This window comes from Trachurus japonicus, chromosome 18 (genome assembly GCF_045865225.1).
Source record: "Trachurus japonicus isolate A0001 chromosome 18, Traja_1.0".
NCBI lineage: Eukaryota > Metazoa > Chordata > Actinopteri > Carangiformes > Carangidae > Trachurus > Trachurus japonicus.
Genome location: NC_140924.1, coordinates 338,082 through 591,189, shown reverse-complemented (window position 1 = coordinate 591,189; position 253,108 = coordinate 338,082). Strand labels below are relative to the sequence as shown.

Sequence of the window (253,108 nt, the reverse complement as noted above, 5' to 3'; positions counted from 1 at the left end):
ACACACACACACACACACCTGGATGAACACCTGGACCAACACACACACACACACCTGGATGAACATCTGGACCAACACACACACACACACACACACACACACACACACACACACACACACACACACACACACACACACCTGGATGAACACACACACACACACACACACACACATCTGGATGAACATCTGGACCAACACACACACATCTGGATGAACACACTCACCTGACAGTGTTGATTGTTACGTGATGATGTCATGTGATGATGTCATGTATTAAATCTTTTTCTCCTGAACTTTGCGTCTCTCTCTCGTGTTACATCACCCCACCCCCTGTTGTCATGGCAACAACGGTGAACTCTCACCTGTTCCAGCTTCAGATCACTGGGTAACACTTTACAGTCAGGGTCAGGTTAGGTTAGTTTATTGGTCTCCACCAGGGAGACAGTTGTCACGGAGACAGGGAACATGTTGCATACATAAAAACACTTAGCTACAGTACAAAAAGAACATCAAGTTAACAGACTGGTGGAGTAAACAGACCACTGGACAATCCTGCACATGCAGCAAACATCCACACCGCTACTCTAACTGGAATCATAAATATACATTCATATCAGCATCACATAACCTCAAACATACATTAATCCATTCACTCACATACAGTATGTCCATAGTTTGACTCATAATACATTCATTTCCATATACACATAGCCTATGTTCGTATACATATACAGAAACATCACAGTCATTTCCTGCTGTTGAGAAGCTTGGTTGATACAGACACAGAGGAATGTTTGTATGGATTGTGCCTGCACAGAGGAAGCCTAGATCTCTTTCCAGAGTATATTCACTGTTCAGCATTTGCCTGTCTGATCGTCGGGTCCTGTGGATTTAGGGGGGGTGTTATTCCCATAATCTTGCCAGCAGTTTTGACAAGGTTTGAGATTTCAGCTGTAGATTTAACAGTTAAATTACCAAACCAATAAGGGTCCCTAATTAACCTTAGTTAGTACATTATCAAGCATTAATATATAAACTAATGTGTTAATTAATGCTGAGTAATGCATACATGATAACTAATTGCATTATTCAACTTTTATTATTATTAATAATTTATTAACTGAGTAGTAAACATTAATTAACTGCTTACTAATAGGCTACATTAATTACTGTGTTTCCTAATCCTAAGTAATACATCATAATGATCGTTAATATATCTGTAAACAGTTAATTAATGCTTAATAATGTACTAACTAATGTTAATTAGGGGACCCTTATTGTAAAGTGTTACCGTTATGATAAGAATCACATTTAGGAACAATAGAAAACCTGATTATAAGCAATAAAACACAGTTTATAGAAGCACTACTGGTAATTAATATGTGTGTGTGTGTAAAGTGTAGAAGTATAACGAGGCATTTGCCATTCAGCATTCTGATTGGCTGGTGGGAAACAGAGTCTTTTAGCCTGCTGGTCCTGACTCTGAGGCTCCGAGGCGTTCACCAGATAGTCGGTTGAACAAGTTGCAACAGAATCACACTCAACTGGTTTTGTATCTCAACATGTCCTGAGTGAGGGGAAAAGCCCAGAAGAATCCCATTAGGGGAAAGTTTAGAAAAACACCCAAATAGCCCATTTATACGCCTATTAGTTATTTTTCTCACCTGAACAGGCTACATTTTTAACCTTTAGATATCTCCATGAAAATTACTGAGTTGATTACTTACATTTGTCAACATCTACAGTGTTCAAGAGATTACACATAACTGGGTCTCTATTTGGACAAACACATGAATGTCAGTCAGCAAACCGGCCACTAGGGGGAGTCACAGCCAAAACAAAGACTCTGAGGGATGTTGGTTGTTCCACATACTCCAGATTAAACCAGAGCTGTGTGTGTCCAGTGTTAGATCATGTAGTAGGGGTATGGGGGTCAAACAATACCCCAATGTGAGGCTGTGCAAAACAGAGCCATGCAGTAATACCTTGGTGTACATGAAGCTTTTTCATTCTAGCTGTGATGGGAGATACGGGCTGGGAACAATGAAGTATGGTGGAGTGTACATATGGTTCGTTTATGGAACAGGATACTAGGATTAGTGGAGATTATTTATGTACTAAAAGAAATTATTTTTCAACTAATAAAGATAGATGGGCATTAGATACTTGGGGTAAACCAAAGCTGAGCACTCTGTGAAATAAAACAGGTGTTCCGGCCCGAAATTATGTTTTGTATAATTTGTTTAAGAAGAATAGATATGTGCTCAATTTAAAGCTGGTATTCTTGGTCTTCATATGGACACAGGCAGATATGTGGCACAGCAGAAGACGATAGAATGATTTTTACTTTTTGTGACATCCAAGAGGTGGAGAATGAAATGCATTTTGTGTTTTACTGTCCTTTCTATGCCTTTATAAGACAAAACCCGTTTAGTTAGGTAGATAAAAAAAAAACAGTTTGTGTGGTTGGACGATGCTGAGAAACTAAAACATCTCTTTCAGTTAAGGCTGAGACAAACATAAAAAATGTGCCCCCCTGATGATGAGTGTGAAAGTTGTACTGTGCTGTTTTTTAGATGTCAAGAGTGTGATCTGCTGCAACCCAATTTCCCTATGGGGACAAATAAATGACTACTACTACTACTAAATATTTGCATTTTCTTTATTTCTTGAAAAGACCTGGGCAAAGAGACGGAGAGCGATGTACAGATGAATGTTGTTAGTATAGTATAGTGGTTAATACCAACAGGAAGGACTGTCTAGTCTTTGATTTTTACTGTTTGTCAGTAAATGTGTCTTGTAATCCCATATGGGACGGCCCGAAATGAAAACAAATATTCATTCATTCCTTCCTGCTCCAGTAGGAGGCGTGTGAGCTCCTCCTCTCTGCTGCTGCTTCTCCACAACAAGCTGCTCCTGGTAACTGATGACACCTCAGCAGCTCAGCCTCTGATTGGCTGCTGAGGAAACAGGAAGTGTCTGACTGTGGAGAGTCGGTAGTTTCCAGAGACGCTGAGTTCAGGTCACGGGGGGGGGGGGGGGGGGGGGGGGGGGGGGGCTTGGACCAAACAAGAAGTGAATCTGTCTCTTGTTTCCATGTATCAACAGAGTCGTAGCTGCAGCTTGAACTCAAACTGCAGACGTTAAAAACAGGAAAGTAAAACCAGAGAGAAAGTGAAACATGCTGAAACCAGTAGAAACATGAGCTTGTCCATAGAGCTGTGTGTGTGTGTGTGTGTGTGTGTGTGTGTGTATTGGTGATATAAAAACTCAGTAGAAACTTGAGCTTCAGACTTGTAGAGGTGGTGAAACCTGATCTGACAAACAAACAAGAAACATGTTAGAGGGTGAAGGACCAGGTGTGTATTCATCCATAAAAGACTAATAAACTATGTATTAGACAGTGATGTAGTGGGGATGTTTTTACTGGGTGGACGCCATCGAAATACAAAATCTATGATGTCATTGAAATACCATCCACTGCCACACGAGAGTTTAGTGTGACTGAACAAGAGGTAATGTTTAAAGCAGAAGTAAGCGATCCGGTGGTTTTGGCTAATGCTGCATTCCAGGCAGGCTTTTGAAATCGTAAATTACAGCTTCAAGTCACAACTTACGACTTTGTAGCGTTCCAGGCAACCCACTCGTGTTTTTTCCGACCTGTTTTACCGGTGAAAGTCACTATAACGGCCACTCGTAACTTCTGACCCGTGAACTCGTACCAGATCGAACTGGTACCACTTCACAGGTCGGAAAAACACCAGTTACGAGTTGCCTTGAACGCACCATAACAGTCCTCGTCCCTACGTCACCACATTCAGGCGCATCCCTTGGCTGCACACACAGAGAGGACCGCCCCTTTATCCCGTTCTCTCTCCTCATTGGATAAAGGTTGTAGGATACGAGAAAAGTTTTCTCCTGGGCTCAGAGCAGAGCAGAGTGACTGACAGACCCGTGTTTCAGACCAAACACTCTATAGAAGTGATTGCTGTCGGAAGATACAACTATTTAAGACTTATATTAACACAAATATATCACTTACTTCTGCTTTAATTGTTATCTAGCCTAATGCCACTGTCACAATCATTCACTCCAAAGTCCAAGACAAAGTTTTAATCTCTAGACCAGGGGGGTCAAACTCAAAAAGCTATGTGTGGGCCAAAATTGTCTGGACTGGTTATTAATGAGAACTTATTAAAATGACCTTTTTGCACATATTGAACCTAAAACTATCAAAGCCTGTAAGTTATTTCATAAAAAACAACTTTATAATTAAATACTTTTTAAAAAAATCAGTTGCATTCATTTCTAATGGCTCTATCTGCAGCTCTCCATAGTCATTTCTAATTAAGGGGAAAAAAACATTACTTTTCCACTGTTTTGGATTTGGATTTGTTTACAACGAAGCCAGTGAAAAATCAACACAGGGAGCGGTGAATAACGTCAGGATGTTACAACGTGTCCTTCATAAAAGAATGCGGGTTATTACGGAGCGCATTTGTGTTGTGGTGCAGCACCGGTCTCTGGGTCCAAGCTGCTGGTTCTGAGTCTCCGTCTAATAGATCCGATCTACAGGTGTCCAGACTTCCTGGGTGTTATCCACATTGGTTTCTATGGTAACATCCAGAAAAAACAAAAACAAACAGTGAAGTGTGTTTGTTTCTGTCATGTGGAGCCACAGTGTAAACTAGTTGTCTACCTGCACGGAGCAACAGCCACCGAGGCGACTGGTGAGCTGTGTTGCCTTTCGTGCTGATGGAACGACGGTCTAACGGGCCGTTTGTTGCAGACGGAGCAGCGATGTCTGGTGGAGTCGCCTGCTGGGAACGTTGGACGATCAATGTGGCGCTCACATTTCTGGATGTGACAGCAGACGTTCCACTTGTTTCGTTGTGTCAGTAGTTCAACAAACTGTCGTCATTGTTGTTGTTTTAGTTTGTGTCGCGCTGCAAGTGACACAGAAACACAAACGATGAAATCCTGTTTGATCAATGGAGCTGTTACCATTGAAACAGATCTGTACAAATCTGGGGCCTCATTTATCAAAGAGGGTGTAAAACTGCTACTAAAGTTTTGCGTACGGCGAAAAGACAAAAATGGCGTACACCCGAAATATTTACACCTTTTTCAGATCAATCAAACTGTGCGTACGCACAACTCTCCGCATTTCCCTTTGATAAATCACACCGGACCCAAGAATGGTGCACACGTGAACACACGTCTTACTCCGCCCCCGGAACGCCTATATACAACTATATATGGTCAGCACGTGCATATTTAATTAGCCATGTGCTCTCTGTGGAGCGGCTACAAAGTGACAACAAAGTGACAACGGAGACAACGGGCGGAGGGCGGGGGAAAGAAGCGGAACTACATACACGCTGACATCGGACAATAAATCAGTCAGAAAAATGATCTTGCATTTTAATAAGCTACAATAAAAACCAAAACCTCCCAAATCTCAACAAACAGGAGCAGAAAGAAGAAGAACCTTATGTAATCTGTATGTTTTTAAACGAGTTTGATCCTTGTCGGACGTCACACTAGAGTGTGTAAAAGCAAGAAAGCAAAATCCTCAATCCACTCTGTTTATCAATGAACATAAAGCCTAGTGTTATTATAGAGCGGGTTGGATTGCCAGCATCAACGGTCCACCACTACCACAATTACTTCATAAAATCCTACTGTCTCTTCTAAATGTACTCCGCTCCTCTCTCCCTCTCACACTGCAGTTCTCTGACTCAGCAACGCTGTCGCCAATTCCTCCTGTTCCTCAGAAAAGGTGTAAATCACGGTACGCCAGGGTCAAAATGGGTGTAAGTGTCCGCACTTTTCCCCGTCAGGTTTTGGCTTGATAGATCCCAAATTTGGCGGAGAAAAGTGCGTACGTACAAAACGGGGGGGAAAGGGTGCAAAAAAAGGTGTATCCACGATGATAAATGAGGCCCCAGGTCAGAATCACACGTGAAACCACCTCAGCATGTGGTTTAGATCAGATATGTAAAAGTTGGACGTTGGCTGTTCAGACTGTCAAAAAATGAAACCAGATAAACTCTGGATATGATGAAAATCCAGTTTGTAGTGTTTGTAGTGAGTCAACAAGACCACGTGTCAGGTGGAGCCAGGTGACCCAGTAGACTGCAGGGATTATGGGTAAAATTTAAAAAACAACCTCCACCTTTTCACCATTCAGGTTCAACAGCTTCACTTTTCAAGGGACACGAGACAGAAGAGCTGCTCTGGTAACTGATGAGTCATCAGCAGCCTGTTTTCTGATTGGCTGTTGAACAGACAGAGTGAAACACAAACACACACTGATCAAAGGTTACGATGATGTCATGGTTTAAACAACTCAGCTGATGGAAACATGAAAACTTCAACTTTTTTCCAGTCAGACTGTTAGACTGTGGTTGGTTGGTTGGTTGGTTGGTTGGTTGGTTGGTTGGTCCGTTGGTTTGTTGATTGGTCGGTTGGTTTGTTGATTGATTGGTTGGTTGGTTGGTTGGTTTGTTGATTGGTTGGTTTGTTGATTGGTTGGTTGGTTGATTGGTTGGTTGGTTGGTTGGTTGGTTGGTTGGTTGGTTGGTTGGTTGGTTGGGTTCTAGGATGCCATTCGGAATGTTTACTTTCATGTTTCGGAATGCCGGCCTAACTCTTATTTTTGAAAAAGGGGCGTCATTCCAAACCTGAAAGAAGGTGTGCCATTTGGAAAAGTTGGTTAAATGTGCTGTTGTAAATAAAGTACATTGATTGCTGCGGTAGTACAGTGGATAAAGCAGTTAACACCCACACAGGTGACTGGGGATCAAATCCTGGACTGGATGCACTTTCGTATTGTTTTTGTCTTGTATATTAGCCCACTGTCAGACACACAGGCCCATGTTAACCGATTGTGTCGTTCACACACACCAGATGCTCTGCTGGCTCGCGCCCGCAGCGATCGTTTCGGCAGGAAGTCAGGCCCCTCGGAAATTCGCAATGACGGACCTTCGGAAATTTTTGGAACAGCGGTCTTTCGGAATGGGGGTCGCCCCCCGATTGGTTGATTGATTGATTATTGATCAGGTACCACAATGGAAACAGTAGCTCACACATAAGCACCAGTAAAAGTACTGAGAGAACTGCAGCAGCAGTATTAGTACTACAGAGGTAGAACCAGGTACTTTACTCTGACACAGCTGATTGAAGGAGGATGAAGATGATGATGATGATGATGATGATGATGATGATGATGATGATGGTGATGAAGGTAATGATGAAGATGGTCCAGTAGGAGGCGTGTGAGCTCCTCCTCTCTGCTGCTGCTCCTCCACAACAAGCTGCTCCTGGTAACTGATGACACCTCAGCAGCTCAGCCTCTGATTGGCTGCTGAGGAAACAGGAAGTGTCTGACTGTGAAGAGTCGGGAGTTTCTAGAGACGCTGATAAACTGCTGCTGGTCACAGAGAGAGGGGGGGAGGGGGGCTTGGACCAAACAAGAAGTGAAGCTGTCTCTTGTTTCCATGTATCAACAGAGTCGTAGCTGCAGACGTTAAAAACAAGAAAGTAAAACCAGAGAGAAAGTGAAACATGCTGAAACCAGTAGAAACATGAGCTCGTCCATAGAGCTGTGTGTGTGTGTGTGTGTACTGGTGATATATACATGATATATAAAAACTCAGTAGAAACTTGAGCTTCAGTCTTGTAGAGGTGGTGAAACCTGATCTGACAAACAAACATGAAACATGTTAGAGGGTGAAGGACCAGATGTGTATTGATCCATAAAAGACTAATAAACTATGTATTAGACAGTGATGTAGTGGGGATGTTTTTACTGGGTGGACGCCATCAAAATACAAAATCTGTGACATCATTGAAATAAATCTGTGACATCATTGAAATACCATCCACTGCCACAGAGAGTTTAGTGTCACTGAACAAGAGGTAATGTTTAATCGTTATCCAGCCTGATGCCACTGTCACAATCATTCACTCCAAAGTGTTGAAAGTCCAAGACAAAGATTTAATCTCTAGACCAGGGGGTCAAACTCAAAAAACCTATGCGTGGGCCAAAATTTAAAAACTGGTACAAGTTGAGGTCTGGACTGGTTATTAATGAGAATTTATTAAAATGACCTTTTTGCACATATTGGACCTAAAACTAACAAAGCCTGTAAGTTATTACATATAAAACAACAAAATAATTAAATAAATTTAAAAAAAAAATCAGTTGCATTAATTTCTAATGGCTCTATCTGCAGTTCTCCATAGTCATTTCTAATTAGGGGGGGAAAAAAGCCAGTGAAAAATCAATACAGGGAGCGGTGAATAACGTTAGGATGCTACGACGTGTCCATCATAAAAGAATGCGGGTTACACAGCGCGTTGGTGTTGCGGTGTGCAGAGACCAGTCACCGGTCTCTGGGTCAAAGCTGCTTCTGTCACGTCTGCTGGTTCTGAGCCTCCGTCTAATAGATCCGATCTACAGGTGTCCAGACTTCCTGGGTGTTATCCACATTGGTTTCTATGGTAACATCCAGAGAAAACCAAACAAACAGTGAAGTGTGTTTGTTTCTATCATGTGGAGCCACAGTGTAAACTAGTTGTCTAACTGCACGGAGCAACAGCCAGCGAGGCGACTGCTGAGTTGTGTTGCCCTTCGTGTTGATGGAACGACGGTGTAACGGGTCGTTTGTTGCAGACGGAGCAGCGATGTCTGGTGGAGTCGCCTGCTGGGGACGTTGGACGATCAATGTGGCGTTCACACTTCTGGATGTGACAGCAGTCGTTCCACTTGATTTGTCGTGTCTGTAGTTTAACACGCTGTCGTCATTGTTGTTGTTTTAGTTAGTGTTGCGCTGCAAGTGACACAGAAACACAAACGATGAAATCCTGTTTGATCAATGGAGCTGTTACCATTGAAACAGATCTGTACAAATCTGGGGCCTCATTTATCAAAGAGGGTGTAAAACTGCTACTAAAGTTTTGCGTACGGCGAAAAGACAAAAATGGCGTACACCCGAAATATTTACACCTTTTTCAGATCAATCAAACTGTGCGTACGCACAACTCTCCGCATTTCCCTTTGATAAATCACACCGGACCCAAGAATGGTGCACACGTGAACACACCTCTTACTCCACCCCCGGAACGCCTATATACAACTATATATGGTCAGCACGTGCATATTTAATTAGCTATGTGCTCTGTGGAGCGGCAGCAAAGTGACAAAGTGACAACGGAGACAACGGGCGGAGGGCGGGGGAAAGAAGCGGAACTTCTCCGCTTCTCCGAAAGCAGATACACGGGCAATAAATCAGTCAGAAAAATGATCTTGCATTTTAATAAGCTACAATAAAAACCAAAACCTCCCAAATCTCAACAAACAGGAGCAGAAAGAAGAAGAACCTTATGTAATCTGTGTGTTTTTAAACGAGTTTGATCCTTGTCGGACGTCACACTAGAGTGTGTAAAAGCAAGAAAGCAAAATCCTCAATCCACTCTGTTTATCAATGAACATATAGCCTAGTGTTATTATAGAGCGGGTTGGATTGCCAGCATCAACGGTCCACCACTACCACAATTACTTCAAAAAAATCCTACTGTCTCTTCTAAATGTACTCCGCTCCTCTGTCCCTCTCACACTGCAGTTCTCTGACTCAGCAACGGTGTCGCCAATTCCTCCTGTTCCTAAAAAAAGGCGCAAATCACGGTACGCCAGGGTCAAAATGGGTGTAAATGTCCGCACTTTTCCCCGTCAGGTTTTGGCTTGATAGATCCCAAATTTGGCGGAGAAAAGTGCGTACGTACAAAACGGGGGGGAAAGGGTGTAAAAAAAGGTGTATCCACGATGATAAATGAGGCCCCTGGTCAGAATCACACGTGAAACCACCTCTGCATGTGGTTTAGATCAGATATGTAAAAGTTGGACGTTGGCTGTTCAGACTGTCAAAAAATGAAACCAGATAAACTCTGGATATGATGAAAATCCAGTTTGCAGTGTTTGTAGTGAGTCAACAAGACCACGTGTCAGGTGGAGCCAGGTGACCCAGTAGACTGCAGGGATTATGGGTAAAATTTAAAAAACAACCTCCACGTTTTCACCATTCAGGCTCAACAGCTTCACTTTTCAAGGGACACGAGACAGAAGAGCTGCTCTGGTAACTGATGAGTCATCAGCAGCCTGTTTTCTGATTGGCTGTTGAACAGACAGAGTGAAACACAAACACACACTGATCAAAGGTTACGATGATGTCATGGTTTAAACAACTCAGCTGATGGAAACATGAAAACTTCAACTATTCTCCAGTCAGACTGGGTTGATTGGTTGGTTGGTTGGTTGGTTGGTTGATTGGTCGGTTGGTTTGTTGATTGATTGGTTGGTTGGTTGGTTTGTTGATTGGTTGGTTTGTTGATTGGTTGGTTGGTTGATTGGTTGGTTGGTTTGTTGATTGGTTGGTTGGTTGGTTGGTTGGTTTGTTGATTGGTTGGTTGGTTGATTGGTTGGTTGGTTGGTTGGTTGGTTGGTTTGTTGATTGGTTGGTTGGTTGGTTGGTTGGTTTGTTGATTGGTTGGTTTGTTGATTGGTTGGTTGGTTGATTGGTTGGTTGGTTTGTTGATTGGTTGGTTGGTTGGTTGGTTGGTTTGTTGATTGGTTGGTTGGTTGATTGGTTGGTTGGTTGGTTGGTTGGTTGGTTGGTTGGGTTCCAGGGTTCCATTCCGAACGTTTACTGTAATGTTTCGGAATGCCGGCCCTTAATTATTTTTGAATAAGGGGCGTCATTCCGAACCTGAAAGAAGGTGTGCCTTTTGGAAAAGTTGGGTAAATCTGCTGTTGTAAAGTGAGTGCATTGATTGCTGTGGTAGTACAGTGGATAAAGCAGTTAACAGGTGACTGGGGATCAAATCCTGGACTGGGTGCACTTTGGTATCTTTTTGTCTTGTATATTAGCCCACTGTCAGACACACAGGCCCATGTTAACCGATTGTGTCGTTCACACACACCAGATGCTCTGCTGGCTCGCGCCCGCAGCGATCGTTTCGGCAGGAAGTCAGGCCCCTCGGAAATTCGCAATGACGGACCTTCGGAAATTTTTGGAACAGCGGTCTTTCGGAATGGGGGTCGCCCCCCAATTGGTTGATTGATTGATTATTGATCAGGTACCACAATGGAAACAGTAGCTCACACATAAACTCCAGTAAAAGTACTGAGAGAACTGCAGCAGCAGTATTAGTACTACAGAGGTAGAACCAGGTACTTTACTCTGACACAGCTGATTGAAGGAGGATGAAGATGATGATGATGATGATGATGATGAAGGTAATGATGAAGATGGTCCAGTAGGAGGCGTGTGAGCTCCTCTTCTCTGCTGCTGCTCCTCCACAACAAGCTTCTCCTGGTAACTGATGACACGTCAGCAGCTCAGCCTCTGATTGGCTGCTGAGGAAACAGGAAGTGTCTGACTGTGGAGAGTCGGTAGTTTCCAGAGACGCTGATAAACTGCTGCTGGTCACAGAGAGAGGGGGGGAGGGGGGTTCGACCAAACAAGAAGTGAATCCGTCTCTTGTTTCCATGTATCAACAGAGTCGTAGCTGCAGACGTTAAAAACAAGAAAGTAAAACCAGAGAGAAAGTGAAACATGCTGAAACCAGTAGAAACATGAGCTCGTCCATAGAGCTGTGTGTGTGTGTGTGTGTGTGTGTGTGTGTGTGTGTGTGTGTGTGTGTGTTTGTGTGTGTGTGTGTGTGTGTGTGTGTGTGTGTGTGTGTGTGTGTGTGTGTGTAATCGTGATATATAGATGATATATAAAAACTCAGTAGAAACTTGAGCTTCAGACTTGTAGAGTTGGTGAAACCTGATCTGACAAACAAACAAGAAACATGTTAGAGGGTTAAGGACCAGGTGTGTATTGATCCATAAAAGACTAATAAACTATGTATTAGACAGTGGTGTAGTGGGGATGTTTTTACTGGGTGGACGCCATCGAAATACAAAATCTGTGATGTCATTGAAATAAGTATGTGACGTCATTGAAATACCATCCACTGCCACAGGAGAGTTTAGTGTGAACAAGACTGTAATGTTTAATCGTTATCCAGCCTAATGCCACTGTCACAATCATTCACTCCAAAGTGTTGAAAGTCCAAGACAAAGTTTTAATCTCTAGACCAGGGGGGTCAAACTCAAAAAGCTATGCGTGGGCCAAAATTTAAAAATTGGTACAAGTTGAGGTCTGGACTGGTTATTAATGAGAATTTATTAAAATGACCTTTTTGCACATATTGGACCTAAAACTAACAAAGCCTGTAAGTAATTGCATATAAAACAACAAAATAATTAAATAAATTAAAAAAAGAATCAGTTGCATTAATTTCTAATGGCTCTATCTGCAGTTCTCCATAGTCATTTCTAATTAGGGGGGGAAAAAAGCCAGTGAAAAATCAATACAGGGAGCGGTGAATAACGTTAGGATGCTACGACGTGTCCATCATAAAAGAATGCGGGTTACGCAGCGCGTTGGTGTTGCGGTGTGCAGAGACCAGTCACCGGTCTCTGGGTCAAAGCTGCTTCTGTCACGTCTGCTGGTTCTGAGCCTCCGTCTAATAGATCCGATCTACAGGTGTCCAGACTTCCTGGGTGTTATCCTCATTGGTTTCTATGGTAACATCCATCTGTCATGTGGAGCCACAGTGTAAACTAGTTGTCTAACTGCACGGAGCAACAGCCAGCGAGGCGACTGCTGAGTTGTGTTGCCTTTCGTGCTGATGGAACGACGGTGTAACGGGCCGTTTGTTTCCGACTGAGCAGCGATGTCTGGTGGAGTCGCCTGCTGAGTTGTGTTGCCCTTCGTGTTGCCGTCGCTGATGGAACGACGGTGTAACGGGTCGTTTGTTGCAGACTGAGCAGCGATGTCTGGTGGAGTCGCCTGCTGGGGACGTTGGACGATCAATGTGGCGTTCACATTTCTGGATGGGACAGCAGACGTTGCACTTGATTTGTTGTGTCAGTAGTTCAACAAACCATTGTTGTTTTAGTTTGTGTTGTGCTGCAAGTGACACAGAGGAAACGTATAAATCCTGTTTGATCAACAGAGCCGTTCACATTGAAACGGATCAGTACAAATCTGGTCAGAATCACATGTGAAACCACCTCAGCATGTGGTTTGGATCAGATTTGTAAAAGTTGGATGTTGGCTGTTCAGACTGTCAAAGAATCAAACCAGATTCACTCTGGATATGACAAAAATCCAGTTTGTAGTGTTTGTAGTGAGTCAACAAGACCACAGTGTCAGGTGGAACCAGGTGACTAGTAGTCTGCAGGGATTATGGGTAAAATTTAAAAAACAACCTCCACCTTTTCACCATTCAGGCTCGACAGCTTCACTTTTCAAGGGACACGAGACAGAAGAGCTGCTCTGGTAACTGATGAGTCAGCAGCAGCCTGTTTTCTGATTGGCTGTTGAACAGACAGAGTGAAACACAAACACACACTGATCAAAGGTTACGATGATGTCATGGTTTAAACAACTCAGCTGATGGAAACATGAAAACTTCAACTATTCTCCAGTCAGACAGTTAGACTGTGGTTGGTTGGTTGGTTGGTTGGTTGGTTGGTTGGTTGGTTGGTTGGTTGGTTGGTTGGTTGGTTGGTTGGTTGATTGATTGATTGATTGATTGATTGATTGATTGATTGATTGATTGATTGATTGATTGATTGATTGATTGATTGATTGATTGGTTGGTTGGTTGGTTGGTTGGTTGGTTGATTGGTTGATTGGTTGGGTTCCAGGGTGCCATTCCAAACGTTTACTTTCATGTTTCGGAATGCCGACCCTTAACTCATTGAGTGCCGCGCTCCTTTCCAAAGTTTTAGTCAAGTGTACCGGCAAATTAGACCATATTTGACTTTTTATTTTAGAGCCATAGTGTATTCTATATTATTGCCACCAACACATACTGTAGCTCAATTGAAAGGTTTAACTTTATCCTTCAAATGACCACAAACCGTTTGTTTCTACGTGCCTCCGTTCCTGAGAAAAGTCAAGCTAAACATGGCTGGGTTTCACCAAAATCCCTCCTTTTGTTCTAGAAAAGGAGATAGAGCGTCTTTTATGAAAGGTGCGCTGTTTGTGCCTGTCGCTCTTCTGACACTCGCATTTCTGGATCAAAGGGCTCGTATAAGATAAATATACACAACAATTGTTGTTCTATTCACAAAACCACCATCGGGGGCGGGGGGGGCGCCACTAAACAACAATAACACAGACGCACCGTGCCGTGTCACAGCCTCTCGCCGCGGAACGTGAGGGTCTGTCGGCCACAGCGGCTCAGGAACACCGGTCCCGCCGGTGGTCACGGTCCTTCTGTGGTACGGGTCGGTGGTGCCGGTCTGCTTTGACCCAGAGACCATCAGATTTTACCGCGGGAGGACTTTGGGGAGGACACGGTGTTGCTCCAGATGAAGACCGGGCGGGACAGTCGGCTGAGAGCTTCCTGGTTCAGCTCCGAGCTGCTGGAGCTGCTGCTGCAGCCTCGCGGGTGAGAGCAGAGCAGCTGCGGCGCAGCTGCGCTGCATCTGCATGCAGAACTCCGTTTGCAGAAGCTGAGTTATGATAAAAACTTCCAGATCATGAGCTGTCATGTGACTTTGATCGTCATCTATTTCAGTTCTCCTCGTCGTAGAGTCCCCAAATTTACATATAATGTGTATTAAAGTGTCTAGTTTCATAATTTAAAAAAAAAGCAATAAACGAAAAATTTCGTTTTTGGCACTCAACGCATGGGAACGAAAAACGAGAAATTACGTGGTTGGCACTCAATGAGTTAATTATTTTTGAAAAAGGTGTGCCATTTGGAAAAGTTGGTTAAATGTGCTGTTGTAAAGTGAGTGGATTGATTGCTGCGGTAGTACAGTGGATAAAGCAGTTAACAGGTGACTGGGGATCAAATCCTGCAATGGGTGCACTTTGGTATCTTTTTGTCTTGTATATTAGCCCACTGTTAGACACACAGGCCCATGTTAACCGATTGTGTCGTTCACACACACCAGACGCTCCGCTGGCTCGCGCCCTGCAGCGATCGTTTCATCTGGTCTATTTTCCGCGAGCGATCGCGTCAAGCCGGGCAGGAAGTCAAACAAAAACAAAAACATGAGAGAATCCCGTCCTAACCCTACTCTTCAAAATAAAACACCGCGATTGACACCTTCGGAATGGCGGCCCCTCGGAAATTTGGAATGACGGACCTTCGAAAATTTTCGGAATAGCGGTCCTTCGGAATGGGGGTCGCCCCCCGATTGGTTGATTGGTTGATTGATTATTGATCAGGTGCCCGATTGGAAACAGTAGCTCACACATAAACTCCAGTAAAAGTACTGAGAGAACTGCAGCAGTAGTATTAGTACTACAGAGGTAGAACCAGGTTCTTTACTCTGACACAGCTGATTGAAGGAGGATGAAGATGATGATGATGATGATGATGATGATGATGATGATGATGATGATGATGATGATGATGAAGGTGATGATGAAGATGGTCCAGTAGGAGGCGTGTGAGCTCCTCCTCTCTGCTGCTGCTCCTCCACAACAAGCTGCTTCTGGTAACTGATGACACGTGAGCAGCTCAGCCTCTGATTGGCTGCTGAGGAAACAGGAAGTGTCTGACTGTGGAGAGTTGGGAGTTTCTAGAGACGCTGATAAACTGCTGCTGGTCACAGAGAGAGGGGGAGGGGGGCTTGGACCAAACAAGAAGTGAATCTGTCTCTTGTTTGCATGTATCAACAGAGTCGTAGCTGCAGCTTGAACTCAAACTGCAGACGTTAAAAACAGGAAAGTAAAACCAGAGAGAAAGTGAAACATGCTGAAACCAGTAGAAACATGAGCTCATCCATAGAGCTGTGTGTGTGTGTGTGTGTGTGTGTGTGTGTGTGTGTGTGTGTGTGTGTGTGTGTGTGTATTGGTGATAAATAGATGATATATAAAAACTCCTCAAAAAAAGGTTTGTGAACATCAGTAATACCAACTGGTATTGGTGTCGTTGGAAAGCCCGATTGGTCACCTTGACAACGAGGTAGCCTACAACTTGTAAGGACTGTGCATTTGTGGAATGAGCAACAAAAGCTAAATGTGTGGCTAACGCCCCCCAAAAATGTGCCAAAATCCCCAAAACAGAACTTGTCATCACTGAAGACCTCGATACAGTGAGATATCAGAATGAGTTTCTGGAGCCGGGGGGGCAACCGCCATTCCGACATCCCACCAGTCCGACATTGGCCTCTAATTGTCTAAATGGCAAACGTCCCGTCATTCCGACCATTTTTGATTTCTATGGTCGGAATGACAGTGTTTTTTTCTTTTTTTAAACATCCCGTCTTTCCAACAATTCCTTTGATAGTATTTTTTTTCCCCAAAAGTTTTTGCACTGGTTGGGTTTAGGCAATGAAGAAATTAGTTGGTTAAGTTTAGTAAAAAGAGCAGGTAGAGGCTAGACAGATGCTCTGCTGCGTAATTACACACAACCATGTGTGTATTCCTCTTATCAGCATGAAGGGAGGCACCTGTTGAGTAACACACATTTCCTTTTATTAAAGCCTTGTCGGAATGGTGGGACGTTCACGTGTCGGAATAACGGTATGTTGGAATGGTGGGATGTCTAGTTGGAGTGGTGGGACGTCGGAATGACGGCATGTAACCTCTGGATCCAGTGGTGATCCCATATCTCCAGGATCTGGGACAGACCTCCATCCTCCAGGATCACAACCCTCCCCGTCAGAACCAGGATCATCAGAGTTCCTCCAGAACATGGGAGTGGAGAAGATGGAGTGACCTGTTGTTACTGTAGTCTAGACCTAAACCCATCTGGACACCTGTGAGATCAGCTTGGGTGTGATGTAGCTGCTAGAGAGACCAACACAACCAGGCTGGTTGACCTTCAACAACTCCTGGTGGATTTCAGTCAGGCAATCCCCCCACCATGTTGGATTAGCTTGGCTGGGATGTCATCAGGGCCAGAAGTCTCATTGGGCTTCATCCCATTGATTGGTTACTGTGCGTTCACACCAAAAGCTTCCAAAGCGTCAAAACGCCGGAAGTCAATTCATTTTCAGTGAGAGCCCAGCGACAGTGACCGACCAAAGCGTCACCAGACGAGAAGTTGAGCCTTGGTTAACTTTAGGGTAATTAGCTATGATGCGGTTTGGCAGCAACCTGTCAGAATAGAGAAGACCTGGGGCGGTGCGTGGCGCAGTGGTTAAGGCGGCCGCCCCATGTAGAGGCTGCAATCCTCAACGCAGGCGTCCCCGGTTCGAATCCCGCGCCGGGCAGACCTTTCCTGCATGTCATTCCCCCTCTCTCTGCCTCCCCCTTTCCTGTCTATCTCACTATGTACTATCAAATAAAGGCGAAAAAGCCAAAAAAAATATACTTAAAAAAAAAAAAGAATAGAGAAGACCTTCGGCCCAATGACCAGCGCGATCGAACTTTCACGTCAGTCATGTGACAAGTGGCCAAAGCGGCTGAAAATATTTGCCGTTTTGGGAGCTGTCTGGTCTTAAGCCCAGCCTCGAGCGTTTTTGATGCTTTGGAAGCTTTTGGTGTGAACGTACAGTAAGAGAGAGAGTTGTTGCTGCTCTTCTACAACAAGCTCATCCTGGTGACTGATGACACGTCAGCAGCTCAGCCTCTGATTGGCTGCTGAGGAAACAGGAAGTGTCTGACTGTGGAGAGTCTGTCCTGTCTCTCTACACTGTCCTATCAAATAAAGGCAAAAACAACAACAACAGAATAAAAATAGAACTGACAGAACATGTTTGAACTGATTCAGACTCAGCTCTGATAGAAATAAATAAATACAACTTATTTCACTAATAAAAACACAAGAAGAAAGAATAAAAACCAACAGTACCAACACTGAACAAACCGGTTCTAACTGGTTTGAATTGATTTTAACCTTTTAACAAGTTCACACTCGTTTACTGTTGTGACACAACAACCGTTCACCATGGTGACCATCAACAAACATCAGGCGTCTTCAGTTAATGAGCCGTGTGTTTGAATCTATGACCTCAGGTGACCTCAGGTTACCATGTTTGATAAAGTGTATGTTCTGTGAAGCTGCTCTGTGATCAGTCGTTACTTTTGTTGTACTGAATGTTTCAAAAAAAAAAGAAAAGAAACAAAATTCCTTATTTTTTTACTTTTTTTTTTTACCTTCACCCTTTTCACCTTTTGACACTTAACACTTTTTCTAACCTTTTTTCCACACCTAAACACACAAATGCTAAAACAGTTTGTTTCATGCTCAGAGTCACAGTGTGAAGTCAACACACAACTCACTACATCTACTGACACATGTTTCTTTAACAGAAACATTTAGTCATAAAAACACTGACAGCTGATCAAGTAACACAGACTTCAAAGTGTCTTTATTGTCATTGAAAATAAGTATCAAATATGTATCAAAGGGGCTCAGCTATAGAGCAACAGCGAAATAAAATGAAGATACATCTACCAGTAAAACACAGTGGCACACATATACAACACACATCCACTCACTAGATTTATGATGTAAAAAGAAAAAGAAAGAAAAGTAAATTAATAAAAAAAATAGACATTGACTGTAGTGACATTAACTCATTGAGTGCCGCGCTCCTTTCCAAAGTTTTAGTCAAGTGTACCGGCAATTTAGACCATTTTTGACGATTTTTGTAGAGCCACAGTGTATTCTATATTATTGCCACCAACACATACTGTGGCTCAATTGAAAGGTTTAACTTAATGCTTCAAGTGGCCACAAACCGTTTGTTTCTACGTGCCTCTGTTCCTGAGAAAAGTCAAGCTAAACATGGCTGGGTTTCACCAAAATCCCTCCTTTTTTTCTAGAAAAGGAGATAGAGCGTCTTTTATGAAAGGTGCTCTGTTTGTGCCTGTCGCTCTTCTGACACTCGCATTTCTGGATCAAAGGGCTCGTATAAGATAAATATATACAACAATTGTTGTTCTATTCACAAAACCACCATCGGGGGCGGGGGGGGCGCCACTAAACAACAATAACACAGACGCACCGTGCCGTGTCACAGCTTCTCCCCGCGGAACGTGAGGGTCAGTCGGCCACCGCGGCTCGGGAAGACCGGTCCCGCCGGTGGTCGCGGTCCTTCTGTGGTTCGGGTCGGTGACGGCGGTCTGCTTTGGCCCAGAGACCATCAGATTTTACCGCGGGGGGACTTTGGGGAGGACACGGTGTTGCTCCAGATGAAGACCGGGCGGACTGTCGGCTGAGAGCTTCCTGTTTCTGCTCCGAGCAGCTGGAGCAGCTGGAGCAGCAGCGCAGGTGAGAGCAGAGCAGCTGCGCTGCATCTGCATACAGAACTCGTTTGCAGAAGCCGAGTTATGATAAAAACTTCCAGATCATGAGCTGTTATGTGACTTTGATCGTCATCTATTTCAGTTCTCCTCGTCGTAGAGTCCCCAAATTTACATATAATGTGTATTAAAGTGTCTATTTTCATAATTTAAAAAAAAAGCAAAAAACGTAAAATTACGTTTTTGGCACTCAACGCATGGGAACGAAAAACGAGAAATTACGTGGTTGGCACTCAATGAGTTAACACAGCCACAGTATTATTGCATGTTTCCATTTTGTTTGTTTTGTTTCGTAGTGCTCCTCCTTGAACCGCCACCTTATCGCGGTGGAGGAGTTTGAGCACCCGGATGATCCTAGGAGCTAGGTTGTCTGGGGCTTAATGCCCCTGGTAGCGTCTCCCAAGGCAAACAGGTCCTAGGTGACGAGTCAGACTAAGAGCGGTTCCAGAACCCCGTATGAAGAAGAAAACAGCAAGGACGTTCACGTGGCCCGGATCGGCGTTACCGGGGCCCCACCCTGGAGCCAGACCTGGGGTCGGGGCTTGCAGGCGAGCGCCTGGTGGCAGGTTTCTGCCCACGGGACCCGGCCGGGCGCAGCCAAAAGGAGCGACGTGGGCCGACCTTCCAGTAGGCTCACCACCCGCAGGAAGGACCATGAGGGGCCGGTGCGTTGTGCTCTGGGTGGCAGCCGTGGGCGGGGGCCCCGGCGACCCAATCCCTGGACAACGACTCTGGCTTTAGGGACATGGGATGTCACCTCGCTGGGGGGAAAGAGCCTGAGCTCGTGCTGGAGGCTGAGAGGTATCGGCTAGAGATAGTCGGGCCACCTCCACACACAGTCTGGGCTCTGGAACCAACTCCTGGAGAGAGGTTGGACTCTCTTCCACTCTGGAGTTACCTATGGTGAGAGGCGGCGAGCTGGTGTGGGCTTGCTCATAGCTCTCCAGCTCAGCTCCATGTGTTGGAGTTCTCCCCCAGCTCAGCCGCCATGTGTTGGAGTTCTCCTCGCTTAACGAGAGGGTCGTTTCCCTGTGCCTTCGGGTCGGGGATAGGTCTCTCACTGTCGTTTCGGCCTACGGGCCGAACAGCAGTGCCGAGTACTGGCCTTCCTGGAGGCCCTGGGAGGGGTGCTGGAAAGTGCTCCATCCGGGGACTCCATCGTTCTGCTGGCGGACTTCAACGCTCACGTGGGCAGCGACAGTGTCACCTGGAGAGGTGTGATTGGGAAGAACGGAACGGAAGTAAGGGATGCCGTCAAGCTGAAGAAGGAGTCCTATCAAGCAGGGCAAGCTCGATGGACTCCCAAGGCAGCTGACGGGTACCGGCAGGCCAAGTGTGCGGCGGCTCGGGCGGTCGCGGAAGCATAAACTCGGGTCTGGGAAATGTTCGGGGGGGCCATGGAGGAGGACTACTGGTCGGCCTCAAGGAAATTCTGGCAAACCATCCGACGCCTCAGGAGGGGGAAGCAGTGCTCCGCCAACACTGTTTACAGTGGAGGAGGGGAGCTGTTGACCTCGACTGGGGATGTCGTCGGGCGGTGGAAGGAATACTTCGAGGATCTGCGATCTTGCGTGGCAGTCGGGGACAGTGTCTCTGGACTGGCAGACCGGGGTGGTGGTCACTCTCTTCAAAAAGGGGGACCGGAGGGTGTGTTCCAACTATCGGGGGATCACACTCCTCAGCCTCCCGGGGAAAGTCTATTCCAGGGTGCTGGAGAGGAGTATTCGGCCGATAGTCGAACCTCGGATTCAGGAGGAACAATGAGGTTTTCGTCCTGGCCGTGGAACACTGGACCAGCTCTACACCCTCCGCAGGGTGCTCGGGGGCGCATGGGAGTTTGCCCAACCAGTTGTTGTGTTCATAACAAATAGAATGTGATCACTAGTTATAACATCCGGCCGCTAGAAGCGCTAGAGGGACGGTGAAGGGAGAAAAGGAAAGAGAGGAAAAGAAGAAGTGTACAGATGATGTAAAGGAGAAGTAAAGATGGCGATCCCGTACGTGTCTGTGTTTATTGTGTTCGGTAGTTCACCAGCATAACAAGTGGCGACGAGGATAAAAGAAAAAGCAAACGAAGATGGCTCTGCTCGGATTACAACCCCCTTCTGCGTTCCTGGAGTGCCCGGGAGAACCGAAAGTAGCGTTTGACGCTTGGAAAAAGTTGTTTGATAACTACCTGCTCGCGATCGGTGGATCTGCCTTTTCTGCAGAGAGGAAAAGAGCCCTTCTAATTCACTGTCTGGGAACAGAGGGACAGAGACTTTATAATACTTTACCCCTTCCTGCTGATACGTATGATGGATCCGTGCTGGCTCTACAGACGTTTTTCACTCCAAAAGTTAACGTCGTTGCTGAGAGGTACCATTTTAGGCAGCGTGCTCAAGCTGTGGGTAAGTCAATTGATCACTATTTGGCAGCGCTGCATGAGCTTGCCAAAACATGCAATTTTGGCGCTATGGAAGGTGAAATGCTGCGTGATCAAATAGTTGAGAAGACATGCACGCCTCGGATACGTGAAAGACTGTTAATAGAACCTGAATTAACACTTGACAAAACACTTACCTTGGCCAGAATGATGGAAACTGCCCTGATTGATGCTAAAACGTTCAGGGATGCTGAAACGAAGCATGTTAATGCAGTGTACAGACAAGGAAATAAGATGCCTGTGAAACAGAAGGAGGACAAACGAAGGGAGAACAGCCAGTGTTACAGATGTGGCTCACCGAGTCACCTTGCTAATGACCAGTCTTGCCCTGCAAGGAATGCCAAATGCAAAAAGTGTGGGAAAACAGGCCATTTTGCTCGGGTTTGCAAATCATCTACTACATCAGTAAATTAAGTGGATTTACCTGAGGTGACGGTACTATGTGTCAACAGGAAGTCAGTTAAAGGGAAACTGTTCGGAAATTTCACTGTAGCCACATCACAGTCTCAAAGCTATACCTGTAATATGCTAGTTGACACTGGATCTGGTGCTTCAATAATTTCCAAACACATATACATGGCACACTTCAAGAAAAGCAAACTCAGCCCACCCACAGTACAACTGCAGACATACTCAAAACACAGACTGCGAGTACTTGGACGCCTTGAAGCTACAGTCACTTACCACAATAAGAGTGTCACTGGATTTTTCAATGTTGTCAAGTCCGGCATACCACTGATTGGGCTGGATTTGTGTGAAGCCCTTGACATTGAGATAAAAGGAGGACGTTTGGTGGGACCTCCACCTGACCCCATAATGGACTGTGCAATGATTTCCCCACCAGAACCACTGCTCTCATCCACAGCTCACAGAGTGGAGAAGGAAATTGGACACGCCAAGAACTTTGTGCATAAAGTACAAATCCGGCCAGAGGTGAAACCTGTGCAGCAAAAGCTCCGCCGCTTGCCACTGTCAGTGAGGGAGGCTGTAACCAAAGAACTGAATGAACTGGAAGAGCAAGGAATCATTGAGAAAATTGACTCTTCTGAATGGGTGTCCCCCATTGTTGTCACCAGTAGGAAAAATGGAAAGATCCGCATGTGCGTGGACATGAGGGAACCTAACAAAGCAGTGGTGCCTGACAGCCACCCCCTGCCACTGATTGAGGACTTGCTGTCAGAGCTGCGTGGATCTGGAATGTACTCCACTTTGGACCTGAAGAGTGCCTACCATCAACTGGAATTGCACAAGGAGAGCAGAAGGTTTACTGCTTTTATTACGCATGAAGGTCTATATCAGTACTGCAGAGTGCCTTATGGACTAAGCTCCGCCCCTGCTGCATTCCAAAAGATGATGACAAACATTCTCAAGGGGTTGCAGGGCGTACAGTGCTACTTGGACGACGTCATCGTCTATGGCTCCTCACAAGCTCACAAGCAGATCATGACGTCAATCTGGAAGCTGTCCTACGCCGCATTCAGGACGCTGGTCTGAAATTAAATAAAGAAAAATGCCTCTTCCGCCAGACTACACTGGACTTCCTTGGCTATAGACTCTCACCTGATGGCTTGGAGCCTAATGATTCTCATGTCAAAGCAATCCTGGATGCCCCTGCACCTGTCGATGCAGCTTCCCTGCGTTCGTTCCTAGGTCTAAGTGCATGGTATAGCAAGTTTATGCCTAACTATGCCAGCATTGTGGAACCTATGAGAGCTCTGCTGCGAAAGAACATTGCATTCACCTGGAATGATGGAGCACAAGCGAGCTTTGAACGAGTTAAGGGCATGATTGCCAATGGACCAGCACTGAAACTGTTTGACCCCCATAAGCTTACAGTGGTCTCCACCGACGCTTCTGATTATGGGCTTGGAGCCGTTTTAACACAAGTTAATGATGCTGGAGAAGAAGCTTTTGCCTCTCGTAGCCTATCGGATGCTGAAAGAAAATACTCCATTGTAGAAAAGGAGGCCCTGGCATGTGTATGGGATGCTGAAAAGTGGCGTGTGTAGCTCTGGGGAAGAAAATTCCTGCTACGCACGGATCATCAAGCACTGACCACGCTCTTGACCACAAAAGGGAATAACCGGGCTGGTCTTCGCATTGCCAGGTGGTCTGCCCGTCTCATGGAGTTCAATTATGATTTCCAATACAGGTCTGGATCACAAAATAATGTTGCAGACTGCTTGTCCAGACTACCACTCCCTGGAACTGTCATGGATTACACAGAGACTGTGGAGTCAGTTGCAGCAATAATGACAGACACCAATGCAATTTCTATGGAACACTTTAAAGCTGAATGCCACTCCTGCCCCGTTCTTACCAAGCTCCGTGCACAAATTCCAAACACATGGCCAGGGAAAAAGACTGCTGTTGATCCTGACTTACAACCTTATTACATGATACATGATGAACTGTCTATTGTGGATGAATGTGTTGTCAGAGGCACTTACCGCCTTGTGGTACCAGAGTCCCTCCAGAGACACCTGATTGACATTGCTCATGAGACCCATCAGGGAATTGCTCGCACCAAACAACGTCTGAGAGAACTGTACTGGTGGCCAGGAATGGACAGTCAGGTGGAAGCTCTCATCAAGGTGTGTGCTACATGTAGACAAAATGATAAGTCAGCTGTGACCCACAATGCACCACTACACCCTATTCCATTACCAGCAGCTGCTTGGGAGAAGGTTGGCATTGACATCGTTGGTCCTTTTGAGACAGCACCGAGGCACTGCAGGTTTGTGGTCACGCTAGTGGATTACTACAGCAAATGGCCAGAAGTTGCTTTTGTCACACACATTGATACAACAACAATTATCCAGTTTCTAACAGCCATATTTTCACGAGAGGGGAACCCAAGGGAGCTAGTGAGTGACAATGGTACACAGTTCATCTCTGCTGAATTCAAGGAATTTCTCAAGCAAAGAGAAATTGTGCACTCCAGAACATCTGTGTACTATCCCCGTGCTAACGGAGAAGTGGAACGGTTCAACAGAGTGCTGAAAGACTGTCTGCAGACTGCTTCAATACAAGGTACACCTTGGAAATCATTCATACAATCCTTTCTTATGGATTACAGAGCAACCCCTCATGCAACCACAGGAGTCAGTCCTTCATCTCTCCTCCATGGAAGGCAAATGAGAACAAAACTCCAGATCCTGGATGTCATTCCTACCACAGTGAATGAAGGTGCTGTGAGAGAAAGAGTGAAAGACAAGCAGGAAAAATCGAAACAATACACCGATGTGAAGAGAAGTGCAAAACACCAGCACTTTTACCCAGGTGACCAGGTTCGGGTCAGAAAACCATGGAAAGTTAAGAAAGGAGAACAAAAGTTCACACCACCACGAACTGTGGTGAGACAGAAAGGCCCCAACACATATCTGCTTGATGATGGGAGGACGTGGAATGCGTCGCATCTGTCTGCACTACCAGCGTTAGACGCTGCAGTGAGCATGGACAGAGACGAGGGAAATCCCCAGCAGGCGGCCCATGCTCACCTAGAGACTACTGAACAACTTAGACCTGACAGGGATAGAAATTCCCCTGCTTGGACCAAAGACTATATTCTGGGGTAGACTAACAGGGGTCACCTGCCTACATAGGCTAAGAACTGTTTCAGTTGAAATGTTAGAAAAAAAAAAGAGAAAAGAAACAGAAGATAATTGTACATTGATACTGTTGGTGACTAATATTGTTATTATTTATGCATTAGCTTTGCTCAGTTGTTGACAGCTATTACATAACTCCTTACTTTTGATAGATGTTCATGTATGCTCTTGATTCAAAAGGCTGGTTAAGTTATTTACTGTGAACAGTGTTAGGCCCAGTGCAGCATCGAGAATGTTGTTATTCTGAATGAGTGGTTTTCAAATGTTATGTTACGGAAGAAGTTAGCTTTACTGAAAGGGGAAAATGTTGTGTTCATAACAAATAGAATGTGATCACTAGTTATAACATCCGGCCGCTAGAAGCGCTAGAGGGACGGTGAAGGGAGAAAAGGAAAGAGAGGAAAAGAAGAAGTGTACAGATGATGTAAAGGAGAAGTAAAGATGGCGATCCCGTACGTGTCTGTGTTTATTGTGTTCGGTAGTTCACCAGCATAACACCAGTCCACATGTGTTTTGTGGACTTGGAGAAGGCTTTCGACCGTGTCTCACGTGGCATCCTGTGGGAGGTGCTCCGGGAGTATGGGGTCGGAGGCCCTCTGCTGAGGGCTGTACGGTCCCTGTATGACCGGAGCAGGAGTTTGGTTTGCATTGCCAGCAGTAAGTCAGACCTGTTCCCGGTGCGTGTTGGACTCAGGCAGGGCTGCCCTTTGTCACCGGTTCTGTTCATTATTTTTATGGACAGAATTTCTAGGTGCAGCCAAGGGCCGGAGGGGGTACGGTTCGGGAGCCACTTGATCTCATCCCTGCTCTTTGCGGATGATGTTGTCCTGTTGGCTCCCTCAAGCCAGGACCTTCAGCATGCACTGGGGCGGTTTGCAGCCGAGTGTGAAGCAGCTGGGATGAGAATCAGCACCTCTAAGTCCGAGGCCATGGTTCTCGACCGGAAAAAGGTGGTTTGCACCGTCCAGGTCGGGGGAGAGTTCCTGCCTCAGGTGGAGGAGTTTAAGTATCTTGGGGTCTTGTTTACGAGTGAGGGAAGGATGGAGCGTGAGATTGACAGGCGGATCGATGCAGCGGCTGCAGTAATGCGGTCATTGTATCGGTCCGTCATGGTGAAGGAGCTGAGCCGAAAGGCAAAGCTTTCGATTTACCGGTCAATCTACATTACCACCCTCACCTATGGTCATGAACTCCGCTCCTGCCTCGTCTTTACCTCTATCTGTTCCTGAGCCAGCTGACCTGACTTCTGTACCTCCAATTTATCATGACCTAGCCCCTGTTTTCTGTAACATCATGCACTATCATTACCACCTCACCGGCCGTATGACTGTGCTTTTGACCTGCAGCCTGGCGCCACGCATCCCCGCAGTCGCCTGTACAACCTCTCTCGTCCTGAGCGGGACGCTTTGAAAGAATACATCCGGGACTCCTTGGCTGCAGGTATCATCAGACCATCCTCTTCCCCAGTGGGTGCAGGGGTTTTTTTGTTGGAAAGAAAGATGGTACACTCCGACCTTGTATCGATTTCCGGGAATTAAACAACATAACCATCAAGAATACCTATCCTCTGCCTTTAATCAATTCTGCTTTTTCCCCTCTTCATGGAGCTAAGATCTTTACCAAGCTGGACCTGAGAAACACGTACCGTCTCATCCGTGTCAGGGAGGGGGATGAGTGGAAGACCACCTTTAATACCTCCCTGGGCCATTTTGAATATCTGGTGATGCCTTTCGGTCTAACAAACGCTCCAGATATTTTTCAGGCTTTCATGAATGATGTGCTTTGCGACATGATAGGACGGTTTGTCTTCATCTATCTGGACGATATCCTCATCTTCTCACCTGACCTTGACACTCACCAGCAGCACGTCCGTCAGGTACTCCAACGTCTGTTGGAGAACAAGTCATTTGTTAAGCCTGTCAAATGTGAATTCCATGCTTCCACTGTCTTTTTTGGGCTATGCCATCACACAGGGGCAGGTGAAGATGGATCCAGCTAAGGTTGAGGCAGTGTCTGAGTGGCCTGCCCCCACAACCCGAAAGCAGTTGCAGAGGTTTTTGGGGTTTTCCAATTTCTACCGGCGTTTCATCAAGAACTATATTCGCCTGGCTGCCCCTCTCACTGCTCTGACCTCAACCTCTCAGAGTCTGCAGAGGCTGAGATCTTGTTTCAGGAACTTAAGGACCACTTCACCTCAGCTCCCATACTCACCCAGGTGGATCCAGATCTTCAGTTTGTGGTCGAGGTGGATGCTTCAGAGACTGGGGTAGGAGCTATTCTTTCTCAACGTTCTCCCACTGAGCATAAACTGCATCCTTGTGCTTTCTACTCCCACAAGCTGTCCCCCGCAGAAAAAAACTATGATGTTGGAAACTGGGAACGTCTGGCAGTCAAACTGGCACTGGAGGAGTGGCGTCATTGGTTGGAGGGAGCCAACCAGCCTTTCATTGTGTGGATGGACCATAAGAACCTGGCCTACATCCAGACGGCCAAGCGTCTCAACCCACGACAAGCCATGTGGGCCTTGTATTTTGGAAGGTTCAATTTCACTTTGATTTATCACCCTGGTTCCAGGAACACCAAGCCAGATGCCCTGTCCCACCAGTTCACAGCCGATGCGCCTCCTGAATCAGATCCCATTCTGCCCCCATCCTGCATTGTGGCCTCTGTGACCTGGGACATTGAGTCCCGTGTGTGCCACGCCCAGAAGACTCAACCTGATCCAGGTAATGGCCCTCCTAACTCCCTTTTTGTCCCAGAATCAGTCCGCTCTGAAGCGCTCCAGTGGGCCCATCCAACCAGACTTACCTGTCATCCCGGGGTGGGTCGTACTTTGGCCTTCCTTCGGCGGCGTTTTTGGTGGCCGACCATGGACAGGGACACCAGGGGCTTTGTGACTGCTTGCCCGGTCTGTGCTGCGAACAAGACTTCAACTCAACCCCCCTCTGGTCTACTACGCCCCCTGCCTCTACCCAGTCGTCCCAGGTCACACATCGCCTTGGATTTTGTGACCGGCCTTCCCCCATCGAATGGTAACACAGTCATTTTAACTATTGTTGACAGATTTTCCAAATCAGCCCATTTCATTCCTCTGCCAAAACTCCCCTCCTCCAGAGAGACTGCAGACCTTCTGGTCTCTCAGGTGTTTAGTTTAAAAGGTATCCCCATTGATGTTGTGTCAGACAGAGGTCCCCAGTTCATTTCGCGGGTATGGAAAGCTTTCTGCTCTGCTCTTGGGTGTTCTGTAAGTCTCTCCTCTGGGTTTCATCCACAGACCAATGGCCAGACCGAACGAGTTAACCAGGAGCTGGAGGCCGCCCTTCACTGTGTGGTCTCAACTAACCCCTCCCGGTGGAGTTCGGAGCTACCATGGGTGGAGTACGCCCATAACACCCTCACCAATGCCTCTCTAGGTATGACACCATTTGAATGTTGTCTTGGACACCAACCCCCCTTGTTTCCAAGTCAGGAGGAGGGGGTGGCCGTGCCCTCGGTCCAGAACCATCTGCGCCGCTGCCGCCGCACATGGAGGACAGCTCGGGTGGCACTTCTCCGTGCATCCAATAGGGCCCGGACCTATGCAGACCGTCACCGTGCTGTGGCTCCGGTTTACACCCCTGGTCAGAAGGTATGGCTGTCACCTCGGAACATTCCTTTGAGGGTGAGTCACAAAAGCTGTCCCCACGTTTCATTGGGCCATTTGTTGTTGATCGTGTTATCAACCCTTCTGCAGTCCGGTTGAAGCTCCCTGCATCTCTTCGCATTCACCCTACCTTTCATGTGTCCCAAATCAAGCCTGTCCGCTCGAGTCCTCTGTCTCCCCCCACAGCAGGACCTCCTCCTCCTCGGCAGATTGATGGCCACCCTGCATACACAGTTCAGAGGCTGTTGGATGTTCGACGCAGGGGACGAGGTTGGCAATACCTTGTGGATTGGGAGGGCTATGGGCCCGAGGAGCGTGCCTGGATTCCTCGACGACTCATCTTGCACCCCTCCCTCATTCGGGACTTCCATGCCCGCCACCCTGACAGGGCCATTCGGGCGCTAGGAGGTGCCCATAGGAGGGGGGGTACTGTTACAGCTGCTGTTTGAGTGTGTGTGTGTGGTGAGTGATTTCAGGTGTGCTGAGACGGAGCAGAGCCCCATCAGCTGCATCTCATCCTGCAGTCACCTCAGCCTACTTCTACTCAGCCCTGCCACACCCTCGCTGCCAGATCGTAGCTACTGTTCAGTCAGTACACAGCTCGACTCTAGCTTCTAGACCAAGACTTGAGATAACCTGCCCCCCTCCACAGACACCCCGGACCCTCAGCTTGTCTTTGAAACAAAGAATAAAACTTGTGAAATTCCACCTGTACTGTACTTCTCCTTCTGTCCGCATTTGGGTCCTCACACTACTGTCCCCTTAACACGACTGCAGCGAGGACTGTGCCTCTATACATGGGGCGCCCGCTCTAACCACTACGCCATGTGACGCCCCTGAGTTGGATGATTCTTGAGCTGTGTTTCTGATTCTCTGGTGAACTGTGGAGCCACTTCCACACCAGGACACAGTGTTATTTAAGTCAGCAGCTTTCAGTGGAGCAGTGATAGACGGACACCAGCAGCTACTCTGGTGGATGAAACTTCTGACTGAGGCTTCTCAGGAACATTCATTGTTGTGTTGTGCCTCTTTGATCAGAGAGTTTGTGTTGTGTGTCCATGACAGATCCTGAGATGTTAGAGTGAATCACTAACATGTGTCAGATTATTTTATTGATTATTATAGACTCTATGCTGTAGGTTCTTTTGAACCTCTTTTCAATTTTCTCGTTTCATTTAGTAAATGCATGAATTTTGTTTCTTTTTTTCAAACACCCTAAACCAAAACAATCTCAGAGCAGCTTCACAGAATGAACACTTCAACACAAACTGACAAATAGTGCGAGAGCTTTTCAACATTCAGTAGCTAACATCTGTTGTTTAGGTCTGAGTTCAGCTCCTCTGTTAAAGACGTTAAAACTGTTCAAATGTGTTGAATGTTTGTATTTTGTGTCAAAAGAACAAGAAACATGTCGACTGTTCAGTCCACACACACTGATGTCATGTTGTGTTCACTGTGTGAAGAGTTTTGGAAACGTGGTTGGAGCAACTAGAAAAACTATGACAAAACATCCACAATAATCAATAACTCATTAAACCCACTCATGGTTTGTAGTTTTATTTAGAAAGTTTATTACAGCTGATGAGACAGAACATCTGGATTAGAGGTTTAATGATGAAGACGATGAAGATGATGATGTCCATCAGGTCATATACAGGTGATCACAGGAGGAGAGCAGGTTAAAGCTGATAGGACAATATACAGGGACAACCATGACATCATCAGCCACAGCCAATCAGCTGCACTCGTTCCCTTTGATGAGGAAGAAGGTTCCAGCAGCCACGCCCAGCAGACCCACGGTCAGACCCAGTCCACAGAAGACAGCTGGTCCAACAGCTGGCTGCTGCACCTCCACATCTGGAGACACAGAGAGAGACATGTTAGAGACACACACAGCTGGCTGCTGCACCTCCACATCTGGAGACACAGAGAGAGACATGTTAGAGACACACACAGCTGGCTGCTGCACCTCCACATCTGGAGACACAGAGAGAGACATGTTAGAGACACACACAGCTGGCTGCTGCACCTCCACATCTGGAGACACAGAGAGAGACATGTTAGAGACACACACAGCTGGCTGCTGCACCTCCACATCTGGAGACACAGAGAGAGACATGTTAGACACACACAGCTGGCTGCTGCACCTCCACATCTGGAGACACAGAGAGAGACATGTTAGAGACACACACAGCTGGCTGCTGCACCTCCACATCTGGAGACACAGAGAGAGACATGTTAGAGACACACACATCTGGCTGCTGCACCTCCACATCTGGAGACACAGAGAGACATGTTAGAGACACACACATCTGGCTGCTGCACCTCCACATCTGGAGACACAGAGAGAGACATGTTAGAGACACACACATCTGGCTGCTGCACCTCCACATCTGGAGACACAGAGAGACATGTTAGAGACACACACAGCTGGCTGCTGCACCTCCACATCTGGAGACACATAGAGAGACATGTTAGAGACACACACAGCTGGCTGCTGCACCTCCACATCTGGAGACACAGAGAGACATGTTAGAGACACATCTGGCTGCTGCACCTCCACATCTGGAGACACAGAGAGAGACATGTTAGAGACACACACATCTGGCTGCTGCACCTCCACATCTGGAGACACAGAGAGAGACATGTTAGAGACACAGCTGGCTGCTGCACCTCCACATCTGGAGACACAGAGAGAGACATGTTAGAGACACATCTGGCTGCTGCACCTCCACATCTGGAGACACAGAGAGAGACATGTTAGAGACACACACATCTGGCTGCTGCACCTCCACATCTGGAGACACAGAGAGAGACATGTTAGAGACACACACAGCTGGCTGCTGCACCTCCACATCTGGAGACACAGAGAGAGACATGTTAGAGACACATCTGGAGACAGACACACAGAGCCTCACCCCAGAAGCGGGTCAGCGGTTGGTCCAGAGCCAGATGTGTGACGGTGCAGCCGTACGTGTCTCCCAGCTGTGGGACGACGTCCAGCCTGGACGTCTGTCTGAAGGAACCGTCACCGTTGGGATACGGAACGTTGATGCTGGATCCTTCAGTCACGTTCTGTCCGTTCTTGGTCCAGTGGACGAGGACAGGAGCAGGAAAGAAACCGGTCACATGACACAGCAGAGTGTTCTTCTGGCCCAGCTCCACCTTGTCCCGGTTGTAGACAACTGGACCGGACGGAGGATCTGAGACACAGGGACACAGAGACACAGAGACTCAGAGACACAGAGACACAGAGACTCAGAGACTCAGAGACACAGAGACACAGAGACTCAGAGACTCAGAGACACAGAGACTCAGAGACTCAGAGACACAGAGACAGAGACTCAGAGACACAGAGACAGAGACTCAGAGACACAGAGACTCAGAGACACAGAGACACAGAGACAGAGACTCAGAGACACAGAGACACAGAGACTCAGAGACACAGAGACACAGAGACAGAGACACAGAGACACAGAGATTCAGAGACACAGAGACTCAGAGACACAGACACAGAGACGCAGAGACTCAGAGACACAGAGACAGAGACTCCGGAGGATTAATCATTTGGTATAAATCTGATCTACATATTCAAATTGATCCCATAAAAATGGGCAAATACTACATATGGTTAAAACTAAAGAAAGAGCTCTTATTAACAGATAGAGAATTATTCATGTGTGCAATATATATCCCTCCCTCCGAATCCCCCTACTTCTCAGAAGACACCTTCCACAACCTAGAGACAGAGATAAGCCATTTCCAGGCCCAGGGAAATGTGCTCATCTGTGGAGACACAAATGCACGCACAGGAACACTCGCTGACCTCACAGATCCACAAGGAGACAAATACATCACAAATGGAAATATCTTTAACACTTTCACTCTGCCCCACAGGAACAATAGTGACCAGGTCATCAACAAGAGCGGAAGAGAGCTGGTGCAGCTCTGCCAGAGCCTCAGTCTGTACTTTGTCAACGGTAGGGTACGGGGGGACAGCCTGGGTAGATTCACCTATTGCTCACCTCTTGGCCACAGTACTGTAGACTACATGATCACAGACCTTGAACCTTCCTCTCTCAGCTCATTCACTGTTAAACCACTAACCCCTCTGTCTGATCACAGCCAAATTACCCTGTTTATTAAAAGATCAGACATTGAAAGGGTAAACACATAACCCAATAAGCTGTACAACATCAGAAACTCATACAGATGGGACCAAAACAGTACAGAACAATACCAAAGGGCAATTGACACCCCAAAAATCCAAACACTTTTAAATAATTTTTTGGATTGTACTTACGCTTGCAATAAAGAACACCTCAATCTAGCAGTGGACAATATTAACAATATATTCAGACAAACAGCAAAAGAAGCACAACTAAAATTGACCAAGAACAAACCAAAATCAATAACGAATAAAAACTGGTTTGATACAGATTGTAAAATGATTAGGAAAAATCTTAGAACGCTATCAAACCAAAAACACAGAGACCCCCACGATGCTGACTTACGCACTCTATACTGTGAAACCCTAAAACTCTACAAACGTACACTCAGACTCAAAAAACAGCAATATAACAAACAGCAACTGACAATAATTGAAGAGGCAATCAACACAAACAACTTTTGGCAACACTGGAAAAACCTAAACAAACCTCAACATCAAGAATTGGCCATACAAAACAGTGATGTATGGACCACTCATTTTAAAACACTGTATCACACTGTTCAAATTAATGCAAACACAGAACAATCTCAAATTCACGAGACGCTAACTAAATTAGAACTAGCTATAAAAAATTATCAGAATCCATTAGACTCACCCATTACTGAGCAGGAACTCCTAAAGAAACTGCAGACCCTCAAATCTAAAAAAGCTTGTGGGCCTGATGGCATCCTGAATGAGATGCTAAAACACATGGACAAAAAATTCCAACTGACCATATTAAAACTGTTCAATTTGGTTCTGAGTGTAGGTTTTTTTCCTGAGATCTGGAATCTCGGACTTATAACCCCAATATATAAAAACAGAGACAAATTTGACCCTAATAATTACCGAGGCATCTGTGTGAACAGTAATCTGGGGAAGGTTTTCTGTAATATTATGAACACCAGACTTATGAACTTCCTTACCAAACACAATGTCTTGAGCAAAAGTCAAATTGGATTTATACCAAAACAACGCACAACCGATTATATTTATACCCTACATACCCTAATTGATAAACATGTAAACCAAAATAAAACCAAAATGTATGCCTGTTTTATTGACTTCCAAAAAGCTTTTGATTCTATTTGGCATGTTGGATTGTTGTATAAAATGCTTGAGAGTGGCATAGGGGGTAAAACATACGATATCATTAAATCAATGTATTCTGGCAATATGTGCAGTGTAAAAATTGGTAACATGAGGACAGAATATTTTACCCAAGGTCGAGGCGTCCGTCAGGGCTGCAACCTCAGCCCTGCACTCTTCAATATCTATATTAATGAATTGGCAACCACCCTAGAAAAGTCCTCGGTACCTGGTGTAAGTCTCCACAATCAGGAGATAAAATGTCTTCTCTTTGCAGATGACCTGGTTCTGCTGTCCCCGACAGCACAGGGTCTACAGCAGAGCCTGGATCTGTTAGAGCATTACTGTCAGACCTGGGCCCTGACAGTAAACCTCAAAAAGACAAAAGCAATGATATTTCAAAAAAGATACAGATCCCAAGATATTCTACCTAAATTCTCAATTGGCACACAACAGGTAGAATACTGCACACACTACACCTATTTAGGAATAAAAATAAGTTCAACCGGAAATTTTAATGAGGCAGTTCATGAGCTGAGAGAGAAAGCACGCCGGGCTTTCTATGCCATAAAGAAAAATATACAAACCGAAATACCAACACGAATCTGGCTAAAATTAATTGAATGTGAGGTGTGGGGTCCACTTACAAAACACAACTTTATTCAGTGGGATAAACACCCCATTGAGACCCTGCATGCAGAGCTGTGTAAAATCCTTCTGCATGTCCAGAGGAAGGCGACAAACAATGCATGCAGGGCAGAATTAGGCAAATACCCACTAATAATAAAAATTCAAAAAAGAGCAATTAACTTTTGGACACATCTAAAACTAAGTGACCCCCTCTCGTATCATTTCCAAGCCCTGCAATGCCAAGACATGAGCAGTAGAAACCCCCTTACCCAACTGGTCCTGAGGCTGAGATCACAAACCTGCCCTACTGGCTCAGCCCAGGAACACAACACCTCACCAATCAGACCCAACCAGATGACTAAACATCTGAAACAAGACTACATCACTTATTGGCAAACACAAACAAAAACACAGAGCAAAATGCAGTGCTATTTGGCCCTAAATCGACAGTACACCACAGCAGATTATTTGAGCATGGTGACTGATCAGCAACGAACCCTGACAAAGTACAGACTGAGTGAACACAGCCTTGCTATTGAAACAGGGAGGCACAGGAAAACCTGGCTCCCTGCAGAGCAGAGGCTGTGCTGTCACTGCAGCCTTAACCAACCAGAAACAGAATTACATTTCCTCACCAAATGTGAAAAATATATAAATACTAGAAAATTTCCTCTGGGGAAATTTTGAAAGGCCCACGGGGCTACTGCCGGTTTTGCCATCTCTGTCAACATGGGAATCAAACCCACGATCTTAAGGTCAAGACAGAGCTGATCAGACACATGATCATCTTTCTATAAGCACTGATATGGAGGAGCTGTAACCACATTAGGTTAACTGTGTGTGTGTGTGTGTGTGTGTGTGTGTGTGTGTGTGTGTGTGTGTGTGTGTGTGTGTGTGTAATCACATGCAGTTACCTGTGTGTGTGTGTGTGTATAACCACATGAAGTTACCTGTGTGTGTGTGTGTGTGTGTGTGTATAATCACATGAAGTTACCTGTGTGTGTTAGAGTGTGGGAGAGGAGGAGTGTGTGTGTAACTGTAATCACATGAAGCTGGTTCTAGAGTCTGTGTGTGTGTCTGTGTGAATATGAGCTGCATCCTTAACGAGCAAGTTAACAAGCTCTGGCCTGAGGATCAAAGAGGTTACCACGGCGATAGGGGCCCCCGCAGGCTGAGACAGACAGAAACGTGGAGAAAAAGAGCCATTTTCTGCCTCTGCACCGGTCTCACATTTAGGCTTAGCATGACAAAACGGTAACTCCTATCAGAACAAAACACAGATCAACGTTGCTCTAAGGACTTACTGAAAATGTTGGTACGATTTGGTGTTTCTACAGTAAATATTTTGGCGACGCTGGCAGTTTTAAAACATCAGGCCGTTCTGCTCCTCTCAGAAAATATTTGTATTGGAGTCAATGAGGAGCAGAGACAGACGTGGCCGCACTTAGAGGCTCCAAGTTAAATTTTGTAAGTCTCTCTGATATTTTGAGCAGATGATGAGTGACAGAACAAGTTTGTCTACAAATTCTGAAAAAATTATGTGTGTGGAGTGTAAATTGTGGCCGGGCCGAGTTTGGAAAGAGAAAAAATCTGGAGTTTTTCTGGCATCTCTCCCACTCTAACCGATGATGTCACGCACTCTGACACGAACATTCCATGCTATTGATAGCTTTAAAGGCCCCATGGCATGAAAAATGTGATTGTGGTTATTTTTTCGTGCTTGGGGAGGTCTCCGGGCCACGTATATACTGTCCCATGCATCAAACTGGTCATAAACGGAGAAACACATACCGCCCATTTGTACGAACATTCTCTTTGAGACGAGCAGATAGCACTTCCTCCTTTCTGTGATGTCACACACAAGGTAACTCCGCCCACCGTGACCAGTTGTTTTTTTTTCAATTTTTATAAATGCAGCTTAGGTTTCAGTTACTTGCCTGTGATTGGCCCGACCACATGCCACTCAAAAACAGTCAGCCAATCAGAGGAGAGGTTCTCATTCTCTCTTCTGATTGGCCAAATGACCTGTGCCTGCTAGAGCTCCAGAAAGAGGCAACAGAAAGGGGCAGTAGAAACGATATTAAGCAGATCACAGGTACTCAAAACCAATGATACATCTTGTTAGGGATATCAGCAGGTAAGTAAACCCAGAGAAAAGTGCACAGCATGGGGCCTTTAAGTGACGTGACTTCCCAGGGCCCTGGCGGTCAAAAGCAACATTCCAAAATGGCCCCGCAATGGACTTTCTATGGACAAACAACCGAGTAATGACTTAAATCATCTGCCAGCAGCCGAGAAAGAAAGATATAATAACAACTTTGAAGTTTTGGGCACTTGTGACCCATATTCAACACCAGCTGCTGTATAGGAGCTGTTTAAGATGACCAGTTCCCTGCCGAAGCTCGAGTTGGGCGATGAGAATCCATCATCCTCCCCCGCTTGTTATGGTTCAACTGGTTTCTGATTAAAAGCCCCATTTTGTAGTTTTTTGATCTTAAAATAAAGTTTCTGAACTCATTGAAGTGGTAGAAATGTACCTGTAACTTTCCTGTGTGGGAACACCGTCCTGGTACCGCAGCTCCGCTGAGCTCCACAGTCTGAGCTCACATTGTGTCGCGAAAAATTCGTACACTGTTGAGAAAAGTAATAGCACACCGATCCCGATCAAGACACACGTTTTGATATATAGTTTGGCCTAGTAGCGAACCGAAATCTGGCCGGAAGTGGAAAAATAACTAGAAACAGCATTTCCTAACGGAACATGCGTGTGAATGCTGAAACCCAATGCTGAACCATGCTGAATTAGCAGAATAAATTGACTGGCTCCTTCTCCTGCTGCTGTGAAAAAAAATGCATTGGACTGAATGAGAGCAGAGAGCTCCCTGGCTGCAATTATTATCTAAGTCTCTTTGCATTTTTGACCAGAATTTTAGCCAGAAGACAAGTGTGGCTACAAAACTGGACAAAAATAATTTGTCTAGAGTTTAATTTGCAGAAAAAGTTAAATATTTTAAAAAGTATAAATAGCCCGGGCACTGATCCCTGCAGCTATTTCATAGCTGTAGGGATCAGTGCCCAGTGCGATTGCCCGTGGCCCTAATTAGTAGTAAGGGCAACATATGAAAATCTGGGAACTAAATCCTTACCAAGAAATTTCTCCACAATTGTCTTTAGGAACGTGCGTAATATCATGTCTTAAAATGTTGAAATTCACCCATAAACACTGGCTATTGTACAAAACCTCGCAGTGCAAACAAATGTATGATGATGTCTACTGACCTATCTATTTTACTATTATTTATTTATTTTTCTACTTTCATATTATATCTATAGTACTCATGTTATGACCATGAAATATCTCTGTGCTTGATGTGCTGTGTTCTTTACTTTTTTCTTTCCTTTTTCCCTCTTCTCTTTTTCCTCCACTTATTTTTTCTCTTCATTTTATTTGTATTTTCTTTTTTCATTTTTCTCCTCATTGAAAATCAATAAACATATTAAAAAAAAAAAAAAAAATGTTGAAATTCAACTCCCGTGGGAAACCCCCTAAAAAACAACTCAAAGTTGGGGTACCCGTAACTGGATTTTTGAACATTCCGAAATGTTAAATTTGGCCTTACGTAACTTGTGAGGGGTCAAACTAGGGGTTTTTCATGATTCTGAGTTGATCGCAAACATTAGTTTTACGCCCAAAACACTCCTTGGTGGAGAAAATACAGCCACACCCACTTTTCTTGTTCATCGGAACCCCCACTACCACCAATAGAATGTATTGCAGAGAAGCCATTCCTTATCATTGCAGAGGTTGTGTTACATAATACTACTAAATACTCAATATAATATAACTTTTATTCTACCCTTTTTCTATAGGACATTATACAGACCCTCCAGGATTTTATGATGTCACAATTGCAACTATTAATGCAAATTCAATCAGGAATTCTTTGGCCTTGCCACTGCAACTTTTCAGCAAATTTGCTGTCATGGACCGCTGTGGCTACTAGCTGTGGCTAGCTGTGGTCAGCTGTGGCCACAGTGTTTCCATTACGGTTTTTTTGCATGTCTGTGTTTTTATTACTAGTTATTGTTATTGATAACATGCATAAGAAACTTAAAAATTGTGGTAACACTTTATTTGATGCCTATCTCTATAATGCATTATTATCATACTTATAATGAGTTATAATGCAGTTATAGCACTGTATAACTATAGTTATAAACACTCATAAATGATCATAATGCTTTATAACAATAAGCATAACACACTATAAAGCATTATATCATGACTAATAAGGTCAGGTATTATAATACGTTATAATTGTTAGTAACTCGCTGACAATGCCCACATTTATGCATTATAAATATAGTTATAATGTGTTACAATTGGCTTATAGTCGTGTATAACTATCATAATAAACACTCATAAATGATCATAAGGCTTTATAACAATAAGCATAACACATCATAGAGCATTATAACTCTATTATAATACTTTATAAAATGCTCTACAATGTGTTATGCTAAATGTTATAAAGCCTTATAATAATTTATGAGTATTTATAATGATGGTTATACACTTTTATAAGCCAATTATAACACATTATAAGTATATTTATAATGTTTTATCGACGTGGGCATGGTCAGCGAGTTACTAACAATTATAATGTATTATAATACCTGACCTTATAAGTCACAATACAATGTTTTATAGTGTGTTATGATTATTGTTATGAAGTATTGATTATTGTTATAAAGCATTATGATCATTTATGAATGTTTATAATTATAGTTATACAGTGCTATAACTGCATTATAACTCATTATAAGTATAATGCATTATAGAGATAGGCGTCAAAGTCTTACCAAAATGGTTATTAGTTGGCTAACAGTAAATAATATGGTTAGTTAGCCAACTCCTATGTGCGACTGAATCTGATGACCATCTGACCATTTTATTTTCCTAAATGCTAGCTGACTGCTCCATTAGCTATCAAACTAGGATAACATGGTGTAGGCCTAATTGTCTTCACGAGGATTTTTGCAGTTAGGTTTAGGCGGTGATCTACTATACTCAATAGAATACATTAGAGATACAGTAAGCTATTCCTGCATGACAGAGGATTTCTTTAATGTCACAAAAAACTTCTACTATTACTACTGAATACTTAATATAACTTATATTCTACCTTTTTACATTGTTGGACATTAATCTAGCACACACGTCAATCTCATGTCAAAAACCTGGGGGCCAGATCTGTCCTGCGATACACTTTTATATGGCCTTCAAGAAAAATATTATGTTAATTATGGCCCACCAATATAGCATTCACATTACTCACATTACAAATCCCATAATACACTACAACAGCTACCATACGGTCATGACCAAGCAATAGGCCCAAGCTGGAATGAACAAGTCTGTGACACACTGCAACATCTATCTTTTTCCATTCTTCAAAAACGACCTCTTAGAGCCTGGATGCTCGATGGAGATTGATGCTCAGTGTGTGTGCAGATTAACATTATCATGTTTGCAATCAATGTAGCAGCACTGTGTATTTTTTGTGCTTTTCCTATCTTCATTTCGAACAAACTTGTTTCAGTTGTTGCTGGTATGTGAAATCTGGTGCATGTCCACTGTCTTTTCTCTCTCGCTGCTTGCTACCGATCTGCATAATAAATTACATTTATAATAACTTTTTTAATAAATTTAGCGACACCACAAAATCCTGGAGGGTCTGTATAATGTCCTATAGATAAAAAGGTAGAATAAAAGTTATATTATATTGAGTATATTTAGTAGTATTATGTAACACAACCTCTGCAATGCTAAGGAATGGCTTCTCTGCAATACATTCTATTGGTGGTAGTGGGGGTTCCGATGAACAAGAAAAGTGGGTGTGGTTGTTTTTTTCTCCACCAAGGAGTGTTTTGGGCGTAAACTAATGTTTGCGATCAACTCAGAATCATGAAAAACCCCTAGTTTGACCCCTCACAAGTTACTTGAGGCCAAATTTAACATTTCGAAATGTTCAAAAATCCAGTTACGGGTACCCCAACTTTGAGTTGTTTTTTAGGGGGTTTCCCACGGGAGTTGAATTTCAACATTTTAAGACATGATATTACGCACGTTCCTAAAGACAATTGTGAAGAAATTTCTTGGTAAGGATTTAGTTCCCAGATTGGTCAAATATCTGCTAAAATGCCCTTACTATAGAGAAACATATTTCCTAAAATTTGAATCTATAACAAAAGGTTTTTTAAAACTATCAGATGAAGAAAAACTTCCCATCCTGCTGGGGGAAGAACCAAAGAATAATAAACTAGCAGCAGTCTATGTCTGTGCTGTCATAGACTGAGGGACAGGAAGTGACACTCATCAGCTGACACAAATGTTGTTGTTTGTTGTTTTGTTTATTGTATTTACAATGATTATACGTTTTTCTTCAGTAATGACAACACTATACTGTAAATGTTGTTTTCCTTAATTGTCATGATTATTATTATTTTTCTTTAATTCCAAACGCTTGCTTTGGCAATATATACAATGTATGTCATGCCAATAAAGCTATTTGAATTGAATTGAATTGAATTGACTCAGAGACTCAGAGACAGAGACACAGACACAGACACAGAGAAAGACACTCAGCTGGATACAGGTGGTGATGTTGGTCTTTGTTACCATAGATACATTAAGTGGGCGTGTCCTTCTCTGTCATATGTAAATTAATCTTCCTACAGATCAATAAGCTGATCAACTGAATCAATAATAACGACCTGATGATTTCTACATATTAATGAGTTCATTAACTGAAGTGACTCAGTGAGGATCAGACTTTACCTTTGTTCAGTGGGATGTCCTTCATGGCATTAAGTAGGGTCTTCAGGTTCTGTTTGCAGGCCTGTTGCATGGCCACAGCACCATCATAAGTTCCCTCCTGGTAGGTCATATGATCAACGAAACTGGGCTGAGGCTCCACTCCCTTCTTGTTGACGAAGTCTGCAACCCAGATCTCTTCTCCATCCAGAGCGTAGACCTGCTCTCCATCAGAGTCTGAACATCCAGTGACTTGAAGGTCCATATGGTCACCTGGACAGACAAGACCTGGGTCACTGACTGTCTGTAGTTAGACAACTGTCTGTGGTTATCTCAGTGTCAGTAGTTGTGTCAGTAGTTGTCTCAGTGTCAGTAGCTGTCTTAGTGTTAGTAGTTGTGTCAGTAGCTGTCTCAGTGTCAGAGTTGTGTCAGTAGTCATGTCAGTAGTTGTGTCAGTAGTCGTGTCAGTAGCTTTTTACTCACCGTCAGCACAGACACAGACGACACAGCCGAGGAAGAGGAGCAGCTCCGACACCTTCATCATGGTCTTCGTCAGTAGTTCACTGACACAGTCTGAGCGTCTGTTGACCTGAGAGACGACCGACAGCAACTGACAGCGAGTCCGGCAGCGGCTCGGTCTTAGAGTCCCAGCAGCCAATCACAGAGCAGAGAGCCGGTGATGTCATCAGTGTCCGGGTAGAGGAGGCAGCAGCTGAAGAGAAACTTTCTGCAGACGCTGCGTTCAAGTGCTGCAGGAAAACTCAGTGTGGTCACAGTGACAGAGTCAGAGCTGCTGCTGAGCACCAGAGGAGAGCGTGGTGAAGTCCTACTGGAACACAAGCACCTGAACGCACCATGGGCTCAAACACAGGGGAGTTCACTCTGAGAGAAAAGTGTGTTTTGAACCTCTCTTCATTTTGCTTTTGTTAGCTTTAAAGCAGATATCAGTGGAATGTTTTTGTTAATATAAGTCCTAAATAGTCCTATTTTCCGTCAGCAATCACTTACATGAAGTATTTCAGCCTAAACACGAGTCTCTCCGTCACTCTGCTCTGCTGTAACCCGAGGAGAAAATTTTCCTTGTGGGATACAAGTGTTATCCAATGAGGGGAGAGAACGGCATGAAGGGCTGTGTGTGCAGCCAAGGGATGCGCGTGAATGTGGTGACGTAGCACGAGGACCAATTGATGCCTGACAAGGGCGGGGGCTGCTAACTCATGGTGCGTTCAAGGAAACTCGTACTTTGTGTTTTTCCTTCCTGTGAAGTCATACCAGTTCGATCTGGTACGAGTTCACGGGTCGGAAGTTACGAGTGGCCGTTATAGGGAACTTTCACAGACAACAGGACGGTAAAAACACGAGCTACGGGTTACCTGGAACGCTACCAAGTCGTAGTTGTGACTTGAAGCTGTAACTTACGGTTTCAAAAGCCTGCCTTGAACACAGCATTAGCCGAAACGGCCGTGCCGCTGTTATCTGCTTTAATAGATTCAGGAAGTTTGTTTGTTTCTTCTTCTTTTTTGCGAACACCCTAACCCAAATGACTGTTCTTAGAGCAGCTTTGCAGAAAGAACACTTTTTTTGTGATTAACATTTTTTATTTTCATTATTTCAATAACCCTCATAACCCTCACCCTCCAACAAACAAACCCATCCCAGGCCACCACCATCCATGCTGATCCCTTTCTGGTTACCAACATTAACCACTGTGCTCCTTTATGTACTTTATGTATTACAGCTACACAGCCTGCATCAATGTAGACAAAACACAAAATAACTATAACAAAATTAGGCAGAGAGAATGATTCCTGACAAGGTCAATACAACACAAGGTAGTCACTACATTGAAGAGATAATTGGTTAACAAATGAAGAAATAAAAGCAATAATAGATGAATAAAATGCAAACAAATAAGAAGCACTGTTCTGTATTTACCCACAATAATGACAGCTTGCTTCTCTCCACCATGTAACCCATATCAGGAACCATTTATGAATTTTACGTATTTGCCCCACTTTGCTTCATATAGATCCAGTCTACCCAGTTGTTGAAATGACATCTTTTCAAAAGCTGCGACTGCAGAAAGAACACTTTACAAAAAACACAGAATATAGAGAAGTCTGCGAACAGGAGCCTGGCGATGGTGTTGGGGGTCTCCAGGTGTTTGTGGATGGTCTCCAGGATAAATATCTTGGCATCATCCACTCCCCTGCCGGCCCTGTATGCGAACTGCATTGGATCCATCAGAGGCTCAACAGACTTGGTGATAGAGTTTTTAATAATCCTCTCCATCGCCTTCATCACCAGGGAGGGAAACATGTTAATGGTACAGTCCACACACACTGATCTGATGTTGTGTTCACTGTGTGAAGAGTTTTGGAAACGTGGAAACAACTGAAAAAAGGGTTTAGCGACTGAAGTTAAAACTGTAAATAAAGATTTACAGCAAAAACTCAGTCACCTCCTGTCTTCTTGTTACATAAAGTGTAGGTTCTGTGAAGCTGTTCTGAGACAAGTCATTACCTTACCTTTCTGGACTGAGTGTTTCAAACAAGAAACAGAATTAATGAATTTACTAAATGAAGAGGAAAGGTAAAACACAATAAATTATCAATACAGTGTGTGTGTCCCAGCAGCAGCAGAGCGGAGCCAGAGTTGTCTGCCTGGTAACAGGTGACACTCAGGTCATGTGACTCCGCCCTGGTCTTTTTCCAGCAGCTCTCAGTCAGACAGAGTCAGTGTTGGTCAACACACGAACATGGATTCAACCTGTCTGAGCCTCGTCCTGCTCCTCAGCGCCGTCTCCACAGCAGGTAGGATCAATACTCTGATCTATCAACACATCTAGACACTATACTGATCAATACTCTGATCTATCAACACATCTAGACACTATACCGATCAATACTCTGATCTATCAACACATCTAGACACTATACCGATCAATACTCTGATCTATCAACACATCTAGACACTATACCGATCAATACTCTGATCTATCAACACATCTAGACACTATACCGATCAATACTCTGATCTATCGACACATCTAGACACTATACTGATCAATACTCTGATCTAAACACACATCTAGACACTATACTGATCAATACTCTGATCTAAACACACATCTAGACACTATACTGATCAATACTCTGATCTAAACACACATCTAGACACTATACTGATCAATACTCTGATCTATCAACACATCTAGACACTATACTGATCAATGTTCTGATCTATCGACACATCTAGACACTATACTGATCAATACTCTGATCTATCAACACATCTAGACACTATACTGATCAATACTCTGATCTATCGACACATCTAGACACTATACCGATCAATGTTCTGATCTATCGACACATCTAGACACTATACTGATCAATACTCTGATCTATCAACACATCTAGACACTATACTGATCAATACTCTGATCTAAACACATCTAGACACTATACTGATCAATACTCTGATCTATCGACACATCTAGACACTATACTGATCAATACTCTGATCTAAACACACATCTAGACACTATACCGATCAATACTCTGATCAATCAACACATCTAGACACTATACTGATCAATGTTCTGATCTATCGACACATCTAGACACTATACTGATCAATACTCTGATCTAAACACATCTAGACACTATACTGATCAATACTCTGATCTATCAACACATCTAGACACTATACTGATCAATACTCTGATCTATCAACACATCTAGACACTATACTGATCAATACTCTGATCTATCGACACATCTAGACACTATACTGATCAATACTCTGATCTATCAACACATCTAGACACTATACTGATCAATACTCTGATCTATCAACACATCTAGACACTATACTGATCAATACTCTGATCTATCAACACATCTAGACACTATACCGATCAATGTTCTGATCTATCGACACATCTAGACACTATACTGATCAATACTCTGATCTATCAACACATCTAGACACTATACTGATCAATACTCTGATCTATCGACACATCTAGACACTATACCGATCAATGTTCTGATCTATCGACACATCTAGACACTATACCGATCAATGTTCTGATCTATCGACACATCTAGACACTATACTGATCAATTCTCTGATCTATCAACACATCTAGACACTATACCGATCAATACTCTGATCTAAACACATCTAGACACTATACTGATCAATACTCTGATCTATCAACACATCTAGACACTATACTGATCAATACTCTGATCTATCAACACATCTAGACACTATACTGATCAATACTCTGATCTATCAACACATCTAGACACTATACTGATCAATACTCTGATCTATCAACACATCTAGACACTATACTGATCAATACTCTGATCTAAACACATCTAGACACTATACTGATCAATACTCTGATCTATCGACACATCTAGACACTATACCGATCAATGTTCTGATCTATCGACACATCTAGACACTATACCGATCAATACTCTGATCTATCGACACATCTAGACACTATACTGATCAATACTCTGATCTATCAACACATCTAGACACTATACTGATCAATACTCTGATCTATCAACACATCTAGACACTATACTGATCAATACTCTGATCTATCAACACATCTAGACACTATACTGATCAATACTCTGATCTATCGACACATCTAGACACTATACTGATCAATACTCTGATCTATCAACACATCTAGACACTATACTGATCAATACTCTGATCTAAACACATCTAGACACTATACTGATCAATACTCTGATCTATCAACACATCTAGACACTGTACCGATCAATACTCTGATCTATCAACACATCTAGACACTATACTGATCAATACTCTGATCTATCAACACATCTAGACACTATACTGATCAATACTCTGATCTAAACACACATCTATACACTATACTGATCAATACTCTGATCTAAACACATCTAGACACTATACCGATCAATACTCTGATCTATCAATACTCTGATCTATCGACACATCTAGACACTATACTGATCAATACTCTGATCTATCGACACATCTAGACACTATACTGATCAATACTCTGATCTAACGACACACCTAGACACTATACTGATCAATACTCTGATCTATCGACACATCTAGACACTATACTGATCAATACTCTGATCTATCAACACATCTAGACACTATACTGATCAATACTCTGATCTAAACACATCTAGACACTATACCGACCAATACTCTGATCTATCAACACATCTATACACTATACTGATCAATACTCTGATCTAAACACATCTAGACACTATACCGATCAATACTCTGATCTATCAATACTCTGATCTATCGACACATCTAGACACTATACTGATCAATACTCTGATCTATCGACACATCTAGACACTATACTGATCAATACTCTGATCTATCGACACATCTAGACACTATACTGATCAATACTCTGATCTATCAACACATCTAGACACTATACTGATCAATACTCTGATCTATCGACACATCTAGACACTATACTGATCAATACTCTGATCTAACGACACACCTAGACACTATACTGATCAATACTCTGATCTATCAACACATCTAGACACTATACCGATCAATACTCTGATCTATCGACACATCTAGACACTATACCGATCAATACTCTGATCTAACGACACATCTAGACACTATACTGATCAATACTCTGATCTATCAACACATCTAGACACTATACCGATCAATACTCTGATCTATCGACACATCTAGACACTATACCGATCAATACTCTGATCTATCGACACATCTAGACACTATACTGATCAATACTCTGATCTATCAACACATCTAGACACTATACTGATCAATACTCTGATCTATCAACACATCTAGACACTATACTGATCAATACTCTGATCTATCAACACATCTAGACACTATACTGATCAATACTCTGATCTAAACACATCTAGACACTATACTGATCAATACTCTGATCTATCGACACATCTAGACACTATACTGATCAATACTCTGATCTAAACACATCTAGACACTATAGGCAAGGCAAGGCAAGGCAATTTTATTTGTATAGCCGTTTTTACCACCAGTTTGTCTCAAAGGGCTTTACATGGCATCGTAACAACATCCTCTGTCCTTAGACCCTCACATCGACTGAGGAAAAACTCCATGGAAACCCTTTTAACAGGGAAAAAAAGGAGAAACCTCAGGGTATATACTGATCAATACTCTGATCTAAACACATCTAGACACTATACTGATCAATACTCTGATCTAAACACACATCTAGACACTATACTGATCAATACTCTGATCTAAACACATCTAGACACTATACCGACCAATACTCTGATCTATCAACACATCTAGACACTATACCGATCAATACTCTGATCTATCAATACTCTGATCTATCGACACATCTAGACACTATACTGATCAATACTCTGATCTATCAACACATCTAGACACTATACTGATCAATACTCTGATCTATCGACACATCTAGACACTATACTGATCAATACTCTGATCTATCGACACATCTAGACACTATACTGATCAATACTCTGATCTATCAACACATCTAGACACTATACTGATCAATACTCTGATCTATCGACACATCTAGACACTATACTGATCAATACTCTGATCTAAACACACATCTAGACACTATACTGATCAATACTCTGATCTATCGACACATCTAGACACTATACTGATCAATACTCTGATCTATCAACACATCTAGACACTATACTGATCAATACTCTGATCTAAACACATCTAGACACTATACTGATCAATACTCTGATCTATCGACACATCTAGACACTATACTGATCAATACTCTGATCTATCAACACATCTAGACACTATACTGATCAGTACTCTGATCTATCAACACATCTAGACACTATACCGATCAATACTCTGATCTATCAACACATCTAGACACTATACCGATCAATACTCTGATCTAAACACATCTAGACACTATACTGATCAATACTCTGATCTATCAACACATCTAGACACTATACCGATCAATACTCTGATCTAAACACATCTAGACACTATACTGATCAATACTCTGATCTATCAACACATCTAGACACTATACTGATCAATACTCTGATCTATCAACACATCTAGACACTATACCGATCAATACTCTGATCTAAACACATCTAGACACTACACCGATCAATACTCTGATCTATCAACACATCTAGACACTATACTGATCAATACTCTGATCTAAACACATCTAGACACTATACTGATCAATACTCTGATCTATCAACACATCTAGACACTATACCGATCAATACTCTGATCTAAACACATCTAGACACTATACTGATCAATACTCTGATCTATCAACACATCTAGACACTATACTGATCAATACTCTGATCTAAACACATCTAGACACTATACTGATCAATACTCTGATCTATCAACACATCTAGACACTATACCGATCAATACTCTGATCTATCGACACATCTAGACACTATACTGATCAATACTCTGATCTATCAACACATCTAGACACTATACTGATCAATACTCTGATCTATCAACACATCTAGACACTATACCGATCAATACTCTGATCTATCGACACATCTAGACACTATACTGATCAATACTCTGATCTATCAACACATCTAGACACTATACTGATCAATACTCTGATCTATCAACACATCTAGACACTATACTGATCAATACTCTGATCTAAACACATCTAGACACTATACTGATCAATACTCTGATCTATCGACACATCTAGACACTATACTGATCAATACTCTGATCTATCAACACATCTAGACACTATACTGATCAATACTCTGATCTATCAACACATCTAGACACTATACTGATCAATACTCTGATCTAACGACACATCTAGACACTATACTGATCAATACTCTGATCTATCAACACATCTAGACACTATACTGATCAATACTCTGATCTAAACACATCTAGACACTATACTGATCAATACTCTGATCTATCAACACATCTAGACACTATACTGATCAATACTCTGATCTAACGACACATCTAGACACTATACTGATCAATACTCTGATCTATCAACACATCTAGACACTATACTGATCAATACTCTGATCTATCAACACATCTAGACACTATACTGATCAATACTCTGATCTATCAACACATCTAGACACTATACTGATCAATACTCTGATCTATCAACACATCTAGACACTATACTGATCAATACTCTGATCTATCAACACATCTAGACACTATACTGATCAAAACTCTGATCTATCAACACATCTAGACACTATACTGATCAATACTCTGATCTATCGACACATCTAGACACTATACTGATCAATACTCTGATCTATCAACACATCTAGACACTATACTGATCAATACTCTGATCTATCAACACATCTAGACACTATACTGATCAATACTCTGATCTAAACACACATCTAGACACTATACTGATCAATACTCTGATCTATCAACACATATACTGATCAATACTCTGATCTATCAACACATCTAGACACTATACTGATCAATACTCTGATCTATCAACACATCTAGACACTATACCGATCAATACTCTGATCTATCAACACATCTAGACACTATACCGATCAATACTCTGATCTATCGACACATCTAGACACTATACTGATCAATACTCTGATCTATCGACACATCTAGACACTATACTGATCAATACTCTGATCTATCGACACATCTAGACACTATACCGATCAATACTCTGATCTATCGACACATCTAGACACTATACCGATCAATACTCTGATCTATCGACACATCTAGACACTATACCGATCAATACTCTGATCTATCGACACATCTAGACACTATACCGATCAATACTCTGATCTAACGACACATCTAGACACTATACTGATCAATACTCTGATCTATCAACACATCTAGACACTATACTGATCAATACTCTGATCTATCAACACATCTAGACACTATACTGATCAATACTCTGATCTAAACACATCTAGACACTATACTGATCAATACTCTGATCTATCGACACATCTAGACACTATACTGATCAATACTCTGATCTATCAACACATCTAGACACTATACTGATCAATACTCTGATCTATCAACACATCTAGACACTATACTGATCAATACTCTGATCTAACGACACATCTAGACACTATACTGATCAATACTCTGATCTATCAACACATCTAGACACTATACTGATCAATACTCTGATCTAAACACATCTAGACACTATACTGATCAATACTCTGATCTATCAACACATCTAGACACTATACTGATCAATACTCTGATCTAACGACACATCTAGACACTATACTGATCAATACTCTGATCTATCAACACATCTAGACACTATACTGATCAATACTCTGATCTATCAACACATCTAGACACTATACTGATCAATACTCTGATCTATCAACACATCTAGACACTATACTGATCAATACTCTGATCTATCAACACATCTAGACACTATACTGATCAATACTCTGATCTAAACACACATCTAGACACTATACCGATCAATACTCTGATCTATCAACACATCTAGACACTATACTGATCAATACTCTGATCTATCAACACATCTAGACACTATACTGATCAATACTCTGATCTATCGACACATCTAGACACTATACTGATCAATACTCTGATCTATCAACACATCTAGACACTATACTGATCAATACTCTGATCTATCAACACATCTAGACACTATACTGATCAATACTCTGATCTATCAACACATCTAGACACTATACTGATCAATACTCTGATCTATCAACACATCTAGACACTATACTGATCAATACTCTGATCTAAACACACATCTAGACACTATACTGATCAATACTCTGATCTATCAACACATATACTGATCAATACTCTGATCTATCAACACATCTAGACACTATACTGATCAATACTCTGATCTATCAACACATCTAGACACTATACCGATCAATACTCTGATCTATCAACACATCTAGACACTATACCGATCAATACTCTGATCTATCGACACATCTAGACACTATACCGATCAATACTCTGATCTATCGACACATCTAGACACTATACCGATCAATACTCTGATCTATCGACACATCTAGACACTATACCGATCAATACTCTGATCTATCGACACATCTAGACACTATACCGATCAATACTCTGATCTAACGACACATCTAGACACTATACTGATCAATACTCTGATCTATCAACACATCTAGACACTATACCGATCAATACTCTGATCTATCAACACATCTAGACACTATACCGATCAATACTCTGATCTATCGACACATCTAGACACTATACTGATCAATACTCTGATCTATCGACACATCTAGACACTATACTGATCAATACTCTGATCTATCAACACATCTAGACACTATACTGATCAATACTCTGATCTAAACACATCTAGACACTATACTGATCAATACTCTGATCTATCGACACATCTAGACACTATACTGATCAATACTCTGATCTATCGACACATCTAGACACTATACTGATCAATACTCTGATCTAAACACACATCTAGACACTATACTGATCAATACTCTGATCTATCGACACATCTAGACACTATACTGATCAATACTCTGATCTATCAACACATCTAGACACTATACTGATCAATACTCTGATCTAAACACATCTAGACACTATACTGATCAATACTCTGATCTATCGACACATCTAGACACTATACTGATCAATACTCTGATCTATCAACACATCTAGACACTATACTGATCAGTACTCTGATCTATCAACACATCTAGACACTATACCGATCAATACTCTGATCTATCAACACATCTAGACACTATACCGATCAATACTCTGATCTAAACACATCTAGACACTATACTGATCAATACTCTGATCTATCAACACATCTAGACACTATACCGATCAATACTCTGATCTAAACACATCTAGACACTATACTGATCAATACTCTGATCTATCAACACATCTAGACACTATACTGATCAATACTCTGATCTATCAACACATCTAGACACTATACTGATCAATACTCTGATCTAAACACATCTAGACACTATACTGATCAATACTCTGATCTAAACACATCTAGACACTATACTGATCAATACTCTGATCTATCAACACATCTAGACACTATACCGATCAATACTCTGATCTATCGACACATCTAGACACTATACTGATCAATACTCTGATCTATCAACACATCTAGACACTATACTGATCAATACTCTGATCTATCAACACATCTAGACACTATACTGATCAATACTCTGATCTATCAACACATCTAGACACTATACCGATCAATACTCTGATCTATCGACACATCTAGACACTATACTGATCAATACTCTGATCTATCAACACATCTAGACACTATACTGATCAATACTCTGATCTATCAACACATCTAGACACTATACTGATCAATACTCTGATCTAAACACATCTAGACACTATACTGATCAATACTCTGATCTATCGACACATCTAGACACTATACTGATCAATACTCTGATCTATCAACACATCTAGACACTATACTGATCAATACTCTGATCTATCAACACATCTAGACACTATACTGATCAATACTCTGATCTAACGACACATCTAGACACTATACTGATCAATACTCTGATCTATCAACACATCTAGACACTATACTGATCAATACTCTGATCTAAACACATCTAGACACTATACTGATCAATACTCTGATCTATCAACACATCTAGACACTATACTGATCAATACTCTGATCTAACGACACATCTAGACACTATACTGATCAATACTCTGATCTATCAACACATCTAGACACTATACTGATCAATACTCTGATCTATCAACACATCTAGACACTATACTGATCAATACTCTGATCTATCAACACATCTAGACACTATACCGATCAATACTCTGATCTATCAACACATCTAGACACTATACTGATCAATACTCTGATCTAAACACATCTAGACACTATACTGATCAATACTCTGATCTATCAACACATCTAGACACTATACTGATCAATACTCTGATCTATCAACACATCTAGACACTATACTGATCAATACTCTGATCTATCAACACATCTAGACACTATACTGATCAATACTCTGATCTATCAACACATCTAGACACTATACTGATCAATACTCTGATCTATCAACACATCTAGACACTATACTGATCAATACTCTGATCTAAACACACATCTAGACACTATACTGATCAATACTCTGATCTATCAACACATATACTGATCAATACTCTGATCTATCAACACATCTAGACACTATACTGATCAATACTCTGATCTATCGACACATCTAGACACTATACTGATCAGTACTCTGATCTATCAACACATCTAGACACTATACCGATCAATACTCTGATCTATCAACACATCTAGACACTATACCGATCAATACTCTGATCTATCAACACATCTAGACACTATACTGATCAATACTCTGATCTATCGACACATCTAGACACTATACTGATCAATACTCTGATCTAAACACATCTAGACACTATACTGATCAATACTCTGATCTATCAACACATCTAGACACTATACCGATCAATACTCTGATCTAAACACATCTAGACACTATACTGATCAATACTCTGATCTATCAACACATCTAGACACTATACCGATCAATACTCTGATCTAAACACATCTAGACACTATACTGATCAATACTCTGATCTATCAACACATCTAGACACTATACTGATCAATACTCTGATCTATCAACACATCTAGACACTATACTGATCAATACTCTGATCTAAACACATCTAGACACTATACTGATCAATACTCTGATCTAAACACATCTAGACACTATACTGATCAATACTCTGATCTATCAACACATCTAGACACTATACTGATCAATACTCTGATCTATCAACACATCTAGACACTATACTGATCAATACTCTGATCTAAACACATCTAGACACTATACTGATCAATACTCTGATCTATCAACACATCTAGACACTATACTGATCAATACTCTGATCTAAACACATCTAGACACTATACTGATCAATACTCTGATCTAAACACACATCTAGACACTATACTGATCAATACTCTGATCTAAACACACATCTAGACACTATACTGATCAATACTCTGATCTAAACACATCTAGACACTATACCGACCAATACTCTGATCTATCAACACATCTAGACACTATACCGATCAATACTCTGATCTATCAATACTCTGATCTATCAACACATCTAGACACTATACTGATCAATACTCTGATCTATCGACACATCTAGACACTATACTGATCAATACTCTGATCTAACGACACACCTAGACACTATACTGATCAATACTCTGATCTATCAACACATCTAGACACTATACCGATCAATACTCTGATCTATCGACACATCTAGACACTATACCGATCAATACTCTGATCTAACGACACATCTAGACACTATACTGATCAATACTCTGATCTATCAACACATCTAGACACTATACCGATCAATACTCTGATCTATCGACACATCTAGACACTATACCGATCAATACTCTGATCTATCGACACATCTAGACACTATACTGATCAATACTCTGATCTATCAACACATCTAGACACTATACTGATCAATACTCTGATCTATCAACACATCTAGACACTATACTGATCAATACTCTGATCTATCAACACATCTAGACACTATACTGATCAATACTCTGATCTAAACACATCTAGACACTATACTGATCAATACTCTGATCTATCGACACATCTAGACACTATACTGATCAATACTCTGATCTAAACACATCTAGACACTATAGGCAAGGCAAGGCAAGGCAATTTTATTTGTATAGCCGTTTTTACCACCAGTTTGTCTCAAAGGGCTTTACATGGCATCGTAACAACATCCTCTGTCCTTAGACCCTCACATCGACTGAGGAAAAACTCCATGGAAACCCTTTTAACAGGGAAAAAAGGAGAAACCTCAGGGTATATACTGATCAATACTCTGATCTAAACACATCTAGACACTATACTGATCAATACTCTGATCTAAACACACATCTAGACACTATACTGATCAATACTCTGATCTAAACACATCTAGACACTATACCGACCAATACTCTGATCTATCAACACATCTAGACACTATACCGATCAATACTCTGATCTATCAATACTCTGATCTATCGACACATCTAGACACTATACTGATCAATACTCTGATCTATCAACACATCTAGACACTATACTGATCAATACTCTGATCTATCGACACATCTAGACACTATACTGATCAATACTCTGATCTATCGACACATCTAGACACTATACTGATCAATACTCTGATCTATCAACACATCTAGACACTATACTGATCAATACTCTGATCTATCGACACATCTAGACACTATACTGATCAATACTCTGATCTAAACACACATCTAGACACTATACTGATCAATACTCTGATCTATCGACACATCTAGACACTATACTGATCAATACTCTGATCTATCAACACATCTAGACACTATACTGATCAATACTCTGATCTAAACACATCTAGACACTATACTGATCAATACTCTGATCTATCGACACATCTAGACACTATACTGATCAATACTCTGATCTATCAACACATCTAGACACTATACTGATCAGTACTCTGATCTATCAACACATCTAGACACTATACCGATCAATACTCTGATCTATCAACACATCTAGACACTATACCGATCAATACTCTGATCTAAACACATCTAGACACTATACTGATCAATACTCTGATCTATCAACACATCTAGACACTATACCGATCAATACTCTGATCTAAACACATCTAGACACTATACTGATCAATACTCTGATCTATCAACACATCTAGACACTATACTGATCAATACTCTGATCTATCAACACATCTAGACACTATACCGATCAATACTCTGATCTAAACACATCTAGACACTACACCGATCAATACTCTGATCTATCAACACATCTAGACACTATACTGATCAATACTCTGATCTAAACACATCTAGACACTATACTGATCAATACTCTGATCTATCAACACATCTAGACACTATACCGATCAATACTCTGATCTAAACACATCTAGACACTATACTGATCAATACTCTGATCTATCAACACATCTAGACACTATACTGATCAATACTCTGATCTAAACACATCTAGACACTATACTGATCAATACTCTGATCTATCAACACATCTAGACACTATACCGATCAATACTCTGATCTATCGACACATCTAGACACTATACTGATCAATACTCTGATCTATCAACACATCTAGACACTATACTGATCAATACTCTGATCTATCAACACATCTAGACACTATACCGATCAATACTCTGATCTATCGACACATCTAGACACTATACTGATCAATACTCTGATCTATCAACACATCTAGACACTATACTGATCAATACTCTGATCTATCAACACATCTAGACACTATACTGATCAATACTCTGATCTAAACACATCTAGACACTATACTGATCAATACTCTGATCTATCGACACATCTAGACACTATACTGATCAATACTCTGATCTATCAACACATCTAGACACTATACTGATCAATACTCTGATCTATCAACACATCTAGACACTATACTGATCAATACTCTGATCTAACGACACATCTAGACACTATACTGATCAATACTCTGATCTATCAACACATCTAGACACTATACTGATCAATACTCTGATCTAAACACATCTAGACACTATACTGATCAATACTCTGATCTATCAACACATCTAGACACTATACTGATCAATACTCTGATCTAACGACACATCTAGACACTATACTGATCAATACTCTGATCTATCAACACATCTAGACACTATACTGATCAATACTCTGATCTATCAACACATCTAGACACTATACTGATCAATACTCTGATCTATCAACACATCTAGACACTATACTGATCAATACTCTGATCTATCAACACATCTAGACACTATACTGATCAATACTCTGATCTATCAACACATCTAGACACTATACTGATCAAAACTCTGATCTATCAACACATCTAGACACTATACTGATCAATACTCTGATCTATCGACACATCTAGACACTATACTGATCAATACTCTGATCTATCAACACATCTAGACACTATACTGATCAATACTCTGATCTATCAACACATCTAGACACTATACTGATCAATACTCTGATCTAAACACACATCTAGACACTATACTGATCAATACTCTGATCTATCAACACATATACTGATCAATACTCTGATCTATCAACACATCTAGACACTATACTGATCAATACTCTGATCTATCAACACATCTAGACACTATACCGATCAATACTCTGATCTATCAACACATCTAGACACTATACCGATCAATACTCTGATCTATCGACACATCTAGACACTATACTGATCAATACTCTGATCTATCGACACATCTAGACACTATACTGATCAATACTCTGATCTATCGACACATCTAGACACTATACCGATCAATACTCTGATCTATCGACACATCTAGACACTATACCGATCAATACTCTGATCTATCGACACATCTAGACACTATACCGATCAATACTCTGATCTATCGACACATCTAGACACTATACCGATCAATACTCTGATCTAACGACACATCTAGACACTATACTGATCAATACTCTGATCTATCAACACATCTAGACACTATACTGATCAATACTCTGATCTATCAACACATCTAGACACTATACTGATCAATACTCTGATCTAAACACATCTAGACACTATACTGATCAATACTCTGATCTATCGACACATCTAGACACTATACTGATCAATACTCTGATCTATCAACACATCTAGACACTATACTGATCAATACTCTGATCTATCAACACATCTAGACACTATACTGATCAATACTCTGATCTAACGACACATCTAGACACTATACTGATCAATACTCTGATCTATCAACACATCTAGACACTATACTGATCAATACTCTGATCTAAACACATCTAGACACTATACTGATCAATACTCTGATCTATCAACACATCTAGACACTATACTGATCAATACTCTGATCTAACGACACATCTAGACACTATACTGATCAATACTCTGATCTATCAACACATCTAGACACTATACTGATCAATACTCTGATCTATCAACACATCTAGACACTATACTGATCAATACTCTGATCTATCAACACATCTAGACACTATACTGATCAATACTCTGATCTATCAACACATCTAGACACTATACTGATCAATACTCTGATCTAAACACACATCTAGACACTATACCGATCAATACTCTGATCTATCAACACATCTAGACACTATACTGATCAATACTCTGATCTATCAACACATCTAGACACTATACTGATCAATACTCTGATCTATCGACACATCTAGACACTATACTGATCAATACTCTGATCTATCAACACATCTAGACACTATACTGATCAATACTCTGATCTATCAACACATCTAGACACTATACTGATCAATACTCTGATCTATCAACACATCTAGACACTATACTGATCAATACTCTGATCTATCAACACATCTAGACACTATACTGATCAATACTCTGATCTAAACACACATCTAGACACTATACTGATCAATACTCTGATCTATCAACACATATACTGATCAATACTCTGATCTATCAACACATCTAGACACTATACTGATCAATACTCTGATCTATCAACACATCTAGACACTATACCGATCAATACTCTGATCTATCAACACATCTAGACACTATACCGATCAATACTCTGATCTATCGACACATCTAGACACTATACCGATCAATACTCTGATCTATCGACACATCTAGACACTATACCGATCAATACTCTGATCTATCGACACATCTAGACACTATACCGATCAATACTCTGATCTATCGACACATCTAGACACTATACCGATCAATACTCTGATCTAACGACACATCTAGACACTATACTGATCAATACTCTGATCTATCAACACATCTAGACACTATACCGATCAATACTCTGATCTATCAACACATCTAGACACTATACCGATCAATACTCTGATCTATCGACACATCTAGACACTATACTGATCAATACTCTGATCTATCGACACATCTAGACACTATACTGATCAATACTCTGATCTATCAACACATCTAGACACTATACTGATCAATACTCTGATCTAAACACATCTAGACACTATACTGATCAATACTCTGATCTATCGACACATCTAGACACTATACTGATCAATACTCTGATCTATCGACACATCTAGACACTATACTGATCAAATACTCTGATCTAAACACACATCTAGACACTATACTGATCAATACTCTGATCTATCGACACATCTAGACACTATACTGATCAATACTCTGATCTATCAACACATCTAGACACTATACTGATCAATACTCTGATCTAAACACATCTAGACACTATACTGATCAATACTCTGATCTATCGACACATCTAGACACTATACTGATCAATACTCTGATCTATCAACACATCTAGACACTATACTGATCAGTACTCTGATCTATCAACACATCTAGACACTATACCGATCAATACTCTGATCTATCAACACATCTAGACACTATACCGATCAATACTCTGATCTAAACACATCTAGACACTATACTGATCAATACTCTGATCTATCAACACATCTAGACACTATACCGATCAATACTCTGATCTAAACACATCTAGACACTATACTGATCAATACTCTGATCTATCAACACATCTAGACACTATACTGATCAATACTCTGATCTATCAACACATCTAGACACTATACTGATCAATACTCTGATCTAAACACATCTAGACACTATACTGATCAATACTCTGATCTAAACACATCTAGACACTATACTGATCAATACTCTGATCTATCAACACATCTAGACACTATACCGATCAATACTCTGATCTATCGACACATCTAGACACTATACTGATCAATACTCTGATCTATCAACACATCTAGACACTATACTGATCAATACTCTGATCTATCAACACATCTAGACACTATACTGATCAATACTCTGATCTATCAACACATCTAGACACTATACCGATCAATACTCTGATCTATCGACACATCTAGACACTATACTGATCAATACTCTGATCTATCAACACATCTAGACACTATACTGATCAATACTCTGATCTATCAACACATCTAGACACTATACTGATCAATACTCTGATCTAAACACATCTAGACACTATACTGATCAATACTCTGATCTATCGACACATCTAGACACTATACTGATCAATACTCTGATCTATCAACACATCTAGACACTATACTGATCAATACTCTGATCTATCAACACATCTAGACACTATACTGATCAATACTCTGATCTAACGACACATCTAGACACTATACTGATCAATACTCTGATCTATCAACACATCTAGACACTATACTGATCAATTACTCTGATCTAAACACATCTAGACACTATACTGATCAATACTCTGATCTATCAACACATCTAGACACTATACTGATCAATACTCTGATCTAACGACACATCTAGACACTATACTGATCAATACTCTGATCTATCAACACATCTAGACACTATACTGATCAATACTCTGATCTATCAACACATCTAGACACTATACTGATCAATACTCTGATCTATCAACACATCTAGACACTAATACGATCAATACTCTGATCTATCAACACATCTAGACACTATACTGATCAATACTCTGATCTAAACACATCTAGACACTATACTGATCAATTACTCTGATCTATCAACACATCTAGACACTATACTGATCAATACTCTGATCTATCAACACATCTAGACACTATACTGATCAATACTCTGATCTATCAACACATCTAGACACTATACTGATCAATACTCTGATCTATCAACACATCTAGACACTATACTGATCAATACTCTGATCTATCAACACATCTAGACACTATACTGATCAATACTCTGATCTAAACACACATCTAGACACTATACAGATCAATACTCTGATCTATCAACACATATACTGATCAATACTCTGATCTATCAACACATCTAGACACTATACTGATCAATACTCTGATCTATCGACACATCTAGACACTATACTGATCAGTACTCTGATCTATCAACACATCTAGACACTATACCGATCAATACTCTGATCTATCAACACATCTAGACACTATACCGATCAATACTCTGATCTATCAACACATCTAGACACTATACTGATCAATACTCTGATCTATCGACACATCTAGACACTATACTGATCAATACTCTGATCTAAACACATCTAGACACTATACTGATCAATACTCTGATCTATCAACACATCTAGACACTATACCGATCAATACTCTGATCTAAACACATCTAGACACTATACTGATCAATACTCTGATCTATCAACACATCTAGACACTATACCGATCAATACTCTGATCTAAACACATCTAGACACTATACTGATCAATACTCTGATCTATCAACACATCTAGACACTATACTGATCAATACTCTGATCTATCAACACATCTAGACACTATACTGATCAATACTCTGATCTAAACACATCTAGACACTATACTGATCAATACTCTGATCTAAACACATCTAGACACTATACTGATCAATACTCTGATCTATCAACACATCTAGACACTATACTGATCAATACTCTGATCTATCAACACATCTAGACACTATACTGATCAATACTCTGATCTAAACACATCTAGACACTATACTGATCAATACTCTGATCTATCAACACATCTAGACACTATACTGATCAATACTCTGATCTAAACACATCTAGACACTATACTGATCAATACTCTGATCTAAACACACATCTAGACACTATACTGATCAATACTCTGATCTAAACACACATCTAGACACTATACTGATCAATACTCTGATCTAAACACATCTAGACACTATACCGACCAATACTCTGATCTATCAACACATCTAGACACTATACCGATCAATACTCTGATCTATCAATACTCTGATCTATCAACACATCTAGACACTATACTGATCAATACTCTGATCTATCAACACATCTAGACACTATACCGATCAATACTCTGATCTAAACACATCTAGACACTATACTGATCAATACTCTGATCTATCAACACATCTAGACACTATACTGATCAATACTCTGATCTATCAACACATCTAGACACTATACTGATCAATACTCTGATCTAAACACATCTAGACACTATACTGATCAATACTCTGATCTAAACACATCTAGACACTATACTGATCAATACTCTGATCTATCAACACATCTAGACACTATACCGATCAATACTCTGATCTATCGACACATCTAGACACTATACTGATCAATACTCTGATCTATCAACACATCTAGACACTATACTGATCAATACTCTGATCTATCAACACATCTAGACACTATACTGATCAATACTCTGATCTATCAACACATCTAGACACTATACCGATCAATACTCTGATCTATCGACACATCTAGACACTATACTGATCAATACTCTGATCTATCAACACATCTAGACACTATACTGATCAATACTCTGATCTATCAACACATCTAGACACTATACTGATCAATACTCTGATCTAAACACATCTAGACACTATACTGATCAATACTCTGATCTATCGACACATCTAGACACTATACTGATCAATACTCTGATCTATCAACACATCTAGACACTATACTGATCAATACTCTGATCTATCAACACATCTAGACACTATACTGATCAATACTCTGATCTAACGACACATCTAGACACTATACTGATCAATACTCTGATCTATCAACACATCTAGACACTATACTGATCAATACTCTGATCTAAACACATCTAGACACTATACTGATCAATACTCTGATCTATCAACACATCTAGACACTATACTGATCAATACTCTGATCTAACGACACATCTAGACACTATACTGATCAATACTCTGATCTATCAACACATCTAGACACTATACTGATCAATACTCTGATCTATCAACACATCTAGACACTATACTGATCAATACTCTGATCTATCAACACATCTAGACACTATACCGATCAATACTCTGATCTATCAACACATCTAGACACTATACTGATCAATACTCTGATCTAAACACATCTAGACACTATACTGATCAATACTCTGATCTATCAACACATCTAGACACTATACTGATCAATACTCTGATCTATCAACACATCTAGACACTATACTGATCAATACTCTGATCTATCAACACATCTAGACACTATACTGATCAATACTCTGATCTATCAACACATCTAGACACTATACTGATCAATACTCTGATCTATCAACACATCTAGACACTATACTGATCAATACTCTGATCTAAACACACATCTAGACACTATACTGATCAATACTCTGATCTATCAACACATATACTGATCAATACTCTGATCTATCAACACATCTAGACACTATACTGATCAATACTCTGATCTATCAACACATCTAGACACTATACCGATCAATACTCTGATCTATCAACACATCTAGACACTATACCGATCAATACTCTGATCTATCGACACATCTAGACACTATACTGATCAATACTCTGATCTATCGACACATCTAGACACTATACCGATCAATACTCTGATCTATCGACACATCTAGACACTATACCGATCAATACTCTGATCTATCGACACATCTAGACACTATACCGATCAATACTCTGATCTATCGACACATCTAGACACTATACCGATCAATACTCTGATCTATCGACACATCTAGACACTATACCGATCAATACTCTGATCTAACGACACATCTAGACACTATACTGATCAATACTCTGATCTATCAACACATCTAGACACTATACCGATCAATACTCTGATCTATCAACACATCTAGACACTATACCGATCAATACTCTGATCTATCGACACATCTAGACACTATACTGATCAATACTCTGATCTATCGACACATCTAGACACTATACTGATCAATACTCTGATCTATCAACACATCTAGACACTATACTGATCAATACTCTGATCTATCGACACATCTAGACACTATACTGATCAATACTCTGATCTAAACACATCTAGACACTATACTGATCAATACTCTGATCTATCGACACATCTAGACACTATACTGATCAATACTCTGATCTATCAACACATCTAGACACTATACTGATCAGTACTCTGATCTATCAACACATCTAGACACTATACCGATCAATACTCTGATCTATCAACACATCTAGACACTATACCGATCAATACTCTGATCTATCAACACATCTAGACACTATACTGATCAATACTCTGATCTATCGACACATCTAGACACTATACTGATCAATACTCTGATCTAAACACATCTAGACACTATACTGATCAATACTCTGATCTATCAACACATCTAGACACTATACCGATCAATACTCTGATCTAAACACATCTAGACACTATACTGATCAATACTCTGATCTATCAACACATCTAGACACTATACCGATCAATACTCTGATCTAAACACACATCTAGACACTATACTGATCAATACTCTGATCTATCAACACATCTAGACACTATACTGATCAATACTCTGATCTATCAACACATCTAGACACTATACTGATCAATACTCTGATCTAAACACATCTAGACACTATACTGATCAATACTCTGATCTAAACACATCTAGACACTATACTGATCAATACTCTGATCTATCAACACATCTAGACACTATACTGATCAATACTCTGATCTATCAACACATCTAGACACTATACTGATCAATACTCTGATCTATCGACACATCTAGACACTATACTGATCAATACTCTGATCTAAACACATCTAGACACTATACTGATCAATACTCTGATCTAAACACACATCTAGACACTATACTGATCAATACTCTGATCTAAACACATCTAGACACTATACTGATCAATACTCTGATCTATCAACACATCTAGACACTATACCGATCAATACTCTGATCTATCAATACTCTGATCTATCGACACATCTAGACACTATACTGATCAATACTCTGATCTATCAACACATCTAGACACTATACTGATCAATACTCTGATCTATCGACACATCTAGACACTATACTGATCAATACTCTGATCTATCGACACATCTAGACACTATACTGATCAATACTCTGATCTATCAACACATCTAGACACTATACTGATCAATACTCTGATCTATCAACACATCTAGACACTATACTGATCAATACTCTGATCTAAACACATCTAGACACTATACTGATCAATACTCTGATCTATCAACACATCTAGACACTATACTGATCAATACTCTGATCTATCGACACATCTAGACACTATACTGATCAATACTCTGATCTATCGACACATCTAGACACTATACTGATCAATACTCTGATCTAAACACACATCTAGACACTATACTGATCAATACTCTGATCTATCGACACATCTAGACACTATACTGATCAATACTCTGATCTATCAACACATCTAGACACTATACTGATCAATACTCTGATCTATCAACACATCTAGACACTATACTGATCAATACTCTGATCTATCGACACATCTAGACACTATACTGATCAATACTCTGATCTATCGACACATCTAGACACTATACTGATCAATACTCTGATCTATCAACACATCTAGACACTATACTGATCAATACTCTGATCTATCAACACATCTAGACACTATACTGATCAATACTCTGATCTAAACACATCTAGACACTATACTGATCAATACTCTGATCTATCAACACATCTAGACACTATACTGATCAATACTCTGATCTATCGACACATCTAGACACTATACTGATCAATACTCTGATCTATCGACACATCTAGACACTATACTGATCAATACTCTGATCTAAACACACATCTAGACACTATACTGATCAATACTCTGATCTATCAACACATCTAGACACTATACTGATCAATACTCTGATCTAAACACATCTAGACACTATACTGATCAATACTCTGATCTATCGACACATCTAGACACTATACTGATCAATACTCTGATCTATCGACACATCTAGACACTATACTGATCAATACTCTGATCTATCAACACATCTAGACACTATACTGATCAATACTCTGATCTAAACACATCTAGACACTATACTGATCAATACTCTGATCTATCAACACATCTAGACACTATACCGATCAATACTCTGATCTATCAACACATCTAGACACTATACCGATCAATACTCTGATCTATCAACACATCTAGACACTATACCGATCAATACTCTGATCTATCAACACATCTAGACACTATACCGATCAATACTCTGATCTATCAACACATCTAGACACTATACCGATCAATACTCTGATCTAAACACACATCTAGACACTATACTGATCAATACTCTGATCTATCAACACATCTAGACACTATACCGATCAATACTCTGATCTATCAACACATCTAGACACTATACCGATCAATACTCTGATCTATCAACACATCTAGACACTATACCGATCAATACTCTGATCTATCAACACATCTAGACACTATACCGATCAATACTCTGATCTATCAACACATCTAGACACTATACCGATCAATACTCTGATCTATCAACACATCTAGACACTATACCGATCAATACTCTGATCTATCAACACATCTAGACACTATACTGATCAATACTCTGATCTATCAACACATCTAGACACTATACTGATCAATACTCTGATCTAAACACACATCTAGACACTATACTGATCAATACTCTGATCTATCAACACATCTAGACACTATACTGATCAATACTCTGATCTAAACACACATCTAGACACTATACCGATCAATACTCTGATCTATCGACACATCTAGACACTATACTGATCAATACTCTGATCTATCGACACATCTAGACACTATACCGATCAATACTCTGATCTATCAACACATCTAGACACTATACTGATCAATACTCTGATCTATCAACACATCTAGACACTATACTGATCAATACTCTGATCTATCAACACATCTAGACACTATACTGATCAATACTCTGATCTATCAACACATCTAGACACTATACTGATCAATACTCTGATCTATCGACACATCTAGACACTATACTGATCAATACTCTGATCTATCGACACATCTAGACACTATACTGATCAATACTCTGATCTATCAACACATCTAGACACTATACTGATCAATACTCTGATCTATCAACACATCTAGACACTATACTGATCAATACTCTGATCTATCAACACATCTAGACACTATACGATCAATACTCTGATCTATCAACACATCTAGACACTATACCGATCAATACTCTGATCTATCAACACATCTAGACACTATACTGATCAATACTCTGATCTAAACACATCTAGACACTATACTGATCAATACTCTGATCTATCAACACATCTAGACACTATACTGATCAATACTCTGATCTATCAACACATCTAGACACTATACTGATCAATACTCTGATCTATCAACACATCTAGACACTATACTGATCAATACTCTGATCTAAACACATCTAGACACTATACTGATCAATACTCTGATCTATCAACACATCTAGACACTATACTGATCAATACTCTGATCTATCAACACATCTAGACACTATACTGATCAATACTCTGATCTATCGACACATCTAGACACTATACTGATCAATACTCTGATCTATCGACACATCTAGACACTATACTGATCAATACTCTGATCTATCAACACATCTAGACACTATACTGATCAGTACTCTGATCTATCAACACATCTAGACACAATACTGATCAATACTCTGATCTAAACACATCTAGACACTATACTGATCAATACTCTGATCTATCAACACATCTAGACACTATACCGATCAATACTCTGATCTAAACACATCTAGACACTATACTGATCAATACTCTGATCTATCAACACATCTAGACACTATACCGATCAATACTCTGATCTAAACACATCTAGACACTATACTGATCAATACTCTGATCTATCAACACATCTAGACACTATACTGATCAATACTCTGATCTAAACACATCTAGACACTATACTGATCAATACTCTGATCTAAACACATCTAGACACTATACTGATCAATACTCTGATCTAAACACATCTAGACACTATACTGATCAATACTCTGATCTATCAACACATCTAGACGCTATACTGATCAATACTCTGATCTATCGACACATCTAGACACTATACTGATCAATACTCTGATCTATCAACACATCTAGACACTATACTGATCAATACTCTGATCTATCGACACATCTAGACACTATACTGATCAATACTCTGATCTATCAACACATCTAGACACTATACTGATCAATACTCTGATCTAAACACACATCTAGACACTATACCGATCAATACTCTGATCTATCAACACATCTAGACACTATACCGATCAATACTCTGATCTATCGACACATCTAGACACTATACTGATCAATACTCTGATCTATCGACACATCTAGACACTATACCGATCAATACTCTGATCTATCAACACATCTAGACACTATACCGATCAATACTCTGATCTATCAACACATCTAGACACTATACCGATCAATACTCTGATCTATCAACACATCTAGACACTATACCGATCAATACTCTGATCTATCAACACATCTAGACACTATACCGATCAATACTCTGATCTATCAACACATCTAGACACTATACCGATCAATACTCTGATCTATCAACACATCTAGACACTATACCGATCAATACTCTGATCTATCAACACATCTAGACACTATACCGATCAATACTCTGATCTATCAACACATCTAGACACTATACCGATCAATACTCTGATCTATCAACACATCTAGACACTATACCGATCAATACTCTGATCTATCAACACATCTAGACACTATACCGATCAATACTCTGATCTAAACACACATCTAGACACTATACTGATCAATACTCTGATCTATCAACACATCTAGACACTATACCGATCAATACTCTGATCTATCAACACATCTAGACACTATACCGATCAATACTCTGATCTATCAACACATCTAGACACTATACCGATCAATACTCTGATCTATCAACACATCTAGACACTATACCGATCAATACTCTGATCTATCAACACATCTAGACACTATACCGATCAATACTCTGATCTATCAACACATCTAGACACTATACCGATCAATACTCTGATCTATCAACACATCTAGACACTATACTGATCAATACTCTGATCTATCAACACATCTAGACACTATACTGATCAATACTCTGATCTAAACACACATCTAGACACTATACTGATCAATACTCTGATCTATCAACACATCTAGACACTATACTGATCAATACTCTGATCTAAACACACATCTAGACACTATACCGATCAATACTCTGATCTATCAACACATCTAGACACTATACCGATCAATACTCTGATCTATCGACACATCTAGACACTATACCGATCAATACTCTGATCTATCAACACATCTAGACACTATACTGATCAATACTCTGATCTATCAACACATCTAGACACTATACTGATCAATACTCTGATCTATCAACACATCTAGACACTATACTGATCAATACTCTGATCTATCAACACATCTAGACACTATACTGATCAATACTCTGATCTATCGACACATCTAGACACTATACTGATCAATACTCTGATCTATCGACACATCTAGACACTATACTGATCAATACTCTGATCTATCAACACATCTAGACACTATACTGATCAATACTCTGATCTATCAACACATCTAGACACTATACTGATCAATACTCTGATCTATCAACACATCTAGACACTATACTGATCAATACTCTGATCTATCAACACATCTAGACACTATACCGATCAATACTCTGATCTATCAACACATCTAGACACTATACTGATCAATACTCTGATCTAAACACATCTAGACACTATACTGATCAATACTCTGATCTATCAACACATCTAGACACTATACTGATCAATACTCTGATCTATCAACACATCTAGACACTATACTGATCAATACTCTGATCTATCAACACATCTAGACACTATACTGATCAATACTCTGATCTAAACACATCTAGACACTATACTGATCAATACTCTGATCTATCAACACATCTAGACACTATACTGATCAATACTCTGATCTATCAACACATCTAGACACTATACTGATCAATACTCTGATCTATCGACACATCTAGACACTATACTGATCAATACTCTGATCTATCGACACATCTAGACACTATACTGATCAATACTCTGATCTATCAACACATCTAGACACTATACTGATCAGTACTCTGATCTATCAACACATCTAGACACAATACTGATCAATACTCTGATCTAAACACATCTAGACACTATACTGATCAATACTCTGATCTATCAACACATCTAGACACTATACCGATCAATACTCTGATCTAAACACATCTAGACACTATACTGATCAATACTCTGATCTATCAACACATCTAGACACTATACCGATCAATACTCTGATCTAAACACATCTAGACACTATACTGATCAATACTCTGATCTATCAACACATCTAGACACTATACTGATCAATACTCTGATCTAAACACATCTAGACACTATACTGATCAATACTCTGATCTAAACACATCTAGACACTATACTGATCAATACTCTGATCTAAACACATCTAGACACTATACTGATCAATACTCTGATCTATCAACACATCTAGACGCTATACTGATCAATACTCTGATCTATCGACACATCTAGACACTATACTGATCAATACTCTGATCTATCAACACATCTAGACACTATACTGATCAATACTCTGATCTATCGACACATCTAGACACTATACTGATCAATACTCTGATCTATCAACACATCTAGACACTATACTGATCAATACTCTGATCTAAACACACATCTAGACACTATACCGATCAATACTCTGATCTATCAACACATCTAGACACTATACCGATCAATACTCTGATCTATCGACACATCTAGACACTATACTGATCAATACTCTGATCTATCGACACATCTAGACACTATACCGATCAATACTCTGATCTATCAACACATCTAGACACTATACCGATCAATACTCTGATCTATCAACACATCTAGACACTATACCGATCAATACTCTGATCTATCAACACATCTAGACACTATACCGATCAATACTCTGATCTATCAACACATCTAGACACTATACCGATCAATACTCTGATCTATCAACACATCTAGACACTATACCGATCAATACTCTGATCTATCAACACATCTAGACACTATACCGATCAATACTCTGATCTATCAACACATCTAGACACTATACCGATCAATACTCTGATCTATCAACACATCTAGACACTATACCGATCAATACTCTGATCTATCAACACATCTAGACACTATACCGATCAATACTCTGATCTATCAACACATCTAGACACTATACCGATCAATACTCTGATCTAAACACACATCTAGACACTATACTGATCAATACTCTGATCTATCAACACATCTAGACACTATACCGATCAATACTCTGATCTATCAACACATCTAGACACTATACCGATCAATACTCTGATCTATCAACACATCTAGACACTATACCGATCAATACTCTGATCTATCAACACATCTAGACACTATACCGATCAATACTCTGATCTATCAACACATCTAGACACTATACCGATCAATACTCTGATCTATCAACACATCTAGACACTATACCGATCAATACTCTGATCTATCAACACATCTAGACACTATACTGATCAATACTCTGATCTATCAACACATCTAGACACTATACTGATCAATACTCTGATCTAAACACACATCTAGACACTATACTGATCAATACTCTGATCTATCAACACATCTAGACACTATACTGATCAATACTCTGATCTAAACACACATCTAGACACTATACCGATCAATACTCTGATCTATCAACACATCTAGACACTATACCGATCAATACTCTGATCTATCGACACATCTAGACACTATACCGATCAATACTCTGATCTATCAACACATCTAGACACTATACTGATCAATACTCTGATCTATCAACACATCTAGACACTATACTGATCAATACTCTGATCTATCAACACATCTAGACACTATACTGATCAATACTCTGATCTATCAACACATCTAGACACTATACTGATCAATACTCTGATCTATCGACACATCTAGACACTATACTGATCAATACTCTGATCTATCGACACATCTAGACACTATACTGATCAATACTCTGATCTATCAACACATCTAGACACTATACCGATCAATACTCTGATCTATCAACACATCTAGACACTATACCGATCAATACTCTGATCTAAACACACATCTAGACACTATACTGATCAATACTCTGATCTATCAACACATCTAGACACTATACCGATCAATACTCTGATCTATCAACACATCTAGACACTATACCGATCAATACTCTGATCTATCAACACATCTAGACACTATACCGATCAATACTCTGATCTATCAACACATCTAGACACTATACCGATCAATACTCTGATCTATCAACACATCTAGACACTATACCGATCAATACTCTGATCTATCAACACATCTAGACACTATACCGATCAATACTCTGATCTATCAACACATCTAGACACTATACTGATCAATACTCTGATCTATCAACACATCTAGACACTATACTGATCAATACTCTGATCTAAACACACATCTAGACACTATACTGATCAATACTCTGATCTATCAACACATCTAGACACTATACTGATCAATACTCTGATCTAAACACACATCTAGACACTATACCGATCAATACTCTGATCTATCAACACATCTAGACACTATACCGATCAATACTCTGATCTATCGACACATCTAGACACTATACCGATCAATACTCTGATCTATCAACACATCTAGACACTATACTGATCAATACTCTGATCTATCAACACATCTAGACACTATACTGATCAATACTCTGATCTATCAACACATCTAGACACTATACTGATCAATACTCTGATCTATCAACACATCTAGACACTATACTGATCAATACTCTGATCTATCGACACATCTAGACACTATACTGATCAATACTCTGATCTATCGACACATCTAGACACTATACTGATCAATACTCTGATCTATCAACACATCTAGACACTATACTGATCAATACTCTGATCTATCAACACATCTAGACACTATACTGATCAATACTCTGATCTATCAACACATCTAGACACTATACTGATCAATACTCTGATCTATCAACACATCTAGACACTATACCGATCAATACTCTGATCTATCAACACATCTAGACACTATACTGATCAATACTCTGATCTAAACACATCTAGACACTATACTGATCAATACTCTGATCTATCAACACATCTAGACACTATACTGATCAATACTCTGATCTATCAACACATCTAGACACTATACTGATCAATACTCTGATCTATCAACACATCTAGACACTATACTGATCAATACTCTGATCTAAACACATCTAGACACTATACTGATCAATACTCTGATCTATCAACACATCTAGACACTATACTGATCAATACTCTGATCTATCAACACATCTAGACACTATACTGATCAATACTCTGATCTATCGACACATCTAGACACTATACTGATCAATACTCTGATCTATCGACACATCTAGACACTATACTGATCAATACTCTGATCTATCAACACATCTAGACACTATACTGATCAGTACTCTGATCTATCAACACATCTAGACACAATACTGATCAATACTCTGATCTAAACACATCTAGACACTATACTGATCAATACTCTGATCTATCAACACATCTAGACACTATACCGATCAATACTCTGATCTAAACACATCTAGACACTATACTGATCAATACTCTGATCTATCAACACATCTAGACACTATACCGATCAATACTCTGATCTAAACACATCTAGACACTATACTGATCAATACTCTGATCTATCAACACATCTAGACACTATACTGATCAATACTCTGATCTAAACACATCTAGACACTATACTGATCAATACTCTGATCTAAACACATCTAGACACTATACTGATCAATACTCTGATCTAAACACATCTAGACACTATACTGATCAATACTCTGATCTATCAACACATCTAGACGCTATACTGATCAATACTCTGATCTATCGACACATCTAGACACTATACTGATCAATACTCTGATCTATCAACACATCTAGACACTATACTGATCAATACTCTGATCTATCGACACATCTAGACACTATACTGATCAATACTCTGATCTATCAACACATCTAGACACTATACTGATCAATACTCTGATCTAACGACACATCTAGACACTATACCGATCAATACTCTGATCTATCAACACATCTAGACACTATACCGATCAATACTCTGATCTATCGACACATCTAGACACTATACTGATCAATACTCTGATCTATCGACACATCTAGACACTATACCGATCAATACTCTGATCTATCAACACATCTAGACACTATACCGATCAATACTCTGATCTATCAACACATCTAGACACTATACCGATCAATACTCTGATCTATCAACACATCTAGACACTATACCGATCAATACTCTGATCTATCAACACATCTAGACACTATACCGATCAATACTCTGATCTATCAACACATCTAGACACTATACCGATCAATACTCTGATCTATCAACACATCTAGACACTATACCGATCAATACTCTGATCTATCAACACATCTAGACACTATACCGATCAATACTCTGATCTATCAACACATCTAGACACTATACCGATCAATACTCTGATCTATCAACACATCTAGACACTATACCGATCAATACTCTGATCTATCAACACATCTAGACACTATACCGATCAATACTCTGATCTAAACACACATCTAGACACTATACTGATCAATACTCTGATCTATCAACACATCTAGACACTATACCGATCAATACTCTGATCTATCAACACATCTAGACACTATACCGATCAATACTCTGATCTATCAACACATCTAGACACTATACCGATCAATACTCTGATCTATCAACACATCTAGACACTATACCGATCAATACTCTGATCTATCAACACATCTAGACACTATACCGATCAATACTCTGATCTATCAACACATCTAGACACTATACCGATCAATACTCTGATCTATCAACACATCTAGACACTATACTGATCAATACTCTGATCTATCAACACATCTAGACACTATACTGATCAATACTCTGATCTAAACACACATCTAGACACTATACTGATCAATACTCTGATCTATCAACACATCTAGACACTATACTGATCAATACTCTGATCTAAACACACATCTAGACACTATACCGATCAATACTCTGATCTATCAACACATCTAGACACTATACCGATCAATACTCTGATCTATCGACACATCTAGACACTATACCGATCAATACTCTGATCTATCAACACATCTAGACACTATACTGATCAATACTCTGATCTATCAACACATCTAGACACTATACTGATCAATACTCTGATCTATCAACACATCTAGACACTATACTGATCAATACTCTGATCTATCAACACATCTAGACACTATACTGATCAATACTCTGATCTATCGACACATCTAGACACTATACTGATCAATACTCTGATCTATCGACACATCTAGACACTATACTGATCAATACTCTGATCTATCAACACATCTAGACACTATACTGATCAATACTCTGATCTATCAACACATCTAGACACTATACTGATCAATACTCTGATCTATCAACACATCTAGACACTATACTGATCAATACTCTGATCTATCAACACATCTAGACACTATACTGATCAATACTCTGATCTATCAACACATCTAGACACTATACTGATCAATACTCTGATCTATCAACACATCTAGACACTATACTGATCAATACTCTGATCTAAACACACATCTAGACACTATACTGATCAATACTCTGATCTAAACACACATCTAGACACTATACCGATCAATACTCTGATCTATCGACACATCTAGACACTATACTGATCAATACTCTGATCTAAACACACATCTAGACACTATACTGATCAATACTCTGATCTAAACACACATCTAGACACTATACCGATCAATACTCTGATCTATCAACACATCTAGACACTATACCGATCAATACTCTGATCTATCGACACATCTAGACACTATACCGATCAATACTCTGATCTATCAACACATCTAGACACTATACTGATCAATACTCTGATCTATCAACACATCTAGACACTATACTGATCAATACTCTGATCTAAACACACATCTAGACACTATACTGATCAATACTCTGATCTAAACACACATCTAGACACTATACCGATCAATACTCTGATCTATCAACACATCTAGACACTATACTGATCAATACTCTGATCTATCAACACATCTAGACACTATACCGATCAATACTCTGATCTATCAACACATCTAGACACTATACTGATCAATACTCTGATCTATCAACACATCTAGACACTATACTGATCAATACTCTGATCTATCAACACATCTAGACACTATACCGATCAATACTCTGATCTATCAACACATCTAGACACTATACTGATCAATACTCTGATCTATCAACACATCTAGACACTATACTGATCAATACTCTGATCTATCAACACATCTAGACACTATACTGATCAATACTCTGATCTATCAACACATCTAGACACATTAGCTGAGTTTACATGCAGTGTTTTCCTCAATGAATCTTTTTTTTAAAGTATATTTTTTTGGCCTTTTTGCCTTTATTTGCTAGCCAAAGTATCCACCTTTTTCCGAACGTCAACAACGTAGCCTGTTTTGCCGGTTTTGTTCTTCCGGTGGAATTTTATGTTTACGTTTCCATGGTTTCGGTAGTCGCGGTAAATGTATGGATTTATTTATTTATTTATTTTTTCAATGAAAATCTGTAAAACGCATGGATCATCACAGCAGCTTTTAACAGTGGATATCACACAGACTGACATCCGTGTTAAAAGCCAGCGAGAATAGATCCATGCATTTACCACAACTATGACAACGACTGAAAACCATGGAAACGTAAACGTACAATTCCACCAAACCGTCAAAACCAGCTTCTGGTTTTGACTATAGATGACGTTCGGAAACTTGTGGATATACGGACAGGAAAGGGGGAGGCAAAGAGAGGGGGAATGACATGCAGGAAAGGTCTGCCCAACGCGGAATTCGAACCGGGGATGCCTGCGTTGAGGACTGTAGCCTCTACATGGGGCAGCCGCCTTAACCACTGCGCCACGCACCGCCCCAAATGAATCTTATTTGTTCTGTATACATGGACGCTAAATAAAGTGATCCACATTCAATCCGCGTATACATGACCCTAGCTGAAGCTGATTATATACTACTGTGAGATCTCCTTCTTCTCTGGAGGAGGGTCTGGCCAGCGAGACTACTGTGAGACTGACCGCCGATGCTTTGGGACGGGGGCGGGGCTTACGGCAGCAGCTGCTGCTCGTTGAAGAAACCACAAATGTCTTTAACAACACCGGGAAAAGTCATTAGATTGTCGCTAGTCGCTTTTGACAAAAAAAGTCACCAGAATTAGCGAGAAAGTCGCCATGTTGGCTACACTGCTTTGATTTTCCTGTTTCCTATTTCCCGCAAACGTCAATACGTGACGCCTATGGCGCAATGCGCAGAATGAATAATCTACTCTATCAACCAAATCCTCTCTATTCAGCCGTTAACATGCGGCATGAAGCTGATTATCAATCGGCATAGACTACCTCTTTCAATCTGATCTGAAATACAATCGGATCCGGTACGGTCGAATCTGATTGACCTTTTAATCTGATTGTAAATAGGATTTTTGGACCCATGTAAACGCACCTAGTGATCAATACTCTGATCTAAACACACATCTAGACACTTACCAGTATACTGATCAATATATAGATCACTGATCAATACATGTTCAGTCCTGGGTAGCCTGTCAGCTGATCAATACATTGATGAACTCAGTGATAATTGTGTGACTCTGCTCCACAGATGGATTTATGCATTATACAGCGGCTCACTGTGACTTTAACTCCACTGAACTGAGCGGCATCACCTTCATCACCTCCTGGTACTTCAACAAACTGGAGGTCAACAGGTTTGACAGCAGAGTGGGGAAGTATGTAGGATACACTGAGTACGGAGTGAAGAACGCTGAGGCCTGGAACAATAACCCTGGATACGTGGCTAACATGAGAGCTCAGAGGGAGACGTACTGTCTGAACAACGTTGGTAATGAGTACCAGGCTGCTCTGACTAAGTCAGGTGAGTGTGTTTGTGACATCATCACGTTACAGCTCAGTGTGTTTGTGACATCATCACGTTACAGCTCAGTGTGTTTATGACATCATCACATTACAGCTCAGTGTGTTTGTGACATCATCATGTTACAGCTCAGTGTGTTTGTGACATCATCACGTTACAGCTCAGTGTGTTTGTGACATCATCATCATCATCATGTTGATTGACAGGTTGTGATCTATCGGTCTCTGTCTCCACCTGCTGGAGAAACACAGTCACTGCAGCTGCTGCTCAGCTGTTGCTGTCAATAGAAGCACTTATTGATCTACTCTCTGATAATCAGTATTGATTGATAATGACACTTTCTGGATGTGATCGTGTTCTACATTTACTATAAAAGTGATTCAGTCAATATCAGTTTATGGATTATTGATCAGTGCTTCCTTCCTCACACTCATCATTCAGTTCAGTCTGATGTCGACCAACAACCCCCAATAATAATAACGAAATTTTGAATGGGCCACGGGAGCTACTGCGGGTTGTGCCATCTCTGTCAACATGGGAATCAAACCCACGATCTTAAGGTCAAGACAGAGCTGATCAGACAGACACATGATCATCTGATATGGAGGAGCTGTTAGGGCTGGGTATCGTTTAAAAATTTTCGATACCAGTACCGATACCAGTACCCTTAACACGATACTGATACCAATTGAGTACTTCATTCGATACTTTTTTTCAACTTCATTAGATACTAATCATGTGAAAAGAAAGCAATCGGTTACATGAATGTCACCACTCCTCCACATTCAAAAGATTTTTCACGAGGGATGGGCAATGAATAGTCCTTCAATAAAAAAAATAAATAAATAAATAAAAAAGTTTATGAGACAATCATCTTGTATGAAAAAATGTAAATGTCTCCTTTTCACTGGCGCAGAAAGAGAAACATGGAAAGACTCCACCAGAGAGTTCTGTGTGAAACTCTGTCAAATAAAAAACAAATGAAACTGAGGTGCAGTGCAAACTCTGCACGGTGCGGATTCTGATTAGAAGCGGCCGGAAAATATTGATGTAGTAGTTTACACCGGGAGAGGAGACTTCCTCGTTTAGATGAGCGCTCATTACGTAACGAGGACCTCAGTGAACGGTGCCGCTGTGATCAGAAGCAGTAACGATGAGTCTCAATGTCCGCGATTTCATTTTTAAATGACAGGCAGCTGTTCATCAGTGATTTAAAACGATAGATTAGCGGTAGCGCCGCTTCGCTACGAGCGGGGAGAGAGAGGGGAAAAAAGAGAGAGAGAAGGTGCGTGTGTGTGTCTGTGTGCGTGTATGTGGGCGGCGGTGGCGGCGGTGGCGGGGGGTTCAGGTGCCGCTTCTCATTTTAAAAGACGGACAAGAGAGAGAGAGAGAGACCCGCTTCACCGCCGTACAAACTGTTGTTGTTGCGGTGGCGGACCAATCACACCGCGCATTGAATCGAAGAACACTTGCAGCGATTGGCTGCGAGCAAAACCATAGAAACAGTCTTTTTTTTCTTGATCTGGGTAGCCAACACAAAGTATCGATTGACAGGCGCAGTTTCGATACTACTTGGTACTGGGTTGTTTCGGTCGGTACCTGAAAAGTATCGAGTACCGATACCCAGCCCTAGGAGCTGTACAGCAGGGGTGGAAAGAGTACCAAAAAAATCTACTCAAGTAAAAGTACTGTTACCTTGATGAAATTTTACTCAAGTAAAATTAAAAGTACTGGTGTAAAAATCTACTCAAGTGAAAGTAAAAAGTAGTTTATTTAAAATTTACTCAGAGTAAAAGTTACTTAGTTACTTTTTTGGGGGGGGGGGGGGGGGGGCTATAATGGCCAGAGATTGGCCTAACATTCTCTGTGCATGTCTCTGTGTTCCAAATTTGTCCCTTCTCCATCGATACACTGGTCTCCATCATCTTTTAGCTCCTGTGGCACCAACTTGATTCTGACCTTCTGACGCTGCAGTTGTCCAGAGCCAATCAGATGGACAGTTACAGTTACTGGCACTAAGGTTGTCACGATCATGATCATGATACTAACATTTTCAACTCAATATCGATATTAAGGAAAATATTCGATACTCAATACCATTTTCAATACGGATAAAAAAAGAAAAGAAAAATCTCTCTCTCCCTCTTTCACTCCCACACACCTGTTTTTTTTACTGTCTTTCCTGTCTGCTCTCAAGGAGGAGGGGGGGGGGTATTTTACTGTAGGCTCTCTCTCTCTGTCACCACACCCACCCACACACACACACACACACACACACACACACACACACACACACTTGCCTCTTTACTGTAACTGCTCTGAAGCAGTGGGCTGCTTGTCTGTTCCTCTGAGCATGGCCATGGATCTGACTGGGCTCCTACATTTAACTAAACGGACTGCCGGTAGGAGTAGGACCGAGAATGAAGTCGGGTCGCGCCGGTCCGGCCTTCAGCCCCGGTGTGTCTAGTCCTTTAATCTGGCAGGGTCAGCGGTCCCGTTACCGAACACAGCCGGACATGTTCATGAGTTCATTAAAAAAAAGAGGACGTTTGGTCGCCGTAAACGTAGCCGAATAGATGGACATGCCTGATAACGTTGTCTTTAATCATTGACGTCAGCTTTTAACTGCTAGCTGTGGCTAATGGCTAATATTAAGACGACAACATAGCGACGAGCCCTGTTATGCACAAACTCACGTAGCGGTGAGGGGGGAGAGATGTACCTGCTGCTTCTGAGTGCGTCTGTGAAGGGACAGAGAGAGAGAGAGAGACAGAGAGAGAGAGAGAGAATTCACGGAATTCTGTAGAAGAATTCTGAAAGTTCAGAGAAAGACCCCAAATAACGCCTGCAGAGCAGAGCTGGGTCGTTTCCCATTATTACTAAATATCCAAAAACGGGCAATGACATTTTGGAACCATCTAAATAGTAGCCCAAAAGACACACTTCCCTTTAAAACATTAAAAACCCAAGAGCTGAACCCGGAAAACAGCCCCCTCACTCAGCTGATGGAGAAACTCAGTAACCTGGCTCCCATCAGCTCAGCCCCAAAACACCAGAGAATAAAAATTATCATTAATCAATCAAAAGATTTATATTTAGAATATTGGGAAAAGAAAAGAAAAACTCAAAGCAGACTAAATTGTTATTTAACTCTAAACAGAGAATATAAATTGGCCGAATACCTCCACTCTGTTAGAGACATAAAACAAAGACTGATCCTGACCAAGTACAGGCTGAGTGACCACCAGCTCGCTGTAGAGAAAGGACGACACCGACAGACATGGCTGCCCAGAGAGCAGCGGCTATGTGCTCACTGCTCCACAGGAGAGATAGAGACAGAGATGCACTTCCTGCTCCACTGTGAGAAATACTCTTTAATAAGAGACTCTCACTTTAAAGAAATAAGTAAGAAAATCAAAAGATTCCACCTACTGGTTACATGCTGCTATTCCGACATGCCGCTATTTCGACATTGACTTCTAATTGTCGGAATAGAGGCATTAACATTATTTTTCAAACGTCCCACTATTCCGACATTTTTTTTTTTTCATTGTCGGAGTAGCGGCACTTTACTATTTTTCAAACATTCCGCTTTTCCGACATTGATTAAGACGTGTCCTTCTGATTTTATTTATTTTTTTCATCTGAGACACTGTTTCTCATACACAAATACATAGGCCTATTAGAGAAGAAAAAACAAACCCTCCAAGTTTAAAAACACACAGGCAGCTGAGATTTGGGAGGTTTTTGTTTTTATTGTAGCTTATTAAAATGCAAGATCATTTTTCTGATTTATTGCCCGATGCCATGTATCTCGCTTTCTTTCCCCCGCCCTCCGCCCGTTGTCTTCGTTGTCACTTTGTTGCCGCTCCACAGAGCACATGGCTAATTAATATGCACGTGCTGACCATATATGGTTGTGTCTAGGCATTCCGTTCACGTGCACAACTGCGCACCATTCTTGGATCCAGTTTGATTTATCAAAGAGAAATTGCGGAGAGTTGTGCACGCAGTTTGATAGATCTGAAAAAGGTGTAAATATTTTGGGTTTCTTTTCGCCGTAGGCCTAAGCAAAAAATGTAGTAGCGGCAGTTTTACACTGCTTACTTACAGTTTTGATAAATGAGGCCCCAGGCCCTAAGCCTAAGCAGCTTCTCCGCCGCGCTGTCCGTGGTGCTGAAGGTCACAGGTTAACTTGACAAACAAACTGCAGCATAGTTCTGTTTGTTTATCATGTATGTCAGTTTTGTTTGTGACTTGATAGTTTAGTTGTTAAAGGGACAACGAGGAGTTTTGGAAAAGCGAAGCGTTTTCACACTACATTTATGAGCCTCCGCGCGCACCGTGAAATTCTTTGACCGGCGCAAGACAGACTCATGTTTTCATTCATCAAGAATTAAAGTCAGAGGTTCAAAGAGGTTCACATACCACCGTAGTTCCGACCATAAACGGCGATTCAGCTGCGTTATTCTCATGACTCGTTGCGAAACCGAAAGTAAAAAACGCTGGTCGGCTCGACCAGCATCTCCGCCACCACTCATAATAACAAAATAACGATAGAGACAGAACGATATATTTATCGAAAATGGGCCCATTAACAAGCGTGGGTAGCGGAGATTCATCCACATTAACGTGAGACTTTTTTATAACCGAATAGAAACTCCTCGTTGTCCCTTTAAGATTAAGAACATCACTCCCTCATCAAACCAGTGATAGGCATGCTGAAAAGAAAAGAGAGAGAGAGACGCGCCTGGGTATCGCAGCTGTAAAAAAAAAAAAAAAAAAAAAGACGACGTGTCGGAATAGCGGTATCAAAAAGTGTCGGACGGACGGATTTTAAAAATTACTCAAAAAAGTACAAGTACACAAAAAGCTACTTAATTACAGTAACTTGAGTAAATGTAACTCGTTACTTTCCACCCCTGCTGTACAGTCAGTCACCTGTGTGTGTGTGTGTGTGTGTGTGTGTGTGTGTGTGGTAGAGGAGTGCGTGCGCATATGTGTGTGCGTGTGAGCTTTGATCTAAATGTCTGGTAAACAGGGCTCAGAGCCAATCAGAGGAGTCTCTGGTCTCAATGGCTGTCAAGTTATGTGCTGTTGAAGTGTGTATTTGTTGACCACAGCTCTGCCCAAACTTGAAAAACGGCTGATCAACTGTTGAAGGACACGATGGACAACTCAATTCTGTTCAATCTTCAGTTTTTTATTTTGGGGCAGATGGGGATGAATGGGGTGTAACAGAATAGGTTAATAACCTAGGGTAAACAGAAAGACAAAGGCATTAATAGCAGATAATTTCACTTCACACTTCTTAATGTAAAGAATAAATGATAATAATAATGTTAATGTTACTTGATAAATTAAAACTTATTCAGATTAATTTAACTCAAATCACTTCAAAAAGGTTAATAATTAAAGTAACAAAGCTACACCAAAGGTTATGATAGAGTACCAATAACAAAAGCACGAGTACCAAAGTACTTCTATAAAATAATATAATAAATTCAACCATTGCATCACCAAACACACACAATCAAAGCATTTGGAAAGCATGGCCTCCAAACTTAAACTTCTACTGTACCAGTGGTGTCTTCAATCATCGATCAGGAGCTGTGGCTGTGAGGTGTCTCCAGGAGCAGGCAAGAGAGCTGACTGAGCCAGCTCCAAACATTTCAGACCATGCTTCCCATAGATATATATAAGAACTAGATGACTCACCCGCAGCTGTTTCCCAATGACAAAGCGTAGCCAGTACGGCGGCCATCTTGGTAAGGTCAACTCTCTCCCTCAGAGCATTGAGCCTCTGCTGCATGTTCTGCTATAATGACCATAACTTGCTCAGTTTTTGTCCGATTTCAAAACGGTTTGATTTTTATGAACGTTTATGCAGTTATGATGCAGCATATTTAGAATTACGGATAATTTTAATAATGTATTTTTTTTTGTAAAAGTAACACTATAGTGACATTATGCAAATAGTTAAAGTAATAGCTACATACTGATTTATTTTTCACAGAGTTATGAATCGTTTTTTTAGTGCAGATGACTGGATCACCATCTACTGCACTGGAACTGCAGCCAGAGTCAGAGACAGTTGCCCGTCCTCATATGGCCGACTGTGAGCTACGCCTGCGTGTAGTCCGATCTACCCCCTTGATGCTTCCTGTCTGGGTGCGCAGGTGAATGTGCTCCCTCAGGCACTTCCTTCCTGTTCCCTGGGGTTCCACCACTGATGTGGTTGCCCCCTTCAGGTTTGGAGTTTCCGTTGGGGCGTCTTACAGCATCGTAGAGTGTCGTAGACGCGAAATCGTGTCAAAATTGGCCTGAAATCATGTAGTCTGAACCCGGCTTAAGTGGAAGCGGAAGTGAAGCTCGCCATGGGACCTCAATTCAGAAAAAATAGAGCGCTCACCGAATTCTGATTGGTTGAGACAGGACATATGGCATTTTGGTGGTTTGGAGGGGAACTGCATCTTGCAGTGCACTTTAAACAGGGAAATATAGCGATTTGACATGATACATTGATAGGGCAGTGAATAGGTTCAGAAAATGGCTCAGCTGACTTCAGGTAAGAGGCGGGGTACACCCTGGACACATCGCCAGTCTGTCACAGGGCTATAACATATAGACAGACAACCATTCACACTCTCATTCACACCTATGGGTAAGTCACCAATTAACCTGCATGTCTTTAGTCTGTGGGAGGAAGCCGGAGAGAACCCACGCATGCACGGGGGGAACATGCAAGCCAGCCGGCGGGTTCAAACCCAGAATCCTCTTGCTGTGAGGCAACCACTGCACCACCATGCCGCCCTAATAATAATAATGATAATCAATAATGTTATTGATCTGTTGCAGTGAAGCCGTACGTCTGGCTCCACTCCACCACCCCCCCCTCTGGGAACCATCCTGCCATGTTGGTCTGCAGCGTCTTCGACTTCTACCCCAAAAAGATCAGAGTGAGCTGGATCAGAGACGGACAGGAAGTGAACTCTGATGTCACTTCCACCGAGGAGCTGGCAGACGCCGACTGGTACTACCAGATCCACTCCCACCTGGAGTACACACCCAGGTGAGTCCAGGTCCAGGTCTAGGTCTAGGTACTACCAGATCCACTCCCACCTGGAGTACACACCCAGGTGAGTCCAGGTCCAGGTCCAGGTCTAGGTACTACCAGATCCACTCCCACCTGGAGTACACACCCAGGTGAGTCCAGGTCCAGGTCTAGGTCTAGGTACTACCAGATCCACTCCCACCTGGAGTACACACCCAGGTGAGTCCAGGTCCAGGTCTAGGTCTAGGTACTACCAGATCCACTCCCACCTGGAGTACACACCCAGGTGAGTCCAGGTCCAGGTCCAGGTCCAGGTCTAGGTACTACCAGATCCACTCCCACCTGGAGTACACACCCAGGTGAGTCCAGGTCCAGGTCTAGGTCTAGGTACTACCAGATCCACTCCCACCTGGAGTACACACCCAGGTGAGTCCTGGTCCAGGTCTAGGTCTAGGTACTACCAGATCCACTCCCACCTGGAGTACACACCCAGGTGAGTCCAGGTCCAGGTCTAGGTCTAGGTACTACCAGATCCACTCCCACCTGGAGTACACACCCAGGTGAGTCCTGGTCCAGGTCTAGGTCTAGGTACTACCAGATCCACTCCCACCTGGAGTACACACCCAGGTGAGTCCAGGTCCAGGTCCAGGTCTAGGTACTACCAGATCCACTCCCACCTGGAGTACACACCCAGGTGAGTCCAGGTGTAGGTCTAGGTCTAGGTACTACCAGATCCACTCCCACCTGGAGTACACACCCAGGTGAGTCCAGGTCCAGGTCCAGGTCTAGGTACTACCAGATCCACTCCCACCTGGAGTACACACCCAGGTGAGTCCAGGTCCAGGTCTAGGTCTAGGTACTACCAGATCCACTCCCACCTGGAGTACACACCCAGGTGAGTCCAGGTCCAGGTCTAGGTACTACCAGATCCACTCCCACCTGGAGTACACACCCAGGTGAGTCCAGGTCCAGGTCTAGGTCTAGGTACTACCAGATCCACTCCCACCTGGAGTACACACCCAGGTGAGTCCAGGTCCAGGTCTAGGTCTAGGTACTACCAGATCCACTCCCACCTGGAGTACACACCCAGGTGAGTCCAGGTCCAGGTCTAGGTCTAGGTACTACCAGATCCACTCCCACCTGGAGTACACACCCAGGTGAGTCCAGGTCCAGGTCTAGGTCTAGGTACTACCAGATCCACTCCCACCTGGAGTACACACCCAGGTGAGTCCAGGTCCAGGTCTAGGTCTAGGTACTACCAGATCCACTCCCACCTGGAGTACACACCCAGGTGAGTCCAGGTCCAGGTCTAGGTCTAGGTGATGTGAGGGTCAGAGGTCAGAGGTTGTTGTCATGACGATGTGTAAAAACCATCTATTCTTCCCAGGAGATTCAACAATCTAGCCTCTAAGAATAACAACTGTTCACAAGTGGCAAGTGACTCCAACTACTGTTGTTATAACACAATAGGGCACTAACAAAGTCGAACCCAACTTTCCACCAAAGACAGTCACTTAACGACTGTCGTTGGCACTTGGAGCACAAAAGGGAACCAGTGACATCATCACCCTTGTGAGCGCCCACACAAGAGGTTAAATAGTGAGTCTCCACACCAGATAGTTGGACCAGTCCCAGCCTGGTCAGATGCTACATGAACTGATGAAACCTCTTGGATGAGAGGTGAAACGTCTTCCTAGACAAATACTATAGTATTACTATGACCTGGACAAATGAGAATATGCACAGGCTCATCTATTCTAATAAAACTGGTTTGGTTTGTGTTGCAGGTCTGGAGAGAAGATCTCCTGTAAGGTGGAGCACGCCAGTCTGAAGGAACCCATGATCACTGACTGGGGTAAATACTGTAGTGTATTACACACCTTAACTTCCTTGCTTTAATGTCTTGTATCATCATTATGTATTATGTTCATTTTTGTATGTGTGCCTTGTCTGGAACTGAAGGAATGTGTGGATCTCTGCTCTGCTGATGGAATCTATGTCCTGCTTAGAAGTCATCTGACTTCATGGAGTCTGTCTGCTCAATGTGAATGATTGGTTCTTTTTTCTCCAACTGCTAACGGTTTTGGGAGACAGGATGTGGTGACTTCAGTTAGCCTAAAGGTTAAGGGATAGGTCAAGGGTCATTTAAAGGGATAGTTCACCCAAAATTGAAATTTCAGGGGGTCTCGGCATAGCAGTGCATGTCCATACAACAGTTGCAAATGGATACCAACTGTCTTCGTAACAAAAAGACACACCAAAAAACATCCAAATACCTCCATAGTGCTCGTATGTAATGTCCGTCTTGTATTGAAGCCCCAAAATGCGAAATTGTCCCGAAAAAATTTGAATAAGTCTATATTACAAGCTTGTTTTTGTAGCGGAAGCTTCTTGAAGCTCCTCTTCCCGGTTCATCCAAATTTGACGAACTGGGAAGAGGAGCTTCCGCTATAGCTTCCGCTACAAACAAGCTTGAAACATAGACTTATTTAACTTTTTTCGGGACAATTTCGCATTTCAGGGCTTCAATACAAGACGGACATTACATACGAGCATGGAGGTATTTGGATGTTTTTTGGTGTGTCTTTTTGTTACGAAGACAGTTGGTATCCATTTGCAACCGTCATATGGACATGCACTGCTGCACGGAGCCCCGCTGTAACTCAGAGAAGCCACGGAGGACTCTGAAACTTCTCCCAGCCCTTAGTCCACATGAGGGGGAGGAGATAATGAATGACATTTCAATTTTGAGTGAACTATCGCTTTAACATCTGCTTTAGGGCCCTTCTCTGCCTGCAGAAGGGGGAGTCAAGAAAAGGTACATAAGTTCAGAGTTCTGGGCCAGTAGAGAGAACTTCTCACATTGGCACCAGAGATACTCCAGGATTCGGCATTTTTGTACACAGTTCTTCTTGTTAATAAACTCCTTTTTTGAACACAAGTGAAGACGTGTCGGCGGTGATCCCTTCTTTTCATCAACACATCAATATACCACAATACCTGTCTGTCTGTACCTGTCTGTCTGTACCTGTCTGTCTGTACCTGTCTGTCTCTACCTGTCTGTCTCTACCTGTCTGTCTCTACACCTGTCTGTCTCTACCTGTCTGTCTCTACCTGTCTGTCTCTACACCTGTCTGTCTCTCACCTGTCTGTCTCTACCTGTCTGTCTCTACCTGTCTGTCCTCAGATCCGTCCATGCCTGAGTCAGAGAGGAACAAAATCGCCATCGGAGCCTCAGGACTGATCCTGGGTCTGATCTTGTCTCTGGCTGGATTCATCTACTACAAGAGGAAGGCCCGAGGTCAGACCAGTTCAGACCAGTTTAGACCAGTTCAGACCAGTTTACACCAGTTTAGACCAGTTCAGACCAGTTCATTTCATTTCATTTTCATGTATTTGTTTATTTGTAACGGGACTCTGCGTATTAATGAACATCTAAGAATGTAAATACACCAGATTTAGCTCTAGGCTAATTTCCATCCGTAGTCCCGCGGTTCACACAACAACAACAATTGTACAGAGATGAAAATAAGAACAACGTACAGTATGGTAAAAATAGCAGGTCACAAAACCACAATACCATATCACAATATCACAATATCACTATACAATATCATACCGTAGCTACAGTAGGAAAGAACAACGGGTAGTAGTAGAATTAAGTGTAAAAAATCAACAAGGGTGTCGTATAGCGCTGTTAAGATTCATTAAGGTGCATCTGCTATAAGGTGCAATTTTTTTTTTTAAAGTGCATCTGTAATAAAGTTCAGACCAGTCTACACCAGTCTAAACCAGTTCACACCAGTTTATACCAGTCTACACCAGTTCAGACCAGTTTAGACCAGTTCCCTTCACGTGTCTGTCTCTGTTTCTGACTCTCTCCTCTCTTTTTAAACCAGGACGGATCCTGGTTCCCAGTAACTGAGCCCAGTCCTGGTCCATCCTGGTCCTGGTCCTGGTTCTGGACCCGATCCCAATCCCAGGCCTTGTCTTAATCCTGATCCCGATCCCAGTCCTGGTCCTGGTCTTGATCCTGTTGCTGCTTCTCAGATGAAGATAAATCAGCTGCTGCTTTAACCTGCTTTGTGTTTCCAGCTCAGACTCTCAGTGCTGCCCCCTGCTGGACTGGATGAACACCTGGTTCTCTAGACCTGGTCCAGGACTGTCCTCTGGTACTCAGCTGGTCCAGACCTGGTCCAGACCTGGTCCAGACCTGTCCTCTGATACTCAGCTGGTCCAGACCTGGTCCAGACCTGTCCTCTGATACTCAGCTGGTCCAGACCTGGTCCAGGACTATCCTCTGATACTCAGCTGGTCCAGACCTGGTCCAGGACTGTCCTCTGATACTCAGCTGGTCCAGACCTGGTCCAGGACTGTCCTCTGATACTCAGCTGGTCCAGACCTGGTCCATGACTGTCCTCTGATACTCAGCTGGTCCAGACCTGGTCCATGACTGTCCTCTGATACTCAGCTGGTCCAGACCTGGTCCAGACCTGTCCTCTGATACTCAGCTGGTCCAGACCTGGTCCAGATCTGTCCTCTGATACTCAGCTGGTCCAGACCTGGTCCAGACCTGTCCTCTGATACTCAGCTGGTCCAGACCTGGTCCAGATCTGTCCTCTGATACTCAGCTGGTCCAGACCTGGTCCAAAACCCTCACACTTTAAACCACAGTCTAGTTCTCTGTCTCTGAATATCTGATCTGGACTCTGGTGTATCATCTGGACTCTGTTGGTCCTGGACCAGGTCTGATCTGGACTCTGATGGTCCTGAACCAGGTCTGATCTGGACTCTGATGGTCCTGGACCAGGTCTGATCTGGACTCTGATGGTCCTGAACCAGGTCTGATCTGGACTCTGATGGTCCTGGACCAGGTCTAATCTGGAATGATGGTCCTGGACCAGGTCTGATCTAGACTCTGTTGGTCCTGGACCAGGTCTGATCTAGACTCTGCTTCACTGGTTCTGTTCTATTGGCTCTGGTCTCTGATCCACATGTTTGATTTTTGATTCTATATTTTTCTGCAATAAAAACAACAAAGTAAAAAAAAAAAACTGAGACTCAGTGTCGCTTCACTGTCACACGTCACCACACAGCTGTAAGAACAGGTGATAACATCTGGAACAACAGGTGATAACATCTGAAACAACAGGTACGAACATCTGGAACAACAGGTGTAACATCTGGAACAACAGGTGATAACATCTGGAACTGTAGAAGAAAGAAACATATATAGAACATATACTGTATATCGTCCTATTTGGGCCTTTAAATTTTCTTCTCCATTTAAGTAAAATAAACTCAAAAACACAAAACACGACGGTGGAAAAGATGGATCTTCAAGTAGAGTCGTCTTTAATTCACTTCAGAACAAAGTAAAAGAAAAACAACCCGAGTCGCACACATAGACAAAAGATATACTGGGAGGAGGAGGGAGGAGAGGAGAGGAGAGGGGGAGAAAGGAGAGGGCTCTGTGTAACCAGATGTGTCCCCAGCAGTCTAAGCCTATAGCAGCGTAGCTATAAAATGGTTCAGAGCTACCTGAACCAGCCCTAACTAAAAGCCCTGTCATAAAGGAAGGTCTTCAGTCTAGACTTAAATGTAGTTAGAGTGTCTGCCTCTTTGACCCATGGAGAGAGCTGGTTCCACAGTAAAGGAGCCCGGTAACTGAAGGCTCTACCTCCCAGTCTGTTTTTAGAGATACTGGGAGTCACTAACAGACCTGCGTTCTGGGAGCGGAGTGCTCTGGTAGGACAGTAAGGAATGATTAGTTCTTTCAGATAGGTTGGAGCTTTATCATTAAGAGCCTTATAAGTCAGCAGAAGGATTTTTGATTGATTGACAGTCAGACAGCTGCAGTGCTGTGGCTGCTGTTCCTGTGATGGTCCAGTAGGAGGCATCAGAGCTCCTCCTCTCTGATGATGATGATGATGATGATGAAGGTAATGATTAAGATGGTCCACTAGAGGCGTGTGAGCTCCTCCTCTCTGCTGCTGCTCCTCCACAACAAGCTTCTCCTGGTAACTGATGACACGTCAGCAGCTCAGCCTCTGATTGGCTGCTGAGGAAACAGGAAGTGTCTGACTGTGGAGAGTCGGTAGTTTCCAGAGACGCTGAGTTCAGGTGCATGATGGGAAACAGACCACAAAGATTGTTCTCTCTGCTGTGGATTAAACTCTTCTGGTAACTGATGAGTCGTCAGCAGCCTGTTTTCTGATTGGGTTAGGGGTTAGGGTGAGTGAAACACAAACACAAACTGATCACATGATCAACAGATAAGGATGATGTCATAGTATAAACAACTCAGCTGATGAAAACATGAAAACTTCAACTGTTATTCTCCAGTTAGACAGTGCTGATTGATTGATTTATTGATTGATTTATTGACTAGAGTGAAAGGGTTCATAGTGTCTGTATATCAAATCCAACAAGTGTTCTTATATGCAAGACCCTTTTAACTCTCCTGTCTTGCATATAATAATAATATACACTCGCTTCACTTGATTGATTGGTTGGTTGGTTGGTTGATTGATTGATTATTGATCAGGTGCCTGATTGGAAACAGTAGTTCACACCAGTAAAAGTCTTGAGAAAACTGCATAAGTAGTAGCACAACAAGCTTCTCCTGGTAACTGATGACACGTGAGCAGCTCAGCCTCTGATTGGCTGCTGAGGAAACAGGAAGTGTCTGACTGTGGAGAGTCGGGAGTTTCCAGAGACGCCGAGTTCAGGTGCATGATGGGAAACAGACCACAGATAAACTGCTGCTGGTCACAGAGGGGGCGGGGTGGTTGGACCAAACAAGAAGTGAATCTGTGTCTCTGGTTTCCATGTAATAACAGAGTTATTAAACAAACAGACATTAAAAACAGGATGGTGTTTTATTCATGTTCTAAGAAAAGGAAATGGACAGTTTACAAACCGATGGACATGAAAGAAAGGGAACCCCAAAGAAGGCAAGGCAAGGCAGGCAAGGCAATTTTATTTGTATAGCCCGTTTTTACAAACAGTTTGTCTCAAAGGGCTTTACATGGCATCGTAACAACATCCTCTGTCCTGTAGAAGCAAGAATGCTTATAGACATGGGACCTAAACAACCGACAGCATCCTCACCAACACAAGCCCCCCAACCCCCGACCCCCGAGCAACATACCTACATATTCATATATCAGTGATCAGGATCAAATGAAATAAAACCAGAGAGAAAGTGAAACATGCTGAAACAAGTAGAAACTTGAGCTTCAGACAGTGCCAAGCAGTGAGTCGACTAGTGAACAGTGCTCAGGCTGAAAGGACAAACCTGGTGGTGATCTGACATAAAAAGACAGTGATAAAAACAGGAGAAAGAACAAGATCAGAGAGGCATAAAACCAGGTTAGAGGGTTAGCAGATTAACAACTGGACAGGTGTTTCTTATCAGCAGCATCTCTCCAGGTGTGTCCAGGTGTTTCCAGATAAGATAAAATAAGAAGACTTTGCTGTCCAATTGTTTAAAAACACAGTGGGCATTTGCCTTTGGCACCTTGGCAGTCGGCAAAACAACAACATCAACTGGATAAACCCAACAAAAAACGAATTAATCAATAAGCATATTAAGTACTACAATACAATATCATACAAAGAGACAGCAGCTGTATTTCATTATAGCTCAGAGATCCCTTCAGGATATCCACTACAGACGGCACAAATGGCTTCTTGTACCCTGAGCCTCCTTGAGAAGGTGGGTGGTGTAGACCTGGATGGCTCTTTATAGGTTATAGAACGGTTGTGTATTTCCTGAAGCTGCATTGTTTGTCTCCTATTATCTTACTGGCCTGGTTAACTACCCGGGTCGGCTTATTCCTCTGTCTGACTGAGAGGTTCCCATACCAGGAGATGATATTACAGGAGAAAGCTCTCAGTGAGTGACCGGTAGACCATGGTCGGGGTTTGTTTACTGGTGTTAAAGCTCTTCAGTTGCCTGTCTTGCTTTTTCCTAAATGTTATCTTCATTTCCCTGGAAAGTGAGGTTATTGTCTATGGTTGTTCCAAGATATTTGAACTATTTGAATGTGCACCACACCCTCCTCTCTCAAGCTAACAGACCTGAAGATGGACCCTGTGACTTCTGCTGCTGCCCTCTCTCCCAGACACATCTCCTTGGTTTTAGTGACATTGGGCCCTAGTTTCCTGGCGCAGCGCAGGTAGCGCAAGGTAGCGCAGCCGGTCTAATGCAAGTTTTGACCAGCGCAGCCTAGCGCAAAGTCAGATTGGGAGATTTGTAGATCGCGCTGCGCTGAGATAGGTGTGGCCGCGCAGCAGGGGGAGGCGTCACAGATTCAGCTTGGTGCACTGGAAGTTTCGTGGGAAAATGTCCCGCCGAGGTTGCGCTGAAAGCTCGCCACCTCCAACCAGGTCTAATCTCAGCGCAGAGCGAAGCGCAGCAGGTGCAGTGGAAGTTTGGCTGACTGACCTGCAGTGCACACACGTCACCAAGACCTCACAGGCAGATCTCCACAGTTCCAGGCACATTTCAATGCAATAAATATCCACAATAACCACTATTTAATGCAACTAATGGAATCAACACGTGAATTTATATCTATATAGATTGTCCCGTCACATCTGACGTCAGATCAAAGCAGAGATCAAAGGCTGTCGGTGCGTAAAGGAAACTCCACCTGAATTAACACAGCAGGGACGAACTGGCACTGAAAAGCAGCTGTGGATGTCCCAAAAGCAGGACTGAGGGTGGATGACTGCATGTCGCTGCCGTGTTGAGATACCACTCTGCCCTTGTGATGATCGCTTTATTTATTTATTTACTTATTAATTCATTAGAGCGCGAGCGACCGCATCACGCAGCCGTAATGAAAAACAAAACACAAATCTTCATCTCTCTTAGTCCACCACAACAGCCTCGGTATCAGATAGTCAGTATATAGCCTACTACAGTATACTCAGCATCTCTATCACAGAAAAAAAAGAGAAAAAAAGAGACGGACAGAGAGAGAGAGAGAGAGAGAGAGAGAGCGTCCTTTACGCTGATTTCTCCAGCGGTACTCAATAGGCGGCCCACGGGCCGCATCCGGCCCGCCGAACCTTCCAATCAGACCCGCGACTGAGTTCTACTAGTTTACATATTACTGTATACTGTATTTTCGGGCTCCGTGCGCCTGTAAGTCAAAGCGCTGGGACATGGAAACACGAGCACAGCGTTTGTGTGTGCCTGTGAGGCGCTGCACTGGGATACAGAAACGCAGACGAACCCAGATCACCATGCGCGAGTGTTTGGAGGGCGGGCTGGACTGCAGGGTTTTCCCTGCCTGTCTGCAGAGACCGTGGGTGATTTTCACCGCCGTCTTGGTTCAACTGTGTTGCATCATGCATGGGGGGCCGTTCAGATGAAGCGTCTTTTGCGCGCGCTCAAACCCATTCAATGTAGCCGCGCGTCATGCACGCTCACAACTCAAAAGCCGTAGCCGCGCGCATTTGATGAGACGCAATTGTTTTTCCGTGCACGTCAGCGGTGCACAGCTGCACGACCTGCTTCTCCCCCGGTGTTGTGTCCCGGTGCCCTCGGCCTGTGTCTCTCCTACTGTTTCCCACTGAGCTCTGCCTCGTTTGACAGGTGAAGGAAGCCTGTGTGTGGAAAGACGTCGCCTCTGAGATGTAGAATGTGTGTTATAGAAGAGAAACACACATTTCAGGACCAATGACTTGTATCCTCAGAACAGAGTCAGACGTCCTGTGATGGTCAGGTCATATTTAAGCTGAAAATCACAGGGCATGTCTGAGGATACAAGTCAGCAGTGTAAAGCTTCAGCATGATATGTAAATGATATGATAATGTCAAGATTTTTCATTTTATATCATACAAAACACCACGAAGTGTATAAATAAAAATTATGTGCTTACAAGTAAAATAAAAATATTTAAATTATTAGATGAAAAAGGTGAATTTAATTTCAATCTAGGCCTATTTGAATGTGCGGCCCCCAAGGTGTCTGTTAAGAAAAATTCTGGCCCTTCGACAAATGTATTTGAGTACCCCTGTGCTAGACCCTCTCCAGCTTGCATATAGAGCTGGCAGGGGCGTTCAAGATGCAACTGCCACTTTTCTTAACCTCCTGCTCAAACACTTAGAGGGTAGTAAAAATCATGCCAGGTTGCTTTTTATTGATTTTTCCTCAGCATTCAACACCATCCAGCCACATGTCCTAGTTAAAAAACTAGTCGACTCTTTTGGTTTGGATCTATGTCTGGTAGGCTGGATTCTTGATTTCTTAACAAATAGATCTCAACGAGTAAGAGTTAATGGGATTTTGTCCAGCACCTCGTCATCTTCCACTGGCTCGCCTCAGGGCTGTGTATTATCTGCCCTCTTGTATATTCTATATACCAATGACTGTCGCAGCCGTCACATAAACAGATCCATCATTAAGTATGCCGATGATTCACTTATTGTCAGCCTGTTACACGATGATGAGGACAGTCATGGTCCTGTTCTTGATGACTTTTTGTCTTGGTGTAATGACTCCTTCTTGCAACTTAATGTAACAAAAACAAAAGAGATCTGCATCGATTTCAGGCGTACCCATCCAACAGCCCCGGACAGTATCATAAACGGTGAGAAAGTCGAATTTGTAAACAGGTATAAATACCTGGGCACAGTAATTGATGATCAACTGAAATTTGACCTCAACAACGAAATGTTATGTAAGAAAGGCCAGCAGCGCCTATACTGCTTGAGGAAGTTGGCCAGGTTTCATGTGGACAAGACTCTGATGAAAATGTTTTATTGTGCCTATATTGAGTCTGTCATCTCTTTTTCCATTGTCTGCTGGTACGGCAATCTTTGCATCAGAGATAAGAGTTCCCTCGGAAGAATTGTGAAAGTGGCCTCTAAGGTCGCAGGCATCCAGTTCGATAGCCTGGACCACATATTTAATAGACAGGTGCTCATCAAAGCTCTGTCCATTCGCTCAGAGGATGCCCATCCCTTGTGCTCAGAGTACAGGCTCCTCCCATCAGGCCGTCGCCTGTGCGTCCCTCGGGCCACAAAAAATAGATACAGACTTTCTTTTGTGCCTGTCTCCATTCGAGCACTGAATGCTTCGAAATAATGACTGGTTGTAACCTGTTTAAGTCTGTACTGGCCACCGTACTGTCCCAATCATTTTGCTCTCCTCTGTGTGAGACTGCACCTTATCTGATGCACTTTACTTGACCACTATGTTCTTATTAGTGTTATCTTGGATCTTGTATTCTGTGTTTTAACGGTATTTCCTATATTTATCTCTTATATGATCACAATTAGTGCATATTTTATTTATATTGTTATTTATAACGATGCGCTTCTATGTCACTATATGTCTTTGTGTTGTATGTTTTTTACCTTTATGTGATTCTATGAGCTGCAATCCAAATTGCCCTTTGGGGACATGAAATAAACTGAACTGAACTGAACTGAACTGAACTCTTTGCTGTTTGCGCCGGTGGGAGGGACGAGGGGAGGGCTTGCGCTGGTCTAAGTCTGACTGCGCGGCCCACCAATCTTGCGAAATGGACCTGGGCCACACCCCGTTGACGTGGCGAAGCTGCGCTGAGGTTAGACTTCGCCCGGTCCACGAGACTAGGGCCCATTAAGTACAAGGAACCTGTCCTCAAACCAGGTGATGATTTGGTTGATGTGTTGGAAGTAGGAGGGACAGCAGGCATCCTGCAGGCCGGCAACCAGGGCCATATCGTCAGCTACTTAATAAGAGAGAGGTCTTTGCTGTTACGTTAATAGGAGATAAGACGCACCCCTGAGGAACGCCGCTGTTCAAGACAACACAGTCAGAGAGGGTTTTATTAACACACACACACGTTGGGGTCTCTCTCTCAAAAACTCCCTGATCCACAAAATGAGAAAAAGTACACAAACATAAGTTTTGGTTGGATTGTTTAAATAACAGAATATTTAATCCAAAGGAGTAAGAGTGGTGTCTACACCTTGACTGGCTCTATATAGTCCATGAGCCAGACCACCAATCGCAATCGAAAGGGTGGGCAAATTTTTGTTGCTATTTTATTATTCCTATATAGATCCACATCATTTACTGGTATGATAACCTTTGCAGAAGAGTATCTTAACAATATTTATCATGCATTCACTATTTTGACCATAGAAATGCCATACGCCAGTAATGGCCATTCTCCGATGTTGCACATTTCATAATTTGTGTGCCACTACTGATGATTTAGAGCACCTTTGCAGTTGCAGAAAGGCCCTGCAGATAATATTTGTTTGCACCACTAGTTGGCGCTAATTCCACTAGGTGCATGAGGGAGCGAGGGGGAAAATCAGCTTTAATACTGCTGTTAGCTGGAAGTAGCAGAGGACTTTTGTGAAATCATATTATAGACCTTTTCAGAGAGTATAAACAAATACAGGTGTTACCAAGGATACTAATTAAGGCTCTATTCCATTTAGTGTACCAGAGCGTTTTCTAATGAGCCACACCTGTCTTTGTTTATACTCTCTGAAAAGGTCTATACAGGGAACATTTTTAATGGTTTATATATACATCCAAGGTTAAGAAGGCTAAGATGTAGTGAGTAAAGATGACATTAACATTATAGCATGTTACATCCATAGGTTTAGGGTTATTTAGGGGGAACTGGGGCATTGTTCATTAGGCTGACTGCAGAGACGAAGAAACTGTTCTTGTGGTGTGAGGTCCTGGTCCGGATGGACCAGAGCCTTTTGCCAGAGGGGTGGGACTGGAAGATTTTGTGTCCAGGGTGAGAGGGGTCATCAGCAATTCTGGCTCTGGTCTCCGGGTCCTGGAGATGTACAGCTCTTGAAGAGATGGGAGGCTGCAGTCGATCGTCCTCTGGGCAGAGTGAATGACACGCTGCAGTTTGGCCTTGTCTCTGGCAGGAGCTGCAGCACACCAGACTGTCATGGAGGATGTGAAGATGGATTCAATGGTGGCAGTGTAGAAGTTCACCAGCATCTTCACAGGGAGGTGAAACTTCTTCAGCTGCAGCAGGAAGTATAGCCTATCCTCTGCTGAGGCTTCTTGGTGAGGGAGCTGATGTTCTGCTCCCATTTGAGCTCCTGGGAGATGGTGGTGCCCAGGAAGCAGAAGGACTCAACCAGGGTCACTGTAGAGTCACAGAGGATGACAGGGGGGAGGGCAGCTTGGTCCTTTCTGAAGTCCACTATCATCTACACTGTCTTCAGAGCGTTCAGCTCCAGGTTGTTCATGCTGCACCAGGACACCAGAGGGTCCGTCTCGCTCCTGTAGGCCGACTCGTCCCCATCAGAGATGAGGCCGATGAGGGTGGTGTCAGCATGTTTCAGGAGCTTGACAGACTGGTGTCCAGATGTGCAGCTGTTGGTGTACAGGGAGAACAGCAGAGGATAAATCCCTTGAGGGGATCCAGTGCTGATGGTCTGGGTGTCAGAGACATGCTTCCCCAGCCTCACCAACTGCCGTCTGTCTGTCAGGAAGTCCGTAATCCACCTGCACATGGAGTCAGGCACATTAAGCTGGGAGAGCTTGTCACGGAGCAGAGCTGGGATGATCGTATTGAAGGCAGAGCTGAAGTCCACAAACAGTATCCCGGCATAGGATCCTGGGGAGTCCAGGTGCTGGAGGATGAAGTGGGCCATGTTTACAGCATCATCTACAGATCTGTTGGCTCTGTAGGTGAACTGTAATGTCCTTAAGGTGGGTCAAGACGAGGCACTCAAAAGTCTTCATGACCACAGAAGTCAGAGTAACGGGTCTGTAGTCATTAAGGCCTGTGAGCCTTGTCTTTTTGGGAACTGGAGCAATGGCTGATGCCTTGAAGCAAGCTGGCAAATGACAGGTCTCCAGTGAGGTGTTAAAAATGTGTGTGAACACCGGAGACAGCTGATTGGCTCAGTGCTTCAGGGTGGAGGGGGAGACTTATACTCCTTTCCCACTGGCCAAAAAACCAGTTTAAACCCAGAAACAATCGGCTTTTAGTGGCAGAGAGAAAGGCGCACCGACCCGCGTCAACCCGGGACATCTGTCTGACTACCCATTTCTCCGACCATACATTTCTTTATTTTTGCGTCCATTAGTCCGACCTCCCATTTCTCTGACTTAAGTAGCCCTAACCCTCAACCTTACCCTAAACCTAACCTTAACACTGTAGCACTTTTGGGCAGTCGGGCTGATGTATGCTCCCCCGTCGACCCGCGTCAAATGACTCGGCAAGAGACACGGGTTAAAATCGCCTTAAATCGGCCCGGCTCTGATCGGCTTGCAGTGGGAACACCAGACCCGGCTCAACCTGCTAATTTATATGACATTGGGCGTTACGTGACGCCACATCATCGCACCAGTCGCGAAACTCTGCTTGCATTCAAGACTGGGATTTGATCAAAAGATCAAAGAACACTGACCAAAAAAGATTGAAGAAAAAGAAGCGACAGTCTGTTTAACTGACATGTTGTGCCGCGGATGTGCATCATAAGGCGGCCGCGGCAGACTCGCTGTCCTCCGTGGCGGGTGGCTGGGGCATGACACGGTGTTTCTCACACTGCGAATGAAAGCGGGGCGACTGGTTTATGCGGGGGTTAGACAGACAGACCCGGCTCATTTTGGTCAATGGGAAAGGAGCCAAATGCCGATTGTTAGCGGGTCGACCCACATTTAAAAAACCTGCGTTGACCCGCTGATTTTAGTAGGAACATGGCTAGAGTTTGGGCCTGCAGCTTTGCAGGGGTTCAGCCGTTTAAACAGTCTCTTCACCTCTCCTTCTTTGATTTGATTTGATTTGTATGATGGAGAGAGGTGTGAGAGGTGTGGGGGAGGGTGGTACTGGGGTGTGGGGCTGTGTAGGTGATCCAGGTGTGGAGGAGCTGTTGCTGATCGATGGCTGGTGGTCGGAGGTGTGGGGGATATCAGGTCTGTCCCATTGTCTTTCTAAGCGGCAGTAGAACTCGTTCAGGCTGTTAGCCAGGCGTAGGTCGTTGACAGAGGGACACTTGAAATACTGTTCTGACAGTATGCTCCACATTATTTGTGACAGGAGGAGCAAGCACTTTAGTTGATTTTAATTATGTAAAAAAAATGTTTGTTTGTTCTTGTTATTGCATGAAAAGTAAAACACTCTAAAAACGTTGGCTATTTCATGTATGTTCTAATTTTTTATCACATTTTGATTCACATATTCCTGAGGTGAGTCTATTATTATTAATAGTAGGGTCTTGATAAAAGGGAAAAACATCCTTGAAGTGATTTAGGCACCCTGAGTGGTCAACAAACAGCATAATACCGAACAAGCGCTATACACAGTTTTCAAGTTTCCACTCTACCGGTCCACCTATTCAACACATGATAACCACCACTAAGCTACCTGTTTGCAATGGTTATCATGCCAAACTGTTCACTAGAGATGTCTACCAAGTCAAAAAAACAAACTAGAAATTGCCCACCCGTTCGATTGCGGGAGGCCAATTTTGGGGTCTTGGCTCATGGACTAATAGGCAAATTGCATGAGGTCCATGAACTTTTCTGTTTGCAGTGTGAGTTCCCTGCTCACTAGATGAGACCGATGTTGTCTGACCTGCTCTGTGCGGGTTTCGAACCCGAGTCTCCTGCACCACGGGCGACCATGCTAACCGTTTCACCAAGAGGTCAATGAGCACTTGGCAAGTGGATTAGCACATCTGTTAGTGAGTTTACCTTCAGTACTGCTAACCACCACTCGTGTCACTTCTCCTTACTGGTACCTCGTGACTGTGGCGATACCTGCAGACCTCCGTTACATAGACGCTCCATGCATTAGTGAGCAAGTGAGGGCAATAGTCTAAAACCATTTGGTGACTTTGCATGAGCAGTTTTGGCCACCGGGACAATGGTTGCCAATTTCTAGGCTTGGGGGACAAAACTGATGCTGAGGAACATCTGGAACAGTCGGGTGAATAAGGGTCCTAACTGGATGGCACAGTCTTTCAAGACCCTTCCCTTGAGCCCATCTGGCCCCGGGGCTTTGAGAGGTTTGACCTGCTGGAAGATGTAACTACATCCTGTTCCTTCAATGTGACAGGGACAGGTGTCATCGCTGCACATACAGAGTCACATTCTCTGGACTTCATGCAAAAACAAGATGGTGGAGACGACTGATGTCATGTGATGATGTCATGTGTTAAAGCTTTTTCTCCTGACCTTTGCATCATTCTCAGACAGCCAGACAGAAAAACACTGCTGTCTTTATCCACGAGCCAATCGCCATCACAAAAGGCACTGGTAGCCACAAATAATGTTCAGAACAGCACCAAACTTCATAAACAGTACAAACAGGGGCCCATCCCATAATACGAAGCATCAAACACCTGATAGCTTTGCCTGGTTTCTATTGAAAAGAGACCAACTCATCCACTCTGCTCCAGCTGCTTCCTACTGATGCAGAAGCCCTGACCAGTCGATCACAGAGTGCAGTAGAAAAGGAAAGAGTCCAGAGATGTTTAGTTCCTAAACTGCAGCAGCTTTTCTGACTGTGATAGTTTGATCAACTCAACTCTGTTCATCTCCCTGTTTAACCCTCACTAGTTATTGTTAGAAACAGAGAGGAACACTGATTTTTTTTTTTATCCTTTATTTAACCAGGTAAAACTCATTGAGATTTAAAAACTTCTTTTACAAGAGCGACCTGGCTAAGAAAGCAGTGCGCAAAACACCACCACATAGAATTATACAAACGGTATGCCCATTTACAGATTACAAATTACAGAGGGCAAGCACAAGAGTCAATGGATCTTCGTTCTCGATCCTTTAGGACTGATCTGAATTCCCCTAGGCCAATGAGTTCAGTCAGTCCTAGCTCCCTCTGCAGATCGTTCCAGCTTGAGGGGGACTTGAGACCTGCATCTGTATGATGTTCTGGGATCGCAGACTGTAATGGCTGCAGGTTTTACGCATGCATTCGGTAATCGACTCGTCAGGACTCACCCACAACTAGCAAGCTTTTTATGATTTGTGAACAAAGAAGTTGAAAAAGGAAAGTATTATTTCCAAATGTTAAAGAAAGGGTTTAGAGAGTAAAGACAGATGGGAACTTGAAGTGAACAATGTCATGTGTGATGATGAATGTAGTGAAACCTGTTTGTCTGCTCATAACAACAAACAGTCCAAACAGGAGGAAGTTTGACTGGAAGATTAAAACCAGGTATTTCACAACACGGTTATAAAAATCTACAGGGTTGGGTTGGAGAGGTTGTTTCTAACAAGGTGAATGTACAGTTGTTTTGGGGGATCAACTTAACTGTGAACTGTTGTGTGTTAATAGTTTAGTAAAAGTGTTTAAAACGAGTCCCAGTGATCATAATAAAACACACAACACTGACCGAGCTGGGCCAAAAATGGATATTTTGGAAAGTTCACCTGAATATTTTGTCATAAAATCTCAATAATTTTGTACTGCTTCACTTTATCAGAATCAACCATTGCAGAGATAATGTTCATACATTGTACAATCATTTGATAGAGGTTTTGAGCTTTGGTAGCATTATTCTAAAGGACACTGAACAAAAATATGATTTTTTTTGTGCCATCTTTATTTACTCTTCACCAGTAACACATATACTGAAATTTACACATCTCAGCAATTTCTCATTTTTTCCCCTTAACTATGACACCAAAAGTATTCAAGTAGACCTTGTGGTTGCAGAGATATACTCATTTTATTATGGACAATTTTCGAGAAAAGGCCTAGAAAATAGACTTGGTTTTCTGTGTTTGAACCCATGGTGCGTTCAGGTGCTTGTGTTCCAGTAGGACTTCACCACGCTCTCCTCTGGTGCTCAGCAGCAGCTCTGACTCTGTCACTGTGACCACACTGAGTTTTCCTGCAGCACTTGAACGCAGCGTCTGCAGAAAGTTTCTCTTCAGCTGCTGCCTCCTCTACCCGGACACTGATGACATCACCGGCTCTCTGCTCTGTGATTGGCTGCTGGGACTCTAAGACCGAGCTGCTGGCTCAGGCTCAGGTCAACAGACGCTCAGACTGTGTCAGTGAACTACTGACGAAGACCATGATGAAGGTGTCGGAGCTGCTCCTCTTCCTCGGCTGTGTCGTCTGTGTCTGTGCTGACAGTGGTGAGTAAAAAGCTACTGACACAACTACTGACACAGCTACTGACACGACTACTGACACGACTACTGAGACAGCTACTGACAACGAGACACCTACTGACATAGAGACAACCACAGACAGTTGGTTAACTACAGACGGTTAAGCAACTACTGACACCTCAGTAACTACAGACGGTCAGTGAACCAGGTCTTGTCTCTCCAGGTGTCCATGTGGACCTTCATGTCAATGGATGTTCAGACACTGGTGGAGAAGACGTGTACACTCTGGATGGAGAAGAGATGTGGGTTGCAGACTTCATCAACAAGAAGGGAGTGGAGCCTCAGCCCAGTTTCATTGATCATCTCAGCTACGTGGAGGGAACTTATCAAACAGCTGAGGCCGATCTACAGACCTGCAGACGGAGCCTGAAGATCAACCGTGAGGTCATGAAGGACATCCCACTGATCAAAGGTAACGTCTGACTCTGACCTGATCCTCACTGAGTCACTTCAGTTAATGAACTCATTAATATGTAGAAATCATCAGTTCATTATTATTGATTCAGTTTTTTATTTGTTAGTTTTATTTGTTAGGATCCCCATTAGCTGCGCTCTAGAACGCCGCTAGTCTTCCTGGGGTTTCACAGTTAAAACCAATACATTTAAACATAAATCTGCAATCACAACATAAAAGCAAGTCAACAAAATCTTACATTAAATCTGTACCATCAGATTATCATCCACATCAAAGAACATGTGTAAGACAACTCTGATGTACAGCAGTTATAAAACTAGAAAATTTCCTCTCGGGAAATTTTGAATGGGCCGCGGGGCTACTGCCGATTTTGCCATCTCTGTCAACATGGGAATCAAACCCACGATCTTAAGGTCAAGACAGAGCTGATCAGACAGACACATGATCATCTTTCTATAAGCACTGATATGGAGGAGCTGTAACCACATTAGGTTACCTGTGTGTGTGTGTGTGTGTGTGTGTGTGTGTGTGTGTGTGTGTGTGCGTGTGTGCGTGTGTGCGTGTGTGTGTGTGACTGTAATCACATGGTGTGTGTGTGTGTGTGTGTCTTTTTTTTATTTTTTTTATTGCACAATTAAACACATATTACAGAACAATTACACCGACAGTTAGACGTGTACGAGAACGTATGGGACAAGGGACGCTTTACAAAACAAACAAACATACGAGCTAGGAGAGATCTAATCGGAGATTGGAGAGTGGAGTTACGAGAGGAGGTGTTGAGCAGATATATTGGAAATAAAACAAAAATAAAGATAGGAATAGGAATGAGGGGAAAGAGAAGGTGGGGCAGATATATTGGAAATAAAACAAATAGGAATGGGGGGGAAGAGAAGGTGGGGCAGATATATTGGAAATAAAACAAAAATAAAGATAGGAATAGGAATAAGAATGAGGGAGAAGAGAGAGTGGGGTGGGGGGGGGGGAGATTCGAGGAATCAGCTCTGGACGAATTGCATGAATGGTGACCAGGTTTTATTGTAATGGGTGATATTATCTTTCATTGTGAATGTGAGTTTTTCCAAATTTGAATGTTCAGTTAACAGATTATACCAATGTTGTATTGAAAGTTTTGTTCTGTCTTTCCAATTGAGTAGTATTATTTTTTTGGCCATGGTTGTGGCGATGAGGATAAATGTTTGATGATGTTTTGGGATTGGTAAGTTAGAAATGTCACCGAGTAAGGCTATGGTGGGGTGGATTGGGATGCTGAGGCTGAGAATCTTGGATAGCTCTCCCATGACCTCCGACCAAAAGCGTCTAATTGGGGGGCAGTACCAAAGTGCATGGGGGTAGTTGTCTATTGTGGCTGGGCAGTGTACGCAGGTGTTGGTGTCAGTGAAGCCCATCAGGTGCATTTTGTGGGTGGTGATGTGTATTCTGTGTAGTACTTTATATTGAATTAACTGTATATTGGAGTTGGGTGACATAGTGAATGTGTTATTACAAATGGTTTGCCAATTGATGTCTGTTTGGATGTGAAGGTCTGAGGTCCATTTGTCTATTGGTAATGAAGTGGTGTTGTCATGATGGGAGAGAAGTTTGTAAATCTGGGAGAGAAGTCTCTTGGGTTTGAGGAGATTTAGTTTCAGTAGTAGGGGGGGGGGCTGAGTTGTGGAAGTTATTAATATCAATAATTGTTTTAATGGTTTCTTTTAATTGTAGGTATTGGAATTGACAATTTTGTGGGAGGTTATATTTCTGTTTCAGTAGGTCGAAGGTCATGAGAGAGCCATCCCTGAAAAGGTCCCCTAGGCTGGTTATTCCTCTCTGTCTCCAGGATGTAAAGTTGATTGTTTTTTTGTCAATTTTGAACATTGGGTTGTGCCAGATGGGGGTGGAGTTGCATGGGGTGAGCTGGAGATTTAAGATTTCATTTGTTTTCCACCAGGCTGCAAGGGTAGTGTTTATAGTGTTGTATTTGAAACAGTCATGGGTTCTAATGGATTTATCTATGAAGATTATGTCTTGGATGGTCAAGTCTTTGCAGATGGTTTGCTCGATGTCCAACCAGGCAGAATTTGAGCTGTTGGTCCAATGGTGAATATATTGCAATTGGTGAGAGAGACAGTAATGGTAGAAATTTGGGGCATCGAGTCCTCCATATTGTTTTGGTCTTTGAAGGGTGGTTAATTTGATCCGGGGTTTTTTTCCTTTCCAATAGAATGAGTTTACTGTTGAATTCAGAGAGGAAAACCAGCCCAGGGGAGGATTAATGTGTGTCATGGCAAATAGATAATTGATTTTGGGGAGAATGTTCATTTTGACAGATGCAATACGGCCAATCAGGGATAGTGGGAGTTTATTCCATCGATTGAGGTCTTCTTTGATATTTTGCAGTAGTGGTGTGAAATTTAGTTTAAATATGTTTTTAGGGTTTGTTGGGATATGAATTCCGAGGTATTTGATGGACTGAGCTGCATGTTTGTAGGGTAAATCCCCAACCTCAGCATCCCAATCAATGTGAGTAAGAGGCAGAATCTCGGATTTTGTCCAGTTTATGGAGTAGCCAGAAACTGTGCTAAAGCTGTCTATAAGATTATGGACTGATGGAAGTGAGGTGGAGGGAGATGTTAGATACAGTAAGATGTCGTCTGCATATAAACTGATTTTGTGGCAGTGTGACATTGTTTGTATACCTGAGATGTTGTTGTTCTGTCTAATGGCTATGGCAAGTGGTTCGATAAATAGTGCGAAGAGAAGTGGTGATAACGGACATCCTTGTCTTGTACCTCTGTGCAAAGTGAAGGGTTTGGATATTAAACCATTGGTGATAACAGATGCTGTAGGTGAGTTGTATAGAATTTTGATCCAATTTATGAAGTATGGGCTGAAACCAAAGTGATTGAGAGAGGTGAAAAGGAGGGACCATCCTACCCTGTCGAATGCCTTTGTGTGTGTGTGTCTGTAATCACATGGTGTGTGTGTGTGTGTGTGTTTGTGTGTGTGTGGTAGTTAGTGTGTGTCCATTTGTGTGTGTGTGTGTGTGTGTTGGATGTGTGTGTATGGTGAGTGTGTGGCCATTTGTGTGTGTGTGTGTGTGTGTCCATTTGTGTGTGTGTGTGTGTGTGTGTGTGTGTGTGTGTGTGTGTGTGTGTAGTAGTTAGTGTGTGTGTGTTGGATGTGTATGCATGGTGAGTGTGTGTCCATTTGTGTGTGTGTGTGTGTGTGTGTGTGTGTTGGATGTGTGTGTATGGTGAGTGTGTGTCCATTTGTGTGTGTGTGTGTGTGTGTGTGTGTGTGTGTGTGTGTGTGTGTGTTGGATGTGTGTGTGTGTGGTAGTTAGTGTGTGTCCATTTGTGTGTGTGTGTGTGTGTATGACCGACAGACAGTCAGACAGAGAGAATGTGTGTGCGTTGCCATGGTGACGTTGCCATGGTGAGGTTACCATGGTGAGGTTGCCATGTTGAGGTTACCATGTAACTGGTGGCTGGCGGCTTTAAGGTATGGTGGCAGCTTTAACCATAGGCTTTAACTGCTCTGTGACACCCTCAAACAGATCTAATGTACGACAAATCTGTACTTAGTACGAGCAAAAGGTTTACATTTTCCGAACCATAAGACCTTGCTGAACGCGTCCATGTCACTTTGGTGTTTCTAGAGTAAAAATTGTTGATTGTGTCGCAGGTTGGAAACTTTGGGACGTTTAGAAAATCAGCGCCTACTTTTGAATGGGAGTCAATGAGAGGAGAGAGGGAACTGGCCGCACTCAGAGGCCCCGAGTTTAAATTGTGTTCGTCTCTCTGGTTTTTTGAGCACATGAAGAGATCGAGGATGAGCTTGTCTACAAACGTGGCCGAAATTATGTGTGTAGAGTGTAATCTGTGGCCGTGCTGACAGGATAGAGAGAAAAATGTGAGAGGATTTTTAGACCCTCTGTCACTCTGCCAACTGCCAACGTCCGAACATTCCGTCCCATTGACTTTCATGTTAAATCTGAATTTTGTCAGAAATTTTAATGATTTTAAAACTATACATATATCTGAAACTGTTGAAGATATCAATAAGCTGAGATATAGCTGAATAGTTGAAAGGTTTGTGAACAGTTTAAAAGTTGAATGAAGTCTGTAGCTGAAAGTATGCTGAAGCTATTAGAGGCTGAATGAAGCAGAACATTTGAAGAGTTTGAAGACTGTTTCAATGTATTCCTATGGGGAAAAAATTGCAGAAAAAGTTAAATATTTTAAAAAGTATAAATAGTATGAAAGAGAAAAGTCATAGCATAAATGTCCTGAAAAAGCTGCACGTTTTGATATATGAATTGTTGAAATAGCACAAAGTATGAAGGAGCAGAAAACTGCTGAAAAAGGGTGGAAGAAGTAAGAACTAGAAAAAGATAGCATTTCCTGCAGAAAATGCGTGTGAATGCTGAAAGCAGCTGAACGCTGTTGCTGAAGCAATGCTGAATGAGCTGAAGAAATTGTTGAATCAATGCTAAATTAATTGACGAAACTGCTAAAGCAATGTTGAAAAGACTAATGCTAGAGTAGAGTAGAGTAGAGTAGAGTAGAGTAGAGTAGAGTAGAGTAGAGTAGAGTAGAGAGTAGAGGAATACTTTATTCATCCCTAGGAGGGAAAAAGCTTAAACATATAACTTGTAGAAAGGTAAAAAGCAGTAGAAATGCTAAAGGGAGAAGAAAACATTGAAATTCTGCATGTTTAAATGTAATGGTTAAATAGTTGAAATCTGCAGCTAACCTGACAGGAAGGACAACTGATGAACCAGCACTAACATAGCCGAAGCAATGGCTGAGAATATATTTAAAAGTAGAAGATGTGAGACTTTGTATGAAATGGCTGGAAATTACTTGAATTGTCAAAGAAGAGTTTGAAAAATTCCTGAATTCGGAAAAAAGTTAATGCCTACTGAAATACATTGTAAACTGACAGCAGAAGAACATTGTTGAAGAATATAGATCGAGCATTAGCTGAGGTGTAGAACATGTAAACAGCGGGTTTAATGGTGTGAAATGGTTGAGAAGAGCCTCAGTAGTTTAGGATACGTGTAAAACAATGTGTTCAACATGACCAAAATGGGGAAATGTGTATTTTCAGTTTAAATAGCTAAAGAACAAAATTAACAGCAACGAGTCCATTAACTACAACAGGAAGATAGAGAGGTACATACAAAACAGTCAGACAACTGTAGGAAAAGTGTGTGTGTGTGTGTGTGTGTGTGTGTGTGTGTGTGTGTGTGTGTGTGTGTGTGTGTGTGTGTGTGTGTGTGTGTGTGTGTGTGTGTGTGTGTGAGTGAGGAAGATATACATAAAGTTCTGACCTGACAACTGTATGAAATGTGTGTGTGTTGGACGTGTGTGTCTGTTTGTGTATGGTTAGTGTGTGTCCAAATTTCTGACAAAACTGACACACACTAACTACTACAGAATAATAATAAGTATAAAGATTTGAATAACAATAGTGTGAATGCTTCCAGCATTCACACTAATAAGTTTAAAGAAACAAAATGGCCGAACAGAATAACAATACTGTGAATGCTTCCAGCATTCACACTAATAAAGATTTGAATAACAATACTGTGAATGCTTCCAGCATTCACACTAATAAGTTTAAAGAAACAAAATGGCCGAACAGAATAACAATACTGTGAATGCTGGAAGCATTCACACTAATAATAATAAGTTTAAAGAAACAAAAGAAACAAACAAAATTTTGTTTCTTTAAACTTATTATTAGTGTGAATGCTGGAAGCATCCACACTATTGTTATTCAAATCTTTATACTTATTAGTGTGAATGCTTCCAGCATTCACACTAATAATAAGTATAAAGATTTGAATAACAATAGTGTGAATGCTTGCAGCATTCACACTAATAAGTATAAAGATTTGAATAACAATAGTGTGGATGCTTCCAGCATTCACACTAATAATAAGTTTAAAGAAACAAAATGGCCGAACAGAATAACAATACTGCCCGGGCACTGGTCCCTGCAGCTATTTCATAGCTGTTGGGACCAGTGCCCGGTGCGATTGCCCGCGGCCCTAATAAGTATAAAGATTTGAATAACAATAGTGTGAATGCTTCCAGCATTCACACTAACTAGATAAAGTAGCATTTCCTGATGGAAATGCGTGTGAATGCTGAAAGCAGCTGAACGCTGTTGCAGAATTAGCAAATAGTGCAAGCAGTGATCACCATTCAAATGGTTGACCAAGGTAGGTATTGAACCCACAATCTCATGGTCAGCAGACTTTCACTCTGCCTCTAGGCCACAGTGTACACACAGTTGCAGAGACTGTTGTCTGTTGATGAACTGCACTCTGTCTCACTCTGAAGTTAACGAGCCCAAAGCTGTAGTTCCAGTGCAAATCAATCTTAGTGCAGTGGTATAAACAAGAAACATGTTAACACAAACCAAGATTGAAAGAGGTAAAGAGAATAGGTGGGGGCGCATATGCATTATCAAGTTTGATCATGTGACCAGACCAAGTGGTATTGGTTAAAGTTCAAATTGGCTGACACACTAACAAGACTGCTCAGGTGGGATTTGAACCTGTGACCTTGTGGTTGGATGGCAGGAACCTTATCCACTAAGCCATTCTAACACTTCTGATGAAGTAGAGGTTGGGACTTTGATGAATGTGAGATTTTTCAATGATGCTTAAAAGAGCTGCAAACGGTGGCAGAAGCAATTAATGCATCTCTTAACGAACACCTGTAACCTTAGTGACAGCCTGTAACCTTAGTGACAGCAGCAGTGTATGTGTGCGTATGTTATTTTACAGATATGAAATTCCAAGATATTTTTTTATATGCTTTTTGAATGTTAGTTTGTGTGTGAGTTTAGTTATTGGCAGTGGTAAGGAGTTCCATGATTTCATTGATCTGTATTCTATTGTGTGCTTAAGAAAGTTGGTGTTTGGTTTAGGAAGCGTGAAGCGGCCTTGTGTTGCCTGTCTGGTGGCGTATGAATCATGATTGTGTTTTAACTGATTGTATTGATATAAAGGTGTTTTAAACTGTAATGTTTTCCATATTGAGAGAAGTAATGCAGCATTGACTCTGTCCTCTACTTTTAACCATTGTAGACAGGAATGCATGTTAGTCCATGAGCCAGACCACCAATCGCAATCGAAAGGGTGGGCAAATTTTTGTTGCTATTTTATTATTCCTATATATGTCCATATTATTAATTGGTATGATAACCTTTGCACAAGAGTAGCTTAACAATATTTATCATGCATTCACTATTTTGACCATAAAAATGCCATATATACACCAATTATGGCCATTCTCCGATGTTGCACATTTCATAATTTGTGTGCCACTACTGATGATTTAGAGCACCTTTGCAGTTGCAGAAAGGCCCTGCAGATAATATTTGTTTGCACCACTAGTTGGCGCTAATTCCACTAGGTGCATGAGGGAGCGAGGGGGAAAATCAGCTTTAATACTGCTGTTAGCTGGAAGTAGCAGAGGACTTTTGTGAAATCATATTATAGACCTTTTCAGAGAGTATAAACAAATACAGGTGTTACCAAGGATACTAATTAAGGCTCTATTCCATTTAGTGTACCAGAGCGTTTTCTAATGAGCCACACCTGTCTTTGTTTATACTCTCTGAAAAGGTCTATACAGGGAACATTTTTAATGGTTTATATATACATCCAAGGTTAAGAAGGCTAAGATGTAGTGAGTAAAGATGACATTAACATTATAGCATGTTACATCCATAGGTTTAGGGTTATTTAGGGGGAACTGGGGCATTGTTCATTAGGCTGACTGCAGAGACGAAGAAACTGTTCTTGTGGTGTGAGGTCCTGGTCCGGATGGACCAGAGCCTTTTGCCAGAGGGGTGGGACTGGAAGATTTTGTGTCCAGGGTGAGAGGGGTCATCAGCAATTCTGGCTCTGGTCTCCGGGTCCTGGAGATGTACAGCTCTTGAAGAGATGGGAGGCTGCAGTCGATCGTCCTCTGGGCAGAGTGAATGACACGCTGCAGTTTGGCCTTGTCTCTGGCAGGAGCTGCAGCACACCAGACTGTCATGGAGGATGTGAAGATGGATTCAATGGTGGCAGTGTAGAAGTTCACCAGCATCTTCACAGGGAGGTGAAACTTCTTCAGCTGCTGAGGCTTCTTGGTGAGGGAGCTGATGTTCTGCTCCCATTTGAGCTCCTGGGAGATGGTGGTGCCCAGGAAGCAGAAGGACTCAACCAGGGTCGCTGTAGAGTCACAGAGGATGACAGGGGGGATGGCAGCTTGGTCCTTTCTGAAGTCCACTATCATCTACACTGTCTTCAGAGCGTTCAGCTCCAGGTTGTTCATGCTGCACCAGGACACCAGAGGGTCCGTCTCGCTCCTGTAGGCCGACTCGTCCCCATCAGAGATGAGGCCGATGAGGGTGGTGTCAGCAAATTTCAGGAGCTTGACAGACTGGTGTCCAGATGTGCAGCTGTTGGTGTACAGGGAGAACAGCAGAGGAGAAATCCCTTGAGGGGATCCAGTGCTGATGGTCTGGGTGTCAGAGACATGCTTCCCCAGCCTCACCAACTGCCGTCTGTCTGTCAGGAAGTCCGTAATCCACCTGCACATGGAGTCAGGCACATTAAGCTGGGAGAGCTTGTCACGGAGTAGAGCTGGGATGATCGTATTGAAGGCAGAGCTGAAGTCCACAAACAGTATCCCGGCATAGGATCCTGGGGAGTCCAGGTGCTGGAGGATGAAGTGGGCCATGTTTACAGCATCATCTACAGATCTGTTGGCTCTGTAGGTGAACTGTAATGTAAGGTGGGTCAAGACGAGGCACTCAAAAGTCTTCATGACCACAGAAGTCAGAGTAACGGGTCTGTAGTCATTAAGGCCTGTGAGCCTTGTCTTTTTGGGAACTGGAGCAATGGCTGAGGCCTTGAAGGTATCAGGATACTCCTGACTGTTCGTAGATTTTGTTCTTAGTTAAGAACAAATTCTGGATAAGAAAACATTCATGAATGCCACAATCTTCGTAAAAACTTCGTAAGTAGGACTTAAGAACAAATTTGTTCTTAAGAACGGTTCGTGAATGAGGCCCAATGTCCTCTTCCAAACGGCGAGAAGAAGGCAAAGAAGGCGTTGGTCGTGGTGGCCGCCTCACCGCGTGTCAGGATGAAACCCTGGACACAGACAACCCTCTGCTCACCTTTACCTACTACACCAGGAAAGGTACCATGCTGGTGCAGGGAAACGAGGCCAGCCTCAACGCCTTCGAGGAACTCTTCCCCATGATGAAGGCAGAAGCTGAGAGAGACCGACCAACCAGCAGCAGCAGTGTTGGAGACAGGACAGCAGAGCAGGAAGTGGAGGACGAGGTCACACAGCCACACCTGAAGCTACCAACCATCCCACCTGGCCCCACACCTCCAACACCCCCCAAGCTCCTTCAACAACTCAGAGAGAGCCTGGCCCTCCTGGAGCTGGACTTCACAGAGTTCAGGGAGCTCACTACAGGTTTGACAGTGAATGTAAAGAAATAAGAAAACACTTTCAAGTGGAACAAACGCGCCCAGGTGCTGAGACCGAGTCACAGAGTGAAGCCTCTTGTCATTCAGCCTGTTTGGAGGCCAGAGACGAGGAAAACAAGCAGGCATGCACATGGCAATATATCGAGGCTGGGAAAAAAAAAAATTGCACGTGCTGGCGGGCCGCATATTATTGATTTTATGACAGAGGCTGCGGGCCGGTTGGAATTTGAACGCGGGCCGCATTTGGCCCGCGGGCCGTAGTTTGGGGACCACTGATCTAAATAGTAGCCCAAAAGACACACTTCCCTTCAATGTCGGACTCCGTAATTTTCTCTGGCCCGCTGCCCAACCTAGTGAGTGACGATATGTTTAGCCGCATGCGTTCATTCCATCGCTGGATGTCTAGGTGGTGCTTAGATAACGATGTGGCTTACATAGATAACTGGACCTCCTTCTGGGGAAAGACTGGTCTGATTCGGAGAGATGGCGTCCATCCTACTCTGGATGGCGCGTCCATCCTACTCTGGATGGCGCATCCCTCCTATCTAGTAACATAGGGAACTTTATTAGCCGTGCTAATCCCTGACAAGCACCCAGAGTTCAGACCAGCAGGCAGAGCCGCAGTTTAACACGCCCCTCTGCTGGGTCCCTCTTGTTGTCACCCACCCAGCCTATAGAAACTGTGTCTGCCTCGAGGCTGTCTAAGCCTAAACCCCAATTTAGAGGAGTTGTTTATAGCAACTTAGTTAAAATCAAAACCACTGCTCCAGCAAGCCAAACTAATAGAACTATTAAATGTGGTTTGCTCAACATTCGTTCTCTCCCATCCAAGTCTCTCCTAGTGAATGACTTAATTACAAGTCACCATATTGACATATTAACACTAACTGAGACCTGGTTGCAGCAAGATGAATATGTTAGTTTGAATGAATCTACCCCTCCTAGTTACATTAACTGTCATGTGCCTCGTAACACAGGCCGAGGAGGAGGAGTGGCTGCTATTTATCAGTCAAATCTGATTATCAACCCTAGACATAATAGTTCATATAATACATTTGAAAGCCTTACTGTCAGCCTCTCTCACCCAGACTGGAAAGCAGAAAAACCACTCTTACTTGCTGTAGTGTATCGTCCTCCTGCACCTTATTCTGAGTTTCTAGAAGAATTCCCTGACTTTCTGTCAAATTTAGCAATGAGCTCAGACAAAGTCATTATAGTAGGTGACTTTAACATTCATGTGGACGTCGATGATGATTGTCTGGCTACTGCATTCAAGTCACTTTTGGATTCAGTCGGCTTCTCTCAGAGGGTAAACAAACCCACTCACACTTTTAATCATATCCTTGACTTAGTACTTACTTATGGAATAGAAGCTGACCATGTCACAGTTCTTCCTCAGAACCCCGTCTTGTCTGACCATTCTTTAATAACATTTGAATTTACTTTAACAAATTATATCCTACCTGGGAAAAAATCCCGCTACAGTAGATGTCTATCTGACACTGCTGTTTCTAGATTTAAAGAGCTTATTCCAGCAGAGCTTGCTGCCACATCCTGTAACAATATTATGGGCAGTGATGCTGACTTCACCACATTCTGTAACCATATTATGGGCAGTTATGCTGGTTTCACCCCCACACAGGTGGACTATCTTGTTGATAGCACTGCAGCAGCACTCCTTGGAACACTTGATGCTGTAGCTCCCCTGAAAAAGAAAGTTATCAATCAGAAAAGAATAGCTCCCTGGTACAGCCCAAACTTGCGTGCTTTGAAACAGAAGACCAGACAGCTGGAAAGGAAAACACATTCCAGCCAACATGAGGAAGACCGTCAAGCCTGGAAGGATAGTTTATTAATATATAAAAAAGAACTCCGTAATGTTAGAAGCAATTACTATTCATCTCTAATAGAAAAGAATAAGAACAACCCCAGGTTCCTTTTCAACACTGTGGCCAGGCTGACCAAGAACCATAGTGTTGTTGAGCCATCCATCCCTCCAACTCTCAGCAGCAACGACTTCCTAACTTTCTTAACGAAAAGATAGTTAATATTAGAACAAAAATTGCTAGTAATGGACCACAGATTACAGTACCTATAGAAGCACCTCCCAGACTTGGTACACACTTGGACAGCTTCTCTCCCATCGACCTGTCAGACTTAACTTCTGCAATTACTTCTTCCAAGTCAGCCACATGTCTGCTGGATCCAGTTCCGACAAGACTACTTAAGGATGTCTTCCCCTTAATTAACATTTCTTTTCTGAACCAAATCAATCTTTCCTTAGCCACAGGCTACGTGCCACAGGCCTTCAAGGTGGCTGTCATTAACCCTTTACTTAAAAAACCTTCTCTTGACCCAGATGTCCTAGCCAACTATCGGCCTATATCCAACCTTCCTTACATCTCTAAGATCCTTGAGAAGATTGGGCCTCATTCACGAACCGTTCTTAAGAACAAATTTGAAAAAAGTCCTACTTACGAAGTTTTTACGAAGATTGTGGCATTCATGAATGTTTTCTTATCCAGAATTTGTTCATAACTCTTTGACTGCCAGCCATTCTCACAGCAGCTTCCTCCAGCTTGCCAGGCATTTTCCAGCTTTTTGACTGATTTCCGTAGACCCACCATATATTATGTACTGTTACTACATACACATTCAACCCATCAAAGGAAAGATGAGGGTCTCTAGTTTCCAGCAAAAAAAACTGTTTGTTTCTATCTTGTTCCAGTCTTGTGAAATTGGCGGTTGAATATAGGTTAGTTTAGCCCAAAATGCCATTTTGGCACCAAAATCTTGAGAAAAAGAGGTTTTTGTGTCGGCTGTCATTTTCAGGTGAACCAGTACAATTGGCTCCTTTATATTTTGCTTTAGTGATGCCTCAACATCTGTACAGTTGTTCTCTTGTAAACAACAACTAAATCAACACTGACAAATGACTTTTGATGACAAAAGACAAAACATTTAGCTACTGACACACACTACTGCAGCCTCTTTTTTTCTTTTCTTTGAGTTACAACTTTTTCTTTCCTTTTTTTTAGTGTGTGTGCGTACGTGACGTGTGCGTGTACGTGTGTGTGTGTGTGTGCGTGCGTGTGTGTCTGTGTGTCTGTGTGTGTGTGTGCGTGTGTGCGCGGATCAGTTCGACAGGTTTTTGTAGCCGAAACACGGCGCTTTAGATCAGATCCAGCTTCCTCTGGTCAGCAGGCAGCGGTCTCACTCACACTCTCTGTCTCACACGCACATACACACACACACACACACAGCAGCTCTGGCTGACGTGCCCCCTGAACTCACAGCCACAGACAGTCTCTGCTCACAACAGACACTCCCACCATCTTTAGCTCTCCTCTCGTCACGTTTGCCGGCGCCGTCCGTTCCTCATCCACACTAGATCGCGGGATTTTCAAGCTGCTATCTGAGTGATTTCTCGCAAAATCTGGCGACTTTCCAAACGCTCTTGATGACTAACGACGAGCGATCGACGGGGTTGTTGTTACTAACGTTTGTGCGTTGTATCGCGGAGCTGCACGGAGCTTCGACGAGCTGCCGAGCCGCCATGAGCCCCGCCGCCGCCCCGTAAGCTCTCACCGGCGGCCAGAGTGTCACGGAGCGGCGGCGCTGCAGCCAGACACCCGCTCCGCTCCGTGAGGGGGGAGAAACACGCTATATTTTTTTACATCTCTCAATCCAAATGTGTTTTTCTGCACTTTATTTTGATGATACAAGTCTGATCTTCACAGAGGAGTAGGGCAAGACATTCAACATGGCGTTGCCATTAAAAAAACGCTAAGACGAGTTATCTCGTCTTTGGCAGACTACGCTTGGATTCGCTAAGACGAGATAACTCGTCTTTGGCAGTGAAAGAGTTAACTAAGAACAAAATCTACGAACAGTCAGGAGTATACTTACGCACTTTTAAGTGCTGAGACTTCTGCAAAAATAACCGATTATAGTGTTTTCTTTTGTTCTGCAGTTGTATGATATTATATGATTTGAATAAGAATTATTTTCTTATCTTTTATGATGTTTTTAATAATTATATATTAATAATAATAATTGACAAATCATTGCAGTTTCTTAAAAAAAACATTATAGACACTTAATTCATATCAGTTTTTTTTTTTTTAAGTGTTCACAAACACACAACTGTTTTTATTTTTTTTTTAAATATATGATAATATGATGATATTTATGATGGCACACGTGAGAGTGTGGTCTCTCTGATAACAACCCGAAGAGCTGCATCCACTGCTGACGCTACTAAATATAGCCTAAATATATAAAAATATAAACTAAATATAAGCCTTTTGTTTGTTTCTTTGTTTCATTCCTGCCACAGTAGCGCCACTTCACTACTTTAGTTCTTTTTACGTTTGGAGTCTGGTGCTGCCTCCCAGATTTTCATTTGAGCATTTCAACTTTCTTTCTCACTTCACCTTCTCTGCTCAGTGCCTGTGGTCTCTGTTTGCACACGGCCCTGCAGTCTCATGCCCTTTTACGGGCATTGATGGGGCGGTTACCTATGCTAATCCTATGTTAATTAGACTCACCTGGCACACGCCCTCAACTTACGAGGAGATGGCATTCATCAAGTAGGAACACAGCTGCCAACAATTCTGAGGCTTACGAACGCGTTGATGAATCTGACGTAGGGTTTTCTTAAGGAACCTCTTAAGAACAACTTAAGAAAGAATCTAAGAAGGTTCTTAAGAAGATATTGGTGAATGAGGCCCATTGTGTCTCTTACTGCTGCTGCTGTTTCAGTGGCCATGTTGCTATAGCAACCCAACAACTGCCACAGTTGTAGTGATTCTAGTTAGTTAGCTAGCTAGCAGCAACACAAAAACAAAACAAAACAAAACAAAAGAAAAAGAAAAAAAACTGTTTCTTAGCTAGCAAGAAATCAGCAAGCTTTTCATCTTTGTTTCTTGCAATCAGGTTAGTGTTGTTGTCCCACTTGGTTCCTTGTAGGAAGCTGAGGCTCACAGAGCAGTTGGCAGTTGGTTAGATAGTAGCCTAATGTTTGTCAGTTGGAAAAAGAAAGTTAACCTGTACATTGAGGTTTAAAGTCCAAAAAAAAACAAAAACAAAAGAGAGAAATTGATAGAAAAATATAACCTTCTTATTTGTGAAGGTATTCCGGTTGTTCTTGATGTTTGTATCTCTCTTGACAATCCAAAAGCTCAGTGTTAAATCAGGAGCTCCTCCTCAGCATGTTTCTCTTCCTGTCTGAGTCTCTGTGTCTCTGTGTCTCTGAGTCTCTGTGTCTCTGAGTCTCTGACTCTTTGTGTCTCTGTGTCTCTGTGTCTCTGTGTCTCTGAGTCTCTGACTCTTTGTGTCTCTGTGTCTCTGTGTCTCAGATCCTCCGTCCGGACCAGTTGTCTACAGCAGAGACGATGTGGAGCTGGGCCAGAAGAACACTCTGCTGTGTCATGTGACCGGCTTCTATCCTGCTCCTGTCCTCGTCCACTGGACCAAGAACGGACAGAACGTGACTGAAGGATCCAGCATCAACGTTCCGTATCCCAACGATGACGGTTCCTTCAGACAGACGTCCAGGCTGGACGTCGTCCCACAGCTGGGAGACACGTACGGCTGCACCGTCACACATCTGGCTCTGGACCAACCGCTGACCCGCTTCTGGGGTGAGGCTCTGTCTGTCTGTCTCCAGATGTGTCTCTAACATGTCTCTCTCTGTGTCTCCAGATGTGGAGGTGCAGCAGCCAGCTGTGTGTGTCTCCAGATGTGGAGGTGCAGCAGCCAGCTGTGTGTGTCTCTAACATGTCTCTCTCTGTGTCTCCAGATGTGGAGGTGCAGCAGCCAGCTGTGTGTGTCTCTAACATGTCTCTCTCTGTGTCTCCAGATGTGGAGGTGCAGCAGCCAGCTGTGTGTCTCTAACATGTCTCTCTCTGTGTCTCCAGATGTGGAGGTGCAGCAGCCAGCTGTTGGACCAGCTGTCTTCTGTGGACTGGGTCTGACCGTGGGTCTGCTGGGCGTGGCTGCTGGAACCTTCTTCCTCATCAAAGGGAACGAGTGCAGCTGATTGGCTGTGGCTGATGATGTCATGGTTGTCCCTGTATATTGTCCTATCAGCTTTAACCTGCTCTCCTCCTGTGATCACCTGTATATGACCTGATGGACATCATCATCTTCATCATCTTCATCATTAAACCTCTAATCCAGATGTTCTGTCTGATCAGCTGCAATAAACTTTCTAAAGAAAAGTACAAACCATGAGTGGGTTTAATGTGTGTGTGTGTGTGTGTGTGTGTGTGTGTGTGTGTGTGTGTGTGTGTGTGTGTGTGTGTGTGTGTGTGTGTGTGTGTGTGTGTGTGTGTGTGTGTGTGTGTGTGTGTGTGTGACATCATCAGCCTGTGACACATGATCACAGGTCAACCAATAGACCGAATCTCCTTGTTGTTTACATTCTACTTCCTGGTAGAAAACCAGCACGTAATTTGAATGAGATCAATAGTAAAGAACGAGAGTTTAGCTATATATCATATTTTTCACACCCTATCACCGTTTAGACAAATCTGAAATGATTGAAGAAACATTACTATTTCTGTGTGTGTGTTTTGTGTTGCTATGTGTTGGATTTATTCAGTTTGGGGGAATCACGGTGTCTTGAAAGCATCAGTGGCTCAGCTGACAGGGACAGCTAACGGTAGCTAAGCTAACGGTAGCTAAGCTAACAGCGGTAGCTAAGCTAACAGCGGTAGCTAAGCTACCAGCAGGACGTCAGCTGTTAAAACCCTCCCGTTGTGGGACACCACATGAAACTACTCCAGTTAGCTCAGTCATGTTGGAACTCAGATATCCGCTGGAGAAAATATTTTTTCATGGAGCGTTTATTGAGTCACTGAGTTATTAAAGTTAAACAGGTAGCTAACCGTTAGCCCAGCTAATCTCTGATAACTATGACTAATTACAAAAATGTGCACGTAAATAGTAATGTTTGTCCAATCATTGGTTTTATAAACTTTACAAACATCAGATTAGTCTAAACGGTGATATAGTGACATGAAAAAGTAGATAAATATAGTGAAACTCTCGTCTGTCACTATTGTTCGAATGCTGGTTTTCTACCAGGAAGTAGTTGGAAACAACAAGGCGATTCGTCCTATTGACCTTTCGCAAAACCCCGCCCCCGAACGGTCATTGTCCAATCAGACATCATAGCAACCGTTACTATGTAAACAAGGTCCGTCAAGCTTCGGACCTTCGGACAAGCAAAGTGTATTGTCGGACAGTAGTTACCCGAAGAGTTTGGCAGGGGGAGTCGTGTTTTTTCCCCTCCCAAGACTGAAAACACAACAGGAGAGGTGCCTACAATGGGTCAAACCGTGTGGAAGCCCCCCCCCCCCCCCCCCCCACCCCCACCTTCACCACACAGCCGGACCCTTCTCCCACTCCCGGCTAAATGTCATGAAAATAAACAAGCATAGGCTACATAGCCAAGATCTGCACCAAGGTAAGCTAGCAGGACTAGGGCTGTATCCAAATCACTCTCTATTACAGTGTTTCCTCTAGGATTTTTTTTTTAAGGGGGGGGGGATCGGACCTTACAACTTTCACTTTCACCAAGCACTGCTGCAGCATGTGCGCTTCTCTCTCTCTCTAGCTCTGTGTGTGTAAATGTCAATAACAAACAGCACTATGAGGAGATGAATGAACGGAACACATGCAGCGGTGTATTTGCGACAATTAAAAAAAACAGAAGGAGCTGTACGTATGAGGAAACACTGTATCCTACCATAGTGTACTTCCACAGATTGAATCCTCTCGGTGGGGAGGAAAAAAGAAAAGAAGAAGCTCTGGTCTCGGTCCGCGACACAAACACCACGTCCTGTTACCCGTATTCTCTTGCAGATGCACCACATGATGCAATTTATGAATCGATAAAAGCCGTATTTTGATCACCATTATGTTTACATTGTGACCACGCAATTTTGTAGTGGTGTCAGAATGTTTAGTGATGATTAATATTCATAAATATAGCGCTCATATGCCTCTGAGACTCTGATGCCTCAAGACGCTCCATATAAAAACACTGTTGACACTCGGGCAGCGTCGAGAAGCTTGTCGGGCTAGCAACGGTAACTAAGGGGGGCGGAGCTTTTGCGAAAGGTCAATTACAGACATTCCGGTCCCTTAGTGTGACATCACCTGTCAATCATGGAGAATGGCCAGGGGTTCTGCTGTATCCAGGGTCAGTGGTTTGTCCAGAGTGAAAGGATCCACAGCTTCTGCAGCTCCATGCAGGAGCCAATGAATTGAGTCTGGTTGGTCTGGGATTCCTCTACTATACAGCATGAATCCCCAATAGGTGACCCGCAGGCCGGAGCAAAACATCTGGCATACACTGGCACTGCTGCACCTCTTTATAGTATGAAACTAATGGCGCTTTTCCACTACACTTTCACAGAACGGCATGGCTCGGCACGGCTGACAACGCTCTGTCCAATCAGTGGAAGGCAGTCGGCTGACGTCCACGTTATAGTATCACTTCGGCTCGCTTGGAACCAGGGCTGAGGAGAAACTAAAATAGTTCCTGGTACTAGGTACTAGGGCTAGTGGAAAAGCAAAAGAAGCGGGCCGTGCCGCGCTGTGCCGTGCTAGTGGAAAAGCGCCATAAGTGAACAACAGATAAGGTGTGCACTGCTCTTCTTCATTTTGATCTCACGTGTAAAGAGTGCGTGAAGTGAAGACGTGTCGCACGATGGGGGGAAAAAAAACATGGTACGTCTTCACACACTAGCTGATCCACCCTCCTCTGAGTGAAATATCCAAGTCAGTCAGGCAGCTGCTTAAAAATGGACATAGGTAGCACACTTGCATCAGCGCCTGTATCAAGTTTGAATTTTATTGCTACACCTCTGATGCTGGCTGTTTCAAACCATTTGCTGTCCTTTGTGAGGCTCGCTGCTTTTTGTCCATTACTGTCTATCATTTCATTTTCATTTAATTTATGAGTATCATGCCAATATACAGAGAATCCACTTCACTCTCAGTGTTATTGTCAGTCTTAGCCATGTCAAGCCAAGTTGCCATGTTTCTCACCAACTGTGCGACAGACTTTGGATAAGTGATAATTTTCTTTTCAAGCTGGGCATTAGCGGGGCTCATGCTGTCTTCCACTTTTTTGACAGTTCATTGTGGTCTGTTTCTTGGCCTTGTTGAACCTGTTGCTTATTCGTTTGTGTCCTTTTATTTTCTCCACAGCATAAATTGGAGCATCACATGTGACAGGGGTCATCTGCATCGCCTGTATCTGTGTCTTGGCGAGTTCTGTTGACCTACATATGTCAATGGCTCTTTGAAGTGTAAGTCCATTTTCACAGAGTAGTCTTTCTTTTAGATGAGGATCATTAATGCTGAACACAGTTTATCCCTCAGCATATCATTTTCACTTCAGCCGAACTCACAGTCTTTACTTTTCTGACGCAGTTCTGTGATATAGCCTACCTGTCCACTGTAATTCCTGATGACATCGCATGGGACCAGAACTGATGCCGTTCAAACACAACGTTCTTCTGTGGGCTACAGTACTCTTTGAATGCCGTGAGAACATCCTCCATCATCTCCAGACCGAACAACATAGAGCAGTCATTCCCAACCTGTGGACGGTATTGCTAGCGTGGTGAGATTTGGACACAGATCACAGCAAACAGCGACCTCCAGCTTTCTAGTATGTTGTCAGACACTCATTGTAACTATCTGAGTCTGTCAGTGTGAACAAAAATGCACGTTTATAGGGCGAACCTTGACGGGAGCCACTCGCTGTCGCGGCCCACCAGGGGGCCGTCACCCACAGGTTGGGAATGACTGGTTTAGAGAATGTGTAATTTCTGTGTAAAAACTGTAATACTGACAATACAGTAACTCGTAAGAGGTCAGAGGTGATAAACTGACCCTGGTCTGTAGTTGAGTCACAGACCAAACAGAGTGTGTGTGTGTGTGTGTGTGTGTGTGTGTGTGTGTGTGTGTGTGTGTGTGTGTGTGTGTGTGTGTGTGTGTGTGTGTGTGTGTGTGTGTGTGTGTAAGTGTGTGTGTGTGTCTCTGTGTCTTAGCAGCAGAGCTGAGCCAGAGTTGTCTGCCTGGTAACAGGTGACACTCAGGTCATGTGACTCCACCCTGGTCTTTTTCCAGCAGCTCTCAGTCAGATAGAGTCAGTGTTGGTCAACACACGAACATGGATTCAACCTGTCTGAGCCTCGTCCTGCTCCTCAGCGCTGTCTCCACAGCAGGTAGGATCAATACTCTGATCTATCAACACATCTAGACACTATACTGATCAATACTCTGATCTATCAACACATCTAGACACTATACCGATCAATACTCTGATCTAAACACATCTAGACACTATACCGATCAATACTCTGATCTATCAACACATCTAGACACTATACTGATCAATACTCTGATCTATCAACACATCTAGACACTATACTGATCAATACTCTGATCTATCATCAACACATCTAGACACTATACTGATCAATACTCTGATCTACTGACACATCTAGACACTATACTGATCAATACTCTGATCTATCAACACATCTAGACACTATACTGATCAATACTCTGATCTATCAACACATCTAGACACTATACTGATCAATACTCTGATCTATCATCAACACATCTAGACACTATACTGATCAATACTCTGATCTATCAACACATCTAGACACTATACTGATCAATACTCTGATCTATCAACACATCTAGACACTATACTGATCAATACTCTGATCTATCAACACATCTAGACACTATACCGATCAATACTCTGATCTATCAACACATCTAGACACTATACTGATCAATACTCTGATCTATCAACACATCTAGACACTATACTGATCAATACTCTGATCTATCATCAACACATCTAGACACTATACTGATCAATACTCTGATCTATCAACACATCTAGACACTATACTGATCAATACTCTGATCATTCAACACATCTATACACTATACTGATCAATACTCTGATCTATCAACAAGACACTATCTGATCAATCATCAATACACTGATTCATGATCATGCATAATAATAACAATAATTACATTATTCAACTTTTATTAATGCTTAATAATTTATTAATTAACTTTGAGTAGTAAACATTAATTAACTGCTTACTAATACAGTAGCTAATGTGTTACCTAATGCTAAGTAACACATAATAATGATTGTTCATGTATTATTAAACAGTTAATTAATGCTTAATAATGCACTAACTAACGTTAAATAAGGAACCCTTATTGTAAGTGTTACCAGATGAACTCAGTGATAATTCTCTGACTCTGCTCCACAGATGGATTTTGGGATTATATGGTGTCTCGTTGTGACTTTAACTCCACTGATCTGAGCGGCATCACCTACATCAGGTCGTACTACTACAACAAACAGGAGTACACCAGGTTTGACAGCAGAGTGGGGAGGTATGTAGGATACACTGAGCACGGAGTGAAGGTAGCTGAGGACTGGAACAAAGATACTGGAGACCTGGCTGCAATGAAAGCTCAGAGGGAGACGTACTGTCTGCACAACATTGGCAATGACTACCAGGCTGCTCTGACTAAGTCAGGTGAGTGTGTTTGTGACATCATCATGTTTGATTGACAGTCATCAGTTAACCGTATTTCCCGTCTCACAATCATCAATCACTTATTGATCTTCACTGTAATCAGTTATTGATCCTCATTCTGACCTTGCTTGTTTATTGATCCACCTTCTGATTATAATCAGTTATAAAACAGAAAGGTGAAATCCGGCGATCTGATTGGTTGTTAGCTGTGCTATAATGAGTATACCACGGCTACTATTCCAAAGCCTTATCACACGTAGGCTATCACTCCGCGTCAATCGCTCTGACTGGTATGAGTGGAAGTTGTTGCGATGTATCCATGACAACGTACTGTTGCAGTTGGTAGCAAAAGACAGTCAGTGTTGAATTCACTTGTTTAAGGTTAACTTTCACCTCCGGGGAGGGTTAACAATGGTAGAGGGGATTGACTTTCACCTGAAAAAAAGGCAGAGGAAAAGACGACATGCAGAGCTAACGTCCAGAGAGGTATGACAATTTTTTTTCATAGTGGGGCTATTATATCGGATAATGTATTTCTGGCTGAATAAAAACTACATGAAATTGATTGCATATTCCTCTTTCATATTGCCAATATTGGTAACCACTCTAAGTGGGTTTTCGTCCCTTCGCTTTGCGTCGGGCCGAAGAACGCCCCTTAGCCGTGGTATAATGAGCGTAAACAGCTTGTCATGATATAGCCTATTGCTTAATTATAAAACAGTTAGTTCCGACTGGTTCCAACCGAGTAATTTGATTGGACAAGAGACATTCCATGAGTGCTGATATTTAGTATAGAGGGTATGCGTTTATGTCACGTTGCCCTCGGCAACGCCCCATTCGATCGGACTGAGTGGCAAAACAAACCTCCCTCAACGTGCTGGCGGATAGCGGTGGACTCATAAACTGGATAAAATATCTTATATCAAAACAAATTTATGTCAAAAGGAATCGACAACCAGCTCCCCAAAAGCGTCTGCTCCACGGACACTGACTGTAACCATAGTAACACACACTGACAATCCTGTAACCATAGTAACACACAGTGTGACCGCGGTACCTGCAGAGTGACTGACAGGCTGCTGTTACTGTGCAGAGGGACGAGATTACAGCTGTTACTGTCGTCCTGACAGTGACTCCCGACACTAAAACACGAGCTGCTTTTATTCTGAAAAACTCTTAACAAGTCAAACTGTAGGATGTGTTAGAGGACTAGCTGCTTTTATTCTGAAAAACTCTGACCAGTCAAACTGTAGGATGTGTTAGAGGACTAGCTGCTTTTATTCTGAAAAACTCTGACCAGTCAAACTGTAGGATGTGTTAGAGGACTAGCTGCTTTTATTCTGAAAAACTCTGAGCAGTCAAACTGTGGGATGTGTTAGAGGACTAGCTGCTTTTATTCTGAAAAACTCTGACCAGTCAAACTGTAGGATGTGTTAGAGGACTAGCTGCTTTTATTCTGAAAAACTCTGACCAGTCAAACTGTAGGATGTGTTAGAGGACTAGCTGCTTTTATTCTGAAAAACTCTGACCAGTCAAACTGTAGGATGTGTTAGAGGACTAGCTGCTTTTATTCTGAAAAACTCTGAGCAGTCAAACTGTAGGATGTGTTAGAGGACTAGCTGCTTTTATTCTGAAAAACTCTGACCAGTCAAACTGTAGGATGTGTTAGAGGACTAATTTATCTGTCTAAACCAGGGGTGCCCAAATTCTTCTCAGTGGAGGGCCAAAAATGGCTCGGGGTGGAGGGTCAAGGGCCAAAATTAGACATTCATATTGCGGTGCATTAAAGTCCCACTCCCGCGACCCTTTTCGGCCATTTTAAAACCAGCTCATTAGCCATGCACATTAGCAATGTACCTCTGGGGGGTGGGCGGAGACTGCGCTGCTCTGCACCCGCCCAGCCACCTCCTCGCACCCCACCCCCCCGCTTGCTGACAGCTGGACATTGTACAATTACAGATTCAGCGCGTTTAGCGTAAAACTCCACACTGGGATTCGATCCCAGACTGGAGCATAGTCCTTGCTCATGGTGCAAGCTGCTCTACCAGGTGAGCTATACCTATTATACCTAGACAGCTACACCGAGCTGTGAAGGCTTTCACCTCTGAGCCAGATGCAGAGCGGGGCGGGAGCTTGTAGCACTAGTGCCCTCCCCTGGAGCTGTGACACCCTCAACTCCAGTCTTCCTGAAACTGCCAGTTCGCGTCTGCCATTGGTTCACAGCAGTTTGAAGGCAGAAAAACTCTGAAATGCAATTTTGCACTTCCTTCTCTGCTGATAAGTGCTCTAACACAAGAAAAATGCCACAGGAACATGTGAAAAGCTCAGAAAACACGATTTTCACGGGAGTGGGTCTTTAAATTAAATATGCCTATGATATAACTGTGCAAAATAAACAGTCATACAAATTTGGAAAATCAACACTGCTGTTTATTGAAAGCAGAAAAATAATAATAAAGGCCTGTGCCTTCAACAACATGATATTATATAGTATAATATATATATAAATATTATACTCTCCACTGCCTTGAACTATCATTTTTAAAGTCATAAAAATATAATTTTACAACAGCTTTATATATATTTTTTTATAAATCACTGGACTGTATTAACATATGCACCATACAGAGCAGAACATGCTCCAAAGTGACAGGTGTATTTTTTCATAGAAAGACATGTGGTGCAAAAATGCTACATTCATCACTGCCTTGAACAATCATTTTTAAGTAATAGTAATATAATGCAACAGCTTTAGATTTTTTTTATGATCACTGGACTGTATTAACATTAACCATACAGAGCAGAATATGCAAAAAAAAAGTGCAATAATACTCTTATCACCAGACATTTGGTACAAAAATGCTACATTCATCACTGCCTTGAACAGTAATTTTTAGGCATGTAATCCTCAGTAACATGCAGAAGGCCTCTCAGTGGGAGACATGAAGCCTGCCCTTGGTTTTTAAAATTCTTTCAACATCAGGCTCCAGCTCACTTACTGACAAAGTGAGGATGTCACTTAAGTGAGGGTCAGACAGTGCATTTCTCAGTTTACACTTATTGAGATTCAACAGGCTGAAAGCCTGCTCACAGACGTATGTGCTTCCAAAGAGGGACAGCATCACCTGTGCATGTTTGCGGATCTTGGCATACCTGTGTGCAGGAACACGTCTGTAAAAGTCCTGTAAGGTAAGCTCTCTGAACTTGCTATGGAGGTCTGAATCAGCCTGAAGCTCCAGAAGTTCCATTTGAAGCTCCTCACTGACTGCATCCACAGGTACAGAAAAGGGTTGCGCAAACAGCTCAAATGCTGTTGCATTTTCTTGAAAATCTTTGAAGCGATTGTCAAACTCCACCACAAGATTGCTGAGAATGTCAAGATATTTTGGCTTGTCTTCCTCCATCAACCCAACTTCTCTGAGGCTTGGAAAATGTGCCAAATTTCCTGAATGTAGAGACACAAAGAAAAAAGGAACAATGTAAGATGCAAGAAATTAGTGCTTCATTTAATGATGCAGCCTATTTTTTTTTTTAATTTGACACAACATATGGATGCATAGGTCACACAATTAACATGGTTAGGATCAATAACAAGCCTAATTCATTATTTTTTGTTCATTACAGTATTGAAATCAGACCTCACCTGTTGAGAGATGTCTGCTGAGCAACAGGAGTTTTTGCTTGAAGGCTCTGACGTGATCATACAGCTGACTGATTATCTGGTCCTTCCCCTGAAGCTGAAGATTCAGGATATTCAGTAGCTCTGTAATGTCCACGAGAAAAGCCAGGTCGGACATCCAGTGTTTGTCGGAAGGCACTTGAATGTTGTTTTTCTTCGTTGCTTGAAAAGCCCCGATCTCCTCACAAGAAACGCCGCAAAACCTTTCCTCTGCTCAGCCACCTGACCTCCTGGTGGTACAGCACATCTCCGTACTGTGTCTCCATCTCATCCAGGAGGGCTTTGAACTGACGGTGTGAGAGCGCCTTTGAGCGAATATTATTCACGATGGCAACGACATCTTGCATCACATTTTTTAGGCCGATGGATTTGGCACACAGCTGTTCTTGGTGTAAAATACAATGGTATTTTAACACCGACCCACCAAACTCGCGGACTTTGTCTGACACAAGTGTAGTGAGACCTACTCTCTTACCGACCATAGCCGGGGCGCCGTCGGTCGTGATACCTGATTCCCTGATTCCCACTTCAAGCTGTTCCTATCCATAACTCGCTGCACTGCCATAAAAACATCCGTGCCTTTTGTTGTTCCTTTCAGTGTTTCAAGGCCCGCGAGTTCCTGACACACTTCAAAGTCCTCATTCACTCCTCGCAGGAAGATTAACAGCTGAGCTGAGTCCGATATATCGGTGCTTTCGTCACATGCGATGGAGAAGGCAGCAAATCGACTTGCTCTCTGGTCAATTTGGTCCCGAATGTCTTCGGCCATATCCTCAACACGGCGGGTCACCGTGTTTCGTGACAAACTAATGTGGGAAAAAGCCCGCGCCTGATTTGGGCACACTTTGTCAGCAGCAACTGTCAGACATTGTTTCACAAAATCACCCAGAGCGAAAGGTCGTCCGCTTCGGACAATGAGGGAGCAAATACGATAACTTGCCCGAGTGGCATTCTCCTGTTCAGTTGAGGGCTGGAGAAGGGTGCGTTGTTGGGAAGTTAGCTTTGCTAACAGGTCTGCAGCCTTCACCTTTCTCTCCTCTCCGGTGTATTTTGCGAACTGATGGGAATGCCGCGTTTCGTGGTGGCGACGAAGATTGTATTCTTTTAAAACACCGACTTTCTGCTTACAAATCAAACATACTGCCACGGAATCAATCTCTGTGAAGAAGTACTCGTGTTCCCAAGTTTTTTTTAAACTTCCTCTTATCACAGTGCCACTGCCTCCCACGCTCCATCACAGCATCTTCTCACTCTTTTTAGTTGGTTGCTAACCGCCGCCGTTGAAGAAGAAGAAGATCTTCTCACTCTGTGGTCACGGCCGGATTTGAGCTGACGGGAGCTCAACAGCGCCACCCTAACCCCAATGTAATACAATGTTAATTTGTGGTCAGGAGAAGAAGTGCAACAATAAATAAAAGTTAAAAGAGATATTCCGACTGCTGGCACATAATAGTAAAAGTAATAACAATTCGAGCATGGGCAGCGGGAGTTGGCCCGCGGGCCCCAGTTTGGGCAGCCCTGGTCTAAACATTATAACTATGACACCTGAAACGGTAAACACAGCTGATCGATCGAAAAAAATCACTGCTCCAGTGAATTTACTTTCCGTCATTGAGGACAGGTTCTTGAATGTAACTTGGTCAAGAGTTCTGTTAGGTCATGCTGCTTTACATGCTGGTAAAGCTAGACATGTCAGACTTGTATGGGGTCGGAGAAAATCGCTTTGTTACTTGCGTTGTTTTTAAACTTTGGCGGCTCTGCCACTCGTCTTTTTGCCACTCAGTGGACGTTCCACAGCGACTTCCGAGTTCCTGTGACATGCATACCCTCTATAACAGCACTGGGACGTGGTCCGTCTAATTGGTGGTAACCTAAACCTCTGAAAAAAAAGAAGAAATCGTTGCTGCGACAACTACGTTTTGACGGCAATGTGTTTTTGAGCGTTAGCTGTTGTTAGCCACGTAGCTCAGCTACTTATTTTCAACTGTGTTGATTACATAGCAGATAAACAAATGTAATCGAATCGATATCGATAACGTCTCTGTATGTCTTCACGCTGGTCCTGTTGCTCCGGTGCTAATCAGACACGGGCTCCGAACCAGAACCAGCACTGGAAGCAGCTCGGTGGAAAAGGGGCCGCTAGTAGCTAGCTAGTAGGAAATGTTTATGTGTTGCCTGGCAACAGGAACTATTTGTGTTGGCAGAGCCAAATAAATGATTAAATAAACAAACAAATCATAATCTCTTATAGCTTACTGTTAACTAATAAAATGCGCTCGTAGCGCTGTTGAATAAAAGCAATATCATAGGAGAGGGTGTGCTGTTGTACTGTATATCAGCACTGGTGTGATTATCTACGACCGAATCACACCCGTGCTGATATACAGTACAACAGCACTTCATCTATGCTTGACACATCTGGAAAACAAAAACAGCTACGTGCGGTTGCTATTCATCAACTTCAGCTCCGCCTTCATCACAGTTATTCCTCAACACCTGGTGGATAAACTCAGTGACATAGGCATCAGCACTCCACTATGCAACTGGATACTGGATTTTCACACCAACAGACCACAGACAGTAAGAGTTGGCAACAATTCCTCAGAGACCACCATCATAAACACCGGGGTCCCCCAAGGTTGTGTGCTCAGCCCTTTGCTGTTCACACTGATGACGCATGACTGTTGTGCCAAATACACTTCGAACCACATCATCAAGTTCGCAGATGACACAATGGTGGTGGGCCTCATCAGCAACGATGATGACTCTGCCTACAGAGAAGAGGTCCATCAACTCATCAACTGGTGCGACAAGAACAACCTGCAACTAAATGTCAATAAAACAAAAGAAATAACGGTAGCACTACATAATACGGCCCGCGACTTACAGCGTACCTACCGCTCTCTTGCCACGTAGGTTGCCGCTTATTTCACACAAGTACTGAGTAACTGCAGCTCACTTTCCCCCTTGTTTCCCCCGTGCATTTACAGTGTAACTAGGCTGCGTCTTAGCGCGTAATTTACATCCTGCTTCACACCAACTTCCACAGAAGTACAGGGTAACTCTCGCTGTTTTACAGTTTAACTAGGCTGCGTCTTGGCACGTAACTCCTGTCATACTTTACACCAAATTACACAGTAACTCTCGCTCACCCCGCCACTAATTACCCCGCATTTTACAGTATAACTAGGTTGTGTCTGAGAGCGTAACTCCCGTACAATTACGTCCTACTTTGCCCGGACTTACAGTGTAACTCCTGCCAGGTACATTAGAAATTAAATAGTCTACTGTACAATATGAGCACAGTTGCAAATTTCCAAAAGTGTCAGCAGCGACATTTCACCTCTATTTCAGAGATTTATTATTCATTATTTAATTGTATGGTTTGGAATAGGTGAGAAATGGGTATAGAGTGTGGACATTTTCCAATACAGTAACAGGCTGGCTGGTAGTAAACTTACCTCTCTAAAATGCACATCTATGAAAGTCTATTTCTGTCATCCAAGGGCAAAACACAAACTATACAGTAATACATCCACAATAATAAGTCATTCGGAGAGTTAGAAAATGTTTTTATTATTTATTAACCAGAAAACACATGACACATCCACATCCATGATCATTCATAAACTTTAAGTACAGTAAGTACTGTAAGTGAGCACTGTTACCCCTCCTCAGTCTGCACCTACACTGTACTTGTCTTAGAGTTACCCAGTAAGTAGAGGGTAACGGGCTGTATTATAAAGTAATGGCTGTTACTCCCTCCTTAGTCTGCACCTACACAGTAGCTGTCATGCACCTACACTGTACTTGTCTTAGAGTTACCCAGTAACTAGAGGGTAACGGGCTGTATTATAAAGTAATGGCTGTTACTCCCTCCTTAGTCTGCACCTACACTGTAGCTGTCATGCACCTACACTGTACTTGTCTTAGAGTTACCCAGTAAGTAGAGGGTAACGGGCTGTATTATAAAGTAATGGCTGTTACTCTCTCCTTAGGCTGCACCTACACAGTAGCTGTCATGCACCTACACTGTACTTGTCTTAGAGTTACCCAGTAACTAGAGGGTAACGGGCTGTATTATAAAGTAATGGCTGTTACTCCCTCCTTAGTCTGCACCTACACAGTAGCTGTCATGCACCTACACTGTACTTGTCTTAGAGTTACCCAGTAAGTAGAGGGTAACGGGCTGTATTATAAAGTAATGGCTGTTACTCTCTCCTTAGGCTGCACCTACACAGTAGCTGTCATGCACCTACACTGTACTTGTCTTAGAGTTACCCAGTAACTAGAGGGTAACGGGCTGTATTATAAAGTAATGGCTGTTACTCCCTCCTTAGTCTGCACCTACACAGTAGCTGTCATGCACCTACACTGTACTTGTCTTAGAGTTACCCAGTAAGTAGAGGGTAACGGGCTGTATTATAAAGTAATGGCTGTTACTCTCTCCTTAGGCTGCACCTACACAGTAGCTGTCATGCACCTACACTGTACTTGTCTTAGAGTTACCCAGTAACTAGAGGGTAACGGGCTGTATTATAAAGTAATGGCTGTTACTCCCTTCTTAGTCTGCACCTACACTGTACTTGTCTTAGAGTTACCCAGTAACTAGAGGGTAACGGGCTGTATTATAAAGTAATGGCTGTTACTCCCTCCTTAGTCTGCACCTACACAGTAGCTGTCATGCACCTACACTGTACTTGTCTTAGAGTTACCCAGTAACTAGAGGGTAACGGGCTGTATTATAAAGTAATGGCTGTTACTCCCTCCTTAGTCTGCACCTACACTGTACTTGTCTTAGAGTTACCCAGTAAGTAGAGGGTAACAGGCTGTATTATAAAGTAATGGCTGTTACTCCCTCCTTAGTCTGCACCTACACAGTAGCTGTCATGCACCTACACTGTCCTTGTCTTAGAGTTACCCAGTAAGTAGAGGGTAACAGGCTGTATTATAAAGTAATGGCTGTTACTCCCTCCTTAGTTTGCACCTACACAGTAGCTGTCATGCACCTACACTGTACTTGTCTTAGAGTTACCCAGTACCTAAAAGGTAGCGGGCTGTATTATAAAGTATTCTTTGTTATTCCCTCCTTAGTGTGCAAATACACTGTAATTGTCCTGCAACTACACTGTAGTTGTCCTGGAGTTACCCAGTACCTTCTACTACAGCTGTAACTACTGTCTAAGTAGAACCAGTAAGTTAGAACACAGTTTGTTTCACGAGATAATATCATCTGAAAGTACAGTAATACAAAGACAAAACTAACTGAAGTGTCCCTGACATCATAAAATAACAGATTTCTACTGGCTTTTGTTATTTACATTAAAGTTCAGTTTTGTTCCTTCTGTCATAAACTGTTTCATTTAGTTTTGATCCATCTGTCTGGTCCTTCTAGGTCTAAAATAGTCAGTCAAGTCAGTTTCATTTGACAAAATGTACTTTCTAAGTTAGAAGAGTCAAGTTGAAAAGATCGTTGTGATACTACTATCACACTGGAGTGTGACACTCAGTAATGGAGAATGGATGGGCTCCTCCATAAAAGGTGATCTTGATCTTGATCCAGCTCCTTGGGTCAAGGCAGAGATCAGGGTCATGGGTGGCGTGCCATCTCCCTCGTCAGGTACCATTTTCATGGCATCTCAAAAACCTCACCTGTGTAGAAACATAATTATATATTGTATCATCAACTTCATCACATAAATGCATCACTGTAAAACAAAGTAAGAAAATTAATAACTTTGAACGGTACAGTTTTTCTCATCATGGAATACTTAATCCCGGTTTTACCTTTCACATCATAAATCATTAGCCTTTTAAACCATAACTTGTGATTTTTAAGCATATTAATCAATTACAAATTATACATATTTTTTTCTTTAACTATTGAGTAAATATTTTAACCATTTAAAAATCTTCAATTTTACAAAATCAATGCTATTACCATACTGTTTCACAACTGTAGGCTGCACCAGTACATTAATGTTACTCTTGACTGTATTCATCATACCAGTCATTACCAACAGTAACGTTAGCTAATGGAGCTAATGTGGACAGTACTAACACAAATACAGTTCCCGGTTAGCGTGGTTCAGGGGAAAACACACACTATTATCTTTAGCACAAGCTAACATTGCCAGCTGCGTTAGCATAGCTACTTAACTCACCAAGAGGTTGATAACACGGTCAAACTGCAGTCGCACAGGTCCTCGGTTCATCCGTCTCGTCTCCCGGGGTGTTTGCTCTTGTTTATATCAACATATCACATCGCAGACATTGCATCATTTCCCTCATTTCTCCACTTCGTCTCCTCCTGTCGTCCCTGCGGCTGTGTCAACAAGCTCCGTCCTCGCTGTGAGGTGGGACTTTCTACCTTCTCAACAGGCAACCAATGACAAGTGAGCAGCTTCTGGTCTGACCAATGACAGATGGTCAAATCTGAGAGACTGTGATAGTCAAATAGGATGAAATAAGTTGTCAATCACAGTCTCTCACCTTTGACCATCTGTCATTGGTCAGACCAGAAGCAGCTCACTTGCCATTGGTTGCCTGTTGAGAAGGTAGAAAGTCCCACCTCACAGCGAGGACGGAGCTTGTTGACACAGCCAGGGACGACAGGAGGAGACGAAGTGGAGAAATGAGGGAAATTATGCAATGTCTACGATGTGATATGTTGATATAAACAAGAGCAAACACCCCGGGAGACGAGACGGATGAACCGAGGACCTGTGCGACGGCAGTTTGACCGTGTTATCAACCTCTTGGTGAGTTAAGTAGCTATGCTAACGCAGCTGGCAATGTTAGCTTGTGCTAAAGATAATAGTGTGTGTTTTCCCCTGAACCACGCTAACCGGGAACTGTATTTGTGTTAGTACTGTCCACATTAGCTCCATTAGCTAACGTTACTGTTGGTAATGACTGGTATGATGAATACAGTCAAGAGTAACAATAATGTACTGGTGCAGCCTACAGTTGTGAAACAGTATGGTCATAGCATTGATTTTGTAAAATTGAAGATTTTTAAATGGTTAAAATATTTACTCAATAGTTAAAGAAAAAAATATGTATAATTTGTAATTGATTAATATGCTTAAAAATCACAAGTTATGGTTTAAAAGGCTAATGATTTATGATGTGAAAGGTAAAACCGGGATTAAGTATTCCATGATGAGAAAAACTGTACCGTTCAAAGTTATTAATTTTCTCACTTTGTTTTACAGTGATGCATTTATGTGATGAAGTTGATGATACAATATATAATTATGTTTCTACACAGGTGAGGTTTTTGAGATGCCATGAAAATGGTACCTGACGAGGGAGATGGCACGCCACCCATGACCCTGATCTCTGCCTTGACCCAAGGAGCTGGATCAAGATCAAGATCACCTTTTATGGAGGAGCCCATCCATTCTCCATTACTGAGTGTCACACTCCAGTGTGATAGTAGTATCACAACGATCTTTTCAACTTGACTCTTCTAACTTAGAAAGTACATTTTGTCAAATGAAACTGACTTGACTGACTATTTTAGACCTAGAAGGACCAGACAGATGGATCAAAACTAAATGAAACAGTTTATAACAGAAGGAACAAAACTGAACTTTAATGTAAATAACAAAAGCCAGTAGAAATCTGTTATTTTATGATGTCAGGGACACTTCAGTTAGTTTTGTCTTTGTATTACTGTACTTTCAGATGATCTTATCTCGTGAAACAAACTGTGTTCTAACTTACTGGTTCTACTTAGACAGTAGTTACAGCTGTAGTAGAAGGTACTGGGTAACTCCAGGACAACTACAGTGTAGTTGCAGGACAATTACAGTGTATTTGCACACTAAGGAGGGAATAACAAAGAATACTTTATAATACAGCCCGCTACCTTTTAGGTACTGGTTAACTCCGGGACAACTACATTGTAGTTGCAGGACAATTACAGTGTATTTGCACTCTAAGGAGGGAATAACAAAGAATACTTTATAATACAGCCCGCTACCTTGTAGGTACTGGGTAACTCCAGGACAACTACAGTGTAGTTGCAGGACAATTACAGTGTATTTGCACTCTAAGGAGGGAATAACAAAGAATACTTTATAATACAGCCCGTTACCCTCTAGTTACTGGGTAACTCTAAGACAAGTACAGTGTAGGTGCATGACAGCTACTGTGTAGGTGCAGACTAAGGAGGGAGTAACAGCCATTACTTTATAATACAGCCCGTTACCCTCTAGTTACTGGGTAACTCTAAGACAAGTACAGTGTAGGTGCATGACAGCTACTGTATAGGTGCAGCCTAAGGAGAGAGTAACAGCCATTACTTTATAATACAGCCCGTTACCCTCTAGTTACTGGGTAACTCTAAGACAAGTACAGTGTAGGTGCAGACTGAGGAGGGGTAACAGTGCTCACTTACAGTACTTACTGTACTTAAAGTTTATGAATGATCATGGATGTGGATGTGTCGTGTTTTCTGGTTAATAAATAATAAATACATTTTCTAACTCTCCGAATGACTTATTATTGTGGATGTATTACTGTATAGTTTGTGTTTTGCCCTTGGATGACAGAACTAGACTTTCATAGATGTGCATTTTAGAGAGGTAAGTTTACTACCAGCCAGCCTGTTACTGTATTGGAAAATGTCCACACTCTATACCCATTTCTCACCTATTCCAAACCATACAATTAAATAATGAATAATAAATCTCTGAAATAGAGGTGAAATGTCGCTGCTGACACTTTTGGAAATTTGCAACTGTGCTCATATTGTACAGTAGACTATTTAATTTCTAATGTACCTGGCAGGAGTTACACTGTAAGTCCGGGCAAAGTAGGACGTAATTGTACGGGAGTTACGCTCTCAGACACAACCTAGTTATACTGTAAAATGCGGGGTAATTAGTGGCGGAGTGAGCGAGAGTTACTGTGTAATTTGGTGTAAAGTATGACAGGAGTTACGTGCCAAGACGCAGCCTAGTTAAACTGTAAAACAGCGAGAGTTACCCTGTACTTCTGTGGAAGTTGGTGTGAAGCAGGATGTAAATTACGCGCTAAGACGCAGCCTAGTTACACTGTAAATGCACGGGGGAAACAAGGGGGAAAGTGAGCTGCAGTTACTCAGTACTTGTGTGAAATAAGCGGCAACCTACGTGGCAAGAGAGCGGTAGGTACGCTGTAAGTCGCGGGCCGTATTATGTAGTGCTACCGAAATAACAGTGGACTTCAGGAAGAAAAACATGTCACACACACCTCTCACCATCAATGGCAGTGCTGTGGAGTCTATGGAAAACACCAAGTTTCTGGGGGTGCATATCACAGACGACCTGACATGGACAACCAACACCACCTTCCTTGTCAAGAAAGCACAGCAACGCCTCCACTTCCTCCGCAGGATGAGGAGAGCCAATCTGCCCCCTTCTGCACTCACCACCTTCTACAGGGGTGCTATTGAGAGCATCCTCACCAGCAGCCTCTCTGTCTGGTACGGCAGCTGTTCTGCTGCGGACAAGAAGGCCTTACAGAGGGTGGTGAGGATAGCAGAAAAGATCAACCACTCATCCAGGATCTGTACACATCCCGTTGCTGCAAGAGAGCCATCAATTCGATCAAAGACATTACCCACCCAGCACACAAACTGTTCTCCCCCCTACCATCTGGCAAATGCTACCGCAGCCTGCGGTGCAAGACAACCAGACTCAGCAACAGCTTCTTTCCACAGGCCATCAGACTACTAAACTCACTCAAGGACATACACATACACATATAAACATACACATAACACATGGACTTGATTTTACCAAGAGGGTCTGGCTGCAGACCTCCACTGTCAGGGCGCTTCCTTGCAGACCTGCACTGTGAGGCCACCTGCACTGTGGGGACGGAAGTTGATTCGAAGCTTTTCAAAATAAAAGCAAATAAACCGGAAGCACGTATTTGTGAAGTGTGGAGATTACGAGTTGAGCAGAGAAGCAGAGAACTTCTAATATTGAATCAATAGACTGACTCTGGTAAAAGTCAAGCGACGAATTTTCGTCATATGAAGAAACAGAAACAGTCTTTATTCATTAGAACGTTACGTCCTACAATATAATTAAAAGAATCGAGTTTTGGACTTGTGGGTAGTTTTTCGTTGTTATTGTAGTTAGGCTAACGGTGGCTAGCGCTAGGTTAATTTTAGCCTCTAAAGGCACTCCAGGGATATATTAACATATTTAGATATGTCTATGGGATAAGCTTGACATCAGGGGTCCGTTTCAGAAAGCGAGATTAGTGGAAACTCCGAATATGTTGAGCCTGGCTGAGATGAGGGAAACATTACAGTAGAGCCTGTTGGAGGGTTTTTTAGAAAGATAGAGCTGTTTCACCACACATCCTGGATAGGCTGTAATTCATTATCACCAGAGCAGATTTTATGTTTATTTTTTGTCATTTTTTAGATTTTGCACCGACGGCAGCTTTTTAAAAGTGAATGCAGCAGCAAGACAACGGCTCGTCGGACTCGGGCCACACAGCGCTCTGTTATAAGCATAGACCTACGGCATAGACTGTATAAAAAATATTAAGTTATAAGACAAAACCGTGCAGGTTTTCATGTGTGACAGTGCCAGAGTTAATTGTTGAAGATACAGTAAACCTCTGTCGGCCGCTCGGTGTCCATAGCAACTATTCAGCAATTAAATGAACCGATCGCCAAATATTACAAGAATGAAGCAAAATGTGGGAAACTAGAAAATATATAGGTTACTTCTGGTATACTCGCTTTTAAATTGCATTTACCTACATTATATATATATAAAATAATAATAATAATAATAATTCATTTAATTTATATAGCGCTTTTCAATAACCCAAAGACGCTTATAGAGACACAAAAGAAACAGGGTAGAGACTAGGGATGCAACGGTTCTCGGTAAAATAGCGAACCGTTCGGTACGGCCTGGACGGTGCAATACGCTCTTGGACCGCGGTATTTCAGATTCAGCTTGCATCAGCTCTTCCTGCTTTACAGGCAGCTGTGCCGTGTATGTCTGTGCCTGGCCGTTTAAGGTGAAAGCCCGCCCCCGCGAGTCGATGTCCAATCACTGTTGAGCCTCCACACACTCACAAGCTGTGTCTCAATTCAGGGGCTGCAGCCTTCGGAGGACCCAGCCTACGCGGTCTCCGGAGGCAACGGCTTCGGAGGCTCCTCCGTCGGCCGCATCAACGGTCGGTAAATGAGACTTAAATTATGACGTCTGTGTTGTCTGTCAAATGTCTTGTCAGATTTTTTTTCTGTGGTTTGTTCATTAGTAGGGAGCCTTGTTGTTTGTTTTTGTTGTGTCATGTATGTGTGTTTTTCATGTGTATATGTGAATGTATGTTTCTTATGTGTTGATGTGAATGTTTATGTGTATGTTGTGTGTATGTCGGACCCCAGGAAGAATAGCCGATGCTGTGGCAGGTGCTAATGGGGATCCTAATAAAGAAAAGAATAAAGAAAGAGACGGTCTAGCCTTCAGAGCCTTTCCTGATCCGAATGTAAACAACGGCCGAACGTAAACAACAGCGTAACGTTAAACATTTGAAAGTGGCGCCTGCAACGGCTCTACCGCTTCTCCGCTCCTCACTTTTTTTTCTTTCTTTTTTTAAATAAGTAGAATCAATACACGGGCAGTTATCATTAATATACTAATAAACAAACAACTGAACAGCAGCCAGGTGGCTAAGCTTCAGGCTATTAAGTGAATAGAGAATAAAGAGCAGAGTGATATGTTTTCATAGCTTTATTATCATTTGAGTCAGCTGCTTTGCCTCCGCTCCTCACCTGTGCGGACAGCAGAGCTCAGCAGCGGGCAGCCACACCTCCGAGCCGGCCGCTAAGCCGGGTTACCGTGGCTACAGCACAGAGCTGCTACGTTCGATAGCTAGCGGCTAGGTTGCTAATAACAACAACGGTGCAGCAAAGCATCTTGGGATACGGGAGGCTGCAAAGGATAGTAGCGATGCATCCTCCGAATGCAGGGGAAAGGAGGACGCATTTGGAGGCTGCATTTGGAGGACCCTTCGAATTTGGACGAATTGGGACAGCCTTCGCGCAGCGCTGTGACGTAATCGGCCTTCAAATGCACCCTTCGAAGGATGCAGACCCTGAATTGGGACACAGCTACAGTGACTCCCCCCTGCAACTGAAAGTGCAGCAGGTCACACACAGAAGAGGGGGGAAAAAAAACAAAAAAAACCAAACAGGCGGCGGCATGAGCGGTCGCTGATCGCAATCGCGGGGGAAATTAATTAGTTATTAGCGCGATTTAGCACATTTAGCTTTTATTAGAGTTCCAGCAGACAATGCAGACAATGTGTGTGGTCGCGTGTCCGCGTGCCCGCGCGCGATAGAGAGACCGAGGTCGAGCAGGAGTTGACTGACAGGGATGAGAGGTGGTGAAAGGCTGTTTAAAAAAACACAATAGACTAACTCCTTCTTTCCCAGTGAGAGACTGTGGCTGCAGCATAGTGACGGTCTTCCATGACGGCAATATAGCGCGATCTCTGTTTGAAAGTGGCTTCAGAGTGTTCACCTACTGAAAGACTAAAGGAGTGTGCAGAGGGAGGAGCTAGGGGCTGTTCACAGACAGTTCAGGTGTGTGTGTGTGTGTGTGTGAGAGAGATAGAGGGGAGAGCCATATTAGAAATATTATAAATTATAAACATTATTTTGGGAGAAAAAAAAAGTTCTCTGCACAAAATGCATACCGAAACCGTACCGAGAACCGTGGCCAAAAACCGAGGTACGTATCGTACCATGGGCTACCTGTACCGTTGCACCCCTAGTAGAGACATACAGGGGGAGACGAGGGAGAGACAGTACACAGTGACACATTAATAAAGCCCCAAGAAATAAAGTATAAAAATACGAGCTTCGAATCAACTTCCGTCCCCACAGTGCAGGTGGCCTCACAGTGCAGGTCTGCAGCCAGACTCAACTTCCGGTTTATTCGTTTTTATTTTGAAAAGAATCAACTTCCGTCCCCACAGTGCAGGTGGCCTCACAGTGCAGGCTGCAGCCAGACTCTCTCGTTTTATTTTGAAAATCTTCGAATCAACTTCCGTCCCCACAGTGCAGGTGGCCTCACAGTGCAGGTCTGCAAGGAAGCGCCCTGACAGTGCAGGTCTGCAGCCAGACCCCTCTCGATTTTGCTGTTCTGACTGCACTTTGCACTTTTCACATCGCACTTTATTATCCCCCACAACATCATAGGCCTCTGTCAGTATATCTGTGTTAATTTTTTATTATCGTTGTTGTCTGTGTCCAATTTAATGTAATATATGTGTGGTAAATGTATGTAAAAAAATTTTTTAAAATTTGAATTGCACATTTGGAGTTTGGGATAACGTAATTTCGATCCCCTGTGTAATTGACAGTTACATAGTGTGATTGACAATAAAGTTTACTGAACGAAACTAAACTAAACTGATGACACTGTTGTGATATTATTGTGTTCTACATTTACTATGAATGTGATTCAGTCAATATTACTTTATTGATTAATGATAAGCGCTGCCTTCTTCACACTCATCACTCAGTGTAACAGGCAGTTCACAGTGTGATGTCGGCCAACAACTGACACTGAAATAATAATAATAATAGTAATAGTAATAATAATAATAATAATTTTTTTTTTCTTTTTTTTTCTTTTAATGGACCATGAATCAGCAATAAAGATATGATGATATTATTGATCTGTTCCAGTTCGGCCGTACGTGAGGCTCCACTCCACCACCCCCCCCTCTGGGAACCATCCTGCCATGTTGGTCTGCAGCGTCTTCGACTTCTACCCCAAACAGATCAGAGTGAGCTGGATCAGAGACGGACAGGAAGTGAACTCTGATGTCACTTCCACCGAGGAGCTGGCAGACGCCGACTGGTACTACCAGATCCACTCCCACCTGGAGTACACACCCAGGTGAGTCCAGGTCCAGGTCTAGGTCTAGGTACTACCAGATCCACTCCCACCTGGAGTACACACCCAGGTGAGTCCAGGTCCAGGTCTAGGTCTAGGTACTACCAGATCCACTCCCACCTGGAGTACACACCCAGGTGAGTCCAGGTCCAGGTCTAGGTCTAGGTACTACCAGATCCACTCCCACCTGGAGTACACACCCAGGTGAGTCCAGGTCCAGGTCTAGGTCTAGGTACTACCAGATCCACTCCCACCTGGAGTACACACCCAGGTGAGTCCAGGTCCAGGTCTAGGTCTAGGTACTACCAGATCCACTCCCACCTGGAGTACACACCCAGGTGAGTCCAGGTTCAGGTCTAGGTCTAGGTACTACCAGATCCACTCCCACCTGGAGTACACACCCAGGTGAGTCCAGGTCCAGGTCTAGGTACTACCAGATCCACTCCCACCTGGAGTACACACCCAGGTGAGTCCAGGTCCAGGTCTAGGTCTAGGTACTACCAGATCCACTCCCACCTGGAGTACACACCCAGGTGAGTCCAGGTCCAGGTCTAGGTCTAGGTACTACCAGATCCACTCCCACCTGGAGTACACACCCAGGTGAGTCCAGGTCCAGGTCTAGGTCTAGGTACTACCAGATCCACTCCCACCTGGAGTACACACCCAGGTGAGTCCAGGTCCAGGTCTAGGTCTAGGTACTACCAGATCCACTCCCACCTGGAGTACACACCCAGGTGAGTCCAGGTCCAGGTCCAGGTCTAGGTGATGTGAGGGTCAGAGGTCAGAGGTTGTTGTCATGACGCTGTGTAAAAACCATCTATTCTTCCCAGGAGATTCAATAATCTAGCCTCTAAGAATAACAACTGTTCACAAGTGGCAAGTGACTCCAACGACTGTCGTTATAACACAATAGGGCACTAACGAAGTCGAAACCAACTTTCCATCAAAGACAGTCACTCAAACGACTGTCGTTGGCACTTGGAGCACAAAAGGGAACCAGTGACATCGCCTTGTGTCACTGTGTGCCTTGTGAACGCCCACACAAGAGGTTAAATACCTGGGTCTCCACACCAGTTAATTGGACCTGTCCCAGCCTGGTCAGATGAACATGAACTGATGAAACCTCTTGGATGAGAGGTTGAAACGTCTTCCCAGACAAATGCTATAGTATTAGGCCCAATTCCGATTCTATTTTTTCATCCCTACCCCTACCCCTAGCCCTTAACCCTCGCCCTTGAAACGGAGCTACAAGGAGTAGGGTTGAAAGTCAACCCCTACGAATTGGGACACCACTTCAACAATCACATACGTCATCAGTCGTCTCTGCTGGCTTTCACATAAGCAGACGTGACGAGCTTTTGCCACAAATCCTCTATTCAGAACCACGTTAACTTAATAAAATAAAATAAAATTTAATGAAGAATGATCGGTTCATTGTAAAACATTTATTTATTGATGTAAATGTGGTGATTTTTGTATAGGCTACAGATCCCCCAGGCAATTCTGCTCCTGTGTCCAAAACACATGAAGCTTCACTTTTAATTCAAACAAATTAATGCGACAATTGTTACATTTCATCAATGAGACGAGCATTTATCTCCTGAAAAGAATGTAACTACGCGGCGGTAAACCTTTAAAACCCTGCGGGTAAGTTAATTAGCGGTCGTCTTTTCTACCGGGATGAGGTCGGGAGGTTGGCCGGCTGACAAGCTCTCCGGACGGGGTGGTGTCTCCGTGACGAGCCGTTGATCTGCTCCACAGGTGGAGGCTCCAACGTGGAGGTTCACTTCTCCGAAAAACATCGGAGCAAACGTCTAAACAGCCTCATGTGGATAAACCGACCGCACATTGGGGATCTAAACAGCTACTTTCTCACATGAAAAAATATTAAAACTTAACAAAATGACGTAATAACAGCGCTACAGTGAGAAAAAAAACAGCTGCCGGTTGCCGCAAGATGCATTCTGGGAAACTTGCCATAGCCCTCGGTCCGTAGTGTGCCCCTGAAAAATCTCCGTTTCGAGGGCGAGATAGCCCTACCACTTCCCCCTAACCCTCGTCTGAACCAGAATTGGGACACCCCTACCACTTCACGTGAACACGCAAAACGAAGGGTTAGGGCCAAGGGCTAGGGCTAAGGGGAGAATCGGAATTCGGCCTTACTATGACCTGGACAAATGAGAATATGCACAGGCTCATCTATTCTAATAAAACTGGTCTGGTTTGTGTTGCAGGTCTGGAGAGAAGATCTCCTGTAAGGTGGAGCACGCCAGTCTGAAGGAACCCATGATCACTGACTGGGGTAAATACTGTAGTGTATTATACACCTTAACTTCCTTGCTTTAATATCTATTATCATCATTATGTATTATGTTCTTTTTTGTATGTGTGCCTTGTCTGGAACTGAAGGAATGTGTGGATCTCTGTTCTGCTAATGGAATCTATGTCCTGCTTAGAAGTCATCTGACTTCATGGAGTCTGTCTGCTCAATGTGAATGATTGGTTCTTGCTAAAAAAAAACTGCTAATGGTTTTGGGAGACAGGATGTGGTGACTTCAGTTAGCCTAAAGGTTAAGGGTCATTTAAAGGGATAGTTCACCCAAAATTGAAATTTCAGGGGGTCTCGGCAAAGCAGTGCATGTCCATACAACAGTTGCAAATGGATACCAACTGTCTTCGTAACAAAAAGACACACCAAAAAACATCCAAATACCTCCATAGTGCTCGTATGTAATGTCCGTCTTGTATTGAAGCCCCAAAATGCGAAATTGTCCCGAAAAAATTTGAATAAGTCTATATTACAAGCTTGTTTTTGTAGCGGAAGCTTCTTGAAGCTCCTCTTCCCGGTTCATCCAAATTTGACGAACTGGGAAGAGGAGCTTCCGCTACAAACAAGCTTGAAATATAGACTTATTTAACTTTTTTCGGGACAATTTCGCATTTCGGGGCTTCAATACAAGACGGACATTACATACGAGCAGCATGGAGGTATCTGGATGTTTTTTGGTGTGTCTTTTTGTTATGAAGACAGTTGGTATCCATTAGCAACCGTCATATGGACATGCACTGCTACGCCGAGACCCCCTGTAACTCAGAGAAGCCACGGAGGGCTCTGAAACTTCTCCCAGCCCTTAGTCCACATGAGGGGGAGGAGATAATGAGGGAAATTTCAATTTTGAGTGAACTATCACTTTAACATCTGCTTTAGGGCCCTTCTCTGCCTGCAGAAGGGGGAGTCAAGAAAAGGTATATAAGTTCAGAGTTCTGGGCCAGTAGAGAGAACTTCTCACATTGGCACCAGAGATACTCCAGGATTCGGCATTTTTGTACACAGTTCTTCTTGTTAATAAACTCCTTTTTTGAACACAAGTGAAGACGTGTCGGCGGTGATCCCTTCTTTTCATCAACACATCAATATACCACAATACCTGTCTGTCTCTACCTGTCTGTCTCTACCTGTCTGTCTCTACCTGTCTGTCTCTACCTGTCTGTCTCTACCTGTCTGTCTCTACCTGTCTGTCTGTCTACCTGTCTGTCTCTACCTGTCTGTCTCTACCTGTCTGTCTCTCACCTGTCTGTCTCTACCTGTCTGTCTCTACCTGTCTGTCTCTACCTGTCTGTCTCTCACCTGTCTGTCTCTACCTGTCTGTCCTCAGATCCGTCCATGCCTGAGTCAGAGAGGAACAAAATCGCCATCGGAGCCTCAGGACTGATCCTGGGTCTGATCTTGTCTCTGGCTGGATTCATCTACTACAAGAGGAAGGCCCGAGGTCAGACCAGTTTAGACCAGTTCAGACCAGTTTACACCAGTTTAGACCAGTTTAGACCAGTTCAGACCAGTCTACACCAGTTTAGACCAGTTCAGACCAGTTTACACCAGTTTAGACCAGTTCAGACCAGTTCATTTCATTTTCATTTATTTGTTTATTTGTAACGGGACTCTGCGTATTAATGAACATCTAAGAATGTAAATACACCAGATTTAGCTCTAGGCTAATTTCCATCCGTAGTCCCGCGGTTCACACAACAACAACAATTGTAGAGGGATGAAAATAAGAACAACGTACAGTATGGTAAAAATACCAGGTCACAAAACCACAATACCATATCACAATATCACAATATCACAATACAATATCATACCGTAGCTACAGTAGGAAAGAACAACGGGTAGTAGTAGAATTAAGTGTAAAAAATCAACAAGGGTGTCGTATAGCGCTGTCAAGATTCATTAAGGTGCATCTGCTATAAGGTGCAATTTTTTTTTTTAAGTGCATCTGTAATAAAGTTCAGACCAGTCTACACCAGTCTACACCAGTTCAGACCAGTTTATACCAGTTCCCTTCACGTGTCTGTCTCTGTTTCTGACTCTCTCCTTCTCTCTTTAAACCAGGACGGATCCTGGTTCCCAGTAACTGAGCCCAGTCCTGGTCCATCCTGGTCCTGGTTCTGGTTCTGGACCCGATCCCAATCCCAGGCCTTGTCTTAATCCTGATCCCGATCCCAGTCCTGGTCCTGGTCTTGATCCTGTTGCTGCTTCTCAGATGAAGATAAATCAGCTGCTGCTTTAACCTGCTTTGTGTTTCTAGCTCAGACTCTCAGTGCTGCCCCCTGCTGGACTGGATGAACACCTGGTTCTCTAGACCTGGTCCAGACCTGTCCTCTGATACTCAGCTGGTCCAGACCTGGTCCAGGACTGTCCTCTGGTACTCAGCTGGTCCAGACCTGGTCCAGAACCCTCACACTTTAAACCACAGTCTAATTCTCTGTCTCTGAATTTCTGATCTGGTGTATCATCTGGACTCTGAGGGTCCTGGATCAGGTCTGATCTGGACTCTGGTGTATCATCTGGACTCTGTTGGTCCTGGACCAGGTCTGATCTGGACTCTGATGGTCCTGGATCAGGTCTGATCTGGACTCTGATGGTCCTGGATCAGGTCTGATCTGGACTCTGATGGTCCTGGATCAGGTCTGATCTGGACACTGAGGGTCCTGGACCAGGTCTGATCTGGACTCTGCTGGTCCTGGACCAGGTCTGATCTGGACTCTGATGGTCCTGGACCAGGTCTGATCTGGACTCTGATGGTCCTGGATCAGGTCTGATCTGGACTCTGATGGTCCTGGATCAGGTCTGATCTGGACACTGAGGGTCCTGGACCAGGTCTGATCTGGACTCTGCTGGTCCTGGATCAGGTCTGATCTGGACTCTGATGGTCCTGGACCAGGTCTGATCTGGACTCTGCTGGTCCTGGACCAGGTCTGATCTGGACTCTGCTGGTCCTGGACCAGGTCTGATCTGGACTCTGGTTCACTGGTTCTGTTCTATTGGCTCTGGTCTCTGATCCACATGTTTGATTTTTGATTCTATATTTTTCTGCAATAAAAACAATAAAGTTAAAAAAAAAATACTGAGACTCAGTGTCGCTTCACTGTCACTCGTCACCACACAGCTGTAAGGACAGGTGATAACATCTGGAACAACAGGTGATAACATCTGAAACAACAGGTGATAACATCTGGAACAACAGATGATAACCTTTAAATTTTCTTCTCCATTTAAGTAAAATAAACTCAAAACATGATGCTGGAAAAGATGGATCTTCAAGTAGAGTTGTCTTTAATTCACTTCAGAACAAAGCAAAAGAAAAACAACCTGAGTCGCACACATAGGCAAAAGATAAGAGAAATAAAGATCAGAACTTCGTGCACAGAGGTGCACTGCCAAGAGAGCGACAGAGCGACTGATTTCATATCATAAATGTGGCTTATATACTGTTGGACATGTGCTGATCTCAGTACTTTCCCATCCCACCTGTTTGAAGTTCTATCTCTGCTGAGTGTGCACCTTTTTCTGTGGTACTGGCCTCAGCCTACTCTTCTCCAGAAGTGTGCCACCTTCCGAGCCATATTTGATATCTTTCCATCCTCAATCCTTGCCTGGTGGTCATTCTATGTAACTGCACCGGAACCCTAAACTCCTAGCTCAGCAGAAAGTGTCATAAGGGTCATATATAGTTCACATCCATCCCCATTCACCACTCACACCCTGCTCTCCTTCAGAAACTGTTGAAGTGCACACTCTCATCCTTTAAGTGGTGCTAAAGAGCACGCTGTAATGTTTGAAGGTCAAATGATGGCAGTCGGCAGAGGTAATGCAGTGTTGAAATGAAACAACATAAGGACACAAAATAACTGTTCTTAACTATTCAAACCGACACAAAACAACATAAAAATGTAGTATGGTTATTGTTGACTTGATCTTTAAAGGTGGCATAACTTTCTTTTCATTGGTCTTGTTGTTTTCAACCTTAGTTGATATAGTCTTAATTGATGTATCAGACAGGGGAATATTTGAGGTGTCATTAAATTCCCCTTTGGTTTCTCTAGGCCCCCTTATTGTTGCACATCATCAGGCCATGGTTTTGTCGGGCAGTCTCTTCTCATATGTTCATTTGAACCACAGCCCCAGCACCTGAAGGTGACCGTTCGTGCATTTTGACGGGATTGAGTTTGTAGTGTTGGAGCCATTCTTCCTTTTCTACGAAAAGGTGGTCCAACTCTGTCTCAAGGGCTGTCCTCTGGAACGACTGTCTTCAGGACAGCTCTGTGCTGTGGCTTCCAGTATCTTTGGGCTGTTGGTTCTGTATAATTCTTTACTGCAGGTGTCAGGGTATTCTTGTGGTGCAGCTGCTTGCAGTTTTTTACAATCCATATGTGACAGTGGTGGTCCTGTCACTATTCCTCCAATTGATCATGTGCCCTGGTTACTTGGCCAAGGGGATGTCCCTTTGGGTGACTGGCAAGTGCGTGTGACTCTTACCCGGGAGGTGTGGGTCCGATCCCCGCCCGGGCCCTCTTCACCTTGCCACACATATCCAAGCATTCTTGTTCAGTGTCGATACAAGTCAGTGGCTCAGCTGTCCAAGGTCGTGGACTGTCATGCCTTAGAGCGTCGAGAGTCTCTTGTAACCCATCCAATTGAAGGCTAATTTCATATAATTTAGTTCTTTGAGTTTCTCTCATGATGTTATCTTCTTTTATTCTTCTCAATTGTTCATCAGTTAATCTTATTTTTTCATTTAATTGATCAATTTTGTCAACAGCAGCTTCATATGTTTGTAATCTTTCAAGATAATTTCTTTGTTGTGTCACAGGTGACCACTTGACTTCTCTTGCTGCTTGTTTTTGTTCTTGTGGTGTCTTTGCTTGGTGATACATTTTAATGTCTTTTTGAATTTCATCTTCTGAACTTGTATTGAATGCTCGTTGCTTAGGCTTGTCACTTTCCTCCTTCCATACAGCTGCTTGTGAGTTCACTGTGATCACATGACAAACCAAGCAAGATAGCAGACACACACACACACACACACACACACACACACACACTCATTAATGACACGTTGTTCAGTTGTTTTCTTTATTTTTAATCATCTGATAAACACAAGGAAATCTTCAGGCAGGAAAAATCAACCAATCACAGACAAGTTAACAGCGTATGACATCACACAGCGGGATCAACCAATCACAGACAAGTAACAGCATATGACATCACACAGCGATGACCACCTGATTGGCTGGTCAAGCTCTAAAGGAAGACGATTGGTGAAGAGCAGTACAGGTGTGGGAGGGGCACGGCAGTGATTGACAGGTGAGGAAGTGAGTGTGTGTGTGTGTGTGTGTGAGAGACGTGGCCTGGTTGCCATGGTAACGGCCCCATGATGTCAGTAGTAAACAAAACGCAACATGTAAACAAATCAGAGAGAAATAAACACGCTCATTATCCACTAATTAACCCTTGACTCTACTAACGAGCCAATCAGAGACTGTCTCCATGGTTAGAGCTCTGTAAAAGAGAGTAGTGACAGCATTGGTCCAATGGAAGCGCCTCCTAGTGGAGGAATATGGGTATTACAAAAGATCTCTGCATTGTTGGTGAATGAGCAAGTGTGGTGTTTTCAATAATTTAAAGCAGAAGTAAGGTGAATGTTTGTGTTAATCTAAGTCTTAAATAGTTGTATCTTCCGACAGCAATCACTTCTATAGAGTGTTTGGTCTGAAACACGGGTCTGTCAGTCACTCTGCTCTGCTCTGAGCCCAGGAGAAAACTTTCCTTGTATCCTACAACCTTTATCCAATGAGGAGAGAGAACGGCATGAAGGGCTGTGTGTGCAGGGATGAGGACCAATAGATCCATGACGAGGGCGGGGGCTGCTAACTCCATCTGCTGACAAGACGTTATGGTGCGTTCAAGGCAACTCGTAACTCGTGTTTTTCCGACCTGTGAAGTTCCTGTGAGTTCACGGGTCAGAAGTTACGAGTGGCCGTTATAGTGACTTTCACAGGTAAAACAGGTCGGAGAAACACGAGTGGGTTGCCTGGAACGCTACAAAGTCGTAAGTTGTGACTTGAAGCTGTAATTTACGGTTTCAAAAGCCTGCCTGGAACGCAGCATTAGCCAAAACCACCGGGTCGCTTACTTCTGCTTTAAGGACATTTATAGATCAACCACGTTAATAGCATCATTGAGGATCCTTTACAGATAAACATGAACACATAGGCCAGTAAAAAAAAAAACCCAAAAAACAGTTGTCTACATTAATGTTTCAATCTACATTTTATAATAAATGATAAGTGTAATTTGATATGACTAAGACACCTAAAAACAAAAACACGGCCGTTCTCATCAATTTACCAGCAAGTGGGCAACACACATACATTGGAGTGAATGGGTTTTCTGGGCGCTTTTGCAATACCCATATCCTGCCACTAGGGGGCATGAGGCTTTAACCACGGGAGTCAATGGTGGTGTCCTTACTCTCTTTTACAGCGCTGTATCCATGGTGACCACAGCTGTGATCTGATTGGCTGTGGTTTCACCCGTGTCCATGGTAACGGACCAGTTTCTGAACCGGTTTGACTGATGATGAAACCAGACTGGTGTGAACCTGAGCAGCCAATCAGAGCCCGCCTTCCTGAGACCTGGACTTCAAAACGTTTCAACACTGTAAATAACCCAAATAAATAAACAACAACAAACAGGTGATAAATAAATAAATAAATAAATAAATGGTCAGGTTGATTTCATGACTGATCGTCTGTCGTTCTTCGGTCTGTGGTCGGTGTGTCAGTGACGTCAGAACGTGTGCGCGTGCTGATTGGTCGGTTTCACTCGGGCCGTTGTGGGGTCACGTCAAGGACAACACACAAACGCTGCGTTGCCACGGCTACGTCAAGGACAACACACAAACGCTGCGTTGCCACGGCTACGGGGTAAAGTGACAAAAAACGACGTGAAGTCAGTGAACGCATCGCGGAGCAAAACTGGTTCTGCTTCAACACAGAACGGGTCGGAGGGAGAATCACTGGTGTCAGTGCACATCTGGATCAGTGGCTTAGTGTGTGTGTGTGTGTGTCTGTGTGTGTGTGTGTGTGTGTCTGTGTGTGTCTGTGTGTGTGTGTGTGTGTGTGTGTGTGTGTGTGTGTGTGTGTGTGTGTGTGTATATAAGTGGCGAGCCGCTGAGTCTACTTGTCGTTGATCCGCAGCTTGAAGGAAACCCGCCCAGCGAACTTGTCCCTCTCGCTGCCGCTGACCAGCGTGTTGGAGTTGATCTTACACTCCACGTTGATGTCGGTGTTCAGAGAGGCGTTCAGGAACTTCACGGCCACCAGAGGCTGCGTGTAGTTCACCTGGGACATTCAACACATCACAACCTCGTCAGTGCAGAAGAGGAGCGTTGTCTGTGGTGAACAATGTCTTAAAAGGGATAGTAGCATTTTTTTTAAAAGTGGGGTTGTATGATCTACAAATAGCCCCTAAGTACTTTAATTGCAGTAGAAGACTCTCTGCACTCCTCCCGTTAGCAACGCCAGCCCATAATAGCCCTGCCCAGAGATTTACAACATACAGTGTTGTGAACAGACCCAAAGAAACGGCCTATTTTCACGGCCTAAAAGAGGTTTACCTGAAAAAAAAAACACAGTTCCATTGTTCACTATAATATAATTTTTTCCTGCCCTTCAAAGTGCAGGAAAAACACAGTTTTTATTTGGACCTAACCAACTCACGTATCCCTCCGCCCAGGGTTAGCGCCCGCCGATCAGCAGTTGGTTAGGTCCAAATAAAAACTGTGTTTTTCCTGCACTTTGAAGGGCTGGAAAAAATTATATTATAGCCAACAATGGAACTGTGTATTTTTTTTCAGGTAAACCTCTTTTAGGCCGTGAAAATAGGCCGTTTCTTTGGGTCTGTTCACAACACTGTATGTTGTAAATCTCTGGGCAGGGCTATTATGGGCTGGCGTTGCTAACGGGAGGAGTGCAGAGAGTCTTCTACTGCAATTAAAGTACTTAGGGGCTATTTGGAGATCATACAACCCCACTTTTAAAAAATGCTACTATCCCTTTAACAGTGGGTCAGTAGCTAAAGGGATAGTTCAACATTTTGTCAAATTGGCCCATTGCCATAACCCCTATTGTCATAGCAGTAGGTTTGTTACCTTTAATTGCCTCCAAAACAACCCGCTTCAGAAACAGTTTCATCCCCACTGCGATAAATATCCTGAACTCTGAACACTGTGGAACAAGCACGGCCCTATACGTTGTAATTGTATGTTTGTCTATACATGTTATATGTTTGGAACCTGTACCAATTACAGTAAGCTGTACTGGAAGCAAATTCCACCAGCCTGGCTGTGTGGTCATTAAAAGAATCAATCAATCAATCCATTGTCGGTGCAAGCTATTTTTAGAATGGTGGAGCAGAGCCGCGAGCTGCTCAGAGCTACGCTACGGAGGCTCATTATGGGATTTCAATTCAATTAAATTCAATTCAGTTTTATTTGTCACTTTCATGAAAAACCATTTGTTTAACATGGGAGCGAGAAGCTGTTCTCCCTGTCATGTTGTATGCAAAGATAAGAAAAGATAAAAGAGATAAAAAGAGGCATGTTTACTTTAAAACAAGACAATAATTCTAAAATTCTAGAAAGACAGCAACGTTTTGTTTCGTTTTTGGATTTCTTGGTTTCCCTCATCATCAAACTCATCAAATACACAATCCAACAACTCCACAACGCTCTGGTGGACAAGTTGTGAGCTGCACATTCACCACGCTATGAGATAATAACACAACGTTACCACACAGAGTTGTTTTAGAGGGAAATACAGAGACTGTTGATGAAAAACTGTCCCTGAAGGCAACGTGCATCAGTGGTTTTACAAAAATAGCTTGCACTTTCTGTTGGTTTAAGAAAAGGTTTAATCCACCTGTTTATTCTGACTGAGCTGTTTATATGAAACATTTTCATTTGGTATTCACTCTAATCAGATTATTTGGCTCCAAGATAGTGTCAGTAGTGACCAGTGTGTCTGTAGTGTCTGGTTGTGTTACCTGAGCCTTCTTGCCGTAGTACGGGTAGTACATGAGGTTGAACGTCCCGTTGGGAGGGAAATACGCCAGAGGTCCGATCTTCTCACTGTCCTCTTTCTACATACACACACACACACACACACACACAGATTACTGATATAGTCATCAACCTGCTGAGACAATGTAAAAGTCGGATGGGACAGTGAACGCAGCACGGTGAAGACAACGTGTTCGTTTACAGCAGCACTGACACATGGTAAAGATGATTGTCTCCCTGAGGAATCGAACCACCGATCACTACACTGCGCCACCATGACGAGCTTTAACCACTGGACTACTGTGAGCTGAGTTATGTAAAAGCTCTATGTTCTCCTACCGAGGTTCTGCATACTCACACTACGGCTCTACTCTCTAACACGGAGGTTCTACAGGGTTAGGGCCCAGATTCTTCTCAGTGAAGGGACAAACATGAGTCGGGGTGGAGGGTCGTGGGCCAAAACTAAACATTCTAATTAAATATGCCTATAACAGGTTAATTGTGCAAAATAAACACTCAAAGTAATTTTTAAATAACACTATTGATTATTGTGTTTCACTGTTCAACAGGGCTCAAGACTGCCCCTAAATGGAGGCAGTGCAAGTAAATGTTTCATCTACTTATGCACATGTGCAACCAGTAAAGTTGCCTGTTTTTTTGCTTTGTAACGCTGGTGAAACATGAAGGAGAGACTCAAAAAAATCAGATGTTTGTAAGGTGGCAGGTCAGTGTGTTTGAGTGTTGTGAATACTTGCTTTACAAATCAATTTGTCAAAGTGTGTGCCCCTAAGTTCCCTGCTTGCTCTCCTAAAACGTTAAGTTAGGGACACTTTACTTCCTGTCTCTTCCTGTATGAACACTCCCAGCACGTTACCGTGACAACAACACTGCTGACAGACTCCACCTGGTGGTCGGAGTCGTACATGCAGCTACATCACAGAGGGAAATAATAGAAATTTCAAAAATGAAAAATTTGAGCCTTGGCAGCGGCCGGGGTTAGGCCGGGCCCCAAACTGGTCGGCCCGGCTCTACACTGATCTAAAGGTTCTCTGCTTTTACACCGAGGTTCTTTACTGATATAAAGGTTCTACTCTCTAACACCGAGGTTCTATGCTGAACCTCTATAGAGCGAATCTCCTTGTTGTTTACATTCTACTTCCGGGTAGAAAACCAGCTGTAATTTGAATGAGATCAATAGTAACGAACAAGAGTTTAGCTATATATCATATTTTTCACGCCCTATCACCGTTTAGACAAATCTGAAATGATTGAAGAAACATTACTATTTCTGTGTGTGTGTTTTGTGTTGCTATGTGTTGTATTTATTCAGTTTGGGGGAATCACAGTGTCTAGAAAGCATCAGTGGCTCAGCTGACAGGGACAGCTAACGGTAGCTAAGCTAACGGTAGCTAAGCTAACAGCAGGACGTCAGCTGTTAAAACCCTCCCGTTGTGGGACACCACATGAAACTACTCCAGTTAGCTCAGTCATGTTGGAACTCAGATATCCGCTGGAGAAAATATTTTTTCATGGAGCGTTTATTGAGTCACTGAGTTATTAAAGTTAAACAGGTAGCTAACCGTTAGCCCGGCTAATCTCTGATAACCATGACTAATTACAAAAATGTGCACACGTAAATAGTAATGTTTGTCCAATCATTGGTTTTATAAACTTTACAAACATCAGATTAGTCTAAACGGTGATATAGTGACATGAAAAAGTAGATAAATATAGAGAAACTCTCGTCCGTCACTATTGTTCTCATGCTGGTTTTCTACCAGGAAGTAGAATGGAAACAACAAGGAGATTCGTCCTATTGTGTTCTACGTTCTAATAATGAGGTTCTACGTTCCAACACCGAGGTTCTATGCTGAGTTACAGGTTCTAAGTTCTACTGTTCTTACCCACTCATCTACTCCCACTCTGTATCTCTGAAGATGGAGGGATGAAAAGAGACAAGATGAACAACAGTGAGACACTCAGACAGACGGACAGACAGATGAGATAGGCAGACAGAGAGATAGATAGATAGATAGATAGATAGATAGATAGATAGATAGATAGATAGATAGATAGATAGATAGGCAGACAGAGAGATAGATAGATAGATAGATAGATAGATAGATAGATAGATAGATAGATAGATAGACAGACAGACAGACAGACAGACAGACAGACAGACAGACAGACAGACAGACAGACAGACAGACAGACAGACAGACAGACAGACAGACAGACAGATAGATAGATAGATAGATAGATAGATAGATAGATAGATAGATAGATAGATAGAACGATAGATAGATAGATAGACAGATAGATAGATAGATAGATAGATAGATAGATAGATAGATAGATAGATAGATAGATAGATAGATAGATAGATAGATAGATAGAACGATAGATAGATAGATAGACAGATAGATAGATAGATAGATAGATAGATAGATAGATAGATAGATAGATAGATAGATAGATAGATAGAACGATAGATAGATAGATAGATAGATAGATAGACAGATAGATAGATAGATAGATAGATAGATAGATAGATAGATAGACAGACAGACAGACAGACAGACAGACAGACAGACAGACAGACAGACAGACAGACAGACAGATAGATAGATAGACAGATAGACAGACAGACAGACAGACAGACAGACAGACAGACAGATAGATAGATAGACAGATAGACAGACAGACAGACAGACAGACAGACAGACAGACAGACAGACAGACAGACAGACAGACAGACAGACAGATAGATAGATAGATAGATAGATAGATAGATAGACAGACAGACAGACAGGTGGATAGATAGACAGACAGACAGACAGACAGACAGACAGACAGATAGAGAAGGAAAGAGAGAGACAGGTTCAGACCTTGGCTCCACAGGTGACATAAGGAGACTGACCGTCCTTCCCAGGTAACATACCGATCACCTGCAGACAGGGATAGAGAGACAGACAGAGAGAGAGACAGAGAGACAGACAGAGAAAGAAAGGTGTAGACGGTCAGTAAATATCAGTGTTTACTCTGCTGCAGTCGGTTCAGGTGTGAGACTCCACCCACACAGATCACAGCTTCAGGTTTCTCAGTCTGGAATCAGGAAGTGAAGGAAACCTGGTTGTGTCCTAACTCTGTCCCTCCATCCTCCTCCTCCTCTCTACATAGATCTATATAATGAACGGGCTCTATGCACAGCTCCACTACTTCCTCTGACCATTGTTGTGAGGTCAGACACACCTGGATTCATCAGTTGGTCCAATAATGTAAGACAGGAAATAAAGGAGCTGCCTTATTTCAGGAAGTAGTAGAGCTGTGCATAAAGCCCGTTCACTGGTCAAATGTAAAAACACTTTCAGACACGACTTCACCACACAGTTAATTACATGTCACGTTGTGTAATCAAAACGTTTCAGATCAATGCAATGCATGATGGGATATCTTGCTGTGGTTAGTGACCATGGGATGTCCACTACATTTCATGGTGAATTGTGGGAAACAATGAGTCACTAGTGAACATTACTAATCAGTGAACATTCAGACACCAGTCACTTTATAGAGAGGAGTTAGGACACAGCTCTGTCTCTCTCTCCTTCAGCTTTAAGACTGTGGTAGAGGTCAGAGGTCAGGGGTCAGGGGTCAGAGGTCGAGGTGGACATACCCGGTTCAGTTTGATGAGGATACAGGGTTGACCGACGTTGTAACCATAGAAACGGTCAGAAATCCCAGAGCAGTCCTCCAACATCGTCCGATTAAACTGACAGGAGCGTTTGGGATTGTTCCTCACCTGTGGAGAGACAGACAGGTTAGAGGACAGACAGACAGGTTAGAGGACAGACAGGTCAGGGCACAGACAGACAGGTGCAGACAGACAGGTACAGAGAGACAGACAGGTTTACCTCTCCACTGTCCTCTTGAATGAAGTACTGATCTGCAGGACAGTTGTCGTTGGTCTGAACCTGGTAGCTGTCGTTGTAGGCTGCAGACAGACGGGTAGAGAGACAGACAGGTCATGATATTTCCTGAGTCGTCTGACTGATTAATTATTAATGAGATGAACTAATTGATGATTACTGATGAGTGAACTAGTAGAGGACGGTGTCTTACTGGACAGGAAGGTGTTGAGGTTCTGGGTGAATCCGTCCCAGCTCTCCGTCTGCACCGTAGAGAAGGTGATCTCCAGCTGGTCGCCCTTCGGACGAATCATCATCCCTGATGGTGGAAACATCATCCTCGTTAACCAATCACAGCCTGGCCCTCGTTAACCGATCACAGCCTGGCCCTCGTTAACCAATCACAGCCTGACCCTCGTTAACCAATCACAGCCTGACCCTCGTTAACCAATCACAGCCTGACCCTCGTTAACCAATCACAGCCTGACCCTCGTTAACCAATCACAGCCTGGGGCTCGTTAACCAATCACAGCCTGACCCTCGTTAACCAATCACAGCCTGGCCCTCGTTAACCAATCACAGCCTGGCCCTCGTTAACCAATCACAGCCTGACCCTCGTTAACCAATCACAGCCTGGCCCTCGTTAACCAATCACAGCCTGGCCCTCGTTAACCAATCACAGCCTGGCCCTCGTTAACCAATCACAGCCTGGCCCTCGTTAACCAATCACAGCCTGGCCCTCGTTAACCAATCACAGCCTGGCCCTCGTTAACCAATCACAGCCTGGCCCTCGTTAACCAATCACAGCCTGGCCCTCGTTAACCAATCACAGCCTGACCCTCATTAACCAATCACAGTCCCTCACTGTAAACTCAACCGTTTTAAGAATTCTCTTGATCCAACTTCCATCAAATTTCTTAACAGAACTGTTTGAGTTTGTGCAATAATTCTTATAGTGCTCTGACTATGGTGAATTTATGAGGTGTATGTATGTGCTATGTTATGGGATATGTGCAATACGTGCTATGTTATGGGATATGTGCGATACGTGTTATGTTATGGGATATGTATGATGCTGTTATGTTTTGTGTTTGCTGGGTTGGTTTGGCTGAGGTTGTATTGTTTGTCGTCATTGTGGCCATCAAGGCCTCCAACACTAATTTCCCTGAGCGGGACAATAAAGTTTATCGTATCGTATCGTTACTCGTTGTAACTGTGTTAAAGCAGAAGTCAGGTGAATGTTTGTGTTAATCTAAGTCTTAAATAGTTATATCTTCCGACAGCAATCACTTCTATAGAGTGTTTGGTCTGAAACACGGGTCTGTCAGTCACTCTGCTCTGCTCTGAGCCCAGGAGAAAACTTTCCTTGTATCCTACAACCTTTATCCAATGAGGAGAGAGAACGGCATAAAGGGGCAGTCCTCTCTGTGTGTGCAGCCAAGGGATGTGCCTGAATGTGGTGACGTAGGGACGAGGACCAATAGATCCATGACGAGGGCGGGGGCTGCTAACTCCATCTGCTGACAGGAAGTTAGACAGAACCACCGGATCGCTTACTGATAGCTTTAACTTATGACTACTGTGTTGTTACTTGTTATTACAGGGTGTGTTTGATTGTCCCATGTAATGGTAAATCTTAATATTCCTTTGTTTTAATCACTTGAGACGTTCCAACTTTCCCAGACTTCCTTCTGCAAGGAAAAACACTGAACCATCTGTGATGCCCAACTTCCCACTTCCTAATTCACACTCAAACCCCTTTGTATTTTACATTGTATCTCTTAACTCCATTATACCTGGGGAGACCGGTGATGATACCTTCAAAGGTGAAGGTGTGAAAACACAACCAGGGAAGGGGCCGGCCAAAGGACACAAACACACCCCAGAAGTGGAGCTTCCCTCAGCTAGAAATGTTTAGGTTTTCCCTTTGTCTTTGTCTTTTCTTTACCATCATCCACTCGGATATGAACTGACCTTTCCTTGCAAGGAAATAAATGCATGTCGGCCGGCGAAGTCTCTATTTCATTATTCACCAACAGCAAACGGCTAAGAATGTCCACGACACCCACCAGAGGGACGGGGTGTGTTTGATCGTCCCACCAGAGGGACGGGGTGTGTTTGATTGTCCCACCAGAGGGACGGGGGTGTGTTTGATTGTCCCACCAGAGGGACAGGGTGTGTTTGATCGTCCCACCAGAGGGACGGGGTTGTGTTTGATCGTCCCACCAGAGGGACGGGGTGTGTTTGATCGTCCCACCAGAGGGACGGGGTGTGTTTGATTGTCCCACCAGAGGGACGGGGGTGTGTTTGATTGTCCCACCAGAGGGACAGGGTGTGTTTGATCGTCCCACCAGAAGGACGGGAGGTGTTTGATCGTCCCACCAGAGGGACGGGGGTGTGTTTGATTGTCCCACCAGAGGGACGGGGGGTGTTTGATTGTCCCACCAGAGGGACAGGGGTGTGTTTGATTGTCCCACCAGAGGGACGGGGGTGTGTTTGATTGTCCCAACAGAGGGACGGGGGGTGTTTGATTGTCCCACCAGAGGGAGGGGGTGTGTTTGATTGTCCCACCAGAGGGACGGGGTGTGTTTGATCGTCCCACCAGAAGGACGGGAGGTGTTTGATCGTCCCACCAGAGGGACAGGGTGTGTTTGATCGTCCCACCAGAAGGACGGGAGGTGTTTGATCGTCCCACCAGAGGGACGGGGTGTGTTTGATTGTCCCACCAGAGGGACAGGGTGTGTTTGATCGTCCCACCAGAGGGACGGGGGGTGTTTGATTGTCCCACCAGAGGGACGGGGGTGTGTTTGATTGTCCCACCAGAGGGACGGGGTGTGTTTGATTGTCCCACCAGAGGGACGGGGGGTGTGTTTGATCGTCCCACCAGAGGGACGGGGTGTGTTTGATTGTCCCACCAGAGGGACGGGTGGTGTGTTTGATCGTCCCACCAGAGGGACGGGGGGTGTGTTTTACTGTCCCACCAGAGGGACGGGGTGTGTTTGATTGTCCCACCAGAGGGACGGGGGTGTGTTTGATTGTCCCACCAGAGGGACGGGGTGTGTTTGATTGTCCCACCAGAGGGACGGGGGGTGTGTTTGATCGTCCCACCAGAGAGACGGGGTGTGTTTGATCGTCCCACCAGAGGGACGGGGGTGTGTTTGATTGTCCCACCAGAGGGACGGGGTGTGTTTGATTGTCCCACCAGAGGGACGGGGTGTGTTTGATTGTCCCACCAGAGGGACGGGGGGTGTGTTTGATTGTCCCACCAGAGGGACGGGGGGTGTTTGTTTATCTGACCTGGGGTGACGAGGCGGTCCTGCCAGGTGGGCTTGTAGTCGTCCAGCGTCAGCAGCATGATGTACATGGTGAGGGTGAACATTCCCGCCAGGAACAGGTAGAAGACCAGGTAGAAGAGCAGGATCAGACCTGGAGGGGGGGAGGGGGGTAGAGGGGCAGAGGGGTGTTATCATCATAATACAGCACAGCACATTACATCCGCCCCTCCCCCTCCCCCTCCTCTCCTCTAAATGTCTTCTATCTTTATAATCCTCTTGTGCTAAGCCCCGCCCCCTGACGACCTACATTCACTCTGAATGGAGGGGGGAGGGGGAGGGGTGATGATGCATCTGTCGTGGTAACTTCAGCTGGCTGTGGCCTTCTCAACATCAACCTGCAGGTTACCATAGCAACCAGTCCCCTGGAACACCTGTACGGTTCCCATGGACAACACACACACACACACATACACACACACACACACACACACACACACACACACACACACACACACACACACACACACAGCAGCCCTGAGTGAACTCTGACCCCTGAGTCCGTGTGGTCTGGAGACACAGACAGAGGTGAACTGAAGTCAGATTGTAGAAAAACAACTGTTTCTATTGTTGCCTGTCACACAGTTAAAGGGACAACCAGGAGTTTTGTTAATTTATGAGCCTCCGCACCGTGAAATTCTTTGACCGGCGCAAGACAGACTCATGTTTTCATTCATCAAGAATTAAAGTCAGAGGTTGGAAGACGATCACATACCGTCGTAGTTCCCACCATAAACGGAGATTCATACGGCGGCGTTATTCTCATGACTCGCCACGAAACCGAAAGTAAAGAAACGCTGGTCGGCTCGCCCAGCATTTCCACCACCACTAATAATAACAAAATAACCATAGAGACAAAACCATAGATTTATCTAAAATGGACCATTAACAAGTGGTAACGTAGATTCATCCACATTAATATCAGACTTTTTTATAACCAGATAGAAACTCCTGGTTGTCCCTTTAATTATAATAACAAAATAACCATAGAGACAAAACCATAGATTTATCTAAAATGGACCATTAACAAGTGGTAACGGAGATTCATCCACATTAATATCAGACTTTTTATAACCAAATAGAAACTCCTTGTTGTCCCTTTAATGTCAACTTGGATCATGTGTTAGATCCATGTTGTCAAAGTGATTTAATTCAACCACGTTAACATCTGTGTGCATGTACATGAATCTACAAGTATGTTTTCAGAATCTCTGAGCGTAATCAGATTTGTCAGTGTGTAAAACAAATCCTGCAAGTGTACATAAAACTCAGTTGGTAGAGCACCCGCCCCATGTGTTGCAGTCCTCACTGCAGGCGGCCCCGGTTCGAATCCCACGCCAGGCGGCCCTATCCTGTGTGTCATTCCCCTCCTCTCTGCCTCCCATTTCCTGTCTGTCTCTCAACTGTCCTATCCATTAAAGGCGAAAAAGTCCCCAAAATATACTTTAAAAAAAAATGTGTGCATAAAACTTTAAATGTGTACATAAATCTGTAAATGTGTATGTAAATCTGTAAATGTGTACATAAATCTGTAAATGTGTACGTAAACCTGTAAATGTGTACATTAATCTGTAAATGTGTATGTAAATCTGTAAATGTGTACATAAATCTGTAAATGTGTACGTAAACCTGTAAATGTGTAAACCTGTACGTAAATCTGTAAATGTGTAAGTAAATCTGTAAATGTGTATGTAAATCTGTAAATGTGGACATAAATCTGTAAATGTGTATGTAAATCTGTAAATGTGGACATAAATCTGTAAATGTGTATGTAAATCTGTAAATGTGGACATAAATCTGTAAATGTGTATGTAAAACTGTAAATGTGTATGTAAACCTGTAAATGTGTATGTAAAACTGTAAATGTGTACATACATAAATCTGTAAATGTGTATGTAAAACTGTAAATGTGTATGTAAACCTGTAAATGTGTATGTAAAACTGTAAATGTGTACATACATAAATCTGTAAATGTATACATAAATCTGTAAATGTGTACGTAAACCTGTAAATGTGTAAACCTGTACATAAATCTGTAAATGTGGACATAAATCTGTAAATGTGTATGTAAATCTGTAAATGTGGACATAAATCTGTAAATGTGTATGTAAATCTGTAAATGTGGACATAAATCTGTAAATGTGTATGTAAATCTGTAAATGTGGACGTAAATCTGTAAATGTGTACGTAAATCTGTAAATGTGGACGTAAATCTGTAAATGTGTACGTAAATCTGTAAATGTGGACATAAATCTGTAAATGTGGACGTAAATCTGTAAATGTGTATGTAAATCTGTAAATGTGGACGTAAATCTGTAAATGTGGACGTAAATCTGTAAATGTGGACATAAATCTGTAAATGTGTATGTAAATCTGTAAATGTGGACGTAAATCTGTAAATGTGTACGTAAATCTGTAAATGTGGACGTAAATCTGTAAATGTGTATGTAAATCTGTAAATGTGGACGTAAATCTGTAAATGTGGACGTAAATCTGTAAATGTGTACGTAAATCTGTAAATGTGTAACAGTTCTATACGTAGACAGACCTGTAAGTGTCTGTCATCAGTTACAACCCAGACAGGAGCTCTGATTGGTTTTCCACTACACTTTCACTTTCACTTTCACTTTCACGGCTCGGCTCGGTAAAGGTGCATTTCCACTACAGCTGAGTTCTTCTAGTTACTCCTCAGCGGAGCCACATTGTCCGTCTCTCTTGCTTCTCTCGTCTCTTCAGCTCCAAACTCACTGATTGTTCACAACGGAGTCAGGACGGAGCGGAGACGCCGGTGGATATTCATTTGAACGCGTGCCTGCGCTGCACGCATGTAGACCTTTCTCTCTTCCTCTCACATTGCGGATTATTGTGTGTGTGTGTGTGTGTGTGTGCATATGTAGGCTACAGAGGCACCTATGCACCCTGCATTTACAGTTTGTATTATGCTCTGTTAAATAATACTGTCTCATCTAAATAAACAGGACATTTACATTTAGGCTATGCAGTGTCATTTTTAATTATATTTTACACAGAGGTGCCCTGAGATTTTATGCACTTTTGAAAGGTGCCCTGACTGAAAAAAGTTTTAGAAACACTGTCTTATAGTATCGCTTCGGCTGCTTGGAACCAGGGCCGAGGAGGAACTAAAATAGTTCCTGGTACCAGGTACTAGGGCCGGTGGAAAAGCAGAAAAAGCGCCGTGCTGTGAAAGTGGAAAAGTGCCAATAGAGTCAGTGAACACATCCGTAAAAAAAACTGAACTGTTCCTTTAAGACGATGCCGACAACGACCGTCCTCAAGTCCATTAAAACTGACTGTGTGTGTTAGTGTGTGTGTGTGTGTGTCTGTGTGTGTGTGTGTGGATTACAGTCCAATCAACCTCGTCTGTCTGTTTAATCCAGATTAACACACACTCAGCTCGGCTCATTGTGTGTGTGCATCAGTGTGCGACCGTGTGTGTGTGTGTGTGTGTGTGTGTCCTTCACTCTGCATCAAATCCAAACATCCATTACCAGGGTGCATGATGGGAAACATGACGTCACCACCACCAGCAGCAGCAGCAGCAGCAGCAGCAGCAGCAGCAGCCTTGTTATGTAAAAAGCCTGAGCAGCGCCGAGGCTCAGGGAGAGTATACAGGTGTGTGTGTTCAGGTGTGTGTGTGTAGACCCCGTCACTGTGACGTCACTGTGACATCACAACGTTCACTGAGACGCATTAAAGTCCCAGTCTGTAACTTATTTGTCTTTTTCTGATCAAAAATCCAACCTGTCTTTCATAAATCCGTATTTGACTGAAGGTGAATCACAGCTGCATCCAGATGAAAGCTTTCTGGTTCCTTAGAATGAGTTGTTACAAGTCGTTACAAATACAGAAGTGGGCGACGCACCGAACCGAGGCGGCCATGTTGCATCGTGACCGTAGGTAACCACGGAAACGGCCTGTTAAAACTGTCACCACTAGGGATGTCATGATTACTTGTTTTCACAATTAATCGTGGTATTAAATGCCACAATTATTTAATCGTAAGGGTTCCTAAATACTGTAACTTTCCAAAAAAGATTATGTTGGAACCGTGTTTTCAGATCAGCACAACTCACACAGAACGAAAACAAAGTTATGCAGCATTATGAACGATATGAATCTTCACCTGCGGGATAACCACCTTGCTTTGTAAAGGCAAATACACAGTAACTGGGATAAATTATGTTAATGTCAATTTACCACATAACACTGAACTGGTAATGTTAGTGCCTCATTTGTTATAAAAAAAAACAAAAAACATTTGAATACATCAAACATTTCCTCTGAAGATTTAATAATTGGTCTTATATTAATAGATACTTTAAATAATTTGTTAATGTAATCTGTAATGCAATTATATTTTGACTATATTTGATTTTACACATTCATGGTGTTGTAAAATTATTAGGGCCGCGGGCAATCGCACCGGGCACTGGTCCCAACAGCTTCGCCCGGGCACTACTGTTATTGTGTGGATTTTTTCTTATTAGTGTGACTGCTGAAGCAGTCACACTATTGTTCTTCTGTTTGGCCATTTTCTTCCGCCTTTTTACGGTCTTCTTCTAGTCCTTCATACTTTGTGCTATTTCAACAATTCATATATCAAAACGTGCAGCTTCTTTTGAACTTTATCGGCATTACTTTTCTCTTTTTAACTATTTATACTTTTTCAAATATTTAACTTTTTCTGATTTTTTTCAGCTTTATAATGTGTGTGTATTGCGTCTAACGAGCAGAGCCAGAGTGGTGTCAGAGTGGAGAGAGGCAAAAAAACATTCTAGAGTTTTTCTGGCTAAACTGTCAGCATGGCCACAAATTAAACTCTAGACAAATTATTTTCTCCAGTTTTGTAGCCACACTTGTCTTCTGGCTAAAATTCTGGTCAAAAATGCAAAGAGACTTAGATAATAATTTTAAATATTTTTTAAATGCAGCCAGGGAGCTCTCTGCTCTCATTAAGCTCAATGCATTTTTTTCACATCAGCAGGAGAAGGAGCTCAACTTTGTAACTTGCTGTTAAGTGCTTTTTAATTCATTTTAATTCACCAAAAAATAGTCACAGGTCACAAAAAAGTCCTCTTCTTACTTGGTGTGGCTAATTTATATTAATTTATTTTTGTTTTAAGCATCATTGAAAAATCTCACATTCATCAAAGTCTCAACCTCTCTTCTTGACAACTCCTCTGTAGTGTAGGGGTTAGGGTAACTGCCTGCCAACCCTAAGGTCACTGGTTCGAATCCAAGGGAAGAATTCTTGTTATGTTATGTTGAATTCTGCTCTCCTCCCCCGCCTTCAATTGGTTACAGGTGTTTGTTATCTCCTTGATTACTCGTACCAGTTTGCAGCACATCATCACATTACAATGAATGACAACAGTCTTGAAAGCAGTGTGCTCTCTGTAGCCGAGTGGCAGAGTAAAGGTTTAGTGATCATATGGTCACGGGTTCGATTCCTGCCTCAGTCATTTCACATCATTGCTTGACTTTTGATTCCAATTATTCAGCTGTCATTGGACAGTCTTTGATTCCTCATAGTATAAAGCTCATTGTAACTCAGGTTCTCTGTGGCCATATGGTTAGTGTGTTAGGTGTTGTGCTATTTCAACAATTCATATATCAAAACGTGCAGCTTTTTTTGAACTTTATCGGCGTTACTTTTCTCTTTTTAACTATTTATACTTTTTAAAATATTTAACTTTTTCTGCAAATTAAACTCTAGACAAATTATTTTCTCCAGTTTTGTAGCCACACTTGTCTTCTGGCTAAAATTCTGGTCAAAAATGCAAAGAGACTTAGATAATAATTTTAAATATTTTTTAAATGCAGCCAGGGAGCTCTCTGCTCTCATTCAGCCCAATGCTGAGAATTCTCCACAACTCTGTCTGAAACATGCTTATGTCTGTGCTCTCTGTGGCGAAGTGGCAGAGTAAAGGTTTATTGATCATGAGGTCATGGGTTCGATTCCTTACTTTTTTTTTTAAGCAGAAGCCAGTGATCCTCTTATCAAAGGTTTTCTTTACCCCTCACACACTGTCTCTGTCTGTAGCCTAGTGGTTAGCTTGCTGGTCTGGAGACCTGAAGGTTGCTGGTTCAAATCTTGCCTCAACAACAATTATAGTGAATTATTTTCCCAGTTGTCCTCTGTTGACTTCTGATAACTTGCTTCATGTTGAAACTGCTGCTCTCAGCCTGAAATTCACAGAAATTTTCATTCTAAGTCATTCAAGCTTGACTCTCAAGCTTTCTTGATGTTGACAGTGTGCAGATCATTAACAGACAACAGTCTCTGCAACTGTGTGTGCACCGTGGCCTAGAGGCAGAGTGGAAGTCTAATGACCATGAGGTTGTGGGTTCAATTCCGACCTTGGTCAAACATTTGTATGGTGATCACTGCTTGCACTATTTGCTAATTCTGCAACAGCGTTCAGTTGCTATCAGCAGTCACACCATTTCCATTCTTGGAAATGCTTTTTCTAGTTATTATTAGTGTGACTGCTGAAGCAGTCACACTATTGTTCTTCTGTTTGGCCATTTTCTTCCGCCTTTTTACGGTCTTCTTCTAGTCCTTCATACTTTGTGCTATTTCAACAATTCATATATCAAAACGTGCAGCTTTTTCTGGACTTTATCGGCATTACTTTTCTCTTTTTAACTCTTTATACTTTTTAAAATATTTAACTTTTTCTGATTTTTTTCAGCTTTATAATGTGTGTGTGTTGCGTCTAACGAGCAGAGCCAGAGTGGTGTCAGAGTGGATAGAGGCAAAAAAACATTCTAGAGTTTTTCTGGCTAAACTGTCAGCACGGCCACAAATTAAACTCTAGACAAATTATTTTCTCCAGTTTTGTAGCCACACTTGTCTTCTGGCTAAAATTCTGGTCAAAAATGCAAAGAGACTTAGATAATAATTTTAAATATTTTTTAAATGCAGCCAGGGAGCTCTCTGCTCTCATTCAGCTCAATGTATTTTTTTCACAGCAGCAGGAGAAGGAGCTCAACTTTGTAACTTGCTGTTAAGTGCTTTTTAATTCATTTTAATTCACCAAAAAATAGTCACAGGTCACAAAAAAGTCCTCTTCTTGCTTGGTGTGGCTAATTTATACTAATTTCTCTTTATTTTAAGAATCATTGAAAAATCTCACATTCATCAAAGTCTCAACCTCTCTTCACCACAACTCCACTGTAGTGTAGGGGTTAGTGTAACTGCCTGCCAACCCCAAGGTCACTGGTTCAAATCCAAGGGAAGAACTCTTGTTATGTTATGTTGAATTCTGCTCTCCTCCCCCGCCTTCAATTGGTTACAGGTGTTTGTTATCTCCTTGATTACTCATACCAGTTTGCAGCACATCATCACATTACAATGAATGACAACAGTCTTGACAGCAGTGTGCTCTCTGTAGCCGAGTGGCAGAGTAAAGGTTTAGTGATCATATGGTTATGGGTTCGATTCCTGCCTCAGTCATTTCACATCATTGCTTGACTTTTGATTCCAATTATTCAGCTGTCATTGGACAGTCTTTGATTCCTCATAGTATAAAGCTCATTGTAACTCAGGTTCTCTGTGGCCATATGGTTAGTGTGTTAGGTGTTGTGCTATTTCAACAATTCATATATCAAAACGTGCAGCTTTTTTTGAACTTTATCGGCATTACTTTTCTCTTTTTAACTATTTATACTTTTTAAAATATTTAACTTTTTCTGCCACGATTCCTTACTTTTTTTTTTAAGCAGAAGCCAGTGATCCTCTTATCAAAGGTTTTCTTTACCCCTCACATACTGTCTCTGTCTGTAGCCTAGTGGTTAGCTTGCTGGTCTGGAGACCTGAAGGTTGCTGGTTCAAATCTTGCCTCAACAACAATTATAGTGAATTATTTTCCCAGTCGTCCTCTGTTGACTTCTGATAACTTGCTTCATGTTGAAACTGCTGCTCTCAGCCTGAAATTCACAGAAATTTTCATTCTAAGTCATTCAAGCTTGACTCTCAAGCTTTCTTGATGTTAACTGTGTGTGCGCCGTGGCCTAGAGGCAGAGTGGAAGTCTAATGACCATGAGGTTGTGGGTTCGATTCCAACCTTGGGCAAACATTTGTATGGTGATCACTGCTTGCACTATTTGCTAATTCTGCAACAGCGTTCAGTTGCTATCAGCAGTCACACCATTTCCATTCTTGGAAATGCTTTTTCTAGTTAGTGTGACTGCTGAAGCAGTCACACTATTGTTCTTCTGTTTGGCCATTTTCTTCCGCCTTTTTACGGTCTTCTTCTAGTCCTTCATACTTTGTGCTATTTCAACAATTCATATATCAAAACGTGCAGCTTCTTTTGAACTTTATCGGCATTACTTTTCTCTTTTTAACTATTTATACTTTTTCAAATATTTAACTTTTTCTGATTTTTTTCAGCTTTATAATGTGTGTGTATTGCGTCTAACGAGCAGAGCCAGAGTGGTGTCAGAGTGGAGAGAGGCAAAAAAACATTCTAGAGTTTTTCTGGCTAAACTGTCAGCATGGCCACAAATTAAACTCTAGACAAATTATTTTCTCCAGTTTTGTAGCCACACTTGTCTTCTGGCTAAAATTCTGGTCAAAAATGCAAAGAGACTTAGATAATAATTTTAAATATTTTTTAAATGCAGCCAGGGAGCTCTCTGCTCTCATTAAGCTCAATGCATTTTTTTCACATCAGCAGGAGAAGGAGCTCAACTTTGTAACTTGCTGTTAAGTGCTTTTTAATTCATTTTAATTCACCAAAAAATAGTCACAGGTCACAAAAAAGTCCTCTTCTTACTTGGTGTGGCTAATTTATATTAATTTATTTTTGTTTTAAGCATCATTGAAAAATCTCACATTCATCAAAGTCTCAACCTCTCTTCTTGACAACTCCGCTGTAGTGTAGGGGTTAGGGTAACTGCCTGCCAACCCTAAGGTCACTGGTTCGAATCCAAGGGAAGAATTCTTGTTATGTTATGTTGAATTCTGCTCTCCTCCCCCGCCTTCAATTGGTTACAGGTGTTTGTTATCTCCTTGATTACTCGTACCAGTTTGCAGCACATCATCACATTACAATGAATGACAACAGTCTTGAAAGCAGTGTGCTCTCTGTAGCCGAGTGGCAGAGTAAAGGTTAAGTGATCATATGGTCATGGGTTCGATTCCTGCCTCAGTCATTTCACATCATTGCTTGACTTTTGATTCCAATTATTCAGCTGTCATTGGACAGTCTTTGATTCCTCATAGTATAAAGCTCATTGTAACTCAGGTTCTCTGTGGCCATATGGTTAGTGTGTTAGGTGTTGTGCTATTTCAACAATTCATATATCAAAACGTGCAGCTTTTTTTGAACTTTATCGGCGTTACTTTTCTCTTTTTAACTATTTATACTTTTTAAAATATTTAACTTTTTCTGCAAATTAAACTCTAGACAAATTATTTTCTCCAGTTTTGTAGCCACACTTGTCTTCTGGCTAAAATTCTGGTCAAAAATGCAAAGAGACTTAGATAATAATTTTAAATATTTTTTAAATGCAGCCAGGGAGCTCTCTGCTCTCATTCAGCCCAATGCTGAGAATTCTCCACAACTCTGTCTGAAACATGCTTATGTCTGTGCTCTCTGTGGCGAAGTGGCAGAGTAAAGGTTTATTGATCATGAGGTCATGGGTTCGATTCCTTACTTTTTTTTTTAAGCAGAAGCCAGTGATCCTCTTATCAAAGGTTTTCTTTACCCCTCACATACTGTCTCTGTCTGTAGCCTAGTGGTTAGCTTGCTGGTCTGGAGACCTGAAGGTTGCTGGTTCAATTCTTGCCTCAACAACAATTATAGTGAATTATTTTCCCAGTTGTCCTCTGTTGACTTCTGATAACTTGCTTCATGTTGAAACTGCTGCTCTCAGCCTGAAATTCACAGAAATTTTCATTCTAAGTCATTCAAGCTTGACTCTCAAGCTTTCTTGATGTTGACAGTGTGCAGATCATTAACAGACAACAGTCTCTGCGACTGTGTGTGCACCGTGGCCTAGAGGCAGAGTGGAAGTCTAATGACCATGAGGTTGTGGGTTCGATTCCGACCTTGGTCAAACATTTGTATGGTGATCACTGCTTGCACTATTTGCTAATTCTGCAACAGCGTTCAGTTGCTATCAGCAGTCACACCATTTCCATTCTTGGAAATGCTTTTTCTAGTTTAGTGTGACTGCTGAAGCAGTCACACTATTGTTCTTCTGTTTGGCCATTTTCTTCCGCCTTTTTACGGTCTTCTTCTAGTCCTTCATACTTTGTGCTATTTCAACAATTCATATATCAAAACGTGCAGCTTTTTTTGAACTTTATCGGCATTACTTTTCTCTTTTTAACTATTTATACTTTTTCAAATATTTAACTTTTTCACAAAAAATCTCACATTCATCAAAGTCTCAACCTCTCTTCTTCACAATTCCACTGTAGTGTAGGGGTTAGGGTGGATGTTTGCCAACCCTAAGGTCACTGGTTCGAATCCAAGGGAAGACCTCTTGTTATGTTATGTTGAATTCTGCTCTCCTCCCCCGCCTTCAATTGGTTACAGGTGTTTGTTATCTCCTTGATTACTCATACCAGTTTGCAGCACATCATCACATTACAATGAATGACAACAGTCTTGAAAGCAGTGTGCTCTCTGTAGCCGAGTGGCAGAGTAAAGTTTTGGTGATCATATGGTCATAGGTTCGATTCCTGCCTCAGTCTTTTCACTTCATTGCTTGACTTTTGATTCCAATTATTCAGCTGTCATTGGACAGTCTTTGATTCCTCATAGTATAAAGCTCATTGTAACTCAGGTTCTCTGTGGCCATATGGTTAGTGTGTTAGGTGTTGTGCTATTTCAACAATTCATATATCAAAACGTGCAGCTTTTTTTGAACTTTATCGGCATTACTTTTCTCTTTTTAACTATTTATACTTTTTCAAATATTTAACTTTTTCTGCAAATTAAACTCTAGACAAATTATTTTCTCCAGTTTTGTAGCCACACTTGTCTTCTGGCTAAAATTCTGGTCAAAAATGCAAAGAGACTTAGATAATAATTTTAAATATTTTTTAAATGCAGCCAGGGAGCTCTCTGCTCTCATTCAGCCCAATGCTGAGAATTCTCCACAACTCTGTCTGAAACATGCTTATGTCTGTGATCTCTGTGGCGAAGTGGCAGAGTAAAGGTTTATTGATCATGAGGTCATGGGTTCGATTCCTTACTTTTTTTTTTAAGCAGAAGCCAGTGATCCTCTTATCAAAGGTTTTCTTTACCCCTCACATACTGTCTCTGTCTGTAGCCTAGTGGTTAGCTTGCTGGTCTGGAGACCTGAAGGTTGCTGGTTCAAATCTTGCCTCAACAACAATTATAGTGAATTATTTTCCCAGTCGTCCTCTGTTGACTTCTGATAACTTGCTTCATGTTGAAACTGCTGCTCTCAGCCTGAAATTCACAGAAATTTTCATTCTAAGTCATTCAAGCTTGACTCTCAAGCTTTCTTGATGTTGACAGTGTGCAGATCATTAACAGACAACAGTCCCTGCAACTGTGTGCGCACTGTGGCCTAGAGGCAGAGTGGAAGTCTAATGACCATAAGGTTGTGGGTTCGATTCCAACCTTGGTCAAACATTTGTATGGTAATCACTGCTTGCACTATTTGCTAATTCTGCAACAGCGTTCAGTTGCTGTCAGCAGTCACACCATTTCCATTCTTGGAAATGCTTTTTCTAGTTATTTTTCCACTTCCGGCCGATTTTCGATGCGCTACTAGTCCTGCAACTCGAAGAGTTGCAGGACAAATTATATATCAAAACGTGCGTCCTGATCGGGATCGGTGTGCTATTACTTTTCTCAACAGTCTACGAATTTTTCGCGACATAGTCGCGAAAAACTGCGCAAAAAATTTGCATGTAAGTCAATGGGACGGGCGAAAAAAAAAGAGCGAAAAAGACCAATCATTGGAGTTTAACAAACGTCTAATGCTCAGGCATACTTTCACCTAGAGACTCCATTTAAACTTTAAACAGTAGACACAAGTCTTGTGTATTGTCGTATTACTCCACGTTTTGATAGGTCATATAGTTTTTGATCAATCCCTGATCAATGACCATGATCATTTTTGGAGAAATTATGAGATTATAATGGGTGTGTATTGGACAGAATGTTCGTGTCAGAGTGCGTGACATCATCGGTTAGAGTGGGAGAGAGTGAAGAAACATTCTGTATTTTTTCTGGATAAACTGTGAGCACGGCCACAATTTACACTCTACAGACATAATTTTTTCAGAATTTGTAAGACAAACTTGTTATCTCTCATGTCATGTGCTCAAAATATCAGAGAGACTTACAGAATTGACAGAATCAGCCTCTGAGTGCGGCCACGTCTGTCCCTGCTCCTCATTGAGTCCAATACAAATATTTTCTGAGAGGAGCAGAACGGCCTGATGTTTTAAAACTGCCAGCGTCGCCAAAATATTTACTGTAGAAACACCAAATCGTACCGAAATTTTCAGTAAGTCCTTAGAGCAACGTTGATCTGTGTTTTGTTCTGATAGGAGTTACCGTTTTGTCATGCTAAGCCTAATTGTGAGGCCGGTTTAGAGGCAGAAAATGGCTGTTTTTCTCCACGTTTCTGTCTGTCTCAGCCTGCGGGGGCCCCTATCGCCGTGGTAACCTCTTTGATCCTCAGGCCAGAGCTCGTTAACTTCATAAACAATCCACCTGGCGCTCGTTTAAAATGTTTATAAACACAGACACAGCTAAATCAGACTGACACAGGATGCAGCTACTAACTAACTACAACACACACACAGACTCTAGAGCCAGCTTCATGTGATTACAGTCACACACACACACACACACACACACACACACACACACACACACACACACACAGACTCTAGAGCCAGCTTCATGTGATTACAGTCACACACACACACACACACACACACACACACACACACACACACACACACACACACACACACACACACACACACACACACACACACACACACAGTTAACCTAATGTGGTTACAGCTCCTCCATATCAGTGCTTATAGAAAGATGATCATGTGTCTGTCTGATCAGCTCTGTCTTGACCTTAAGATCGTGGGTTTGATTCCCATGTTGACAGAGATGGCACAACCCGCAGTAGCTCCCGTGGCCCATTCAAAATTTCCCGAGAGGAAATTTTCTAGTTGAATATAATAATCGTGATAATCATGATTATTTCTTTGATAATAATCGTACCAAGAAAATCTATAATCGTGACGTCCCTAGTCACCACTGTGTAGTGTGAGGAAGGACGGAGGCACCGGTGTTGCATTCAGGTGCAGTCAGGCAGACGGCCGTCGACAAACCAACCGGATGTCATTTTACTAAAACAATACCACATCACCATGACGACATGTTGTCAGACCACTTGTTTATCCTGTTACATGCAGCGTCTGTTGTCTGTCTGACGTCTGCCCCATTTCACCTGAATGCAACATCAAGAATACGTTCAGATATGCAACCGCACCGCTTCCTACGTACTATACCTTTAACTTCATTTCTATAATCAGCTGGTTCTGGTGTCTGTGGATATTCTCATTCATCCAGGTCATCGCTCTCTTCTGGGCAAATTGAATCGGTCCGTTAAAGGGATAGTTCAACATTTTGTCAAACTTTCCCACTGCCATAACCCCTATAGTCATAGCAGTAGGTTCGTTACCTTTAATTGTCGGTGCAAGCTGTTTTTAGAACGGTGGAGCAGAGCCGTGAGCTGCTCAGAGCTACGCTACGGAGGCTCATTATGGGATTTCTTGGTTTCCCTCATCAAACTCATCAAATACACAATCCAACAACTCCACAACGCTCTGGTGGACAAGTTGTGAGCTGCACATTCACCACGCTATGAGATAATAACACAACGTTACCACACAGAGTTGTTTTAGAGGGAAATACAGAGACTGTTGATGAAAAACTGTCCCTGAAGGCAACGTGCATCAGTGGTTTTACATGAATTTACCGAACCCTAACAGTCTGTTAAAACCTGCTAACCTACACACATGAGATTTATTTATTGTATGCTTATATTTTCTTTTGTATATATTGTAAAGATGGGGGAAGGGGAGGGGCACATTTTGGGGGTTATTCTTATAGTTTTTAACTTTGTAATTTTTATAATATTTAATTAGTAATGTATCTTTTTCTCCTATTTTAAGTTGTTGTATTGTATTATTCTGCTATAATGTTCTTTACCTTACGCTGTGACGAAAGAACTTCCTGCAAGGGATTAATACCTATATTCTATTCTATTCTATTCTATTCTATACTAGAGAGAGTGAACGTATAGAAACAGTTGTTTCAGATTATGTGCAGTTTTTTTAATCATCATTTTAAAAAGAATAATAATTAGTTAAAAAGAATTAGCAATATTTTTTTTTATAAATTACTAGACATTTCAGCCGGTTGTAAAGCACTGGGTTAGAAGTTTCTGGATACACGTGTTGCGTTCACTGTCACCCTGGAGAAACCATCACTGACATTAACCCTTTAATGGGTCAAAGTGACTTCACTCACTCAAATCTTCATCAGATGAAGTTCAGATTAAAGGGATAGTTCACCCAAATTCCAAATTTCTCAAACTCATTATGATCCCCCTCCCCTCATGTGGACTAAGGGCTGGGAGAAGTTTCAGAGTCCTCCGTGGCTTCTCTGAGTTACAGGGGGTCTCGGCGTAGCAGTGCATGTCCATATGACGGTTGCTAATGGATACCAACTGTCTTGGTAACAAAAAGACACACCAAAAAACATCCAGATACCTCCATGCTGCTGGTATGTAATGTCCCTCTGGTGTTGAATCTTCATCTCCAGGTGAACTCTGAGCTACAGTGAAACAGCAGCTGTTGTATGAGACTGTCATGTTGTATTTCATGGGTTTATTTATCTACTTGTTACTGTGCTGGATGTAGCTACCCAGCTGTTGTTGTTGTTGTTGTTGGCTGACTACCAAGATGCCAAAGGCAAATTTACACTGTGTTTTTAATAATAATAATAATACATTTTATTTATAAGCGCTTTTCCAGAGGCTCAAAGACACTTTACATACAATAAATTCAGTTAAGAACACAAGACATACTGTATAAATTCAGTTAAAAGCAGCAGCGACAGTATAAAACATAGAAAACAATATAAAACACACATAAATGATGTGTTAAAAGCAGATTTAAAAAGGTGTTTTTAACATAGTCTTGGATGTTGGGAGGTGAAGGCAACGTGCATCAGCGGTTGAACATTGAACAATAAAGTCTTCTTATCTTCTTATCTTGTCTTATTGGGGTTAGGGTTAGAAATAGTTCAGAAAAACATTAAATAAGTCTGTGTTTTAAGCTTGTTTGTAGCAGAAGCTCCCAGTGTCTCAGTTCACTGCTCTTCTTGTGTCGGTGCAAATCACGTGAGATTTAGGAGGAGCAACACTGGGAGCTTCTGCTACAAAACAAGATTAAAATATAGACTTCTTTAATGTTTTTCTGGACAATTTCTCATGTCGGGGCTTCAATACCAGAGGGACATTACATACGAGCAGCATGGAGGTATCTGGATGTTTTCTGGTGTGTCTTTTTGTTACGAAGACAGTTGGTATCCATTTGCAACCGTTATATGGACATGCAGTTTGAGAAATCTGGATTTTGGGTGGTGAACTGTCCCTTTAACAATAACAACTGAGAGCTGAGTTCCTCTGTAGAGACCTGACACACACACACACACACACACACACACACACACACACACACACACACACACACACACACACACACACACACACACAGAGGGAGTCGTCCTATTTCCATAATAATTCTCTCTGCTCCTTGAAGGGCGAGCGACAGATTATAAATAGAGAGAGAGAGAGAGAGAGAGAGAGAGAGTGACCTTCACACAGACATGGCTGACTGAGGGCGAGCGAGCATCACCCACACAGAGACACAGAGAGAGAGAGAGAGTCATCTGTATTATTATTATTATTATATTATCTGTTCATGTATTCATGTTGTGTGTGTTATTATAACGTTTTTGTAAAGCTTTATTGGCAACATTGTAATGACAGTCGTGTCAATAAAGCTTGTTGAATTGAAACTGAACTGAACTGAATTGAGAGAGAGAGTGTGTAGAGACGTTTACAAAGTGAGAGAGAAAAGACTTTATATAATCTCATTATTATCATTATTATTATTATAATATTATATTATTATTATTCTAACAGCTCTCTGCTCCACTCAGACACAGCAGCAGCTTCTGTAAACGGAGTCAGTGTCAATAAAGATCTGTCATTCAGTTTCAGTCTGACCCATAACCCTGTTATTGACTCTTTATTGGCTGGTTATTGGTCATTGATCAGCTGGGATGAAACATCCACCTGTTCCTCTGTTCCTACGGCTGTAGCTACAACTGATCAATAATCTATTAAACACTTATTATTTTACTTATTTATTTTTTTCTATATTATTACTAATGAATGAACCATCTGTATTTGTTGTTGTATTTGTAGCTTGTTGCTGCCCCCGATGCGTTGGCAATAGGCTATTGTATATCACAGTGATGCCAATAAAGCTTATTGAAAGTGAAATAGAGACTGAGCAGCAGTTGTCATAGACCGAGGGACATGACATGTTTGTATTTACAATGATTCTACGTCTTTCTTCAGTAATAACAACAACACTACAACACTACAACACAACAACACTGTTTCTTTTTTATTCTGTGTTTTAATACACGATGTGTTTTTATGTCTTCATGTGTTTTTACTCAGTGTTGTTGTCTGTTGTTGTCTTGCTGCTCTGGGACATTTTACATTTCCCCTCAGGGATTAAATCAAGTATTATATAAAGTATTTCTAATTCTAATCTACTGTAAATGTTGTTTTCCCCCATTGTCATGATTATTATTATTATTTTGCTTTAATTCCAAACGCCTGCTTTGTCTATATATGAAGAGTTCATTTACAAAAGCAGATACTGTAAGTGCCATTTAGAAAAAAATGAGCTGAGGCTTTGTAATTATTCTTTGCATAGTGTTGTTTTCAATAAAACTTTATTATTTTTTTAGAGATATGTCTGTTTTGTTCCATCTCAAAGTCACTCAACTTTGGTTTGACTGATACTAGACTCACCTTATTATGGAAATAAAACATAGAAATGAAGATTCTAGAATTTTATCTGCTTTTACAAATGAACTCTTCATGTAGCTGTGTCAATGCCAATAAAGATTATTGAATTGAATTGAATTGATTGAGATAGAGAGAGAGAGAGAGAGAGAGGTAGATGAGCACAGAGAGGATGGAGAGAGAGAGAGAGAGAGAGAGAGAGGGGTAGAGAGACCTTGACTCTGACTCACCCCAGCTCGAGGCGGTTCGGCCCAGCAGCTCGTGCGTCCGCGGGTTCCAGAAGAATTCCCGCCACTCGCCGGAAGCCTTCCGGTTCCGGTCTTCCTCCTTGGTGCCCGACATGATGAAGAGGAGGATGGAGAGGATGAAGATGAAGAGGATGAAGATGAAGATGAAGATGAAGAAGATGAAGATGGAGGTCGATGTGACGACACTGTGAGCTCGAGCTTCCCGCGCTGCCGCTGCTGCTGCTGATCAATAAGTGATGATCGATGAGAGTCGATCAGCTGATGAAGAGGAGGAGGAGGAAGAGGAAGAGGAGGATGAAGAGTATCGATCCTCGGAGAGAGAGAGATGGAGAAATGGAGAGATGAAGAGAGAGAGAGAGAGAGAGAGTCGCTGCGCTAAAGCTCTCCTCCCCCAGCGCCGTCTGACGTCACAGCGCTCAGCCAATCAGCGAGCAGCCTGTCACTCTGTGTGTGTGTGTGTGTGTGTGTGTGTGTGTGTGTGTGTGTGTGTGTGTGTGTGTGTGTGTGTGTGTGAGATGATGACAGAGAGGATGATGAGGATCAGTGTGTGTCTATAATCTATATAACTCCATTTATTTCATCATTGTTATAAGAACTTGTTGTTAATTGATTCTTCCTGGTTTAAATAAAGGTTCAATTAAAAAAATAAAAATGTATTCTCTCACTGTTTAGATGAACAAAGCTGTTTTAAAGGGATGGTTCAACATTTAGTCAAATAATCGGCCCATCGCCATAATCCCTATAGTCATAGCAGTAGGTTTGTCACCATTAAAGGGACAACCAGGAGTTTCTATTTGGTTATAAAAAGTCTGATATTAATGTGGATGAATCTCCGTTACCACTTGTTAATGGTCCATTTAGATAAATATATCCTTTTGTCTCTATAGTTATTGTGATATTGTTATTTATAGGGCTGACCCCAAAAAATTTGAAGCTTCGAAGCTTCGTTTGTTGCCATGGTAATCGATCATGAAGTCCGTGATCGATTTTCTTTATTTTCCTTTTTGATGCCGGTTCTCATCGGCAACGGTTACATTAAAATGAGTCGGCTACTTGGCATCCTGGAAACCTGCCTGGTTGTGGAGATAAGCAGTGTTTGTTTGACGTTACTTTCATTATTTCTGCTACGACGTTACGATGGCACACCCCCCCCGGCCGTCGAAGCTTCGATTATCAAAATACAGTATGGTAATCGGGACAGCCCTAATAATTTATGATTAGTGGTCGACTCGTCCAGCATTTTTATTTATTTATTTAACCTTTATTTACCCAGGCAAGCAAATTAAGAACAAAATTCTTATTTTCAAGTGCAGCCTGAAAAGATCTAGAAGCTCTTTAATTAAGGGGGAGGGGGAGGGGAGTGCTAAAAGTGAAAACAGGGTTATATAAATTACACTTAGAAAAATACAAAACAATACAATGCAATACAATAAAGCAGTTAAAGGGACAACCAGGAGTTTCTATTTGGTTATAAAAAGTCTGATATTAATGTGGATGAATCTCCGTTACCACTTGTTAATGGTCCATTTTAGATAAATCTATGGTTTTGTCTCTATGGTTATTTTGTTATTATTAGTGGTGGTGGAAATGCTGGGCGAGCCGACCAGCGTTTCTTTACTTTCGGTTTCGTGGCGAGTCATGAGAATAACGCCGCCGAATCTCCGTTTACAGTATGCACTGCAAAAACTCAAAATCTTACCAAGAATATTTGTCTTATTTCTAGTGAAAATGTCATTTCTAGTCAAAACAAATCTCATTCTACTTAAAATAAGACTCATCACATTAAAAAGCAGATTTTCACTTGAAATAAGTAGAAAAATCTGATAGTGGAGCAAGTTTTTCTTTCTTATTACAAGCACAAAAAACTTGCTTTCACTGGCAGATTTTTCTACTTATTTCAAGTGAAAATTAGTTTGAAACAAGTGAAAATGATCTAAAAACAAGTTCATTTTGAGATGATGATACTTATTTTAAGTGGAAAGAGATTAGTTTTGACTAAAAATGAGACATTTTGACAAGAAATATGACAAATATTCTTGGAAAGATTTTGAGTTTTTTGCAGTGTGGTGGGAACTACGACGGTATGTGATCGTCTTCCAACCTCTGACTTTAATTCTTGATGAATGAAAACATGAGTCTGTCTTGACCCGGTCAAAGAATTTCACGGTGCGGAGGCTCATAAATGTAGTGAGGAAACACTTCACTTTAACAAAACTCCTGGTTGTCCCTTTAAATAAAGGTTAAATTAAAAAAATAAAAATGTATTCTCTCACTGTTGAGATGAACAAAGCTGATTTAAAGGGATAGTTCAACATTTAGTCCAATAATCGGCCCATTGCCATAATCCCCTAGAGAGCCGAAGCGGAAGCAGGAAGTAACGTCGCTATGGGCAGGGCCGTTGCTAAGAATCCTGGGCCCCCTGAAAGAATACTAAAGTGGGCCCCTCCCCCCTGACTTTTCCACTTTTTTTCATTATCATTTCTTATTTAGCCTACTTTGTTTTGATGCTAATGCAGTATTACTATGAGTATCAGTCAGGGTCTTATACAGAATAAATCAGTCATACAAAGATTAGACTACTGGGGTTTTTATGGGCCCCACTGGGCGCTGGGCCCCTAGAGTTATCACCACCTTTCTCCCCTATACAACGGCCCTGCCCATGGGACCTCAATTAGAAAAAAGTCTCCATGTGAGTGAATGGGAGTTAAAGTTTTATTTCGTGATCCGTTTGAATTGTGCCATGATAAAAAACTCTGTCCTCTACCTGTTTAAAACATCACGTTTCATGAAGAGAAATCAGCAGGTTGTTGTAAAACTATTGTAGAATAAAACTTTTTCTCAACTTTTTTTCAAATTGAGGTCCCATGGCGACGTTACTTCCTGCTTCCGCTTAGGCTCTCTATAACAGTAGGTTTGTTATCTTTATTTGTCGGTGCAAGCTCACGGCTCTGCTCCGCCATTCTAAAAATATATTTTTAGAATGGCGGAGCAGAGCCGTGAGCTGCTCAGAGCTACGCTACGGAGGCTCATGGGATTTCAATTCAATTCAGTTTTATTTGTCACTTTCATGAAAAACCATTTGTTTAACATGGGAGCGAGAAGCCGTTCTCCCTGTCATGTTGTATGCAAAGATAAGAAAAGATAAAAGAGATAAAAAGAGGCATGTTTAGAACAAGACAATAATTCTAAAATTCTAGAAAGACAGCAACGTTTTGTTTTGTTTTTGGATTTCTTGGTTTCCCTCATCAAACTCATCAAATACACAATCCAACAACTCCACAACGCTCTGGTGGACAAGTTGTGAGCTGCACATTCACCACGCTATGAGATAATAACACAACGTTACCACCAGTTGTTTTAGAGGGAAATACGGAGACTGATGATGAAAAACTGTCCCTGAAGGCAACACGCATCAGTGGTTTTACATGAATTTCCCTCGAAAACAACTCTGTGTGGTAACGTTGTGTTATTATCTCATAGCGTGGTGAATGTGCAGCTCACAACTTAGTGTTTTGGAGCTCATTCAGTCAGAGACTTGATTTTTGGTCAAAAAAACGTATTCGAAAATCGCCTCGGTCATTTTCTCCACAACCACCGGCCTGGTTTCAACCAAACTTCTGCGTTGGACTCCCCTCGGACCCCCAGATGACATATTCAAATTTGGAGAAATTTGGAGAAATTTGATTTTTGGTCAAAAAAAAACTTTGCGGGGTTAAAATCTTTGAAAACCGCCTCGGTCGTTTTCTCCAAAACCACCGGCCCGGTTTCAACCTACAGGTCTCTCTGGGACCGTCACGCTGTGGCTGCATGATGCAACATCCTCTTTGAGATGATTGTCATAACAAAAGTCCCATAATTGCATTTCCTTGATGGTCGCCCCAGATGATATTTCAGACAATTAACATATTCGGACAAGATTTGTTTGTGTATTATGATTGAAATGTGTGTACAAATGCTTCATAACTGTGTCAATAAATGGAAAACAAGTGTGAAATGATCCAAAAAGGGCAAAGGATTATATTTAAATTGTTTTAATGTGATTTAAAACCAGTTGTCCAAACAGAAGTCGAGGCCGGACAGTCGCCCCACACGATGTTTTCACACTTCAGAAGGCAGGAAATGACCAATAACCAACATTGGACACATGTATGTATAAGGAAGGTATGAGACATACATGTTATACTTTTTATTCATTTTCATGTTTATTATTAGGTAAAAAGTTCCGTTGGACAGAAATAGAAGCGTCACGTTTTTTACCCATATACGACATTTTAAATGTTGTTTATTTGACCAGTTGAAATTGAATTTCTATGACACGTTCCGTTGACACAAATCCACCAAACTGGACCAGAATAATCCTCAAGTTCTGGATCAAAGTTTTCCTGATCCGACTAAAAAGTTCTGGTTTGATCCAGATTAGAACAGAGGCTGGATCACGTGATCCGATCTGGTCTCAGAATCTGGTTTTAGTTTAGAAACAACACATTTTCAAGACTTGATGTGATCCATTATCCAAGATCTGATCGAATCACTTTAGATGGAAACATGGCTACTGTCTCTGTTTCCCGGTCTGAGTCTTTAGTGTTCGAGCTCCTTGTCGTCGTTCCGTCAGAAGTGGACGTGGCCGGCGTGTGTGTTGGGCGTCTTGTGGGTCTGGATGTGGTCCTGGTGGTCCAGTCTGGGATGGCACAGCTGCTGCTTCTTGTGAATGTGAAGGTCCTGGTCCTGGTGGTCCATCAACACAAACTGAGGGTTTGAAGCAGATTAAAACAGAGACTGGATCACGTGGTCCGGTCTGGTCTCAGAATCTGGTTTTAGTTTAGAAACAACACATTTTCAAGACTTGATGTGATCCATTATCCAAGATCTGATTGGACTTCCTGTTGAACAACTGGGCCAAGGTGGTCAAGGCCTGGTTCATCTGGAGGTCCAGGGGGTCTGGAGGTCCAGGTGGTCAAGGCCCGGTTCGTTTGGAGGTCCAGGTGGTCTGGAGGTCCAGGTGGTCTGGAGGTCCAGGTGGTCTGGTGGTCTGGAGGTCCAGGTGGTCTGGAGGTCCAGGTGGTCTAGAGGAGCACCACTGTCTCTGTCTCGTGGTCTGAGTCTTTAGTGTTCGAGCCCCTTGTCGTCGTCCGTCAGAAGTGGACGTGTCCGGTGTGTGTGTTGGGCGTGGGACCTCCTGGGGGGGCGTCCGGGACCAGGGTCCGGCCCAGCTGCCGGACCGGGTAGTTCTGGTTCTGGGCCAGAGACTGGTCCGTCCAGGCGGTCCTGGTGGACAGCATCTGGTCCATGTGAGGCCCCGGTCTGTGAGGGAGCGGGTAGGGACCGATGACGGGGTCCGAGTGTCCCGGGGGCTCGTACGGCGTTCCGGTCCCGGTCAGTAAGGACGAGTCCCGGTCCAGCTGGGCCTGCAGGCCCGGGTCCAGTCTGCTGGTCTGCTGGTCCAGTTGGTACAGCTGCTGCTTCTTGTGGGTCTGGATGTGGTCCTGGTGGTCCAGTCTGGGATGGCACAGCTGCTGCTTCTTGTGGATGTGAAGGTGCTGGTCCTGGTGGTCCATCTGGATTTGGTACTGCTGTTTCTTCTGGTTCTGGATGTGGTCCTGGTCCTGGTCCTGGTGGCCCATCTGAGCAGCGTAGTCCTGTTTCTTCTGGTCCTGGTCCTGTGGGTCCATCTCAGCCTGGTAAGATAAGATAAGATAAGATAAGATTACACTTTATTGTCAGATCTCTCTGAAATGTGTCTTGTGTCCCATGACGTCCAAAGTTTCACACAAATAATAACAAAATACCACAAACATACATTTACAGAAAACATAAATGTTACCCTCAAACGTCACATTTAAAGAAAAACACAAACTACCTCCTAACTCCATTCACAACATAAATCCAACATTACAAAGTGTCTTTGGTGCAACATGAACCCTAGGGTCTAGTCGACTTAGAGGGTCTAGGGTTAGCTCTGGTTTAACAGTCTGTCCCTAACCCTAGGGTCGACTCAGAGACCAAACTCTGGTTTAACAGTTTGACAGACTGAGGGACAAAAGAGTTCCTCAGCCTGTTCAGTCCAGCTTGTGGAACTCTAAACCTTCTGTTTGATGGCAGAAGCTGATTTTCCTCCAATAACACGTGAGAGGGGTCAGATGAGATATTACTTGCAAGAGACAACATTCTTTTAGTGTATGCTGCTTGAAAATGTGACTCCAAAGTTTGACCCACAATCTTTGAACTTTGGTAGTGCTGCTGCTGCTGCTGCTGCTTCCTCTGGTCCTGCTGGTCCTGGTCCTGGTCCTGGTCCTGGTTCTGGTTTGGGTGCTCGTGGTTTTCCTGCTGGTCCATCTGGGCGTGAAACTGCTGCTTCTTCTGGCTCTGGATCTGGTTGTGGACCTGGTTCTTGATGTCCTTCCAGTGTCGCCCCCTGAGGACCGGCTCGAGGTCCAGGCAGCGCTGACAGACCTCCTTCCCCGGGACCGACTGGACCAGAACGTGGACCCCCAGCTGCCTCCAGACCGCCTCCTTCTCCGCCGACGACCACGGCCGGCGGCGGACCTTCCTGGGCGCCATCGGGACTGAAAGACAGCAGAGAGACGATGGGACAACGGAGATCAAACCAGAAACTCTCTCCTCCACTCTCCGGTGGCTCAGAGTGGAGCAGAGAGTTTCTCAACTCAAGCTGTGTTTAGTTTATAAAATAAAAAATAAGTATTTAGTAAACTACTTCTCCAAAGTCAGTGACACACACAATTACTCCACCAGGGGGCGCTCCACTGACTACAGCCTCTGTATGGGAACGTTTTCTTTCCTTTACTCAGCAGCTGTCTGGTGGAACGGCCTTCCTTTAAACTTTAAAACTGTTAGCTCCTCCTACTTTCTTTTTAAGTCCTCAATAAAAAAATGGTTAGGCAACCGATAAATTAAATCAAAAGAGCCGTGAAACACCAGATTATTGTATTGTTTGTTTGTGTGTCTGTTTTATGTTTTTTTGTTTCTGTTTGGGACCTAATCTCTTGTTTTTAATCCTTTTGAACACTTGTCTAATATTGTTCAATAAAATAAAATAAAAAAAGGACTCACCTGAGGCCGGAGTCTGCAGTCTGGACTCTGGTGGACCGGTGGAGGCCACGGCTCTGCTGCAGGTCTTGGATGGAACTACAAACAGAACAAAGGTCAAACAGCACCATCTACTGGACGGATGCAGGTGGAACTACAAACAGAACAAAGGTCAAACAGCACCATCTACTGGACGGATGCAGGTATTACATGTTCAGATTAAACATTGGTCCAAACTCAAGTCACACGTTCAAAACTCTTCACAGTCTGTAAAACACACGTCCATGTGCAGCAAACTGTCAGTCATCATTACTTTCACACAAGATGCATCAGCGACACAGTCAAGCCTTTTCTCAGTTACAGCCCAACTCCTGCAAAACACTAAACTCTTACTGTTCATTCATTCAAATGTTCACACACTTTGTCTAAAACAGTAAAAAACACAATTAAAACAAAATAATAGAAAAAAACCCTTGTGCATTTCTGCTGCAGCCACATTACAATCTACAGAACACCACATCAAAAACATTCATGGGTGACCAACAGATGTACGGATGGTGATGCAGACTGTGTTAGAGTTTAAAGAAAGTAGCTTCAGTATCGACCAACGTTCGTTATCAACTGAAACAAACTGTGACGGGGTAAAACTCAACGGTGAACTCAGGTGTTTAATCTGATCAGAATGAGGATCAGTGGCACTACGGCGCCGCCACATCAAGATTGCAGGAAAAAAAATATAGACACAGTAAACATGAATACGTAATAAAAAGTAATTATCACATCTGTTTGCTCATTAAATGTGTCTGACTTTTAATTTTTTAAGCATGAAGATCAATGAGATCGATCCATGTTTTATCCTGATCCTGAACCAAGAAGGTTTTACCCCCAACGCTGGTAGACCGGCCTTTAGACTAAAGGTTAATACCACATTGTTTTATTGACCAGGTGTTAAGGTGTTAACTCATTGAGTGCCAACCACGTAATTTCTCGTTTTTCGTTCCCATTTTTTTAAATTATGAAAATAGACACTTTAATACACATTATATGTAAATTTGGGGACTCTACGACGAGGAGAACTGAAATAGATGGCGATCAAAGTCTCATGACAGCTCATGATCTGGAAGTTTTTATCATAACTCGGCTTCTGCAAACGGAGTTCTGCATGCAGATGCAGCAGCTGCTCCGCTCTCACCCGCGAGGCTGCAGCAGCTCCAGCAGCTCGGAGCTGAACCAGGAAGCTCTCAGCTGACAGTCCCGCCCGGTCTTCATCTGGAGCAACACCGTGTCCTCCCCAAAGTCCTCCCGCGGTAAAATCTGATGGTCTCTGGACCAAAGCAGACCGGCATCACCGACCCGTACCACAGAAGGACCGCGACCACCGGCGGGACCGGTGTTCCGGACCTGCTGTGGCCGACAGACCCTCACGTTCCGCGGCGAGAGGCTGTGACACGGCACGGTGCGTCTGTGTTATTGTTGTTTAGTGGCGCCCCCCCCCCCGCCCCCGATGGTGGTTTTGTGAATAGAACAACAATTGTTGTATATATTTATCTTATACGAGCCCTTTGATCCAGAAATGCGAGTGTCAGAAGAGCGACAGGCACAAACAGAGCAGCTTTCATAAAAGACGCTCTATCTCCTTTTCTAGAAAAAAAGGAGGGATTTTGGTGAAACCCAGCCATGTTTAGCTTGACTTTTCTCAGGAACGGAGGCACGTAGAAACAAACGGTTTGTGGTCATTTGAAGCATAAAGTTTCACCTTTCAATTGAGCTACAGTATGTGTTGGTGGCAATAATATAGAATACACTATGGCTCTACATAAAAAGTCAAAAATGGTCTAAATTGCCGGTACACTTGACTAAAACTTTGGAAAGGAGCGCGGCACTCAATGAGTTAAGTGGTACGACCCGGTATAAGACCCGGTACATCCGGTTACAACCGGTTCTAGGTAATGCAGGTCAGAGGCCAGGACTCACCCTGTGGTCTTGGTTCTGGTTCTGGACCAGACTCTTTACTCTTCTTCTCAGCCCGTGGTTGGACCGGTCGTTTCTTCAGCTTGGCTCCGCCCTCTGCGTCGACTGCAGGGAAACACAAGACAACAGGTCTGTGTCAGAGTTTCCACCTTCACAACTGTCCAACAAAACAAAGACACAACAACATGTGTGTGTCTGTGTATTCACTTTCTATCGTCTCTGTGTGTTGGTTTATGTGTAAAATCCAGTTCTTCCTGTTATTGTGTAGGACAGGTAGCCTGCCAAGCCAGACTACATCATGAACATGTCTAGTCTGGCAACGAGCGGTAGACCTCGGCTCAGTCCAGGGGGCGGGATGAAGGCTGTCTTTCAAACTGCCTCTGCACCAACAGGGTAGCGCTACGACCAATCAGAGCAAAGAGCAGGATGACGTTAGCCCGACAAGCCAATTAAAATGTATGTCGTCATGGCGTTAAGCCCGCCCAACGACTCTCTAAACAGATAGAGCGCTGTGATTGGTCAACACAAACGTTGTTGGAGACTCAAAAAGTTCTTATGGCTCGTTTCTAGACCCACCTACGGAGCAAAGAGATTTGCTGCTGCTAGGGGGCAGAGAGGTTTATAGGCTATAGGACAGTGACACAACAACCCTGGTTTCTGATTGGTCCACTGTAACTGTCTCAGACCAGAGGAACCATGACGTCCCGGTCCTGGTCCTGAGGACTGACCCGGGTCTCACCTGAGTGGGGGTCCTGGTCCTGGTCTGGGTCCTGGTCTGGGTCCGGCAGCCCCAGCTGGTCCCACTCCCTCCCCAACATGTGGTAGAAGTCGGTGGTCTTGGCCGCGGCCTCCCAGTCTCCGTCCTGCAGACTCTCTCCGATGGCGATCTCGCAGACGGTCTTCAGCGTGGTCTTGACAGCGAGCGGCGGCCGGCTCCAGCGGTAGCCCGACGCCTTGCGGGCGGCCGCCAGCGCCAGGCGGAGGCGTCCAGGCGACAGCACGTCCTGCAGCGTCCCCACGTCCCCGTCCAGAGACTTGGCGGCCAGCAGGAAGCGGCCCAGCTCCCGCAGCTTCTGGCTCACGTAGTCGTAGCGCTTCTGGCTCCCATCTTGGCTCCCCATCAGCTTGTTCCCATACTTACAGATCAGCCAATCAGATTTCACCTGGACAGAGGCAGGACGGGCGGGGTGGTGAGACAGGCAGGTGGTGAGACAGACAGGTGGTGAGACAGTCAGACAGACAGACAAACAGACAGGTAGGTATTCAGGCAGACAGACAGGCAAGGCAATTTTATTTGTTAGCCCGTTATTACCAACAGTTTGTCTCAAAGGGCTTTACATCCCATCATAACTGTGCGTTCACACCAAAAGCTTCCAAAGCGTCAAAAACACTCGAGGGTGGGCGTCAGACAAGACAGCTCCCAAAATGGCAAATATTTTTTTGCCGCTTTGTCAGGCAACTTCTCGTCTGGTGAAGCTTTGGACGCGTTGGACGCTTTGGACGCTTTGGAAGCTTTGGAAGCTTTGGACGCTTTGGACACTTGGAAGCTTTGGACGCTTTGGAAGCTTTGGACACTTGGACGCTTGGAAGCTTGGAAGCTTGGAAGCTTGGAAGCTTGGAAGCTAGGAAGCTTTGGAAGCTTGGACGCTTTGGAAGCTTTGGAAGCTTTGGACGCTTTGGACACTTGGAAGCTTTGGACGTTTTGGAAGCTTTGGACACTTGGACGCTTGGAAGCTTGGAAGCTTGGAAGCTTGGAAGCTAGGAAGCTTTGGAAGCTTGGAAGCTAGGAAGCTTTGGAAGCTTGGAAGCTTGGAAGCTTTGGACGTTTTGGAAGCTTTGGACACTTGGACGCTTGGAAGCTTTGGAAGCTTTGGACGCTTTGGAAGCTTGGAAGCTAGGAAGCTTTGGAAGCTTTGGAAGCTTTGGAAGCTTGGAAGCTTGGAAGCTAGGAAGCTTTGGAAGCTTTGGACGTTTTGGAAGCTTGGAAGCTTGGAAGCTTTGGAAGCTTTGGACGTTTTGGAAGCTTGGAAGCTAGGAAGCTTTGGAAGCTTTGGAAGCTTTGGACGCTTTGGACGCTTGGAAGCTTTGGACGCTTTGGAAGCTTTGGACGCTTTGGAAGCTTGGAAGCTTTGGAAGCTTTGGACGTTTTGGAAGCTTTGGACACTTGGACGCTTGGAAGCTTTGGAAGCTTTGGAAGCTTTGGACGCTTTGGAAGCTTGGAAGCTAGGAAGCTTTGGAAGCTTTGGAAGCTTGGAAGCTTGGAAGCTAGGAAGCTTTGGAAGCTAGGAAGCTTTGGAAGCTTTGGACGTTTTGGAAGCTTGGAAGTTTGGAAGCTTTGGAAGCTTTGGACGTTTTGGAAGCTTGGAAGCTAGGAAGCTTTGGAAGCTTTGGAAGCTTTGGACGCTTTGGACGCTTGGAAGCTTTGGACGTTTTGGAAGCTTGGAAGCTAGGAAGCTTTGGAAGCTTTGGATGTTTTGGAAGCTTGGAAGCTAGGAAGCTTTGGAAGCTTTGGAAGCTTTGGACGCTTTGGACGCTTTGGACGCTTGGAAGCTTGGAAGCTTTGGACGTTTTGGAAGCTTTGGAAGCTAGGGACGCTTTGGATGCTTTGGACGCTTGGAAGCTTGGAAGCTTTTGGAAGCTTGGAAGTTTTGGAAGCTTTGGACGCTTTGGACGCTTGGAAGCTTGGAAGCTTTTGGAAGCTTGGAAGTTTTGGAAGCTTTGGACGCTTTGGAAGCTTTGGACGCTTTGGACGCTTTGGACGCTTTGGAAGCTTGGAAGCTTTGGACGCTTTGGAAGCTTTGGACGCTTTGGAAGCTTGGAAACTTTGGAAGCTTTGGACGCTTTGGACGCTTTGGACACTTTGGACGCTTTGGACGCTTGGAGGCTAGGAAGCTTTGGAAGCTTGGAAGCTTGGAAGCTTTGGAAGTTTTGGACGTTTTGGAAGCTTTGGAAGCTTTGGACGCTTTGGAAGCTTTGGAAGCTTTGGAAGCTTTGGACGCTTTGGAAGCTTGGAAGCTTTGGGCGCTTTGGAAGCTTTAGACGCTTTGGAAGCTTTGGAAGCTTTGGTCGCTTTGGAAGCTTTGGAAGCTTTGGACGTTTTGGAAGCTTGGAAGCTTTGGACGCTTTGGACGTTTTGGAAGCTTTGGAAGCTTGGAAGCTTTGGACGTTTTGGAAGCTTTGGAAGCTTGGAAGCTTTGGACCCTTTGGACGCTTTGGAAGCTTGGAAGCTTGGAAGCTTGGAAGTTTTGGAAGCTTGGAAGCTTTGGAAGCTTTGGAAGCTTTGGACGCTTTGGAAGCTTTGGAAGCTTTGGACGTTTTGCTTGGAAGCTTTGGACGCTTTGAAGCTTTGGAAGCTTTGGAAGCTTGGAAGCTTTGGACGCTTTGGACGCTTTGAAGCTTGGAAGCTTTGGAAGCTTTGGACGCTTTGGAAGCTTTGGACGCTTTGGAAGCTTTGGACGCTTTGGACGCTTTGGAAGCTTTGGAAGCTTTGGTCGCTTTGGACGCTTTGGACACTTTGGACACTTTGGAAGCGCGGCATCGTAACAACATCCTCTGCCCTTAGACCCTCACATCGACTGAAATCTGAAAAACTCCATGGAAAACCCTTTTAACAGGGAAAACCAGGAGAAAGCTCAGGGTGAGCAACAGAGGAGGGATCCCTCACCCAGGACGGACAGATGGGACAGAGATGTTGTTACAGACAAGAAAACAGTTTACAGTTTGTGACACAGAATGTGGAAAACATGGAAAAGACAGCTACCTGGTGTGAGATCTGGTCCTGGTTCATGCGGTGCAGGACTTCGCTGCAGCTTTCCGACGCTCCGCTAGAGATGGGGAGGAGCCGGGACGCTGCAGCCTGGACACGGCAGCGCTTCCTGGGCCGGTCCGAACCGGAATCACAGCTCAGGGACCGTCTGGACCCGGTCTCCACGGTCCCGGTCTCCAAGGTCCTGGTCTCCAACGTCCCGGTCTCCAAGGTCCTGGTCCCGGCTGGGACTCTGTCCTCTGAGGGGACACATGGTGCGTCCTCCCTGGAGGTCTTCAGAGGGTCAGAGGACGGATCAGAGGACGGATCGGAGGACGGATCAGAAGACGGATCAGAAGACGGGTCAGAGGACGGATCAGAGGACGGATCGGTCGCCAGCTTCTTCCGACAGGACGCCTGATGCTTCCAGAGGTCGGAGCGAAGGAAGAAGCCGAGACAGAGAGGACAGGGAAGGTAGTTCCTCACATCCACTTCCTCTGAAGGCTGACGGCACGGAACGATCTCTCCACTGCCCTGACGGATCACCTGAGAGACAGACAGGCAGACAGAGAGACAGACAGGTTGGTAGAGAGACACATAGAGACAGACAGGTAGACAGACAGGTGGACAGACCTCGATGTTGTGCAGGTAGTTGCCACGGCAGCGCAGGTGTTCCAGCAGCAGGTGGCGCTGCTTGGAGCCGGTGGGCAGCGTGCTGGCGGCCATCACTTCCTGTTGGTCGGCGTGTTTCCTCAGCAGGTGGCGAGCAATCTTCACCTGCGTGGGACAGACAGGTAGAGAGACAGACAGACAGGTTAACAGAGAGACAGAGACAAAGACAGGTTAACAGAGAGACAGACAGGTCTTCCTATGAACCAGTCTGCCATCCAGTCCTCCCGTAAAGCCCTTTGAGACAAACTGTTGGTAAAAAACGGACAGACAGACAGACAGACAGACAGGTAGACAGACAGACAGGTAGACAGACAGACAGGTAGACAGACAGACAGACAGGTTAACAGAGAGACAGAGACAAAGACAGGTTAACAGAGAGACAGACAGGTCTTCCTATGAACCAGTCTGCCATCCAGTCCTCCCGTAAAGCCCTTTGAGACAAACTGTTGGTAAAAAACGGACAGACAGACAGACAGACAGACAGGTAGACAGACAGACAGGTAGACAGACAGACAGACAGGTTAACAGAGAGACAGAGACAAAGACAGGTTAACAGAGAGACAGACAGGTCTTCCTATGAACCAGTCTGCCATCCAGTCCTCCCGTAAAGCCCTTTGAGACAAACTGTTGGTAAAAAACGGACAGACAGACAGACAGACAGACAGGTAGACAGACAGACAGGTAGACAGACAGACAGACAGGTTAACAGAGAGACAGAGACAAAGACAGGTTAACAGAGAGACAGACAGGTCTTCCTATGAACCAGTCTGCCATCCAGTCCTCCCGTAAAGCCCTTTGAGACAAACTGTTGGTAAAAAACGGACAGACAGACAGACAGACAGGTAGACAGACAGACAGACAGACAGACAGACAGGTTAACAGACAGACAGGTAGTCAGACAGACAGACAGACAGGTAGTCAGGTAGTCAGACAGACAGACAGACAGACAGACAGACAGACAGACAGACAGGTTAACAGACAGACAGGTAGTCAGACAGACAGACAGGTAGGTATCTTCACCTGTGGTCTCCTACAGAAGACACAGTAGTGTTTCTTGTCCCAGCGCCGTTTCCCGCCGCTCCACATGCGCTTCACCGTGACGCCGTCCTTCTTCTCCTCGGAGCTCCGCCTCTTCTCCTTCTGGCCCCGCCCCCTCTCGCCTTGGCCCCGCCCCCTCTTCTCCGCGGGGCCACGCCTCTTCCCTCTCTGGCTCCGCCTCCCCATGGCGGCGGCCGCCCGGCGCCGCGGCCGACGGCCCGCCGGTTTGGACGACTCTTCTTCTGGGGCGGAGGTCTGGTCCGACGCGTGGACGTCCGTCTTATTCGCCATGGCAACGGCAGCTACGTCGTCCTCGGTGACGGCGGTGGGAAACTTCTAACAGTCGTGCTAAAGAAATGAGGAATAAAATATAAATATAAATAGGTCGGTCCAGGTAACTGTCACCACTGGTGTTGCATTCAGGTGCAGTCAGGCAGACGGCCGTCGGCAAACCAACCGGATGTCATTTTACTAAAACAATACCACATCACCATGACAACATGTTTACATAGAAGCTTGTTTATTCTGTTACATGCAGCGTCTGTTGTCTGTCTGACGTCTGCCCCATTTCACCTGAATGCAACATCAAGAATACGTTCAGATATGCAACCGCACCGCTAGATGGGGGGAATTCCTACGTACTATACCTTTAAATAAAAAATAAAATTAAAGTTATAACTTTCTAGAACAAAAAGGTAACATTTCTCAACAAAAAAAAAGTTTTTAAATTCTAGAAAAAAGTAGCCTGTAACCCAGTAATCCAGACAGTTTAGGTTATAGTACTGATCAGCTGATCCATCACTACATTTCACTTTCAGAACCGGGTTGGGACCAGAACTCACCTCTCCTCCAGTCTGGTACCAGTCCTCTGTCCTCTGGTTGTTGGACTGTAGTTCTGTATCACACCGTCACAGATAAAGGTTCAGTCCGTCTAAGGTTCAGTCCAGCTGCAGCTGCAGACGGACCAACGACTGGACCTGGACCTGTCTGGTCCTCTGGTACCAGTCCTCTGTCCTCTGGTTGTAGTTGTGTAGTTGTGTATCACACCGTCACAGATAAAGGTTCAGTCCGTCTAAGGTCCAGTCCAGCTGCAGCTGCAGACGGACCAGCGGACCAACCAGCTGTTTCAGGCTGGAGGACGACACTCTGCCTCCGGACTGGTCCTGGTCCTGGTCCTGGTCCTGGTCCTGGTCCTGGTCCTGGTCCTGGTCCTGGTCCTGGCAGCGGTACCAGGTGCTCAGACTGGTCCTGTCTGCTTTCGGTGGTCCCGGTGGTCCCGGTGGTCCCGGTGGTCCCGCTGGTCCGGGTCAGAGCGCGGACGCGGCGGCGGCGGCGGCGGCGCAGCGCGTGTCCGATAATGGACTCGGGGCCCTGGTCTCCATGCTAACGGCAGCAGCCCATAATATCCATGTAGCAGCCTCGGCTAACGGTAGCAACACTGTGTTGTTAACGGCAGCAGCACCGAGATCCAGCTCCACTGGACCGGACCGGACCGGACCAGACCGGACCGGGACAGCAGCCACGGAGACCGGGCTGACCTGAGGAGCTGAGGACCGGTCACAGCCCAGGAGGGACAGAGAGGGACAGAGAGGGACAGACAGGGAGCCTGATGCTGCTGCTGCTGCTGCTGCTGGTGGTGGTTGCTGTTGTTTTGGTTTGTAGCAGCGGCTCCAGCTGGAGACAGCGCCTCCTGCTGGTCTGGAGAGGAAACACTGCTGCTGACTGCTCCTCTCCTTTTCCTCCTCTTCTCTCCTCTCCTCTTCTCTTCTCTCCTCCTCTCCTCCCCTCCTCTTCTTTTTTTATTTTTTATTTATTTATTTATTTATTTAGCACAAACAATATCATATAAATAAACAACATGAACAATCAACATTACTGGGATGTGCAAAGGGGAGGTATGAAACCCAAGAGGGCTTATATGAAAACCTCACCCAACATATTCAAATATCAAATTTGTTACAGTTTAAAAACAACATAGGAAAATAATTGAACAATAATGAGAAATAAGTAGAAAAGTGTAGAGATTAAACAGTAAAATATAAGGAAAAAAAAAAAAAAAAGAATACGTACATAAATATGAATAATACAAAACAAAAATAATGAATAAGCTCATAAGGAGCGAGAGAGAGGGGCGAGAGAGAGAGAGAGAGAGAGAGAGAGAGAGAGAGAGAGAGAGAGAGAGAGAGAGAGAGAGAGAGAGAGAGGAAAAACACAACAATAATTATCTTATGTTTGATGATACATGGTTTGACTGATGAGGTACTTTTTGAGAGCCTTTTTAAATGATGTTAAGTTAATAATTTTTTTTCTCTTCTCTCCTTCTCTTCTCTCCTCCTCTCCTCCTCTCTCCTCCTCTCTCCTCTTCTCTTCTCTCCTCTCCTCCTCTCCTCTTCTCTCCTTCTCTTCTCTCCTCCTCTCCTCTCCTCCTCTCTTCTCTTCTCTTCTCTTCTCTTCTCTCCTCCTCCTCCTCCTCTTCTCTCCTCCTCTTCCTTCTCTTCCTCTTCCTCTCCTCTTCTCTCCTCCTCCTCCTGCTCCTCCTGTTTTCTTCTTTTTCTCTCTGTTTCCCATTTGTAATTTTTTTTTTAACAATATCTTTATTGGATTTTCATTTTTTTTAAATAGAAAACATATAAACACATATGAGGTGTGTAAAATGGTGCCATGGTACATAAACCATCAGAAGGAGTTTACATACTATACACACTTCCATAGAACAGTGTTTTCAACAAGACGACAACATGGCGGTCAGGGCTAAACCCTTAGGAGGAAAATAATCATGAGTTTATAGAAGATACATGATGATGTAGACCAGAAAGCTGGAGGAGAAGAGGCTGGCTCGTCCATCACATGAGACAGATCATCTCCTTCATGTAGTTGATGAAACAACCCCATCTTTAGAAATATCTCCTGTTTGTCCTTAAAGGGATAGTTCAACATTTTGGCAAATTGGCCCATTGCCATAATCCCTATAGTCATAGCAGTAGGTTCGTTACCTTTAATTGTAGGTGTAAGCTATTTTCAGTACGGCGGAGCGCAGCAGCTGGCTGCTCAGAGCTACGCTATGGAGGCTAACGGAATTTCTTGGTTTCCCTCATTAAACTCATCAAATTCAACATCCCAAAACTCCACAGCGCTTTTGTAGACAAGTTGTGAGCTGCACAACCACCACGCTATGAGATAATGACGGAACGATACGAAACGGAGCCGTTTTCGAGGTAAATTCATACAAAACCGCTGATGCGTGTTGCGTTCAGGGACAGTTTTTCAGCAAGCAGTCTCCGTATTTACCCTGTATTTACCTCGAAAACGGCTCCGTTTCGTATCGTTCCGTCATTATCTCATAGCGTGGTGGTTGTGCAGGTCACAACTTGTCTACAAAAGCGCTGTGGAGTTTTGGGATGTTGAATTTGATGAGTTTAATGAGGGAAACCAAGAAATTCCCTTAGCCTCCATAGTGTAGCTCTGAGCAGCCTGCTGCTGCGCTCCGCCGTACTGAAAATAGCTTACACCTACAATTAAAGGTAACGAACCTACTGCTATGACTATAGCGATTATGGCAATGGGCCAATTTGCCAAAATGTTGAACTATCCCTTTAAGAGTGTAAGGTAAACAAGAGGTTAATTCCCTAAACCACACAGCAAGTGATGGTTTACCAAAGCTTTTCCATGATATGGCTATTGTCCTTTTTGCCTGTAGAGAACACATGTTTCTATTTCTAATAAAGTTTATTATGACTGAACATGAGTTCCTCCTCTGGATTGAACTTGATGTTTCTGTCTGAGTTAGAGAGACGACCTGGCAGGAGTGGTGAACTGTGTGGCAATGTGTTGTAATCTGTGTGTGTGTGTGTGTGTGTGTGTGTGTGTGTGTGTGTGTGTGTGTGTGTGTGTGTGTGTGTGTGTCTGGTGAAACCAAATGTGAAGAAATGGTCATGCTGTGAAAAAGAATTTCCCTAGAGGGACAAAAAAAGTCTAAAGTTAAATTCTGATCTGGTCTGATGAAGGTGACCTGCATCTATCATCCATCCATCCATCCATCCATCCATCTATCATCCATCCATCCATCTATCATCCATACATCTATCATCCATCCATCTATCATCCATCTATCTATCATCCATCTATCATCCATCCATCTATCATCCATCCATCCATCCATCTATCATCCATCCATCTATCATCCATCCATCCATCCATCTATCATCCATCCATCTATCATCCATCTATCCATCCATCTATCATCCATCCATCTATCATCCATCCATCTATCATCTATCATCCATCATCCATCTATCATCCATCCATCCATCCATCCATCCATGTAGCCTATCATACATCCATCCGTTCACCCAGAAGTTTATTTACTTCAACAAGCCGACATGTTTGTAAAACTAGATCTAATTCAAAGTCCCAAGTTGATGCTCGGTGTGTTCAGGTGCAGTGGGAAGCTCCCGTCTGTGTTGACGCTCGGTGTGTTCAGGTGCAGTGGGAAGCTCCCGTCTGTGTTGACGCTCGGTGTGTTCAGGTGCAGTGGGAAGCTCCCGTTTGTGTTGACGCTCGGTGTGTTCGGGTGCAGTGGGAAGCTCCCGTTTGTGTTGATGCTCGGTGTGTTCAGGTGCAGTGGGAAGCTCCCGTTGGTGGTGACGCTCGGTGTGTTCAGGTGCAGTGGGAAGCTCCCGTTTGTGTTGACGCTCGGTGTGTTCAGGTGCAGTGGGAAGCTCCCGTTTGTGTTGACGCTCGGTGTGTTCAGGTGCAGTGGGAAGCTCCCGTTTGTGTTGACGCTCGGTGTGTTCAGGTGCAGTGGGAAGCTCCCGTTTGTGTTGACGCTCGGTGTGTTCGGGTGCAGTGGGAAGCTCCCGTTTGTGTTGACGCTCGGTGTGTTCGGGTGCAGTGGGAAGCTCCCGGTTGTGTTGACGCTCGGTGTGTTCGGGTGCAGTGGGAAGCTCCCGTTTGTGTTGACGCTCGGTGTGTTCGGGTGCAGTGGGAAGCTCCCGTTTGTGTTGACGCTCGGTGTGTTCGGGTGCAGTGGGAAGCTCCCGTTTGTGTTGACGCTCGGTGTGTTCGGGTGCAGTGGGAAGCTCCCGGTTGTGTTGACGCTCGGTGTGTTCAGGAGCAGTGGGAAGCTCCCATTTGTGTTGACGCTCGGTGTGTTCGGGTGCAGTGGGAAGCTCCCGTTTGTGTTGACGCTCGGTGTGTTCGGGTGCAGTGGGAAGCTCCCGTTTGTGTTGATGCTCGGTGTGTTCAGGTGCAGTGGGAAGCTCCCGTTGGTGGTGACGCTCGGTGTGTTCAGGTGCAGTGGGAAGCTCCCGGTTGTGTTGACGCTCGGTGTGTTCAGGAGCAGTGGGAAGCTCCCGTTTGTGTTGACGCTCGGTGTGTTCAGGTGCAGTGGGAAGCTCCCGTTTGTGTTGACGCTCGGTGTGTTCGGGTGCAGTGGGAAGCTCCCGTTTGTGTTGACGCTCGGTGTGTTCGGGTGCAGTGGGAAGCTCCCATTTGTGTTGACGCTCGGTGTGTTCGGGTGCAGTGGGAAGCTCCCGTTTGTGTTGATGCTCGGTGTGTTCAGGTGCAGTGGGAAGCTCCCGTTTGTGTTGACGCTCGGTGTGTTCAGGTGCAGTGGGAAGCTCCCGTTTGTGTTGACGCTCGGTGTGTTCGGGTGCAGTGGGAAGCTCCCGTTTGTGTTGATGCTCGGTGTGTTCAGGTGCAGTGGGAAGCTCCCGTTTGTGTTGACGCTCGGTGTGTTCGGGTGCAGTGGGAAGCTCCCGTTTGTGTTGACGCTCGGTGTGTTCAGGTGCAGTGGGAAGCTCCCATTTGTGTTGACGCTCGGTGTGTTCGGGTGCAGTGGGAAGCTCCCGTTTGTGTTGATGCTCGGTGTGTTCAGGTGCAGTGGGAAGCTCCCGTTTGTGTTGACGCTCGGTGTGTTCAGGTGCAGTGGGAAGCTCCCGTTTGTGTTGACGCTCGGTGTGTTCGGGTGCAGTGGGAAGCTCCCGTTTGTGTTGACGCTCGGTGTGTTCGGGTGCAGTGGGAAGCTCCCGTTTGTGTCATAAACACTGCAAAAACTCTAACTCTTACCAAGAATATTTGTCTCATTTCTAGTCTAAACTAATCTCATTCTACTTAAAATAAGACTCATCACATTAAAAAGCAGCTTGTTTTTAGACACTTTTTACTTCTTTCAAGCTGATTTTCACTTGAAATAAGTAGAAAAATCTGATATGGAGCAAGTTTTTCTTTCTTATTACAAACACAAAAAACTCGCTTTCAGATTCTTGTACTTATTTGAAGTAAAAATTAGTTTGAAACAAGTGAAAATGATCTAAAAACAAGTTCATTTTTAGGTGATGAGTCTTATTTTAAGTGGAGAGAGATTAGTTTTGACTAGAAATGAGACATTTGGACAAGAAATATTCTTGGAAAGATTTTGAGTTTTTGCAGTGAACACATCAACTCTGGACTTGAAGCTTGAAGTAAATAAACTTCTGGGTGCATGTTTGAGTCTCCATCTGACGCTGTCTGTGGCTTTGAGGGATGGAAACAGCCTAAGCAGCAGAACTTCAATCCACTCCCATTCATCGCTGCCGTGGCGACGCGGGGACAGACCATAACTACCGCAAAACAGGAGACATTAAACTGAAAACCTACAGATTCCTTCTGTTAGACCTGAAATGATAGGAAAATACAGCCTGAGGTGAATTTACCCGGAATGGTCCTTTAACAGAGAAGATTAGGAAACACAAGGACTTTTGTCATCATCATTTATGATCAAATAATCCACATATATAGCCTAATATTATTATATAACATGTGAATTCATGAACAATAACACTGAAGCATTAAGAATGAATAGAATACTAGAATAACATCATGACCATTTTGGAACTCGTGTGTGTTTGTGGTGTTAGTGTACGTGCGTGTGTGTGTGTCTGTGTGTGTACGTGCATGTGTGTGTGTTTGGTGTTAGTGAGCGTGTGTGTGGTGTTAGTGTGCGTGCATGTGTGTCTGTGTGTTTGTGTGTGCACAGGTCACGATGCCTCCTGCACCAAAGCTAAAACACACACACACACACACACACACACACTGGGTCTGTATAATAACAAGGACAATGTGAAGATATGTAATATAGCTGGAGAAACCATCAAAACTCAACTGTGAACGTGGCTCATTTTAGCTGAAATGCATGGCTCAAAAAAACACAAAAAATGCATTTAAATTAAAAATAAGTCAGCTTAGCAAGAATGTTACATTCTATCCAATGGGGGGAATCACAATGTGTATTATAAATCATGTTTTTTATTGTAGATCTGTTTTTTTACGGAGTTATCAACCTTATCAGTTTCAAGTGAAATCTGTTTGCCAGGCCACTTTTGGCACACTTCTCCTCAGCAGGCTGGATAGAAAGCATCGTCCCAGACACTCACATCTATTGTTTTTGGTCAAGTACAGTTGTAGCAACAATATGAAATCATTTACAGCCATTAACTGTTAAAACTTAAACATCTATGGAGGCTCAAACCTTAAATGGCTCATTTTACCTGATCACCCTATCAGTAGTATTATAGGATATTATAGTATCAGTAGTAGGGTGAATTCGCCTAATGTGGGACGTTTTTTGCAATTTAGACTTCTGGTGTATATTATGATATGACGCAAACACTTTCAATCTACATCCTGTACCATTCTGAAATCCTTAGGTTGTGATCTAATGGAATCCAAAGAGAACATTCTGATTTCACACTCCTAAAAGAAATACCATACATATTTCAACTCTGATTGCAAAGTTTTTTGCGGCAATTTCCGTTCCCTAATGTGGGACAGTCATGCTCCTAATGTGGGACACTAAAAAGTCTGTTTAAAAGTCATCTTAATTTACATGATAAATGCTAGATTGCAAACCAGTGTTCAATAATATCACTTATTGTCCTAGTTCTGCTTCATCTTCTATAGTGTTAATGGTTTTCTACCAATTGTGTGGTGGATGCAGGGGTGAAAGTAAGCCGGTACGGTCCGGTACTGCGTACCACTAAAAGATTCAGAGGCGGTACGCAGTACCAGGAAGATCATGAGAGAGATTAAAAAAATAAAATAAAATAAAATAAAAAGTAAAAAAAAAATTATAAATCTAATTTCACATGAATTCCCTGTGGTTTGAAATGATTTCTGTGAAATTGTCTCGGTTATTATAACACATAGTGTTACGAGATCCCGACCCGATCAAAGACAGAGACATGATCTAGTTTCTGTGCGCAGCAGCGCTGCGCCCTGGGACGTCAGCACCACCTGCAAGCAGCTGCAGTGTGCAGCTGTGCACCGCGGGACGCGCCGCTCGCTCACTGCTGCTGCTGAAGACTGAACCTTTTTTTCCGGTACCGTGAAACTTTGCCCTCAGCGCGTCGTGGCGAGTCCTGTCGGGACCGATGCGGACGTTACACGCGGGCCAGAGCACGTGCTGGGTCTCGGTGCGGCTGCAGTCGAGCTCGCGGTCTGTTTATGTGAACGCGGCTCCAGCTGCTCGGTGTCGCCACAGCGGTGGTGCGCGTTTAGACCATAATACATCCATGATGGTTTGAAGCAGAGAAAAAACAAACTTGTGTCAAAACAAAACGGAGCTGAAAAATGAAACAATAAGTCAGTTTTGCACCAGTCTGTGGAAACAGCCTAAAAGTGAATGAATGACAGCAACAGTTGTATCATTGAACTACTGCAGATAAAAGTAATGACTACATGACTTTCCGTTTGTGTTGGGGCATATTTACCATTTTAACTCTGTTTTTACTTCATTGTTAAACCACAGTAGGCTACATAAATACAAGTTTGATGAGAAACAGTTATTTATTTATTTATTAAATAAAGTAGCCAATTTAGAAGCACATGTTTTTTTCTTCTAATTAAATCGTGGTATTGTATAAGTATCGAGAATCGTGGAAATGTATTGGTATCAGTATATAAGAAAGCTCCAGCCTCGATGGCGAGAGACCGCAGGCTGTTTGCAGGCTAGGATATGTTCTTTTTTATTTATTATGGGGATCAATAGGCTACCTGACATTGTCCTGGGCCAGTGGTTAGAATGGTGGGGCCAGCGATCTTCAAAATTTCCTTTATTGTCTACCCCTGACCCAGCCTTCGAAACGTGTACCACGTTTAACGTTTGTTGCAAAATGTCCCAATTAAAATCAGTAATAATAATAATAATAATAATAATAATGATGCAGGGAAAAATAACTTTTGGTAATAGTACCGGCAAGAATTTAAAACTACTTTCACCCCTGGGTGGATGTGACCTTTTACCCTTCGCTAAAGAGTGGACTTAGGGTCATTCCAAGCCCTGGTCAACAACCTCCACCATCCTCAGTGATCTCCCTATATTCAGTAATGTTTCCCCTCATCCTGTCTGTTTTCCACTGGTTGAGTTCACTTGCTTGATTATTTTCCTTTTTTTTCCCATGTTTTCTTTCCCTGATTTTGTCTCATTGCCTTACTCTTTTTTGCCACTGTGATCTGAAATACATTCCATTTAATTAATCAGTAATGTGCTATCCTTTGATTACTTCTAAACTCAAACATTTTTCATGAACATTATCAAAAAAGACAAGATTTAGAAACAAGAAAGAAAAAAAATCAGAGCCATTTACCCCTTTAACAGTATTATGACCACTTCCAGTTAATATATATAATTTTCTTTTGTTGTAAAATATTCAAAACAATGAATTATAACAATAAAGCCATGTAAACAACCATTGTTATTGTTCAACCTATTAGTTTTACCTGGAAAAGCCCTGTCCCACATTAGGAAAAACCACCTGTCCCGCTTTAGGAAGGCATGTTTCCTAAAGTGGGACAGTAGAAATGTTGATCAAAATTCTAAATATTGAGAATGGTTACACCATATTAAGATATATTTTAATGCATCAACATATTATAAACACATTTTGACAAAAATTTGCAATAACTTTGTTTTTTTTAATAAATTATGGCCTTAACATTATTTTTGTCCAAACCCTAAGTACCTAGCATTTTGGTCTTCACACAGGGAGCCTCCGGTTTGAAGGCTCTCCCTCCTAAACCTATGATTGGACATTTGAGATGTCATGTGATTTTGATAATGCAATATCACAGCTTGTGTGAGCCCACATTTACATTAACTTTCTTTTGCTATAGGAAGACCTACACCCATTTAAGCTTAAGTGTCCCACATTAGGCGAATCCACCCTATAATAGATATTATAGTATCAGTAGTATTATAGATATTAGTAGGGTATTATTAGTATCAGTAGTGCTATTAGTAGTATTATTAGTGATGTAATAAGAGACTTTATTTATCTCATCAACTCTGACCTCATTGTTGTGAGACTTTAGATGTTTGTTTTATTGATTCTGGTCACACACACACACACACACACACACACACACACTCACACACACACACACACACACACACACACACACACACACACACACACACACACACACACACACACACACACACACACACACACACACACACACACACCCTCAGCTGTTCCTCCCCTTTAACCAACAAATCTCCTGTTTCAACATCCCGCATCGTGACCGCGCCTCCCCCGAGGCTGAGGCTCGCCCCCCGACGTTGTTTCGTCACCGGGCTCTGATTGGCTGAGAGGAACCCACCCAGCGGAGGGAGCTCCAGTGCGCATGCGCAGCGGGGAAGGGAGTAGTAGGGCATGTTTGAAAAGTCTGAGGCAGAAAGTTGTCTGTGGTTTTAGGACAACAGACAGACAGACAGACAGACAGACAGACAGATAGAGGCACGGACAGATAGAGAGAAAGAGGGACAGACTCACACAGAGAGAGGGACAGACAGAGAGAAAGAGGGACAGACTCACACAGAAAGAGAGGGACAGACAGAAGGAGAGAAATCCGGACCTCCAGGCGCAGACAGCGGGAGGTCGCAGCGCTCCACGCCGGGAAAGGAGCGCGGCCGCCGGCATGAAGGTGCAGTTCGCCCCGCTGAACATCCCGCTGCGGAGGAGGCTGCAGACCGCCGCGGTGCTGCAGTGGGTCTTCTCCTTCCTGGCGCTGGGTAACACACACACACACACACACACACACACACACACACACACACACTGACTGACTATCGATCAGGGATGATTGATTATTGATCCTCGGTCTTGTGATGACTCTTCTTGTTTCAGAAAGCCGCCGACTAGTCAGACAGTTAGACACCTGTGTTCACTAAGAGGGCAGGGGCTTTTATTGTGAAAAGTTCTGAGCAGGGCTTTTATTGTGAAAAGTTCTGAGCAGGGCTTTTATTGTGAAAAGTTCTGAGCAGGGCTTTTATTGTGAAAAGAAGGTCTGAGCAGGGCTTTTATTGTGAAAAGAAGTTCTGAGCAGGGCTTTTATTGTGAAAAGAAGTTCTAAGCAGGGCTTTTATTGTGAAAAGAAGTTCTGAGCAGGGCTTTTATTGTGAAAAGAAGTTCAGAGCAGGGCTTTTATTGTGAAAGTTCCGAGCAGGGCTTTTATTGTGAAAAGAAGATCTAAGCAGGGCTTTTATTGTGAAAAGAAGTTCTGAGCAGGGTTTTTATTGTGAAAGGTCTGACCTCTGTCTCTGGTCTGGCTCAGCGGTCAGAGTCCGATCCCTGACCTGTGTCATCAGAACCTCCCGTCCAATCAATGAGATGAAGTGATCGATTAAAGGGATAGTTCACCCAAAACTGAAATGTCCCTCCGATATCCCCCCCCCCCCCCTCATGTGGACTAAGGGCTAGGAGAAGTTTCAGAGTCCTCCGTGGCTTCTCTGAGTTACAGCGGGGCTCCGTGCAGCAGTGCATGTCCATATGACGGTTGTCAATGGATACCAACTGTCTTCGTAACAAAAAGACACACCAAAAAACATCCAGATACCTCCATGCTGCTCGTCTGTAATGTCCCTCTTGTATTGAAGCCCCGAAATGAGAAATTGTCCCGAAAAAAATTAAATAAGTCTATATTTCAAGCTTGTAGCGGAAGCTTCGAGAAGCTTCGAGAAGCTTCCGCTACAAAACAAAGTAAATTTCAATTTTGTCTGAACTATCCCTTTAATGCTGCGTTCACATGGAGACGGCAGACTGGATGTCATGTTATAGTCCATCACAGTTGGTAACACTGAATGTAAAATATCTTTGTACGCGGATGATTGCTTGATTTTGTTGTCCGACCCCTGTGCATCCATCCCTCCACTTCTCTCATTAATTCATTATTTTGGTAGTATGTCCGGATACTCCATCAACTGGAGGAAAAGTTCACTTACGCCTCTCACTTCCAATCTAGATCCTCTTTTTCTTAAATCCCTTCCCTTTGAAATTGCCAAAGACCAATTCTCTTACCTGGGCCTGTCTATTCCTGTAAACTCTAAACATTTAATCAAAAATAATTTTGACGTCCAGGTTGAGAAGCTTAAAGCAGATATCAGTGGCACGGCCGTTTCGGCTAATGCTGTGTTCAAGGCAGGCTTTTGAAACCGTAAGTTACAGCTTCAAGTCACAACTACGACTTGGTAGCGTTCCAGGTAACCCGTAGCTCGTGTTTTTACCGTCCTGTTGTCTGTGAAAGTTCCCTATAACGGCCACTCGTAACTTCCGACCCGTGAACTCGTACCAGATCGAACTGGTATGACTTCACAGGAAGGAAAAACACAAAGTACGAGTTTCCTTGAACGCACCATGAGTTAGCAGCCCCCGCCCTTGTCAGGCATCAATTGGTCCTCGTGCTACGTCACCACATTCACGCGCATCCCTTGGCTGCACACACAGCCCTTCATGCCGTTCTCTCCCCTCATTGGATAACACTTGTATCCCACAAGGAAAATTTTCTCCTCGGGTTACAGCAGAGCAGAGTGACGGAGAGACTCGTGTTTAGGCTGAAATACTTCATGTAAGTGATTGCTGACGGAAAATAGGACTATTTAGGACTTATATTAACAAAAACATTCCACTGATATCTGCTTTAAGAGAAATATTGATTATTGGAGGTCTTTGCCACTTTCTCTCATAGGGCGGATTAACGCTATTAAAATGGTGACGCTCCCTAGGTTTATGTACTTGTTTCAAAATATTCCCATTTTTCTTTCATCGTCATTCTTTAAAAAAATTGACTCTATAATTTTGCCTTTTATATGGGGATATAAAACTCATCGTATTTCCAAGGCTCATTTACAAAAGCCTAAGAAACATGGTGGTCTTGCCCTTCCTAATTTTCAACATTATTATTGGGCAACCAACGCCAGAGCTTTAATTTTCTGGCAGGATCTGCTCCCTCAACATAGAGAGCACTGCGATACACCTAAGTGGTTACAGCTTGAATCACATGCTGCAAGAAATAGCTCCCTTTCAGCTCTTTTGTTTTGCACGAAAGATTATCCTTTGTCTTCGGTTGAGGATAGTTTTGTGCTGTATAATTCAATTAAAATTTTAAAACAAATTAGGAAGGTACTTAAACTACCTGATTTTTCTAAATATTCTCCTATTTGTTTTAACCATAGTTTTGTTCCAGCTCAGTCTGATCAAGCCTTTGTATTCTGGAGACAAAGGGGTCTGGTTACCTTCTCAGATTTGTATATGCATAACCATTTAGCTTCATTCAATGAGTTGAAGGAAAGCTTTTCCCTTCCTCAATCCCACTTTTTTCGCTATCTACAAGTAAGGCATTTTGTTAAAGAAAATGTAAACAACTACATAAATCCTAGTATGGAGCACTCATTTTTTGCTATAATGAAACTAAAGCCAGGATCTAAACACCTTGTTTCAAAATTTGTTTCATTGTTTTCTAAAGTTTCAGTTTTGTCAACAAACCATATCAAGTCTGCATGGGAGGCAGATCTTGGTACGGAGCTGTCCGATGAGGTGTGGAGGGAAGGGTTGGAAAAGATTCATTTAGGTTCAACTAATGCCAGGTTGCAGCTGATCCAATATAAAATCATGCACAGATTACATTATTCCAAGGTAAAACTCAGTAAAATGTATCCTGATGTTTCCAATATTTGTGACAGATGCAACCAAGGTTTAGGGACCCTGGGGCACATGTTTTGGCTCTGTCCAAAGATTGTTTCTTTTTGGCAACAGATCTTCTCATGGTATAGTAATGTTTATGATGTGCAGCTGGATCCAGATGTAGTTTTTATATTGTTTGGTTGCTCCAAAGCTTTCTTTTCACTCCCTCGCCCCATGCAGGTGACCATCAGATTTGGCACCTTGGTGGCAAAAAGGTTGATACTTAAAGTGAAATTCCGGCGTAAGTGTAAACCATGGTCAAACACACCGTAACACCGAGTTAGACCCCCCCTCGAGAGATCAATTTGCCCGACCGCTACATTCACGAGATCCACCAACTTCAGCAAATACCGCAATATCGCCACACACGGCGCTGTCCGGATCCACTGTCTGACCGCAACCAAAACACCACCATTTGCCCAAAATAATGCTCAGAACTGCACCAAATGTCATCAATAGTACACACAGGGTCCCAGCACGTAGTACGAGTTGTCAAACATCTGCTAGCTTTGCCTGTTTTCTTTAGCAAGGAGATGCAACTCAACTCACCTACTTCTCCTCCGGGAGCCGCTCGTTGGTGAGGAAGCCCTGACGAGTCGATCACCGAGTGCACCGGAGTTCCGCAGCTCAATCAACAATTACCTCATGGAAATACAATCAGAGTTTTTTTTTTTTTTATCTTGCATATCACTTTATAACTATTATTATCGAGTGCTGGCCACGATATAGGCGCAAATGAGCATTTTTAAGAGCTGCGGAACTCCGGTGCACTCGGTGATCGACTCGTCAGGGCTTCCTCACCAACGAGCGGCTCCCGGAGGAGAAGTAGGTGAGTTGAGTTGCATCTCCTTGCTAAAGAAAACAGGCAAAGCTAGCAGATGTTTGACAACTCGTACTACGTGCTGGGACCCTGTGTGTACTATTGATGACATTTGGTGCAGTTCTGAGCATTATTTTTGGGCAAATGGTGGCGTTTTGGTTGCGGTCAGACAGTGGATCCGGACAGCGCCGTGTGTGGCGATATTGCGGTATTTGCTGAAGTTGGTGGATCTCGTGAATGTAGCGGTCGGGCAAATTGATCTCTCGAGGGGGGGTCTAACTCGGTGTTACGGTGTGTTTGACCATGGTTTACACTTACGCCGGAATTTCACTTTAACGACTGGAAGGCCACTGACCCTCCTAGCTTTTCCAGGTGGCTGAGGGAAATGGTCTCAGGGATACACCTAGAAATGCTGCGCTGCATTCCGGGTACTGTTACACCACCCGTGGAGACTGACTGTGAAACATATTAACACAGTTCTGTAAATGTCTGGGTAGTGTTTGTCGTTGTTGTTATGTTTTGTTTTGTTTTGTTTTTGTTCTTCTTGTGTTTGTTTGTTTGTTTGTTTCCTGTTTCGGCTGTGTGCTTTTGTTGCTGTTTTTGTTTGTTTTGATGTTGCTGTTTTTATTGTTTAGCTTGTGTACTTGTTTGTTGTGGGGAGATTGGAGTGATTTTTGAAAATAATAAAAATATATAATTAAACATGTTATAGTCCAGTAATTTTAAGACAAAAGGGGTCAACGTTGAACAAACTGCAACAGAATCTAACTGAACTGGTTGTGTATCTCAACATGTCCTGAGTGAGGGGACAGAATCCCATCAGGGGAAAGTTTAGGAAAACACCAAGACTAATTTGCATACATTTGCATTTATTCCACTGTTTTGACGGCACATGTATAAAGCTGCTGTGGTGGTGCCAACATGGAGATGAGTTGACTTGTTAACTTTCACTTACGTCAGCTTACCAACTGTAGCTTTAATGAGCTAGGGCGCTAGGCTACCATGTAAAACAACTGTAGCTTTAATGAGCCTGGGCGCTAGGCTACCATGTAAAACAACTTTAGCTTTAATGAGCTAGGGCGCTAGGCTACCATGTAAAACAACTGTAGCTTTAATGAGCTAGGGCGCTAGGCTACCATGTAAAACAACTGTAGCTTTAATGAGCCTGGGCGCTAGGCTACCATGTAAAACAACTGTAGCTTTAATGAGCTAGGGCGCTAGGCTACCATGTAAAACAACTGTAGCTTTAATGAGCCTGGGCGCTAGGCTACCATGTAAAACAACTGTAGCTTTAATGAGCTAGGTTGCTAGGCTACCATGTAAAACAACTGTAGCTTTAATGAGCTAGGGCGCTAGGCTACCATGTAAAACAACTGTAGCTTTAATGAGCCTGGGCGCTAGGCTACCATGTAAAACAACTGTAGCTTTAATGAGCTAGGTTGCTAGGCTACCATGTAAAACAACTGTAGCTTTAATGAGCTAGGGCGCTAGGCTACCATGTAAAACAACTGTAGCTTTAATGAGCTAGGGCGCTAGGCTACCATGTAAAACAACTGTAGCTTTAATGAGCTAGGGCGCTAGGCTACCATGTAAAACAACTGTAGCTTTAATGAGCTAGGTTGCTAGGCTACCATGTAAAACAACTGTAGCTTTAATGAGCTAGGGCGCTAGGCTACCATGTAAAACAACTGTAGCTTTAATGAGCTAGGGCGCTAGGCTACCATGTAAAACGACTGTAGCTTTAATGAGCTAGGGCGCTAGGCTACCATGTAAAACAACTGTAGCTTTAATGAGCTAGGTTGCTAGGCTACCATGTAAAACAACTGTAGCTTTAATGAGCTAGGTTGCTAGGCTACCATGTAAAACAACTGTAGCTTTAATGAGCTAGGGCGCTAGGCTACCATGTAAAACAACTGTAGCTTTAATGAGCTAGGGCGCTAGGCTACCATGTAAAACGACTGTAGCTTTAATGAGCTAGGGCGCTAGGCTACCATGTAAAACGACTGTAGCTTTAATGAGCTAGGTTGCTAGGCTACCATGTAAAACAACTGTAGCTTTAATGAGCTAGGGCGCTAGGCTACCATGTAAAACAACTGTAGCTTTAATGAGCCTGGGCGCTAGGCTACCATGTAAAACAACTGTAGCTTTAATGAGCTAGGTTGCTAGGCTACCATGTAAAACAACTGTAGCTTTAATGAGCTAGGGCGCTAGGCTACCATGTTAAACAACTGTAGCTTTAATGAGCTAGGGCGCTAGGCTACCATGTTAAACAACTGTAGCTTTAATGAGCCTGGGCGCTAGGCTACCATGTAAAACGACTGTAGCTTTAATGAGCTAGGTTGCTAGGCTACCATGTAAAACAACTGTAGCTTTAATGAGCTAGGGCGCTAGGCTACCATGTAAAACAACTGTAGCTTTAATGAGCTAGGGCGCTAGGCTACCATGTAAAACGACTGTAGCTTTAATGAGCTAGGTTGCTAGGCTACCATGTAAAACAACTGTAGCTTTAATGAGCTAGGGCGCTAGGCTACCATGTAAAACAACTGTAGCTTTAATGAGCCTGGGCGCTAGGCTACCATGTAAAACAACTGTAGCTTTAATGAGCTAGGGCGCTAGGCTACCATGTAAAACAACTGTAGCTTTAATGAGCTAGGGCGCTAGGCTACCATGTAAAACAACTGTAGCTTTAATGAGCCTGGGCGCTAGGCTACCATGTAAAACAACTGTAGCTTTAATGAGCCTGGGCGCTAGGCTACCATGTAAAACAACTGTAGCTTTAATGAGCTAGGTTGCTAGGCTACCATGTAAAACAACTGTAGCTTTAATGAGCTAGGGCGCTAGGCTACCATGTAAAACGACTGTAGCTTTAATGAGCTAGGGCGCTAGGCTACCATGTAAAACGACTGTAGCTTTAATGAGCTAGGTTGCTAGGCTACCATGTAAAACAACTGTAGCTTTAATGAGCTAGGGCGCTAGGCTACCATGTAAAACAACTGTAGCTTTAATGAGCTAGGGCGCTAGGCTACCATGTAAAACAACTGTAGCTTTAATGAGCTAGGTTGCTAGGCTACCATGTAAAACAACTGTAGCTTTAATGAGCCTGGGCGCTAGGCTACCATGTAAAACAACTGTAGCTTTAATGAGCTAGGTTGCTAGGCTACCATGTAAAACAACTGTAGCTTTAATGAGCTAGGGCGCTAGGCTACCATGTTAAACAACTGTAGCTTTAATGAGCCTGGGCGCTAGGCTACCATGTAAAACGACTGTAGCTTTAATGAGCTAGGTTGCTAGGCTACCATGTAAAACAACTGTAGCTTTAATGAGCTAGGGCGCTAGGCTACCATGTTAAACAACTGTAGCTTTAATGAGCTAGGGCGCTAGGCTACCATGTAAAACGACTAGGGCTGTTTTCGACTAAGGATTTTCATAGTCGAATCTGATTCGTCAGATTTTGCCGTAGTCGACTGATCGTCGAACCTTTTTTTTTTTAGATTTCTTTTTACCGTTTCAAACAAAAGAACTAAAACACCCAAAACAATGGTAGGTGTTAAACAAATACCTTTATTTATTTCCCACACTTTGGATGATTTTTATAGGCACTCTCATTTTTAGTAGCCATTGTGAGCCAGGGTATGCGTTTATGTCACGTTGCCCTGGACAACGCTCCTTTTGCTCGGACTGTGAGTGGCAAATCAAACATTCCTCAACGTGATGAAGGATAGCGGTGGTCGTGGACACAGAGAAACCGGGTAAAACATGTAGTATCAAAACAAACGGAGGTCAGAAGGACTCGACAATCCGTACATTACGTTAATCAATCCTGTAACACACAGTGTGACCGCGGCACCGGCAGAGAGACAGACAGGCTGTAGAGGGACGAGATTACAGCTGTGACTCCCGACACTGATGGTGCGTTCATGACAACTCGGAAGTCGGAAAAAAAACAAGTTCCTCTTCTGAAAAACTCTGACATGTCAAAACTTTAGGATGTGTTAGAGACTAATTCATCTGTCTAACCATCAGAACTATTGACACTTGAAACGGTAAACACAGCTGATCCATCGAAAAAAAAAATCACCGCTGGAGTTAATTTATTTTCCGTGATTGAAAGCAGGTTCTTGAATGTAACTCGGTCAAAGTCAGATCATGTATCCTCACAATGTTTTGCTGTTCTGTCAGGTCATGCATGATAAATGCTGACAAAGTTAGACTGTCAGACTTCCTTGATTTTAAACTTTGGCGGCTCTGCCTCTCGTCTTTTTGCCACTCCGTGAGTGTTCTGCAGTGACTTCTGAGTACCGTGACTTTGACGGTCCTACTGCTCACCTCCGCTCATTTGAAAAAAAAAAAAAAAAACCTCCGCTCATTTGATTGTGCAACTGCAGTGGGTGATTTATTAATACGTAGTAAGAAGCTAAGACTACCGTTTAAACGCACACATCATTTTGAACTCTTAACTTGGCCACTCTTAACAGAAAGTAGGCAGATTTTTTTTTTTTTTAAATCAAAATAGGCTTTTTATAACAAATAAAAGACATTCTATGTAACAATTTATGCTCAGCAGCCGTGGGCACCCCCATATAGTCAGAATGGTAGGGTCTTGGTTAGATTCGACTACGAGGTTCATAGTCGAATCAGACCCCTCCGAATCGAATCGTCGAATAGTCGACTTTTGGAGGTCAGCCCTAAAAACGACTGTAGCTTTAATGAGCTAGGTTGCTAGGCTACCATGTAAAACAACTGTAGCTTTAATGAGCTAGGGCGCTAGGCTACCATGTAAAACAACTGTAGCTTTAATGAGCTAGGGCGCTAGGCTACCATGTTAAACAACTGTAGCTTTAATGAGCTAGGGCGCTAGGCTACCATGTAAAACAACTGTAGCTTTAATGAGCTAGGTTGCTAGGCTACCATGTAAAACAACTGTAGCTTTAATGAGCTAGGGCGCTAGGCTACCATGTAAAACGACTGTAGCTTTAATGAGCTAGGGCGCTAGGCTACCATGTAAAACAACTGTAGCTTTAATGAGCTAGGGCGCTAGGCTACCATGTTAAACAACTGTAGCTTTAATGAGCTAGGGTGCTAGGCTACCATGTAAAACGACTGTAGCTTTAATGAGCTAGGTTGCTAGGCTACCATGTAAAACAACTGTAGCTTTAATGAGCTAGGGCGCTAGGCTACCATGTAAAACAACTGTAGCTTTAATGAGCTAGGGCGCTAGGCTACCATGTAAAACAAGCGCTTCCTGTAGCAACGGGTTCGAATCCAGTCCACGTCCTTTGCTGCAAGTCCTTCCATCTCTCCACCCCCTTTCACTAATATCAAAGCAACCATCAGAAGATACGTGTCCCTCTCCTGATAGGAGGCGGAGCGTCAGACCTGCTCTAAGGATGTGGCCATCTTGAAAAACTGCAGTCATCTTGAATGTAAAGTGGTTTCTTGTCAGCTGACCGATGGAGTCGACTCATCCCAGTTTTCATGCCGGTACCACAGCACCTTTACATGTGCCGTCAAAACGGTGGAATTTATGCACATTTATAAACATGTAATACATTTTTCGTTTGTCTTAATGTCAGTAATCAACTCAGTAATTTTCATGGAGATATCTAAAGGTTAAAAACGTTACCCTATTCAGGTGAGAAAACTAATGAATGTGCGTATTATGGGATATATTTGGGTGTTTTTCTAAACTTTCCCCTAATGGGATTCTTCTGGGCTTTTCTCCTCACTCAGGACATGTTGAGATACAAAACCAGTTGAGTTTGATTCTGTTGCAGTTTGTTCATACAACGACTGGACTACGAGTGGACGAGAGGACGACCGTGAAACTGTCTGTCTGCCGCGACGCTATCCTCAACCAGTATGTTGACGTTGCCATAGCAACATGGTGACACGTCTTGCCGTTGTGCCGTGTCGTCGGATCGTTCGTTTGTTTTTCCCGTCTACCGTCTGCTGCCTGCTGTCCGCCGGACTGCAGGTGAATGCAGCTTCATGATTATTAATAGTTTAATGAAACGACTTCTAACGAGACGTCACCTGAACGCAGCACCAGACATGACACCTGTCTGTCTCTACCTGTCTGTCTCTACCTGTCTGTCTCTACCTGTCTGTCTCTACCTGTCTGTCTACCTGTCTGTCTACCTGTCTGTCTCTACCTGTCTGTCTACCTGTCTGTCTACCTGTCTGTCTCTACCTGTCTGTCTCTACCTGTCTGTCTCTACCTGTCTGTCTCTACCTGTCTGTCTACCTGTCTGTCTACCTGTCTGTCTCTACCTGTCTGTCTCTACCTGTCTGTCTACCTGTCTGTCTACCTGTCTGTCTCTACCTGTCTGTCTCTCACCTGTCTGTCTCTACCTGTCTGTCTACCTGTCTGTCTCTACCTGTCTGTCTACCTGTCTGTCTCTACCTGTCTGTCTACCTGTCTGTCTGTCTACCTGTCTGTCTCTACCTGTCTGTCTCTACCTGTCTGTCTACCTGTCTGTCTACCTGTCTGTCTGTCTACCTGTCTGTCTCTACCTGTCTGTCTCCACCTGTCTGTCTCTACCTGTCTGTCTCTACCTGTCTGTCTCTACCTGTCTGTCTACCTGTCTGTCTACCTGTCTGTCTCTACCTGTCTGTCTACCTGTCTGTCTACCTGTCTGTCTCTACCTGTCTGTCTCTACCTGTCTGTCTACCTGTCTGTCTACCTGTCTGTCTCCACCTGTCTGTCTACCTGTCTGTCTGTCTACCTGTCTGTCTCTACCTGTCTGTCTCTACCTGTCTGTCTACCTGTCTGTCTACCTGTCTGTCTACCTGTCTGTCTGTCTACCTGTCTGTCTCTACCTGTCTGTCTCTACCTGTCTGTCTCTACCTGTCTGTCTCTCACCTGTCTGTCTCACCTGTCTGTCTACCTGTCTGTCTCTACCTGTCTGTCTCTCACCTGTCTGTCTCTACCTGTCTGTCTCTACCTGTCTGTCTACCTGTCTGTCTACCTGTCTGTCTCTACCTGTCTGTCTCTACCTGTCTGTCTCTCACCTGTCTGTCTCTACCTGTCTGTCTCTACCTGTCTGTCTCTACCTGTCTGTCTACCTGTCTGTCTACCTGTCTGTCTCTACCTGTCTGTCTGTCTACCTGTCTGTCTACCTGTCTGTCTCTACCTGTCTGTCTCTACCTGTCTGTCTCTACCTGTCTGTCTCTACCTGTCTGTCTGTCTACCTGTCTGTCTACCTGTCTGTCTCTACCTGTCTGTCTCTACCTGTCTGTCTACCTGTCTGTCTCTACCTGTCTGTCTCACCTGTCTGTCTGTCTACCTGTCTGTCTCTACCTGTCTGTCTCTACCTGTCTGTCTACCTGTCTGTCTGTCTACCTGTCTGTCTCTACCTGTCTGTCTCTCACCTGTCTGTCTCACCTGTCTGTCTACCTGTCTGTCTACCTGTCTGTCTCTCACCTGTCTGTCTCACCTGTCTGTCTCACCTGTCTGTCTACCTGTCTGTCTCTCGCCTGTCTGTCTCTACCTGTCTGTCTACCTGTCTGTCTACCTGTCTGTCTCTACCTGTCTGTCTCTACCTGTCTGTCTCTACCTGTCTGTCTACCTGTCTGTCTACCTGTCTGTCTCTACCTGTCTGTCTACCTGTCTGTCTCTACCTGTCTGTCTACCTGTCTGTCTACCTGTCTGTCTCTACCTGTCTGTCTCTACCTGTCTGTCTGTCTACCTGTCTGTCTACCTGTCTGTCTCTACCTGTCTGTCTACCTGTCTGTCTCTACCTGTCTGTCTCTACCTGTGTGTCTGTCTACCTGTCTGTCTACCTGTCTGTCTCTACCTGTCTGTCTCTACCTGTCTGTCTGTCTACCTGTCTGTCTCTACCTGTCTGTCTCTACCTGTCTGTCTACCTGTCTGTCTCTACCTGTCTGTCTCTACCTGTCTGTCTACCTGTCTGTCTCTCACCTGTCTGTCTCACCTGTCTGTCTGTCTACCTGTCTGTCTCTACCTGTCTGTCTCTACCTGTCTGTCTCTACCTGTCTGTCTACCTGTCTGTCTGTCTACCTGTCTGTCTCTACCTGTCTGTCTCTACCTGTCTGTCTACCTGTCTGTCTCTCACCTGTCTGTCTCACCTGTCTGTCTCACCTGTCTGTCTGTCTACCTGTCTGTCTCACCTGTCTGTCTACCTGTCTGTCTCTACCTGTCTGTCTCTACCTGTCTCTACCTGTCTGTCTCTACCTGTCTGTCTCTACCTGTCTGTCTGTCTGTCTACCTGTCTGTCTGTCTACCTGTCTGTCTGTCTACCTGTCTGTCTCTACCTGTCTGTCTACCTGTCTGTCTCTACCTGTGTGTCTGTCTACCTGTCTGTCTACCTGTCTGTCTCACCTGTCTGTCTGTCTACCTGTCTGTCTACCTGTCTGTCTCTACCTGTCTGTCTCTACCTGTCTGTCTCTACCTGTCTGTCTACCTGTCTGTCTGTCTACCTGTCTGTCTGTCTACCTGTCTGTCTCTACCTGTCTGTCTACCTGTCTGTCTCTACCTGTCTGTCTCTACCTGTCTGTCTCTCACCTGTCTGTCTCTACCTGTCTGTCTCTACCTGTCTGTCTACCTGTCTGTCTGTCTCTACCTGTCTGTCTCTACCTGTCTGTCTCTACCTGTCTGTCTCTACCTGTCTGTCTCACCTGTCTGTCTGTCTACCTGTCTGTCTCACCTGTCTGTCTACCTGTCTGTCTCTACCTGTCTGTCTCTACCTGTCTGTCTGTCTGTCTACCTGTCTGTCTGTCTACCTGTCTGTCTGTCTACCTGTCTGTCTCTACCTGTCTGTCTACCTGTCTGTCTCTACCTGTCTGTCTCTACCTGTGTGTCTGTCTACCTGTCTGTCTCACCTGTCTGTCTGTCTACCTGTCTGTCTCACCTGTCTGTCTACCTGTCTGTCTCTACCTGTCTGTCTCTACCTGTCTGTCTCTACCTGTCTGTCTACCTGTCTGTCTGTCTACCTGTCTGTCTGTCTACCTGTCTGTCTCTACCTGTCTGTCTACCTGTCTGTCTCTACCTGTCTGTCTCTACCTGTCTGTCTCTCACCTGTCTGTCTCTACCTGTCTGTCTCTACCTGTCTGTCTACCTGTCTGTCTGTCTCTACCTGTCTGTCTCTACCTGTCTGTCTCTACCTGTCTGTCTCTACCTGTCTGTCTCTCACCTGTCTGTCTCTACCTGTCTGTCTACCTGTCTGTCTCTACCTGTCTGTCTACCTGTCTGTCTCTACCTGTCTGTCTACCTGTCTGTCTCTACCTGTCTGTCTCTACCTGTCTGTCTCTACCTGTCTGTCTCTACCTGTCTGTCTACCTGTCTGTCTGTCTCTACCTGTCTGTCTCTACCTGTCTGTCTCTACCTGTCTGTCTCTACCTGTCTGTCTCTCACCTGTCTGTCTCTACCTGTCTGTCTACCTGTCTGTCTCTACCTGTCTGTCTACCTGTCTGTCTACCTGTCTGTCTCTACCTGTCTGTCTACCTGTCTGTCTGTCTACCTGTCTGTCTACCTGTCTGTCTCTCACCTGTCTGTCTCTACCTGTCTGTCTCTACCTGTCTGTCTACCTGTCTGTCTACCTGTCTGTCTCTACCTGTCTGTCTCTACCTGTCTGTCTCTACCTGTCTGTCTCTCACCTGTCTGTCTCACCTGTCTGTCTACCTGTCTGTCTGTCTACCTGTCTGTCTCTACCTGTCTGTCTCTACCTGTCTGTCTCTACCTGTCTGTCTCTCACCTGTCTGTCTCACCTGTCTGTCTACCTGTCTGTCTCTCACCTGTCTGTCTCTACCTGTCTGTCTACCTGTCTGTCTACCTGTCTGTCTACCTGTCTGTCTCTACCTGTCTGTCTCTACCTGTCTGTCTCTCACCTGTCTGTCTCTACCTGTCTGTCTACCTGTCTGTCTGTCTACCTGTCTGTCTCTACCTGTCTGTCTACCTGTCTGTCTACCTGTCTGTCTCTACCTGTCTGTCTCTACCTGTCTCTACCTGTCTGTCTCTCACCTGTCTGTCTGTCTACCTGTCTGTCTCTACCTGTCTGTCTCTCACCTGTCTGTCTCACCTGTCTGTCTACCTGTCTGTCTACCTGTCTGTCTCTACCTGTCTGTCTCTCACCTGTTTGTCTCACCTGTCTGTCTCTACCTGTCTGTCTCTACCTGTCTGTCTCTACCTGTCTCTACCTGTCTGTCTCTCACCTGTCTGTCTCACCTGTCTGTCTCTACCTGTCTGTCTCTACCTGTCTGTCTCTACCTGTCTCTACCTGTCTGTCTCTCACCTGTCTGTCTGTCTACCTGTCTGTCTACCTGTCTGTCTACCTGTCTGTCTCACCTGTCTGTCTACCTGTCTGTCTACCTGTCTGTCTCTACCTGTCTGTCTCTCACCTGTCTGTCTCCACCTGTCTGTCTCTACCTGTCTGTCTGTCTACCTGTCTGTCTACCTGTCTGTCTCTACCTGTCTGTCTCTACCTGTCTGTCTCTACCTGTCTGTCTCTACCTGTCTGTCTCACCTGTCTGTCTACCTGTCTGTCTCTCAGCCCAGTGCTGTCTAGCAGCCTTCGTCCTCCTCTCCCTCTCTGATTGGTGGCTGCTGGCCCTGCTCTATGCTGGTTGGCTGTGGCTGGACTGGGACACGCCCACCAGCGGAGGACGGCGTTCCCAGTGGGTCCGGAACTGGAGCGTCTGGGAATACTTCAGGGAATACTTCCCTATCCAGGTCTATGGATCTACCATCTACTGATCAATATCTGGTCATTGGTTATTGATTATTGATCATTGGTTATTGATCACTGACTATTGGTCATTGGTTATTGGTGATTGGTTATTTATTATTGATGATTGATTATCGATGTGTCTGCAGCTTGTGAAAACGGTCGATCTGGATCCAAAGAAAAACTACATCTTTGGGTTTCACCCACACGGTGAGAAACAACCTGTCTGTCTGTCTCTACCTGTCTGTCTGTCTCTACCTGTCTGTCTCTACCTGTCTGTCTCTCTACCTGTCTGTCTCTCAGGCGTCCTGGTAGCTAATGACCTGTCTGTCTCTACCTGTCTGTCTCTCTACCTGTGTGTCTCTCTAACCTGTCTGTCTCTCAGGCGTCCTGGTGGCTAATGACCTGTCTGTCTGTCTCTACCTGTCTGTCTGTCTCTCTACCTGTCTGTCTCTCAGGCGTCCTCGTGGCCGGAGCGTTTGGGAACTTCTGTACGGAAGCGACCGGTTTCTCCCGTCTGTTTCCTGGTCTGACGTCTCACCTGCTGATGCTGCCGTTCTGGTTCAGAGTCCCGGTCTTCAGAGACTACATCATGTGTGGAGGTACACACCTGTCTGTCTATCCGTCTGTCTGTCTGTCTGTCTGTCCGTCCGCCTGTCCGCCTGTCCACCTGTCTGCCTGTCTGTCTGTCCACCCGGGGCTCTGAGTTCTGACCATAGAGGAGGGTAGAGGACATCAGAGGACAGTAGAAGGCAGTAGGAGACAGTATTGGACAGTAAAATTATAGATACATACAATATACAACAGACCCTTAACGTAGCCTACAATAGACCCTTAGCGTAGCCTACAACAGACCCTTAACGTAGCCTACAATAGACCCTTAACGTAGCCTACAATAGACCCTTAACGTAGCCTACAATAGACCCTTAACGTAGCCTACAATAGACCCTTAACGTAGCCTACAATAGACCCTTAACGTAGCCTACAATAGACCCTTAACGTAGCCTACAATAGACCCTTAACGTAGCCTACAATAGACCCTTAATGTAGCCTACAATAGACCCTTAATGTAGCCTACAATAGACCCTTAACGTAGCCTACAATAGACCCTTAACGTAGCCTACAATAGACCCTTAACGTAGCCTACAATAGACCCTTAACGTAGCCTACAATAGACCCTTAACATAGCCTACAATAGACCCTTAACGTAGCCTACAACAGACCCTTAACGTAGCCTACAACAGACCCTTAACGTAGCCTACAATAGACCCTTAACATAGCCTACAGCAGACCCTTAATGTAGCCTACAACAGACCCTTAACGTAGCCTACAATAGACCCTTAACGTAGCCTACAGCAGACCCTTAATGTAGCCTACAATAGACCCTTAATGTAGCCTACAATAGACCCTTAACGTAGCCTACAATAGACCCTTAATGTAGCCTACAATAGACCCTTAATGTAGCCTACAATAGACCCTTAACGTAGCCTACAATAGACCCTTAACTAGCCTACAATAGACCCTTAACGTAGCCTACAATAGACCCTTAACGTAGCCTACAATAGACCCTTAACGTAGCCTACAATAGACCCTTAACGTAGCCTACAGCAGACCCTTAATGTAGCCTACAACTGACCCTTAATGTAGCCTACAATAGACCCTTAACGTAGCCTACAGCAGACCCTTAATGTAGCCTACAATAGACCCTTAACGTAGCCTACAATAGACCCTTAACGTAGCCTACAATAGACCCTTAACGTAGCCTACAGCAGACCCTTAATGTAGCCTACAACTGACCCTTAACGTAGCCTACAATAGACCCTTAACGTAGCCTACAATAGACCCTTAACGTAGCCTACAATAGACCCTTAACGTAGCCTACAATAGACCCTTAACGTAGCCTACAGCAGACCCTTAATGTAGCCTACAACTGACCCTTAATGTAGCCTACAATAGACCCTTAACGTAGCCTACAATAGACCCTTAACGTAGCCTACAATAGACCCTTAACGTAGCCTACAATAGACCCTTAACGTAGCCTACAGCAGACCCTTAATGTAGCCTACAATAGACCCTTAACGTAGCCTACAACTGACCCTTAACGTAGCCTACAATAGACCCTTAACGTAGCCTACAATAGACCCTTAACGTAGCCTACAATAGACCCTTAACGTAGCCTACAATAGACCCTTAACGTAGCCTACAGCAGACCCTTAATGTAGCCTACAATAGACCCTTAACGTAGCCTACAATAGACCCTTAACGTAGCCTACAATAGACCCTTAACGTAGCCTACAATAGACCCTTAACGTAGCCTACAGCAGACCCTTAATGTAGCCTACAACAGACCCTTAACGTAGCCTACAACAGACCCTTAACGTAGCCTACAATAGACCCTTAACGTAGCCTACAATAGACCCTTAACGTAGCCTACAACAGACCCTTAACGTAGCCTACAACAGACCCTTAACGTAGCCTACAATAGACCCTTAACGTAGCCTACAACAGACCCTTAACGTAGCCTACAATAGACCCTTAACGTAGCCTACAACAGACCCTTAACGTAGCCTACAACAGACCCTTAACGTAGCCTACAACAGACCCTTAACGTAGCCTACAATAGACCCTTAACGTAGCCTACAACTGACCCTTAACGTAGCCTACAACTGACCCTTAACGTAGCCTACAACAGACCCTTAACGTAGCCTACAACAGACCCTTAACGTAGCCTACAACAGACCCTTAACGTAGCCTACAACAGACCCTTAACGTAGCCTACAACAGACCCTTAACGTAGCCTACAATAGACCCTTAACGTAGCCTACAACAGACCCTTAACGTAGCCTACAACAGACCCTTAACGTAGCCTACAACAGACCCTTAACGTAGCCTACAACAGACCCTTAACGTAGCCTACAACAGACCCTTAACGTAGCCTACAACAGACCCTTAACGTAGCCTACAATAGACCCTTAACGTAGCCTACAATAGACCCTTAACGTAGCCTATAACAGACCCTTAACGTAGCCTACAATAGACCCTTAACGTAGCCTACAATAGACCCTTAACATAGCCTACAATAGACCCTTAACATAGCCTAATAGACCCTTAACGTAGCCTACAATAGACCCTTAACATAGCCTACAATAGACCCTTAACGTAGCCTACAATAGACCCTTAACATAGCCTACAATAGACCCTTAACATAGCCTACAATAGACCCTTAACGTAGCCTACAATAGACCCTTAACGTAGCCTACAATAGACCCTTAACGTAGCCTACAATAGACCCTTAACATAGCCTACAATAGACCCTTAACGTAGCCTACAATAGACCCTTAACGTAGCCTACCATAGACCCTTAACGTAGCCTACAACTGACCCTTAACGTAGCCTACAATAGACCCTTAACGTAGCCTACAACTGACCCTTAACGTAGCCTACAATAGACCCTTAACGTAGCCTACAATAGACCCTTAACGTAGCCTACAATAGACCCTTAACGTAGCCTACAATAGACCCTTAACGTAGCCTACAATAGACCCTTAACGTAGCCTACAATAGACCCTTAACGTAGCCTACAATAGACCCTTAACGTAGCCTACAATAGACCCTTAACGTAGCCTACAATAGACCCTTAACGTAGCCTACAACAGACCCTTAACGTAGCCTACAACAGACCCTTAACGTAGCCTACAACAGACCCTTAACGTAGCCTACAATAGACCCTTAACGTAGCCTACAATAGACCCTTAACGTAGCCTACAATAGACCCTTAACGTAGCCTACAACTGACCCTTAACGTAGCCTACAATAGACCCTTAACGTAGCCTACAATAGACCCTTAACGTAGCCTACAATAGACCCTTAACATAGCCTACAATAGACCCTTAACATAGCCTACAATAGACCCTTAACATAGCCTACAATAGACCCTTAACATAGCCTACAATAGACCCTTAACATAGCCTACAATAGACCCTTAACGCTATGTTAAGGGTCTACGTAGACTCTGTAGATTTGTCCTCGGATGCCCTTTTCTTACCCATCAGTGCACAATGTCCACTAGACTCAACATTGAATATGAGTGCACTGGTTCCAGCTGATATACAAATGCATTTAGGTTAATTATCCATCCTATCTACAGCGGTATCTTACACCATACACATCAAGTTATCATATCAGACGTTCATCACAGCCCTTTTCTCCTGTTCCTAATGAATGATGATGAAATCATTTAGTAGAAGAGCTTTTCTGTTGAAAGATTGGAACAACCTTCCTGCTAATCTCAGATCCACGTCCTCTCTTGGGATCTTCTCATCTCATGGTGATCTCTTCCTGTTTCCACTGAAGAGGCATTTCTGATTGGTTGAACTGATACTAATCATTATACCATAGTCTGGGTGAATACTCGATTCTGATTGGCTGTGGGGACACCCATAAAGATGTTCCGGTCAAATTGCCTGATTACGTTCTAAATATTACTGTGCTGGCTCAAACGTTTGTTGGTAACCACGGCAACGGACACTCGAACCATAACAACTTTTTTCAGTGCTGCTTAAAGACGTATGATTTTAACGGTAAAAACAACATAAGTAATTGATTTAATATGTATTTATCTCGTAAGTGACCATGGTATAAGCACTTCGAGGTGTCCGATTATCAGAGATTAATGGACTTCATGGAAGTCGTCCAACACCTCGAAGGGCATTACCCCTTACTTATATACTGTCATTTCAGTCTCAGTGTTGACCATTGAGGCCTTATTATGGTTGTTTTGTTTTGTCCCAATGTGCATGATCTGAGATCACCAAGTAAACAACAGCCCAGGACTAACTCTAATCCTAAACTAACCCTAACAGCGGTCCTGGGCTGTTAATTACTTGGTGATATCAGATCATGCTTCCCAATGTAGTTACAATAACTGTGGTTTGTCCTTGTTTGTTCCATTGTTTTTGTCTTTTTTGTTTGTTTGTTTGTTTTTTTGTTTTGTTTGTTTATTTGTCTGTTTGTTTTTCTATATTGTTGTGAACATGTTTGTCTGATGAATCTATGTTTGTCTTTATGTTTGGACCCCCTCGAAAACGAGATGGTTGGATCATCTCGTCTTGGATCTCATCTCGTCTTGGATCTCAAGAGGTTTTATCCAACAAAAGACAGAATGAGACAGTAGGGGTAAATGACAATAGAGGAGGAGACAGTAGAGGACAGTAGAGGACAGTAGGAGACAGTAGGAGACAGTAGAGGACGGTAGAGGACAGTAGAGGAAAGTAGAAGACTGTAAATGACAATAGAGGACAGCAGAAGACAATTGAGGACAGCAGAAGGCAGTAGGAGACAATAGAGGACGGTAGAGGAAAGTATAAGACTGTAAATGACAGTAGAGGACAGTAGAAGACAATAGAGGACAATAGAGGACAGCAGAAGGCAGTAGGAGACAATAGAGGACAGTAGAGGAAAGTATAAGACTGTAAATGACAGTAGAGGACAGTAGAAGACAATAGAGGACAATAGAGGACAGCAGAAGGCAGTAGGAGACAATAGAGGACAGTAGAGGAAAGTATAAGACTGTAAATGACAGTAGAGGACAATAGAGGACAGTAGAGGACAATAGAGGACAGCAGAAGGCAGTAGGAGACAATAGAGGACGGTAGAGGAAAGTAGAAGACTGTAAATGACAGTAGAGGACAGTAGAAGACAATAGAGGACAGCAGAAGGCAGTAGGAGACAATAGAGGACGGTAGAGGAAAGTATAAGACTGTAAATGACAGTAGAGGACAATAGAGGACGGTAGAGGAAAGTATAAGACTGTAAATGACAGTAGAGGACAGTAGAGGACAGTAGAGGAAAGTATAAGACTGTAAATGACAGTAGAGGACAGTAGAAGACAATAGAGGACAATAGAGGACAGCAGAAGGCAGTAGGAGACAATAGAGGACAATAGAGGAAAGTATAAGACTGTAAATGACAGTAGAGGACAATAGAGGACAGTAGAGGAAAGTATAAGACTGTAAATGACAGTAGAGGACAGTAGAAGACAATAGAGGACAATAGAGGACAGCAGAAGGCAGTAGGAGACAATAGAGGACAGTAGAGGAAAGTAGAAGACTGTAAATGACAGTAGAGGAAAGTAGAAGACTGTAAATGACAGTAGAGGACAATAGAGGACAGCAGAAGGCAGTAGGAGACAATAGAGGACGGTAGAGGAAAGTAGAAGACTGTAAATGACAGTAGAGGACAGTAGAAGACAATAGAGGACAATAGAGGACAGCAGAAGGCAGTAGGAGACAATAGAGGACAGCAGAAGGCAGTAGGAGACAATAGAGGACGGTAGAGGAAAGTAGAAGACTGTAAATGACAGTAGAGGACGGTAGAGGAAAGTAGAAGACTGTAAATGACAGTAGAGGACAGTAGGAGACAATAGAGGACAGTAGAGGACAGTAGAAGACAATAGAGGACAATAGAGGACAGCAGAAGGCAGTAGGAGACAATAGAGGACAATAGAGGAAAGTATAAGACTGTAAATGACAGTAGAGGACAGTAGAAGACAATAGAGGACAATAGAGGACAGCAGAAGGCAGTAGGAGACAATAGAGGACAGTAGAGGAAAGTATAAGACTGTAAATGACAGTAGAGGACAGTAGAAGACAATAGAGGACAATAGAGGACAGCAGAAGGCAGTAGGAGACAATAGAGGACAGTAGAGGAAAGTATAAGACTGTAAATGACAGTAGAAGGCAGTAGAAGACAATAGAGGACAATAGAGGACAGCAGAAGGCAGTAGGAGACAATAGAGGACAGTAGAGGAAAGTAGAAGACTGTAAATGACAGTAGAGGACAGTAGAAGACAATAGAGGACAATAGAGGACAGCAGAAGGCAGTAGGAGACAATAGAGGACAATAGAGGACGGTAGAGGAAAGTAGAAGACTGTAAATGACAGTAGAGGACAGTAGAAGACAATATGTCAATTCAATTTATTTCACACACGTACAACAGCATCTGCAGAGCATCTTAGATACATATTACGTTTAGCTGCAGTGTGCGAAAACGGGTCACCCCAAGGAAGCCACTCAAGGCTCATAGTAGGGGGCCCTCAGACATACCATAACATACATTGAGTACATGCCAAAACAGACACACAAACAGACATCAGCACAAGCAGACACTAGGACAGACATACAGCAACATTTACATCTTCCAAATGCAACTGTGTGTGTGAGTGGAGAGAAAAAAAGGAATTAAGTAAAATAAAGATAAGCAGGTGGACATAACGGTTTGGGTGTGGGGTAGAATGGCGAGTAAAGGCAGTATTCCTTCGACAAGTCAGGGCTACATCGATAATACAATACATTATAATTAATCAAACATACCTTAACAGTAATTGCTTTTTAAGGTTTTTTTTAAAAATTGAGATAGAGCGTGACATTTTAATAGTGTCATCAAGCCCATTCCAGATCTCTGGTCCTCTGCAAACAACACTGTGGCTGGTAGATTTTAATTTCCTCCTTTTTCCTATAATTAGATGTTTATTTCTAGTGCTATAGGTGTGCAGAGGTCGAAAGATTGGAATGAGGTCACATAACTTCTTATTTAATTTATACACAACTTGGTACATTGTTACAGCATTTTGAAAATAGTTATAGTCGGAGAGCTTCAGGAGATTGAAGCGAAGGAAAAGTGGTCCTGTAGGAGAATTGTAGCTAGACCATGATAGAGCCCGTGTTATTTTTTTTTGTAAAATCTCAAGTTTTTTTGTGTAAGTGGGAAATGTATTGCACCATATGACATTACAGTAGTTTAAATGTGGTTCAAATAAGGTTTTATATAAGGTGAGGAGTGCAGAAAGTGGAATGAAATGCCTCAACTTAAAGAATAGACCAACATATTTAGACAGTTTTTTTAGTAAGTCATCAATATGTTGTTTAAAATTGAGGCATTCGTCGATCACAATCCCTAAGAATCTTGTTGAGCTGACTCGAGTAATGTTCTTTCCATTTATGTTAGGATATATGTGATTAGTGTCGAATTGTTTTTTATTTGAACGGAATATGATGTAGTTTGTTTTGCTTATATTGAGAGAAAGTTTATTGCATTTGAACCAGGTGTCTACTTTGGTGAGTTCACTGTTTATGATTTGTTCGAGCTCAACAAGATTGTTATGGGATAAAAACATATTAGTGTCATCGGCAAACAAAACTTTGTGGAGTGCATGTGAAGAGTGAACTAGGTCATTTATGTACAAAATAAAAAGAAGTGGTCCCAAAATGGAGCCCTGGGGGACCCGTGCTTAATGGGTTTGAGAGATGATTTGTAGTTGTGTATACATACATATTGTTGTCTTCCAAGTAAGTAACTACTAAACCAGTTGAGTGGTTGACCCCTGATCCCATAGTGGTACAATTTATTGATAAGAATTCTGTGGTCTATGGTGTCAAATGCTTTTGACAAGTCCAGAAAAATACCAATTCCATAGTCACCTTTGTCGGTGGCGTCGTTTATTTTTTCAATTAGGTCTAAGATTGCCATACACGTAGTATTATTTTTCCTGAAGCCATACTGGGATGGGACGATAATATTTTGCCTGTCGAGATAGTTATTTAATCTACTGTAGACTACTCTCTCCAATACCTTGGAAAGAGTAGGTAGGATGGAGATTGGACGGTAATTGGATAGATCGTTTTTGTCACCAGATTTAAATATTGGAGTGACTCGAGCGATTTTAGTGGATTTTGGAACCACTCCAGAAAGTAAAGATAAGTTAATACAGTACGTGAGAGGTTCAATTATTTCATATACAATAGTTTTTAGGATTCTGTTGGAGATCTCGTCGGTTCCAGCTGAATTTGAATTTTTTAAGTGCATAATGATTCTCTGTACTTCATCGCAGTAAGTTGGCTTCAAGAAAAATGAGTTTAAATAATTTCCTTTAAGGTAGTGATTAAAAGAGGTTCCTTTTGGTTGGCTTATCTTACTGGACAGGTTGTCTCCAATGGAGACAAAGTAATCGTTAAATCTATTTGCAAGATTGGCATTGCTGCTTTTGGTGTTATCCATGTTCGGGAACTCTGTGTTTTTTTTATGCTTATTTAAGACCTTGTTGAGCACTTTCCAGGATTTCTTTGAGTCTCCCTGTGATGCTTTTATAAGTTCTGTGTAATGTTTACTCTTACTCTTTCTTATTATGTGTGTGAGTTTGTTTTTATAATTGGTATACTCAGTTTTGTTAGTAGAATTTGGGTTGTTTATGTAGCGTTTATACAATTTGTTTTTATGTTTAATCGATTTTAGGATACCCTTGGTGAGCCATGGGTTGTGACTAGTATTGTGAGTGAGAGTTCTCTCAGGAATAGTCCTCCGTATAGAATCTGTAATTTCTTTGGTCAGAGTATCGAATGCAGCATCTACATTATTTTGGTTGTAGACTTTGTCCCATGCCTTGGTATGCAGGTCCTCTCTCAAGCATCTTAAAGTTTCTTCATTAATTACTTTTGTTTTTATTTTATGGTGTGAGAGTGGGGATCTGCCAACAAGGTCGATAAATAATACAATAGGGAAATGATCAGAAATCTCAGAAAGCACAACTCCTGACTCCAGTGGGGTGTTACGAATGTTTGTGATAGCATTGTCAATAATAGATTTGGTGGAATGGGTTACTCTGGTAAAGGTGCTTATCGTGGGGAAGAATGAAAATGAATGTAATGTATTTAAGAAATTATTTTTTGCTGTGTCATCCCTGGAGAGATCTATATTGAAGTCCCCGACAATAGAGGACAATAGAGGACAGCAGAAGGCAGTAGGAGACAATAGAGGACAGTAGAGGAAAGTAGAAGACTGTAAATGACAGTAGAGGACAGTAGAAGACAATAGAGGACAATAGAGGACAGCAGAAGGCAGTAGGAGACAATAGAGGACAGTAGAAGACAATAGAGGACAATAGAGGACAGCAGAAGGCAGTAGGAGACAATAGAGGACAGTAGAAGACAATAGAGGACAATAGAGGACAGCAGAAGGCAGTAGGAGACAATAGAGGACAGCAGAAGGCAGTAGGAGACAATAGAGGACAGTAGAGGAAAGTAGAAGACTGTAAATGACAGTAGAGGACAATAGAGGACAGCAGAAGGCAGTAGGAGACAATAGAGGACAGTAGAAGACAATAGAGGACAATAGAGGACAGCAGAAGGCAGTAGGAGACAATAGAGGACAGTAGAGGAAAGTAGAAGACTGTAAATGACAGTAGAGGACAATAGAGGACAGCAGAAGGCAGTAGGAGACAATAGAGGACAGTAGAAGACAATAGAGGACAATAGAGGACAGCAGAAGGCAGTAGGAGACAATAGAGGACGGTAGAGGAAAGTAGAAGACTGTAAATGACAGTAGAGGACAGTAGAAGACAATAGAGGACAATAGAGGACAGCAGAAGGCAGTAGGAGACAATAGAGGACAGTAGAGGAAAGTATAAGACTGTAAATGACAGTAGAGGACAGTAGAAGACAATAGAGGACAATAGAGGACAATAGAGGACAGCAGAAGGCAGTAGGAGACAATAGAGGACGGTAGAGGAAAGTAGAAGACTGTAAATGACAGTAGAGGACAGTAGAAGACAATAGAGGACAATAGAGGACAGCAGAAGGCAGTAGGAGACAATAGAGGACAGTAGAAGGCAGTAGGAGACAATAGAGGACAATAGAGGACAGCAGAAGGCAGTAGGAGACAATAGAGGACGGTAGAGGAAAGTAGAAGACTGTAAATGACAGTAGAGGACAGCAGAAGACAATAGAGGACAGTAGAGGACAATAGAGGACAATAGAGGACAGTAGAAGGCAGTAGGAGACAATAGAGGACAGTAGAAGACAATAGAGGACAATAGAGGACAGCAGAAGGCAGTAGGAGACAATAGAGGACGGTAGGAGACAATAGAGGACAGTAGAGGACAGTAGAAGACAGTAGAAGACAATAGAGGACAATAGAGGACAGTAGAGGACAGTAGGAGACAATAGAGGACAGTAGAAGACAGTAGAAGGCAGTAGGAGACAATAGAGGACAGTAGAGGACAGTAGAAGACAGTAGAAGACAATAGAGGACAATAGAGGACAGCAGAGGACAGTAGGAGACAGTAGAAGACAATAGAGGACAATAGAGGACAGCAGAAGGCAGTAGGAGACAATAGAGGACGGTAGAGGAAAGTATAAGACTGTAAATGACAGTAGAGGACAGTAGAAGGCAGTAGGAGACAATAGAGGACAGTAGAGGAAAGTATAAGACTGTAAATGACAGTAGAGGACAGTAGAAGACAATAGAGGACAATAGAGGACAATAGAGGACAGCAGAAGGCAGTAGGAGACAATAGAGGACGGTAGAGGAAAGTAGAAGACTGTAAATGACAGTAGAGGACAGTAGAAGACAATAGAGGACAATAGAGGACAGCAGAAGGCAGTAGGAGACAATAGAGGACAGTAGAAGGCAGTAGGAGACAATAGAGGACAATAGAGGACAGCAGAAGGCAGTAGGAGACAATAGAGGACGGTAGAGGAAAGTAGAAGACAATAGAGGACAATAGAGGACAGCAGAAGACAATAGAGGACAGTAGAGGACAATAGAGGACAATAGAGGACAGTAGAAGGCAGTAGGAGACAATAGAGGACAGTAGAAGACAATAGAGGACAATAGAGGACAGTAGAAGGCAGTAGGAGACAATAGAGGACAGTAGAAGACAATAGAGGACAGTAGAGGACAGTAGAAGACAGTAGAAGACAATAGAGGACAATAGAGGACAGTAGAGGACAGTATGAGACAGTAGAAGACAGTAGAAGGCAGTAGGAGACAATAGAGGACGGTAGGAGACAATAGAGGACAGTAGGAGACAGTAGAAGACAGTAGAAGGCAGTAGGAGACAATAGAGGACAGTAGAGGACAGTAGAAGACAGTAGAAGACAATAGAGGACAATAGAGGACAGCAGAGGACAGTAGGAGACAATAGAGGACAGTAGAAGACAGTAGAGGACAGTAGAAGACAGTAGAAGACAATAGAGGACAATAGAGGACAGCAGAGGACAGTAGGAGACAGTAGGAGACAGTAGAAGACAATAGAGGACAATAGAGGACAGCAGAAGGCAGTAGGAGACAATAGAGGACGGTAGGAGACAATAGAGGACAGTAGAGGACAGTAGAAGACAGTAGAAGACAATAGAGGACAATAGAGGACAGTAGAGGACAGTAGGAGACAATAGAGGACAGTAGAAGACAGTAGAAGGCAGTAGGAGACAATAGAGGACAGTAGAGGACAGTAGAAGACAGTAGAAGACAATAGAGGACAGTAGAGGACAGTAGAAGACAGTAGAAGACAATAGAGGACAATAGAGGACAGTAGAGGACAGTAGGAGACAATAGAGGACAGTAGAGGACAGTAGAAGACAGTAGAAGACAATAGAGGACAGTAGAAGACAGTAGGAGACAATAGAAGACAATAGAGGACAATAGAGGACAGCAGAAGGCAGTAGGAGACAATAGAGGACAGTAGAAGACAGTAGAGGACAGTAGAAGACAATAGAGGACAATAGAGGACAGCAGAAGGCAGTAGAAGACAATAGAGGACAATAGAGGACAGCAGAAGGCAGTAGGAGACAATAGAGGACAATAGAGGACAGTAGAAGACAATAGAGGACAATAGAGGACAGTAGAAGACAGTAGAAGGCAGTAGAAGACAATAGAGGACAATAGAGGACAGCAGAAGGCAGTAGAAGACAATAGAGGACAATAGAGGACAGCAGAAGGCAGTAGGAGACAATAGAGGACGTGTGTGGAGGTCTGAAGAGGACTCTGACTGTCCCAGTTTGTCAACTCTGAGTAAACATGTCAAAGGTCGGAGGAGGAGGCTGCTGCTGCTGCTGCTGCTCTCTGATTGGCTGCATTCCTCTCAGTGCTGCTCTCTGATTGGCTGCATTCCTCTCAGTGCTGCTCTCTGATTGGCTGGCCGTGTCTCAGGTCACATGGTCCATGAGCTGCATCGGTTTCATCACTTTGTCACAGTGACAGTTGACCTTAGTTTCCTCTTTTCTGAGCGATAACTCTCTGCTGTCTGTCTCAAACAGGCACGCTGGAAGTTGATTTCAGTGGGGGGGGCTGCGGGCTGCTACCTGAATGCATAACGTAGGCTACGCAGCGGTGGCGGGGGGGACTGACTGGGGTTTCTATTGTAGCCGAGTGTTCTGGGTTCGCATACTGTATTGATATAGAAAATCAATAAGCGGGACAGGAGACCAGATAGCGTGTCCAGTAGCGACTCTGCTTCACTTTATTCCTCCAATTAAGAGACACATCTACACAACACTAGGGCTGTCAATCTCCCCCCAAATCAGGTTTGAATTTCTAACCCCTTTTATGTTAAATATATAGGCTATATTTTTCGGGGCACTTTCCTGTTCCACCATGTCAGATATTAATACATGGAAGGAGGCTCCCACATGCTTGAGCCTACACTGCTGAATAATAAGTCATGTCCTGTTATTTTAAGCCTTTGAATATATTTCAGCCTACAAGTCAGGGTCCTGAAATATGTGTACATTACACATCTCGGGGTTTGCAGGTAGACCTATCACACACACACACACACACACACACACACACACACACACACCTGCTGCTGTGTTATCCTCTGCCTCCGGGCTGGGCTGCCTGGCTGCATGGACCCCTATGGGCTTAGATTTGAGTTCTCAACGGGCCAGAGCGGCTCAACCAACCCGACTGGACGCGCCAGTTCGAGCCCGGTTCAGCCCAAGAATGTAGAAATGACACGGTGAGGTTGTGCCTGGTGCTTCTTCTTCAGCTGGGCGCGGTGCAGCCCAGTAGGACGCGTGCAGCCCAGTATCCAGGACGCTGGTGTGTGGGTGAGAGGGGCAGGGAGACCGGGCTTGAGCGCAGCAAGGCAAGGCAAGGCAAGGCAATTTTATTTGTATAGCCCGTTTTTACAAACAGTTTGTGTCAAAGGGCTTTACATGGCATCGTAACAACATCCTCTGTCCTTAGACCCTCACATCCACTGAGGAAAAACTCCATGGAAAACCCTTTTACCAGGGAAAACCAGGAGAAAGCTCAGGGTGAGCAACAGAGGAGGGATCATCACCCAGGACAGAGATGTTGTTACAGACAAGAAAACTGTTTATAGTTTGCAGCAGAACTCAGACGTATCAGGGCCACGTTCCAGAGTGCAGCCTGATGAGGGCCCCCACATACTCGGGCGTACATGTGTCCGCGGACATCCACGCGTACTCGAGGCGGACTCGGTGCAGACCCAAAGCGGACGTCCGCCAGACCGTGCGCGCATAGCTCAATATTTACGACCGCACGGACTCCACGTAGTCGACCTGTTTTTAATGTGATGCCGTACGCCCGACTATGTCACTATGTGACGCCGTACGCCCGACTATGAAAGCTCCAACGTCCGCGGACGGTGCGCACGGAGTCGGCGCTGCTCACAGTACGCCTGAGTATGTGGGGGCCTCTGAGGTGGCAGCGGCGACACGATTCACCTGCGTTTATTAGAACCATTATTTAATCAGCACCATTTAAGATACTCCGACAGGGGTGGCGGGCGCTCTGACAGGGGGGGCCGCGGCCCCGGCAGCAGGGGGGGCTGCAGGGGGGGCTGCAGCCCTGGCAGCAGGGGGGCTGCAGCCCCGGCAGCAGGGGGGGCTGCAGGGGGGGCTGCAGCCCCGGCAGCAGGGGGGGCTGCAGGGGGGGCTGCAGCCCCGGCAGCAGAGGGGGCTGCAGCCCCGGCAGCAGGGGGGGCTGCAGCCCCGGCAGCAGGGGGGGCTGCAGCCCCGGCAGCAGGGGGGGCTGCAGGGGGGGCTGCGGCCCCGGCAGCAGGGGGGGCTGCAGCCCCGGCAGCAGGGGGGGCTGGGGGGGCTGCGGCCCCGGCAGCACCCCCCTTCCCGCGCGTATGGTCTCAAACCGTCTCAGACCGTCTCAGACCGTCTCAAGTCCAGTCTGTCTCTTACCTGTCTGTCTCACCTGTCTGTCTCTCTACCTGTCTCACCTCTCAGGCCTGGTGTCCAGCTGTAAGTCCAGTCTGTCTGTCTCACCTGTCTGTCTCTCTACCTGTCTCACCTCTCAGGCCTGGTGTCCAGCTGTAAGTCCAGTCTGTCTGTCTCTTACCTGTCTGTCTCTACCTGTCTGTCTCTTACCTGTCTGTCTCTCTACCTGTCTCACCTCTCAGGCCTGGTGTCCAGCTGTAAGTCCAGTCTGTCTGTCTCTTACCTGTCTGTCTCTCTACCTGTCTCACCTCTCAGGCCTGGTGTCCAGCTGTAAGTCCAGTCTGTCTGTCTCTTACCTGTCTGTCTCTCTACCTGTCTCACCTCTCAGGCCTGGTGTCCAGCTGTAAGTCCAGTCTGTCTGTCTCTTACCTGTCTGTCTCTCTACCTGTCTCACCTCTCAGGCCTGGTGTCCAGCTGTAAGTCCAGTCTGTCTGTCTCACCTGTCTGTCTCTCTACCTGTCTCACCTCTCAGGCCTGGTGTCCAGCTGTAAGTCCAGTCTGTCTGTCTCACCTGTCTGTCTCTCTACCTGTCTCACCTCTCAGGCCTGGTGTCCAGCTGTAAGTCCAGTCTGTCTGTCTCTCACCTGTCTGTCTCTCTACCTGTCTCACCTCTCAGGCCTGGTGTCCAGCTGTAAGTCCAGTCTGTCTGTCTCACCTGTCTGTCTCTCTACCTGTCTCACCTCTCAGGCCTGGTGTCCAGCTGTAAGTCCAGTCTGTCCTACCTGGTGAGTCGTCCTGAGGGAGGGAACGTTGCCGTCATCGCGGTGGGCGGAGCTCCGGAGGCTCTGGACGCTCGACCCGGAGCGCTGACGCTACAGGTCAGTTACTGGTCCTGGTCCTGGTCCTGGTCCTGGTCCTTGTTCTGGGTCTGGTCCTGGTCCTGGTCCTGGTCCTGGTCCTGGTCCTGGTCTCTAGTCCTGGTCCTGGTCCTGGTCCTGGGTCTGGTTCTGGTCCTGGTCTCTAGTCCTGGTCCTGGGTCTGGTTCTGGTCCTGGTCTCTAGTCCTGGTCCTGGTCTCTAGTCCTGGTCCTGGTCTCTAGTCCTGGTCCTGGTCCTGGTCCTTGTTCTGGGTCTGGTTCTGGTCCTGGTCTCTAGTCCTGGTCCTGGGTCTGGTTCTGGTCCTGGTCTCTAGTCCTGGTCCTGGTCTCTAGTCCTGGTCCTGGTCTCTAGTCCTGGTCCTGGTCCTGGTCCTTGTTCTGGGTCTGGTTCTGGTCCTAGTCCTGGTCCTGGTCCTGGTCTCTAGTCCTGGTCCTGGTCCTGGGTCTGGTCCTGGTCCTGGTCTCTAGTCCTGGTCCTGGTCCTGGTCCTGGTCCTGGTCCTGGGTCTGGTTCTGGTCCTGGTCTCTAGTCCTGGTCCTGGGTCTGGTTCTGGTCCTGGTCTCTAGTCCTGGTCCTGGTCTCTAGTCCTGGTCCTGGTCTCTAGTCCTGGTCCTGGTCCTGGTCCTTGTTCTGGGTCTGGTTCTGGTCCTAGTCCTGGTCCTGGTCCTGGTCTCTAGTCCTGGTCCTGGTCCTGGGTCTGGTCCTGGTCCTGGTCTCTAGTCCTGGTCCTGGTCCTGGTCCTGGTCCTGGTCCTGGTCTCTAGTCCTGGTCCTGGTCCTGGTTCTGGTCCTGGTCCTGGTCTCTAGTCCTGGTCCTGGTCCTGGTCCTGGTCCTGGTCCTGGTCTCTAGTCCTGGTCCTGGTCCTGGTCCTGGTCCTGGTCCTGGTCCTGGTCCTGGGTCTGGTTCTGGTCCTGGTCTCTAGTCCTGGTCCTGGGTCTGGTTCTGGTCCTGGTCTCTAGTCCTGGTCCTGGTCTCTAGTCCTGGTCCTGGTCTCTAGTCCTGGTCCTGGTCCTGGTCCTTGTTCTGGGTCTGGGTCTGGTTCTGGTCCTAGTCCTGGTCCTGGTCCTGGTCTCTAGTCCTGGTCCTGGTCCTGGGTCTGGTCCTGGTCCTGGTCTCTAGTCCTGGTCCTGGTCCTGGTCCTGGTCCTGGTCCTGGTCCTGGTCTCTAGTCCTGGTCCTGGTCCTGGTCTCTAGTCCTGGTCCTGGTCCTGGTCCTGGTCTAAGTCCTGGTCCTGGTCTAAGTCCTGGTCCTGGTCTAAGTCCTGGTCTAAGTCCTGGTCCTGGTCTAAGTCCTGGTCCTGGTCTAAGTCCTGGTCCTGGTCCTGGTCCTGGTCCTTGTTCTGGGTCTGGTTCTGGTCCTAGTCCTGGTCCTGGTCCTGGTCTCTAGTCCTGGTCCTGGTCCTGGGTCTGGTCCTGGTCCTGGTCTCTAGTCCTGGTCCTGGTCCTGGTCCTGGTCCTGGTCCTGGTCTCTAGTCCTGGTCCTGGTCCTGGGTCTGGTCCTGGTCCTGGTCTCTAGTCCTGGTCCTGGTCCTGGTCCTGGTCCTGGTCTCTAGTCCTGGTCCTGGTCCTGGTCCTGGTCCTGGTCCTGGTCCTGGTCTATAGTCCTGGTGCTGGTCCTGGTGCTGGTCCTGGTGCTGGTCCTGGTCCTGGGTCTGGTTCTGGTCCTGGTCCTGGTCCTGGTCCTGGTCCTGGTCCTGGTCTCTAGTCCTGGTCCTGGTCCTGGTCCTTGTTCTGGGTCTGGTTCTGGTCCTGGTCCTGGTCCTGGTCCTGGTCCTGGTCCTGGTCCTGGTTCTGGGTCTGGTTCTGGTCCTGGTCCTGGTTCTGGGTCTGGTTCTGGTCCTGGTCCTGGTCCTGGTCTCTAGTCCAGGTCCTGGTCCTGGTCCTGGTCCTGGTCTCTAGTCCAGGTCCTGGTCCTGGTCCTGGTCCTTGTTCTGGGTCTGGTTCTGGTCCTGGTCTTGGTCCTGGTCCTGGTCCTGGTCCTGGTCTCTAGTCCTGGTCCTGGTCCTGGTCCTGGTCTCTAGTCCTGGGTCTGGTTCTGGTCCTGGTCCTGGTCTCTAGTCCTGGTCCTGGTCCTTGTCCTGGTCCTGGTCCTGGGTCTGGTTCTGGTCCTGGTCCTGGTCTCTAGTCCTGGTCTCTAGTCCTGGTCTCTAGTCCTGGTCCTGGTCCTGGTCCTGGTCTCTAGTCCTGGTCCTGGTTCTGGTCCTGGTCTCTGGTCCTGGTCCTGGTCCTGGTCCTGGTCTCTAGTCCAGGTCCTGGTCCTGGTCCTGGTCCTTGTTCTGGGTCTGGTTCTGGTCCTGGTCCTGGTCCTGGTCCTGGTCCTGGTCTCTAGTCCAGGTCCTGGTCCTGGTCCTGGTCCTTGTTCTGGGTCTGGTTCTGGTCCTGGTCTTGGTCCTGGTCCTGGTCCTGGTCCTGGTCTCTAGTCCTGGTCCTGGTCCTGGTCCTGGTCTCTAGTCCTGGTCCTGGGTCTGGTTCTGGTCCTGGTCCTGGTCTCTAGTCCTGGTCCTGGTCCTGGTCCTGGTCCTGGTCCTGGTCCTGGGTCTGGTTCTGGTCCTGGTCCTGGTCTCTAGTCCTGGTCCTGGTCCTGGTCCTTGTTCTGGGTCTGGTTCTGGTCCTGGTCCTGGTCTCTAGTCCTGGTCCTGGTCCTGGTCCTGGTCCTGGTCCTGGTTCTGGTCCTGGTCCTGGTCTCTAGTCCTGGTCCTGGTCCTGGTCCTGGTCCTGGTCCTGGTCCTGGTCTCTAGTCCTGGTCTCTAGTCCTGGTCCTGGTCCTGGTCCTGGTCTCTAGTCCTGGTCCTGGTCCTGGTCCTGGTCCTGGTCCTGGTTCTGGTCCTGGTCCTGGTCTCTAGTCCTGGTCCTGGTCCTGGTCCTGGTCCTGGTCCTGGTCTCTAGTCCTGGTCTCTAGTCCTGGTCCTGGTCCTGGTCCTGGTCCTGGTCTCTAGTCCAGGTCCTGGTCCTGGTCCTGGTCCTTGTTCTGGGTCTGGTTCTGGTCCTGGTCCTGGTCCTGGTCCTGGTCTCTAGTCCAGGTCCTGGTCCTGGTCCTGGTCCTGGTCTCTAGTCCAGGTCCTGGTCCTGGTCCTGGTCCTGGTCTCTAGTCCAGGTCCTGGTCCTGGTCCTGGTCCTTGTTCTGGGTCTGGTTCTGGTCCTGGTCTTGGTCCTGGTCCTGGTCCTGGTCTCTAGTCCTGGTCCTGGTCCTGGTCCTGGTTCTGGTCCTGGTCCTGGGTCTGGTTCTGGTCCTGGTCCTGGTCTCTAGTCCTGGTCCTGGTCCTGGTCCTTGTTCTGGGTCTGGTTCTGGTCCTGGTCCTGGTCCTGGTCCTGGGTCTGGTTCTGGTCCTGGTCTCTAGTCCTGGTCCTGGTCTCTAGTCCTGGTCCTGGTCTCTAGTCCTGGTCCTGGTCCTGGTCCTTGTTCTGGGTCTGGTTCTGGTCCTGGTCTCTAGTCCTGGTCCTGGGTCTGGTTCTGGTCCTGGTCTCTAGTCCTGGTCCTGGTCTCTAGTCCTGGTCCTGGTCTCTAGTCCTGGTCCTGGTCCTGGTCCTTGTTCTGGGTCTGGTTCTGGTCCTAGTCCTGGTCCTGGTCCTGGTCTCTAGTCCTGGTCCTGGTCCTGGGTCTGGTCCTGGTCCTGGTCTCTAGTCCTGGTCCTGGTCCTGGTCCTGGTCCTGGTCCTGGGTCTGGTTCTGGTCCTGGTCTCTAGTCCTGGTCCTGGGTCTGGTTCTGGTCCTGGTCTCTAGTCCTGGTCCTGGTCTCTAGTCCTGGTCCTGGTCTCTAGTCCTGGTCCTGGTCCTGGTCCTTGTTTTGGGTCTGGTTCTGGTCCTAGTCCTGGTCCTGGTCCTGGTCTCTAGTCCTGGTCCTGGTCCTGGGTCTGGTCCTGGTCCTGGTCTCTAGTCCTGGTCCTGGTCCTGGTCCTGGTCCTGGTCCTGGTCTCTAGTCCTGGTCCTGGTCCTGGGTCTGGTCCTGGTCCTGGTCTCTAGTCCTGGTCCTGGTCCTGGTCCTGGTCCTGGTCCTGGTCTCTAGTCCTGGTCCTGGTCCTGGTCCTGGTCCTGGTCCTGGTCCTGGTCCTGGTCCTGGTCCTGGGTCTGGTTCTGGTCCTGGTCTCTAGTCCTGGTCCTGGGTCTGGTTCTGGTCCTGGTCTCTAGTCCTGGTCCTGGTCTCTAGTCCTGGTCCTGGTCTCTAGTCCTGGTCCTGGTCCTGGTCCTTGTTCTGGGTCTGGTTCTGGTCCTAGTCCTGGTCCTGGTCCTGGTCTCTAGTCCTGGTCCTGGTCCTGGGTCTGGTCCTGGTCCTGGTCTCTAGTCCTGGTCCTGGTCCTGGTCCTGGTCCTGGTCCTGGTCCTGGTCTCTAGTCCTGGTCCTGGTCCTGGGTCTGGTCCTGGTCCTGGTCTCTAGTCCTGGTCCTGGTCCTGGTCCTGGTCCTGGTCCTGGTCTCTAGTCCTGGTCCTGGTCCTGGTCCTGGTCCTGGTCCTGGTCTATAGTCCTGGTGCTGGTCCTGGTGCTGGTCCTGGTGCTGGTCCTGGTCCTGGGTCTGGTTCTGGTCCTGGTCCTGGTCCTGGTCCTGGTCCTGGTCCTGGTCTCTAGTCCTGGTCCTGGTCCTGGTCCTTGTTCTGGGTCTGGTTCTGGTCCTGGTCCTGGTCCTGGTCCTGGTCCTGGTCCTGGTCCTGGTTCTGGGTCTGGTTCTGGTCCTGGTCCTGGTTCTGGGTCTGGTTCTGGTCCTGGTCCTGGTCCTGGTCTCTAGTCCAGGTCCTGGTCCTGGTCCTGGTCCTGGTCTCTAGTCCAGGTCCTGGTCCTGGTCCTGGTCCTTGTTCTGGGTCTGGTTCTGGTCCTGGTCTTGGTCCTGGTCCTGGTCCTGGTCCTGGTCTCTAGTCCTGGTCCTGGTCCTGGTCCTGGTCTCTAGTCCTGGGTCTGGTTCTGGTCCTGGTCCTGGTCCTGGTCCTGGGTCTGGTTCTGGTCCTGGTCCTGGTCTCTAGTCCTGGTCTCTAGTCCTGGTCTCTAGTCCTGGTCCTGGTCCTGGTCCTGGTCTCTAGTCCTGGTCCTGGTTCTGGTCCTGGTCTCTGGTCCTGGTCCTGGTCCTGGTCCTGGTCTCTAGTCCAGGTCCTGGTCCTGGTCCTGGTCCTTGTTCTGGGTCTGGTTCTGGTCCTGGTCCTGGTCCTGGTCCTGGTCCTGGTCTCTAGTCCAGGTCCTGGTCCTGGTCCTGGTCCTTGTTCTGGGTCTGGTTCTGGTCCTGGTCTTGGTCCTGGTCCTGGTCCTGGTCCTGGTCTCTAGTCCTGGTCCTGGTCCTGGTCCTGGTCTCTAGTCCTGGTCCTGGGTCTGGTTCTGGTCCTGGTCCTGGTCTCTAGTCCTGGTCCTGGTCCTGGTCCTGGTCCTGGTCCTGGGTCTGGTTCTGGTCCTGGTCCTGGTCTCTAGTCCTGGTCCTGGTCCTGGTCCTTGTTCTGGGTCTGGTTCTGGTCCTGGTCCTGGTCTCTAGTCCTGGTCCTGGTCCTGGTCCTGGTCCTGGTCCTGGTCTCTAGTCCTGGTCCTGGTCCTGGTCCTGGTCTCTAGTCCTGGTCCTGGTCCTGGTCCTGGTCCTGGTCCTGGTTCTGGTCCTGGTCCTGGTCTCTAGTCCTGGTCCTGGTCCTGGTCCTGGTCCTGGTCCTGGTCCTGGTCCTGGTCTCTAGTCCTGGTCTCTAGTCCTGGTCCTGGTCCTGGTCCTGGTCCTGGTCTCTAGTCCAGGTCCTGGTCCTGGTCCTGGTCCTTGTTCTGGGTCTGGTTCTGGTCCTGGTCCTGGTCCTGGTCCTGGTCTCTAGTCCAGGTCCTGGTCCTGGTCCTGGTCCTGGTCTCTAGTCCAGGTCCTGGTCCTGGTCCTGGTCCTTGTTCTGGGTCTGGTTCTGGTCCTGGTCTTGGTCCTGGTCCTGGTCCTGGTCTCTAGTCCTGGTCCTGGTCCTGGTCCTGGTTCTGGTCCTGGTCCTGGGTCTGGTTCTGGTCCTGGTCCTGGTCTCTAGTCCTGGTCCTGGTCCTGGTCCTTGTTCTGGGTCTGGTTCTGGTCCTGGTCCTGGTCCTGGTCCTGGTCCTGGTCTCTAGTCCTGGTCCTGGTCCTGGTCCTTGTTCTGGGTCTGGTTCTGGTCCTGGTCCTGGTCCTGGTCCTGGTCCTGGGTCTGGTCCTGGTCCTGGTCTCTAGTCCTGGTCCTGGTCCTGGTCCTGGTCCTGGTCCTGGTCTCTAGTCCTGGTCCTGGTTCTGGTCCTGGTCCTGGTCTTGGTCCTGGTCCTGGTCCTGGTCTCTAGTCCTGGTCCTGGTCCTGGTCCTGGTTCTGGTCCTGGTCCTGGGTCCTGGTCCTGGTCCTGGTCCTGGTCTCTAGTCCTGGTCCTGGTCCTGGTCCTTGTTCTGGGTCTGGTTCTGGTCCTGGTCCTGGTCCTGGTCCTGGTCCTGGTCCTGGTTCTGGGTCTGGTTCTGGTCCTGGTCCTGGTCCTGGGTCTGGTTCTGGTCCTGGTCCTGGTCTCTAGTCCTGGTCCTGGTCCTGGTCCTGGTCCTGGTCTCTAGTCCTGGTCTCTAGTCCTGGTCCTGGTCTCTAGTCCTGGTCCTGGTCCTGGTCCTGGTCCTGGTCTCTAGTCCTGGTCCTGGTCTCTAGTCCTGGTCTCTGGTCCTGGTCCTGGTCTCTAGTCCTGGTCCTGGTCCTGGTCCTGGTCCTGGTCTCTAGTCCAGGTCCTGGTCCTGGTCCTGGTCCTTGTTCTGGGTCTGGTTCTGGTCCTGGTCCTGGTCCTGGTCCTGGTCTCTAGTCCTGGTCCTGGTTCTGGTCCTGGTCCTGGTCCTGGGTCTGGTCCTGGTCCTGGTCCTGGTCCTGGTCTCTAGTCCTGGTCCTGGTTCTGGTCCTGGTCCTGGGTCTGGTTCTGGTCCTGGTCCTGGTCTCTAGTCCTGGTCCTGGTCCTGGTCCTGGTCCTGGTCCTGGGTCTGGTTCTGGTCCTGGTCCTGGTCTCTAGTCCTGGTCCTGGTCCTGGTCCTGGTCCTGGTCTCTAGTCCTGGTCCTGGTCCTGGTCCTGGTCCTGGGTCTGGTTCTGGTCCTGGTCCTGGTCTCTAGTCCTGGTCCTGGTCCTGGTCCTTGTTCTGGGTCTGGTTCTGGTCCTGGTCCTGGTCCTGGTCCTGGTCTCTAGTCCTGGTCCTGGTCCTGGTCCTGGTCCTGGTCTCTAGTCCTGGTCCTGGTCCTGGTCCTGGTCCTGGTCTCTAGTCCTGGTCCTGGTCCTGGTCCTGGTCCTGGTCTCTAGTCCTGGACCTGGTCCTGGTCCTGGTCCTGGTCCTGGTCCTGGTTCTGGTCCTGGGTCTGGTCCTAGTCCTGGTCCTGGTTCTGGTCCTGGTTCTGGTCCTGGTCCTGGGTCTGGTCCTGGTCCTGGTCTCTAGTCCTGGTCCTGGTCCTGGTCCTGGTCCTGGTCCTGGTTCTGGTCCTGGGTCTGGTCCTAGTCCTGGTCCTGGTTCTGGTCCTGGTTCTGGTCCTGGTCCTGGTCCTGGTCCTGGTTCTGGTCCTGGTCCTGGTCCTGGTCCTGGTCCTGGTCCTGGTCCTGGTCCTGGTCCTGGTCTTGGTTCTGGTCCTGGTTCTGATCAGCGTGTTGTGTCTTGTTTCAGATCCGAAGCAGGAAGGGCTTCATCAAACTGGCGCTCAAACACGGGTAGGTGGAGGTCAAGGGGGCGGGGCTTAGAGGGGGCGGGGCATAGAGGGGGCGGGGCTTAGAGGGGGTGTGGCTTAGAGGGGGTGGGGCTTAGAGGGGGCGGGGCTTAGAGGGGGTGGGGCTTAGAGGGGGCGGGGCATAGAGGGGGCGGGGCATAGAGGGGCGGGGCATAGAGGGGCGGGGCATAGAGGGGGCGGGGCATAGAGGGGCGGGGCATAGAGGGGCGGGGCTTAGAGGGGGCGGGGCTTAGAGGGGGCGGGGCTTAGAGGGGGCGGGGCTTATGCTGCATGAATGGAGTTCGACAGACGGCAGATGGACCAGATGTCATGTTAGTGGACGAGAGGACGACAGTAAAACTTGGAGGAGCACGGCAACAGCAACTGTTGCTGTCCGCCGGACTCCATGTGAATGCAGCATTAGAGGGCGGGCTGTGTGAAGGGTGCTAACACTGTGTTACTGTGTGTGTGTGTGTGTGTGTGTGTGTGTGTGTGTGTGTGTGTGTGTGTGTGTGTGTGTGTGTGTGTGTGTGTGTTAGGGCCCAGCTGGTCCCAGTCTTTTCCTTCGGAGAGAACGAGTTGTTTGACCAGATGGAGAATCCCAGCGGCTCGCCGCTCAGGAGGCTGCAGGTCAGAGGTCACCGCCGTCACACCGTTGACCAATCACACCGCCACTCTGCCACACCGCCACTCTGTCGACCAATCACACCGTCACACCGCCACTCTGTCGACCAATCACAGCGTCACACCGCCACACTGTCACACCGCCACTCTGTCGACCAATCACACGTCACACGTCACACCGTCACTCTGCTGACCAATCACACGTCTGGAATAAAAACAATCTGATCCAATCACACTGTCACACCGTCACTCTGTCGACCAATCACAGCGTCACACCGCTACACTGTCGACCAATCACAGCGTCACACCGCCACACTGTCGACCAATCACAGCGTCACACCGCCACACTGTCGACCAATCACAGCGTCACACCGCCACACTGTCGACCAATCACAGCGTCACACCGCCACTCTGTCGACCAATCACACATCACACGTCACACCGCCACTCTGTCGACCAATCACAGCGTCACACCGCTACACTGTCGACCAATCACACGTCACACCGTCACTCTGCCGACCAATCACACGTCACACCGCCACTCTGTCGACCAATCACAGCGTCACACCGCCACTCTGTCGACCAATCACACATCACACGTCACACCGCCACTCTGTCGACCAATCACACGTCACACGTCACACCGCCACTCTGTCAACCAATCACACCGTCACACGTCACACCGCTACACTGTCGACCAATCACACGTCACACGTCACACCGTCACTCTGCCGACCAATCACACGTCTGGAATAAAAACAATCTGATCCAATCACACGCCACACCGCTGATCAACCACCATGCAGCGTTTCCATGGCAACACACCGTATTTCCTCAGATAGCAGCTGGTTTCCAGTTCCTTACCTTACCCACCTTGCCCCGTGTGGATGTGTATGAACGATGGTGGTGGTGGTGGGTTACGGTGTCTACCAAAGCAGCGCTGAGAGACTGCTGTGTCCTATGGTATTATGGGATGTCAGACTGCTGTGTCTTGTCTCCATAGAACCGGATGCAGAGCGTGATGGGAGTGGCGCTGCCTCTGTTCCACGCCAGAGGAATCTTCCAGTACAGCTTCGGCCTCATGCCGTACAGGACGTCCATCCACACCGTCGGTATGGCAACGCCTCCATCCTGACCATATAGCTGTGATGTCATCACGAGTAGGAGACGATCGTATACAGGGCCGGCCCGTGGCATAGGCCGTATAGGCAAATGCTAAGGGCGCCGTCCATCCAGGGGGCGCCAGCGCCACAAATGGGAAAGAAAAAAAAGTGTAACTTTCACTATTTTTATAACTAGTTGGTACTATTATTTCTTAATACAAAAAATAACCCCACGTTAATTTAAATGCAAAGCAATACCTATTAAAAAGTAATAATATAATATGTTACAACATTACTTACTAAGTCGCCCCCCCCCCCCCTCCCCCACATGCCCGTTGGCCCTCCGCTCTCCCCGCAGTCACACACACAGCAGAGCTACCTGTCTGCAGTGGGAATAAAACGCTTTCAAGCCGTTTTCTTGTTAGAAACGCCACATTTTTAATTAGATGTGTGGATACTTGGTTGCATTAATCCTCAAAGTCGGAGCAAATGCCGGCTCGTTTGCGCGACCGTCTCGATATGTTTTTGTTAATATTTCGGTCATTTTACGCCGCCCTTGACGACCTGTCAATCAAAAGAACAGCTGTGAAGCGCTTCGAAGCCGCAGAATCGTTAGGAGAGAGAGAGAAGCAGTGAGGAGGATGACGGTGCTTCAGAGGCTGAAAGTTTTGACTCATTAGATGAGGAAGATACTGAAAAAAGAAGAGAGAGTTGAGACTTCAGCCTGCTCAGACAGCAGGGCCACAGCTCCAGCTCTGTATACAGACCCACTGAGCTCTCAAACCAGTTTTTACCTCTCAAACAGCAGCACAGTGACAACACATGGAGGGTACATTATATAGGTTAAATATTGTACATTTTGTGTTTTCTGTCTGTTTAGTTGATATTTTGTTTGGAGAAAAAAAGCTAATTTCTCATTTAGGGCTACACACACATCTCATGAAGTTTGAAATGTAATGTGAAGTCAATATTTAGCTTCTTTTATTTTACATTTGAGACATTTGGTGAAAATAGAATGACAGATAACATTTATGCTCAAAAAGCAATTTCACAAAATTTCATTTTAACTTGTTTTCCACACGTATCTATTAGCTTTTATTCATACAGTATATTCCACTGCTTTTGTGAAGCTAAGACTTTCGTATACCCATTTCAAGCATCACAACAGGTTTTTCATGTCTTCACCCAGGATTTACTTTATGACATTTTACTGATTGTTGTGCAAGTTGTGTATCTCGGGGTCAGAGGGGACATACAGATACACTGCTACGTTATCATTATAATCATTATTGATCATTGTTGGGGGGGGGGGGGCCTGGGATTAATCTCGCCTAGGGCACCAAAATGGCTAGAGCCGGGCCTGATCGTATAACTGTGATAGGGTTAGGGTTAGGGTTAGAGTAGGATTGGATAAGACTTGGCTGTCAGAGGTTTTGTTGTGTTGAGTTGTTTGTGTGGAGTCATGTGAAGACCCTGAGATGAGAGAAACTCTGGGTTTTCTGTTCCACAAAGAGAGGAGTCAGTCACCATGGTAACTGACTCTTTGAACATAACCTGCTGTCAGTTCCTTCTCATGTTGAAGCAGCAGTAATTCACACTGAACCCAACAGTAGCTACGGCTGAGCTGCTCTCAGATCTGATCGACCAATCACCTTCCAGCTGCCACAAGAAGAGAAACAACACTTCATCTGGCTTCTTTATTTCCTACAGATACAGTAGTTATTTATTATTAATTAGTAGACATTTATAAAAGAGAAACAACACTTCATTGATAGTTATTTATTATTAATTAGTAGACATTTATAAAAGAGAAACAACACTTCATTGATAGTTATTTATTATTAATTAGTAGACATTTATAAAAGAGAAACAACACTTCATTGATAGTTATTTATTATTAATTAGTAGACATTTATAAAAGAGAAACAACACTTCATTGATAGTTATTTATTATTAATTAGTAGACATTTATAAAAGAGAAACAACACTTCGTTGGTAGTTATTTATTATTAATTAGTAGACATTTATAAAAGAGAAACAACACTTCGTTGATAGTTATTTATTATTAATTAGTAGACATTTATAAAAGAGAAACAACACTTCGTTGATAGTTATTTATTATTAATTAGTAGACATTTATAAAAGAGAAACAACACTTCATTGATAGTTATTTATTATTAATTAGTAGACATTTAAAAGTCGCTGCATTGCGGTATCTATCAGAACAGACACATGACCACGGTTCCTCTGTTGTCATGACGACGTCTCTCTCTCTCTCTCTCCCTCCAGTGGGCCGTCCTCTCTCGGTCGTCCAGACGCCCAGCCCCGGCGGCGACGACATCCAGCGTCTCCATGACGACTACCTGCAGAGTCTCACCCAGCTGTTTGAGCGGCACAAGCACGCGTACGGTTACCACGACGACCAGCACCTCACCTTCATATGACGTCACCACCGTTACCTGGCGACCGGCACCTGGCCTCCATATGACATCACCGCCGTCACCTGGCAACCGGCCGTCACCTGGCAACCGGCCGCCACCCGGCAACCGTCCCTGTAAACCGACTGTCCGTCCACGTTAGCTCGATGCTAACGCTCCTCATTGGTTTTAATGAGCGGCGCTAACGACGCTAACCACTCTGTGTTTGTTGTTTGTTTGTAATAAAGCATCATGATGATGTCACATGGTTGACAGCTGCATCACTGTGACATCACACACACCCACACTGTGACATCACACACACACACACTGTGACAGGGTAACACGGTGAACGCCACAGCGGCAGCGTGATGACGCGACCAAGGCGACTGCGTGGAGATGTGGCCGCAAAAACTAAACTAAAGAAAACAAAGTGTGTGAGTCGTCTGCCACCGGCCGATACACACACACACGTATGTATGTAAGGGGTTACGCCCGACGAGGTGTCCATTAGGGTTGTTGGGTATACCGGTACTAGAGTGGTACCAGGGTACTAACGCATTTAAAACGGTACCATACTGAGCTTAGATGGGACCGGTACTTTCATTTTGCGCCACCGGCAGCGGTGACGTCGCCACGTGAAGTCGCCGCATTGTAATTTGAGCCGAGGCGAGTGAGTGAGCGAGTCACAAAAGAAGCAAGGTGCTTTTTTTTAAATTACCGTTACAGCGCCACCTGTCCATGTGCCTGTGTTTATGTGTGTGTGTGTGTGTGTGTGTGTGTGTGTGCGCGTGCGTGAGACGGCTGCCACAGCCTCGTTAATAAGTTTCGTTTTTACCGCGGATCACCACTGGCATGCTCTCTCTGTCTCTCTGTCTCTCTCTGTGTGAGTGAGTGATCACAGCGAAACAGCGCTACGCGGAGATGAACTAATGGAACGATATTGCGTTGATGGGGGGGGGCAGAATCAATTTGGTCTACATATGGGAAACAATAGGTGTGTGTGTTTGAGTAAAATGAACGTTTGTGTTTCATTCTATAAACTACAAAATAACAATTTCCCCCCAAAATTACAACTGGTCAAAATAACAAAAAAAACATGCAGTGTTTTCAGACCTCAAATAATGCAAAGAAAACAAGTTGATATTCATTTTTAAACAGACCACTAATGTTTTAATTTAGGAAGAGTTCAGATTAATATAGATGGACATTTAATCCTGCAGCAGCAGTAACTGTTTACTGATTTACTGATTATTTACTGATGCATATGTTATAGTTCTAAGATTTTCTATTAAAATAAAGCCAATAATGACATTTTTTGTGTTCTCTTTTTATGTGGAAAAGTACCGAAAAGTATCGAAAAGTATCGAAAAACATGTTGGTACCGATACCGGTACCAACATGTTGGTATCGTGACAACACTAGTGTCCATTATAGGGCCGTCACTTTTTATTCCACATTCCAATATTCGTTCGAATGAGGGGGGGAAAGTTGGTATTGGAGCAGTAATGAGCTGCTCGATATGCAGGCTGCAGCAAAGATACTCTATCTACCGTCTTTGGCTGCAGTGCCCGGTGCCTGCATAGCGCCGCCGAACGTCCACCGGACGCGGAAGGGCCGAGAAGAGCCGAGAAGAGCCGAGAAGCGGAGCCAGTTTACTTTCTGTGCCCATATTAACCGCTGGTGTGGTGTCGCGGCGTGCAGCTCCGCGGCCGGCTCGCGCCCTGCAGCGTCTGGTCTATTGAGCCGCGAGCGATCGCGTCAAGCTGGGCAGGAAGTCACACATGAAACAACGAGAGTATCCGGTCAATTTTCAAAATAAAACACCGCGACTGTGCGTGCTGCGGCGGCGCGGCGGGGGGGGGGGGTAATATTCGAATATATAAAACGTAAAGGTGAAATCCTGCGATCTGATTGGTTGTTAACCGTGGTATAATGAGCAGTTACCACGGCTACTATTCTAAAGCCTTATCACAGCGTAGGCTATCACTCCGCCTCAGGCACGTATGACTGGTATGAATGGAAGTTGTTGTCATGTATCCATGACAACGGACTGTTGCAGTCCGTAGCAACAGACAGTTGATGTTTTTACGATGTTAAAAAACGGACTAAAGTAGTTGAATCCACATGTTTAAGGTGAACTTTGACCTCCAGAGGGTTAACAATGGTAGAGGGGATTGAGCAGTGACTTTCACCTGAAAAAAAGCGGAGGAAAAGACGAGATGCAGAGCTAACTAGGAGCTAACGTCTGGAGAGGTGGGACTATTTTTTCCACAGTGAGGCTATTTTATTGGATAATATGTATTTCTGGTTGAATAAAACTACATGAAATTGATTGCGTATCCCTCTTTTATATTGCCTTTATTCGTAACCGTTTTATAAAAGCAATATATCACTCCAGTCCGTGGTACTCTAAGGGGGTTGTCGTCCCTCCGCTTCGCGTCGGGCTGAACAACGCCCCTTAGCCGTGGTATAATGAGCATATACCACGGTCTGTCGTGATATATTGCTTAAATATCCGAACGAATTACGGGTCATTTAATAATCGTTGGAACCTCATTTTTCTAAAAACTGACAGCCCTAGTCCATTATCAGAAATGAATGGACAACGCGAAGGCGTGAACCTCGGACACCTGGAAGGGCGTTATCCCGCTTATACCATGGTCACTTACCAGATAAAATCAATTACTTATAATTTAATGTTGTTTTTACCGTTCAAATCACGTCGTTAAGCGGCTGAGCCGAGCGGACTATTTATAACACTCGTCTGCAATAAAATAAAAATAAAAAGAGGGACCGGCTGTGACCGCAGCGGCGTACAGCCAGGCAGGGCCGTTGCTATGAATTCTGGGCCCCCTGAAAGAATACTAAACTGGGCCCCTGACTTTTCCACTTTTTTTTCTTAGACTACGTATGTATTATCATGTTTTATTCAGCCTACTTTGTTTTGATGCTAATGCAGCATTACTGTGAGTATTAGTCAGGGTCTAAGCAGAATAATTCAGTCATACAAAGATTAGACTACTGGGGTTTTTTATGGGCCCCACTGGGTGCTGGGCCCCTAGAGTTATCACCACCTTTCTCCCCTAGACAACGGCCCTGTTGCCATAGTGACTCTGCCACAGCCTGATGGATGATGAGTGAAGGGAGGTGACGGCTCAAATGTTACGTGACACAAAGTTTTACTTCTTACCGCTGGTGTGTTTACAGACTCCAGTGCCGTGATGCGCTGGAAAAAAGTTGTTATGGTCCGAGTGTCCGTTGCCGTGGTTACCAACAAGCGTTTGAGCCAGCGCAGTAATATTTAGAACGTAATCAGGCTATTTGACCGGAACATCTTTATGGGTGTCCATTATCACACCCCGCAGCCAATCAGAATCGAGGATTCACCCAGACCATGGTATAAATATATATATGCATAGGCCTATATACTGTATAGGGTGAATATGGGTAAACTGGGACACTTTCTGAAAATCTACCTTCAACATCCTTTTTGATTATGAACCAAATGTCTTAGCCCATCATATGATACCATTCTAAATAGCTTAAGATCTCTCCTATACTATGTAGAAGAAAAAACAAAGAAACATTAAACACTGGATGAATGACCCTTCACCCAAAAAAAATTGACCCAAAACCAAAATTTTGAGGCACTATTGGTAAAGTGGGACACCATATATTGGCAAACTGGGACACCTCCATTTCTATTTAAACACAATAATATAAACAACAACAATTAATTTCTAATGAATAGAAATATTAACGTTTTTATTAAAAATACAATTTTATTTTAAAATCTTTATTTTCCTTGTCCCTGTTCTGCTCTTTTCTGCCATTGGATTCTGAAATAGGATTAGGCCAATTAGCATTAGCCTACTAGCTAGCTAGGATAGGCTAGCTAAGCATCACAAGCATCATTTTCATTGTAGCTACCTTGATTTATGCAATTTAAGTAAATTTGTTTATATATCTAGCTAGCCATAGCTAAATTTATGGGGGATGAATAAAAGTGGAACTTATTTCTACCTTTAGAATGACTTAAATGATTGTCCCAGTTTGCCAATAGCACATTGGTAGACTGGGACAGTAGCAAAATGCCACTTTAAAAATGTAAGACTCACATGGATGTGATTTTTAAAAATGATGAATCACCATTACACCCCCTAACAAAATATATCACAATTACAAACTATCCACCAGTTTGCTTATTTCTAGAACACTAACATCTTTCAGCTAAGAACGCTATGTCATTTTAGCTCCCACCCTGTTTCACTGTGGAGGTAGTTGAATATGGTGAGCCCCCTCCCCCCCCTGGAAGTGATGTCATCCACACAGAACCACTCTTTTTTAATCTCATACATACCTATGATTAGCTCAATGATGATTTTTAGTAATAGAAGTATACACATGTAAAGATAAACATGATTAAGCTTAACTGTCCCACTTTACCCATATTCACCCTACATTGTGTGTGTTTATGTATACATCATTTGTCTTGTGGATTAGATGTCAGAATGCACCTTTAATGCTCTCTAACCTTTACAGGTGAACTGAACAACCTGCTGGTTCACTGGTTCAGTCGTCATGGAAACGCTAGGCTACATGTTTGTAGACGGTTGTTAGGTGAATAAATGACTTCATATCACTGTAGCAGAGCTGATTAAAGGGACATTCTGTCAAACACCACTGACCCTGACGTCACACCGCCGCCGTGACGTCATCAGGTGAGACGTTTTTTTTTTTTTTAAATCTTTATTTCAAGTTGTAACAACAACAACATTTCAGCTTTTCCAGCTCACATTCGCTACAACATCAACAATAAATTTACAATTATGACAGCATAACAATTTAGGTTAATTGAAATAGATTAAAATAAAATCAAAAAATAAAAGACAGTTAAATTAACAATAAAGGAAAACAATGACAGGCCTCGTATCCCGTGCAAACCACAATTATGGCCACTGTGACAAGATCATTCACCAAACATCTCTGAATGTATGGTCGTTATTGCTATACATTTCCGGTTTGTAACTAAATTAAGAGACTTAAAATAATAATCAACTTCAATCAAAAACAACTTAAATGAAGGTGAAGAATTTTGAAATTTACATTTATGAATATGGAACTTCCCCAATAAAATATAAAGGTTTACTATAGTACATAGTTTCTTTTCCTTTGAAATCAAAATAAGTGATAACGTTCTTCCCCTCAATGTTGATTTTATGTTTTGTTTTACACAATATATAATTCTCAAGTTCTTTCCAAAATGTAGGCTACTACTATATGAATCAGGTGAGACGTAAAGACGTGAGAGGAGTAGTGTAGTGACGTCATGTGACCAGCAGAGGGCGGCAGAGCGCCGGA

General features: G+C 43.7%; 7 protein-coding genes and 2 long non-coding RNA genes across 12 annotated transcripts; 5 read left to right on the top strand and 4 right to left on the bottom strand.

Annotated features, from left to right (window-relative positions):
* Positions 1-30,614: 30,614 nt before the first annotated feature.
* On the bottom strand, positions 30,615-42,402 carry LOC146968227 (RLA class II histocompatibility antigen, DP alpha-1 chain-like). Its single transcript, XM_085806298.1, has 4 exons — positions 42,246-42,402; positions 41,787-42,035; positions 31,935-32,219; positions 30,615-30,873 (listed from the first exon to the last, which is right to left on the bottom strand). Exons 1-4 carry the CDS (start codon positions 42,304-42,306, stop codon positions 30,752-30,754), a joined length of 717 nt encoding a protein of 238 aa, XP_085662424.1. The 5' UTR covers positions 42,307-42,402; the 3' UTR covers positions 30,615-30,751.
* A 2,097-nt stretch (positions 42,403-44,499) lies between these two features.
* On the top strand, positions 44,500-90,993 carry LOC146968226 (H-2 class II histocompatibility antigen, E-S beta chain-like). The gene is made up of 6 exons (XM_085760026.1): positions 44,500-44,575; positions 79,508-79,780; positions 86,639-86,852; positions 88,622-88,689; positions 90,022-90,135; positions 90,734-90,993. Exons 1-6 carry the CDS (start codon positions 44,521-44,523, stop codon positions 90,757-90,759), a joined length of 750 nt encoding a protein of 249 aa, XP_085616152.1. The 5' UTR covers positions 44,500-44,520; the 3' UTR covers positions 90,760-90,993.
* On the bottom strand, positions 90,868-91,188 carry LOC146968225 (uncharacterized). The gene is made up of 2 exons (XR_015034298.1): positions 91,037-91,188; positions 90,868-90,985 (listed from the first exon to the last, which is right to left on the bottom strand). It is a non-coding gene; the product is annotated as an uncharacterized LOC146968225 (long non-coding RNA).
* A 13,641-nt stretch (positions 91,189-104,829) lies between these two features.
* LOC146968224 (RLA class II histocompatibility antigen, DP alpha-1 chain-like) lies at positions 104,830-121,143 on the top strand. 3 transcript variants are annotated; one of them, XM_085760028.1, is made up of 4 exons: positions 104,830-104,935; positions 105,138-105,386; positions 120,267-120,551; positions 120,828-121,143. In XM_085760028.1, the coding sequence occupies exons 1-4, from the start codon at positions 104,875-104,877 to the stop codon at positions 120,947-120,949; spliced, it is 717 nt and encodes a 238-aa protein (XP_085616154.1). In that variant the 5' UTR covers positions 104,830-104,874; the 3' UTR covers positions 120,950-121,143. The 3 variants fall into 3 exon arrangements, with proteins under 3 accessions (XP_085616154.1, XP_085616153.1, XP_085616155.1); XM_085760027.1 differs by having other exon boundaries at positions 104,831-104,938; XM_085760029.1 differs by lacking the exon at positions 120,828-121,143 and adding an exon at positions 120,613-120,701 and having other exon boundaries at positions 104,831-104,938.
* Positions 121,144-125,080: 3,937 nt separating this feature from the next.
* Positions 125,081-149,534, top strand: LOC146968223 (H-2 class II histocompatibility antigen, E-S beta chain-like). The gene is made up of 9 exons (XM_085760025.1): positions 125,081-125,156; positions 126,243-126,515; positions 143,915-144,128; positions 146,360-146,427; positions 147,782-147,895; positions 148,519-148,555; positions 148,633-148,947; positions 149,063-149,254; positions 149,319-149,534. The coding sequence occupies exons 1-6, from the start codon at positions 125,102-125,104 to the stop codon at positions 148,542-148,544; spliced, it is 750 nt and encodes a 249-aa protein (XP_085616151.1). The 5' UTR covers positions 125,081-125,101; the 3' UTR covers positions 148,545-148,555; positions 148,633-148,947; positions 149,063-149,254; positions 149,319-149,534.
* Positions 149,535-153,579: 4,045 nt separating this feature from the next.
* Positions 153,580-180,298, bottom strand: atp1b2a (ATPase Na+/K+ transporting subunit beta 2a). Of its 2 annotated transcripts, XM_085759760.1 has the most exons (9): positions 180,158-180,298; positions 162,733-162,861; positions 159,650-159,754; positions 159,442-159,521; positions 159,204-159,329; positions 158,419-158,478; positions 157,435-157,461; positions 155,515-155,610; positions 153,580-153,812 (listed from the first exon to the last, which is right to left on the bottom strand). In XM_085759760.1, the coding sequence occupies exons 1-9, from the start codon at positions 180,267-180,269 to the stop codon at positions 153,648-153,650; spliced, it is 900 nt and encodes a 299-aa protein (XP_085615886.1). In that variant the 5' UTR covers positions 180,270-180,298; the 3' UTR covers positions 153,580-153,647. The 2 variants fall into 2 exon arrangements, with proteins under 2 accessions (XP_085615886.1, XP_085615887.1); XM_085759761.1 differs by lacking the exon at positions 157,435-157,461.
* Positions 180,299-184,364: 4,066 nt separating this feature from the next.
* Positions 184,365-194,966, bottom strand: LOC146968221 (uncharacterized). Its single transcript, XM_085759858.1, has 8 exons — positions 194,628-194,966; positions 193,569-193,712; positions 192,951-193,481; positions 189,930-190,353; positions 189,194-189,295; positions 187,244-187,318; positions 186,389-186,738; positions 184,365-185,850 (listed from the first exon to the last, which is right to left on the bottom strand). The coding sequence occupies exons 1-8, from the start codon at positions 194,934-194,936 to the stop codon at positions 185,308-185,310; spliced, it is 2,478 nt and encodes an 825-aa protein (XP_085615984.1). The 5' UTR covers positions 194,937-194,966; the 3' UTR covers positions 184,365-185,307.
* Positions 194,967-205,459: 10,493 nt separating this feature from the next.
* On the top strand, positions 205,460-248,008 carry mogat3a (monoacylglycerol O-acyltransferase 3a). Its single transcript, XM_085760024.1, has 9 exons — positions 205,460-205,695; positions 219,971-220,149; positions 220,294-220,354; positions 220,603-220,746; positions 235,862-235,992; positions 243,561-243,604; positions 244,140-244,230; positions 245,228-245,336; positions 247,617-248,008. Exons 1-9 carry the CDS (start codon positions 205,602-205,604, stop codon positions 247,769-247,771), a joined length of 1,008 nt encoding a protein of 335 aa, XP_085616150.1. The 5' UTR covers positions 205,460-205,601; the 3' UTR covers positions 247,772-248,008.
* On the top strand, positions 240,453-243,327 carry LOC146968220 (uncharacterized). The gene is made up of 3 exons (XR_015034299.1): positions 240,453-240,549; positions 242,170-242,229; positions 243,206-243,327. It is a non-coding gene; the product is annotated as an uncharacterized LOC146968220 (long non-coding RNA).
* Positions 248,009-253,108: the final 5,100 nt, after the last annotated feature.

Excerpts from the sequence above, each read along its gene's own strand:
- LOC146968227 (XM_085806298.1), bottom strand. The coding sequence starts at position 42,306 with ATGATGAAGGTGTCGGAGCTGCTCCTCTTCCTCGGCTGTGTCGTCTGT. Across the intron at positions 42,036-42,245 it reads CGTCTGTGTCTGTGCTGACG|GTGACCATATGGACCTTCAA; the intron begins GTGAGTAAAAAG and ends TTGTCTGTCCAG. Across the intron at positions 30,874-31,934 it reads ACCGCTGACCCGCTTCTGGG|ATGTGGAGGTGCAGCAGCCA; the intron begins GTGAGGCTCTGT and ends CTGTGTCTCCAG.
- LOC146968226 (XM_085760026.1), top strand. The coding sequence starts at position 44,521 with ATGGATTCAACCTGTCTGAGCCTCGTCCTGCTCCTCAGCGCCGTCTCC. Across the intron at positions 44,576-79,507 it reads CAGCGCCGTCTCCACAGCAG|ATGGATTTATGCATTATACA; the intron begins GTAGGATCAATA and ends TCTGCTCCACAG. Across the intron at positions 88,690-90,021 it reads ACCCATGATCACTGACTGGG|ATCCGTCCATGCCTGAGTCA; the intron begins GTAAATACTGTA and ends GTCTGTCCTCAG.
- LOC146968224 (XM_085760027.1), top strand. The coding sequence starts at position 104,875 with ATGATGAAGGTGTCGGAGCTGCTCCTCTTCCTCGGCTGTGTCGTCTGT. Across the intron at positions 104,939-105,137 it reads CTGTGTCTGTGCTGACAGTG|GTGTCCATGTGGACCTTCAT; the intron begins GTGAGTAAAAAG and ends TTGTCTCTCCAG. Across the intron at positions 120,552-120,827 it reads ACCGCTGACCCGCTTCTGGG|ATGTGGAGGTGCAGCAGCCA; the intron begins GTGAGGCTCTGT and ends CTGTGTCTCCAG.
- LOC146968223 (XM_085760025.1), top strand. The coding sequence starts at position 125,102 with ATGGATTCAACCTGTCTGAGCCTCGTCCTGCTCCTCAGCGCTGTCTCC. Across the intron at positions 125,157-126,242 it reads CAGCGCTGTCTCCACAGCAG|ATGGATTTTGGGATTATATG; the intron begins GTAGGATCAATA and ends TCTGCTCCACAG. Across the intron at positions 147,896-148,518 it reads CTACAAGAGGAAGGCCCGAG|GACGGATCCTGGTTCCCAGT; the intron begins GTCAGACCAGTT and ends TCTTTAAACCAG.
- atp1b2a (XM_085759760.1), bottom strand. The coding sequence starts at position 180,269 with ATGTCGGGCACCAAGGAGGAAGACCGGAACCGGAAGGCTTCCGGCGAG. Across the intron at positions 159,755-162,732 it reads GGACCGCCTCGTCACCCCAG|GGATGATGATTCGTCCGAAG; the intron begins GTCAGATAAACA and ends TTCCACCATCAG. Across the intron at positions 155,611-157,434 it reads GAGTGGGAGTAGATGAGTGG|AAAGAGGACAGTGAGAAGAT; the intron begins GTAAGAACAGTA and ends GTGTGTATGTAG.
- LOC146968221 (XM_085759858.1), bottom strand. The coding sequence starts at position 194,936 with ATGGCGAATAAGACGGACGTCCACGCGTCGGACCAGACCTCCGCCCCA. Across the intron at positions 190,354-192,950 it reads AGGACCAGATCTCACACCAG|GTGAAATCTGATTGGCTGAT; the intron begins GTAGCTGTCTTT and ends GCCTCTGTCCAG. Across the intron at positions 187,319-189,193 it reads ACCAGAACCAAGACCACAGG|TTCCATCCAAGACCTGCAGC; the intron begins GTGAGTCCTGGC and ends TTCTGTTTGTAG.
- mogat3a (XM_085760024.1), top strand. The coding sequence starts at position 205,602 with ATGAAGGTGCAGTTCGCCCCGCTGAACATCCCGCTGCGGAGGAGGCTG. Across the intron at positions 243,605-244,139 it reads AAACTGGCGCTCAAACACGG|GGCCCAGCTGGTCCCAGTCT; the intron begins GTAGGTGGAGGT and ends TGTGTGTGTTAG. Across the intron at positions 244,231-245,227 it reads CGCCGCTCAGGAGGCTGCAG|AACCGGATGCAGAGCGTGAT; the intron begins GTCAGAGGTCAC and ends TTGTCTCCATAG.